General features: G+C 43.8%; 3 protein-coding genes, 1 long non-coding RNA gene and 1 pseudogene across 9 annotated transcripts; 2 read left to right on the top strand and 3 right to left on the bottom strand.

Moving 5' to 3' along the window:
• The first annotated feature begins 24861 nt into the window (after window positions 1-24861).
• Window positions 24862-53291, top strand: ankrd22 (ankyrin repeat domain 22). 4 transcript variants are annotated; one of them, XM_068002541.1, is made up of 7 exons: window positions 24862-25117; window positions 33178-33366; window positions 34832-34939; window positions 38485-38562; window positions 42648-42746; window positions 52422-52505; window positions 52700-53291. In XM_068002541.1, the coding sequence occupies exons 1-6, from the start codon at window positions 25097-25099 to the stop codon at window positions 52482-52484; spliced, it is 558 nt and encodes a 185-aa protein (XP_067858642.1). In that variant the 5' UTR covers window positions 24862-25096; the 3' UTR covers window positions 52485-52505; window positions 52700-53291. The 4 variants fall into 4 exon arrangements, with proteins under 4 accessions (XP_067858642.1, XP_067858643.1, XP_067858640.1 ...); XM_068002539.1 differs by lacking the exon at window positions 52700-53291 and adding an exon at window positions 45315-45422 and having other exon boundaries at window positions 24863-25117; window positions 52216-52499; XM_068002542.1 differs by lacking the exon at window positions 52700-53291 and having other exon boundaries at window positions 52216-52499.
• On the bottom strand, window positions 49132-97062 carry lipf (lipase, gastric). Of its 3 annotated transcripts, none has more exons than XM_068002535.1 (11): window positions 97024-97062; window positions 88402-88454; window positions 86667-86775; window positions 77760-77880; window positions 66821-67019; window positions 65161-65270; window positions 61224-61360; window positions 59006-59152; window positions 53220-53291; window positions 52915-52986; window positions 49132-51542 (listed from the first exon to the last, which is right to left on the bottom strand). In XM_068002535.1, the coding sequence occupies exons 3-11, from the start codon at window positions 86766-86768 to the stop codon at window positions 51309-51311; spliced, it is 1194 nt and encodes a 397-aa protein (XP_067858636.1). In that variant the 5' UTR covers window positions 86769-86775; window positions 88402-88454; window positions 97024-97062; the 3' UTR covers window positions 49132-51308. The 3 variants fall into 3 exon arrangements, with proteins under 3 accessions (XP_067858636.1, XP_067858635.1, XP_067858637.1); XM_068002534.1 differs by lacking the exon at window positions 97024-97062 and adding an exon at window positions 93601-93704; XM_068002536.1 differs by lacking the exons at window positions 88402-88454; window positions 97024-97062 and adding an exon at window positions 93601-93690.
• A 24342-nt stretch (window positions 97063-121404) lies between these two features.
• Window positions 121405-238093, top strand: rnls (renalase, FAD-dependent amine oxidase). The gene is made up of 7 exons (XM_068002537.1): window positions 121405-121596; window positions 123374-123479; window positions 126545-126690; window positions 130346-130498; window positions 223694-223867; window positions 224765-224940; window positions 233743-238093. Exons 1-7 carry the CDS (start codon window positions 121479-121481, stop codon window positions 233893-233895), a joined length of 1026 nt encoding a protein of 341 aa, XP_067858638.1. The 5' UTR covers window positions 121405-121478; the 3' UTR covers window positions 233896-238093.
• Window positions 204830-212578, bottom strand: LOC137340339 (uncharacterized). The gene is made up of 3 exons (XR_010966781.1): window positions 212443-212578; window positions 206886-207065; window positions 204830-206023 (listed from the first exon to the last, which is right to left on the bottom strand). It is a non-coding gene; the product is annotated as an uncharacterized lncRNA (long non-coding RNA).
• Window positions 238094-275803: 37710 nt separating the features above from the next.
• On the bottom strand, window positions 275804-276617 carry LOC137340249 (protein cornichon homolog 1 pseudogene; annotated as a pseudogene).
• Between the last annotated feature and the right edge of the window lie 11741 nt (window positions 276618-288358).

A 288358-nucleotide genomic window follows, 5' to 3' on the forward strand; every position in this document is an offset into this window, starting at 1 on the left:
GACGTAGTGAGCCTCCTGTTTATGATTGATTCATATTTAGTTAGTAGGATTTTTGCCCCAACAGACACTTTTAAGGTGCAACACTTCGAAATGTGTCATTGTGGACACATGTTAGAGACAATTTTAATTATATTAATTGATACTGAAATGGTACTGTGGTTCTGTGCCCCTATGAAGAGACCAACAAATGTTGAAGCAAGGACAATAAAGGTTTTTACCATAATTACAAAGGACAGCTATGTTTGTAGTTTTAAATAACCATCATTCTCTTTAAGTCCAGTTAATGCATCTTTGTGAAGATAAAAAAAACTGTGGCCTGCCAATACTATGATCTCAGTTCCTCTTTTTTTTTGTAAAAAAAAGTTTGATAAGAGCAGTGATGTGTAAATCAATATGATAAAAACAACTTTCCAAATATGGAACCGTTACCAATCAAGCAATTCAAAATCAGAATGTTTCTCCATTTGTAAGTTTAGACGTAACTGGACACTTTCATACGGAGCTAATTTCAAGTAAACTAGAAAAAAATAATTAAAAGCCCAGGATTGTAATCTTTTGGCGACACAGGTATTGATGGGTTGCCGTTGCTGATAGCGCTAGAGTAGAACAGGCACATGGCAGTCAGACATCGATCTCAATGGATCTCCGGCCATTCTACAGCACGCACAAACCTCCGTCGGGGCCTTAAGGAGCTCTTCCCAAAAATAGCTGAGAGCTTCATTTTAATATTGAAAACTATTTTGATAGCACAAGCACAATTTTCCACGATTCTCCCCAGGAATGAGCTGCATACTGAGTTTGCACATATAAAACAGGCATTGAGGGTAAGCATGTTCTGAGATGACAGGAAGTCAGCATTTAAAGATGGACTGGCTGTGTTTCTGAAGACTATCAGAAAGTGGCTTTTTATGTAGCTTTGTCCTGGATCTTATTTTCAGTATCAATTTTTGTCTGGTTAATTGGCTTAGAGTTTTGGTTCCAAGATTTTTGGCAACTAATTACAGATCTGGCCACTATAGTCCTTGACATGTGTCTGTCAAATTGAATGAACCTTGGAATGAATCAATGTGGTGAAATGGATCACCTAGAGTTGGTCAAATAAAGATATAGGTGGAAAGGAGGTTTTTTCCCTGTTTCAGAACCCAAAGCAAAAGTTGGCGGGAAGCTTAGAGAAGATTTTAGAAGGTAGCAGAAGGTTTTGAAAGGAGAGAGAACATTAAAAAGAAATTGTAAAGAAGCTGAGGAAGTGTTGAGAGAAAGTTGGAAGGTTAAGAAAGGTTAATTGTTCAAATTGGCAGAACATAGGAACAGGAATGGGCCATTCAGCCCCTCGAGCCTGTTCCACCATTCAATTAGATCATGGCTAATCTGTAGCTCTATTTACCCACCTTTCCTCCAGATCCCCTGATACCTTTACCTAACAAAAACCTATCGATCTATGTCTGAACATTTTCAATTTACTCAGATTTCACAGCCTTTTTGGGGAAGAGAGTACCAGATTTGCACTACCCTTTGTGTAAAAAAGTGCATCCTGATTTCACTCCTAATTGATTCTAATTTTAAAATGATATCCCCTTGCTTTTTTGGCTGCTGAAAGCAATTTGAAAAAAAATTATGCAATTTGTTTGGTTATTTTGTCAGTAGCTGTAGGTTGTTCTTTGGCTGTGTTTCAGTAATGGATACAGCGAGAAAATAGTTTCATACGTTCTCTGTGTCTCTTAACTGTCTTCAATATGTTTTCATTATGTTTCAGTGTATTGTCTCATGTTAATATCACTTCAGCTGGTTAATCATCTCCTACTTTCCATTTTTGCACTTTGCACTTTCCTCTCTCATTTGTGTGTGTTCCTACTCCTTCCCTTTGTTCTGTTCCATTTTAAATGCTTTTCATCTGTAATTCGTTCAGTTCTGATGACGGGACCACACCTGAAACACTAGCTTGTCTGTTCTCTCCACAGATGCTGATTGACCCGCTGAGTGTTTCCAGCATTTTCTGTTTCTGTTCTAATCTACTGTTATCCGGTTCTCGGTGGCTCAGGATTTTTTTTAAGTAGATAAAGTGCCAACAAGTCAGTGTTTTAAAATTAATTGTAATTGTTAAACAAGAGGACCTACTTTCAAATCTCAGATGCCACGAGCTAAACCAAACTTTAGATAGCACTTCTTCCATTCAGATTCATTTGTGGAATGGACTGCCACCTAGTGCATTGAATGTTTCTGCTCACAAAAATCACAAGTTAGTTACAAATGAGGAAGGCCATTCTGCCCCTGCAAATTCTTCCATCCAGAGAGATTCTAAAGTCTCCCCATTTTAGCATCCAATTGGTTCTTAGTTGCTTTCAGGATTTTCACCTCTTTTTGGAAGTCAATTCAATTGATTGAAGATGAATTTCCTGATATCAGTCTTAAATTTATCTTTTACAGTCCCCGCCGCCTAAAGCAGGCACATTCGTGAGAACACGATTTGCCCGTTTTACACGATGCCAAGTATCATGTGGCCAGGGTAATCCCAGGTTACTATACCAGGACTGAAGTATAGTACAGTACTAGTTTCAACCCTGTCTCCCCTGTCCTACTCTTGCAATTTAAGCAAGCTGCCTGAGAGGCAGAAGAATGCCCACCCTAAGTTTTAAGGTGCTTTAAATGAGTTTTAACCTTTCTTGAAATGCTAAGCTGTGCAAAAAGGAGCCAAAAGATAAATAAAGTTAAAAACAAAACAGCAAACAAATGTAACAAACAAAATGTAGAAAAAGAAAGGCAACAGGCCAAAGATACAAGCTGTTCAACTCCATGCAAAAACTTGTACAGCACACGTCTACAAAAGCAAGGGAAGATTTACCCCTCCCACGCATGGCATCATAAGCCTGTGCAGAGTGCAAGGGAAGCGTCGATTTAGATGCCTAGGCTGAGCACTGGAAGTGCGGTGGGAGCACGCTGCCTGGTATTACCCAACAGGACAGTATTGGGGGGGGGGAAAGGCCCATTCTACTGCAGTGCATGAGCTTCATTTAGAGTCTGATATTCATGCAAGTGAAAACTGGGCCTCCTTGCCCTGTAGTCTCTATTGGTATGTGCCACCAGCACAACTGCACCTGTACAAATGAGGTGCACAGCAGGTTCACAGTCAAGAGAGATTACTTTCTGGTCCTCGTGAAGCTGTGTGCCTTGGTTTTGTGTGATTTCTTCTTTGGTTTTGCTTTTGTTTTGTTTATTTCAGAGCATTATCTTTTGTTCATTTTCACTTCTTTTTTCCCCACCTATCATTCAAGGGTGATTTGCAACAACTCCCTTGATAGGTGGGCATTCCTTTTGGAATTCCTCTTGCCCTAAGAGAGCTAAGGAGTTCCAGAGGAATTCTCAGAAAGAGGTCTGCCTGTACCTGAGTTGGGTTTCACAGACCCACTGTTACCCAAGTAGGTGGGTCCATACACACCAGACATATTTTGGCATGTCAGAGGAGATGCACCTTCACCACCTACACTTGACCAAGGAGGCCTTTCCCTAGGTTAGGTTTGTAGGTGCCATCTTGTTGTAGTGGCAGAAAAAATGTTTACAGGTTGGAAGTTGACAGACTTGTGCACAACCATGCGGACTGCAGCGGTTCAAGAAGGCAGCTCACCACCACCTTCTCAAGGGCAATTAGGGATGGGCAATAAATGCCGGCCTCACCAGTGATGCCCACATCCCATGAATGAATTTTTAAAAAACCTGCACACCAACCTGGGTGTCAGTATATGACTATGCACTATGCAACTAGATTGCTTTGCAATGACTTGGAAGATGTGAAAGTGGTAAGGTTTTCAATTGTACATTGCATCTTGAAGGTGTGCCCAACTGAGGTATGGGTATGCATGAAATGCAACTAAAGAGCTATGAGGTTGTGTGACGGCTTGGCATGATTGAGGAGTACCAGAACAGGTTGACAGGCAACACTTTGTGTCATGCAATCTTGGGCCACCTACAAGCTGCTTGGTACAGTTGAGTAACCTTCCTTACCAGATAAAGTCTGCAGTCTCCTTATGCATCTGCTCCTAGGTCCTGCAGGTGTTGTGCACACCAATGAGTCTGGTTACCATCCACTGCCAGGAATGGTGCACCACTGTCCTCTGGGGAGAGTGCCCTAAAATGACAAATAGGACAACCCCCCTCACAACCATCTTATATAGCAGCACATCCATTTTGCCATCCATCACACAAAGGGTTGGGTGCTGTACCATCCGACATTTGTCTCAGAATCTGCTTTCTGCCTTCACATTGGGCTTCCTTTCACTTCATTTACTCCTGACACCTCTGCCCTCTCCAACCATGATAATTCATTTTAAAGCTTGATAAAGACTTCAACAATATTTGTACGCCTACTTAGCCAATTACCTGTATGTGCACACATCCATTTGGAGCTCCTAACCAAATTTTCCATTTCGCCCATTAGGCTACACAGGAAGTTATGAATAATTATTCAAATGAATTGACAGCAGAAATGTGGGGGCAGTCAACTTTCTGCGCTGCTGGTTAGCTTTGCTCCAGCATTGAGTACAAAAGCTTCATTTATAGAATTTTAGAATCATATAAGTTTACAACATGGAAACAGGCCCTTCAGCCCAACATGTCCATGTCGCCCAGTTTATACCACTAAGCTAGTCCCAATTGCCTGCACTTGGCCCATATCCCTCCATACCCATCTTACCCATGTAACTGTCCAAATGCTTTATAAAAGACAAAATTGTACCCGCCTCTACTACTGCCTCTGGCAGCTCGTTCCAGACACTCACCACCCTTTGAGTGAAAAAATTGCCCCTCTGGACCCTTTTGTATCTCTCCCCTCTCACCTTAAATCTATGCCCCCTCGTTATAGACTCCCCTACCTTTGGGAAAAGATTTTGACTATCTACCTTATCTATGCCCCTCATTATTTTATAGACTTCTATAAGATCACCCCTTAACCTCCTACTCTCCAGGGAAAAAAGTCCCAGTCTATCTAACCTCTCACTATAAGTCAATCCATCAAGTCCCGGTAGCATCCTAGTAAATCTTTTCTGCACTCTTTCTAGTTTAATAATATCCTTTCTATAATAGGGTGACCAAAACTGTACACAGTATTCCAAGTGTGGCCTAACTAATGTCTTGTACAACTTCAACAAGACATCCCAACTCCTGTATTCAATGTTCTGACCAATGAAACCAAGCATGCCGAATGCCTTCTTCACTACCCTATCCACCTGTGACTCCACTTTCAAGGAGCTATGAACCTGTACTCCTAGATCTCTTTGTTCTATAACTCTCCCCAACGCCCTACCATTAACGGAGTAGGTCCTGGCCCAATTCGATCTACCAAAATGCATCACCTCACATTTATCTAAATTAAACTCCATCTGCCATTCATCGGCCCACTGGCCCAATTTATCAAGATCCCGTTGCAATCCTAGATAACCTTCTTCACTGTCCACAATGCCACCAATCTTGGTGTCATCTGCAAACTTACTAACCATGCCTCCTAAATTCTCATCCAAATCATTAATATAAATAACAAATAACAGCGGACCCAGCACCGATCCCTGAGGCACACCGCTGGTCACGGGCCTCCAGTTTGAAAAACAACCCTCTACAACCATCCTCTATCTTCTGTCGTCAAGCCAATTTTGTATCCAATTGGCTACCTCACCTTAGATCCCGTGAGATTTAACCTTATGTAACAACCTACCATGCGGTACCTTGTCAAAGGCTTTGCTGAAGTCCATGTAGACCACGTCTACTGCACAGCCTTCATCTATCTTCTTGGTTACCCCTTCAAAAAACTCAATCAAATTCATGAGACATGATTTTCCTCTCACAAAACCATGCTGACTGTTCCTAATCAGTCCCTGCCTCTCCAAATGCCTGTAGATCCTGTCTCTCAGAATACCCTCTAACAACTTACCCACTACAGATGTCAGGCTCACCGGTCTGTAGTTCCCAGGCTTTTCCCTGCCGCCCTTCTTAAACAAAGACACAACATTTGCTACCCTCCAATCTTCAGGCACCTCACCTGTAGCTGTCGATGATTCAAATATCTCTGCTAGGGGACCCGCAATTTCCTCCCTAACCTCCCATAACGTCCTGGGATACATTTCATCAGGTCCCGGAGATTTATCTACCTTGATGCACGTTAAGACCTCCAGCACCTCCCTCTCTGTAATATGTACACTCCTCAAGACATCACTATTTATTTCCCCAAGTTCCCTTACATCCATGCCTTTCTCAACCGTAAATACCGATGTGAAATATTCATTTAGGATCTCACCCATCTCTTGTGGTTCCGCACATAGATGACCTTGTTGATCCTTAAGAGGCCCTACTCTCTCCCTAGTTACTCTTTTGCCCTTTATGTATTTGTAGAAGCTCTTTGGATTCTCCTTTGCCTTATCTGCCAAAGCAATCTCATGTCCCCTTTTTGCCCTCCTGATTTCTCTCTTAACTCTACTCCGGCAATCTCTATACTCTTCAAGGGATCCACTTGATCCCAGCTGCCTATGCATGTCATATGCCTCCTTCTTCTTTTTGACTAGGGCCTCAATCTCCCGAGTCATCCAAGGTTCCCTACTTCTCCCAGCCTTGCCCTTCACTTTATAAGGAATGTGCTTACCCTGAACCCTGGTTAACACACTTTTGAAAGCCTCCCACTTACCAGACGTCCCTTTGCCTGCCACCAGACTCTCCCAGTCAACTTCTGAAAGTTCCTGTCTAATACCATCAAAATTGGCCTTTCCTCAATTTAGAATTTTAACTTTTGGCCCAGACCTATCCTTCTCCATAGCTATCTTAAAACTAATGGAATTATGATCACTGGTCCCAAAGTGATCCCTCACTAACACTTCTGTCACCTGCCCTTCCTTATTTCCCAAGAGGAGGTCAAGTTTTGCCCCCTCTCTAGTCGGGCCATCCACATACTGAATGAGAAATTCCTCCTGAATACACTCAACAAATTTCTCTCCATCCAAGACCCTAATGCTATGGCTGTCCCAGTCAATGTTGAGAAAGTTAAAGTCCCCTACTATTACCACCCTATTTTTCTTGCAGCTGTCTGTAATCTCCTTACATATTTGCTCCTCAATTTCCCGTTGACTATTTGGGGGTCTGTAGTACAATCCTATCAAAGTGATCTCTCCCTTCTTATTTTTCAGTTCTACCCATATAGACTCAGTGGGAGAACCCTCGGATATATCCCCTCTCACTACTGCCGTGATGTTCTCCCTAATCAAGAACGCAACTCCCCCTCCTCTCTTACCTCCTGCTCTATCTTTCCTATAGCATCTGTACCCTGGAACATTGAGCTGCCAGTCCTGCCCCTCCCTTAGCCATGTTTCAGTAATAGCTATAACATCCCAGTCCCATGTACCCATCCATGCCCTGAGTTCATCTGCCTTGCCCATCAGACTTCTTGCATTGAAATAAATGCAGTTTAATCTAGACTTCCCTTGGTCTTTGCCCTGCTTTCTCAGACCATCTGTCCGGTCATGTTTTGTACACTCTCCCTTACTGCCTTTTGTTTCTGTCACCACTTTACTTCCCACTGACTTCCTGCATTGGTTCCCACCCCTCTGCCACATTAGTTTAAACCCTCCCCAACAGCACGAGCAAACACTCCCCCTAGGACATTGGTTCCAGTCCTGCCCAGATGCAGACCATCCAATTTGTACTGGTCCCACCTCCCCCAGAACCAGTTCTAATGGCCCAGGAATTTGAATCCCTCCCTCTTGCACCATCTCTCAAGCCACGTATTCATCCTAGCTATCCTGTCATTCCTACTCTGACTAGCCCGTGGCACTGGTAGCAATCCTGAGATTACTACCTTTGAGGTCCTACTTTTTAGTTTAACTCCTAACTCCCTAAATTCAGCTTGTAGGACCTCATCCCGTTTTTTACCCATATCGTTGGTACCTATATGCACCACGACAACTGGCTGTTCACCCTCCCCCTCCAGAATGTCCTGCAGCCGCTCCGAGACATCCCTGACCCTTGCACCAGGGAGGCAACATACCATCCTGGAGTGTCGGTTGCGTCCGCAGAAACGCCTATCTATTCCCCTTACAATCGAGTCCCCTATCACTATAGCTCTGCCATTCTTTTTCCTGCCCTCCTGTGCAGCAGAGCCAGCCACGGTGCCATGAACCTGGCCGCTGTCACCTTCCCCTGGTGAGCCATCTCCCCCAACAGCATCCAAAACGGTATACCTGTTTGAGAGGGGGATGGCCACAGGGGATCCCTGCACTACCTGCCTGCACCTCTTACTCTGCCTGGTGGTCACCCATTCACTTCCTGCCTGTACTCCCTTTACCTGCGGTGTGACCAACTCACTAAACGTGCTATCCACGAGTTTCTCTGCATCGCGGATGCTCCACAGTGAATCCACCCGCAGCTCCAGCTCCGAGATACGATTGGTCAGTAGCTGCTGGTGGACACACTTCCTGCACACATGGTCGGCAGGGACACTGGTAGTGACCATGACTTCCCACATCTTGCAGGAGGGGCATATCACGGGTGTGAGGTCTGCTGCCATGACTTGCCTTAGCTTAGTTACCCCTTTTAAATTACGTTGAAATTAGAAAATGTTAACTATACTAGGGACCTAGGTTCACTAAAAAAAAACACTACCTGTTATAACACCTGCAGACCTTCCCTTTCTTATTACTTTACTTACAGTAAAATGGTAGAAATACTCACCTGAACCTACTCACCAATCAGCTCCGGTCTCACCAATCACCAACCCGCTTCACCTGTGATGTCACTCTTTGATTTTTATCGGAACGCGGTCGTTCCACTCCCGCTCTCGCTGTTTCCCGCCGCTCCGGTGAACTCCCGCTCTCGCTGTGCGCTGTTTTAACCTCGCTCCGCTCTCGCTGTTTCCCGCCGCTCCGGTGAACTCCCGCTCTCGCTGTGCGCTGTTTTTAACCTCGCTCCGCTCTCGCTGTTTCCCGCCGCTCCGGTGAACTCCCACTCTCGCTGTGCGCTGTTTTTATCCCCGCTCCGCTCTCGCTGTTTCCCGCCGCTCCGGTGAACTCCCGCTCTCGCTGTGCGCTGTTTTTAACCTCGCTCCGCTCTCGCTGTTTCCCGCCGCTCCGGTGAACTCCCGCTCTCGCTGTGCGCTGTTTTTAACCTCGCTCCGCTCTCGCTGTTTCCCGCCGCTCCGGTGAACTCCCGCTCTCGCTGTGCGCTGTTTTTAACCTCGCTCCGCTCTCGCTGTTTCCCGCCGCTCCGGTGAACTCCCACTCTCGCTGTGCGCTGTTTTTATCCCCGCTCCGCTCTCGCTGTTTCCCGCCGCTCCGGTGAACTCCCGCTCTCGCTGTGCGCTGTTTTTAACCTCGCTCCGCTCTCGCTGTTTCCCGCCGCTCCGGTGAACTCCCGCTCTCGCTGTGCGCTGTTTTTAACCTCGCTCCGCTCTCGCTGTTTCCCGCCGCTCCGGTGAACTCCCGCTCTCGCTGTGCGCTGTTTTTAACCTCGCTCCGCTCTCGCTGTTTCCCGCCGCTCCGGTGAACTCCCGCTCTCGCTGTGCGCTGTTTTTAACCTCGCTCCGCTCTCGCTGTTTCCCGCCGCTCCGGTGAACTCCCGTTCTCGCTGTGCGCTGTTTTTAACCTCGCTCCGCTCTCGCTGTTTCCCGCCGCTCCGGTGAACTCCCGCTCTCGCTGTGCGCTGTTTTTAACCTCGCTCCGCTCTCGCTGTTTCCCGCCGCTCCGGTGAACTCCCGCTCTCGCTGTGCGCTGTTTTTAACCTCGCTCCGCTCTCGCTGTTTCCCGCCGCTCCGGTGAACTCCCGCTCTCGCTGTGCGCTGTTTTTAACCTCGCTCCGCTCTCGCTGTTTCCCGCCGCTCCGGTGAACTCCCGCTCTCGCTGTGCGCTGTTTTTAACCTCGCTCCGCTCTCGCTGTTTCCCGCCGCTCCGGTGAACTCCCGCTCTCGCTGTGCGCTGTTTTTATCCCCGCTCCGCTCTCACTGTTTCCCGCCGCTCCGGTGAACTCCCGCTCTCGCTGTGCGCTGTTTTTAACCTCGCTCCGCTCTCGCTGTTTCCCGCCGCTCCGGTGAACTCCCGCTCTCGCTGTGCGCTGTTTTTAACCTCGCTCCGCTCTCGCTGTTTCCCGCCGCTCCGGTGAACTCCCGCTCTCGCTGTGCGCTGTTTTTAACCTCGCTCCGCTCTCGCTGTTTCCCGCCGCTCCGGTGAACTCCCGCTCTCGCTGTGCGCTGTTTTTAACCTCGCTCCGCTCTCGCTGTTTCCCGCCGCTCCGGTGAACTCCCGCTCTCGCTGTGCGCTGTTTTTAACCTCGCTCCGCTCTCGCGGTTTCCCGCCGCTCCGGTGAACTCCCGCTCTCGCTGTGCGCTGTTTTTAACCTCGCTCCGCTCTCGCTGTTTCCCGCCGCTCCGGTGAACTCCCGCTCTCGCTGTGCGCTGTTTTTATCCCCGCTCCGCTCTCGCTGTTTCCCGCCGCTCCGGTGAACTCCCGCTCTCGCTGTGCGCTGTTTTTAACCTCGCTCCGCTCTCGCTGTTTCCCGCCGCTCCGGTGAACTCCCGCTTTCGCTGTGCGCTGTTTTTAACCTCGCTCCGCTCTCGCTGTTTCCCGCCGCTCCGGTGAACTCCCGCTCTCGCTGTGCGCTGTTTTTAACCTCGCTCCGCTCTCGCTGTTTCCCGCCGCTCCGGTGAACTCCCGCTCTCGCTGTGCGCTGTTTTTAACCTCGCTCCGCTCTCGCTGTTTCCCGCCGCTCCGGTGAACTCCCGCTCTCGCTGTGCGCTGTTTTAACCTCGCTCCGCTCTCGCTGTTTCCCGCCGCTCCGGTGAACTCCCGCTCTCGCTGTGCGCTGTTTTTAACCTCGCTCCGCTCTCGCTGTTTCCCGCCGCTCCGGTGAACTCCCGCTCTCGCTGTGCGCTGTTTTAACCTCGCTCCGCTCTCGCTGTTTCCCGCCGCTCCGGTGAACTCCCGCTCTCGCTGTGCGCTGTTTTTAACCTCGCTCCGCTCTCGCTGTTTCCCGCCGCTCCGGTGAACTCCCGCTCTCGCTGTGCGCTGTTTTTAACCTCGCTCCGCTCTCGCTGTTTCCCGCCGCTCCGGTGAACTCCCGCTCTCGCTGTGCGCTGTTTTAACCTCGCTCCGCTCTCGCTGTTTCCCGCCGCTCCGGTGAACTCCCGCTCTCGCTGTGCGCTGTTTTTAACCTCGCTCCGCTCTCGCTGTTTCCCGCCGCTCCGGTGAACTCCCGCTCTCGCTGTGCGCTGTTTTAACCTCGCTCCGCTCTCGCTGTTTCCCGCCGCTCCGGTGAACTCCCGCTCTCGCTGTGCGCTGTTTTTAACCTCGCTCCGCTCTCGCTGTTTCCCGCCGCTCCGGTGAACTCCCGCTCTCGCTGTGCGCTGTTTTTAACCTCGCTCCGCTCTCGCTGTTTCCCGCCGCTCCGGTGAACTCCCGCTCTCGCTGTGCGCTGTTTTTATCCCCGCTCCGCTCTCGCTGTTTCCCGCCGCTCCGGTGAACTCCCGCTCTCGCTGTGCGCTGTTTTTAACCTCGCTCCGCTCTCGCTGTTTCCCGCCGCTCCGGTGAACTCCTGCTCTCGCTGTGCGCTGTTTTAACCTCGCTCCGCTCTCGCTGTTTCCCGCCGCTCCGGTGAACTCCTGCTCTCGCTGTGCGCTGTTTTAACCTCGCTCCGCTCTCGCTGTTTCCCGCCGCTCCGGTGAACTCCCGCTCTCGCTGTGCGCTGTTTTTAACCTCGCTCCGCTCTCGCTGTTTCCCGCCGCTCCGGTGAACTCCCGCTCTCGCTGTGCGCTGTTTTAACCTCGCTCCGCTCTCGCTGTTTCCCGCCGCTCCGGTGAACTCCCGCTCTCGCTGTGCGCTGTTTTAACCTCGCTCCGCTCTCGCTGTTTCCCGCCGCTCCGGTGAACTCCCGCTCTCGCTGTGCGCTGTTTTTAACCTCGCTCCGCTCTCACTGTTTCCCGCCGCTCCGGTGAACTCCCGCTTTCGCTGTGCGCTGTTTTAACCTCGCTCCGCTCTCGCTGTTTCCCGCCGCTCCGGTGAACTCCCGCTCTCGCTGTGCACTGTTTTAACCTCGCTCCGCTCTCGCTGTTTCCCGCCGCTCCGGTGAACTCCTGCTCTCGCTCTGTTCTGTTTTTAACCTCGCTCCGCTCTCACTGTTTCCCGCCACTCCGGTGAACTCCCGCTCTCGCTGTGCACTGTTTTTAACCTCGCTCCGCTCTCACTGTTTCCCGCCGCTCCGGTGAACTCCCGCTCTCGCTGTGCGTTGTTTTTAACCTCGCTCTGCTCTCACTGTTTCCCGCCGCTCAATAGTGGAAAATCTCTCAAAGGTCAGGAAGCAAATTATCAGATGCACCCATTTTACACAGTTGTCGAGCAATTGTGGCACATTTCCTGCACAGTTATCAGGAAACTGCAACTTGGCCCCATTCCACTTGTTTGCATAATTTTTAAAGAGATAATGAGACTCTCATTAGCATGTAGCGAGAGAGTCTGTTGATGGTAGTGCTGCTCAGCCAGAAAATCAGGGGCTTTGCGACGCTGGCAGGTCACGTCAGAAAATCTGCCCTTATATATGTGTAGCAACACTCACAACTCCATATTTAACAATGACACCTGCCACACAGAGGAAAGATTCTTGTTACCTTAAGAACAAGTTAGGCTGGTAGTACTTAAAGGTAAAATTCCTCAAGTCAACAATTTTACTGAAAAAGTCATGCAAGTATAAAATAGGAAATCCACTGTACAATTATCAGCAAAAAGAATTTAAGCTCCTTAGTAGCCATAAATCTGTGAAGCTAGGAAGCCCATGGCCCATTCTAATTCCTAACTCATATCCGGAACATACATCCTCAGCTGAAGGGAAGGAAAGTTGATGCACATCAAGCACACAATACTGGTGCCTATAAATCAAACGCCAGGCAGTAAAAACCAAAGAAATTGGAAACTGAGTGGCACAGATGAGGAAAACAAAGGAGAGAAAATACAATAATTGTGTTGCTGGTCGACCTTAGAGCAGCGATAATAGAAAAAGGACTTATGTGGAGGGAAAGGAGTCCTGGGTGCCTAGAGGAAGGGATGACTATGAAATATATGCAAGAAACACAACTCTTACTTTCCACCCTCCATATTGATGCTGTGTACCTTTATTGTACTTTGGTATAATATAAGCAAACAGCTGTATCATTTCCAAACCTGTCTTTCCTTATTAAAGGTTGCAGTAATTGTCCACAGGCTAAAAAAGCAAAGGAGCTGGGTGAAGGCAAGTGTTTATCCTGGTCAAAGGTGGCATTTTGCAAACTTGAGGTTTCCAAATGAGGTAGGATCATTCATTTAAAAATGCAAGTTTTCAACTTGCTGAAGGGATGCGGTATTTTACAATAATTCACAACAATGAAGTGAAGGTCCACTTCCATTGCTTGGTGACTGATCATATTACAAGAAACTGTCCGGATCGTACCTGTTATACATCCAATGACTGCAGCTACTGAAGGAGAAGAGCAAGGAGGGACTGAAATCAAATCTGAAGTTGTCAGATATGGACATTAGTGTTAATTAGCAACGGTGAGATTGAGGTGTGACAAAATTAAAAATAAGGAGGGGAGAGATGAGGAAATTTTTTTTACACAGCAATTTGGAATCTGGAATGCACTGCCTGAAAGGGTGGTGAAAGCAGATTCAATAGCAACTTTCCAAAGGGAATTGGATATATACTTGAAAAGGAAAAATGTGCAGGTCTATGGGGAAAGACCTGGGGCAATGGTTGTGTGGAAGTGTCTTCACTGTGGTTGAATCAGCAAAGAGTCAGATGCAGAGCTGTGGCAGCTGCATTAATGGTACCTTCTGCTAACGTGCACCATCGGATTGGCAACAATTATCGATGCTATTCGCCTCAACTACCCCTTGTGGTAGCGCGTTCCACATTCTTACCACTCTTTAGGTAAAGACTTTTGTCCTGAATTCCCTATTGGATTTATTAATGACTATCTTATATTGCTGACCTTGAATTTTGGACTCCCCCAGAAGTGGAAACATTTACTCTACATCTACCCTATCAAACCCATCCATTATCTTAAAGACCTCCATCAGGTCACCCCTCTTCTAGAGAAAAGAGCCCTAGCCTGTTTAGTCTTTCCTGATAGATATATCCTCTCAGTTCTGGTATCATACTTGTGCATCTTCTTTGGTTTTTAATTCTATCCCTCTAGAAATGAACCCCAGTGCTTGGTTTGTTTTAGTTATGGCCTTATTAACCTGCCTTGCTACTTTTAGTGATTTGTGAATGTGTACCCTCAGATCCCTTTGCTCCTTTACCCCATTTAGACTCTTATTATCCAAGTAGTATGTGGCCTCTTTATTCTTCCTACCAAAATGCACCACCTCACACTTACCTATATTGAAATTCATTTGCCAATTACACGCCCATTCTGCAAGTTTATTAATGTCTTCTTGTATATTGACGCAATCTTCCTTTGTGTTAACTACACCCCCAAATTTGTTGTCATCCGCAAATTTTGAAATTGTACTTCCGATTCCCGAGTCCAAACATTTAATGTAAATTGTGAACAACAGTGGTCCCAGCACCGATCCTTGTAGAACACCACTTCCCACCTTCTGCCAGATTAAGCAGCTATCCTTAACCCCGTGTCTCTGTTTTCTGTTTTGTAGCCAGCTTGCTATCCATTCTGCTACTTGTCCCCTGACTTCACATGCTCTGACCTTAGTCATGAGTCTACTATGCAGCACTTTATCGAAGGCCTTTTGAAATCCAAATATATGACATCTACTACATTACACTTGTCTACTCTTTCTGTTACTTCTTCAAAGAATTCAGTAAGGTTGGTCAAGCATGACCTTCCCTTTTGCAATCCATACTGACTACTCTTTATTATATTTTTGGTTTCTAGATGTTTTTCAATTACATCTTTGAGTAAAGATTCCATTATCTTTCCTACCACCGATGTTAAGCTAATTGTTCTATAGTTCCCTGGACTTGTTCTATCTCCCTTATTAAATATAGGAATCACATTAGCTGTCCGACAGTCCTCTGGCACTATTCCCTTTTCTAATGAATTTTTTATATATGTGTAATAGTGCCTCTGCTATCTCTTCCCTAATTGCTTTTAATATGCGTGGATGCAATCCATCTGGACAAGGGGTTTTATCCTCTCTAAGTTTGATTAGTTTATCAATTATCTCCCCCTTTTCTATCTTAAGTGTCTTTATACCTTTTTTGATCTTCAGGCCCACCTTGTTAGTCTCCCTGGTAAATACTGAGGCAGAGTAACTATTCAATATTTCTGCCATTTCACTGCCATTACCTGTAAGTTTATCTTGTGTATCCCTTAGTGGCCCCATCCCTAACCTGATTTTTCTTTTGTAACTTATGCATCTGTAGAATACCTCACTATTGCTTTTTATATTCTTTGATACTTTAAGGGTTAAGTTACGAGGAGAGATTACACAAATTGGGGTTGTATTCTCTGGAGTTTTGAAGGTTAAGGGGTGATCTGATTGAAGTTTATAAGATATTAAGGGGAACGGATAGGGTGGATAGAGAGAAACTATTTCCGCTGTTTGGGGATTCTAGGAGTAGGGGGCACAGTCTAAAAATTAGAGCCAGACCTTTCAGGAGCGAGATTAGAAAACATTTCTACACACAAAGAGTGGTAGAAGTTTGGAACTCTCTTCCGCAAATGGCAATTGATACTAGCTCAATTGCTAAATTTAAATGTGAGATAGATAGCTTTTTGGCAATCAAAGGTATTAAGGGATATGGGCCAAAGGCAGGTATATGGAGTTAGATCACAGATCAGCCATGATCTTATCAAATGGCAGAGCAAGCAGGAGGGGCTGAATGGCCTACTCCTGTTCCTATGTTCCTATGTTCCTATGTTTAATTTCTTACTTCCTCTTTGCTTTCCTAATTGTTTTTTTGACTTCTTTCCTGACATCTTCGTATTCCCTTTTGTCATCCTCTCCTTTATTGTCTATGTAATTAGACTATGCCTTTTTCTTTAATTTCAATTTTACCCTTATCTCTTTATTCATCCACAGTGTTTCATTATTGGCTAGTTTGTTTTTGTTTTCTCCTGAACCCTATTGATCAGCATTTTAAGTATTTCCCACTATTGTTCTATCTCTTGGTCTGTCAAATCTTTTTCAGTTTACTTTTCCTAGTTCCATTCTCATCCCCTCAAAATTAGCTTTTTTACAATCTATTACTTTGATCTTTGCCTTATGTCTTTCTCAATCATTATTTTGAATGTTGTGATCGTTATTGCCTAGATGCTCCCCAAGCTTACTTCTCTTATCTGCTCTGGTTGATTTCCCATTACTAGATCCAGCAGTGATTCCTCTCTAGTTGGGCTTCTTACGTACTGGGTAAGAAAGGAGTCCTCTACACTTGTTAAAATCTCCATTCCCTTTTCCCCTTTCCCTACCTCTTCTTGCCAGTCTATTTGGGGGGTCGTTGAAATCTCCCATGATTATTATTCAATGTCTTTTACTCATTACATAGATTTGCCAGCATATTTCTTCCTCCACTTCCCTTCCACTATTAGGTGGTCTGTAGAATATACCTATTAACACGATCAATCCCTTCTTATCCTTTGTCTCAATCCATATGTATTCTGTTTCTATCTTAATGTTAATTATATCCCTTTTTTCGACTGCCATTATGTTGTACATAATTAGTACAGCTACCCCACGCCCCCACCCCTTCTTCTTTCCCTATCATTTATGTGAAGGAAAGCCCTGAGATTGTCATATACTGTACTGAAATAAAAGTCTAAAAATTTACAGTCTTCAGTATAACTTTTTCATTGTCTGTGCCGGTTATAGTTCATAAATGTAATTAGGTCATTGGTTCTCAGCAAACTCTTTATGCCTTTCCTGTAGGGATACAGTACATTAAATTAGACCTGCAATCATTTGAATAGTGAATAAATCACAGTTCCTGTACCAGGGTGGATTTTAAAAACAAGGGAAGTGCATCGGTAATGAAAAATTGGTGGGCTTTCCAAAATAGCTCTGAAATTGCAGCTGAACTAATCTTCAGTAACACAGGCAGCACAGGAACAAAGAAAAATCACCACAAGACAATTCTGATATTTTTGAGTCAAAACATTTATTACAAAGCTATTAATATAGTGCTTTTCACAACTTCAGGATGTCCCAAAGCACTTCACAGTCAATTAATTACTTTTGAAATGTAGTCACTGTTGTAATGTAGGGAAACGCAGCAGTCAATTTGTGCACAGCAAGATCCCACACACAGCAATGAGATGAATGACCTGATAATCTGTTTTTTTAGTGAGGTTGATTGAGGGATAAATGTTGGTCAGGATACCAGGAGAAATCCCCTGCTCTTCATCGAGTAGTGCTTTGCGATCTTTTATATCCACCCAAGAGGGCTGACAGGGCCTTGGTTTAAACGTCTCATCTGAAATACAGCAGTGCAGCACTCCCTCAGAACTGCACTGAAGTGGCAGCTTAGATTAAGTGCTCAAGTCTTAACAGGGAACCACTGAACTGGGAGTGTGCGGTAGTAGATCTGAGGAATGAGGAGTGATGCAAGTATGGAAAAGTCTTTTTCTAATCTCATGAGATCCATTGCAAAAGGCCAACATTGGAATCTCATGATAAAATCAAGAAGCAGTACGATAATTATCCAGTGAGAAAGATTTGGAACAACATTCCAGCCCACTTTAACCCATGCTTTCTGTTTGTTCATTAGTAGATTCCCTAGATGTTGAGTATTAGGCCTTAGAAAGGGTGTAGAAGAGATTTACTAGAATGGTGCCAGGGATGAGGGGCTTCAGTTATGTGGAGAGATTGGAGAAGCCTTGTTCTTGTTAAAACAGAGAAGGTTAAGGGGAGATTTGATAGAGGTGTTCAAAATCATAAACGGTTTAGATAAAGCAAATAAGGAGAAACTGATTCCAGCAGCAGAAGGGTCAAGAACCAGAGGACACAGATTTAAGGTGATTGGCTAAAGAGCCAGAGGCGACATGAGGAAACATTTTTTTACACAGCAAGTTGTAATGATCTGGAATGCACTGCCTGAAAGTGTGGTGGAAGTAGATTCAATAGTAACTTTCAAAGGGAATTGGATAAATACCTGAAGGGAAAAAATTTACAGGGCTATGGGGAAAGAGCAGGGCAATGGGATTAATTGGATAGCTCTTTCAAAGAGCCGGAACAGGCACAATGGGCCGAATGGCCTCCTCCTGTGCTGTACCTACTATGATACTATGATCACACAGCACAGAAGAAGGCGATACGGCCCATTGTGCCCGTGCCAGCTCTTTGAAAGAGTTATCCAATTAGTCCCATTCCCCTGCTCTTACAGAATCATAATAGCTCAGTATTGTTCCATTAACAGTGATTTTTTTTGCTTTTAATAAAAATGATTTTTGAATCAATCATAAGCAAATGTGACACACAGTGTGACATATACTTTGCATGAGAACTTTGAAGTGTGGCAGACATGCACCAGTCACAGGACTTTTAATTGCATAGATTTATTTTAAAAACACAAAATATTAACAAGACTGAAATAGCAAATTGAAGTAAAAAGTGTACAAATCAAATCTAAAGTTAGAGAACTGTAAAGTTGTATAAACTATACTGATAATATATTCATTTTTATTTTAATGAATAAAAAGAAGTCAAATGATCCAACAAAAATAATTAACAGTCAAGTATTCTTACACGCCATGATTTTATTCTTCTGACACACTCAATATCACATATTTAATATATTAAAAATGTTACATCTGCATGCACTTCCTATCAACTTTTCCCATTATAAATTCCTATGTCCACATTTATAATGGAAACTACCTATGTAAACTTGTCACGCTGTAATTACATCTTCAGTGGAGGCACTGCAGCACCATCATTGGAAGAAGGCTTCAATCAAAGGGTGGCATGTTTACATAGGCAGGTTCCATTGTAAATGTGGAGATTGGAATTTGTAATGGAAATATATAAAAATAAGAACAGAATGTATGACTTTAAAATGGGGACTGAAATATGTCTGCACACCTTGGTCCAATTATTCCCTGCCCTCTAATCCTATTTGATCTGAACACTACAGTTGGCCTTGACTATTAAAGTATATTCACAGAATCATAAAATCTTACAACACAGAACGAGGCCATTTGGCCCATTGCGCCTGCGCTGGGTCTTTGAAAGAGCTGTGCAATTTACACATCCCAGCTTTTTCCCCATAATCCTGCAAATTAATCCTCTTCAAATACATGTCCAATTGTCTTTTGAAAGTTCCTATGAAATTGGCTTTCACCACCCTTTGAGGAAGTGCATTCCAGAACTTAACAACCCTCTGTGTGTGAAAAAAATTCCCCTAATTTCCCCTCTAGTTCTTTTGCCAATTATTTTAAATCTATGACCTCTGGTTACTGACCCACTTACCAGAAGAAACAGTTTCTACCTATTTGCTCTGTCAAAACCCCATATAATTTTGAATATCTCTATTAGGTCTCCTCTTAACCTTCACTACTCTAAGGAGAACAATCCCAGCATCTCCAATCATTCCACATAACTGAAGTCCCTCATCCCTGGTATCATCCTAGTAAACGTCCTCTGTACCCTCTCCAAGGCCTTGACATCCTTCCTAAAGTGTGGTGCCCAGAATTGTACACAATACTCCAGCTGAGGCCCAACCAGTGATTTGTAAAAGTTTAGCATGACTTCCTTGTTTTTGTATTCAATGCCCCTTTTTACAAAGCCAAGTGTCCCATACGCTTTCTTAACCACCTTATCAACTTGCCCTGCCACCTTCAAAGATTTGTGAATATGCACCCCTAGGTCCATCTGCTCTTGCACCTCCCTCAAAATAGTACCATTTAGATTATATTGTCTCTCCATGCTGTTCCTCCCAAAATGGATCACTTCACACTTATCCGCATTAAATTGCATCTGCCGTGCGTCTGCCCATTTTACCAGTCTATGTCCTCCTGAAGTCTGCTACTATCCTGTTCACTATTTACTACATTGCCAAGTTTTGTATCGTCCGCAAACTTTGAAACTGTATTCTCTATACCCAAGTCCAGGTCATTTGTATATAACAAGAAAAGCAATGGCCCTAATACTGACCCCTGGGAGAACCCACTGCATACTTCATTCCAGTCAGAAAAACATCCATTCACCACTACTCTCTGCCGCCTAACCCTTAGACAATTACGTACCCAAGTTACCACTGTCCCTTTAATACCATGTGCTTCTATTTTCTGAATAAGTCGTTACATGGTATTTTATCAAATGCCTTTTGAAAGTCCATATATACATCTACGGCACTACCTTCATTAACCCTCACTGTTACTTCACTAAAGAACTCAATCAAGTTAGTCAGACATGATTTGCCTTTAAGAAATCTGTGCTGGCTGCCTCTTATGAACCCATGCTTCTCCAAGAATTAATTTTGACTTCGACAATGGTCTCTAGTACTTTTCCCATCACTGATGTTAGACTGATTAGCCTGTAATTACCAAGTTTATCCATCTCCCCTGCAATCCTCCAGTCCTCTGGCACCACTCCCATTTCCAAGGAGGATTAAAAGATTGTGGTCAGAGCTTCTGCTATCTCCATCCTTGCTTCCTTCAGCAACCTAGGATGCATCCCATCTGGACCAGGGGACTTGTTAATTTTGCGTGATGCCAACCTAATTAGCACTCCTTTCTATCAATTTTTATCCTATCCAATATCTCTACGCCCTCCTACTCTACTGCGACATTAACTTCGACCTCTTCTTTTATGAAGACTGATGCAAAAAATTCATTCAGTACCTCAGTCATGCCCTCTGCCTCCACAAGAAGATTTTGTTTTTTGTCCCTAATCAGCCCCACCATTCCTTTGACTTTCATTTTACTTTTTATATGTTTATAAAAGATTTTTGGGCTCCCTTTTATGTTACTTGCTAATCTTTTCTCATATTCTCTTTTTGCCCTTTTTATACGCTTTTTCAATTTCCCGTTGCCCTCTCTATATTCTGCCTGGTTTTCTACTATATTCTGTACCTGGCATTTGTCATAAATCTCCCATTTCTGTTTTATTTTAACCTCGATTTCCTTTGTCATCCAGGGAGCTCTAACTTTGGATGCCCTATCTTTCCTCCCTAAAGGAATATGCTTGGTTTGTACCCCAACTATCTCTGATTTGAAAGCCTGCCATTGCTCGAATACTGTTTTCCTGGACAATCTATGTTTCCAATCAAACTGTGCTAGATCCCTTCTCAAATCACTGAAATTGTCTCACTTCCAGTTGGGTATTTTCACCATTGATTTTTCTTTGTCCCTTTTCACAACTACTTTATACCTAATTATATTATGATCACTATTACCCAGATGTTCTCCCACTGAAATACACTCCACTTGCGCACACCATCTAGGAGGATCCTCAATGTACAGGTATCGCTGCAGGGTCTGAAGGCGGACACCAGCCCCTGAATGCCCTCCCTAAGCGGGAGACTCAGGACTGCAGCAGCGACCCACTGTATCACTGTGGCCCAGAAAAAGTCGACGAGCTTCTTCTGAATCTTGGCGACAAACTCAGGAGGAGGGATCAAAGTGACCAATCGGTACCACAACATCGCGGCCACCAGCTGGTTTATGACCAGCACTCGACCCCTGTAGGATGACACTCGGAGCAGTCCTGTCTAGCGCCCTAGGCAAGCGGTAACTTTGGCCTCCAGCTCTTGCCAGTTCACCGGTCAGGCTTCCTCGGCAGGGCTAAGGTAGACTCCCAGGTACCGGAGGTGCATGGTGCTCCAGACAAAAGGCCGTAGCTCCTCTGGCAGGGAGTCTGCCTGCCACTGGCCCACCAGGAGTCCGGAACATTTCTCCCAGTTGATCCTTGCAGAGGACGCCGCAGAGTACACCTTTTGGCACTCGCGCATCCTCCGCAAGTCAACGGGATCTGTGACCACGAGGAACACGTCGTCGGCGTAAGCCGAAAGGACGACCTCCACGCCTGGCTCGCGCAGAGCCAGTCCCGACAACCTCTTCCGCAAGAGGCACAGGAAAGGCTCCACGCAGACGGTGTATAATTGGCCGGACATGGGGCATCCCTGACGCATTCCTCTCCCGAAACGAAGGGGCGCTGTCAAGGATCCGTTAACCTTAATCAGACACTCCGCGGCAGCGTACAGAAGTCGGATCCGGGCGACGAAATGCGACCCAAACCCGAAAGCGCGCAGAGTCCCGAATAAGTACTCGTGATCCACCCTGTCGAACGCCTTCCCCTGATCCAGGGAAAGGAAGGCGACCGACAGACCAGCCCTCTGGGAATGGTGGATCAGGTCCCGGACCAGGTGGATATCAAATTAAACTTGTAAAGTCTGATACTAAGCAAAAATGTAATTCTCAGCCTACACCTGTACCAGCTTGTTCCCTCACATTCTTTTTTTTTAGGCCCCCCTTTTATAAGAACGAGGGGTTTAGGGTGTGTTTATGTGTGAAAAACCCAAAGATAAACCAAAACAAGCATCAAATTAAAATTTTATTATTCTTGTCCAGGATGCACTCCAGTCCCTGCGGTGCCCACCGGTCGCGGAAAGCCTCAAGCGTACCGGCAGACACCGCGTGCTCCCTCTCCAGGGCCACCCGGGCGTGGAGATTCCGCGGAAGAGAGGCAGACAGTCCAAGCGACTGCCCCCATGGGCCACGTCCAACCTGGACCTGTGGATGGCCACCTTGAACAGGCCTAGGAGCAGACCCACGAGGACGTCCACCGACTTGCCCGCCCCCCTCCTCACCGGGCGGCCAAAGATCAGGAGCGTGGGACTGAAGTGCAGCCAGAACTTGAGGAGCAGCCCCCTTAAATAGTCAAACAGGGGCTGCAGCCTCCCACACCCTGTGAATAAATGAAACACGGACTGGTCCAGGCCGCAGAAATTGCAGGCGGCCTGGGAGTCCGTGAAATGGTGTAGCCGCCTATTTGACGCGACTACTCCGTGCAACACGCTCCACCCCAAATCCCCAATGGCACACGGGAGGATCCCCGAATAGAGAGCCCTCCACTGGGGACCCCCGCCTCCACCGGATGGCAGGATGGTACGCCAGGGCGTGTCCGGGCGAGAGACGAGGGCGAGGAAGTGGAGAGTGTGCAGGAGCAGCCCGTACAGGAAATCCCTCCGCGCAGAGTGTATTGGCATGGAGGGAATTTCCAAGAGGCAGCTCGAGGCTGTGAGGCACAGCGCTCTGAGGGAGGTTTCGGGGCCTGGCGCCGACGAGGAATTCCGTCCGAACAGGGGTCAGATTGGACGGGATGGCTCCACACGCTTGAGCCTCCTCCACATCCCGAGTGGAGTCAGGGCCGAGTGCCACTTTCAACGCCCGGATGGTGGCGACCGCGTCCCGGACACGCCACAAGGACATCCGTGCAGCCAGTGTCCCCGGTGCTATCCAGCCCGCCCCTCCGCCATCCAGGACGTCCCTGACTCTGGTTACCTTACTGGCCATGGCCATCCGCCCCGTCAGCCACGAGCAGCCGAAGCCGACACCGCGGAGGAACGGATTCCTGAGCAGCGGCTCCTGCAGGACGGCCGCCACCCCCGACGGGCGAGAGCACCGGCTGGAGGCAACCATATTTCAGACCCTGATCAGATCCTGGTAAAAGACAGGCAGCTCCTGCAAAGACGTGCGGCCACCCGGCAACGTGATAAACAGGAGCTGCATGTCGCAGTTCAGGCCGTGCAGCCGACGGAAAAAATACGTCGCCAGCGCACGCCATCTAGGAGGATCCTCAACGTACAGGTATCGCTGCAGGGTCCGAAGGCGGAAAGTTGCCACCTGGGTGCGGACGCACACCAGCCCCTGACCGCCCTCCCTAAGCGGGAGACTCAGGACTGCAGCAGCGACCCAGTGTATCCCTGTGACCCAGAAGAAGTCGACGAGCTTCTTCTGAATCTTGGCGACAAACTCGGGAGGAGGCATCAAAGTGACCAACCGGTACCACAACATCGCGGCCACCAGCTGGTTTATGACCAGCACTCGACCCCTGTAGGATAACACTCAGAGCAGTCCTGTTCAGCGGCCTAGGCGAACGGTGACTTTGGCCTCCAGCTCTTGCCAGTTCGCTGGCCAGGCTTCCTCGGCAGGGCTAAGGTGGACTCACAGGTACCGGAGGTGCATGGTGCTCCAGGCAAAAGGCTGTAGCTCCTCCGGCAGGGAGTCCGCCCGCCACTGGCCCACCAGGAGTCCGGAACATTTCTCCCAGTTGATCCTTGCGGAGGACGCCGCAGAGTACACCTTTTAGCACTCGCGCATCCTCCGCAAGTCAACGGGATCCATGACCACGAGGAACACGTCGTCGGCGTAAGCCGAAAGGACGACCTCCACGCCCGGCTCGCGCAGAGCCAGTCCCGACAACCTCTTCCGCAAGAGGTGCAGGAAAGGCTCCACGCAGACGGTGTATAATTGGCCGGACATGCGGCATCCCTGACGCATTCCTCTCCCGAAACGAAGGTGCGCCGTCAAGGATCCGTTAACCTTAATCAGACACTCCGCGGCGGCGTACAGAAGTCGGATCCGGGCGACGAAATGCGACCTGAACCCGAAAGCGCGCAGAGTCCCGAATAAGTACTCGTGATCCACCCTGTCGAACGCCTTCCCCTGATCCAGGGAAAGGAAGGCGACTGACAGACCAGCCCTCTGGGAATGGTGGATCAGGTCCCGGACCAGGTGGATGTCAAATTAAACTTGTAAAGTCTGATACTAAGCAAAAATGTAATTCTCAGCCTACACCTGTACCAGCTTGTTCCCTCACATTTTAAAACCAATACTGCTCTAGTCACCCGGAATTTTTTCATTGCAACTTCATCCAATGGACGAGCTGTGAGTAACTGACACTCCCAGTGTATGGACACCGCCCACGGTTGCATAACCGGTTTTTTAAATATCAATGGCTCTTTCTTTGAGGTAGGGCTCGGTGTTTGCAATTTGCTGCTGTGTTGGATAAAGCCACAAAAAGTCAGGGAAAACCAGCAGTGTTACCCCCGGTTTACAGTTACTATTGGGAATACACATTAAACTTAGCCGAAGGAAGTAACGTTTGTTTCATCTGCTCACCGCTGCCTGGCGTGCAGCGAGTCCAGGGCACAGATGGGAATCTTTTACTCCGAGGTAAGTACAGAGGTTGACCTGAAGTCTTTTAGCTAAAAGACAGGAGTCCGCTTCCAGTGGTTGGGTGGGATTTGCTGCATGATTTCACAGATGTTATCTTCGGCTGATGTTAAAACGCCGTTTCCCTAATGTACTGAATCTGCCAGTAACTTTAGATATTTCTTTAACCGTTTTAGTTTTGGATTTGGACTGATGTGAAACTTTTTAGACGTAGTCTTCTTATACGATGCAACACTGAAAAAGTTTTGCCTGCATTCTTTCTTTAGAATCTGGGATTTATTTACACCAGTAGATTGGACCGAGTGACTTTTTTTAAATCTCCATTCGACTGTTCTGGATTTCAGAATGTGGTAAAATGACTCTTGCCCTCTGGGCCCTTCCCATCAGACTTTGCAGATCCACTGGAACAAGTAATCAATTTGTTGGTTTATTTCTAGCCCAGTGAATTATGTTGATAAAGGTTTGCAAGGAAGTGAAAACCAAGGTGTGTCCAGCTGCTGGAATGTGGAATGCAAAGTCAGCCTCAAAACAATTCCCAAGCATGTTGGGCTGGCCTGTACTGGCTTGTGAAGCAAAAGAAAATGTGTAGATGTTGGATGCCTGATATGAAAACATAACATATTGGAAACACTCAGCAGATCAGTACAAGAGAGCAGAGGAATTTAACATTTCACATTGTCAAAACTGACCAGAGTCCTCTCCCTGAATGTTAAATTCCTCGATTCACTTCCTGATATGCTGAGTGTTCCTGCTTTTGTTTCGTGTACTCGTTTGTGCGTTCTGAACAACTTTAACCGGTAATACCGCAGTCCAGCAAGTTCCAGCATTTTTTTCATGTGTGTGTTTATATATAATGTGTTTCCAACTTTTAAATCCTTATCTATAGTTTCAGAAATGGTTGCATCACATGTAATGAAATCTGGCCAATCTTCCAGTTGTATTTGAGGAAATGTGTACAAGACAATGCTAAACTAGTCAAATAAAAGCACTGTGAAATATTGTTCTACAAAGGATTGTCTTTAAATCAAGATTAGTCATGCTGTGTGTTTGGCTGAGGACAATTGCTAAATATCTGACATGAGGTAAATAATATTAATCCTTGGGAGGGTTCAGCTGGTGGTTGGATACCATTGGTCAGATGAAGAATTTGCCAGGGACGGAGAACAGTTGGAATTCCCCAGTCATTTTTGTCACTATGGTGTTGCAATATAATGGTACATTTTGATGCCAACTGGGATGGTGTTTAGCATGCACTTTGTTTTTAGGGAGCAGGAGTGGGTCATTCAGCCCCTTGAATTCCATCCCTCGGTTCAAATCAGGACTATTCTGTACCTCAACTCCATTTACCTGCTTTTGCTCCAAATACCTTGATACCTTTTACCTAACAAAGGTCTACTGATCTTGGTCTTGATAATTTCAATGGACCCAGCATCCACAGCCTTTTGGGGGAGAGTTCCAGATTTCCAATACCCTTTGTGTGAAAAATGCTTCCTGATTTCAGTTCTAAATGGCCTAGCTCTAATTTTAAGACTATAACCCATCATTCTGGAATCCCTCACCAGAGGAAATAGTTTCTCTGTATCTGCCCTATCGAATCCTTATATTATTTTAAACACCTTAATTAGATCATCCCTCAACCGTCTAAACTTGAGGGAATATCAACCAAGTTTATGCAGCCTGTCCTCATAATTTAACCTTTTAAGCCCTGGTATCATTCTGGTGAATCTGCACTGTATCTTTTCCAAGGCCAATATATCTTTCCCGAGGTTCAGTGCCAAAGTAACTTCAATACTCCAGATGGCATCTGGCCAAAACTCTATGCAACTGATGCATAATTTCCTTATTTTTGTATTCCAACCTCCTTGAGATAAAGAATAACATTCCATTAGCCTTTTTAATTACTTTTTGTACTTGTACACTTGCTTTTAGTAATTAGTGTATATAGACACTTAAATCATAGAAACATAGAAAATAGGAGCAGGAGTAGGCTATTTGGCCCTTCGAGCCTGCTCCGCCATTCAGTATGATCGTGGCTGATCCTCTATCTCAATACCATATTCCCGCTCTCTCCCCATACCCCTTGATGCCTTTTGTGTCTAGAAATCTTTCTAGCTCCTTCTTAAATATATTCAGTGACTTGGCCTCCACAGCCTTCTGTAGTAGAGAATTCCACAGGTTCACCATCCTCTGAGTGAAGAAATTTCTCCTCATCTCAGTCCTAAATGTCCTACCCCGTATCCTGAGACTGTGACCCCTCATTCTGGATCCTGCCAGCCAGAGGAAACATCCTCCCTGCATCCAGTCTGTCTAGCCCTGTCAGAATTTTGTATGTTTCAATGAGATCCCCTCTTGTTCTTCTAAACTCGAGTGACTACAGGCCGAGTCGACCCAATGTCTCCTCATATGACAGTCCTGCCATCCCAGGAATCAGTCTGGTGAAACTTCGCTGCACTCCCTCTATGGCAAGTATATCCTTTTCTTGGGTAAGGAGACCAAAACTGCACACAATGCTCCAGGTGAGGTCTCACCAAGGCCCTGAATAACTGCAGTAAGACATCCTTGCTCCTATAATCAAATCCTCTTGCAATGAAGGCCAACGTACCATTTGCCTTCCTAACTGCTTGCTGCACCTGCATGTTAGCTTTCAGTGACTGGTGTACAAGGACACCCAGGTCCCTTTGTACATCAACATTCCCCAATCTATCAGCATTTAAATAATTCTCTGCCTTTCTGTTTTTCCTTCCGAAGTGGATAACTTCACGTTTATCCACGTTATATTGCATCTGCCATGTATTTGCCCACTCACTCAACTTGTCCAAATCGCCCTGAAGCCTCTTTGCATCCTCCTCACAACTCACAATCCCACCTAGTTTTGTGTCGTCAGCAAACTTGGAAATATTACACTCGGTTCCCTCATCCAAATCATTGATATATATTGTGAATAGCTGGGGCCCAAGCACTGATCCATGCGGTACCCCACTAGTCACTGCCTGCCACCCCAAAAAAGACCCATTTATTCCTACTCTTTGTTTCCTGTCCATTAACCAATTTTCAATCCATGCCAGTATATTACCACCAATCCCATGTACTTTAATTTTGCACACTAACCTCTTATGTGGGACTTTATCAAAGGCCTTCTGAAAATCCAAATAAGCCACATCCACTGGTTCTCCCTTATCTATTCTACCAGTTACATCCTCAAAAAAACTCTAGTAGGTTTGTCAAACATGATTTCCCTTTCATAAATCCATGTTGACTTTGTCTAATCCCGTTGATATTTTCTCAGTGTCCTGTTATCACATCCTTTATAATAGACTCTAGCATTTTCCCTACTACTGATGTTAGGCTATCGTTCCCTGTTTTCTCTCCCTCCTTTTTCTAAATAGTGGGGTTACATTTGTCACCCTCCAATCTGCAGGAACTGTTCCATAATTTATAGAATTTTGGAAGATGACAACCAATGCATCCACTATTTCCATGGCTACCTCTTTTAGTACTCTGGGATGCAGATTATCAGGTCCTGGGGATTTATCGGCTTTCAGTCCCATTAATTTCTCCAGCACTTTTTTTTTAACTAATACTAATTTCCTTTAATTCCTCCTTCTCACTAATCCCTTGGTTCCCTAGCATTTCTGGGAAGTTATTTGTGTCCTCTTCCGTGAAGACAGAACCGAAGTATTTGTTTAATTGCTCTTGCATTTCCCTATTCCCCATTATAAATTCTCCCGTTTCTGACTGTAAGTCCCTTTGTCCCTCCCCAGCATTAAGAAAATATTTCATTTTGTCTTTCTTTGATCCTCACTTGAACTTCATCTGCCATAGATTTGCCCACTCACTTGGTCTCTGTCCCTTTGTAACTTCCTGCTCCCATCTACACAACTTACTATGCATTCTAAGTGTTGTCTGCAGACTTGGATATACAACTCTCTATTCCTTCAACCTCGTCGTTAATGTATATGTTGAAAAGCTGAGACCCCAGTGCAGATTCTTGAGGAATACCACTTGTTACATCCTGCCAATCAGAGTATGTTCCCTTTATCCCTAGTCTCTGTCTCCTACCTCCCAACCAATTACTCATCCATGTCACAGAGTTATCTCCAATTCTATGCACTGTGGAAGTCCATATAGACAACACCCGTAGACACATTCTTATCCACTATAACTGTGACCTCCTCAAAAACTTCAACTAGATTAGTCAGACATGACCTACCCTTCACAAATTCATGCTGAGTCCCTTTGAACAACTTATACTTGTCCAAGTGCTCAGTCATCTAAGTGATGGCCGGTCATTTAGCAGCCATCCCTAGCTGTCCTTGAGAAGGTGGTGGTAGGCCCTCTACTTGAACCACTGCTGTCCACGTGGTGAAGGTACTCCCACAATGTTGTTAAACGGGGAGTTCCAGGATTTTGACCCAGCGACGAATTTGTGACAGTTGCTGCTGATTGAAATGCCTTGACTAAAATAATCCAAACAATAAACTACATCTCAATCAATTCAGGTGCAAAGGAATGGAGAATGCACCTCAATGTTGTTAAAAGTATGTTGTGATTTAATTGGACCTAATAATAAAGATCTTTTTTTTTAAAATGGACTGTGATGGAGATGTGCCACTGAAGTGCTGAAACGGGGGGAAAAGCCAAAATACCATATTGCTATAGACCACTGGTTGGTAACATTACAGCAGTCAGATTGATTCCAGCACTATGTGGCTCAGGAACTCCTTCAGCCAGGTTTCCCTGAATATCATTAGCAGGAAGGAAAAATAGGTTGTTAATTGAACCAATGTTTTAAAATATTAAGCCCCACTGCAAACTTGAGCACATAATCTAAACTGATACTTCAGTGCAGTAAGATCCTTCTCGGACGCTTCCTTTGCAGGATGAAAGCCCAAGTTTCTCCAGTGTTTCCTTCCTCTGGTGGGGGAATCCAGAACAAGGGGGCATAACCTTAAAATTAGAGCTAGGCCATTCAGGGGTGATGTCAGGAAGCACTTCTTCACACAAAGGGTAGTGGAAATTTGGAACTCTTCCCTACCCCCACCCCCCCCCCGCCCTCCAAAAAAAAAAGCTGTTGAGACTAGGTCAATTGAAAATTTCAAAACTGAGATTGATAGATTTTTGTTAGGCAAGGGTATTAAGGGTTACAGAACCAAGGCGGGAAGTTGGAGTTAAAATATAGATCAGCCATGATCTAATTGAGTGGCGGAACAGGCTCGAGGGGCTTGCACCTGTTCCAATGTTGCTATACCTTAAATCTTTTTATATATGGATCAGTCTCATGGCTGTTCTCTGCACTGCCTCTATCACTTTAATACCCCCCTTGTCTATGCCATCTGAGTCAGAAGGTTATGGGTTCCAGCCCTCTCTAGGACTTGAGCCCATAATCTGGGATGACACTTCAGTGCAGTACTGAGGTAGTGCTGGAAGTGTCGTCCATGAGATCAGACTTTAAACTGAGAACCTGTCTGCCTGTTCAAGTGGACATAAAAGACCCATGTCACTATTCACAGAATAGCAGGGGAGTTCTCCCAGTGTCCTAGCCAACATCTATCCCTCAACTAAACACCACTAAAAACAGATTATCTAGTCATTAATCTCATTGCTGTTTGTGAGACCCTGTTGTCTGCAAATTGGCTGCCGTGTTTGCCTACAAAACAGTGATTATATTTCAAAAAGTAATTCACTGGCTTTGAAATGCTTTGGGACAATCTGAGAATATGAAAGACACTATATAAAGGCAAACTACTTTTCTTTTTGGTGCTCAGAACTGGACACAGTACTCAAGGTGTGCCCTGACCAGAGCACTGTACAGTTTGACCACCGTCTCCTCTGACGACTTCTACTACTATTACTAAATTCCCGACTGTCAGATCAGCAGCGACGATGGGGCTGACTTATACTGTTCTAGCGAAATAGTTCAGCTTTCTATTGGCTTTGTTGATTGCTGATGTGCATTGGTTGCTCATGTTGAGCAATTCTACTAAGACTCCATGGCCTCTCAGCTTCATCAGCATTAGGGAGTATGTGTGTTGGATATTTTTCCTCGCTCTGTGCCGTACTTTCCACATGTCTGGGTTAAATTTCTGCACATTTTGTTCAACTCATTCTGTAATTTTTGAGCTTGCCTCCTTCCATCCAACTGCCCCTCCTAATTTGGTATACTTGACTAATTTGCATTGAGTTTCTGAATCCAAGTCATTGATGTAAATTAGTAACGGTAGTGGTCCCAACATCAATCCTTTAGCCACCCCCCAAACATGGCCCCTCTAACAAGAACTCCATTGTTTTCTGCCTGCAGATGGGCTCCAAACTGGTTTTACTTGTCATAAGAACATCAGTTCTTGCACTAGTCCTGTGTTTATTTTTATGTGGCGGCTGAATGTTACATTACCTTCCATAAGTATGGACTTTCTCATTCTTTTTAAAAACCTACAGCAGTTTAGCTTGCTGATACTCGGCGTATGTTCCGACTCGGTCTTCGTTGCCTCATCTTGTTAAAGGACTACGGTGGTGGCTTGGCACCAGGCAGCTACACAATGATGAATAGCAGCCATAAAAAAGGGCCCTAAATGATTCAGAGCTGTTCAGTGCCTCCTCCTCTCTCTCCTCCCTCCAGAATGACAATTCTGTTCATTTTATATGTGGATATTGCCCAATATTCAGTGAATGATTACCTACCATAGGTATGATCTTTAACATTCTGGGTGCTGTACACATATGTATAATCCCAACCCTTGGTGTGTTATCACTCTGCTTTCATCTTCTATCCTATGCAACATAACGAATTTCTTGCCAGTGAAATTTGTTGTTAACATTTACAATAAATTTGATCTGCTAGTAATGCAGAGCAAGTTAGACTTCATAATAGAGCTATTGTTTTTTTTTTAAATCTAGACTCTTCTATGGATTTTGCAGCAAACCTGATTTAAGTTTTTTTTCATTTGCTGATGAATGTGAGACCAGTTGATGGAATCTGAGCCCCAAAGCTGAAAAGTGATCAAAATGCGAGCCGTCCAAAACACTTGCTGTCATTTCCTCTTGTGTTTTGTGCTGGTTCGTGGGCATGTCTGTATTCTGATACCACAAACAGAAAGGCCTGTCCAACATTTTAATCATTGCTCCAATAAGTACATTTGGATGTACAGAAGGAAATGCAACGTAAAGAAGGAAGCATTGTTGTGGCAGCTGAAATAATAGGTGGACTTAAAGCAGCAGATCAAGTAAATAATTAGAGAGAGACACTACCGAGGCCAAGTGATTCAGGTTTCTGAATGAAGCAAGCGATTGCAGTTAAAATGGGAATCCACTCCAATTTTTATAGTAAAAGCATGAGCTCATAACTGAAAGGTCTGTAGAAACTGTTGACTGGAACTGAAGTAAAAGGAACAGGATGTTTGGAAACACTTTCTTGTTTTTTAAAAAAAATCACAAAGAATATGTCACAAAGTCAAAAATGTCATGCGCACCAAAGGTTATGAATTAGGATGGGTTTCTTTTCGCAGAAGAGACCTACCTCACTACCATAACCCTAGTGCTTGGACACACCGACCTGATAACCCAGTTTAGCTCACATTGATTTTCAATTGGTTATTGAGGTTTCGTACCCATGGCAAAATTAGAGTAAAACAAAAGCAAAATACTGCAGATGCTGAAAATCCGAAATAAAAACAGAAAATACTGGAAAACGCTCAAGCCGATCAGGCAGCATCTGTGGAAGAGAGAAAAACCAAGAGTTAACGACCTTTCATCAGAACTGAAACGTTAGCTCTGTTTCTCTCTCCACAGATGCTGCCTGAACTGCTGAGTGTTTTCCAGCATTTTCTATTTGTAAAATTAGACAGACTGATTTTGGGCCTCTGACCAACTGCACGGTATTTAAAAAGTTATAACTTCAGGGTGAAATGACGTTCATTCCATGTCATGGGTTCCTTGAAGGAGGAAAGCAGACTGACTGACTGACTGACTTGTTTTTGTTGGTAATTCCAGACAATAAATATCCAGACGCTGTAATGGGTCTGAAAGAAACGATGACATTAAGATGCAGTTTTTCTGTTCCTCAGCCGATCTGCCAAGCAGCATATCAAAATGATTATCACGAGTTGAGGAAGCTACTGCGTGAAAACAAAAATGTGAACGGTCAAGATGGGCGTTATGGAGACACCCCCCTGATTGCTGCGTGTCGAGCAGGCAGTGTTGAAATTGTACGATATCTTCTGAGCAAAACGGCCAACGTTAACATCAAAAACAAGGTGAATTTTTTCTTTCCAGCTTGCTAAATATACAATTGCCAAGAGCATTTAGCCCACTTCTCTCTCCTGGTTCTACGTGTATCTGTTGCAACAAAGACATTACTTCTGCAAAGTTTCTCCTATTCTGACATAGTCACCTCCAGTTTACCCCAGGAACTCATCTTGGGGGGAGGGGGAAAGACCCCTGACTTTTCATTGTTCACATGCTACATCTTGATATTCAGAAGCACAGCTTCTGTTTCCACATGTATGGCAATCGGCCTTGCCTCTCTGCCACCTCCATCAATTCAAAATCTGTTGCTACCCTCTCCAGCTGACTGGCTAACAGTGATCCAGAATATTTTTCTGAATGGTGCATCCTCTTTGGCTCCTGCCAGGACCTCTGCCCTTGATTCAGCAGCCACTGTGGCTGCTACTTGGGCTAAGCCTAGAGCTGTGGAACCTAGACATGCTAAAACTTTCTTTCCTCACACTGTTTTCTCCCACCTTCACTCCCATCTCTCTCATGCTGCTACCAAAATTCTAACCTATGCTTTATTCACGTCCATTTGATTTTTTTTCTAATAGGCCTCCACTCCACAAATTACAGCTTCAAATATCACAGCTCTTGTCTTCTCCTGCACTACTTTCACCCCCATACTTGCCAAGTTTCATTGGATCCCCACTCCCCAGCTAATTTACTTCAAGATCATCTTTCTTGCATTCAATCCCAGCATAGCCTCAGCCCATCGTGCATCAACAACCTCCTCCAGCAGCATGTCCCCCAATATCTACCTTTCTGTCTGTCACTGCTGACTAAATGAAGGCCTGAGCCACTCAGGGCCTGATGGGGGTAGAAGAGGATGGTTTTCATTTTGCTGACATTAAGTATGCTCCTTGTTTCCCTTCTGTATTCATTGCCTGCTCTTTCACCCAGTATTTTCCTGCCCCCTGGAACTGTTTCTCCAAATCCCTCCACCTTATTACTTCCCTCCCTGATTTCAAAAGCCCCTATTAAAAACCCTGTTCTCTGATCAGACTTTCAGCCCTCCACTGTAACTTTCTTTTTGTTCTCCCCTATTCCCTCCGACTCTGCATCCACTGTTTCCCAGCTTCCTGTAAAATACTTTGATACACCTTTCTGTCCATGAGTGTTGTGGAAATATAAACTGTTGGGTATTAATGTGGTACCATCGGGGAGACGAAACATTCAGCCCAGCTCAGATCGAGTTAATTTAAATATCAATAGTGCTCATGTTTCGACCTTTTTTTGGTGACCTGTTGCTTCATAATTGCCAGCATTACACTGGATTGAATAATCCCCCTGTAGATGTTGGGTGTTGAAAACAGCCTGAAGTATTAACTGATCAAATAGTTGATCGAATATTAAACTGTATACATGGACACTTTTATATCAGAACATAAATATTTTTGTAACAAAACATTTTATTTCTTCACTGACTTTGTATTTTGTTCAATTTTAAAGAAGGAAAGAACCTGCTTACATTATGCTGTAAGGAGAAGATTCTCCTTTCTGGACTACCTGCTGATCATTATCTTAATGCCTGTCTTGCTCCTGGGCTACATTATAATGGTAGGTACGAGGGCTTTCTTTTATTTTATTTGCAGTCATGAGCATTGACAGTTTGTAATGTTGTCTCAATTATTTTAAAATTAGTATTGGCTTAACTTGAAGTTACGGGGTATATAAGAGCTGGTGTAACTTCCAATGTACTGTTACACCAGCTCTTATATGTTTCTGCACTGTTGCCTGCATGGTATCTGTTCATGTAGGACATTTTTTGCTGAACATATATGGAAGGTTTGGTACAGTTACCTACCTTGTAGGGTCTTCAGATGAAAGTGTCCTTCATGCACCATGAGAACTTGATTAGCCTTACTTAAGGTTGTCTTGCCATATAACACAAGTAACTGTCAGGTCTTTCAGCTTATTAATGATCACGTTAAGATGACTGTTGGGAACTAGAGGAAGCCAATCTGAATGTTACTTCCATATTGCTCTCATAAAATGAGATCTGAAGTAGTAATAATCACCTAGCCCCAAAACTAATGACTCGAGAGGCTGAGACGGTGGCGAAACATACTGAATGGAACGGAGCTTTAGAAGAAATATTGTAAGTATTCTAAAGTATAATGAACCTAGCAGGTGATGGGGATAATAGATCTAACTACATCTTCTTCCAAAAATTTTCACCACTTCACATTATAAGTCTGGTTAGTGAGATTTTTCCTTGAACTGAGCAGGATCTTAACTACCGACCAGGAAGGAAGGACCTTGGTGTAGAAGTCTCGTACTTCAATATCCACACCAGTACCATCAGCCAAAAGTACTTTGGTTTGGAATACAGTACCTGGTCCACCCCAGCTGTGTTAGCAGGTCCTGCCTTTGCCGGTTTGCTAGGATCACTGAGAACCACAGCTGATGGAACCAGAACAGAGTTAGCAAAATCAGTTTGACTCAGTCCACACGTGCTTTCTGAAGCACCTTTGTGATTGGGCAAATGAAGCAAATGTATGCAGAAACTACTACGTCCAGAAAAGAGATATTGTTCAACTTTCAAGCAGATGAATCCCTAGTCCTGAGAGATCTATCTCTGACCAGCCCCAAACCTCAAAAGTCCCTTGAATAGATCATCCATTCATATAGATGGATTTAAGGTGACTTGAGGACATCCAACATTGTACGGTCTACCCTGGATGTATGTTGATCTGAGAGGGGCACCCAGTGTCCAGATACCAGTGTGTCAATTGGCAGAGTGGATCAGCATAGGTCTCCCTTTGTTTGTTTGATGTAGTGGCTGCCTTGCCATGCCTTGAGCCAACCTAGCTTCTCCACTAGGTCCTTGTGGGCTGCACTGTAGGCCCTCATGTGCCCCCACACCTCTATTAAAGGAGCTGTAGGTCTCAATAGATGGGATTGGTAGAATTATTGATACTTAACTTCTTTTCATCAATAATTCCAAGTTTGCTGACGACACAAAACTAGGTGGGACCGTGAGATGTGAGGAGGATGCAAAGGGGCTTCAAGGTGATTTAGACAAATTGACTGAGTGGGCAAATACATGGCAGATGCAGTATAATGTGGATAAATGTGAAGTTATCCATTTCGGAAGGAAAAACAGAAAAGCAGAGTATTATTGAAATGGTGATAGATTGGGAAATGTTGATGTACAAAGGGACCTGGGTGTCCTTGTACACCAGTCACTGCAAGCAAACATGCAGGTGCTGCAAGCCGTTAGGAAGGCAAATGTTGTGTTGGCCTTCGTTGCAAGAGCATTTGAGTACGGGAGCAAGGATGTCTTACTGCAGTTATACAGGGCCTTAGTGAGACCACACCTGGAGTATTGTGTTCAGTTTTGGTCTCCTTACCTAAGAAAGGATGTACTTGCCATAGAGGGAATGCAGCGAAGGTTCACCAGACTGATTCCTGGGATGGCCGGACTGTCGTATGAGGAGGGATTGGGTCGACTCGGCCTGTATTCACTCGAGTTTAGAAGAATGAGAGGGGATCTCATTGAAACGTATAAAATTCTGACAGGGCTAGACAGACTGGATGCAGGGAGGATGTTTCCCCTGACTGGGGAGGTCCAGAATGAGGGGTCACAGTCTCAGGATACGGGGTAGGACATTTAGGACTGAGATGAGGAGAACTTTCTTCACTCAGGGTGGTGAACCTGTGAAATTCTCTACCACAGAAAGCTGTGGAGGCCAAGACACTGAATATATTTAAGAAGGAGTTAGATAGATTTCTAGACACAAAAGGCATCAAGGGGTATGGGGAGAGAGCAGGAATTTGATATTGAGATAAAGGATCAGCCATGATCATCTTGAATGGTGGAGCAGGCTCGAAGGGCTGAATGGCCGACTCCTGCTCCTATTTTCTATGTTTCTAATTCCAATTGAAACTGCATTTTATTCAGAGTCTTATCTAATTCCTTACTTTTCAAAGTGGAACCATTGGATCAGCCTAATACTGGGATATGAGCATACACTGAACCAATCAGAAACCTCAACCACAAGGCTTTAGATACACAAAAAAAAATACAAACGTAAATTATTCCGTTAACATTGTCTATACATAACAGATAGTAAGACTTGTTTTAATTTGTTAATTTTAGGGCCTATTAATTGGGTGCTATCTTTGCTTGCCTGACCACTGCCTAATTTGCCTTGTGTTATTTCTACTAATTGGAGCAGTAAGGACTTGCACAACACCAGGTTATAGTCCAACAGTTTAATTTTAAATACAAGCTTTCGGAGCTTTCCTCCTTCGTCAGGTGAGTGAAGGAGGAAAGCTCCAAAAGCTTGTGATTTAAAATAAAACTGTTGGACTATAACCTGGTGTTGTGCAAGTCCTTACATTTGTCCACCCCAGTCCATCACCGGCATCTCCACATCATAATTGGAGCAGGTGAGCTAAGTTAATATTGAACTTAACCACATATACGCTACAAGGACAGCTTGTTGCTTCACTCTTTCTGCAACATGAACCTTGCACTGTTTTCAAGTACAACTTGGCAGTCTTGACCTTGAGTCAGAAGGTTGTTGGTTCAAGCTCCACACCCATAACTTGAGCATATGAGATAATTTTCAGATTTACTGCTGAGGGGCGGGGAGTCTTGCGCACCAGAAGTGTACACTGGAACTTCGCAGTTGATTTTCTGACCATTTATAGTTCATGTCTGAAGTTAGAAAATTAGGGTGAAACGCGGGTGAAATAGTGAAGGAATTGACAGGTGCCATCATTCAGGTGACATGTCAAACCAGTTGTGCTATTTGCCTGTGTTGGTGGTTCAGGTGGATGTTATAGGCGCAACTATTCATTGAAGAGCAGGAGTCCTGGCCAACATTCCTCCTTCGAACAATACTGCTAAAACAAACTGAGTGCTCATTCATCTCATTTGCTATTTGTGGGACTTCACTATGTGAAAATTGGCTGCCACATTTACCTACGTAACTACGAAATGCTTTGGCACGTCCTGACTGATGCGATAAGGTGCTATATAAATATAGGTTCTTTCTTACAGGTAGTGAAGTAAAGTACAAGTAGGTCAAGATGTATAGATTATTAATTGTTCAGTTAACTCCTTTCTAAAACCTGTGTAACTTATTGCCTAGGAATCAAAGAAGAGTCAAAATGAAAGGTTGATCAAGATGTTGCTGAATGCTGAAGTGGATGTAAATGCAACAGACAATGTAAGGACAAGTAAATCTGATTATAAATACATTTTGTTCACTCTTGCATGAAAATTACATAGGTTAAGGCTTAACACAGGGTTCTGATATAGATTTAATGGAATCATACAGCAGAGATTCTTCGTGCTGAAGAATACAGATAGGCCATTCAGCCCATCATGCCTGTGCCGGCTCTTTGAAAGAGCTATCCATTCAGTCCCACTCCCCTACTCTTTACCCAAAGCCACACAAATCTTTCCTTTTCAATTCTATATCCAACTATTTTGAAAAAAATCAAACACTGTAATTTCTTTTTGTGTGAGCTTTTTACAAAGCACATGCCTGGGTGCTCACAAAGTGCTGCCTCACCACAGTGAACTGGAAATAAGATTGATTCGAATTGATCTGAAGCTTAGCAACTATTACATGAGCATTATGCCAGAAGACACCTTTTGTGTGACAGGTGTTAAATCTGTGACCTCCACGACTTTCCTGGCAAGATACCACCACCTTCCCTCCCCCCCCACCCCCCCTCCCCTCCCCCCAAGATAGGACAACTGCTCTGTCTCTCTTGACCCCATATCCTCCACCAAAACCACCTACTTCCACCTCCATAATATCGCCTGTCTCCGTCCCTGCCTCAGCTCATCTGCTGCTGAAACCCTCATCCATGCTTTTGTTACCCCCAGACTTGTCTATTCCAATGCTCTCCTTGCTGAATTCCCATTTTCCACCCTCCATGAACTTTGAGCTCATCCAAAACTCTGCTGTCCGTATCCTAACTTGCACCAAGTCCCGTTCATCCATCACCCCTGTGCCCGCTGACCTACATTGGCTCCCGGTCTGGCAATACCTCGTTTTTTAAAAAATTCTCATCCGTGTGTTCAAATCCCCCCATGGCCTCACTCCTCTCTATCTCTGTAACCTCCTCCAGCCTTACAACCCTCTGAGAACTCTGCGTTCCTCAATTGTGGCCTCTTATGCATCCTCAACTTCCTTCGCCTCCCCCCATTGAAGGCCCTGCCTTCAGCTGTCTAGACCCTAAGCTCTGGAATTCCCTCCCTAAACCCCTCTGGCTCACTCTCCTCTTTTAAAATGCTTCTTAAAACCTACCACTTTAACCAAACTTTTGGTCACCTGTCCTGATGCCTCCTCCTTTGCTCGGCGTGAATTTTTTTTGTCTAATTATGATCATGTGAAGCGTCTTGGGACGTTTTACTACGTTAACGGCTCTATATAAATGCAAGTTGTTGTTGCAATGGCAAATTATGTATGAGGCATTAAGCCAATTTTGTCCCATATTGGGGTCAGTCTGCGACTAATCTAAAATATGATGTGGAGATGCCGGTGATGGACTGGGGTTGACAATTGTAAACAATTTTACAACACCAAGTTATAGTCCAGCAATTTTATTTTAAATTCACAAGCTTTCGGAGATTTTCTCCTTCCTCAGGCAAATGTTTCAAGATCTCCTTGAAGCCTACGCATTTATACATATTGAACAATAAAACATGGTGTTTACAGACTGCCCCTGCAACTGCCCGTTGCCAAGGCAATCACCGTGTTCAGACAGAGAGGTGTTACCTGCAGAACCTCCGAATACACATTCAACAAAAAAACAAACAGGGAAAAAAAACAGAGAAAAAAAAACCACAGAGAGAGGCAGAAACATCCGGAAGGCAGAGAGAGCCAGCAAATGACCCATTATATTAAAAACAGATAACATTTGTTCGCTGGTGGGGTAACGTGTAGCGTGACATGAACCCAAGATCCCGGTTGAGGCCGTCCTCATGGGTGCGGAACTTGGCTATCAATTTCTGCTCGACAATTTTGCGTTGTCGTGTGTCTCGCAGGCCGCCTTGGAGTACGCTTACCCGAAGGTCGGTGGATGAATGTCCATGACTGCTGAAGTGTTCCCCGACTGGGAGGGAACCCTCCTGTTTGGCGATTGTTGCGCGGTGTCCGTTCATCCGTTGTCGCAGCGTCTGCATGGTCTCGCCAATGTACCATGCTCTGGGGCATCCTTTCCTGCAACGTATGAGGTAGACAACGTTGGCTGAGTCACAGGAGTATGAACCATGCACCTGGTGGGTGGTGTCATCTCGTGTGATGGTGGTATCTGTGTCGATGATCTGGCATGTCTTGCAGAGGTTACCGTGGCAGGGTTGTGTGGCGTCGTGGACGCTGTTCTCTTGAAAGCTAGGTAGTTTGCTGCGAACGATGGTCTGTTTGAGGTTGGGTGGCTGTTTAAAGGCGAGTAGTGGAGGTGTGGGGATGGCCATAGCGAGGTGTTTGTCCTCATTGATGACATGTTGAAGGCTGCGGAGAACATGGCGTAGTTTCTCCGCTCCGGGGAAGTACTGGACGACAAAGGGTACTCTGTTGGTTGCGTCCCGTGTTAGTCTCCTGAGGAGGTCTATGCGATTTTTTGTCTATGCAAAAAATCGCATAGACCTCCTCAGGAGACTAACACGGGACGCAACCAACAGAGTACCCTTTGTCGTCCAGTACTTCCCCGGAGCGGAGAAACTACGCCATGTTCTCCGCAGCCTTCAACATGTCATCAATGAGGACAAACACCTCGCTATGGCCATCCCCACACCTCCACTACTCGCCTTTAAACAGCCACCCAACCTCAAACAGACCATCGTTCGCAGCAAACTACCTAGCTTTCAAGAGAACAGCGTCCACGACGCCACACAACCCTGCCACGGTAACCTCTGCAAGACATGCCAGATCATCGACACAGATACCACCATCACACGAGATGACACCACCCACCAGGTGCATGGTTCATACTCCTGTGACTCAGCCAACGTTGTCTACCTCATACGTTGCAGGAAAGGATGCCCCAGAGCATGGTACATTGGCGAGACCATGCAGACGCTGCGACAACGGATGAACGGACACCGCGCAACAATCGCCAAACAGGAGGGTTCCCTCCCAGTCGGGGAACACTTCAGCAGTCATGGACATTCATCCACCGACCTTCGGGTAAGCGTACTCCAAGGCGGCCTGCGAGACACACGACAACGCAAAATTGTCGAGCAGAAATTGATAGCCAAGTTCCGCACCCATGAGGACGGCCTCAACCGGGATCTTGGGTTCATGTCACGCTACACGTTACCCCACCAGCGAACAAATGTTATCTGTTTTTAATATAATGGGTCATTTGCTGGCTCTCTCTGCCTTCCGGATGTTTCTGCCTCTCTCTGTGGTTTTTTTTTCTCTGTTTTTTTTCCCTGTTTGTTTTTTTGTTGAATGTGTATTCGGAGGTTCTGCAGGTAACACCTCTCTGTCTGAACACGGTGATTGCCTTGGCAACGGGCAGTTGCAGGGGCAGTCTGTAAACACCATGTTTTATTGTTCAATATGTATAAATGCGTAGGCTTCAAGGAGATCTTGAAACATTTGCCTGAGGAAGGAGAAAATCTCCGAAAGCTTGTGAATTTAAAATAAAATTGCTGGACTATAACTTGGTGTTGTAAAATTGTTTACAATAATCTAAAATAAACAGAGGCTGGTATCTACATTCCAGACAGTGCATGTCATTTGCCCCACCCCACACACACCAGAAGTAACTTCCAGGAACTGTTTTAAACTGGTCTTTAATGTGATGTGCTCCCAAATAGAGGTTTATGTTTGCTTTTCCTAAAGGTTCTTGAGCCCAAAGGATAAATTTGAGTCCTGCCCATAAGTGATATAAACTTGGCAACGTTATAACATGAAACGGGATGGATCACTGTTTGTCACTCAAGACTGATATTTTAGACCCCAAAAAACTGCTGTTTTTAAACAACAAAGGGAATGCTTTAATTTTTCAAAGGTCCTATCTCTGTTACAGGTTAAATTTTGAGCAAATTATAATCTGTCACCTCTTGTCTTTTCCCAGTGTTTCACTGTGCTTCAGTAATAGATATAATGAATGGAGTGATTGTGTATTGGAATGTTGTAGCATCGCAATTCTGCCCTTTTTGTATTGGGTACACCCAGGATTCTGTTACCTTTTTGCCAAGATTTGGCTCGGCCGTAGTAATCTCATCTGAGTCAGGATGTTGTGGGATTTGTACAACTGTATAACTTTTTGGGTTTTAATCTCGTTGCAGAAAGGTAACACGGCTCTTCATTATGCTTGTCGAATGAAAAATCAAAGGACTGTTTCTATTCTCATTCAAGCAAATGCAGATGCATCCATTGCTAACAAGGTAAACATTTGGCATGGCTAATTAAGGTGTAGTATGTCTCACCATATGTTCTGATATTGGATCAGAAAGGTTCAATTACAGTATCACATTTTGAACTTTGGGGGATGCAAACCCAGGGCTGGGAATCTTTTTTTTTTGCAATGCAATATTATCAAGTTGATCTTGTCTATTCTGTGTGTTGGGAGTACAACTGCAAAGCTTGCATTCAAACCAATAGTGGTTAGTGTAAACCCTGCCATTTCAATCAAAGAGCAATGATGAAGCCAAAGTTTATTCGTTTCTGTGTCATGAGATTAACAGGAGCTGCTGAAGCAACTGAAATTAGACACTCATGACTAAAACCTATAGGCCTAGAAATTTGTTGATGCTGCACCCTTTTATAGGAGTAAACCGGACTCCTAAGCATCCAATATGGCGGGTGGCATGCGAGCACAAGTTCTGTGGCGGAAGTGCACTGCCCACCATATTGGTAACGGCTGAAGTATTGGCGCCCAGGGCCTGTGCCTGAAATGGGCTTTAGGCCTCCTATTTGTATATGAAAAGTGCCTAATGCCTGTTTCAGGCCCCCTTCCCGAAAGTGGGCTGCCCTGAACGTAGCTGGTGCCGGGCCTGCTGCATTCAGGATAGTCATGTCTACGTGTGTCCTTAAAGGGACCACTGGAGGCTGCAACTCAAAAGATAAGTTTTTAAAAAAAAAATACTTACTTGAATGTGAAGCCAGGATGAGCAGGAGTGTTCCTCCCCGGCAGTCCTGAAGAAAGGCGCTGGCCCCCGATCCCTTCCCAGGATCTACCTGAGGGCCGCCAGCGACCCGAAATTTAAACGTGCTTCGCCTGTGAGCTGCCTGGGGAAAGCACAGCAGGCGTCCGCAGCTCGCCGGTCTAATTTAAACGAGGTCACAGGCCCACTGTCGACTGTGCCTGGATCCAAATTGAACACTCGGGCCAGAGTGAGCACACATGCACGACTCTTGAGTTCTACTCCTAGAACATAAATTTTAATGTTTGATAGCACAAGACAGAAGTATGCTCACTCAAAATGTAAAAAAAACAGTTTAAATTTATGAAGAATTTTTGTTGGATAAGGGTGTCAAGGGATATGGAACAAAGGCGAGTAAATGGAGTTGATATAGATCAGCCATGAGCTAACTGGCGCAACAGGCTCGAGGGGCTGAATGGCCTCCATCTATTCCTGTGTCACAGTAAGCACCTTTTAAACCTGGTATAATTACTCACCAGTTTCATTCCATGTGGCATCAAAACAAAGAGGTGTGAGATGGCTTCCAGAAGGGAGCACAAAAGTGACTGTATAACCTGAGTCTTGTCCCACTCTTACTGGAGCAGAATGATAAGAGACTGTTTCTGAGAGTGGAAGTCTCTCACCTTTCCGCCCTGCAGTCATATGGTCATTTTTGCATTGCTGTGAAGCAAAAAGATTTTTGTAAAGTCATAAAAGTGGCAGTATAATTGACCCCTTAAACAGATTGGGGTGGATGTCATTTGTTTGCCAAGCAGTTAATTCTGAATACATGTTCCACTGCTGTATAACTACTGGTAAAACATGCAACAATTTCAAGTGCCTGAACAAGCGGTTAATTGGGCTGTTTGACCCTTAAGTCGCCATGCAGTAATGCTACTGCCAGCTATTATCAGAAAATGGTAACTTTTTTGTTTAGCTTTTTAAGACCAGCGGTTGTAGTATAACAACTTCCTGTGAAGGTTTTCTATCTTGGGGGATGTCGTCTGATTGATGGGTGCTTAGAAACTTGTTCATTTACTCCTTGATACCAGATTGGGATCTAAGTGTTCCCCACAAACCTTTCACATACAACCTCTTTGAACAGACGGGTTTCTATGAACCCGAAACAATTGCTCTTTCTGGATGGTAAGCTGCTTTGTGATCTGATGTTAGATCAATCATATTGTGCTGGGCATTAATGGAGGGGTCTTAAACTCTGAGATTGATTGGAAATCCAAATGGCCAAATTACCCATTACGTTTCTGTGAGAGAAAATGTTGATATGCCAGGGCCTTAAAAAAAAGTTATTCTATTCAGATCTGCATGTCAACTCTTCCTTTGGAACCAATTTTTCTTTCATATTGCAATTTAGTTTAGCATAAGCCACCTGGCAGATTCAAGGTCCATTCTGCTTGAGCAGTAATCGCTTCAAGATGCAACCTTAAACAGTTCTCTAGCTTCCACTTGTTGGGCAATTATATGGGACCACTGCACTAACTCTTTCCAAACATTGGTGCTAGGACTAATGTGCTCCGGAAAATAGGTGAAGTTGTGCCTTCATGTTCATTTCAACTCCATTGTAGTTTCACTCCTAGTTGCTCTTGAATTTTATTACTCGACTTCAGAATCACCATATTAAAGGGGATGTAGGTGTTCACATTTGTCAATCTATTAATTTATTCTGTATAAAATGTGCCACAAAGATCATTGCAGTACCCTTCGAATTAAACTAATATCTATTTACAGCTTTTCTGGTTCAATGTATAATAATTGGAAGTGTCTATTGGACTGACTTTTTACATATGCATTGCATTAACTTTGTTTTTTTAGAATGGAGAAACTCCCTTGGATATTGCCACACGGTTAAAGTTTCCAAAAATTGTCGCTATGCTACGGAAGGAATCATAGAAAGTTCCGGAATCATCAATGTGTATGTTTGTATGTAGCAAATAAATAGGATGCTTTTGTCTAGCTTGAGAAAAGAATTGGAGCCTGACTTTACACCATTTTGCCTGCTTGCTGCAAAGTGTCAACTGTGGCTCAGTGGGTAGGACTCTCTGAGTCAGAAGATTGTGGGCTCAAGTCCCACTCCAGAGACTTGAGCGCATTATCTAGGCTGGCATTTCAATGTAGTACTGATGGGGTGCTTCTTTTCGGATGAGACATAAAAGATCACATGGCCCTATCTGAAGAAGGACAATATTTATCCCTCAACCAACACTTTTTTTTTAAATTATCTGATCATTTATTTCATTGCTGTTTGTGGGAGCTTGCTGTGTGTAAATTGGCTGTCACATTTCTTATATTACAACAGTGACTACACTTCACTTTACAGCCAATGAAGTACTTTTGCTTTGGGATATCTCGATCATGAAAGGAACCATATAAAAATAAGTCCGTTCTGTTAAGTGGTACCCTGCTCGTTACTCAGGTGGAGATTATGTCGGAAGGTTACGTCGGCTCTGGGAATCTGGTTGTCTTCTATTTCCACCTGGGATTTCTTGCTCCTGAACAGTTTTGTTCTACAAAAGACATTGATCAGCCACTCGGATTGTCACTTTATATTGGGGACGAATATATGAGTAAATGTCAAGTTTTCAAGGGACATCAAAGTAAGAGAGTCTGGGTTTATATTAGGGTAGGTGAATGATGTTTCGTTCATCCAATTGGAAAAAGATGTCATGAATAAGCAGTCTTTTAAAATTCTGTTAAATGAAAATGCATATAGAGCAGCTTCTCCCAGATACCTAGTACTATCCAGTATTATTGAGCCATACAGATCAGAAGGGACGCAGGATCAGTCGCTGGTTTGTGCTGAGTTAGCTCCTCACAGCAGGGGTGAGATTATGTAGCTACAGTTGACCTCACTGTCCCTGAGTTAGGGAGGGGAAAGTAGCTCAGGGTTCTCAGTCATCATTATCCACCCACCTGAGCTGAAATTGTGTAGGAGTGAAAGGTAAAAGAGGACAGGATTGGGTTCCACAGGGATGTTTCCTCTGCTTGAACAGCCTGCCAACACTTGCTGTTAAAACTCATGAATAATTGCCACATGGGCTTGGTGTTTAGGAACAGGAAAGAACAGAAACAAATAGCTAGAATATGGTTCCATAGTCACTAACAGCTGTACGAGAGGTGGAAGGGAGATAATTGGTGAGAGATTGCAGATAGCAGAAGCAAAAATTAAATTATCATTTAAGTGTAAACTAAAGCATTTTGTGATTTTGAAGTGACTCGTTTGCCTAACCCCCTTAAGCAAAATAAACAAAGGGAAAACACACTGGTTTTTTGTAAAGTCAACTTGCACTGTAAAAATGTAATTATTTGAATAATTGTGTTTGAGCACTGCCAGAAGAAATGATTGTGTAGAAGGGTAAATTCTAATCAAGCTGTTCGATCATAGCATGTTTGACTTACCACATTCATAAATTGTGACAATGGTAACAGTTAAGGATAGCAAGAGGCAGAAGCATATTTTCCAACTTGTTCCAGCAAATATTTTTGTAGCTATGAGTATGTATATTTCAAAGTTGCCTGATTAGTTGTAATTCAGCACATGGCTTTGCTTTAAATATGCTTGGGGCTGGTGGAGAATGCTATTGAACTTTGTACGTTTTAAATGGATTTCTTGAATAAAAACAATACTGTGTGTTGTGAATATAGGTAGTACATGGGAAATGCTATAGGTACTATGAACTTCTTTACCTTAATACAGCAATTTCATTGTCTTTGCTGTTTGACATTCTATATAATGGTGGTGAGGTGAAGAAAGATCCTTCTTCACCTGGCAGGATTAACATTTTGAAGGATGAGTTAACCTAGGCAGCTTTTCCACTGATGCTCCATTACATCTTCAACCACCCAACAAGGAATGGGACCTCAAGATGAAGGTTATTACCAGCCTCTTTGTCCAGCCATCCTGTGAGAGTTCAATTGTTGTGAGACTTACCTGTTATACAAACTATCTTTATTCTGAAGAGTACCTTTTGTGTAATAAATTCTATAAATGGCAACACCCCTGCACAATACTGGGAAATTCAAGTTCTTTTCAGAGCTATGGCAAGAGGAGCCAGATCCCAAGAGGATCTTGCGAAAGCCATCTGAAGGATAGATGGGATGAAGGTGGTTAAGAATAATATTTATAAACGGGTCATTTTCAGGTTGGCAGGCTGTTACCAGTGGGGTGCTGCAAGGATCAGTGCTGGGGGCCTCAGCTATTTACAATCTATATTAATGACTTAGATGAAGGGACCAAGTGTAATGTATCCAAGTTTGCTGTCTAGACAAAGCTAGGAAGGAAAGTAAGCTGTGCAGAGGACAGAAAGTCTTCAAAGGGATATAGGTGGTTAGATGAGTGGCAAGAAGGTGTCAGATGGAATATAATGTGAGGTTATTCACTTCAGTAGGAAGAATTGAAAAACTGACTTTCTTTTAAAATGGTAACTATTAAATGTTGTTCAGAGGGATTTGGGTGTCCTTGTATACGAAACACAAAGTTAACATGCAGGTACAGCATGCAATTAGGAAGGCAAATAGTATGTTGGCCTTTATTGCAAGGGGGTTGGAGTACAAGAGTAAGTAAGTCTTGCTGCAATCGTACCTGGAGTACTGTGTACAGTTTTGGTCTCCTTACCTAAGGAAGGATATACTTTGTGTTAGAGGGGGTGCAACGAAGGTTCACTAGATTAATTCCTGGGATAAGAGGGTTGTCCTATGAGGAGAGGTTGAGTAGAATGGTCTATACTCTCTCGAGTTTAGAAGAATGAGAGGGCTTGACAGGGTAGATGCTGTGATGTTATTTCCCCTGGCTGGAGAGTCTAGAACTATGGGCATAGTCTCAGGATAGGGGTTGGCCATTTAGGACTGAGATGAGGAGGAATTTCTTCACTCAGAGTTGTGAATCTGTGGAATTCTTTACCCCAGAGGGTTTGATGGTGAGACTATATGCCTAGTTCTCAGGGCTAGACAGACTGGATGCAGGGAGGATGTTTCCCCTGCTTTGGGGGTCCAGAATGAAGGGTCACAGTCTCAGGATACAGGGTAGGACATTGAGATGAGGAGAAATTTCTTCTCAGAGGGTGGTGAACCTGTGGAATTCTTTATCACTGAATATATTTAAGAAGGAGCTAGATAGATTTCTAGGCACATAAGGCATCAAGGGGTATGGGGAGAGAGTGGGAATATGGTATTGAGATAGAGGATCAGCCAAGATCATATTGAATGGCGGAGCATGCTCGAATGGCCTACTCCTATTTTCTATGTTGTGGATGCTCAGTCGTTGAGTATATTCAAGGCTGAGATCGATAGATTTTCGGACTCTAAGGGAATCAAGGGATACGGGGATTGGCGGTCGAAGATCAGCCATGATTTTATTGAATGGCGGACGGAGCAGGCTTGAGGGGACGTATGGTCTACTCCTATTTCTTATGTATTTAAATTCCAAACACTGCAAATTCACAGGTTGGACTTGCCAGGATCTGCAGCAGCATAAATTAGACCCCCCCCCCTCCCAAACAACACTGACCTCTCAATACTTGAGTATTAAGTGTGTAGTGCAAATATATTGGAAATTGATTCTAAAGCTCAATAACTAAATCACAATCTTTGCTTAAAGATCTGGAAAAAATCAAATCAAGTGTGAGAAAAAAAGTAAAACAAACTATCTTTATTGAAATGGTTCCATTGTAATAGCGAGACAACTACAACAAGGTACCAAAAGATGTAAAAACCATATTGTGCAGACAAGTTTAATAATAGTTTACAAATCAGGTGCAGTCTTCCTATAAATGGTGCTTAACACACATGCACACATACATGGACGAATTCTTTTACTCCTGAAACCCAAAGACAGCATTCTTAAGCTGTCATCCATCATAGGTTTTTTTAAAATCAGCTTAATTAATCTTCGGCACAATAACAATTCCTTGATAATTATTGCTGTTACGTGAACTTTGACCGGCCACAATGCGTACTGGCAGATGGTCTAGACCTGTACGTTCCCGTGTTCCGATGTAATTATCTCACTAAGTGCCCACATCATGGTGCCGGTAATCCACAAGCATTAAAACCACCAAGCTGTCTGTTTTTAACATGTAAAATCAGCTAAAGTGTCAAATAAAAGACCCATGACCAGCTGTTTCTCAGGAAGATAAGCCAACCACAAATCACAGCTGTACATAAATATATACAAGGTTGCACAATTTGTTCAAGTGAAATTTGGTTTGGTTTCGTAAAATTGCTAGCACTTAAATAAACCAGATATATCTTCCCGGTGATGACAAGTTGACTCACGATTGAAAAAATGTTTGGAACAGAGTCATCATCGGTAAGATGGTCTGGTTATACTAGTTGTCTGAAGCATATGGTCACATGAGCACATGTTTAAAAGTGCTCAGGAACATTTGCTGCTGTACATTTCTCTCATGTGAAAGATTGATCCTATGGGTTGTGAATCCAAATTGTGCCATTAAAATACATTCAAAATTAGACCAGAATCACCGAATGACTTCAGCTGATTTATATTTCCATTTCCTGAGAATGTTGGTTTGCACGTGTAATAATTTCCAAAAGCACAAGCTCACATACAACGTGGTACAAAAGTCATATTTCCAGGTCAAAGAGGCAGGTCTGTGGAGCCTGAGGCAGGTCAAGTATCTGTGCAGCAGCAAGCCAAGTGTTAGCTGAACCTTATTACAATCTACTTACTCCTGGTAATTCAAAGTAATTTTTTTTTTGTAATTCAATAATTTGAATTAAGCAACGTAAATAACAACAGGAAATTTATTTATTTTTTGAAATCGGATAATTTTGAATTAGGTAACTTTGAATGAAGAGGTGTAGATTGTATAGGGCAATGTAACTTTTAATTTCAAATAAAGCATGCATTTGCAAAGTCAATGTTCAGAAATCAATTTTGATAAAATCTTTCTTCAACCAGATTTAAACTAGCAACATAGATATCAAAATAATACCATGCACTTAGTTAGCTCATGTAGAGAATTACAGCATTAGGTTAAAGAAATTCAGTGGATAAAGTTCAGTCTGTGAACAGCACAAAATGTTCTTTAAATTCTACATTCAAAAGGAGCCTACAATTTAACAGAATTCACACACCATCCTGGCTTAGACATATATCATCGCTGGGTCAATATTCTAGTACTCCAGACCTAATACTATTGTAGGAGCACCATCACCACAGGACTGCAGCGGTTCAAGAAGGCACTATCTCAGGGCAATTAGGAATAGGCAATAAAACTGAAAGAAAAAAAGTCTGCTGGAAAAGCTTCAATTTAAAAAAAAGTTATTTTTAATAAATATTTCCTACAGCTTTTTCCAAATACTCAGTGTGATAACTTGCCTGCTTTGACTCATAGCAATCCTGGCAATTTTTGGGTAAAATCGAGTCAAAGAATATATTTTTTAATTCCCTGGTCTCAACAGTTCCAATAAGTGGCAGAAGGAGGCGGGCTACAGTTACCAAACCTCGTTAATGTTATTTTGACTAGGACCACACAAATTTTTTCTCCTGTCTGTAAATAAAAATCTGGCCTCAGCTCAACATTTGCCCATAGCATTGTGACTGTGATCAGGAGTTTATCAGCATGTGGGACTAGGCACTCACTCATTTCTTGCTTAAACTCAGGGCTCAGGCACGATCTAGGCATCAAAGTACTAAAGCTTTAATAATTTTAATATATAGTCTCTTTTTTAAAAATCATCTAAGATCCATATAATGCAGCTGAAAAGGGAAAAGATAGAAAAAAGCACTTAAAAAGGAGTGTATTTTAACTCCAGTTTTAAAACGGTGTATGGCAGATTGTCCCAGACTCACTGATACTTTCTCATGAGATCAATAATTTCGTTGTACATGCGCTGCGGTGCATCCAGGCCCCAGATGAAATCTAGATGTTCCCAATCAGGGAATTCCTTGTGGTAAATAAGGTTGGGCACTTGGTTCAGTAACATAATCACATCAGTGGGATCAGCTAGCCAATCGTTTCCTCCAGTCCAGAGAGCAGTGGGAACAGCCATCGATTTAATGTTGTATAGAGGTGGTTTTGTCTGGACAAAGAAAAATAAAAGAAAATTAGAGCTCCACAAATTAGCTAAGACACTTAAAACATTAAAATGCATTTGTTACTGCAGTCAGTTCCTAATCTCAGGCATTCTGTATTGTGCTGCAACAGAGTACAGAGCTGAGACAGTGATACCCTACATGGGGAGGGAATCATCCCTGGGAAACTCTTGCATCTCTTCTGATCCCAAGCAAACGTATTGCGGTGAAATTGGAAGCAGGCTTACCCATCCTAAACTCAGGTGCGGGAGATGATGTAAATAGAGAGATAGAAACTAATGAGAAAAATCGATTCTTCTGTATCCATAACTAGTCAAACTTCACAAATGTTACATTCAAGTGCATTCCACTTATATATAGCTATGTTCAATAGAGAATTCCGAAATTTTGCCTTGGTTAATAAGAACACTGCTACCAACACCAAACAAACTCACCAATAATTCTATGAACTATTCTACTGAATGTAGTTTTGACATTGCTCAACAATTTTTGAAACTGTATGTATAGAAAGTAAGGATTTCTTAGAGATTGTGCTGTGCACAAAATGACTGCCATATATGCCTGCATTTTAAAAGTAATTCATTGTATGTGAAGCACTTTGGGATGGTTCTGAGACAGGATAATGTGTGATGTAAATCCAATTTCTTTCCTTCCTTACAGGTGGGGTTTCTCTTGCCATAATGTTCTGACACAGTCACCGAGCTTATGGGAAAGTGCGTATCTTCCATCTCCAGGGTCATTCAATATTATAAATGAACATCAAAAGCCAACAAATTTATTTTAAAAATCACTACAGCAACCGAGTGCAATCTTGTTCAGGACAGGATTCCAACTCACATGGAAATATATTGGCACTGTTTCCACAGATTGCTGCTGGCAAGCCAGTTTCCAACTGCTTTCGCGCAGGACCCGATGTTAACCAATTTTAGAAATGCAGCTACTGATAGTATGTAAGTGACCTTCATAGCGACAACTGGTTCGAATGAAAATTTTATTTAGTTCTTGTAAATTAGCAGAAATCAAAACAAACACATTTGCCACAAGGGAATACGTCACTCCTGTTTACTGCCTTGTTAATTGCTCTATGCAACTAACCACCGACGTGTATAATAGTGACATGGTTTTAATCATCTTCCCTCTGCAGATGCTTTTCACTTCCCACGGACAGCAAGACCAAGAACTGCTACGTGAAGGAATTTTTTTGTCTTTCATCAGCTTTACTGACTTTTACTTTGCAGTATGCAAAGCAAAATCAAAAATTAATATGTATAAATGACCACAATCAGTTTGCAGGAAACGCAGGATGCAGCATTTATAAATATGTATCAATTTTTCCTCAGACGATTTCTTGTACAATACCTGATTATAATGAGCCTTGTTTTTTTGATGAGAACCCCAGTCAAACGCCTGAAAATTTCCTTTTTTCACAGCCTGAAGAACATAAACATTGCATAATCAAAAGACTGTTCCCAACTCAATCTGTGAAGAGTGCACAAACATAACCCAATGTGTCCTTAAACTGTCGCCGTAAATTAAGTGTCACACACCATTACTGCATGTTAACTTTCACAGAAAATCTCCACTTTGAAAAGCTCATACACTTTAAATGGCAATATTTTGGGCTAAACAAAGTTGTTAATGAGACACTCAAATAGAGGCCGAACCTGACTCCAGTGCAGCATATTTTGTACGGATGTTCCAGCGGGACAGTGTGTTGTATAGACTGGTATTCTGCTCTGGAAAAACATTTGAAATATTGAAAAATTAGTCCTTTAAAAGTTTAACATGATTATGCAAATGTATAATACATTATTTTTAGTTACAATTATAGAAATAATTATTGAAATAGTAATAATATTCAAAAACCCAAAATGATCAGTTAAATGCTTCACAACGGTTGATTTAGGGACAGTTACTCAATCTGCCAACTTAGGACAATTTGCATCATTTTTTTTGGGAGTGGTGGGAGAAAAGAAGTTCACATCAGATTATCCATTTGGAATGGGCATTGCAGGTGAACTTGGAATCCTAAACCTAAGGGTGCATTTACGCTACATGGGTAGTGCTGGTGTGACCTGTTTCATTTTGAGAAGACCCTGCAGTTACAATGCAGATTTTGCCTGAATCCAGAATCTAGGCCAGAACAGTCATCAGAGTGAGGCAGATCGAGAATCCACAGAGGACAGTCTAGTTCGGTTTCAGAGTCAGTTTGGGACTCAACACCCAATATACACCACACTAGCTTTGCTTCACTGTAGTGCTAAGCATAAATGCAGCATAATGTGCAGGACTCGAATACTGTTACAGGACATACAATTGTTATAAAATCAGAAGTTCTCCTGAGTACTTACTGTAGAAAACATACTAATATCTAAAAATAAAAAGCAAAAGAACAGCAAATGCTGCAAAACTGAAATAGGAAATGCTGGAAATGCTGCAGGTCAGTCAGCATGTGTGGAGAGAATAGTTAGGTCAATGTTTTGTGCCCAGCCCTTCTTAAAAACTGAAAGGCAAGCAAGCATTTCAGTAGAACCAGAAAAGGCAGGGAGGAAAACAAAGAGAGATAAAGTAAACCAAAAGGTACTAGAGCACCATCTGCTTAAATGATGACCAGTTCAATGATCACCTGGGTTTCAAGCCCTCCCGTTACTACCGGGATCAAGTTTTGATCATTCATAGCTAGGCTTTTAGATCAATTTGCAACACAGGGCAAATAAAACCTGACTGGAAAATTAACAACCACAAACACAGTGTTGTTTAATCACAGAGCAGCAGTGGCTGAATTCACAGGAACATCCACAATGATATAACTGAATAGAACGGAATGTCCGACCTACATCTGCGGCTCTTACGACGCCCTCCGCCACTTTACCAGTTTCCAGTTCCCCGGCCCTAACCTTCTCCTTTTCCTTTTCACCATGGACGTCCAGTCCCTCCAAACCTCCATCCACCACCAGGACGGCAGCCGGCCCTCCGCTTCTTCCTTGAGCGACGGCCCAACCAGTCCCCACCCACCGCCACCCTCCTCCACCTGGCTGAACTTGTTCTTACGATGAACAACTTCTCCTTTGACTCCACTCACTTCCTCCAAATAAAAGGAGTCACTATGGGAACCCATATGGGTCCCAGCTATGCTTGCTTTTTTGTAGAACATTCCTTGTTCCAGCCCTACTCAGGTCCCCTCCTTCACCTCTTTTTCCAGTACACTGATGACTGTATTGGTGCCGTTTCCTGCTCTCACCCCGAACTGGAAAATTTCATCAACTTTGCTTCTAATTTCCACCTCCCCTCGTCTTCACATGGTCCATCTCCGACTTCGCTATCTCCATTTCTGGAGATAGGCTGTCAAACAATATTTACTATAAGCCCACCGACTCCCACAGCTACGTTGATCACACTTCCTCCCACCCCGCTTCCTGTGAGGACTCTATTCCCTTCTCCCAGTTTCTCCGTCGTATCTGTTCTGACGATACCACCTTCCACACCAATGCTTCCGTTAAGTCTTCCTTTTTCCTCAAATCGAGGATTCCCCTCCACTGTAGTTGACAGGGCCCTCAACCGCGTCCGTCCCATTTCCCATACTTCTGCCCTCACCACTTCCCTTCCCTCCCAGAACCATGATAGGGTCCCCCCGGTCCTCACCTTCCATTCCACCAGCCTCCACATTCAACGCATCATCCTCCGCCACCTCCAGTGCGATCCCACCACCAAACACATCTTCCCCTCCCACCACCACCCCTTTCAGCATTCCGAAGGGACCGCTCCCTCCACGACACCCTTGTCCACTCTTCCATCACCCCTAACATCCACTCTCCTCCCCACGGCACCTTCCCATACGAGCGCACAAGATGCAATACCTGCCCTTTCACCTCCCCCCTTCCCACCGTCCAGGGCCCCAAACACTCCTTCCAGGTGAAGCAGCGATTTAATTGTACCTCTTTCAATTCGCTGCTCATAATGCGGTCTCCTCTACATTGGGGAGACCAAACGCAGCTTTGCTGAACACCTCCACTCTGTCCACAAGTGTGACCCTGACCTGCCGGTCGCTTGCCATTTTAATTCCCCGTCTCAGTCTGACCTCTCTGTCTTCGGTCTCTTACACTGTTCCGATGAAGCTCAATGTAAGCTCGAGGAACAGCACCTCATCTTTCGTTTAGGCACTTTACAACCCTTCCGGACTCAACATTGATTTCAATAACTTCAGATCATAACCATTGCTCCCATTTTTTCAGACAGCAAGTGCTGGTAATGGTTCTGCTGCTGCCGTTTACAGCTACTCCTGACCAATCTTTTGTTTCTTAACCTGTCCCATCATCATCCTTTTTGTAATTGAATCACTTTTGCCCTCTACCCTGTCACAGACCTTCTCTTTTGCTCTTTCCTCCCCTCCCTCCCCCCTTTCCCTGGCTCTGTACTTGCTTAAAGACTTTAACATCTTCCAGTTCTGACGAAAGGTCTTCGACTTGAAACGTTAACTCTGTTTCTTTCTCCACAGACGCTGCCTCACTTGCTGAGCTTCTCCAGCATTTTCTATTTTTATTATAGAATACTGCAGCCAGGTCTTCAGTTACTTTAAGCCTTTATTCACACATGTGGAGATGCCGGTGATGGACTGGGGTTGACAATTGTAAACAATTTTACAACACCAAGTTATAGTCCAGCAATTTTATTTTAAATTCACAAGCTTTCGGAGGCTTCCTCCTTCCTCAGGTAAATGTTCAGGAGCTCCTCGAAGCCTACGCAATTATACATATAGAACAATACATGGTGTTTACAGAATGCCCCTGCAACTGCCCGTTGCCAAGGCAATCACCGTGTTCAGACAGAGAGGTGTCACCTGCAGAACCCCCGAATACACATTCAACAAAAAAACAAACAGGAAAAAAAAAAACAGAGAGAGGCAGAAACATCCGGAAGGCAGAGAAAGCCAGCAAATGACCCATTATATTAAAAACAGATAACATTTGTTCGCTGGTGGGGTAACGTGTAGCGTGACATGAACCCAAGATCCCGATTGAGGCCGTCCTCATGGGTGCGGAACTTGGCTATCAATTTCTGCTCGACGATTTTGCGTTGTCGTGTGTCTCGAAGGAGCGGACAAAGGAGGAGCCATAGTCATACAGAACAGAACAGACTATTGCAAAGAAGCATACCGACAACTGGACAACCAGGAACACTACAGACGGTTACCCGCAGATCCGACCAAAGAACACACCCACCAGCTCAACAAACTGATCAAGACCTTCGATCCAGACCTTCAAAGCATCCTACGCACTCTCATCCCACGTAATCCCCGCGTGGGAGACTTCTACTGCCTCCCAAAGATACACAAAGCCAACACACCCGGACGTCCCATCGTATCAGGCAACGGAACCCTGTGTGAGAACCTCTCTGGATACATCGAGGGCATCCTGAAACCCATCGTACAGGGAACCCCCAGCTTCTGTCGCGACACTACAGACTTCCTACAAAAACTCAGTACCCACGGACCAGTTGAACCAGGAACACTTCTCACCACGATGGACGTCTCGGCACTATACACCAGTATCCCCCACGATGACGGCATCGCTGCGACAGCATCAATACTCAACACCAACAGCCAATCTCCGGAAGCCATCCTACAACTCATCCGCTTCATCCTGGATCACAATGTCTTCACCTTCGATAACCAGTTCTTTACCCAAACACACGGAACAGCCATGGGGACCAAATTCGCACCCCAATACGCCAACATTTTCATGCACAAGTTCGAGCAGGACTTCTTCACTGCACAAGACCTCCAACCAACACTATACACCAGATACATCGACGACATTTTCTTTCTATGGACCCACGGCAAGGAATCACTAAAGAGACTACACGATAACATCAACAAGTTCCATCCCACCATCAAGCTCACCATGGACTACTCCTCAGAATCAGTTTCTTTCTTGGACACACGAATCTCCATCAAAGACGGGCACCTCAGCACCTCACTCTACCGCAAGCCCACGGACAACCTCACGATGCTCCACTTTTCCAGCTTCCACCCTAACCACGTCAAAGAGGCCATCCCCTATGGACAGGCCCTGCGAATACACAGGGTCTGCTCAGACGAGGAGGAACGCGATGGACACCTACAGACGCTGAAAGACGCCCTAGTAAGAACGGGATATGACGCTCGACTCATCGATCGACAGTTCCGACGGGCCACAGCAAAAAATCGCATAGACCTCCTCAGGAGACTAACACGGGACGCAACCAACAGAGTACCCTTTGTCGTCCAGTACTTCCCCGGAGCGGAGAAACTACGCCATGTTCTCCGCAGCCTTCAACATGTCATCAATGAGGACAAACACCTCGCTATGGCCATCCCCACACCTCCACTACTCGCCTTTAAACAGCCACCCAACCTCAAGCAGACCATCGTTCGCAGCAAATTACCTAGCTTTCAAGAGAACAGCGTCCACGACACCACACAACCCTGCCACGGTAACCTCTGCAAGACATGCCAGATCATCGACACAGATACCACCATCACACGAGAGGACACCACCCACCAGGTGCATGGTTCATACTCCTGTGACTCGGCCAACGTTGTCTACCTCATACGTTGCAGGAAAGGATGCCCCAGAGCATGGTACATTGGTGAGACCATGCAGACGCTGCGACAACGGATGAACGGACACCGCACAACAATCGCCAAACAGGAGGGTTCCCTCCCAGTCGGGGAACACTTCAGCAGTCATGGACATTCATCCACCGACCTTCGGGTAAGCGTACTCCAAGGCGGCCTTCGAGACACACAACAACGCAAAATCGTCGAGCAGAAATTGATAGCCAAGTTCCGCACCCATGAGGACGGCCTCAACCGGGATCTTGGGTTCATGTCACGCTACACGTTACCCCACCAGCGAACAAATGTTATCTGTTTTTAATATAATGGGTCATTTGCTGGCTTTCTCTGCCTTCCGGATGTTTCTGCCTTTCTCTGTTTTTTTTTTCCTGTTTGTTTTTTTGTTGAATGTGTATTCGGGGGTTCTGCAGGTGACACCTCTCTGTCTGAACACGGTGATTGCCTTGGCAACGGGCAGTTGCAGGGGCATTCTGTAAACACCATGTATTGTTCTATATGTATAAATGCGTAGGCTTCGAGGAGCTCCTGAACATTTACCTGAGGAAGGAGGAAGCCTCCGAAAGCTTGTGAATTTAAAATAAAATTGCTGGACTATAACTTGGTGTTGTAAAATTGTTTACATTTATTCACACAGCTCAACATTACACACCCTCCTATAAATATGTACGAGAGTACCCAATTGATACCGACCACCTGAATACAAATAACACTAATTGATATAAATCACAGATACAATTAACACACAGTGCAGAAGAACTAAGAGGGATTTTTTAATATATAGATCCAAGTACTTTTTCCACCCTTCCCCATCTTCCAAACTTCTGTCACGCTTACCATGTTGAGGTTCTTCTCATTGAATCCACTTATTATAAAGAATATATTGCCACACAGCTCTTCAATCAAGAAGCGATTACATATATGTGTAGCAAGCCATTTTAGTTCAACAGATTGTGGAAGGAACTCCTGGTTTCCAAACAGATCCTGAAAACCAAAATCGAACATGAATAAGTCACTAATCGGTTAAGCATAGGCTAATGTAATCAGAGACAAGGGAGGGAAATTTCCACAAGGTGGGGGGTGGGTCTTCTGATCTCCTGCCATAACTTCGGCAGGATCCTTGGAGAAACAGGGTACATTTTATCCCATGGAACGTACAGCAAGATAGGCTAGATTAACTCAGAAATACTGCTTTGCAGGATTATGTAAATATTACTCCTCAGCTTCAGTAAAATATATGAAAACGCAAATAACTGTATTTTCCTTCTCAATCACCAGTTGACCAAACACGAAGTGGCATCATAGTGCATGACTGAAGTTATGCACTTTGATGCCACTTCGTGTTTGGCAGCAATTTTAAGGGGATATAAAACATTCAAGGAAATCATACAGATTTGGAATTCCCTAAATCCTACCACCTCCCTCTCTTTTAAGGTCCTCCTTAAAACCCACCTCTTTGACCAAGCTATTAGTCACCCCTCCTAATATCTCTTTCTTTGGCTCGGTGTCGATTTTTGTCTGACTACGTTCCTGTGAAGTGTCTTGGGCTGTTTTTCTAGGTCAAAGGCGCTATATGAATGCAAGTTGGAAAGTATTATTTGCAGCTGTGATTTTAGTACTAGAAAAAGATTCATACAGAAAAACAAATATGGTTCCACTGAGCTATGAAGTAGCATTCAGAAAGCTAACTATACTCTGAATGGTAAAAATCATAGGAGGGGTAATGATCCAAATGTTTTAAATAATGAACTGAAACTATAAGATGGGTGTAGGGATGTCCTTTGTGTAGAACAGGATAGGAGAACCACACAACATGTTTATAAACAAACAAAGTCAGAAGCTCAACTTAAGAAATAACTTTGTTTCTTCATATTTAGAGCCGTGATGTAGAGTGGAGCCAGTTCAGTCAATTCAACAGAGTCAGAAACAATGAACATGAAATTGGATCAATTCCTGTGATTTAGGAGAGTCTGGGTCTAGGGTAGGAAAGGTGAAAGTTGTCCAGATTAGGATCAGAATAATAGAGCAAACCAACAGGCTGAATGGCTGTTTCTTGTTCCTATATGGAATAATAGAATATTGTACTAATTATAGAATTTATTAAATGGAGAACTAAATCTCAGCTTTAATGGTGCCTTTAGCAGCCAACTCAGTGTTTGAAAGAATTCTGCTATACAGCAATTCCATAGGGACCATCAGCTTTATGAGGGGGCAGTGAGAACCTGAACATCCATCAAATCCATAGTTGCAAATTGGCACTTAACCTGCTTCCATATAAACTTATGTACTCCCCAACTGAGTCTTTCACAATAGCAGGATAAACTCCTATCCCAGGAAATGTACTGCTCTTAACCTTAACTCAAATCAGAATCAGAACAAAGTCCACCATCCTAATCTCAGAAGCACTGTAATGGATTTACATGAAGGCAGAACAGTGCCTGTACAGTACAGCTACATCATAATGTCCCATTCAAAGCCATACTGAAGATCCACCTAGCTCAGGAAATATCAGCAACATCCTTCCAAGTCCACATAAATTAAAAAAAAGCTTTTCCCTCTGTGGATGTCAAACAGATGTTTAGCTGTTATGTTAATAGTACTAGATGCATCAGATGGATTCCACTGCTATTTATGTGTGACAATAAACTGAAGCTCATTGGCTAATTGACAGCATTCTGCTACGCCAAAAGCTAGCAAGGTACAGCTTTCCCCTCCCCCAAACACAATAGATTAATGTTTTTTAAAAATAATAGCTAGCGGCCAGTTCTTGGGAGATAACTTTAGATGAACTGTACTCAAAGACAATTTACCTTCGCATACTTCAAGTCCTACCAGATTGAAATAATTGAACAGCAAGAAATGTAGTCTGGCAAAGTGTTACTCAACTCTGTTCTTGTTGCAGATAGATGATGCCTCTCCACTTTCTCTGAGGCACCCATGGAATAGAACGTCTCAGTGTCTTATAAGTTGCAAAATGCATCCTTGACCCAAAAGTAAATTCTCCCCTCTTCCCCAGCTCCACCCCACCCCCTTGGTAAGATAAAAGAGCACTTACTTTGATCAGAAACTCCGGAAGTTGCCCAATCTTTACTAGTGGGCTTTCAGAATATTTAATTGTTGCAACAGGAGCCAGGCCAAAAAAGACTTTAATCTTCTTTGCTAACTCGGGCATTGTAGAAAAGGCTATGAAAGCTGAGTACGGGAAAACAGAACGTTAAGGGAGAACTGAATAGCAAATGTTACAATTCTCATTCATCTTTTAAAAATTTCATGTTGTATGCAAGAACGAAAATAAGTAGAGGGGTTCCATTTTAGTATTTTAAAAAGCATATATTTTAAAAGTCTAATAAGTACAAAGTTTATATTTAATGTATGTTAATCACATCAAACAAGCAATTTGTAAATTCTCCAGACAATCAACTTGACTGCGAAGTCTGCCTGGTAAACTTAATCATTAACTTCCAGCATATAGGCTCTACAAAACCAATATTGCTACTAAAGATTGTGAACTGCAATTAAGGGAGCATATGGAATTATATACCCCAAGTTTACAGTATTCTCTAATTAAAGTTAATGGACAGAAAATAGTGGGAAGCACGCCCATGATTTCCTGATAAATGCTCCACACTGGGAGCATGCATTCTAGAAATTGATTCTCATGTCCCACCATGCAGATAAACAGTGACATTGATTCAAAGCCCTGGATAATGAAAGATGTGCTTCAGCATAAAGGTAAGATCGGACAAGCAGAAGTACACACAGTAGCGTATCTCCCCACCAATTACCAATAGCAAAAGACCATGTCATTAGCTAGCCAGGGATATGACTCCAAGATCAGCCCAAGCTGCCCAAGTCTCATACAGATTTTCAAGTACTGGTGGAAGATAGTCAAATCTGCTTACACCAACTTTGCTTATGAAGGATAGTTATATACTCCAATTTGTGAACAAAGGTGGACTTCTTCAACTTCAAATTTGATGAATCTTCTGAAGTCTAAAGGACAAGCACCAAATACCTCCGTCTCACTGAAGTTCAACAATCCAATCATCTAAATCTGGTGCAAAAAGATTAAGCACTAGTCAAAAAGAAGAAGGAGGCATATGACATGCATAGGCAGCTGGGATCAAGTGGATCCCTTGAAGAGTATAGAGATTGCCGGAGTAGAGTTAAGAGAGAAATCAGGAGGGCAAAAAGGGGATATGAGATTGCTTTGGCAGATCAGGCAAAGGTGAATCCAAAGAGCTTCTACAAATACATAAAGGGCAAAAGGGTAACTAGGGAGAGAGTAGGGCCTCTTAAGGATCAACAAGGTCATCTATGTGCGGAACCACAAGAGATGGGTGAGATCCTGAATGAATATTTCACATCGGTATTTACGGTTGAGAAAGGCATGGATGTTAGGGAACTTGGGGAAATAAATAGTGATGTCTTGAGGAGTGTACATATTACAGAGAGGGAGGTGCTGGAAGTCTTAACGCGCATCAAGGTAGATAAATCTCCGGGACCTGATGAAATGTATCCCAGGACGTTATGGGAGGTTAGGGAGGAAATTGCGGGTCCCCTGGCAGAGATATTTGAATCATCCACCGCTACAGGTGAGGTGCCTGAAGATTGGAGGGCAGCAAATGTTGTGCCTTTGTTTAAGAAGGGCGGCAGGGAAAAGCCTGGGAACTACAGACCAGTGAGCCTGACATCTGTAGTGGGTAAGTTGTTAGAGGGTATTCTGAGGGACAGGATCTACAGGCATTTGGAGAGGCAGGGACTATTTAGGAACAGTCAGCATGGTTTTGTGAGAGGAAAATCATGTCTCACGAATTTGATTGAGTTTTTTGAAGGGGTAACCAAGAAGATAGATGAGGGCTGTGCAGTAGACGTGGTCTACATGGACTTCAGCAAAGCATTTGACAAGGTACCGCATGGTAGGTTGTTACATAAGGTTAAATCTCATGGGATCCAAGGTGAGGTAGCCAATTGGATACAAAATTGGCTTGACGACAGAAGACAGAGGGTGGTTGTAGAGGGTTGTTTTTCAAACTGGATGCCTGTGTCCAGCGGTGTGCCTCAGGGATCGGTGCTGGGTCCGCTGTTATTTGTTATTTATATTAATGATTTGGATGAGAATTTAGGAGGCATGGTTAGTAAGTTTGCAGATGACACCAAGATTGGTGGCATTGTGGACAGTGAAGAAGGTTATCTAGGATTGCAACGGGATCTTGATAAATTGGGCCAGTGGGCCGATGAATGGCAGATGGAGTTTAATTTAGATAAATGTGAGGTGATGCATTTTGGTAGATCGAATCGGGCCAGGACCTACTCCGTTAATGGTAGGGCGTTGGGGAGAGTTATAGAACAAAGAGATCTGGGAGTACAGATTCATAGCTCCTTGAAAGTGGAGTCACAGGTGGATAGGGTGGTGAAGAAGGCATTCAGCATGCTTGGTTTCATTGGTCAGAACATTGAATGCAGGAGTTGGGATGTCTTGCTGAAGTTGTACAGGGCATTGGTGAGGCCACACTTGGAGTACTGTGTACAGTTCTGGTCACCCTATTATAGAAAGGATATTATTAAACTAGAAAGAGTGCAGAAAAGATTTACTAGGATGCTACCGGGACTTGATGGTTTGACTTACAGGGAGAGGTTAGACAGACTGGGACTTTTTTCCCTGGAGAGTAGGAGGTTAAGGGGTGATCTTATAGAAGTCTATAAAATAATGAGGGGCATAGATAAGGTCGATAGTCAAAATCTTTTCCCAAAGGTAGGGGAGTTTATAATGAGGGGGCACAGATTTAAGGTGAGAGGGGAGAGATACAAAAGGGTCCAGAGGGGCAATTTTTTCACTCAAAGGGTGGTGAGTGTCTGGAACGAGCTGCCAGAGGCAGTAGTAGAGGCGGGTACAATTTTGTCTTTTAAAAAGCATTTGGACAGTTACATGGGTAAGATGGGTATAGAGGGATATGGGCCAAGTGCAGGCAATTGGGACTAGCTTAGTGGTATAAACTGGGCGACATGGACATGTTGGGCCGAAGGGCCTGTTTCCATGTTGTAACTTCTATGATTCTATGATTCTATCTCCTTCAAAGTCTGGTTCCAGAAAAGCCCCAACACCACCTGCGCTTGTACTTCCAAAGCTCTGCATAACTAATTGTTCCCTGGCTCATCTATTTTAATTGCCCAACCACTTTTTTTTCCCCCATCTGAGCATAATGGGAGAGGTTTTGTACTTATCCTCAAGGAGGGATCAAAGTCAATCCCCAATAATTACAAACAACAACTTGCAATTATGTAGTGCTTTTAATGTAGTGAAACGTCCCACGGCGCTTCACAGGAGTGATTATCAAACACAAGTTGACACTGAGCCACATAAGGAGATATTAGGACAGGTGACCAAAAGCTTGGTCAAAGAGGTAGGTTTTAAGGAGCGTCTTAAAGGAGGAGAGGTAGAGAGGCGGAGAAGTGTAGGGAGGGAATTCCAGAGCTTAGGGCCTAGGCAGCTGAAGGCTCGGTTACCAGTGGTGGAGTGAAGAAAATCAGGGATGCACACAAAGCCAGAACTGGAGGAGCACAGAGATCACGGAGGTATGTAGGGCTGGAAGAGGTTACAGAGTTAGGGAGGGGTGAGGCCATGGAGGGATTTGAAAACAAGAATAACCAGCATGTCTATTGTCAAAGGTGTCAAGAGTTCACGGAACCCATAATGAGTAAGAAGATTTTGCTTCTTGTATCTAATCACCAATATGGCTTCAGAGTAAATGAGCAAACTTTGATGAGATCAATTGCGTGGTCCAGAATGTAACAATTCTCTCCATGCCCAACACAAAGTTATAGCAATAGCTCTCAAAATTTTCGACAGCCTTTGATAGATTATGGCATCTTGTTCCTTTTCTTTTGAGTTGAAAAGTCTCGACCCAATCTCTGCTTATGCCACTTAATACATAAAAATGACAGTGAAGACAAAACAAAATGAATTTATTAATTGTGGGTACTTGACTTACCAATTGTTGTTCCCTGAGAATGACCAACATAATATAGCTGTTGCTGCTTTGTTTTTTGGAGAATGAAGTCTATTACTGCTGGTAAATCCTTAGTGGCCATTTCATCAAAGCTGGAAAATATCACAAGCTCATTGTAAAATAGTCTCCAGACAGATAAAGCAAATAAATAAATCAAATTCATCTGAAAATCTACTGCAGATAATTCCCAATATAAGCAAAGTTATACCAAGTCGCAATGTATCCATGACCAGGCAGCATTCAGGTAGCCATTTTGTCCTCCAAATAAAATCAGTAATATTTTCAACTTTAATTAAAACTGTGGGGAACAAATATGATTCCAAGCAACTACCGTGTGTCCTGACTTAATACCACATTAGAAGGGTTCAGATCCATCTACTTATAAGTCACATTACTGTTACTTCTTTTTATATATAGTCCAATCACTTTAATGAACACTATGTGCAAAACTGTTTTGACAATACAATGTGAGTGACTGTATAAAACTTCACAGTTGACCATGATGATCAAGTTGTACTTGACCAATCATGTGGACACTCTACTGCAATTTCAGCATCCTGAGTATATTAACACATCATATAAAAATTGTACATTTTCTCAGAAATAAGCCTTACATCAGTATAGAGGTGTTGGGGAGAGCAATGAGATAGGAGACCAATTGCTGATGCAACTGCTTCCTGGGTAAAAGTCCCATTGGATGATAAAGTACTCCAGCAACGAGAACAGTGCTTTTAGTCAATCTATAAGGGTATAAATTTGTCTTGGGTGATAGCATAAAATAGGCAGTATCCCATGGGGGACCGTTATACGTCCCGCCTGATATTCCGCTCTATTGAAGTCAATGGGGCTGAGTATCGAGTGGGACCTATAACGGGCTGCAAATTTCTCCCCCATAGTCTTTAAAACTGCACTTGCTTGGCTTCCATATAACTCTTCCATCCTGAACTACAAGATAATTATGTTTTTGTATTGTGGCATATCTTTGCAAAGTGCCAGCTTGGCTTAGTGGTAGCATTTTGATCCCACAATCTTCTAACTTGGGCAAGTCCCACTGCAGGATTTGATTGCACAATTAGGCTGACCCTTCTGTGCGGTATTGAGGATGAGACGTTAAACTGAGCCCGTCTGCCTCTTCAGGCGGGGGTAAAAGATCCCATGGCACTATTCCAAGAGGAACTCGGAGTTCTCCTGGTGTCCTGGAAAACATTCATCCCTCAACCAACACCTTCAAAACAGTTAACTGGTCATTCATCTCGCTGCTGTGCAAATTGGCTGCTGTGCTTGCCTACATAACTACAGTGACTACATTCTAAAAGGTAATTCATTGGCTGTAAGGATGTGAACCGCACAATATAAATGCAAGATCTTTCTTTCTTATAAGGAGCAAAAACGAAAAGGGTTTGTATTGAGGCTATAATTGTACTTGTCAAGCCATACAGTTAGATCCTTTAAATACCATACAGAATTGTTCAAACAAAATACCCATACGTTTTAATTTTCCTCTTCTAAATGAGAAATTATCCAAATTACGTCAAACACACAAAACAAGCCGCATGACTTCCATTGGTAGAAATGTTCAGCAGTGGTTAAAAAGTATACAAAGATGCAAATTATTATCGTAAAATAAAAACAAATATTTTACCTAAAGGCCCAGAACTCATCCTTAGAAACTGGAATGGTTTTGTGCTTTCTGGACCACGTATTTCCTCGGCTATTTCCGATCCAGACATCGTAACCGGCATCTGCTAGTATAAAGCCCAAGCTGTTGTTTGCCAGGTTCGTGACCCAGTTGCTTCCAGCAGCTAGTAAACCATGCTGCAGAAATACAGCTGGCCGGGATCCTAAAGAAACAGAACAAAAATACTTTCTTTGAAGTGAAAGCAAAAAAAAATTCTTCCTTCCAAGGCAGCTTATTGGAGTACCTACCACTGCATAACCTACTCAGTTGTATCAGTCTACCAAATACCTATATGACTTCTTATGTATACCTAACCCACTTAATAGATTTGCTCAACCTACTTAATTGCATGTAATTCTGCCTAACAAATTCTCATTTAGTGCTGTAATGCATTTCCATTGTTTCAGATCTAACCTCCCTTACTTACATTTACTGTGGCATATTCTTTTCAATACAGTGAAACACCTGCACAACTGCAATACAATTTAATTTTTTTCAATTTGTATTATGTCCAAGTGTTTGTATTTACAATTCAAGTATACAAATACTAATGATTCTAGAAAGGGTCAGTGATAAGAGTTTATTTTAGAAGTTAACTGCCGAAAAACTTTTAATTGTTAATATGCAAGAAACCGAGTACTATGCATCAAAATAGCTCCTCAAAATGTTAAACTAAGCACCAACATGCATTAGCCAATCTTTTTGTACAGTACTTTATTCCAGTTTAGGGCTGTGGGTCTAGCCTGACTCCAGTTAACTGCAGTGCTATGCTCCCTCTACACTGCTACGATGGCATAAAACAGGACTTCAGCCCAAAAGTAACAAACTCCATTATTGGCCTCACAGCTAAAAGTTTTAGAGACTGTACTATGGATTCCCATCAACCCTGAATCTGCATTGGGACCATTGGAACGAATTTTACTACAATCAGTCAAAGAGAAACACGTTCTGTTAGTGTCCAAACTAGTTTCAGAAAGGGATGACAGTATTAGGCTCTGTTACAGTGTTTCACACATATATTTCCTATTATAAATAGGATGTAAACTTATTGCACCATGTCATTCCAGATCACTTTTCTGCTTACCAAAATAAAAATAAAATAAATTGCTTGGATCTGTCACCATGTTAATGGCAAGGCTGGCTGTAGAGAATTATTCTTCCCACTATGTAAATAGTCCAGACTCCTATATTCCAGCCAGAACCTTCCTGATATGATATATCTGGTTTCAGTCCCTTTTATCCCTTTATCTGCCTTCCCTTTTAATAGTACCCACATTTTAAAAGGATTTCATCCATACTTCAGTTCTGCCAGCTTATTATAATTTTATTCCTCATTCTGATTGTCACCTTTTCCGTTAGTTGCATTAATTGTGCAAAGTCCATGCAGTGCACAGTACTTACAGAAGGAAACTATGTATCACGATTATGATGAATTCACCCATTGGTACTCAGACAGTAACAGATGTTCAGAAATTACACTAGCTTTTTTTTAAAAAACGAGTGCTGTCCAATATAAATTGCTAACTAGCCACAGATGCGGCTATGGCGACACTGTTTTAGCCACATGCACCATTTTTAGTAGAAAATACCTTACGTACACTCGCACAGTACAGGAAAATGTACTTCGCATGTGTGTATTTACTTAAACATCTAGCACCATTCAGTAACCAAGGAAGTAAAGCACTTAACAATAAAAGAATACTCCTACACTCTGCTTTACCTCTTACCATTTTATCAAGAAGCACACAAAAAGGTTAAAGTTCAAATGCATACACTGTGCAAATTTGAATATTTCGATCACATGCCCAACGACTTTGTTTATTACTCATTTTTTATTTACTAATCAAATGCAATTAGCCACATCTGGATTCCCAATTAGCCACATGTGGCTCGTGGCCAACGTATTGGACAACAGTGTTTTAAACCATACAAATCAAGTTGGATAGTCTGTCAAGATAGCAAAGCTAGGCGGGTACAAAAAGAAAGTTCTAAAACCTTCAGATAAACAGGGCGTAACAACGATAGATCTAGTTGCAGAATGAAAGTTAAATATTTGATTTTTTTAAAATAATGTAAAGATGTCATTTGTTTTCTATGTATTCCTCTACTGAGCTCTAATATTGTGCCCACTGAAAATACAATTCGATTTTTTGCCTGCAGATAGTGCTGCACCACCTCACCACTTCTAAGAGCTTGATGCAGGTTGCACGGTTGAATACTGCAATATTGGTATATTTCAGCATGTGTGAAAGTTTTTAACAGATTGTCTACTGGGTCAAAATTGAATAACTGAAAATTATACAACTATACGAGCAAAGAAGAGACACAAGAAAAGGACAGTGTGCAATGTCAATCCTTCCTGCACATTTGGTCAGATTGAGGTTGCCAATTAAATGTATACTAATAAGCTGTTACTTATCAAATAACACTGCAATCAAAACTGAAAATCATAAACACAGTATTGCTGCATGAATCAAAAATGCTTACTCTTAAATGAATGATTAAAAACTGCCACATTGTAAATTAAACTTCCACCTACTATAACACGATCATAAGCCTTTCCTAAATTGGAAGAATCCGTCAATTAAAAATACAGCATCATATCATTCAAATACACAATATTGTCGCTGTAATAAAATTTAACCTCCATAGCAAAACCAATAAGTTTTACTGGTATTTATGCATATATATGTATGTCAGTTGATATGCAGTTCTATAATATTAATATATTATTCAGCTGCTGTGCTGGAGCTGTGTCCCTTTAAGGCCACAGTTTAATTGTTAAGTCATGCGAGTCTCAAGTCAATCAGAGTTTAATTGCTTGGTACAGGAACAGTACAGATTGGAAAATGTTTGTTAGTTTCAGGTTGGAAGTCAAAAGAACAACATTAAATGACTGGCTTCCTTTCTCTTTTTTTTAAAAAAGGATTATTTTGCACCAGTAACAAAATCGGTATTTGGAGAATGATGAACAAAATGCACCACGAGATATACTGTTTCAACAGATCTCCCATGGCATTGCTCACAGCGTTACATTAAAAGGACAGGACTGTTATATGATGTAATGCAAAATGCATTAGTCTGCCGCCAAGGTAAAACTGTGTCCCTTTACGGCCACAAAATGTAATTGCTGTTAAATAAACATCAGATGATTTCAGAGTTTAATTGTTCTTTAGGCTGCAGGTCAGAACACTGGTCAGAAAAATGGCCAAGGTCAGACAGGGGTTACAGACATTCTGGCTCCTGAGTCAATTGGGATATTTAAAAAGTGGATGTGTGTATTTTTCACATCCACTTCATCACAAGTCACATTACAAACCGCTGAGCTGAGTAATAAAAAGCCAATAGGTTTGACAAATGTGCCATTTCCTTTAACAACCTTGCTTCTCCATTTGTGAATCGCTACATCCAAGATGATAGATTCAGCTATTGTCTCTTTCCAAGACAAGCTATAAAAACAAGTCAAGAATGTGCAAATCCTTAAAAAGCCAGAAAAAGATGGAGAAAGTAGATAAAAAGAAAGAAAAATGCAAATGCTGGAAATCCAGTATAGAAACAGAAAATGCTAGAAATCCACACACAGTATGTCCATTAGCATCTGAAAACAGTAAAGACAGGCTAATGTTTCAGGTAGAAGTCCTTTGTAAGAACTGTTGAGTTTAGAAGGATGGAGGCAATAGCAGGATGGATGCACGGAACACATTGTAGGGGAAATCTGAACCATAAAATAGGGGAAGTGAATAGAGTGGAAAAATAAACAAATGAATCATGTGCTAAAACAAATAACTGAATTATAAGCCTTAATAATGGTTTAAATTACATTGCAATGAAAAAAAGAGCAGTTTTTCCTTTTAGTTTGTATCCAGAGGGTCACTGACGATTACATATTAGAATTTCCACCAGTTGCTGAATAATTGTGCTCATTTTAAATTTTGGACACTTCGCACCCTCTAAGAAAAGTAGTTGTTTCTGACCATTGTATTTTCAAGATGGCAACAGTGGGTTTCATTTGAAATTTCCAAATAAAAAATAACTATTCAACCTGTTTGGCTGCCAAATAAATTACTTTCCCCATAAGGAGAGATTTAGATAAATGAATTCACACCGACTGGTTGCTGGTTTCATGTAATTTTACTGGGTTACTACACACGTTGTTTGTACATATATGCAGACTGAGACAGGCTTCTTATCCCTGTCCATCATTATCTAGCTTACCCTCAAAAATTAAACACAAGGGAGAAAGGAATAGAAGGATATGCTAATAGGGTTAGATGAAGAGGGGTGGGAGGGGGTTCGTGTGGAGCATAAATACCAGCATGAATGGACCGGTTGGACTGAATGGCCTATTTCTGTGCTGTACATTCTATGTAAGTAATAATTTCACACAAATTCCTTTGCCTCCTTTAAACTTCCTCTTGAATGGTTCACTTCACTAATACCCTAGCAACCAAACATTTAGCATGCCATCTCTGTGGGACGGTTCTTGAACATTGGCTGTTGTAGAATTCCCAGTTCCCAGGACACCTGGCAATAAGGAGGAGGATGTTCAGGGTGACATCACACAGAATCTCACACTGACCGAGTAAGATCCTTTTTCTATTTCTGCATGGCACAACGTAACCCGATGGAGCCTAACTTGGCAATGCATGCGATTGAGGACGCCCTGCACCCTTGGGAAACTGTCGATACCAAACAGGCCTTACTGCCTGAATTTCTGCTGCTTGATGCCAAAGTACAAATGGAAGGGTATGTGCCTTTTGGGTGCATTGAAGAACGACTCACTTCTGTCAAAGTCCTTCTAGCAGCTTGAAAGGACCCTGCAACATCAAACTTTTGTACTGTAATTCCATACAGTATGCACTCCTCATTAGCCCTCTGCTTTCTGTGTCTATGCACTAAATGCAAACATTGACAACGCTGCTCATTACCTAAACTGTGCTACATTTCCTGCGCTCCCCTTATTTCAACTCCTGTTCCAAGTAAGGGCTCGTAACATCTGGAATATTTAAGTAGAAATCAGCAGCGGGCACCTGTAATATGTTACAAATTGGCCTTAATTGATTAACAATTTTGATATTGACAACAACAAAAAAATTCCCACTGAAGATTTTAATTCCAATTTAATTCAATTGCTGCAGATATTTTCTGCCTGGTTTAACACCTGGTGCAGTGGGTGCTGCACCACATAGGAGTGGAGTCTCAACCTCCATTTATACTATTTCATTAAAGAACAGGTACAATTACTACAAAGGGAGCAAGTTATTTTGCATCATTATTTGTCGAAGTTTCACAGTGGTTCATGTTACAAGCTGCAAATTGCTTTATGGAATTAAGCATTTATAGGACATATAAATTAGGACTTCAACTCATGACCTTTGTTCACTGAAAGATTACTGACGCCACCGAGGCTGGATCACCACTGTGGGAAACGGAACAAGCTTTTGACCAAGTGACCTGGATCTGAGCTATTTTGCACAATATCGTCATAAACAGTTCCTCTTTTCAAGATCTAGAAAACTATTTTGAGAATTTTCCACCTGAAAGCACAGCAGTTTCTATTCTACAATTGTTTATTCTGCTCTCCTTAGCCAAATGGTTCATGCTATGCTCCATCTTTACGGGTGTCAACAAACCTCTGGTGCCTTTCAGGTGGCCATTCTTTACATACTATTTGACTGTGGGAGGCATCATAGCTAAGCAGGACCCTGTCATTGGCTTAGTGTCCCACATGCATACTTTCCAGCAGGGATCACTGGGGAGCAATTAAGAGTGAGGCCACTTGTAATACCCCCCCACCCCCCACCATTGTTACCCTGACTGAGTTCAGCTAACTCAGCATAGATTATGGCTCTGAACTAGGAGCTCTCTGGTCCGTGTAATTCAGAACAGCTCAACGTGATGCATTTACCCACATCCATTAACACAGTACCTTTAACATAGAAAATGTCCCATGGCAGTTCCAAAAGGACAAATGGATGCCGAGCAGTACTGAAAGAGTTAGGAGAAATGACTAAAAGCACAGGTGAATGGTATTTTTAAAAACAGGCTTTTTAAGACTGGAAGAGAAGCAGCAAAGATGGAGGTGGGGGGGAGCAACATAGGAAGGGAATTTCAGAGATGGTGCTACCAGCGGTTGAACAGAGGGAAAAGGGAATTCACAGGATGCCACAGCTGAAGGACCAAAGGGCACAGCCTGGGGTGCAGGGATAGAGAAGGTGCAGGGATAGAGAAGGTGCAGGGATAGAGAAGGTGCAGGGATAGAGAAGGTGCAGGGATAGAGAAGGTGCAGGGCCATGGGAAGATTTGTAAACAAGGATGAATACTTTTGAATTCAAAGTATTGGGGTACAAAGACCTAACGGACAAGTTTAAGCAGCGAGGGTAAAGTGGAGTTAGGGCATGGGTACACAGCTTTTGGTACATTCGTTTTAGTCTTCCCAATGTTCAATTGGCAGAAGTTCTGGCTCATCCACAACTTGTTGGACAAGCGGTCAAACAACACCAATGTTGTCATGGACTTGAGTCAGTATAAATACGGAAACTAGCCTTTGGATAATATCACAAGAGGACCCCATGTAAACAAGAAAAAGGAGGAGGGCAAGGATTAAACATCTGAAGATCTATTTCTTGTGCTCTGTGGTCATATAATTTGCTAATCTATGGTTTGGTGCCATGGCTGTGTTAATATCTCAACTGACAGAAATTATATATCTGCAGTTACGTTTGGGAAAAAAAAGGAACAAAAATCTTTACCAAGTTTAGCTCAGGTTTTCTTGTACAATTGTATAATATTTTATACATTACACAGATGTTGAATTTTAACAGTTAACACTACAAAAAAAACTCTCATTCACAAAATGCTCTATCATATTTCTCAGGATGTCCCAAAGAGCTTCACCTACAATGAATTACTTGAAGTGCAGTCACCATTTCTATGTGGATGAGCAAAGCAGCCAATTTGCACAAAGCAAGGTCCCATAAACAGCAATGAGATAAATGACCAGTTAAGACAGGAATGTTGTCAAGGATACCTGGAGAACTTCCTGCTCTTCATCGAACAGTGGCATGGGATCTTTAACATACATCTGACCATGCCGGCGGGGTTTTGGTTTAACATTGCATCTGAAGGACAGCACCTCCAACAGTGAAGTACTCCCTCAACATTATACCAAAGTGTCAACCTAAATTATGTGCTGAAGGCTTGGAATGGGACCTCAACGCATAACCACTTAACTCAAGAGGCAAGAGGGCCACCAAGCTGAAATTAAAGAGAAGGCATAAGGAGCAGATCCTGAACAGACATTGGAATACAGCACAAATTTAAAAGTGTGTTTGGCCAATCTCAATTTGAGTTCCTAGTGATGCTGGTTCAAAGAACCAAACTGCCTATAATAGAGACACTAATTGAGAAACTCAGGAGATAGGTCAGAGGGCTCAAGCTGAAATCGGGTCCCAGAGTTGCAAAGACAGTGTTCTAATGGTCATATATTTTCCTCTGGTTGCTAATGACAGAAAAAAACTCAATGCTGGTGTTAACAAGGAAACTTGTTTTACACCTGTGCCAATGTTTTTGCTCACGATAATGACAGGAAGAAAATATGCCCGACTGTGTCACCCAGCCTTTAGAATACAGAAATTAAAATCATGCGATGCCCTTTTTTTTTTATAAGAACGGGTTTTCAGCAACTAATCAGATGCTGACTTCAAAAACACTGCATGTCTTTTCATTCCGGTCTGCTTCCATTACTCTAATTGTGCTAGTCTGTGTAGCACTTTATTTTTTGTTAAAAACCACATTCCTCAAGTTGTTCCTGAACAATTTATCTGTATTTTGTAAAATGTTAAGTCTTTTCATCTCTTATTATTTTTGACTTAAAACTGTTAATTGACAAATAAACTCATTTTATAAACTTTAAACTACTTTCTATTGAGATTATGTTAGAAGTGCCTCCAAAAAATGGCTAACCTTTCACATTCCCTAAGTGCAGGTTTATGCTTTTAAGCCAATCCTGTATTTTTAACATGCAAGTGAAACTTACAGACAGATCAATCTGACCAGCCAGATATCAGAGCTAGGTGAACGATTAACACGGAATGGAAAATATCAGTAGCATCTTATTTGGTGTAGATCCAGTTCATCAGGCTCGTTACACGCAGGATATTACAGAGCTAACAGCTAGGGCAGCATTTTAGCACCCGCTATCGGGTGCGTTCCTGGCGGGGGGGTCCCGAAAATCGGGAAATCCCGTAGCGGGACCGGAGCCCGCCTCGAACCCGCGCACTTCCGGGTTCTCCACTGACGCGCCGGCGTGCGCGCGCAGCCCCCGCTGGTGGGAATCCCGCAGGCAATTAAAGCCAGCGGAGTTCCACTTGAACGTATTTATTTTGCTTGTTCAGGTCATTAACTGACCTGATTAAGGGATTATGTGAGGGGAGGTGGGATTTTAAAGCAAACTGGGACTGTTTCCCACACTGGGGGAAAAACTCCCAGTTCAAATGGACCTGTTGCAGCTGTCAGCCTGTGGCAGCTGCAAAGGTCCATTTGACAGGGGGGGGACCCTCACTCATTGCAGGAAGCCACTCTGTCACTCAGCCGTCTGCACAAAATAGCCCTGCAAATACACCTACACCCACTCTGCAGTGACACAATGGGTGTCATCAGTTGTGGGTCTTCATAGTGATCCTCAGGAAAGGGCATTATTGCACAAACCAGACAAGATTCGCGAAGACATGGCAGTAGTGGTGACAATATATGTGATGTGAGTTGCTCAGAAATTAAATATAAGTAACAACCGTGACAAACCCTCAAACACCCTTGTGCATCCCCTTCATGCTCACGACACGTTTGCCTTACGCTGCCTACTGCACGTATGTGATGCATGCCCTGTGGCTGCAGCACGGGTAGTGGCAGGTTGAGTGAGGCTGACCGTGAAAGAGATGCACGAGAGGGTGAGTATGAGATAGAGCCATGAGATTGTATGAGGATTGGGTTGAGTGGTAGTGGCGGGATGAGTACTGGCGAGGTGAGTAGGTGCAGGTAAGATGAGGATGAGGTTTGAGTGGGTATGAGGGGTGATGTGACAGAGTAGTGTTGGCAGTGCAGAAGGAGGTGTGGGGTGGGGGCGGTGATGTGGCAGACGGAGCGTAGGGGAAAGACTACGTGTACTCACTTCGGCTGACCTACTTAGGTCATTGGAGCGCCTCCTGCACTGTATGCAGGTGGGCGATATGTTGGTGGTGCAGGTGACCTCCTCTGCCACCTCGAGCCAGGCCTTCCTGGTGGCAGAGGCAGGCCGCTTCCTCCCGCCCTCCGGGGGGGAAGATCTCTGTCCTCCCCCTCCTCCTCACCCCATCTAATGATATCTGGAGTGAGGCATCATTAAACTGGGAGCAGCCTTCCCCCTGGGCTGCTCCAATGTGTAATTCTTTCTATTTGTTGCAGCATCAGTCAATGGAGGACTGCCCCTTTAAATAGAACTCCTCCAGCTGACAGATCTTACTGCGCATGCGCAGCCCGCCTGATGCGCAGATCAGCAGTGGGGAACCCGGAGGACCAGGTAAGTGAATCCAATTATGCTACTATCGCGCGGGGAGCTGACTGATTTCGCCGGGCGCGATAGCCCCCACCCCCCCCCCCGCCGAGAACCCGCAGCCCTGGTAACATTGGGCCCCTAGTTTCTTGGTAGCATGACAGCTTCAATTATCACATAAGAAATTATAGCAGTCATTTAGGAAATGAAACCAGACAGCAAGGTGACATAGTGTTTTGGTGCGGCAATGGGAAACGGTCACAAACTGGTAGAATGAATCGCCACAGAGCACAATCCCATCTGGCCTTTGCCTTCAGTGGGAGGTGCAAGCGGAGGCCAAGTACCCTTTTTACATCCTTTACTAGTTTATATACTTCGAGAAAACTCCCACACCATCATCTCCTTTCAATGAAGAAATGTTCCCTTGGCTGTGAAGTGCTGTAGGATGTTGTGAGGTCGTGAAAGGCGCTATATAAATGCAAAGTCTTTCTCTTCTCAATGCAGAAAAACACAAGTTCTTCCCCTGTCTTTCATCATAATTCACTTGTCCAATGCTAGGGATCAGTCTCATGGCTCTTCTCTGCACTGCCTGCAAGGTTTGACTGTCTCTCTTGCATATTGTTTGCAGAAAAGTAACCTTGAAGCACTTTCAGCTGGTAACAGAGGCACAAACAAGCACCGTTAAGCAGGTCACCTGTGTACTCTCTTAGCCAGAAAATGGTGGATGAAAGGGGAAGGAATTAAACGTGAAATGAAACATGAACATCTCGAACTGTCCAATCTTCAAAACTGAAGTATAAAACAATGCCATTTTGTGCCCTACTTGCTTAATTTTCAAGTTATAGACAATTAAAGATTACACATTCAAAACAGTCCGAGCCTAGAGGGAAAAAAGACATTAAATCAGATATTAATCTTGAACCTGCTTCAGTTGAATGTTCCATTAATAATCGATGGAGATAAAATCTTCAACATAGTTTATACCAGGTAACATTTCAAGAAATATTTTTGTATCTATAATTTATATTATTGTGGTAAATTGTGTATGGTAAACAGATAGTGCAAGAAGAGAAACCTCCCACTTCTACCAGAACTGAGGCGGGGGGGGGGGGGGGGGGGAAGAGGGGAGATTAAACAGTTTCCTTGATGATAAGTGGTGTTCTATTTCTTTCAGCTATCTATTACTTGTAGCACAAAAACTTTGCAAATATTTTTAAACCAGTTATCACAAAAACACAAGTGTTGCTTTCAGCTCACAAAGATATGTATAATCTAGTGAGCCTGCTTCTAATTAGAACTGACAAATGCGTAACCTCAACCTATCACATTCAAACCGTCTTTACTAAAGACATCAAATTGCCATCTTGTAGTTACCTTGCTGTGTGTTATTTTCTTTAAATCCGTGGGGAATTCTGTTTATGCTAAGGATGTATCCATCTGAAGTCACCACCTCATACTCTTCACTTGGGTAACCACGGTAGGCGATAAGCTGACGCTGGAAAAAGCAGACAACACAATGCAATTAGTCATCGTTTTTCAAAAGGGAGAAAAAAAAAGCCTATTAAATGAAAACAGAAAGACACTGGTCTCGTCAGAACCATTAAGAAACCTTGAACACTCAATCAGTGAATAGAAAGATATTAGCAACTTGAATCAAAGGAAGATATTAGGAGCAGTTTGAGTCCCTAAAGCCAATATATCTCTAATTATTGGACATGCATTGTTTTTGAGCAAACTTATTTCAATTTTGTAGTGTTAATGGCTTGTCCCACTGAAATACATGGAACCACGGTATGCAGAGATACTTTCTGTGCCTCTTTATAGTATGGTGACACGGCTTCTGCCAGAAACTTTGCACCTAAGGTGTTGATTCCACCTCCTTCTCCACTCAGTTCAAAACCAAAGGTCTGCAACTTCAGTGTCCCTTTCAACCTTGAGTAGAGCTTCAAACCCCAAGACCAGGCCATCCCCAAAATGACCTACTTCACTGCATGAAAATCTGCCTTTGCCCCTACTTCATCCTGTCAGCACTGAAATCCCCAGTCAGCTCTTTTGTCACCTCAAGGTTCAAATTGTCCTCCTGACCTCCCCAGCTAAATCTAAGCTCCAACGTTCTTAGCATCCAATGCCTCATATCCTACATCACCTCAGCAGTCGGTGACCTCTACTGCTTCCTGTCCTTCAGTGCATCAGAAATTTAATCCTTGCCCTTATTTTCAAGTTCTTCCATACAACAACTTGCATTTATATAGTACCTTTCAGGTTGTGGCAAAGCACCTTGGGACACTTTTAGAGTGTTATCTGACAAAATTTGACACCGAGCCACATAAGCAGATATTAGGACTGGTGACCAAAATCTTAGTCAAAGAGTAGGTTTTAAGGAGTGAGAGGTAGAGACGTAGAGAGGTTTAGGGAGAGAATTCCAGAACTCAGGGCGTAGGCAGCGGAAGGCATGACCACCAATGGTGCAGCAATAAAAATCGGGAGGTGCTCAAGAGGTCACCTTTACCCTACTTCTCCAGCCCTACATCCCAACACACATTCTCCAATCTTCTCCCCACAGTGTTCAGCCTCCCTCCTCCACACTCTGGAATTCGCTTCCTAACCCTCTCACCTTCAAAAGCCTCCTCAGAACCTATGCCTGGGGTAAGTGGAGGTACCCCTAGAGCTAACAACAGAAGCAGAGCCATTCCTTACATTGGGGATGGGAGTGAAAGCCAACAAGAGCAGCTAGGTAGATTCTATATAACATATATAATAAATAATAGGGCATATATGCTATAACACATTAAAAAGGGGGGGGGGGGGGGGAAATATTCCCCCCTTGCCCACTTCCTGCTGTGCCCCCTGTAAAGTGACCCTGTCATTTAATTACATGAAAGGTGCTATATAAATACAAGTTGTTGTTGCACACCGATCATGATACTATCGATTGTGTTTTCTCAAGGCTGAATCCACCAGCTATTCCATTGTGCATTTTATTGCCAATTTCAAAAACAAAATCAGAACTAATAGATCTCCCACTGCACTGCTTATGTCAGAGGATATGCTGATTTAGAACATCAGGAGCAGTGTACCATGTAACACACACTGAACGAATATAGCAAATCTCGCCTGACATTGTTCACAGGCCGCAGAGTGGAGCGATCAGGCAGGGAATGGTAGCATGGGGAGTGGAAAGCAGCGCAGTCGGAGCAACAAACAGGAAGTGGAGCAATCGGGTGATGTAGGAACTGAAGTAGGAATTGGAAAGCGATGTTAGGCCACAAGTTGAAGCAAAGATGCCAAGGAGTTGGTTTGCTGTTACTCGACAACCGGGAGCAGCCTGCGGCGACTGTAAGACTATCTGGGGCTGAGGACAGGAGTGGTGGCCAGTAAACGTACAGCTTATCTGCACTATATTACAAGCCAAATTACAAGCCAATACTGGAAGATTCCAGGCCATGGTTGTTTAGAGATCGCAGATGAATCGTCTCCATTTCCCTCCAGGACATAAAAAAAACGATCATAGGGACCGGGGTGGGGGAACGCAGATGAGGGAGCTTCTGCTTTAAAAGCAAAATTCTGATAACCAGGAACAGCTCAGGCAAAGTAGAATAAGATAAATTAATAGGTGTGGCTCGGTGTCAAAGTTTGTTTGAAAATCGCTCCTGCGAAGATTTTTTGTTTGAAAATCACTCCTCCAGAGTGCAGAGGTGTGGAGGAGGGAGGCTGAACACTAGGGGGAGAAGAATGGAGAATGTGTGTTAGGAATGTAGGGCTGGAGAAGTAGGGTAAAGGTGACCTCTTGAGCACCTCCGATTTTTATTGCTGCACCATTGGTGATCATGCCTTCAGCTGCCTACGCCTTAAGCTCTGGAATTCTCTCCCTAAACCTCTCCACATCTCTACCTCTCACTCCTTAAAACCTACTCTTTGACTAAGATTTTGGTCACCAGTCCTAATATCTGCTTATGTGGCTCAGTGTCAAATTTTGTCTGATATAAATACAAGTTGTTATTGTTTGTTGTTGTTGAAATGCCCAAGCTTCAACTACCCGTTTAAGTCTTGCTGCTTTGTGGTTTGGAGACAAAATTAAAATAGAAAACTGATAAGAGGCAATGGAAGTGCAAGAACTAGTGGGAAAAAAACACAGGAAAGACACACAAACAATTACAGTTCAGGAGCAGGCACTAGGAATTTAGATACACAGACCTGAAAGCAAGACAGCTGTGCATATTCAAAATTAAAACAGTAATGAGGAGCCAAGACTGGGAATTGTACAAAACAGATCAGGGAGCACCAACACTCAAAACATGGGTTTAGGTGTCACCCTCAGCTCAGTGGTAGCACTCGTGCCTGAGTCAGGATTTGGATTCAAGCCATATTCAAGACTTGAGCACATAATCGAGGCTGACACTTCAGTGCAGTACTGAGGGCATGCTGCACTGTCAGAGGTGCCGTCTTTCAGATGAGGCATTAAACTGAGGTCCTGTCTGCTCACTCAGGTGGACGTAGAAGTTTCCGTGGCACTACTTCGAAGAAGAGCGGGGAGTTCTCCCAGCGTCCTGGCCAATATTTATCTTACAACTCACATCAGCATCAGAATATGAGGTAATTTATCTCGTTGCTGTTTGTGGGACCTTGCTGTGCGCAAATGGACTGTCATGTTTCCCTACTTTATAACAGTGACTATACTTCCAAAGTATTTCATTGGCTTTGAAGCACTTTGGGATGCCCTGAGAACTTTAAAGTCGCTATATCAATGCAAGTTCTTTCTTGAACTGCAGCAAGCTATTTCTGAAATTCCAGAGTGGGGGATTTGAAAACAAAGTCAGTTATTTATGCCAAAGCAAACATCAATCCACAATATTTATCATAGTCAGAGACCGCTTGCCTGGGAAATACAATGACATTGGTTGGACACAAGTCAATCTTTCAATATTAGTATATCACCCCTCACTACATAGTGAATGGGATTCTCATACCATCTGCCTCTCTTTCCTCCTCGCCATTCAAGGCAAAGTTTTGGCTTGTTCCCGACCCTACGCTGAGGTTTACAGTAATTCATTCATTTCCGATTTCTCTTCTGGACAGATTAACTATTTTTCATAAAACAAGACCTTCAGATTTAAACAAATTCAAAAAATGTAATGCTCACACAGGACCTGAACACATCGTTTAGGCTGACATTTCAGTGCAATTTGGGGGGAGTGCTGCAATATCAAAAGGTGCCCCAGCCAACCAAGATATCAGCACAGCTGAACTCTGCATTGCAGGAAGCAGTGGTGCTACTGGAGGCACAACTGGGAACCACCAATGTTAATGCTACTCACTGCCTCTGACCAGTACAAAAGTATTTCACATTTCGAGTTTGCTGCTTTCTTCAGCAAAACTGTCAGCTACATTCTTGTAATATAATTGAGCTGTTACTCCGAATGCCCCGGCAAGCAGGAGACCAGAGCTCCGGCCTCTGAATACCAGGTTGACATCCAGTGGGGCATTCATATCCGATGGGAGGGGAGTGGAGCGGAGCGGAAGGGATGGGAGTAGAGGGAGACCCTCTCCACCCCACCCAGTCAGCCCTCCTGGTAAGGGGTCGCGAGTCAGTCCAATGACCCATCCACATAAGAAAAAGGGGTCTTCGTTACAGAAAAACCCAGAGCACAATCTGCTGGATGTAAAAGCAGCAGAAGAAATGGGTTCTCTCGTGTGTTGCTAGGCACAGAGCAGAGAAGAATGACCCTGAATCTTGTTAATGCCGTATTTAGTCATTGAATGTGTGTGTGTTGCCAACATTAGGTGACAGAAATCAAATCGCCAGCACTGACATTTCACCATGACAACAAAATTCACCCAAAGCATAGACAAAAAAATACATAATTTAAGGTAGCTGTAACAAATTATAGGAAAATTAACAAAACATGGACTAGCATTTTTATCATCTGTTCTCTACACTCAGCTAAATTTTCAAATCAATTCTAAACTGCAACGATATTTGAAACTATTAGTCACAGGCTGCTGTGTTGCAAATCTACAGCTGAATGTGAAATCTAACTTTTCTCTCTAAATTATCTTTGAAAAAATTAAAATAGTTAGGAACATTTTATAGTTTCTATGTTCCCACGTCATTGCTTAGTGGATTCCTCTATTCCTCTGTCTGTTGGGTGAGGGACAGCAAAAATCAGCTGGGGTTCCCTGTTCTGATCACTATTCAGTAACCCCCACCGAAAGTGTACGTGTCGGGAGAACAGGGTCAGCCTATCCACATAACTAAAGTCCCTCATCCCTGGTACCAATCTAGTAAATCTTTTCTGCACCCTCTCGAAGGCCTTCACATCCTTCCGAAAGTGCGGTGCCCAGAATTGGACACAATGCTCCAGTTATGGCCGAACCAGTGTTTTATAAAGGTTCAACATAACTTCCTTGCTTTTGTACTCTATGGGCTCGATATTAGCACCTGCTATCGGGTGCGTTCCTCACGGAGGGGGCTCCGAAAATCGGGGATTCCTGGGGCGGGTCGGAAGCCCCGCTCCAACCCGCCCACTTCCGGGTTCCCCACAGACGCGCTGACACGCGCGCGCAGCCTCCGCATGTGGGACTCCCGCAGGCAATTAAAGCCAGCGGGGTGCCACTTAAAGTATTTATTTAGGTATTTCAGGTCGTTAACAGACCTGATTAAGGAGATATTTCAGGAGGGGTGGGATTTTACAAACAACTGGGACTGTTTCCCGTACTGGGGGAAACACTCCCAGTTCAAATGGACGTGTCGTAGCCATCAGCTTTGGCAGCTGCAAAGGTCCATTTGACAAGTGGGGGGGGGGGGGGGGTGGGGGCGGGGAGACCGTCACTCATTGCAGGAGGCCACTCTGTCACTTTGGACAAAGTTTGGCCTCCACCACCCTCCTCCAAACAATAAAATTCACCAACTTGCACATTTACCCCGGGGTCCAGACACATGTACCTACCTTGCAGACCCCCTCAGATGTACATTTTCTGGATGGGGGCCGCCGTAGCTGCAGTCATGACCTCCTCGGAGGGCGAACAGCATCACCAGCCTCACCATCCACCTCTGACACGTGGAGCTCCACAACACAGTGCTGTGACACATCCACCTGCACAGCAGGAGGGAGGGCAACGGCAGAGAGAGATGCGTCGCAGAGGGCACTACCCTCGCCACAGGGTCCACAGACCGAGGCTCAGCTTCCTGGACCTCTCTGAGCAGCAGTGCACACGGAGGCTCAGAGTCACTCGACATGTAGTCGTGGACATCTGTAGCCTCCTTCATGCCGAGCTGCTCCCGGCTGGCCCGAGCACCATCTTCCGACCTGTCGCTGTCAAAGTCACCACTGCCCTCAACAACTTCTCCTCCGCATCCTTCCAGGGTGCCACCGGGGACATCGCCGACGTCTCTCAGTCGTCTGCACAAAAGAGCTCTGCAAATACACCCACACTGCAGTGACAGAATGGGTGGCATCAGTTGTGGGTCTTCATTGTGATCCTCAGGAAAGGGCATTATTGCACAAACCAGACAAGATTCACAAAGACGTGGCAGTAGTGGTGACAATATAATATGTGATGTGAGTTACTCAGAAATTAAATATAAGTAAAAACCATGACAAACCCTCAGACACCCTTGTGCATCCCCTTCATGCTCACGACACATTTGCCTTACGCTGCCTACTGCACATATGTGATGCATGCCCTGTGGCTGCAGCACAGGTAGTGGCAGGTTGAGTGAGGCTGACCGTGAAAGAGATGCACGAGAGGGTGAGTATGAGATAGACCAATGAGAATGTATGTAGATTGGGTTGAGTGGTAGTGGCGGGATGAGTACTGGCGAGGTGAGTAAGTGCAGGTAAGATGAGGATGAGGTTTGAGTGGGTATGAGGGGTGATGTGACAGAGTAGTGTTGGCAGTGCAGAAGGAGATGTGGGATGGGGGCGGTGATGTGGCAGACAGAGTGTAGGGGAATGAGTAAGTGTACTCACTTTGGCTGACCTACTTAGGTCATTGCAGCGCCTCCTGCACTGCATGCAGGTGCGCGATATGTTGGTGGTGCTGGTGACCTCCTCTGCCACCTTGTGCCAGGCCTTCTTCCCGCCCGCCGGGGGGGAAGATCTCTGTCCTCCCCCTCCTGCTCACCCCATCCAATGATACCTGGAGTGAGGCATCATTAAACCTGGGAGCAGCCTTCCCCCTGGGCTGCTCCATGCTGTAATTTTTCCTATTTCTTGCAGCATCAGTCAGTGGAGGACTGCCCCTTTAAATAGAGCTCCTCCAGCTGACAGACCTTACTGCGCATGCGCAGTCCACCCGACGCGCAGCTCAGCAGCGGGGAACCCGGAAGACCAGGTAAGTGGATCCAATTAGCCTGCGATTGCGCGCGGGGCAGACTGATTTCACCGGGCGCAATACCCACGCGCCCAATAGACCACCCGCCGCCCTGGTAATATCGAGCCCTCTGCCTCTATTTATAAAGCCCAGGATCCCGTATGCTTTTTGACTGCTTTCTCAAACTGTCCTGCCACCTTCAAAGATTTGTGTACATATACCTCCTGGTCTCTCTGTTCCTGCACCCCCTTTAGAATTGTATCATTTAGTTAATATTGCCGCTCCTCATTCTTCCTGCCAAAATGTTTCACTTCGCACTTCTCTGTGTTAAATTTCATCTGCCATGTGTCCGCCCATTGCACCAGCCTGTCTATGTCCTCTTGGACTCTATTAATATCCTCCTCACTGTTTATTACACTTCCAAGTTTTGTGTCATCTGCAAATTGTGAATTTGTGCCGTGTACACCCAAGTCCAAGGCATTAATATATATCAAAAAAAGTACTGGTCCTAGTACCGACCCCTGGGGAACACCACTGTACACCTTCCACCAGCCTGAAAAACAATCGTTCACCACTACTCTGTTTCCTGTCACTTAGCCAATTTTGTGTCCATGCTGCCACTGCCCCTTTCATTCAATTTTGCACTTATGTGGCACTTTATCAAATGTCTTTTGGAAGTCCATATACACATCAATCCCATTGCCCTCATCAACCCTCTCTGTTACCTCATCAAAAAACTCAATCAAGTTAGTTAAACGCGATTTGCCTTTAACAAATCCATACTGGCTTTCCTTTATTAATCCAGATGTGTCCAACTGACTATTAATTTTGTCCCGGATTATCGTTTCTAAAAGCTTCCCCATCACCTAGGTTAAAGTGACTGGCCTGTAGTTGCCGGGTTTATCCTTGCACCCTTTTTTGAACAAGGGTGTAACATCTGTAATTCTCCAGTCCTCTGGCACCACCCCCATATCCAAGGAGGATTGGAAGATAATGGTCAACACCTCTGCAATTTCCACCCTTACTTCCATCAGCAAACTAGGATGCATCCCATCCTGACCGGGTAACTTATCTACTTTAAGTGCAGCCAGCCTTTCTGGTACCTCCTCTTCATCAATTTTTAGCCCATCCAGTATCTCAACTACCTCCTCTTTTACTGTGACTTTGGCAGCATCTTCTTCCTTGGTAAAGACAGAGGCAAAGAATTTATTTAGTACCTCAGCTATGCACTCTGCCTCCATGCGTAGATCTCCTTTTGGTCCCTAATCGGCCCCATGCCTCCTCTTAATATCCGTTAACTATTTATATGTTTATAGAAGACTTTTGGATTTCCTTTTATGTTAGCCACCAGTCTATTCTCATACTCTCTCTTTGCCCCTCTTATTTCCTTTTTCACTTCTCCTCTGTACTTTCTATATTCAGCCTGGTTCTCACTTGTATTATCAACCTGACATCTGTTATACGCCCCCTTTTTCTGCTTCATCTTACTCTCTATCTGTTTCGTCATCCAGGGAGCACTGGCTTCGGTTGCTCTACCTTTCCCCTTCCTGGGAGCATACCTAGACTGTACCTGAACCATCTCCTCTTTAAAGGCCACCCATTGTTCGATTACAATCTTTGATTCCAATTTACCTGGGCCAGGTCCGTTCTCAACCCACTGATATTGGCCCTCCTCCAATTAAGTATTTTTACTCTAGGCTGCTCCTTGTCCTTTTCCATAACTAATCTAAACCTTATGATACTATGATCACTGTTCCTTAAATGTTCCCCCAATAACCCTTGCTCCACTTGACCTACTTCATTCCCCACAACAGGATCCAGCAATGCCTCCTTCCTCATTGCACCAGAAATGTACTGATCAAGAAAGTTCTACAGGCAGTAGAAACAAGTACTGAAACCAAAAAATATATATATTTAATACTAAGTAATATTACTGCCATTTTAGATAACAGTAAATTTCTAACTTACAATGTTCATATTGGCTTCAGGATCCACCTCGAGCTCATGATATTTTTTACAGATGATCCCATCTTGCATTAAAAGTACCAGGGCAAAAATCAGTAGGCTCATCTTCAATCTACACAAAATATGCACAAAATGGAATTGTTACTCGTGAAAGCACCAGGGAACGATTCGCATTGTTTGCACATGCTGAACAGATCAAAGTGAAGCAACTTGGGTGAATCACAGTCATACTGTAAGGGTGAGAATGATACTAAAGAACGGGGTGGGGGCGGGGGTAGAGTTTCTGCTTTGGGCATAATCAGAAAATTGGGCTCAATTGCACCCAAAATCGTGCTGGTTAGGTTACAGTTCAAGTTTCCACTAAAAGGCATTTGCATAATCACAAACATAAAATCTTACATGAATCAGCACAATCGGACAGCGTAATAGAATGTAATCGTTTATTCTTTTTTCTTCGCATTAAAAAATATTCATTGATGTATTAATACAGTTGAAAATGGATTTACCACAAAAAATAAGCATTTTTAATAAGAGTTTCTAGTCCTCCATCTGTGAGTAACCTGATTTTAAATTATTGAAAATAACTTAAAAAAAACTATACTGAACCATTTACTAATTTCATTGGTGTACACTGGTCAGTATCTTAGTAAATGAAATATTTTTTAATATGTAAAAACTGTGCGCCTAAGAAAACGAGCTCAATTTGATGAGCCTCCTTGAATGGCCGCAATCTGCAGAAACTCGCCACCCTCGTTATTTCGAACTGGAAGTGTGGCCAGTTTTGTGGGCGGGGTCTTCTCAGGCACAGTGATTTTTAAATTGTGTAAAAGAGCATGGAAACTCGAGCATAAGTGAGTCTTAGGCTTAACTCACATAGGCTTAAAATTCTGCGATCTTTTTCACTGGTTCGCAGATTGTGCCCGGATTACGCTGATATAACTAGCGGAAACAAGCAGAAACTCTAAGCCCAGGTTTATACAGAAAAAGGAACATTACACCATGTGGAGCATTTTGAAAAATTCCAAAGACTTTCATAAGGGCGGTGGAAATAGATTCAATAGTAACTTTCAAAACGGAATTGAAAAGGAAAAATGTGCGTTTGGGTGAGTATTTTAACATTACAGAAACAAAATTCCATATGCTGATTCACAGAATTGAAGCTTCAATGTACTCTAAAAACTTTCAGTTTATTTCAATTTATTAAATTTGGACAGAAGAAATGTTTCTGTTGCTCTATCTAATCTATACAGCAAACTAGTAACCAAATGTTATCTTGAAAACCACAGGTTAATTTACAAATTCAGCCCTCCTGTGTACAAAGTACAACATTCTGACACTACTAATATTATACTGTAAAACAGTTTGCACTTGCACTACATGTTCTATGACAGAAGCAAGAATTAGGGCAATAATCCTAAATCGCTATATCATAGACTCATACAGCACAGAAAGCGGCCACTCGGCCTATCATGCATGTGCTGGCTCTTTGAAAGAGCTATCCAATTAGTCCCATTCACCTGCTCTTTCCCCATAGCCCTGCAATTTTTTTTCCCTTTTCAAGTATATATCGAATTCCTATACTAATATAGTAATGGCGACACATAGGGTGGGTGGTCTATAATAGGTTATTGATAGCAGATATTATTTAAAGGTAAAATTTATATAATTGGATAAAATAAACAAATGTATCGGCTTTAGTTCCAAATATAGTTAAGGCAACATCTCTAAATCTCCCAACCTGAATGCGGCCAAGACTCAATCACAAGATTGGAAAAATCTAACGCTGCTTATCTGAAAAGGAAAGATAACATAGTAAATAGAAGCTGGTTACGATCTCTTAAAAAAAACAATAGCCGCGGGAAAGAAAGCAAATGAAAGCAAAACAAAAAGATTAGGGAACTTAACTTGAGAGACAAATTCACTTTTTTACCACAGAGAGAACCTCTACTAATCGTTACAAAATAGGCATTTGTTTCTAGAAATATACACCGACCTTATAGTCTCCAGAATACCAAACATCTACATCTATAACTCTTAAACAAACACTAACTCAATATTCAGATTCATCCTATCTTTGTATTCCTCCGAAAGACCCAGTTTAACCCCCACAACATTTCCTGATACAAGTAACTCAGTTATCGCCTCAATGTCAAAACTGATTAATCTTAGAAACAAATACTGACACTGAGCAACAATTTTTGCTGAACAGCTTGTCAAGCTATGATATAGTTAAATATTATCTTAATTTATCTGGGACTGCCTCATTGCACTGCAGCTATCATCATTTGAATCAGTGATCGTTACCGTTCCAGTTTAGAAACATCTCGAGAAATAAAGCAGTAATGTAATTAGAACTATTTGCTTGCGTGGAGGGTAAACGTCAACACGGACTTGTTGGGATGGATGGCCTGTTTCCGTGTTGTAACTTCTATGTACGGCCCATCAGCAAATAAAGGGAGAAACAGTTATTCTATCTCACCGATGGGATGCCAAATATAGCTTCTGCCGGACTGCTGCTGGGCGAAGCAATAAACTGTGTTAATCTCACCAATTGACAACTGAGCACTAATGTGGTCAGGAGTTAAAAGAAATATGGGTCCACCACCAACGCAAGTTCAAGGACAGTGTAGCAGAACAGCATTCCATTCAGCACAGAAACAAAAGTCTTCTTTGGAGCTTTGATGATTAATCAGCTGGTGACATTATGCCCCAGTATTGCTCAATTAAGTGGCCAATGACCAAACCAATGAGAGAATTTCTTATCTCAGTGGCACAAGACTGGAGATTTCTGATGGTTACAAGAGTAAAGTTGCCTAAACATTAGGCGGAGACACACCTACAATTAAGACAGTATGCAGCAAACCATACTGCCACTAGTGTGATAGGTTGAGCAACGGCAACAGGAAACTTGGGGAAAAAAATTATATATGTTTGAACTTGACCCGACAGTGATTACAGAAAACTTCACAAGCAGTATAGCAGCTACCACCATGGACTGAACCATTCTAAAGAGAAATCAAATGGGTCACAAGGTCGAGAAGAAGTTTAAGCACTCCAAGAAGGGAATTATATGCACAATCTTGTGTAGGGGAATGTGTTGAAGGTACACATGAACCAAACTCCTCCCCAAGCCGAGCTGCCCGGAGCATCTGATAGATCCACAATTTACATCCCAATAGTTCCAGAACCACAGCAGATATTGAGGTCAAATATCAGCACAGAGGTTTCACCAGCCCAAACCGTTTGTGAGGAAGAGCAGAAAGTGACAGCTAAATAACACAAGTAAATGACTAATGTAGGTAGGGGAAGGCCAGCTTGTCATCAATGGCAATGAACACTACCTGGAGAAGTCAACTCTAGAAATCTGTCTAGCATTCATCTAGGACCAGGTAGGACAGCACAGGCAAGACAGAACAGACAGCATCAAAAGTGTACTGAGAGCAGCATGGTTCATTTTGTAAGTATGTGAGAGATCATGACCCATGTTACTAGTGGGAATGTGTCAGAAGCCCACTCAAGAAAGTGACTTTGGGGTCCAGTTAAGAACTTTTAGTATCCAAAATATCCAGTCAATGGAGCAATATTAAATTGTTAGGATCATTTTTGCTATATTTTGAGGACCCATAAAAGTCAACAATAAAGCAGCACACTAAATTAATCAGAAAACAGGAGAGCTGCAAATGAACTTAGTTTCTTCATAGGGAAACGTTCTAATTGAACATAGTGCCAAATGTCACAGGAGTATATCTTCTTGTTACTATCTATCAAGTTTGAAACCAAAACCTGACTGATATATGCTCAGCTGGAACTAGGAGTCAGTTGAACATAGGAACAGGAGGAGGCCATTCAGCCCCTCGATCCTGTTCCACCATTCAATTAGATCATGGCTGATCTGTAACTTACCTCCATCTACCTGCATTGGTTCCATATCCCTTAATACCCTTGCCTAGCTAAAACCTATCAATCTCAGTTTTAGAATTTTCAATTGACTTAGACTCAACAGCTTTTTTTTTGGGGGGGGGTGGAGAAAAGAGTTCCAGATTTCCACTACCCTTTGTAAAATGTGAACTACTACTAATGGCAATTAACCAAAGTTCAATGTTAAACAGTGACCACTGTCATGACTCTGTTGCCGTGAGATTTTAATTTAACTTTCAGTAAAGTACAACAGTTACTTTCACCAGTAATAGTTCTTGACCACTTGAGTATGGGCCAGCAAATAAGAGATAGCAAAGACAAAAAAACATGAGGAAACAAAAAAATGGTAGTTAATTATTTATTTAATGTCATGCAAGGTATTGTAACACGTTAGTGATTTACTGAATGTACCCCAGTTCATTCACAGATTAAGATTACGTTCCATTGCTCGACCCAGTGGTTGAGCTGGCCCATGCATAAGTAGCTGTGCCATACAAACCAGCAGGGCCCAGGTTTAATCCCCAGTCTGTGCTGAGTTAACTGTTCTCAGCTGGGCTGGTAGAGATGCTACAACTACCAGCCTCAGTGCCCCTGGGTTTGGGAAAGGAAAAAATCAGCCAGAGCTCCTGCTCCTGATCACCTACTGCGACTGCAAGCACATGCGTGGGCATCAGGTGAGGGCAGGATGCCCTCCACATAATCAACTACCCCTGTTGATGCGCTGTGTCCGGGCCATCACACGATCGGCCACTCGGGTGAGCTACCAGAGAGTGCCTGGTGCACATGGAACTGTACCCAACAAGGAATCAGTACCTTCAGGAGAGAAGGGGAGGGAGGGGGAAGTCCACTACATTACTGGTTTGTTCCTCTTTAACTGCTGACAGGGAGGATCTGAGCGATTATGTCAAATATGTACTGAACTGTACTATGCCCGTACCAGTCAGTTCAATGTCACGTCAGTTATCTCCCTGAAGCAGTTAAAACTGTTTGCAGTTGCCGCTAACAGTTATTGCTCAACAAACTGAAAAACTATCTGGCATTTTTCACAAGGTTTTAAAAACACAGGTGCTGTGAACAAAGCAAATCTAAAAAGTGCAAAAACAATTAAAATATAACTGCTAAAGATTTCTGGAGCACTTCTTCACAAATCCTCACAATGATCAAAAGAATGCAATATGAACAAAACCAAAGCCTGTGATTCCAGGTCCTATGCTGACTGCATTCACGTTCCAGAAATAACTTTTTCTTGTTTTAAAAAAAAGCACTGTAGAAAATTTTCTCTGAAATCTGAAAGGACAGTTATGGTTTTGTAAAGCAGTTTTCAAATTCCACCAATGAAAAATTAGTATTAAAATCTAAAATCTACCACTAATCTGGGGTCAGTTTGTCATTTTTCTAGCAACAAGCGCCCACCTGGATGATGTGTCTTTATACCACTTCAGTGCGATAGCAGTGAGGGGTCAAATTTTGCAATGTAAATGTTCAACAGTTCAGACCTTGAATTAGAATCATAGAATGATATGGCATAGAAGGCCATTCGGCCCATCATGCTTTTTGAAAGAGCTATCCAATTAGTCCCATTCCCCTGCTCTTTCCCCATAGTCCTGCAAATTTTTCCCCTTCAAGTATTTATCCAATTCCCTTTTGAAGATTATTATTGAATCTGTTTCCACCACCGTTTCAGGCAGTGCATTCCAGATCATAACAACTCGCTGCATAAAAAGATTTCTCCTCATCTCGCCTCTAGTTCTTTTGCCAATTACCTTAAATCTGTGTCCTCTGGTTACCGACCCTTCTGCTACTGGAAACAGTTTCTCCTTATTTACTCTATCAAAACCTTCATGATTTTGAACACTTCTATTAAATCTCCCCTTAACCTTCTTTATTTTGAGAACAATTTTTAGAAGTTAGAATATTCAGGGATTTTTCTATCACCTCTCTGTTATCATTAGAAATTTTAACTGTAGAGCTGCGTGTGACTCCACACTGTGAACTTTCACTGCGTTACCATGAATCACATCTATCCAGCAGTATAATCGTACAACACACAATCTCTCAGTTCTCAAATCTGTGAGCAGAACACCTTTGAAAAGCCATTACTGGCATTCAAACTGTTAATATTTTGCCAGCATTTTTACCACCCACAATTTGACAATTAAACTTCATGAAATCTACTTCTTTTACCATTAGAAAACTGAAAGATTTTTCACCATGCAGTGGCTCTGCTGGGTGGTTATGGCTTACAGTGCAATGGCACTGCTGGGAGGTATGGTTCAGGCTCAATGGCACTGCTGGTTCAGTATGGCTCCGAGTGCAATGGCACTCCTTGGGAGGGTATGGTATGGTTCAGAATGGCTCCCGGTGCAATGGCACTGCTGGGCAGGAACTGTTCCAGATCAATGGCACTGCTGGTTCAGCATGGCTCCGGTTGCAATGGCACCGCTGGGCAGGTACTGTTCCGGTGCAATGGCACCGCTGGGCAGGTACTGTTCCGGTGCAATGGCACCGCTGGGCAGGTACTGTTCCGGTGCAATGGCACCGCTGGGCAGGTACTGTTCCGGTGCAATGGCACCGCTGGGCAGGTACTGTTCCGGTGCAATGGCACCGCTGGGCAGGTACTGTTCCGGTGCAATGGCACCGCTGGGCAGGTACTGTTCCGGTGCAATGGCACCGCTGGGCAGGTACTGTTCCGGTGCAATGGCACCGCTGGGCAGGTACTGTTCCGGTGCAATGGCACCGCTGGGCAGGTACTGTTCCGGTGCAATGGCACCGCTGGGCAGGTACTGTTCCGGTGCAATGGCACCGCTGGGCAGGTACTGTTCCGGTGCAATAGTTCAGCTGCAGGTATTGGCAGTGCTTTAACACAATCAATTCCTCCGTGCCCAACTCCTGTTAATGGAGCAAACTGGCAGCTGCCCAGGTGATGCCGGACTCAGAGACCCAGAGATTGCAGCCCAGCAGCGCGCCTTGTACGGGGTAACTTCCTGCCCGCTGCCCCCGCCGTACAAACCACACTTACCAACACACCCCGAGCGGCGGCGAGACCCGGAGCGCGATCCGCCGAAGCTCTGGCTCGTCCCAGACGGAAGGAAGAGGGCGAGGCGCGGTCCCGCGAGCGCGCTCCCCGCTCCAGCTCGTGGTCCGCTCCCTCCGCGCGCGGCTCCAGCCCGTATCACCGCGAGAGCCAAACCAACCTGCGGGTGACGTCGGGCTTCCTCTCTGTTCGCGTCACAGTCAGCAGCTGGTTCGTGGTGAGCTCGTGTCACGCCGGGCTGTGCGCGTGCACCCTGCACCGGGCTGTGCTCGTGCCCCTTGTGCGGAACGCCGGGCTGTGCATGTGCACCCTGTACCGTACACTGGGCTGTGCGTGTGCACCCTGTACCGTACACTGGGCTGTACGTGTGCACCCTGTACCGTACACCGGGCTGTGCGTGTGCACCCTGTACCGTACACTGGGCTGTACGTGTGCACCCTGTACCGTACACCGGGCTGTGCATGTGCACCCTGTACCGTACACTGGGCTGTACGTGTGCACCCTGTACCGTACACCGGGCTGTGCATGTGCACCCTGTACCGTACACCGGGCTGTGCATGTGCACCCTGTACCGTACACTGGGCTGTACGTGTGCACCCTGTACCGTACACCGGGCTGTGCATGTGCACCCTGTACCGTACACCGGGCTGTGCATGTGCACCCTGTACCGTACACCGGGCTGCGCACGTGTACCCTGTACCGTACGCCTGGTTGTGTTTGTGCCCCTTGTACTGTACATCTGGCTGTGCGTGTGCCCCTTGTTCTGTACGCCTGCCATCCTTATATTGCCGTCTAGCCTATATGTCACTCCAGTCCCACGCCAGCGTGCCTGACTCTTAATTGCTCTCTGAGGTGGCATAGCGAGCCACTCAGTTGTATTAAACCGCTACTAGCGGTTCAAGAAGAAGATCCACCACCACCTCTGCAAAAAACCACACAATTTATCACATTTGAATTACATAGAATGTAATACACAGCACACAAACAGGCCATTCAGCCTCAAAGGTCCACACAAGCCTCCTCCCACACTTCTTCATCTAACCCCATCAACATATCCTTCTATTCCTTTCTCCCTCTTGTCTTTATCTAGCTTCCCCTTAAATGCATCTATGTTCGTCGCCTCAACTCCTTGAGGTAGTGAGTTCCACATTCTTACCACTCTGGGGAAAGAAGTTTCTCCTGAATTCCCCATTGGATTTATTAGTGACTATCTTATATTTATGGCCCCTAGTTCTGGTCTTCCCCGCAAGTGGAAACATCTCTCCATCTATACTTTCAAACCCTTTCATAATCTTAAAGACATCTCTCAGGTCACCACTCAGTCTTCTCTTTTCTAGAGAAAAGTGCCCCAGCCTGTTCAATCTTTCCTAATAGGTATAACCTCTTAGTTCTGGTATCATCTAGTAAATCTTTTTTGCACCGTCTCCAGTGCCTCTATATCATTTTTATGTTGACTAGAACTATCCACAGTACTCCAAATATGGTCTAACCAAGTTTCTATACAAGTTTAACATAACTTCCCTGGTTTTGAATTCTACCCCTCTAGAAATGAACCCCAGTTTAATGTCCCCATGATTTTTCTCCAGGGTTGCTCGCAATTCCTGAAGACTGCAGGCCAATCCTGGAGGGTTGGCAACCCTTTAGTCAGGCGATGACAGGGGCCGAACTACACGAGTTTTATCTGGTGCTATTATAATAAGTGTGGGCTTAACCGGGACATAACGCTAGCACTTTGATCAAAATAAATCTCCTGCAAACCTAACCTGATTAAACATTTCTGACAGAGCATTGACTACCACTGATATTACAGCTACCGCATCAACATACCTAGATGCATTGTCTGCTATTGTCAACATTTACAATTTCCCTGATTCACCCCTGATTGGCGTTGGTCCGATTACATCTATGCCACCTCATTTCTTTGGAAGTACATTTAGGCAGTCACCATTACATTCTAACCTGATGGCTCTAAGATTCCAGTGTGGGATTGTAATAATTCATCTCTGTCCTATTCCCGCCCCCCACCCCCAGTTCCACCCAAAAACTAGTGGGGGGAGAGCAGAAGATTGTGGCCATCGTTCTGAGGTTGTAATTCATGTGGCTTACTGAGGCATTATTTACCTTGCATCCAGTGTGTGGATATATATCTGATCTGGGAGTGCTTACTGCTGGCACTGGGTGGAAAGATGTGTGAGAGATTGGAGATCTATCCTATTTCAAATCTCAAGAATCTCTATAGGGGTAACTTTATGAAACTAAGCTCCCTTCCTGGAGCCTTGCCTGTCAGAAGCACGTACTATGAATCTGGGCATGCCCTCCTCGCAATGAAAATGGACGGATGGAAAAGTAAGGTGGGGGATAGTAAGCACCCCTGATGGTAGAGGCTCTGTGCCAAGTGTGCGTTTTGTAAAATTACTGTGTATACATTTTTTATTTGAAATTTAAGAGCTTGCTGGTATTGCAACAATTTTAATGTGGTCTTGTGTCTGCTTTCTGGGAGAAGGTGGAAAATATGCAAGTCTGTTTAGTACACTGGAGCCTGCTTGCAAAGGAAACAACTTATCCCTGTTTATGATGATTGCTTGTAGCCAGTCCCCCATCAAGACACAATAGTTTGATTGTTTAAACAGTTGCATATGTCATCTCGGTCCAGTCATAGCGCATAGCAATTGGTGGTGGATGTCAAGTTCATAAAGCTAATGCAAATTAATTAATATTGATCAACAGACTATCAACTGCATATACTTACAGCCTATAACCTTTACAATTGTCCCACTTAAAAGTCTTTTGAGCGGTACTTCTGTGGTTTTGCTTTGTTCTGAACGTACAGGAAGTTCTTATAAGGAATTTGAAAGGATGCCCTGATGCATTTGAAATCTATTTTTGATTGACAGTTTTAACTAATTGTGAAGGTACCGTTATATCTTTCTTTTAAACCAGCTTGATTTGAAAGGAAAGAGGCAGATAATCAGGTTGTATACAGGTTCTTCAGTTCCTTTCTCGCTGTGCCACCATACAAGCTGGAAGCTCTTCCAGCTCTGTCATGTAAAACCGTTTTGTCAAGGATGTATGCTGTAAGTTATAAAATTTACCACAGAGTATTGCTATAGTCCAGTAAATTTATTATTTTGGAACTATTTTAAAGTTTTGGTTAAAAAAATAAGTATTCTATTACTACACCCATTTTTCCGATTGATCCTTTTGCTTCTGTGTAATTTTTGTCTCTAGTAAGCATTAGATAACCATTAATTAGTAGTTTTCACTTTAAACCTACAGTATATTAGCATATTGGGCCTGACTTTAGCAGGCCTGCGGGTTGGGTTTCGGGTGCGTGGCCTCCGCGCCGGGTGAAATTAGTGGGTTGCCCGTGCGATCGCGGCAGGCAATGCGCTAATGGGATCCACTGACCTGCTCCTCCGGGCTCCGCGGCGCTGGTCTGCGCGTCGGGCGGGCTGCGCATGCTCAGTACGATCTGTCAGCTGGAGGCTCTCTAGTTAAAGGGGCAGTCCTCCACTGACAGATGCTGCAACCAATGGGACACATTACAGCATGGAGCAGCCCAGGGGGAAGGCTGCTCCCAGTTTAATGATGCCTCACCCCAGGTATCATCAGATGGGGTGAGGAGGAGGGGGAGGACACAGATCTTCCACCCGGCGGGCGGGAGGAAGCGGCCTGCCTCCGCCACCAAGAAGGCCTGGCTCGAGGTGGCAGAGGGGGTCACCTGCACCACCAACATATCGCCCACCTGCATACAGTGCAGGAGGCGCTCCAATGACCTCAGTAGGTCAGCCACAGTGAGAACACGTAGTCTTTCCCCTACACTCCGTCTGCCACAACACTGCCCCCACCCCACATCTCCTTCGGCACCGCCAACACTACTCTGCCACATCACCCCTCATACCCACTCAAACCCCATCCTCATCTTACCTGCACCTACTCACCTCACCAGTACTCACCCGCCACTAATACGCAACCCAATCCTCATACAATCTCATGGCTCTATCCCATACTCACCCTCTCGTGCATCTTTCTCACGGCCAGCCTCACTCAACCTGCCACCACCTGTGCTGCAGCCACAGGGCATGCATCGCATATGTGCAGTAGGCAGCGTACGGCAAACGTGTCGTGAGCATGAAGGGGATGCACAAGGGTGTCTGAGGGTTTGCCATGGGTGTTACCTATATTGAATTTCAGAGCAATAAACATCACACATTATATTGGCACCACCACTGCTATGTCTCCGCGAATCCTGTCTGTTGTGTCCAATAATGCCCGCTCCTGGGTATCGCTATGAGGACCCACCACTGATGCCACCCATTGTGTTACTGCAGAGTAGGTGCAGGTGTATTTGCAGGGCTCTTCCGCGCAGACGACTGAGAGACATCGGCGGTGTACCCGGTTGCACCCTGGAAGGATGCGGAGGAGAAGTTGTGGAGGGCAGTGGTGACTTTGGCAGCGACAGGTAAGCAGATGGTGCTGGGGCCAGCCAGGAGCAGTCATGAAAGAGCCTGCAGATCTCCACGACTACATGTCGAGTGAATCTGCGCCTCCGTGTGCACTGCTGCTCGGAGAGGTCCGGGGAGCTGCGCCTCGGTCTGTGGACCCTGTGGCGAGGGTAGTGCCCTCTGCGACGCGTCTCTCTCTGCGGTAGCCCTCCCTCCTGCTGTACAGGTGGATGTGTCACAGCACTCTGTTGTGGAGCTCCACGTGTCAGAGGTGGACGGCGTGGCCGGCGAGGCTGGTGATGCTGTTCGCCCTCCGAGGGGGTCATGACTGCAGCTACGGCGGCCCCCATCCGCAATATGTACATCTGAGGGGGTCCGCAAGGTAGGTACATGTCTCCGGACCCCGGGGTGAGTGTGCAGGTTGGTGACTTTGACCGTCCGGAGGTGGGTGGTGGAGGCCACACTTTGTCCCAAGTGACAGAGCGGCCTCCTGCAATGGGTGAGGGTCTCCCCCCCCACCTGTCAAATGGACCTTTGCAGCTGCCACAGGCTGACAGCTGCAACACGTCCAGTTCAACTAGGACTGTTTCCCCCAGTGTGTGAAACAGTCCCATGTTTCCCCAAAATCACACACAGTCCCTTAATCAGGTCAGTTAATGACCTGAACAAGCGAAATAAATAACCTCAAGTGGCATCCCGCTGGCTTTAATTGCCTGCGGGATTCCCACCAGCGGGGGCCACGCACGCACCCCCGCACGTCATCGGGGAACCCGGAAGTGGGCGGGATCGTGGCGGGTTCCCGTCACGTGACTGGATATCGGGATTTTCGGGGCCCCCCTGCTGGAAACCCACAGGCAACCCGACAGTAAAATCGAGCCCATTATGTTTTGTTGCCTTCAGAGCGATCAGGGGTTACAGGGGTAACCCATACTGTTTCCAGCATACGTACCAATGGTAAAAGTGTTCAGAGTTCACTCTGGACATGCAACATTCTGGATACTTTGTGCATACGGCCAATTGTGTGATCATAGGGAGCACAACAGACTCACTACTGGAAGCTGACATTTGCATGCAGGTTTTAGAGATATTAAAATGGCTACTATATATTGACAAAAAATGGCTGATATTATATGCATTATAGGAAAAGTGAAGTTAGCCTAGGTTACAAACTCAGACACACACTTCACTGCAGACACGTCACCAAGGCAACAATGATAAGAGATACCTCTGGACCAGCTACCTGAAACCGAGATGAGATAAGGGGGGGAAACAAGAGTTTGTCTGTGATTAAGCAAGAGTGATTAATAGAATAGATTAGATTATAATGTGTGATGTTTATTCCTGTGAAACTATAAGAAAGGGAGCACAAGTAGAAAGTATTGGGAGAGAATCTGAATCGTAACATGGAGTTCCAATTCCTCGGCAATAACTTCTTTCACTTTGATGACCACAAATCATGATGAAAAACAGAAAGAGTGATGAAGGTGCAGTAACCTCGCTTAAAAAAATAAGTAACACAGGCAGCACTGTGGCAGTGTGTTAGAGTCCTAACTTACCATCCCCACAGAAGTAAGATGCAGTTTTGCACCTGCAATCCTCCATGTGCTATGTTTTCAATCTCAGCCATGCTACTGTGGAGAGACACCAGGCAAAGACTAGGGGCTCGATTTTACCGTCGGGTTTCCTGTGGGTTTCCAGCGGGGGGGGCCCCGAAAATCCCGATATCCAGTCACGTGACGGGAACCCGCCACGATCCCGCCCACTTCCGGGTTCCCCGATGACGTGCGGGGGTGCGTGCGTGGCCCCCGCTGGTGGGAATCCCGCAGGCAATTAAAGCCAGCGGGATGCCACTTGAGGTTATTTATTTCGCTTGTTCAGGTCATTAACTGACCTGATTAAGGGACTGTGTGTGATTTTGGGGAAACATGGGACTGTTTCACACACTGGGGGAAACAGTCCTAGTTCAACTGGACGTGTTGCAGCTGTCAGCCTGTGGCAGCTGCAAAGGTCCATTTGACAGGTGGGGGGGGGAGACCCTCACCCATTGCAGGAGGCCGCTCTGTCACTTGGGACAAAGTGTGGCCTCCACCACCCACCTCCGGACGGTCAAAGTCACCAACCTGCACACTCACCCCGGGGTCCGGAGACATGTGCCTACCTTGCGGACCCCCTCAGATGTACATATTGTGGATGGGGGCCGCCGTAGCTGCAGTCATGACCCCCTCGGAGGGCGAACAGCATCACCAGCCTCGCCGGCCACGCCGTCCACCTCTGACACGTGGAGCTCCACAACAGAGTGCTGTGACACATCCACCTGTACAGCAGGAGGGAGGGCTACCGCAGAGAGAGACGCGTCGCAGAGGGCACTACCCTCGCCACAGGGTCCACAGACCGAGGCGCAGCTCCCCGGACCTCTCCGAGCAGCAGTGTACACGGAGGCGCAGATTCACTCGACATGTAGTCGTGGAGATCTGCAGGCTCTTTCATGCCGAGCTGCTCCTGGCTGGCCCCAGCACCATCTGCTTACCTGTCGCTGCCAAAGTCACCACTGCCCTCCACAACTTCTCCTCCGCATCCTTCCAGGGTGCAGCCGGCTACACCGCCGATGTCTCTCAGTCGTCTGCGCGGAAGAGCCCTGCAAATACACCTGCACCTACTCTGCAGTAACACAATGGGTGGCATCAGTGGTGGGTCCTCATAGTGATACCCAGGAGCGGGCATTATTGGACACAACAGACAGGATTCGCGGAGACATGGCAGTGGTGGTGCCAATATAATGTGTGATGTTTGTTGCTCTGAAATTCAATATAGGTAACACCCATGGCAAACCCTCAGACACCCTTGTGCATCCCCTTCATGCTCACGACACGTTTGCCGTACGCTGCCTACTGCACATATGCGATACATGCCCTGTGGCTGCAGCACAGGTGGTGGCAGGTTGAGTGAGGCTGGCCGTGAGAGAGATGCACGAGAGGGTGAGTATGAGATAGAGCCATGAGATTGTATGAGGATTGGGTTGCGTGTTAGTGGCGGGTGAGTACTGGCGAGGTGAGTAGGTGCAGGTAAGATGAGGATGGGGTTTGAGTGGGTATGAGGGGTGATGTGGCAGAGTAGTGTTGGCGGTGCCGAAGGAGATGTGGGGTGGGGGCAGTGTTGTGGCAGACGGAGTGTAGGGGAAAGACTACGTGTTCTCACTGTGGCTGACCTACTGAGGTCATTGGAGCGCCTCCTGCACTGTATGCAGATGGGCGATATGTTGGTGGTGCAGGTGACCCCCTCTGCCACCTCGAGCCAGGCCTTCTTGGTGGCGGAGGCAGGCCGCTTCCTCCCGCCCGCCGGGTGGAAGATCTCTGTCCTCCCCCTCCTCCTCACCCCATCTGATGATACCTGGGGTGAGGCATCATTAAACTGGGAGCAGCCTTCCCCCTGGGCTGCTCCATGCTGTAATTTGTTCCATTGGTTGCAGCATCTGTCAGTGGAGGACTGCCCCTTTAACTAGAGAGCCTCCAGCTGACAGATCGTACTGCGCATGCGCAGCCCGCCCGACGCGCAGACCAGCAGCGCGGACCCCGGAGGAGCAGGTAAGTGATTCCAATTAGTGGATTGCCTGCTACGATCGCGCGGGCAACCCACTAATTTCACCGGGCGCGGAGGCCACGCACCCGAAACCCAACCCGCCGGAAACCCGCAGGCCTGCTAAAATCAGGCCCTAGGTGTTTCCCCAGTTGGAGAGGGAGGGAAAATCAATCCTCCCAGGCCACTCTCGTGCAACTTTTGAACAATCAGATTCAACAGCAAATTTAATGAAAGCCCACAACTGTCCAAGTAAGTTATCGATTTAAACTGGCATTTTTTTAATATTTCAAAATATACTTTATTTCATAAAATTTAAAGATACCACAATTCCAAGGCAAAGCAATTCAAAACATTACAACACGGATCGTACACAAAATGATTCCAATATTACTATTTAAACACAGTACATATCTTATAATACATGCTGTACAATACAAGGTGAGATGGCCTTACACAGTGGCCTTTCCCCATAGAGCCTTTGTGTAGGTTGCACCTTGCTTCAATGCGTCCCGCAGCACATACTCCTGGACCTTGGAGTGTGCCAATCAGCAACACTCGGTCGTGGACAGCTCCTTCAGCAGGAAGACCAACAGGTTTCTGGTGGACCAAAGGGCCTCCTTCACCGTGTTCATGGTCTTCCAGCAGCAGTTGATATCTGTCTCGGTGTGCGTCCCAGGGTACAGCCCGTAGAACACAGTTTCCTGTGTTACCAAACTGTTGGGGATGAACCGGGACAGAAACCAATGCATTTCTCTCCACACTTCCTGGGCGAAGGGTCAGTCCATCGGGAAGTGGACTACAGTCTCGTCCCCACCGCAGCCTCGAGGGCAGCTGGTAATGGTGCTGAGATTCCATATGTGTTGGAAGGACCGCACTGGGAGGACCCTTCTCATCACCAACCAGTCTACGTCCTGGTACCTGTTGATCAGTTCCGGCGTCGAGACGTTCTGCCAAATGGTGTTGACTGTCTGGTTGGGGAACTGCCAATCGGATCCACCCTCTCCTTTTCCTGCAGGACTGTGAGAACATTCCGTGCCGACCACTGTCTGATGGCCTTGTGATCGAAGGGATTCCTCCTCAGGAACTTCTCCACCTGGGATAGGTGGGGGGGACGGTCCAGCTGGACGGAACGTCCTGTGTCTGCTTGGCCAGCGTGGCCAGACCCAGCCATCTCAGTGTGGTGGACAGGTAGAAACTCAGCACGTAGTGACTCTTGGTGTTTGCATACTAGGGCTCTATACACAAAGGTGGCCATCAGGATCAGAGCAGCATTGGGGATGCCCTTCCCGCCCTTTGGGGGTTTGTACATGGTCCCTGTGGATGTGCTTTACCTTGGGCCTCCAGACAAAGTAGAAGATAGCTCGGATGACTGGACGGCGGGTTGTGGGGGAATGGGCCAGACCTCGGCCACGTAGAGCACCACTGCGAGTACCTTGCACCTTATCACCAGATTCCTGCCGGTTATGGAAAGGGAGCGCCACACCCACATGCCAAGCTTCTGTTTAGCATTGGCGATCTGCTCCTCCCAGTTCTTGGTGCAGGCCTGGGGCCCCCCGAACTAGATCCTCAGCACCTTCAGATAGTCGGAACTGACAGTGAAGGGGACAAAGGATCGGGTCTCCCACCTGCCAAAGAACATGGCCTCGCTTTTATTTCAGTTCACTCTGATGCCCATCAGTCTGTGAACCAACTGCTGATCGGAGCAAAAAACGGTGACATCATCCATATACAGGGAAGCCTTAACCTGACAGCCTCCGCTGCCTGGGATCATCACCACCACCCCCCAACCCCGCCCCGATACCTGCGTCCTTTCTGATGGATGTGGCAAACGGCTCAATACAACATACAAACAAGACCGGGAAGAGAGGACAGCCCTGCCACGATGGGAAACTTAAAACACGAAGATCTCCCGGGATGCGAGCAACAGCACCCGAGAGATTCATGCCCCATTCCGGGAGACTCCCGAGCAATCCGAGAGTGTCGGCAACCCTAACTGGTACACATATCTTTCAACTGTCTCAATTTAATTGCCGTAAGATCACTAGATTGTTTCAGCCCTTTTGCTCTTACCCTTCCAAAATACCAACCCTGCTGTCTTCCCATTACAGCATCTAGCCGATTCTTAAATGAGTCCAGTATCCTGGACTGAACCATCTTTCTGGCATTATGTTTCAGCTGTTGATTACCTTCTGTGTACAGAAATACTTCATGGCATTGGTCAGGAATGGGGCTTGGAGGGTTAAATTATGAGGACAGATTGCATAAGCTTGGCTTTCATTCCCTTGAGTTTAGGAGATTGAGGGGTGACCTGATCGAGGTGTTTAAAATGTCAAAAGGATTTGATAGGGTAGAAACTATTTCCTCTAATGGGGGAATCAAGAACAAGGGGACATAATCTTAAAATTAGAGCTAGGCCATTCAGGAGCGAAATCAGGAAGCAATTTTTCACACAAAGTGTAGTAGAAATCTGAAAAAATTCCCCAAAAAAAGCTGTGGATGCTGGGACAATTGGAGCTTTCAAGACTGAGACAGATAGATTTTTGTTAGGTAAGGGTATCAAGAGGTATAGAGCATAGGTGGGTAAGTGGAGTTGAGATGCAGATCAGCGATGATCTAATTGAATGGCTGAACAGACTCGAGGGGCTGAATGGCATACTCCTGTTCTTAATGTTCCTGTGGTCCTAATTTGCCCTTTACAACCCTAAACCTGTGCCCTCTTTTCTTGCTGCCCAGACATATGTGAATGTAATGTTCTCGTTTTCTTTATCGTCCTTATGTAACATATAGACCGTTATAAGGTCCCTTCTAAGAAGTTTTATTTTCTCTGAGACTGAAAAAATCTGGCTCATCAAATCATTCCTCACATATTTTCCCTCTGACATGAGGGGTCAGCCTCTACACAGCCTTTGGGGTCTGGATAGGAACATAGGCATCGCTAGATGAGAAAAGGCCACGGTCCATCTAGTTCACCTTCTACCATCCTGATAGCCGCATGATACAATGATCATAGCGATCAATCTCTATCCCCGCTTACGGTGAAAAGAACTGTTTGCAGTACTCCAGGTGCAGCCTGACATTGTACAACTTCATCCTCACCCTGGGGATTTGAACTCAATTGATTTAGCAATATGACCCAGCATCCTATTCACTTTGCTTATTGCTGCTTCACACAGTTTAGACATGTTGGCATAAATTTTCTTATCAGTGTTATTTTAAAATGTACCCTGGTGGATGATTAGTCAATCAACAGCCCTCTGATTTTGCAGATGAATTTCTAGTCTTTCGCATCGTCCTGACTTTGGAATGGCGTTTCCAAATTTTGAAATATCTCTCAGGCATTAAACTGTTAAGTCATGTGTTCTTTTTGGAGTTTATGGAGTCGGCGGGAAAATATTGAATTTTAATGGTACATTGTTTCTGATTGAGAAGCATTTTAAAAAAAAATTAAGCACTTACCAGACCCAAAATCCCAAAATCTGTGGAATCCTTAAAAATGCACAAAACCCATTAGAAGCACATAAGTAATCACACAAAAACGAAGATATGGTTTATTTAAATAATCATGACACTATGCGTTGTAAAATAAACTGTACCTGATTTTGACCATTTGACCCTGATTTTTACCAGGGTAAAACTTTACGAGTTCAGAGGTAAATTGGTATAGGAAGAATTAAACTGTGTTGACACAATTATGTAGTTATATGAAGTTATCAGCTACATTCAGAATGATTTTGAAATGTCAGTGTTTCACCACAGTAAATATTAGTTGTTGTTTCACCATGTTAAAGATAGGAAACTCACATCCATGCGCCCAAAGCCAGTTTATTATGCAATGCACATTCAGCAAAGACAACATTTGTGAAGGAGGTCTGCTAAATTATTGCCAATAGTTAATTTTAACTGTTACCTTTTAGTCCTTAAAAAATAAAATATTTTTTTTATATATAATGAAGTCATTCAAAGATAATGAGCCATAAATTGCTCTGAGCGGCAAACCAACAGTGCTCACCACTCCATTAATTTCTACTAACCCACTAACTTACTGGGTGCACTTCCTCCATTAGGAAGTGGAGAAGAGCCCAGCGTTAACTCCAGTGAAACAAGGACCCATGCTGCAAACAGTTTCTGCAAGCTGGAACGTGAAATCCAGGAAGTGAAAGGTACCACACTAAAACCATTTGTAAAAATCGTTATTAGACCGCGAGAAAAAGAAAGAATGAGAAATAATCAAATTAAAGAGGCAGAAGGAAAAAGAAAATTTTTTTTTTACGTTACAAAAAATAATTTAATGTCCAAGATCTATAATAAGGAGTAATGAGACTCCACATTTTTAAAAGTTAATTTTTAGTTGTTTGGCAGTCACCAAGACTTACCGCACTGTTAAAACTTAGTTTAGGCCCGGTATTTTTAAGTGTACCTATTTTGTGGTGATATTAGTTACATTCCAGCTGGGTCGAAGAGCAAGTTGACATTGACTTCACTGATTGCAGCCGGCGATATCCCTTTAATGCGAAGCTTTCATATCACCGGCGAACCAGTAGGAGCAAGTTCTGGATTTCCGCATTTGACTGACCATGTGCGAACGCCAGAACTTGCTCCTCGATTTCGCCACTAACAACGGTGAGTGCTGTTGAGCTCTCCTATCTTTTTTAAGCAATGTCTGGGCCAATCTTCGCATCACTACCATCCAGTAGTAGGGAAGGAGGGGACTGCCATGCACACACCACTCTTAAACTTTAAACCTACCCCCCGAGCCTAGAAGAGAAACCAATGGGGAGTGGGACAAGCACAGGCCTGGATCTCTAGCACTTTATAAAAACGGAGTGAATATTGATACCACCGTGTCAGCCAATGCGTTGGAGGTGGGGGGCGGGATATGTGGTTTTAATTTACAAAGTCTCCGAACTCATGATCGAAACTACAGCAAAACAGAGTCCTCCGAGTATAGCGGGATTATTTCTCCAGCAAAATGAATTGAGTGGAGGATGGTTACATAATACAAATTATGTGCATAAAATCAATCCCAGTTCACTTACAGCAGTGCAGGCTCCAGGCGTGATTGACAGGGGAATTATCCAGTCATCTTCATTCCAGCCGGGAAGTGTCTTCATTGGGTTTTGGCTTCATACATAATCAAAAATATTGTGATGAAATATTAAGAAAATAAAACATTTTTAAAAACAGATGTTGATGTTCTTTTTAGAAAATGAACAGTATTTACCTTATTTACAAAGCAATTTTCTGTTATCAAACCAAGCACTCCTTCTGGAAGATTCCTGTGCTTCTCTACCTCTTCTGTGACCTGATCAGTAATCATGAACCAACAGAACCACCAGTTAAGAAAGATACAGGGATGGAGCTGCTAGAATTGGGGAGAACCAACATTCTGGCTGTTCTTCCACCAATGCACTTATGCTGCCACCTACTTCTCTCATTCCCCTTTACAAACCCATCCCCACCCATCTCCATTACACCTTACGCTCTCTCACCTTTGAGTCAACAGGTTGTGGGTTCACGCCCCACTTCAGAGACTCTGTCATGGTCATTGTTATTCTTTCTCTTAGCACCCTCCTTAAATATAGTTTGTCCCTGCTGCCTCAGTTGTTCATTTACTTCATCCATGCTTGTTCTGTGCTGTATGTCCAGGTACTGCCCTCAAAAGCGTTAGTACAATCCGAGATAGGAGGCTACCTTCAAAGTAATCCTTATTCAGAGAGGTACCTAGTGATTTAGTAATGTTGCTCTCTTGGTTCCCCTGGACTGGAACAGCAGTTGCTGGCTGTCAGAATGTGTAAATAGGAAAGAACACCCAGTCATCAAATCAACACACAAAAAAGGACAGGAAAAGGCTACCTGGTCCATCAAGCCTGTCCCATCCAGATATGATGCAGCTTACAGCCCCCTCACCATGCCATGCAATCTTGTGGGAGAGACAAAAAAAGGGAAAAATCTCTGGGAAATTCTCCAACCTGCAAAGGCAATGATGCAAGTTCCAGAGACCGTGGTGACTGATATCACCAATCACAGATACCCCTTGCCTACCTTCAGTCACTTGTCCTGCAGAGTTACGTACTCTCACTAGTTTGGAGTAAGCCCTGCTATTGTTACTTAGAAAACATAAGCTATTTCTGTACTCTTCAAAAATGAATATATCACTACAAGCATTTGCTGTTGCACTGTTTTCAAATGCTTCACCTCCATCTGTTTTATTGTTCTTTACATTTTTGTCCTCAACTCTTTTTTTCTTTATTCTGTTTTTCCAACGGCAGGCCAGTAAGAATATTGGGAATAGGGACAAATTCACATCTTTTTCTTAGCACTATTAACCATCATGCTTTGCAAGCTTTAATTTGCTGACTGCTGTTTTGTTTTTCTGAATTGTCAAATATTAACCGTTGACTAATGACTGAACCTTGTCAAGGCAGCTATGTGATTAACAGAGGAACAATAACACTGACCCAGGAAAAGGGGAACACTAATTTAAAGATAGTGCCAAGAACGGACAAAGGCAAATAGCTGGATGAATAAGGGTCAACCACTTGGTCACCTTGACTTCTGTGAAAACAACCTTTCAAAGGGTCTCGTGACTAGACAAGTAATGTTAAAATAAGCTGACCATCTTGTATTTTGTGAAAAACAACCTTGTAAATCTATGGGGGTTTTATGAATGGCAACTCTGCATATGGTGTGAGGTTCCAGCTAGGGAGCTTTAAAAACCGAACATCTTTTGAGCTTGGAGCAGGGAATCCAGAGAAGTCCACGCAGCTGTCAGATGTCGACACAGCTGTAGCTGTCAGGAGACTACCCAGCTATCAGAAAACAACTCGAAACGACCACGCAGCCAACTTAATTATGAACTCTGCCCAGAGATCAGGCGGGGTAATATTGTTTTAATCTCTGTATTATTATTGTCTTCTAATAATGGAGAATATTGTCTTAAACTCTATTATTATTGTCTTCTAATATTTGATACTTTTATATGTTTGATTTAACTCTTAATAAATGAAACATTGATTACCATTCGGCATTGCTTCCGAATCTGTTACAGGACATTCATGAATTCTGTACTGATTCAACACTTAGTTTCTGATGATCACATTATTCTAACGGTAAATTATTGGACGTCATAGCAGTGACTACACTTTCTGTCAAAATGCAAAGAAAAGGCTGCAAATGCTGGAAATCTTAAATTAAAGGAAAATGCTAGAAGTACACAACAGATTTGTAAGCATCTTTAGAGAGAAAAGACAGGTGAGAGACCCTTTATCTGCTTTTTCTATTTTCATATCACATATTCTCCTTTTACCTTTCACCACTGTGAGATATTTCTCACTGAAGGGCAATGAGAACACACTGACATAGAAGTCTACCTGCTTTCTAAGTCCCACCACACCAAGACTTCTAACTTCATATTCCACAATTTTTCTATGTCTTTTAATAACAATTATAAAAAACAACAAATTGCTTGATTTGCAGTTACAAGTAAACTTTTTTTAGGCACTGCAGCCTGCTGGACAGAACTGTTTCATTATATCATTAATGTTGTAAGGAAGGGCATGCTCGCTGGGACAAGTTCACAACTTGTTCATTTAAAATTATTTCCGAAGTGATGGATTTTTAATCTACAAATATTATAGGAAAAATAAGTGACACTTCGGTTTATCCACATTGAACAGAACCGCCAAAACGTCACTTCCCCAAAAGCTGAGCACTCAACGTCCCCTACATAGAAACACTCAGCTTTCTGATTTGCCAAGGCATTCTCCCCCACTAACCATCCCAAGCACAGAAACATTCTTCGTTCTCTAATGTTCCAGTTCACAGAATAACTCTACCCCTCCAAACCACTCCCCAGTTCACAGGGGCACTCGACCTCACTGATCATCTTCTCACTGAGGGTCTCCCTTGCAGCTTGTACCTAACATTGCTGCTTTGCTGGGGAATGGGGGGGGGGCGGGCGTTGGGAGAGGGGGAGGATGTTTTCTGATCAACCACAAGACCAGGAATTCCCACTTGTAGCTCACAGCATAGTGTCTGCACCCAGACTGAAGCAGTAACATCAGGTCCGAGATCTCTTGGGGCAGCAAATCAGCAGTTGCAGAGTAAGCTTGCAGATTGGTGTACAGTGCATATGCCTAGCCATGCCCCTGAGTGGCCCCATGATCTGATCATCCATTCTGTTCTGGACTGCACACTACATATTTGCCAGCATGTACAATGTAAGAATTGTATCTTGTGCTGGGACACACTGCTACCACTCTTGACCAAACAGTCACAAGCCTGAAAAAAGCCTGTTACATGTACTACGATATATGTCTGCCCTTGCATCATTGACACTAATAAGCTGAATATGATTTCATGACAATTAAAGTCTGACATGAACAGTATGCATTCCATGTAGAATGTTTGCTATTTTCTGTTATTATTTTTAGCTCGATGGATAAGAGAGATTTATGTAGATCGTAATATTCACTCATTTTAAACCACAACAGACAAATGTAACAATTTTGAAAACCTGACACTAGAGCTAACCAGTGCAATAAAAATAACTATATTCCACAGCGAAGTGATGAGACTACATATAATGCAATAGAAAGGAAAATATAAAAACCGTTTTGAGACAGTTAATAAAAATAATCTATATATATATAAAAAATCCTTGAGTTGGTAATGCTGTAATACCCCCAGTATGTTGAAATCAATGGGTAACACTTTGACGCTAACAGCTGCTATTCTTATTTTTCCCACAGGATGACATTGTTACCTTTTAAAACAATGTTAGTAGGACGGTTATTCTTTCTTACTCCAGAGGTGGTGCTGTAACCATTCTCAGCCTGTTACAACAAACACAGCTAAAAGACATACTCTGACTAACTATGAACAAGGCCACGGGAGAGTTACTAGTAATAATTACAAAAATAACAACTTCAATTTATATAAAGCCTATAATGTAGAAAAATGCTCCGAGCGCTTCAGAAAGGCATGAGGAAAATGGACGCTGAGCCAAACGAGGAGAGATTAGGAGGGATGACCAAAAGCTTGGTCAAAAAGATGGATTTTAAGAAGGGTCGTAAAGGAGGAAAGGGAGCTGGAGAGCTTTAGGGAGGGAATTCCAGAGTACAGGACCTAGGTGGCTGAAGGCATGATCACTAATGGTGCTGCAAAAGGAGGGGGAATACAAAAGAGGCCAGAATCAGAAGAATAGAGAGTTCCAGGTTGGTTATAAGGCTGGAGGAGGTTACATGGATAGGGAAGGGCAAAGCCACGGAAGAACTTGAACACAAAGATAAGAATTATAAATTTGTGGTGCTGGGGTATTGGGAGCCCATGTACGTCAGTGCAGATGGGAGTGATGGGCGAGTGAGACTTAGTATGGGATAGAACTTGGGCAGCAGAATCTCGGATGAGCTGCTGTTTATGGAGAGTGGAGGATTGGAGGCTGACCAGGAGAGTGTTGGAGTAATTAAATCTGGAGGTAACAAAGGCATGGATGAAGGTTTCAGTGGCAGATGGGCTGAGGTAGGGGCAGAAGTGGATAATGTTATGGAAGTGGAGGTAGGCTTTCTTTGTAATGGAAAGGATATGGCAGCAGAAACACAGCTCAGGATTGAACTAGGACGCTGAGGTTGCAAATAGTGTGGCTCAGCCTGACGCATGGGCTAGGAAAGGGAAGGGGATGGAGTTTGTGGTGGGAGCTGAAGACGATGGCTTCACTCTTCCCAATGTTTAACTGGACAAAGTGAAGATTCATCGGGGACTGGATGTTGGACAAGCAGTCTGATAGCATGGCGGCAGTGGAGAGGTTGAGAGATGTGGTGGAGAGGTATAGCTGGGTGTCATTGGAATACATGCAATATACGGATAATATATTTTGAGTTTGTTATGATTGTGACTCTCGGTACATTGAAATCTATGGGTAATGTTCTAACGGTAATGCTTTTTAAAAATTCATTATTGGGATGTGGGCGTTGCTGGCGAGGCCGGCATTTATTGCCCATCCCTAATTGCCCTTATAAGGTGGTGGTGAGCTGCCTTCTTGAACCGCTGCAGTCCGTGTGGTGACGGTTTTCCCACAGTGCTGTTAGGAAGGGAGTTCCAGGATTTTGACCCAGCGACGATGAAGGAACGGCGATATATTTCCAAGTCGGGATGGTGTGTGACTTGAAGGGGAACGTGCAGGTGGTGGTGTTCCCATGTACCTGCTGCTCTTGTCCTTCTAGGTGGTAGAGGTCGCGGATTTGGGAGGTGCTGTCGAAGAAGCCTTGGCGAGTTGCTGCAGTGCATCCTGTGGATGGTACACACTGCAGCCATTGTGCGCCGGTAGTGAAGGGAGTGAATGTTTAGGGTGGTGGATGGGATGCCAATCAAGCAGGCTGCTTTGTCCTGGATGGTGTCAAGCTTCTTGAGTGTTGTTGGAGCTGCACTCATCCAAGCAAGTGGAGAGTATTCCATCACACTCCTGACTTGTGCCTTGTAGATGGTGGAAAGGCTTTGGGGAGTCAGGAGGTGAGTCACTCACCACAGAATACCTAACCTCTGACCTGCTCTTGTAGCCACAGTATTTATATGGCTGGTCCAGTTAAGTTTCTGTTCAATGGTGACCCCCAGGATGTTGATGGTGGGGGATTCGGCGATGGTAATGCCGTTGAATGTCAAGGGGAGGTGGTTAGACTCTCTCTTGTTGGAGATGGTCATTGTTTGGCACTTGTCTGGTGCAAATGTTACTTGCCACTTATCAGCCCAAGCCTGGATGTTGTCCAGGTCTTGCTGCATGTGGGCTCGGACTGCTTCATTATTTGAGGGGTTGCGAATGGAACTGAACACTGTGCAATCATCAGCGAACATCCCCATTTCTGACCTTATGATGGAGGGAAGGTCATTGATGAAGCAGCTGAAGATGGTTGGGCCTGGGACACTGCCCTGAGGAACTCCTGCAACAATGCCCTGGGGCATTGCTATCCTTACTTGCTCCAGAGGTGGCGCTGTTACCCCTCTCAGTCTGTTTCAACCAACAGGCATTTCCTCCAATGACCCGTGAGCAATGCCACTGGAGGTCGACTAACACAGTTCCAAATTGTGCCAAAAAATGATAATGATGCCAGTGAAATACTATAGATTAGTCCATTGAATTTAGAAAACGACATGGCTTTATCAAGTATGAGTTATGGGTTGCAGTCATGCCTACATAATTCCCTTATCAGTAATGATATCCCTACGTATTTGTCTTAAACTCTGGAATGTGTCATGTGAAAGATATGAACCACATAGTGGAAGATCATACTTGTCCGATCTAGTTATCTCTGTGTTAGAGAGTTTGTTTGTTTTCAGATGCATTCCTGGAAAACACAAAGTCATGATAGTGACTCTGCTCACACAATAAAACTACTGATTCTACAATTAAAATATGAGATTAGCAAAAGGTCAAGCTGGTTCCATCATAGGATTGTCTGTTTTTGAACATACTGATCATCTCATTTTTTGAGAGAGGAATTTACACTGGGATCAGTCCAATGAAATCCAGTCTGACAGAGTAGTAATGGATTGTCATCAAGTTGTATCGGTGAATTTCATAATAATTTGGGTGTTACTGTTGTCAGTTCCATCTACTTTATCATTCACTCGTACATAACCCCTTTCTCTTCTATACTAATTTTTCTTTCTGTCACTTCTGTATATTCTTCCTCAAGGTATTTTTCAGCTTTGTTCATCCCATCCTAGTATCTGCACTCGAATCCTATAGAAAGTTCAAACTAGAATCATAGGAGGTTACAGCACTGAAGGAGGCCATTCAGCCCATTAAGTCCGCACCGGCTCTATGCATGAGCAATCCAGCTAGTCCCACTGCCCTGCCTTATCCCCGTGGCCCTACACATTTTATCGTTTCAAGTATTTATCCAGTTCCCTTTTGAAGGCCATGATTGAATTTGCCTCCACCACTCCCTTGAGCAGTTTTTTTACTCTTAATCCATGGTTTGCCTTTAAAATGTAACTCCTGGCTTGTGGTGTACTCCACAACAGATGTAATGGAGTAAAATATATTCCTTCACCTTCCTTACTTCTTATCTAAATATCAAAATTCAGACAGTTGTAGTGTATTGGAAAGCCTTTTGTGATCTAGAAGTCTTGTAGTTCAGCCTGCAATTGAGTGCCCTTCACTGCTCTTGTTATCAAGGCTCTAAACCTGAGTCTTGTATCCTGGGACCTGGGCTTGGGAAATGGATAGGTACATTCATAAAAGTGTGTGACATGTTTGGATAGGTATTTGATAGCTTTTCTGAGATTCTTATGTCAAAGAAGATGGTTAACATAACATATATTGTAGATAAAATTGGGAGATATAGGGAAATTTAACCATGCAGCTAATTTCATGTGTTTCTGTCAATATTTCAATAAAACCAAACCGATCTGCTTCATTATTCCTTTATATTGTGCCTCATAGCTTCCTTGTTCACTGTTGAGTTGCTAGTAAATCGGTCTTTTACTTGTCTTTCTCTTTGATGCAAGATCTAAACATGTGTTTTGCACTGATATCATCATCACAACATATGGCAATAGAGTCTGGTGCTGGGGAGCATGAGCTAACATGAGGTTAAGCTATACGTAGCTAGTCATGTGTAAATGGTATTGGATTATAAGGTGTATTGGGCATCTGTATGTAATATGATACATCTTGTTTGAAAGAGGGGGAAAAAATGAAAAAGGCCTGAGAATGTGTATTGTTTAGATAATAATTTAAGACTATATTATGTAATTGGTATATGTGTTCAGCAGAGGGAGCTGGCATGTAGGACATGTCATTTCAGCTTGTTACATCGTGGCTGAGAGTCATGAGATCAACATATTAGAAATGTGTTGCTGAAATAAAGACAGATTTGATTTTCTGATGGGATGGGATTTGGGCCGGAAAGGTGGGAATGGGACTGTTGCCTGCTCAATGTTATAATTAAGGTGAGTTGTTGGAAATGCATCTAATTGGGTGCTTGCCCATGGGGGGCGGAAGGGAGAGGGCAGGAAATAATGTACGGCTGCAGGATTTAAAGGCCTGCAGCAGCTTAAAGGGCCAGGCACATCTGCATCTTTTTGGCTGCAAGAAACACATTTATTATTGTCCAATTGTTGGAGAGATCTGCTATAGGGCACTTTGTGGATTTGGATGTTGACCTGCTCCTACAGGAGGTTTGGTCAAACAGCATCCTGCTGTTTCTGCTCCTCTTCTTCCAAAAATCTGCGGGTGTTTCCCCCTTCCCCTACCGACTGAAATTATGTTGGAAAATGGAGCGGCTAAAGTGGGCGGAGTTCTAGCAGAATGGAACTCCTGCCTACCTTCCACCAACAACTGACTAATTGGTGTGGCTACAATGGGCAGCCTGGAGTGGAAAATCCAAACTAGAGGTTGTGCTCTTGTAAAACAAAAGAATTTCTACTTAGTTTTATTTAACAACATGGAATGCTGTGTTATGTACGATGAACACTCGGGGTGGTGTGGTAATGTCATGGCTGTTTTTATTTCAGACTCTTGGGAACATTCTCTCTGGATATAACATTCACTTTATAAGAGGAGAGCCTGCAGTGTCGATGCAATGTGCTTGTTCCCATTTAGTGTTCCATTAACAAATTGCAGTACAATACATATCACTGCAGAATGACATGCAATTTGGTCTGTAAACTTCTCTTGTTTCAACAAGTTGTTTCTCTCTGCAATACAGCCGTGTCCAGTACTTTGTCACAAAATGGTAATAAGGGAGTAAATGAACTGGGCTGTGCTACTATAGCTAGCCCTAGAGTAAAGTACAAAATCTTTTTTAAAAAAATTACAGTATCAAGTTAGTAACAATGAGTGAGTTATCCATTGGCTTCATAACTATATAAGACCTCACTATAAATTGTCTTTAGACCACTTTGCTCAGTAGTGTACTTAAGAGACAATTCAATGCAACACATTTGTATTACATCAGTATTTTACTGATGGACGTGTTTAGTAAGTTCATGGGTAACTGCTTGGTTGGACAACTCTGGTAACGTTATAGGAAAAAAAGGCTGTCACAACGGGGTCAGAGGGCCTCTCTGTTGTAATTCTTTGTAGAGCACGGAGATCTCTTTGTGTAATTTAAAAATCACACATTAGCTTAAGCAAATAATGCAAGGAATGAAGAAATATATTCAGTGAGACATGTTACAGCTTTTGCAATGTTCATGTAGTTTGAAAGTTGTAAAGAACATGCAATACTAGAAGGGTTTTAAAGATCTTGGGTCACCTAGGCTTCTACACATTTTTATAACAATTTCGAAGGGAATTAGGGGTTATGGGGAGCGGGCAGGAAATTGGACATGAAGCTGAGTTCGGATCGGTCAATGCCCTGTGGGTGGCGGAGAGGGCCCAGGGGCTATGTGGCCGGGTCCTGCTCCGACTTCTTGTGTTCTTTAGATTTGTGGTTGGGATCAGATCAGCCATGATCTTATTGAATGGCGGAGCAGGCTCGAGGGGCCGATTGGCCTACTCCTGCTCCAATTTCTTATGTTCTTATGTTCTTATGAACAGTTTTAGAAGTGCAAACTTTACATATAAATCGATATTTATGAAATGCCCCCTCACGAGATTATCCAAAAATTGCAGAAATGTAAACTTTCTGTCGCTGGCTTTTACTCAGCACCTCCTGATCCTCAAAAAGACTGAGTTTAAGAACATGCAGTTGGAAAGTGCTGTCATTCAAACGCCCCCAGGAAAAAAAAACACAACAAAAACCCAGTGATTTTGTAGCCCCAGGATCCATTGAATGGGCCCCGTCAATATCAAGGTGTCGCTTTACATTGAATTCCAATATTAGTCACTGAAAGGAATGTTGGGTTGTCGAGTGATTTAAAAATAGTGTGCATTGGAGAGGATTTCTCTGATTTGTCAGTTTATTAATAAGCATATTGCTTGAAAGGCTTTTGTGACTGAATTGCAGGCTCACATTGTGGGAAAGGAGTGTTGTTTTCTGTTGTTATTGAAAAACCTTTAAACTTTTAAAATGCACATCTCTCTGTTAAACCATGTCCTGAAAATGTAAAACACAATGTTAGAAATGTACAAAAGCAAAAGAGCATTTTCTGAATAATAATATTTTGGGAACTCATTTCTTTAAGAAGTGTGGGGTAGAGTGTTTTCAATATATGGTGATCACCCCAAGATTAAAAAATAATCAGGAGATCCCTACCTTACAGGAGCGAGTTTCAATTTATCTCCCGCTCCCCCTAGGAATCCCGTTCTTGTGATCACTAGCTTCAGTGGAGAATTGCTCAGGTTTCACATCAGCTTTTAATGGTTTAAATCTGACATCTGGTGATTATTTTTAAAAAATATCTATTTTTCAAATGTCATTTTTCTTCCCCTAAATATTTTGTTTACATTAGAATCATAGAAAATTTACGGCACAGAAGGAGTTCATTCGGCCCATCATGTCCGCGCTGGCCGAAAATGAGCCACCCAGCCTAATCCCACTTTCCAGCACTTGGTCTGTAGCCTTGTAGATTACAGCACTTCTGGTGCACATCCAGGTACTTTTTAAATGAGTTGAGGGTTTCCTGCCTCTATCACCCTTTCAGGCAGTGAGTTCCAGACCCCCACCACCCCCAGGGTGAAAACAATTTTCCTCAACTCCCCTCTAATCCTACCAATCACTTTAAATCTATGCCCCCTGGTCACTGACCTCTCTGGTAAGGGAAATAGGTCCTTCCTATCCACTCTATCTAGGCCCCTCATAATTTTGTACACCTCAATTAAATCACCCCTCAGCCTCCTCTGTTCCAAAGAGAACAACCCCAGCCTATCCAATCATTTCTCATAGCTAAAATTCTCCAGTCTTGGCAACATCCTCGTAAATCTCCTCTGTACCCTCTCTAGTGCAATCACATCTTTCCTGTAATGTGGTGACCAGAACTGTACACAGTACTCAAGCTGTGGCCTAACCAGTGTTTTATACAGTTCCAGCATAACCTCCCTGCTCTTATATTCTATGCCTAGGTTAATAAAGGAAAGTATTCCATATACATTTTTAACCACCTTATCTACCTGTCCTGCTATCTTCAGAGATCTGTGGACATGCACTCCAAGGACCCTCACTTCCTCTACACCTTTCAGTATCCTCCCATTTATTATGTATTCCCTTGCCTTGTTTGCCCTCCCCAGATGTATTACCTCACACTTCTCCAGATTGAATTCCATTTGCACTTTTCTGCCCACCTGACTAGTCCATTGATATCTTCCTGCAGTCTACAGCTTTCCTCCTCACTATCAACCACACGGTCAATTTTTGTATTATCTGCAAACTTCTTAATCATGCTCCCTATATTTAAATCCAAATCATTAATATTTATCACAAAAAACAATATTTCTGGGGATTTAAAATTAAAATAAAAACCTTAAATGTTTTTTAAAATCCTTTAGTGGCAGAGAAGGGATTCAAATGCAATCTTAAGGATTCGTTCACCATTGCAGGAGCAGGATTTTTAAAAAAGATACAGTCCCCATTGCTTATAGCAGGCACGTTAGTATTTACGTGATTTGTCCGCTATACGTAGTGGATAGTAAAACCATAATAGACATGCCTTCAGCTGCCTAGGCCCTAAGCTCTGGAATTCCCTCCCTAAACCTCTCTGCCTCTCTACCTCTCCTCCATTAAGTTGCTCCTTAAAACCGAGCTCTTTGACCAAGCTTTTGGTCACCTATCCTAATATCTCTTCTTTTGGGCTCGGTGTCAAATTTTGTTTGTTAACGCTCCTGTGAAGGGCCTTGGGCTGTTTTTAAAGGCGCTATATAAATGCAAGTTGTTGCTGTTGTAGCAATCAAACAGCATGTCTTGGTCGAACGTAACCAACAGCACATATGCATCAAAAACCTCATCTGGCCATCAGGATATTTTTCTGCACGTTGTGGAAACATTTCATATGCATATTTCAAAAATAAAACAGGCTTGATGTAGAACGCCTGAAGTCTCCACTTAGCCTCTCGTAATTGTTGGCAGTTGCATCCGAATCAATATCAATGCTAAAAATCTCACCACTAAGGTAATCGCACTTTAATGAGGTGCAAATAGCTAATTGAAGCTTGACGACCTGACTTTGCCCGAAATCAACGGCTCTTTTAAAATCGGTAAATACAATATGAGGTGTGAAGAACTTGATGAACTGCCCGAAATAGTTGGCCCACTTAATATGTTTTAAGCATCGATAAGACGCAGAATTATCACAATGGGGAACAGAGAGACAGCAGAAGAAATTTGAGTCAGGGAAGAGTCTCAGGGTACACACAGCAAAGCAGAGACCCATTTGTAACACTGCTGTTGTACAGCCTTTTCTGACTGCTTTCTTCATATGACATTCTCCTTGGCCTAGCACCGCAGGTACAATTCTGTTCCATAGAGTATGATCAGCTCGGTTGATACTTATTCCAGCAACCTTACGTCCCATTCCCAAAAAGACATTCTACCCAGCCAGAGAGAGCTCATGTTTAGGCACTGGATTAACTCCTCCACATAAGAGTCTATCTCACACGTCCACCTGGAAGGGAAATTGGTTCAGGATTACCATTTATGTCTAGAAGTGCGTATAATGATGCTAAATTTGGCTCTTGACTCATCTAACGTAAATTGGCTCAATTAAAAAAATCCAGTCATACTTCGGTGATTAGCATGAACAAAGTACAACTCTGGTTGAATGCCATTTAACTATTATCTCACCTCAAAAATTGGACAAGGCAACAATTCAATGTATTAATAGCAACTACTTCATGTAACTACACCTACAGCACTACAGCCAACCCCATCATAAGGTTTGTAATCAGCAATTACAGTAATCTAGTGACTAATACATCTGACATAGGTCATAAGCACAACAATAAATTTGATTTTCAACATCACAGTAGCACATTACCTCATCCAAATTAACAGTTTCATATTTTCAGAATTACAACATTCATTGGGTGCAAATGAATGACAACGTTGCAATAATATCTAATCTTTTAGCAGGTGATCCATAGACTCCTCTGTCTTTTAGATGAAATGTACCATGTTGCCATTTAATTTTTGGGTAACCGATACCACGGTTCCTGTTACCTCTCTAATATTGGGTCACTTGAATTTGGTACGGTAGTGTATGACACTCAATCTGCCTTGTCAGGTAAAGTGCGATAACAATAATGCGACCAAGGCCAATTAGAAAGGATTATCCTTTTCCATACTGTACAACTTATCATAATCAGAGGGGTTAACATTACTAGTTCTATCCTAGAGACATTTTTCATACTCCGCTTTATGCCACTTTAACTCTTTTGGGAAACTCCCTTACGTTTTCTGTGGTCTGTGCTAATGCCTGTCCTGTTTGTCTGAGTGTACCCTGCAACTGGTTATGTTCTGTTACTTTGCTTCTAGTTTAACTGGTCAGAGCTAGTTCCCCGCATGATCAACATCTCCTGACACCATTTAATTTCTTGAGACTTCTGTCTCAGTTCAAATTCTGCACAGTGGTTTTTCTCCCAACTTTGTATGTCACATTCCACCTCCCTAACATTGCCCACCTCCACCCCCAAGTGCCGCTGAAACCCTCATCCATGTCTTTGTCACCACCAGATATGACTGTTCCAATGATCTCCTGAACAGCCTCCCATCCTCTACCACCTTCAGTTCATCCAAAACTCTGCTGCCTGTATCCTATTCTGTACTGGTGCTTGGTGTGATGTGTCAGTAATTCCCTGGTGTTGGTGTAATCTATCAGTAAATCCTGGATGCTGGCTGTAATCTATCAGTAAATCCTGGGTGCTGGCTGTGATCTATCAGTAAATCCTGGGTGCTGGCTGTGATCTATCAGTAAATCCTGGGTGCTGGCTGTGATCTATCAGTAAATCCTGGGTGCTGGCTGTGATCTATCAGTGAATCCTGGGTGCTGGCTGTGATCTATCAGTAAATCCTGGGTGCTGGCTGTAATCTATCAGTGAATCCTGGGTGCTGGCTGTAATCTATCAGTAAATCCTGGGTGCTGGCTGTAATCTATCAGTAAATCCTGGGTGCTGGCTGTGATCTATCAGTAAATCCTGGGTGCTGGCTGTGATCTATCAGTAAATCCTGGGTGCTGGCTGTAATCTATCAGTGAATCCTGGATGCTGGCTGTGATCTATCAGTAAATCCTGGGTGCTGGCTGTAATCTATCAGTGAATCCTGGGTGCTGGCTGTAATCTATCAGTGAATCCTGGGTGCTGGCTGTGATCTATCAGTAAATCCTGGGTGCTGGCTGTAATCTATCAGTGAATCCTGGGTGCTGGCTGTAATCTATCAGTGAATCCTGGGTGCTGGCTGTAATCTATCAGTAAATCCTGGGTGCTGGCTGTAATCTATCAGTGAATCCTGGGTGCTGGCTGTAATCTATCAGTGAATCCTGGGTGCTGGCTGTAATCTATCAGTGAATCCTGGGTGCTGGCTGTAATCTATCAGTGAATCCTGGGTGCTGGCTGTAATCTATCAGTGAATCCTGGGTGCTGGCTGTAATCTATCAGTGAATCCTGGGTGCTGGCTGTAATCTATCAGTGAATCCTGGGTGCTGGCTGTAATCTATCAGTGAATCCTGGGTGCTGGCTGTAATCTATCAGTAAATCCTGGGTGCTGGCTGTAATCTATCAGTAAATCCTGGGTGCTGGCTGTAATCTATCAGTAAATCCTGGGTGCTGGCTGTGATCTATCAGTAAATCCTGGGTAAGGATTTGTTTGGACAGCGTCAGTAGTCTGCTCCGTGTGGCGGGACGGGGCGGGATCTGCTCAGACGTGCGGATTATTTGAAGCCGGTTACTGCGCGGGTTGAAAAACGAACCCGGCGATGGCTCGGGTGCTGATCGTGGGGGCGGGTCTCACCGGCAGCCTGTGCGCATCCCTTTTCCGAAGAGAGTCGGCGAACAAACTGAAAGTAGCTGTGTGGGAAAAAGAGAGAGGCGCAGGTCGGTGCTGGCGCGGGAACGAGGGGAGGGAGTCCCGGCCCACGTCACATCTCCAGCAATTGATACAGATGTGGGGGCGGGTCCTGGTCTCAATGGTTTGAATAGGGGGCTTTCATGGTGCAGATCCTCAACCTCACCGCTAGGAATTGTAAACAATTTTACAACACCAAGTTATAGTCCAGCAATTTTATTTTAAATTCACAAGCTTTCGGAGGCTTCCTCCTTCCTCAGGTGAACGATGTGGAAATCCTGGGTGCTGGCTGTAATCTATCAGTAAATCCTGGGTGCTGGCTGTGATCTATCAGTAAATCCTGGGTGCTGGCTGTAATCTATGCATAATCCCTGGGTGCTGGCTGTAATCTATGCGTAATCCCTGGGTGCTGGCTGTAATCTATCAGTAAATCCTGGGTGCTGGCTGTGATCTATCAGTAAATCCTGGGTGCTGGCTGTAATCTATGCGTAATCCCTGGGTGCTGGCTGTGATCTATCAGTAAATCCTGGGTGCTGGCTGTAATCTATCAGTAAATCATCACGACACATCATCACCGCTAGGAGGCCTCTTCTCACCGTGTTGAAATTGGCACAAAAAAGTAGGCACAGAGAGAGTGGGAAATCACACTCTCCAAATAATGATCAGATCAGATTTAGCTTGATCTTAACTTCTCGCCTGGTGTGTGCCCTGGGTGTTACTCAGATTCAGCGAGTATTTTCATTTATTCTGATCAGAAAGAAACAAAACTGGCAATGAAGTTTCAAAGAGCCCGCACAGACACGATGGACCGAATGGGGCTCTTTCTTGTCTGATTCTATGAAGCAACTTCATTATGAAACGTATTAAGGAAGAACTTGCATTTGTATAGCGCCTTTCGCAACCCAAAGCGCTTCACGGCCGGTGAATCGTTTTTGCAGCGCAGTTGCTGTCGTTGCATAGGCAAACGCAGCAGCGCACAGCAAGATCCCACAAACGGCAATGAGATAAATGGCCAGATAATCTGTTTTTGGTGGTGTTGGTTGAGGAATAAACTATTGGCCAGGACACCGGGGAGAACCTTTTTTCTAACAGTGCAGTGGGATCTTTTACATCCACTCGAGCAGATAGACGGGGCCTTGGTTTAACGTCTTATCTGAAAGATGGCACCCCCAACTGTGCAGCACTGCCTCAATAACCCGGATTTTAACCTAACCCACCCAGTGTAAACGGGACGGGTTCGGGTCGGAGCCTGGTTTTAGACCCCGCCTGACTTCCCACGGGGCGGGTTAGATTAAAATCTTGGCTTATACATAAGGCTTTAAAGTTAATTTTAACACTTCACCATGCTGCGTGCCTTTTCCTGCATTGACTGACAATGCCAATCATCTGTTCAAGCAGAAATTTACCCTACCCTTCGTGTAAAACCCAATATTTAAATGTCATTTCCGGCCCATGTCACCAAAATGTAGCAGGAATCAAAATAGTCTGGAAATAGAAACTTGTGGTTTCACACTACTTCCTCTGTCTTTTTGGAGATGTTCCTATTTACCTACCACTGTGTATTGTATTACAAACTGCATCATTCTAATAAGTTTAAGATTTTTAAAATTGTAGATCTGATTAGTAATATTAATGTTGTCATCAAACAAATATTATCTAGATTGTGAATTGATATCAGAATCAGATAATTTCTTGTGTGCTCGAATTGTATTTTCTAGAGTTCAGGGTGTGAGTACTTTCAGAATGTAAAGTACCACAAAATCATAGGGAATGACGGTGCTAAACACCAAACATTTTTGCCTTAAGGAGGAAGAATGAGCACAAGCAGAAGTCCCCATGACCCAAACTGCACGGCTGACCTGGGAGCCCAGTACATTACAGTAACTCCATTCTACGCAGAAAAGCATCAGAGGTACTTGTAGATAATTCAGTACCACACAGGAGATAATTAGTTCATGGTTTAGACTTACGACTTTTGAATTCCATTGTTAGGAATGTTAATTGTTATTTGTTGTTAATTGCAAGCAGCTGCCCTTGTCGGACGACACTAACCTTTCACCAGGGTTAGGATAAAAAGTCAAAAGGTAACCCCCATGTGACAAATTGCAGCAACTTGTCAAGATTTAGGACGGTTTTTCACGTTTGCACACCCTGGTAAAGGGCACTGTCTTCATGAACAGGGGCTTAGAACACCTTATTTTGTTGGCGAGAGAAGGGCGGTGAGTCATTTTCACTGCAGTATTCTCACACAGAAGTGTAACGGCAGTGTGTTCCTACATGATTTCTATCACGTGCTTACCAAACCTTTTAAAAATTTGTTTGCAAACATTTTCTCATGTAATAGTCCCATTTGGAAGGTACTGTGAGTTGAATAAAGGAGCAGAATTGATTTAAAACTGTCACATCATCATAATCTTAAAATTAGAGCTAGGCAATTTAAAGGTGAAATCAGGAAGCACTTTCACACGCAAAGGGTAGTAGAAATCTGGAACTCGCACCTTCAAAAGGCTGTGGATGCTGGGACATTTGGAGCTTTCAAGACTGAGATCGATAAATTTTTGTTAGGTAAGGGTATCGAAGGATATGGAGCAAAGGTGGGTAAATGGAGTTGAGGGGCAGATCAACCATGATCTAACTGATTGGCGGAACAGGCTCGAGGGGCTGAATGGCCTACTCCTGTTCCTAGAATTATTTATTGGTAGTGGGGTGGAAGCAACATGATGTTAATAAAATATAACATTTATTGCTCTTGTATTGTGGAGCGGTGTATTGGAGCCCCAACAGGCTGTGCCACAGAGTGGTGGGACGATGCTGAGCAAGGACCTGAAAGCAAGCTGGGGAGACCAGGGAAGAAAAATGGGAGGGGGTAAAATAGAGGGAGCTTATCCTCATATTATATTGAAAAAGAGGCGTTGATTTACGCCACATGCCATTTTGCAATCTGATCCCAAGCTTCTATCAGGGCTGCTTTTAGGTGAGTGGCTTGGAAAAGTGAAAAAGAAAGCAGTTTTCCTCCCCCCTCTCTCTTTGCTTTCATTAGACATCATTACTTCCAGTGGCATCGCCAAGCCAGGAGTTAACTGAGTGGAATTGAGAATTTGTTTGACAGGATGTTAATACAAGCCCTTAAAAGTTTTCTGTTAGTCATTGGAGGTTGACTTTAAGCTTCATTCAAAGGTAAATTATGCATTTGAATGACTCTCTTCCTATATATGGTGTAGAGCAGAATAAGAATAATGTTTGAACTGGAGTCAGTCTCAATCTACTATTTTTACTTTTATATCTCTGTTTCTTAATTCTGGATTGTTACGTTGAAAGATTTAATGCCTTATACTTGACACAGGTTGGTGTTCACAATATCACCCAAGATGGGTTTGGATGAAAAGACCCTTCAGCCTATTTGATCTTCCAGAATACCAACACTGCTCTCTTCCCCTTACATTATCTAGCTGTTTCTTGAATGAATCCAGTGTCCAGGTCTCAACCATCTTTCCTGGCAAGCCATGCCAGCTGTTGCTCACCTTTATGTAAAGAAACACATCCTGACATTTGCCCTAAATTTGCCCTTTGGCTGTTCACAACCCTTGAACCTGTACCCTGTTGGGCTGCTGCCTGATGTACCTGAACGCACAGTTCCAATTTACTTTCTCTGTCCCATTAAGTATTTTACGTACCTCTATAAAGTTCCCTCTGAGGTGTCTTTTTATGGGCCTGAAGAACCCTAGTCTATCAGGGTGTCCCTTACTGCACTTCCCTCTCTTAATGGAAATCAACATCATTGTTCTTTGCTTTGCTTGTAGGACCTGGCGGGTCCAGTTACATCACAGCACCTGAAACTATATTAAGAAAAGCCTTGCTACAAGAACCTGTGGCTCTGAGCATGGCTGACTAACTAACTCGATATAATTCCTAGTTTGGTTTTGTTTTAATATGTCTAAATATGTTCTGCTACTGTTAAATTAATAGCAAAAATCTTTAAAACAGTGAATGGTAATAAAAGCATTTAGTCTGAAAGATTCTTTTATAGAGACGATGAACGGAGAGAAAAGTTTATTATTTCTAAATGTTCTCCCTTCTGTTCTACGTGCATTTCTGATGTTGGTATGTGAACAGCTGGCATTCTTGTTAGAGCAGCAGGTTGCGTTTATACGGTGCCTTTAACAGGGAATAGCATCCCCACAGAGGTGGAAAAGGAACAGATACTGAGCCATAGTTTGAGATTTAGAGAAGTGACCAAAAACTTACTTAAAACCTCAAACACTGCAATTTAGGCTAGAAGTTTGTACTTTCTGGATTTCAAGTAGTTTTTTTTAAGAGGTGAATACAGAAATACAGAGGTGGAGGGGTTTAGGGATGAGAGTCCCTGAGAGTAGGGCTGAAGTGGGTCACGGTTCTCCCACAAATTGTAGTGCAAAGGAAGGGGAAATGCACAGAAGGTCAGAATTGGAGAAATTAAAAGACAGGAGGAGGGTAGAGATATAGGGTGGGCCGAGGCCCTGGAGGGGTTTGAAGATGAGGATGAAGATTTTAAATTCAGTGAGTTGAGGCACAGGGAACCAATGTAGTTCAGCAAGGACCTGGTGTGGCGGGGGGAGGGGCGGGGGGGGAGGGGTGCGGGGGCGGAGATGAGCAAGCGGGACAGGATGTGGGAAGCAGAGTTTTGGATCAGTTGGAGTCTGTGGAGGATGGAAGGCCAGCAGGAAGGACATTGGAGAAATCAAGAGCAGAGGTGAGAAAAACTCGGAAAAGGGTTCCAGCAGCGGTGGGGATGAGGTAGGGGTGGAAGTGAGTCATACTGCACTGAAGGAATTAACATCTTGGTAATGGATAAAATGTGGGATTTGCAGATTAGCTCAGGGTGAGCCCTGGCTGCATTTCAGTATTAATGCAAGTCAAATGAATCAATTTGCTAAAATGGAAACTCTAGAAACATATGTGTCCAGCTTTTAACTTGCTGATACTGTTTTTTTTTTCAAGTTTTTATGAAGAATTGCTTTCACTTGGCATTTTAAAACCACTGCTCAGTCCTGTGGAGGGAATGATACTAAGAGAAGAAGGAATCCGTAACTATGTGGCACCACAAGGGATCTCTTCTATTGTCAAATATTATCTCTCAGACTCAGGTATTGGATGCTGAAGTCAGTTTTATGATCATACTGATTTTGCCGATTCACTTTTCTCTTAATTGACTGAAGTCACTTGATCGCTATGTATAAACATACCCTATTTTGAATGCATTTAAAGGTTGCTACGTAGATCAGAGCAGTCCTTTGCTGTAAGTTACTCATATCCCACTTTGTGTACCCATTGTACCCAAGAAGATTTCAGATGACCCTTTTGCACCTTGCAACTACTAATGATGAGGTTGGAATGCTTTTCAGATAGTAACAGAAAACAATTTGCCAAAGTAAGAACACAGCGATGAAAATGGTGATCCTCCCCCCAACCTGAACACTCTTAATTAAGAATTTAAAAACAATATATGTGCATGTGTGAAGAGCAGACTTTTTTTTAAAGGTGTGTTTATTTCACTTTTGAACTGGCTGCAGAATTAGAGCAGTGAGATAGTGGAAAAACGGTTGCACTGGAAAGAGCAATTTGAACATGGAATGGTTGTTTTATGTTGGCCCTGGTTCATGGAGCAGTACAAATGGTGAAAGTCCCATGAACAGAAGCAGACGGATTCAAATATTAGCTCCAGATTATAGCACTGGATGTGAGCATAAGCAAAGGATAAGAGATGTTGCAACAAAGCAGGTCAAAGTTTACGCAGTCAGGTGGCCAGTAACATAAAAAGGCCAGTATATATGGTCAACAAAATTGCATATGACAAATTGTCTTGCAACAATGTTAATGTTTTCAGCGGAGAAATGTGGAGGAAGTAAATTCTATCAGGAAAGAAACAAGAAAACATGTGAGTAGGTTAGTTGACTAAACCTTGAAATTGTTGTCAAATTACATGGCAGAAAGGTAACTTTAATGCGGATATATGTAAAATTTTGCAAGTAAAAAGGAAAAAATGAGGGACAGGTGTACTCCATGAATGGTGCTGTAAAAGCTAAGGATGAAGTTGAAAGAGATCTAGGAGTGTTTGTAGATTTGATGTCCAACATGCCCGACCACTACACAGAACAATCAACAAAGCCAGTGGAATGCTGAACTGTATAGTCAAAACAGTATAGAGCACAAGTCAGAGGAACTTGGGCTTAAATTCTGTAATGCTGTGGTCAGATGACAGCTGGAGTACTGTGTCTAGTTCTGATCACCTGAACACAGGGGAGATATTCAAGAACTGGAGTCACTGCCACAAGGCTGATCCATAGTGTTAGACAGCTGAATTTTGAGAAAAGGCTAGAGAAAGTTTGATTTTACAACCTTGAAAAGAGGCATCTGAGAGGTGATCTTATAGAGGAATATAAGATAGGGAACAGTATGGAAAAAAGGTAAATCAGGAAAATTACTCCAAATTAAATTGTGAGAGTAGGACACGGGGACACGGGTTCAACCCAGTTTGGAAACCTAACCCATGCAGCCTCCTTTTAACTGGCAGTACTCTCCTCTCTAGTACAGATTACAAACACTCACCACTGACTGTTTTTATTTTGAACCCCTTCTCCCCAGTTGCTATTGGCATTAAAACATAGCCAACTATTGCACTGTGATTTATTTGACTGTAAAGAACATTTTTACACATCTTAGTCCACACTTTATCTAACTCTTTTCATCTATGTTGATTTCCATATTTCCAATCTTTAACCTTGGTGCATACATATTCATGTACGAAGCACAGACCAAAAATAAGATGTGCTCTTCACGATGCACCCTTAGTTATTCCCTTCACTGAACTAGTTATTAATCAGCTTCCAGCTAAATATTTATAAATGCTATGACTGCTCAATATTTAGTTCATCCTGTGATTTATTTTATTATGCAGATGCAAGGCAAGTTAAATGTGCCAAGGACATCTCTGCAGACCCATTATATTCACAGTTAAAGCACTGCGCTGATGTCGACTCATGTTGCAGTGAGTGTGTGTTTCCAGCCAATCTGAGCTGCCAATCCTATAGTACTGTTCCTAAACACAGGGACGCTTCAGGTTTCTGCAACTTAAATCATTGTGCAATAAAAGCACAGTAAAAATAGTATCTTTTTTTCTTTTGCACATGAGACTATTTTCAAAAAGCTGCCTGGAACTGTGAAACATGCTCTTGCATCATGGCAGCTCATTGTAATTTTCTATCCAATTCTTTCAGAGTAATAAAAACAGAAAATGCTGGAAACACTCAGCGGGTCAGGCAGCATCTGTGGAGAGAATGGGATGAAAGGTTATCCACCTGAAACGTTATCTCTTGTTTCTCTCTCCACAGATGCTGCCTGACGTGTTGACTGTTTTCCAGTGTTTTCTGTTTGTATTTCAGATTTCCAGCATCCGCAGTATTTTGCTTTTGTTTCTTTCGGAGTAATGTTTACTTACTTCTCTTTTTTATATGTATCCAAGTCTGATTATATACAGTTTTTATTTCCATCCCAGCTCATCACCTATAAATAATACTGCTCTGTATCAGTCATTCTGGGATAATCAAAGAGTTGAAGTAGTTGTAAAAAAAAATTTGGTTCCAGCTTTCAGTCTTCCTCTCCTGAAGACATGGCTTCTGCTGGGGTGCAGTTTCACAGGCACTTGCAACCCCCCCTCCCCCCCACCCCGGGTACCTCATCTAAGTGGCATTTCTTCATTTGTGTGTCTAGGCAGTATGTGATGGCAGACTGTTTGACCATGAAAGGCATCACAACCAATCCCAATCTCAACCAACGTCTAGAGAGGCGCACATTCCAGCAGAGGACACTAGTCAACAACGAGAAGCAGGGCCTAGGCTGATTTCCAGCCGCCCCCCCCCCCCCCCCCCGCCCTTTCATAGCCCAAGGGCACTGAAGCCAATTATTGCACATCACCTCTGCCCCAACTAACTGGGAGTCAAACTTAGGACCTTCTGAGCTATATGGTTTAGTATTACAGCAGATGGGTCCGTTACCTACCAAGCCTGCGGAGAGTTTAGAATTCTGTAAGAGGCCCTTAATATTATAACCAGATTATTTATGTCATCATTGTATTCACCAGTAAGGAGGTTGGATTATATTACAAGAAATCTATCTCTAGTACAACTGTCTTGACAGAAAAAAAAACGACAGGGTGTAGTGAACTGCACAGACCAAGAAGGTTCCAGGCCCAGCTCGGTTCGCTAGTCCTGGTATTGTGGGTGCTACAATTGACCTCAGTGTCCCTTTGCTCAGGAGGGAAAGTAAAAAAAAGGTTCGTACTCCTGATCACCATTTAGTGCCCACTGCTGAAGTGCCGATGGAGAACATCAAATGCAGATAGGGCCAGGGTCAGCTGTGATACCCTCATGGTGAATAGCATGCTGACTTTAACTCGCTCACTCGTGAAGAATACCCACTTGCGCAAAGTACCAGAAGGCATCAGGCACTCAGACCAGTATCCAGTTATGAGTCACTGCCTTCAGGAGAGAAGTGTAGGAGAAAATTGGGAAGTGGGAGAGTGGGTAGGTGGGGGTGGGGAGAAAGTCTCTGTTTTGCATCATGTTTCAATTTTCTTTTTTAAATAAAGCTACATTTAATGGATGACAGAATTTTTTGAAATCATATATGAGATGTTTGATGTGTAGTTTCATATTCCTATTATTTCATATTTTTCTGCACTTTATGTTTTTCTCGTTGTTCATTGTTTGCATCTAATTATTTTCACAAACCACGCCATAACAGAGGTCTTATATGATCGCCATGTCACCTATATCAACCTCAAGGAAGGAAAATTGGAAGTCGGCAGCAAATCGGGTCCTTCAGAAATGTTTGATGCAGTTGTCCTAACAATGCCTGTTCCTCAAACTCTTCAGCTACAAGGACACATTAAGACTTGTAAGTACACTATCTTTTAAGTAAAGCTGAGAATCTCCATCATCATCTCCATTTTTGTTGCTACCCCAAACTTGAACTTGTAATTTTTGTCCTAGTGAAGTACATAAATACTTGGTACCTTGCTTTTCATCATTCTCACTGGTTCTCCCTTAACGCTCCATTAACTTTAACCATTAAAGTTATCTGAAAGTGCAAATGACTTGAGTCAGCTAATAACATACCTGATTATAATGCACATTCCAAATAGATTGTTACAGACCCCTGAAAGGACAGTGGGGCCGATTTTCGGATGGCCGAGCAGGTGCGTTGGGAGCGGGGGGCTCCTAAAATGGCGGAATGCGGGACTCCCGCCAGCAAGTAAAGCCGGCAGGATGCTGCTTTAGATAGTTAGTTAGATACTTGAGAGACCTCATTGAGTGGAGATTTTGGCAGAGGTGCAATTTTGAAGGATCCTCAGCGTGTTTCCCGTGCTGTGGGAAACACTACCAGTTGGAGCAGATGTGTTTCAGCCAGCAGCCAGTGGGAGATGCAAAGGATTTTTTGACAGGTGAGGGGAAAACCTCATTTATTGCAGCAGGGCACTCTGTCACTTCAGACAAAGTTTTGACTGCAACACCTTTGTCTTTCCACTGAAAATGCTTAATTTATTCCCTAAACTCTGCTGCGCAAACACATTTACCTACTTTGCGGACCCCCTCAAACTCACACCGTCAGGATGGGGGGGGCGCCACGGCTGCATTCATCACTTCATCCAAGGATGAGTAACATCACAAGCCTCGCCAGGCATGCCGTCCATCTCCGCCACGTGGAGCTCCACAACACAGTGCTGCGCCACAGGCACCTGCACAAAATAGTCGTGCAACTACACATACACCCACTGTAGGGTGACCCAATGGGTGGCATCAAGTGTGGGTGTTCATGGTGAACCTCATGAAAGGGACTTATTACACAAGCCAGTCAAGAACGGCCAAGACGTGGCAGTAGTGGTGACAAAAATCAAAAATAAATAAAAAACATGACAAACCGTCAAACACCCTTGTGCCTCCCCTTTGTGCTTACATAACCTTCGCCTTACGCTTACGAATACTCCTACATTGTGCTTCCCCTGTGGCTGCAGCAGAGGTAGTGGCAGGTTGCTCTTGTTCATGCCCTGACCAATTAGATGCTTTGGGCCTACGCTCTCTGGGTTTCGGTGCCCGTGAGGGCCCCTCCAAAGACTGCTCCAACTGCACCTGTGCAGGGGCAGACTCGGCCATCTGGAGAGGGGGCAGCATTGTGGGTACTGGTTGAGAGGGGGGCAACGGGTGAGACGTGGAGGCGCTTTGAGTGGCGTCCCCACTTCCATGTTCCCTTTCCCAATCATCCCTCTCCTGGGCCAGGCCCACATCACTCCTACCACCCTGCTGGACGACAGTTTGGAGGACATGTATGAATCCTTGTAAGGCCAGTGCCAGAGTATCTGCCTGCCTGTTTAAGGCGGCAGAAAGTTGCTCACCCTGAGTCGGAAGGGCTGTTGTCAGGGCCTCAATGGGATCATTGGTGAGCTGTGCTTGAAGCTCGATGGAGGCTGTCCTTCCCTCCATCGCAGACATTCCCGCATTTACCCGCGACACTATCTCAGAGATGCCCTCACGTCCCTGTGACAGTATCTCAGAGATCCTCTCCTGTACCTGTGCCACCATTCCACTCATGCAGGAGTTGGACTCCTACATCCTCTGCGCGATTGTGGAGAGTGCGCGTGGCACCTGTTCCAGCACCTCGCAAATGTGCTGCTGCCCCTCGATCATTCTCCTTTTCATGGATGGCCCCCAGGGTTCATCATCTGTGTCCAGCTGAGCAGAGCCTGGAAAAGAGTGCTCCTACCGATGTGGACTCTCCACAGCTGCCCCTGCCAGCAGTGTCTGCTCGTACTCGTGTGTGGTGACTCACCATGTGCGACCCCAACTAAGTGAGGACGGGGACCCACCGAGGTGTGTGTATCTGCACTGGTGGATGGCTCGCTCAGATGTGAGGGTGCCCCCTCAGAGGCTGGCAGGTCCTCTGAGGAATCACCCTCTGCCGTCACAGCAGTCGCTGAAGGCCCTGTAAGAGAACAGAAGGTAATATTAAGCATGATGACAGATATTGAGGTGCTGAAGATGGCAAGGCATGTTAACATCATTTGCTATTATGTGTGCTGAATGTTAAAGTTCTGTCACCAGCCGTTTGTCGGGTGGCAGTCTCGGCATCCCCGACGGACAGGCACTCGAGGGTGCGGCTTAGTTCCAGAGCCTCCTGCTCCGCGTCTGTGAAGATGACCAGATGTTGCGGCCCCCCTTCAGTCTTCGCCCTCTCCGTGCATTCTGGGCTCTCTTCTCTTATAAGGGGAGAAAGTAGAGAGGCGTGAGTGAGGGATGGTGACGTGGCCAACCGCTGAATGCATTGGTTTGGGTGAGGCTGACCGTGAAAGAGATGCATCAGAGGGTGAGTATGAGACAGAGCCATGACATTGTATGAGGATTGGGTTGAGTGGCAGTGGTGGGTTGAGTACTGGGGAGATGAGTAAGTGCAAGTTAGTTGAGGATGAGGTTTGAGTGGGTGTGAGGAGTGATGTGATTGAGTAGTGTTGGCAGTGCAGAAGGAGTTGTGGGGTGGGGGCAGTGATGTGGAAGACGGAGTGTAGGAGAATGAGTAAGTGTACTCACTTTGGCTGACCTCGTTAGGTCATTGAAGCGCTTCCTGCACTGGATCCAGGTGCAGGAGACATTGCTGCTGCTGGTGACCTCCTCTGCCACCTCGAGTCAGGCCTTCTTGGTGACAGAGACAGGCCACTTCCTCCCGTTCACTGGGTAGAAAATATCCCTCCTCCTCCTCACCCCATCCAGTAGGACCTGGAGTGAGACATCAGTAAATCTGGGAACAGCCATTCCCCTGGTCTGCTCCATTCTATAATTTTGGTTCATTACTGCAGGAGCAGCATTGGAGGACTGCTCCTTTAAATAGGGCTCCTCCAGCTGACAGCCTGTGATGCGGGTGCGCAGTCCGCCTGATGCGCAGGTTGACGACAGGAAACCCAGAAGCCATGGTAAGCGGCTTCAATTTACCCGCGATCACATGGGAAACGGACGGATTTTACTGGGCGGGTTACCCATGCGCCCAGTCGCCCCCCCTGCTGCCATCCCGCCTCCCTGGTAATGTCGGGGCCAGTGTGCATGTGTGAGAGAGAGAGATAGACAGACAGAAGGAGAAAGAGAAAAGGAGATAGAGACTGATAACAACTAGACTCGTTTAACTACACCGATGAAACCAAAGTTTTGGACCATGGAAAATATATGAAAGGGTTTGAATTCAGAGAATTCTGACATTCACATTCTGAAGCAGTTAAAATAAAACAAAGATTTTATTGGAACGATTCCTCATGTAATCGTACTGTCAATTTTAATGGCATATATAATTCCCTCAAAACTTTATTTGCCGTTTGTTAGAAAGATTTATGTGGTGGTGACATCTATTCATCTCTCTGTCCATCAATACTATTCTGTCACTCAACAACTTAACCAAAGTTTATTATTGTTCTTCTGTCAAAGCTTATAAGTTTTTCCTTCCTCGGACGCTGGGTTTCTTTACTGGATGAGAGAGAAAGCATATTTGGAACCACCTGTCTGTGGAAGTCGTCAATTAATGGCACAAATGATCCAGCTGATTTTAACCAAACTTAACTAAAGCTGTGTTTTCTTCAGACGCAAGTTTAGCACTTTTTCTGCAAACAGGACAAATAATTTAAATAAAAATCAAACTTGGATTCATCAGTGTGTTGGGCCACATGTCTGTAAGCACATCTGGCCTAATGTACCTCTTCAACAAATTAAAAATGGTTAGGAACATTAACTCACCAGACTCTTGAAGTTGGATTTTAATATTGCGCAATTAGGAATAATATTAACATCACAGTCCTATAAATGGTGAAGAATTTTAGCAGGGAACCACTGTGGAGGGACCTGAGATAGAGAAATCTTTATTAAAACTGCACAAGACAGCTAGAATTTAAATGCTTGATGCACTGACATCTGGCAGAAGCTGCTGATTCAGCCAGCTCTGTGGTACAAAGTAATTGGGGGTAATTTTAACTTTGGTCGATGGTGTAAAATGAGTGATATTGAATTGGCCGCCCATTATACACCACAGCCGATTCCCATTTCCATTGACTTAAATAGAAAGGGAAATTGGGCGGCAATTCCATATCGCCCAAATTACATCATCGCCCAAAGATAAAATTACCCCCATTGTGTCACTAAAGACGGAGCTGTTGGACAGGGTTAGTTGCTGGTGTATTTTTGCAGAAACATGCAGACATCACTTTAAAAAAAAGGTTGTAAAACACTTTTCAGCAACAACGACATTCATTTAAAGGAAGAAAGAGGTTGCATTTATATAGCGCCTTTCATATCCTCAGGACATCCCAAAGCACTTAAAGCCAATGGAGTACTTTTGAAGTGTAGTTACTTATGTTATGTAGGCAAATATGGCAGCCAATTTGCACATGGCAAGGTCCCACAAATGGCAGTGAGATAAATGACCAGTTAATCTGGGGTTTTTTTTGGTGTTGCTTGAGAGATAAGTATTGGCCAAGACATCAGGAGAATACCCCTGCTCTTCTTCAGATAGTGTCGAGAGATATTTTACGTCCACCTGAACAGGCAGATAGGGCCTCAACTTAAGATGGCACTTTTGACAGTACAGCACTCCCTCAGTACTGTACTGAAGCACCTATACACAACCTCAGGACATCTCCAAGCACTTCACAACCAATTAATTACTTTTGAATTGTACTCACTGTTGTTATGTAGGCAAACAATTGCACACACCAAGGTTCTACAAGCAAATGAGATCAATGACTAGCTAATGTGGTTTTTTTTGGTGGTGGCGGTTGAGTGAGGACTGTTGGCCAGGACACTGGGAGACCTTCCTGTTCTTCTTCAAATACCGCCATTCGATCTTTTACATCTACTTAAAGAGGCCTCAGCTTAACGTCTCATTTAAAAGAGAGTTGGGCACCCAACGTTGGGGTGCCTGATTGCAGTGGCCTGCCCTTGAACCTCATGGACTGGAAAGTCTGCGGGGGTCCTAGGGGTAGGCTGGCCATAATGCAGGCAAGGCCCTATTTCTTTTCTCCCAGGATGATTTGAGGCACTTTGGGCCTTTTTCTGCTGCTCTCCAAGAGCAGCCACAAGGCCGCAATCTCAGCAGCCAGGAGCCCGGGAGGCCTGCAGCTGTGCTCCTGTGCCCTCCCCAGTATTCAGGCGCAAGGCTGAGTCAGAGTGGAGGCAAATGAGGTTGACATTGTCAAATTAACAAAGTTTAACTCATTGTCAGCACCCTTGTCTATTGTAGAACAGGCCTGAGGTGCGCTGTGCCTGTAAGGAGTCACGAATAGGTGGTCATAGAGGAAAATCTACCCTCTGTACTGAGAGTCTTGGCCCATGTGGTTTCCCTGCGTTGCTATTTGTTCCCATTCTGCAAAATGAATCCAGCTTTTAAAAGGAAAGTGGATAAATATTTGAAAAAGATAAATTTTCAAGTTTATTGGGGAAAGGGAATGGGATAAAATTGATAGCTCTTGGAGAGAGCTGCCAGAGGTGTAATGAGCAAAATCACCTCCTTCTGTGCCATAAAATTCTATGATTCTACATTTTATTATAATCAAGTAAAAATGCGGAGTTGATTCTGCTTTGGCGGCTGGACAAAGTTACTGGGTATTTTCTCCTCCCATTTTATGACTTACTGTTCTCCTGTCATATTTTGTCCTTATTTGCATTGTTTCCCGTAAGCCATTATGTTTTAAGAGCCCATTTTATATTTCTAATTCTCTTGTTCATTGTTGTATAAACACAAATTCTACTTAAATACTAATTGGAATATGGTAGTTTTTCATTGCGTCAGACATGAACGGATGAGACTAAGTGGCATCAGAACAGTTCAAATTGAAAGCAGCATTTTTCTTTCTCTCCTTGTTGGGACTCCTCACAATCACAGCACTAGGCCTCAGACAATGGCACTGTGTCACTGACCGTAAGCAGGTGCGGAAGAATAGCCCAAGGCGGCTGCTCCTCCAATTTTCCCCCGCCCTCCTGTGCAAAAATACCTGTTCTCCGCTTGCTGACTTGTCTTGAGAATAGAGTTGCCAACTCTGGTTGGACGTATTCCTGGAGGTTTCATCACGTGACCTCCTGCTTAGTCAAACAGCCTTTTTTCCCCATCGGCAATATTTTTACAATTAATAAATGAAAGAGTTCAAAGAAAATGAAAAAAAAATACCATTTTTTTAACACCCCTATGCTTTTTCTCCTGGGTTGCTTTCAGTGGTGCCCAAGAAATCAATCCTTAATTCCTGGAGACTCCAGGACAATCCTAGAGGATTGGCAACCCTACTTGAGAATGTGACAGAGGTTAGGAGCTTTCTGTAGGGAGTGGGGTTTGAATCAGTGTCCATCTGCTCCATAGTACAGTGAGCTCGAGCACCTGGGAGCTCACTCCTGTGCTACGCATCTCTTAAGAATTCACTGCATGAAAGAAAACACATAAAAGGAAGTACAAAATCAGTTCTATCGCTGCTACACCTTCTTTGTGCATTTGTGCTTATAGGAACATAGGAAGAGAAGTAGGCCATTCATCTTCTCAAGCCTGTTCCGCCATTCCGTTAGATCATGGCTGGTCTGTATCTTAACTCCATCTACCCACCTTGGTTCTATATCCCATAATACCCTTGCCTAACAAAATTCTACCAATCTCAGTTTTGAAATATTCAATTGACCCCCAGCCTCAACAGCTTTTTGGGGGAAGAGAATTCCAGATTTCCACTCCTCTTTGTATGAAGAAGTGCTTTCTGACATTGCCCCTGAACGGCCTAACTCAAATTTTAAGGTTATGCCCGTGTTCTGGACTCCCCCACCAGAGGAAATAGTTTCTCTCTATCGACCCTTTGATCATCTTAAGTACCTCAATTAGTTCACCCTTAATCTTCTATACTCAAAGGATTACAAGCCTAGTCTGTGCAACCTGTCCATAATAATTTAACCCTTTTAGCCCTGGTGTCATTCTGATGAATCTGCGCTTATGCCTGCTCGGCAAGTATGTAGAAAAAAGACAGCACACACTATTAAAGGAAACGTCCGATTATGCAGCCACTGCAGACATGAAGGATGGATATAAACCAGCAATATTTCTAACATTGCTACCAGTCCTGTGGGGAAATCCAGCCTGTGATCGATAGAGTTTTGCTAGCCAAGGATATGGAGCCAAGGCAAGGAATTAGGATACAAATCAGCCATGATCTCATTGAATGGCGGAACAGGCTCGAGGGCCTGAATGGCTTACTCCTGCTCACGTTCCTATGTCCATGAGTAATGCAACCAGTTCTGCTCTCCTCTGTATTTTTAGAAGGTCATAATACAAAGTTGAACTATTTTAACAGGATACGAAGGAAATTGCCCTATCTGGACTGCCATCCTCTCCTACCTGTACAAGCAAACAATTATTGTAAGCTGACATTTGAGAGGCAGCCAAAATCTGTATTACAGCAACACTCGCTTTCTAACCCAGAGGAACCTAGACTTGGCTAGACAAACACTGTTGTGTTCAATAGTAATCACTTCTGAGCATACACCTTAAGATTTACACTGGGCACAGTAGGACACCCCACAGTCGCGTTGTGTTAGAATTATTTACAATCTGAAAAAGAGTGAATTTTTAATGCCCAAGTGTGTTTTTAAATTCCAAGCCTAGAATTTGTAACTGATGTTTCTGCTGCCAATGGGTTTTGAAATGATAGAAATCCTGTAACAGATTATTTCTGAGGCTTAGGATCACTGCTGCTTAAATATTTACAATCCCAAAGGGTTATGGAGCTAGAAATGTAAACTAGACCTGTGATAAATTATTTAAAAGGTAATGGTTTAGGGATTGTTCTTGTTCCTATGTCTCTGCCGCTCTCTCTTTTTTCCCTTCTTTATGTGGAAGGAGTATGTTACCTTAAAGCCCGAAAAACTCCAAGCACCACTTGAATCGGATGAACAGTTACTCAAATAATCAGTAAATAAATGCAGTCAAAAGACGTTGGATTATGACAATTTCTTCTTCAGTTTTATTTTAGAAAAAACTAGGACAGTTCTTACTTTAAAAGCACTAGGTTAATATTGGTGATTTTAATTTTTAAATTGTGTCTTCAGTATGCACCACTTAGCTAGAGTGTGGTAAGCTTTATCATTTCACCCATTGTTTTTTTTCCACGTTTGCCCGTGCGGCTGTGTAATAGCTGGGAACTACATAAAATGATTTCTTTGACTCCTTTTGTGGATTTGACAGCCCAATTGGACTGTGGAAAGTCCTACAACCCCATGGGGAAGAAATTTGTCACGCGTGGTAGCACACAATGGGTGATACCACATTTGCCACCCGCTATAAGCTGCACCCGATATTCAGCTTCACAATGGAACTGAATGTTGGCAGGTCGTATACTGAATGGTAGATGTGATACCACCCATTTCACACTACCGCCCTCTACCCCTGTACATCTGGTCTTCCAAAAGGCATTTGACAGAGTCCCATATTGGTCTATTGGTTACGCTCAGAGCTGTAGGGATTCAGGGTAAATCTTGGGAATGGATAAGAAACTGGCTGTAGGGTAGAAAACACCAGATAATTGGAGGAGTTATATTGGGGTGGGGGGTTGGATACTAAGTGGAGTGTACCAGGGGGGTCAGGGATCACCTCTGATTCTACTTTACATCGATGAATTGGAGTGAGAACCAAAACAGTAAAATACAAGTCAGATGAAGTCATGATCAAATGGTATAGTGCTCTAGTCATCAAGACACAAGGGAGACGTTCTAGCACTGGGGGCCGCACAAAAAAGAGCCATAAGGTTGATCCCTAATATCTAAGTTATGAGGAAAGTTTGGAAAAACTTGGCTTTTCAGCCTTAAAAGGAGGCATCTGAGAGGTGATCTTATTGAGGTGTACAAGATAGTAAACTGTGTGGAAAAGGCAAATCCTAAAAATTACTTTAAATTAAATTGTGAGAGGCGTAGGGGACACTGGTCAGAACTAGGAAAAAGTAAATTTAGGCCTGATATCAGAAAGTTCTTCTTCACGCAAAGAGGGATTAACACGTGGAAGGGAGTGGTGGAGGCGAAAACCTTGGAATCATTTAAGAAACGATTGGATGCCGATGGATGGATGAACAAAGGTAGGCTGTCTGGCCTTGCTCATTTGTGATTATCTTATGAAAAGAGACCTGGGGCAGAATTTTAACTTTGAACAACGGGTGGATTGGAGGTGGCGGGGGGGCATTGAAAATCCCATCAATTTCAGACCTGCGCCCAAGCTGCCTCCAACCCACCCATTTCTGGTTTTCACCGGGGCGGGACGAGGGGCGGGCAATCAACCCGCTCTTAGGAGGCGGGTTGGTCACTAAAACCTTTCAAGGAGGCTGCGGGGCTCCACTTTCAAAGGTTTTTTCGATTTCAACCACTGGAGGCCGGGAATCCCAGGCCTTCTCCTTCATGCCACACGAAAGGAGGCGAGAGGGCCGGGAACTGCAGGTAAGTGCCTTACTGGCACTGCTTGTGGGCCCGGAGGAGCAGGGTTTCCCGTCCGTGATTCGACCCCCGCCCCCTTCCCGGCTCAGGGTTAAAATTACCCCCCTAGTGTGTCTCAACCTCCTCCTCCCCCTTAGGATTGCTAACCCTCCAGGATCGCCCTGGAGTCTCCGGGAATTAAAGATTATTCTCCAGGACAATGCTGCAAGCAAACCCAGGAGAAAAATCATAGGGACATTAAAAAATTATATTTTTAAAAAAAACTTTCTTTGAACACTTTTGTTTATTAGTTATAAAATATTGGACATGGGGAAAAAGGCTGTTTGACTGACAGTCAAGAATCATCCAGTCGGGTAATTTGAAGAGTCTATATGCTTTCCGATTGGTGTGGGATGGCAGCGCACTGCGAGGATGGACATGTCGGGCGACCAATGACAAGAGTGTGGGGGCGGGGCGGTTGGCGGCAGGAGGTCATGTGATGCAACCTCCAGGAATATGTGCAACCAGAGTTGGCAACCCTTCTCCCCACCCCTCCCCCCAACCACTTCCCTGTGGCTTTATAATTACCATTTCCCCCTGAATGCATATTTAACACCAAGGTCTGAGGAATCATAGATGTAAAGCAGAGATATCTTAACAGAGTGGCAGAGTACATTGAAACATTAACACAACCTATCCTCACAGCGCCCTTGATTTTATTGTTTGTAGGCAGCCATCTTTTTCCCAGTCCAAAACTGAACAGGGATGCAGCATTAAAAAAAAGATTTTGCATCTTTATCTGGCATGGGCCACTCGCCTGTGTACTAATACAAAACGTACATGAAAACTGCCTCTTTTTAATGCAGAAATTGGAAACCAGACTTCAGTCCTCACATTCACAGCTTGGGCATTGCTGAAAACAGGCTGTTGGGTTCAAAAAGGATGGGTGGAGAACCTAAATGTAGGTGTGGTTAAGGATGAGTGTTTTATGTTTGTCAGACATTCCGAAATTCCTGTTGAATCAGAATAAATAGCATTTGAGCAAACTGGATCATTTTTCATTTACTCAGAGAATTTTGATAATCAGATGGTTTCTTATGGGTCTGTACATTTTCTAATTTTAAATCTGCCAAGGATCAGAGATGTACCAGAAAAATAATCTTTGCTGGCAAATGTATGCATACTTTACTGCAGAGAAGGAGCAGAACACAAAGAGTTAATACAATGTCTCTCTGACCCAGGAACTGAATGACCAATGCAGGAAGTGAATGGCAGAAAGTAAGGGGGGGAAGTACAGCATTTGATGAAAGTGCTGTAGCTCGTTGAAGAACACAAGGTGGCAGCATAAGAAAGTTTTTGCGTACAGTACATGGTAAACCAGAGGCGAAAACTTTGGTCTGGAAACAATTTGCTGTATTCAGACTCACACAGGTTATGCAGCTTTCAAAATTAGTCTTATGAGGTTGTTCACTTTCCAGTCGATTCTGAAAGATCTGGCAAAGTAGAATGTTGCTGATTGAACTGCTGAATAAACAAATTTGTTTAATGCAACACTTTTTGTAAGAAGGTAATGAATCCCTTTGTGATTCTGGCTCTTTTAAATCAGTCTTTCGGTTTATAAAAAATCTGGTAGGATCTATCTTTTTTATCTACATGGATCCTAGTTCCACAAGCATTTATCAAAGGATGCCTCACATCACATGCTGATTCTAGAGTGCGATTTGAACCAAAATTTCTCAACGCACAGAATCTTAAGTAGGGTTCCAGTCTCGAAGCAGCAAGGCTTTTTCATTTAATGCCCAAACGTTTGTCTTTTTGAACTCCCATTCTGGCCGGGCTCCACTTCCCCTCCTCCTCCTGGCCCCAATTTCCCTCCTCTGCAATTTTTGATTCCCTGCTGATTGTAATTTTGATCTGTAATGGTGGCCCAGCCTTAAATACTCGCACGATTAAAGCTTGGAAACGGAAACCTCCCCGCATTTATCTTAACCTCCACGTTTAACAGATTGCTACCAGTGCCTGGCATATGTCTCTGCGTTTTAAGTATCGTCCCTGACTGTTCAGAGCTATATTTAGATTTGTGTTGCAATCTTCCTTTTTGTGCAGTTTATAACCTTTCAGGCCTGTATATTCTGTACAGTAGCCGAAGTCTACATGAAACAGATGTAGTTTGGCAGGGTTCTCTCCAGGAAAAAGTAAAAGGGGATCAAGAGCAATAGGAAGGGAGAGAAATAAGAAGGGGGCAATGCTTGAAATGTGGGATCTGACCCTCTCCTAAATAAGTGTATTTGGCAATTATATACTAATTGTCCCCTGCCCTATGAAGATATTAACAACATCAACTTGCATTTATATAGCGCCTTTAACGTAGTAAAGCACCCCAAGGCGCTTCCCAGGATCGTAATCAGACAAAAATTAACACAGAGCCGAAGAAGGAAACAGTAGGACAGGTGACCAAAAACTTGGTCAGAGAGATAGGATTTAAACAGGGTCTTAAAGGAGGAGAGAGAGAGGTGGAGAGGCAGAAATACACAAATGTTAACAGTATATCTGACCGTATATTTTTATTATTAATAATACCTGAATACTTATGTTGCATTTCCCTAAAAGAAATATCTGTTACTACATGCCAGTCAGTGACGAAGGCTAAAAAGCTAAATAAATGTGCAGCTATCTTAATTCTACACAACAGCTGTCAATCATACAAACAACATCCGGGTTAGAGGAAGCAGTCTGGGAACTTCTTGTATTTCACACAGATACAAAGGGTTTCAATTCATATCCATTCAAATCCCCGCCCCCCCCCACCAACACCACATACACTGATAGTACTATGAAGAATTATGTTTTTTATTTAAATTTTATTTTTTCTTCATCATAACTTGTGTGCAGCCGGCATAATGATAAGAAAGCGAGTTGTTATGATCTGGAATGCACTGCCCGTAAGGTTAGTGGATTCAGCAGTAACTTTCAAAATGGAATTGGATAAATACTTAAAGGGGAAAAATTTGCAGGGCTATGGGGAAAGGGCGGGGGAGTGGGACTAATTGGACAGCTTTTTCAAAGAGCGTACACAGGCGTGATGGGCTGAATGGCCGCCTTCTGTGCTGTATGATTCTATGATTCTAAAGGGCACTCGAACTTGGCTTGGTTGCTCCTCCTTTCTTTCTGAGGAGAGTACGCTGCATTTGAGACATATTCTAAATTAGGATTGTTAGATGTCTAAGATCAAGGCAGCATTTGATCGAGTGTGGCACCAAGGAGCCCTAGTAAAATTGAAGTCAATGGGAATCAGGGGGAAAACTCTCCAGTGGCTGGAGTCATACCGAGCGCAAAGGAAGATGGTAGTGGTTGTTGGAGGCCAAGCATCTCAGCCCCAGGGCATTGCTGCAGGAGTTCCTCAGGGCAGTGTCCTAGGCCCAACCATCTTCAGCTGCTTCATCAATGACCTTCCCTCCATCATAAGGTCAGAAATGGGGATGTTTGCTGATGACTGCACAGTGTTCAGTTCCATTCGCAACCCCTCAAATAATGAAGCAGTCCGAGCCCGCATGCAGCAAGACCTGGACAACATCCAGGCTTGGGCTGATAAGTGGCAAGTAACATTCGCGCCAGATAAGTGCCAGGCAATGACCATCTCCAACAAGAGAGAGTCTAACCACCTCCCCTTGACATTCAACGGCATTACCATCGCCGAATCCCCCACCATCAACATCCTGGGGGTCACCATTGACCAGAAACTTAACTGGACCAGCCATATAAATACTGTGGCTACGAGAGCAGGTCAGAGGCTGGGTATTCTGCGGCGAGTGACTCACCTCCTGACTCCCCAAAGCCTTTCCACCATCTACAAGGCACAAGTCAGGAGTGTGATGGAATACTCTCCACTTGCCTGGATGAGTGCAGCTCCAACAACACTCAAGAAGCTCGACACCATCCAAGATAAAGCAGCCCGTTTGATTGGCACCCCATCCACCACCCTAAACATTCACTCCCTTCACCACCGGCGCACTGTGGCTGCAGTGTGCACCATCCACAGGATGCACTGCAGCAACTCGCCAAGGCTTCTTCGACAGCACCTCCCAAACCCGCGACCTCTACCACCTAGAAGGACAAGGGCAGCAGGCGCATGGGAACAACACCACCTGCACGTTCCCCTCCAAGTCACACACCATCCCGACTTGGAAATATATCGCCGTTCCTTCATTGTCGCTGGGTCAAAATCCTGGAACTCCCTTCCTAACAGCACTGTGGGAGAACCTTCACCACACGGACTGCAGCGGTTCAAGAAGGCGGCTCACCACCACCTTCTCAAGGGCAATTAGGGATGGGCAATAAATGCCGGCCTTGCCAGCGACGCCCACATCCCGTGAACGAATAAAAAAAAAATTTTTTTAAATATGCAAAGCAGACAGGGGGTCGTATTCCTGGGAGTAGGTTCAGTTGGACCGTTATAGGGTCAGGAGTAAAGCTGAGTCTGCCTAAGATAATACTTCATATAATTACCACAGCCGGAGATCAAGAATTTCAATGATGCCATGGAAAGTGAGGGTACAGCAGAAGAGTTTTGGCCAAGCCAGGATGGAATTAGTTAAAGCAATGAGCTTCAGTGTCTGAGAACAATCCCTCTGATAAGGTAATGCCTCTCAGTCATTGTCAAGGTTTTGTGCCAGACTCCATTCCTAACGTAGATTTTAGTGCCACTGCACCTTGTACACATTATATGGTCATTTTATGTTAACAAAGTCAAAAGGAATACCTTCAAAAATAAATCCAGTTTTGTCTGACTATTCTTGCAATATGTCTATAGAATTTGGTTGCACTACAGGTTAAAAATACTTTGACAGGGTCCCCAGTATCGCGCTTGGTTAAACGTAATGTATAGTTCGGTACTGAGCCACAGAGACCAGGAATGTCACAGGTTCCATCCTTGGTTTGTGCTGAGTTAACTGATCTCAAGCAAGACGTCACTGGAGGAGGAAATGTGCTCGACAGTCAGTCTTGGTGTCACTGTGGAGGGGAAGTTCGAGTCCGTGTTGCCGGCGTCCGATTAACCATTGACCTCTGTCGCAAAGATTGCATGCGTGGACAATGGGTGAGATCAGTTGAGATCATGAGGGCTATGATGCTAGTGGTTGAAACATCTGCTGGACCTTGCAATCTAGGCTCACACCTTAGTGTCCCTTTATTTAACAAGACACTATAGAAAAAATTCCAACAAAAATAAATATGCTTCAGTGTTAGAGGTATCTTTAATCACCTTAAATTATTCCTGCCATTACCATCACCAGTGACAATCTGGCATAGGAACAGGAATGGGCCATTCAGACCCTTGAGCCCCTCATGGCTGATCTGTATCTTAACTCCATCTACCCACCTTGGTTTCGTATCCCTTAATACCCTTGCCTAACAAAAATCTATCTACCTCGGTTTTGCAATTTTCAATTGAATTAGCTTCAACAGCTTTTTGGAGGAGACAGTTCCAGTTTTCCACTCCCCTTTGTGTGAAGAAGTGCTTCCTGACATCACCCCGAATGGCCGAGCTCGAATGGTAATTTTAAAGTTATGCCCCATTGTTCTGGACTCCTCCACCAGAGGAACCACCAGTGCTTCACTTTAGTGTTGCTAGGGTGGATTAACGGACGGGCCTATGGGCCCCATATCCAGGGGACCCCAGCCAAATATGGGGCCCCTGGTAAAACTCACGATAGCACAGAGAAACTGCATACAACCGCTGGGTCAAGATCTTCTAGCAGTTAAAAATACTGTCAGTAGGGGACGAGGCAGAGTCGGTAACAATATGAATACCGACGCGTGCCATTACAAATGTTTTAATGGATCGGGGGAGGGGCTTGTGTGGTGGGGAGGTGTGCAGGGACCCCGAGTTCTCCTGGTGGCCTGGGCCCCAAGAATTCTTCATCCGGCTCTGAGTGTTCTACAATTCCAAATGCTCTTTCTGGACACAACCAAAGTTTGGCACAACCAAAATCTATCATTGTACCACTGGGTATTTTTCACAGTTCAAGTGGACATAGCTTGAAAATGTGAATACATCTGCCATTAAACCTTACTGGAATCTCAGTGACAAACACTGCACAACAACTATGATGGCATGAATGAGGTAATGGACACTTAGGGCTCGATTTTCGGATGGCCGAGCGGGTGCGTTTGTGGTGGGGGCGCTCCGAAAATTGGGGATTCCCGGGACGGGTCCGGAGCCCAGCTCCAACCCGCTCACTTACGGGTTCCCCAATGACGCGCTTAGATGCGCGCACAGCCCCCACATGCGGGACTCCCACCGGCAATTAAAGCCGGCGGGATCCCAATTACTTTGATACTTCAGGTCGTTAGGAGACCTGATTTGGAGGATATTTTAGGAGGGGTGGGATTTTCATCCAAACTGAGCGTGTTTCCCGTACTGGGGGAAACACTCCCAGTTGAAATGGATGTGTGTTGCAGCCACCAGCCTGTGGCAGCTGCAAAGGTCCATTTGACAAGTACGGGGGGGGGAGACCCTCACTCATTGCAGGAGGCCACTCTGTCACTGGACAAAGTTTGGCCTGCACCGCCCTCCTCCTAACTCAAAAAATCACAAACTTGCAACCTCAACCCCGGTGTGCAGACATATTTACCTACCTGGCGGACCCCCTCAAACGTACATCTTCCAGATGGGGGCCGCCATAGCTGCAGTTATAACCTCCTTGGAGGACGAACAGCATCAACAGCCTCGCCATCCACCTCTGACACGTGGAGCTCCACAACACAGTGCTGTGACACATCCACCTGCACAGCAGGAGGGAGGGCAACCGCAGAGAGAGATGCGTCGCAGAGGGCACTACCCTCGCCACAGGGTCCACAGACCAAGGCTCAGCTTCCTGGACCGCTCTGAAGAGCAGTGCACACGGAGGCTCAGAGTCACTCGACATGTAGTCGTGGACATTTGTAGCCTCCTTGATGCCGAGCTGCTCCCGGCTGGCCCGAGCACCATCTTCTTACCTGTCGCTGTCAAAGTCACCACTGCCCTCAACAACTTCTCCTCCGCATCCTTCCAGGGTGCCACCGGGGACATCGCCGGCGTCTCTCAGTCGTCTGCACAAAAGAGCCCTGCAAATACACCTACACCCACTCTGCAGTGACACAATGGGTGGCATCAGGTGTGGGTCTTCATGGTGATCCCAGGAAAGGGCATTATTGCACAAAGCAGACAAGATTTGCAAAGACGTGGCAGTAGTGGTGATAACAAATTTTTATGTTTTTTTGCAAAACAAACGAAAGTAAATCAAAAACATGACATTTTGTCTTACACCCTTGTGCATCCCCTTTGTGCTCACAAATCCTTTGCCTTACATTTAAGGGAACCCCTATGTGGTGCTACCCCTGTGGCTTCAGCAGAGGTAGTGGCAGGTTGCTCTTGTCCATGCCCTGACCGATGAGATGCTTTGTGCGGACGTCCTCTGGGTTTCGGTGCCTTTGAGGGCCCCTCCAAAGACTGCTCCACCTGCACCTGTGCAGGGGCAGACTCGGCCACCTGGAGAGGGGGCAGCATTGCAGGTACTGGTTGAGAGGGGGGCAACGGGTGAGACGTGGGAGCGCTTTGAGTGGCGTCCCAACTTCCATGTCCCCTTTCAACATCATCCCTCTCCTGGCCCAGGCCCACATCACTCCTTCCACCCTGCTGGATGACAGTTTGGAGGACTTGTGTGAAGCCTTGGAAGGCCAGTTGTAAGGTATCTGTCAGCCTGTTTAAGGCGGCAGAATGTAGCTCACCCTGAATCCGAACGGTCGTTGTCAGGGCCTGAATGGACTCATTGTTGAGCCGTGCTTGAAGCTCGATGGAGACTAGCCTTTCCTCCATCGCAGACATTCCCGCACCTACCCGCGACACTATCTCTGAGATGCCTTCATGTCCCTGTGACAGTATTCCACTCATGCAGGAGTTGGACTCCTCCATCCTCTGCGCGATTGTGGAGAGTGCGCGTGGCAACTGTTCCAGTACCTCGGCATTATGCTGCTGGCCCTCGATGACTCTCCTTTACATGGCTGGCCCCCAGGGTTCAGCATCTGGGTCCAGCTGAGCAGAGCCTGGAGAAGAGTGCTCCCACCGACACGGACTCTCCACGGCTGCCCCTGCCACCAGGGTCTGCTCGTGCTCACATGTGCGCGGTGACTCACCATGTGCTAAGTGAGGATGGGGACCCACCGAGGTGTGTGTATCTGTGCTGGTGGATGGCTAGCTCCCTCAGAGGCCGGCAAGTCCGCTGAGGAATCACCCTCCACCATCACCGCGCTCGCAGATGGCCCTGCAAGAGAACAGAAAACAATATTAAGACAGATGTTGAGGTGCTGCTGATGCCAAGTGATGCTAAGATCATTCGCTATCATGAGTGCTGAGTGTTAGATTTCTGTCAGCAGCTGCTTGTGCACTCCCAGTCTCGGCACTCCCAGTCTCGGCACTCCAGCATCCAGCTTACTTCCAATGCCTGCTCCACATCTGTTAAGACCACCTGGTGCGGTGGGCCCCCTCCGGTCCTTGCCCTCTCCCGGGCATTCTGGCATCTCTTCTCCTATCAAGGCAAAACACAGAGAGGCGTGATTGAGTGATGGTTGCATGGTGACCCGCTGCATGCATTGGTGTAGGTGGGGGTGACCGTGAGGGAGATGCATGGGAGGGTGCGTGTGAGACATAGCCATGCGATTCTATGAGGATTGGGTTGCGTGGTAGTGTTCGAATGGGAACTGGGGCGGTGAGTAAGTGTAGACAAGGTGAGGATGATGGTTGAGTGGATGTGAGGAGTGATGCGAGAGCAGTGCAGAAGGAGTTGTGTGGTGGTGGAGGTGATGTGGAAGACGGAGTGTGGGAGAATGCGTAAGTATACTCTCTTTGGCTGATCTGGTTAGGTCATTAAAGCGCTTCCTGCACTGGACCCAGGTTCTGGACACATTGCCGCTGCTGCTGACCTCCTCGGCCACCTCCAGCCAGGCCTTCTTGGTGGCAGAGGGAGGCCACCTCCTCCCATCCGATGGGAACAGAATTTCCCTCTTCCTCCTCACCTCATCGAGCAGCACCTGGAGTGAGGAATCAGAGAACCTTGGAGCAGCCTTGCCTCTGGCCTGCTCCATGCTCCAAAATTGGTTCTTTGCTGCAGGAGGAGCATTGGAGGACTGCCCCTTTAAATAGGGCCCCTCCTGTGATGCGGGTGCGCAGTGCGCACGCTGCGCAGGGCTGGAACAGGAAACCCGGAAGCACGCGTAAATAACTTCAATTAGGCTGCGATCGCGTGCGGAGCACCCCGAATTCACTGGGTGCGTTACCCACGCGTCCAGTCGACCCCCCGCTGCCAACCCGCCTCCCTCCTAATATCGGGCCCTTAGCATCGCCATTGTCGTCAGGAGGAAAGGGGGCAATATTTTGGGAGGGGGAATGGGGAAAGGTGAAAAATGCTTTGAGATCCACAATTTAGGCTTTATTTTTATGTTATTTTGGAAAGAATATTTTTTAAATATTTATCCTCAGGACGTGGGCATCACTGGCAATGCCAGCATTTGTTGCCCATCTCTAGTTGCCCTTGAAATGGAGGGTCTTACACGATCAATAATAGGTTTACTGTGTTATATTTTAGATATAAATAAACAATGGTCAAATAATGCATGCCCATTTATTTTTGAGAGGAACAAAGTTTAAATTTAAAGTTTGAAATCCGCTGCAACTAGGTATGATGCTGAAGAGATGCTGGAAGAAATAAACTCATAACATAAAATGAATTGTACAGGTAAAGTAGCCTTTTCACAAGGCATGCTGTGTTATATGATTGCACACTTCAGAGTATGTTTCATTGAAAAAAAAATTGTAAACTGGTCTTAATAACTAGATCAATGTTTATTTATCATGTATATCTGATAGTACTCCTCTTTCAATAGTTAATACTTCACAGCTTAGACTATCCTATCACTTTTAAATTCAAGATTGCTGTCTCATGCCTCACAGCAATCGTAGCAACAGCTTTTGCGCATGGTTCCTGACTGTTCTCTTGGGACAGGGGCATTGCTGGATAATGTGAAACGCAACTACTAAACATGTCTTTACATGTCACCAATGCCCAGCATCGGTCTGCTACCAAAATTAGACTCTGTTTCCAAATTAACACTCTGTCGATAAGGAAGCCCAGAAAGACATGGAACTGTTAATAAAAGAAGTCAGTTTTCCGTTTCGAAGACGACCATTCTTGCAGATGCACTTTCTTCTTTGAAATGTCCACTATCATTCGCTTCAACTTGTGAATCATGATTGATCAAAAGATTAAGATGGAGGTAGCTGGTAGGCAGTAGACAAAAGGGGGAATTTTAACTGGGAGTGGGATTCGGGCAAGTGGCGTGCGGGGCGGGGGATGGTGGTGGGCACAAGCTGAACGCCTGAAGTCAGCAACGCAAGGTCCTGGCGATTTTAACTCCTGGGCCCCATCTGCATGCGACCGGTCAGCTGCCCGCCTGAAACAGGGCAGAAAGCGGTAGCTGTCCGGTTGATGGGAGCAGAAGTTCAGGCGAGAGGAGGCCGCCGGCTGGCACCAAGGGAAGGCTCGCCAGCAAGAAGGTAAATTGCAGGGAGGGGGGGTTTCAGGAGTGTCTTGCGGGGGGATAGGAAGGGACGCTCAGGGAAGGGGAGGCCTAAACTATCCTTGTGGGACCCAGAGGTGCACTCCTCCTCCTCCTCCTGGCCCCGCAATGAAAATAAAAAAACTTACCTTAAATGGCCTCTTCTGGTCCCAGCTCTTCTTCTCGCCCGACAGGTGGCGGATTCCCCACTCCGGCCGCAGTTAAAATTGCAGTCAGGACCTGATGATGTAATCAAACCCTGATCTGAATATTTAAAGTCGGACCCCAATGGCTTTAGATGGGTGCTTTTACCACCTGCTCAGAAGAAGTTGGAGGATAAGTCACCCAGGGCACTTTAATTGCCTGGGCGGGTAGGGATAAAATCGCCCCCAAAGTAGTTTCTGATACAAAAGAATCATTTTAGGTAATATCCTGTTTGCCCAAAGTAGATCAATTTGGGCATTGGGCGTCTCCATTCTGTTTGTGCAGTGTCAAGTATTGTACAGCAACTTAACATTTATATAGTACTCTTCATTTAATAGAACTACTCTGAAGACTTAACAAGGGAAAAAGGTGGATGATAAACAGGAAGTAAAGGAATGAGGAGGGTCAAAGACACAGTCAGAGAGACAGATAGCAGAGAGAGTGGTTACAGGATAAAATGGTTTTGGAAAAGAGTTCAAGGGCAGGAACATAGTGGTTGAAAGATGGATCTCCAATGGTGGAGTGCCAGCAAGTTATATACTAAATAAAGGGGTTTGGATAACATTGTGATGATTGAGAAAAAGATAGAAAGGAAGACTTGCATTTATGTAGTGCCTTTCACGACCTCAGGGTGTCATAGAATCATAGAAGTTACAACATGGAAACAGGCCCTTCGGCCCAACATGTCCATGTCGCCCAGTTTATACCACTAAGCTAGTCCCAATTGCCTGCACTTGGCCCATATCCCTCGATACCCATCTTCCCCATGTAACTGTCCAAATGCTTTTTAAAAGACAAAATTGTACCCGCCTCTACTACTGCCTCTGGCAGCTCGTTCCAGACACTCACCACCCTTTGAGTGAAAAAATTGCCCCTCTGGTTCCTTTTGTATCTCTCCCCTCTCACCTTAAATCTGTGCCCCCTCGTTATAGACTCCCCTACCTTTGGGAAAAGATTTTGACTATCGACCTTATCTATGCCCCTCATTATTTTATAGACTTCTATAAGATCACCCCTTAACCTCCTACTCTCCAGGGAATAAAGTCCCAGTCTGTCTAACCTGTCCCAAAGTGTTTTACAGCCAAGGAAGTACTTTTGAAGTAAAAACAAAAAATGCTGGAAATACTCAGCAAGTCAGGCAGCATCTGTGGAGAGAGAAACAGAGTTAACGTTTCAGGTCGAAGACCTTTCGTCAGAACTGGAAGAAGTTGAAAATTTAACAGTTTTTAAGCAAGTATAGAACCAGGGAGGGGAGGAAAGAACAAAAGAGAAGGCCTCTCATAGGGTGGAGGGCAAGAGTGATTAAATGACAAAAGGGATGATGGTGCAAAGGCAAGGAGGGTGTTAATGGGACAAGTAAATATACAAAAGCTGTGTCTAGAGGAGCTGTAAATGTCAACAGCAGAATCATTATCAGCATTTGCTGTCCGAGAAAATGAGAGCACTGGTTATGCTTTGAAGTTATTGAAATCAGTGTTGAGTCTGGAAGGTTGTAAAGTGCTTAATTGAAAGATGAGGTGCTGTTCCTCGAGCTTCCGCTGAGCTTCATTTGAACAGTGTAAAAGGCTGAGGACAGAGATCAGAGTGGGAGTGGGACAGAGAATTAAAATGGCAAGCGACCGGAAGGTCAGGGTCACGCTTGTGGACAGAGAGGAGGTGTTCAGCAAAGCAATCACTCAATTTGCTCCCCAGTGTAGAGGAGACTGCATTGTGAGCAGCGAATACAGTGTATTAAATTGAAAGAAGTACAAGTAAATCGCTGTTTCACCTGGAAGGAGTGTTTGGGGCCCTGGACGGTGGGAAGGGAGGAGGTGAACGGGCAGGTGTTGCATCTCCTGCGCTCGCACAGGAAGGTGCCGTGGGGAGGAGAGCGGGTGTTGGAGGTGATGGAAGAGTGGACCAGGGTGTCGCGGAGGGAATGGTCCCTTCGGAATGCTGAAAGGGGAGGGGAGGGGAAGATGTGTTTGGTAGTGGCATCGCCCTGGAGGTGGCGGAAATGACAGAGGATGATACGTTGAATGTACAGGCTGGTGGGATGGAAGGTGAGGACAAGGGGGACCCTATCATGGTTCTGGGAGGGAAGGGAAGGGGTGAGGGCAGAAGTGCGGGAAATGGGACTGACACGGTCGAGGGCCCTGTCAACTACAGTGGAGGGAAATCCTCAATTGAGGAAAAAGGAAGACATATCGGAAGCACTGGCGTGGAAGGTTCTATCGTCAGAACTGATGCGACGGAGATGGAGAAATTGGGAGAATGGAATAGAGTCCTTACAGGAATCAGGGTGGGAGGAAGCGTAATTAAGGTAGCTGTAGGAGTCGGTGGGCTTATAATGGATATTGTGTGACAGCCTGTCCCCAGAAATGGAGATAGAGAAGTCGAGAAAGGGAAGAGTCGGACCATGTGAAAGCGAGGGAAGGGTGGAAATTGGAAGCAAAATTGATGAAAATTTCCAGTTCAGGGTGAGAGCAGGAAACAGCACCGATACAGTCATCGATGTACTGGAAGAAGAGGTGAGGGAGAGGACCTGAGTGAGACTGGAACAAGGAATGTTCCACGTATCCCACAAAAAGGCAGGCCTAGCTAGGACCCATACAAGTTCCCATAGCGACACCTTTTATTTGGAGGCAGTGAGTGGAGTCAAAGGAGAAGTTGTTCAACATAAGAACAAGTTCAGCCAGATGGGGACTGGTTGGGCCTCCGTTCAAGGAAGAAGCGGAGGGCCTGCAGGCCGTCCTGGTGGGGGATGGAGATGTAGAGGGACTGGACGTCCATGGTGAAAAGGATACAGTTAGGGCCCGAGAACTAGAAACTTTTGAACTGTAAACATTGTAGGAAACGCGGCAGCCAATTTGCACATAGCAAGCGCCAGCAATGAAATAAATGACTAGATAATCTGTTTCAGTGATGTTAGTTGAGGGATTAATAATGGCCAGGACATTGGGGTGAACTCCCCTGTACTTCTTTGAATAGTTCCATGGGATGTTTTATGTTCTCTAAATGCCTCAGTGTAACGCCTCATCCGAAATCTCCAACAGTGCAGCACTCCCTCAGTACTGCACTGCAGTGTCGGCCTAGATTATTTGCTGAAGTCTCTGGAGTGGGGCTTGAACCCACAACCTTCTGACTCAGAGGTGAAAGTTCTACCACTGAACCAAAGCTAACACCTTGAGATGTGGATAGTTGTTGCATGAAGCTGATAAAATATTATAGTCTTTATACTCCTGCCAGGTAGCCACTTATTGTTATATGTGTTAATGCTTTATTCCAGTTTGGGGCAACTTTATTTGTTTCTTTTTATTGGCAGTACAAGTCTTGGTGGACACCAATGGTAAATACTTTCATATTGTTGATGTGTGATGGCAAGCCCACTGAAGGACGATTAATTATAATGTAATCACTGAAGGTTTGAGCGATAATCAACAGTTGATTATCATGAAGTAATACAGACAGTTTTTATCATACACACCAACTTTTAAAGGGGTCAGTCATACTGCCAATACTGGTCTCCAGTACCCGAACATTGTGATTCGATGCCAGCAGGCCTCAGTTATACTGCCAATTCTGGCCCATAAACAAAGGTGCTTCTACACACCTGCACTTGCAGACACACACAGAACTCCACTCACCAGCTCCCGAATAGCAGGAGGGCCAACTCACTGCTAACATTCAATGTAGAACATGCCTACGTGTTCCAAGTGGAGCTAAGTCCAGGTACAAATCCAAGTTCTTAAAGTTCATTGGACCAGCTGGGACAGTTTCAAACTTGGCCTTGCACTGAACTGCTGTTCTACTGCACCCAGTGTGCAAACCTAGTTAGTGTGGTCCGTATTCAGATTACTGAGTTGACTTGAGTCATACTTCCTGTTTTGTTGTCGATACACATCCAAAACGGCCCTGCATTGATGCGAAACCGGCTCCCACAATGGAAATATCTTAGGATTTATATGTTTTTTCTTTAATTGTGATAGCATTTAAATTTATATTCAAAGGAATGCCCCAGTAAGATATTTCATAGTCCATGCCATCTTTTTCCTTTCTCCAAGGAAACTCTCATGCTTCCATTAAGAGGTTTGTGTGGGAGGTTGAAATATTAATGATTCTCAGTCATTTAAAAATGGGAAGTGCTGTGACTTCCTCACATGTTCAGGCAGAACACTTCTTTTTGTCCCTCTCCCCTCCCTCACTCACCTTGCCAAGAATGAAACCAAACTTAGCAGTTTCTAAGTCTAAAAACAATCAAGAAGGTTGGGTTAAATTGTGTTTACTGAGGCGTTGATTGCAGAGTCTTGAGGCGTTTGCTCATGGGCGTTGGCTGATTTTATCAGGCTGATCACCTTTGTGGTGAATAGTGTTGAGAAAGTACTGTGAAAGGACAATCTGGTAGCTGTTGCTGTAAAATGTTGGGCTCTTCACACAGAAGAGTCATAAGTTCACATCCTAAACCTCAAATTACATTTGAACTAACTAACCCCATTGCTGACCTGAGCAAGCAGGACTGATTTCCTAATATGGAGGATTTGTTGTAAAATTGTTTGCAAAATTCATAACAGTTTGGATGTTGGATGTTAGTTCTGCCCACTCTATTAACGCAGTGAAAGGATAATGAAATATGTATGCAATGGGATGCATCATAAACCTATACTCATTTCAAACTGAAGTTTACATTCTTTCCCCTTCCCTACATCATGCTCAGGCCTGCCAGTGTATCTGGAAGGTAGGAATAGGAGGAGCAAAGAGTGTCCAGCACTAGAAGGTTATTTGATGTTCAGAAGGCTAGGGGGTGGGGAGAAGGGAAGTTGAAACTGGTAGAGCCAATTTCACCCCCAATGAATGGAGCAAGACCAACCATAGACAATAGAGGCCCTCACTCAGGTCAGAACATTGCAAGAAGAGGTGCTAAAATGGCAACAAGCAACAAGCAATAAATAGCATTGAAAGCTATATTTGTTAGTTAAAAAATTTAAAATTAAAAAAAAAATTCATATTTGATCGAATAGTATCACGGAATGGGTGTTTAATAATGCTGCTGATCAGAACATTAAATGTAACCTAAAATATATAGGCTGGCTGGCTGGGAGTTCACTGCTAGGTGAGAGAGTATTTCAAAGGGTTTAAATAAACCACAGAGCAAATCATGGAGCTGAAGATTGTTATATAACATTCAACGTCAGTCCCGAGCAAGCTGTTGCATAGTCTATACAATGTTTTACCCAGCACGATTTGATTTAAAATGTGTGCCGTGCCATTTTGTTGTGCCAGTGGAGCTCTACATTGTGGTTATGAGCTGAAGTCTGTTCAGACTAGTACCGCCTGTTTTGTAGCAGTGCCATCAGATATAGCTGCGGTAACTTATTAATGCAGTTAATTAAACACAAACGTTGTAGTGTAAACTGAAGTTGAAAGATCAGAGTTCTTCTTGTGGTTGATGAGTGCCAAGAAATCAGTGACCCACTTTGCCCTATTCTTTCCTGCCACAGAGGATGACTTGTGTTGCTACCTATTGTGGGCCATTTTGAGTTTGGGCAGACTTTGGGCAGGCATATGAGAGGAGTGTTCGCACCGCCTGCCCAAGGTCCTTGCCGTGAGGGCCGGGCCTCACTCGCTGACTGTGAGCAGTCAAAGGCAGCTTGCCAATTAGGCGGCAGGAATTCTGGCTGCTCCAGTGCAGAGCTGAGCTGAAAGTTTTATCTTGAAGGGAATGGGGGAGGCAATCGCAGGGGTGGGGGTGGTGGCATGTGGACAGGCTGGCAGCAGGCCAGATGATTTTGCACCGAACTTGCAGTTATATAGCTTAGGATGTCCCAAAGTGCTTTACAGCCAAGGAAGTACTTTTGAAGCTTAGTCACTGTTGTAATGTAGGAAACATGGCAGACAATTTGCACACAGCAAGGTCCCACAAACCATGTAATTATAATAACCAGCTAACCTGTTGTTATGATGTTGGCTGAGGGATAAATATTGACCGGGAGACCTCCCCTGCTCTTCTTCAAACATAGCCATGGGATCTTTTACGTCCACCCAAGAGGGCAGACAGGGCCCCAGTTTAACTTCTGATCTGAAAGCGAGTACCTCCGACAGTGCAGCACTCCCTTAGTACTGCAGACAGCTATGCTTACACAGCGTATGAGCTGCAGTGTAGTGCAGTAGCAAGTACTACCCCGGGTAGAGAGTGTATTGTAATAGAGTCAGCTGCCTGGGCACAGTGTAGGAGCAATGCATGAGAAGGCTCAGGGTCACCAGAGAAGATGTTGTTATAATTTGGGTTCTCTCCCAACACTTCAAACAGGAAGTTAGTTGCCGTAAGCAGATCATCATCTCCTTGTGTGTGATGAGAGTTGGAATAGCATACTGCAAGGTTGATAGTTACACTTTTACTTTGCTTTCTCGCACCATGTTATCCTGTCCACTCTGAAAGCCGTCCGACCTTATCATTCAGGCTAAAGCTAATGATTGAAGTTATTTGCAAGGAATGTAAGGGTAAATTCAGTGACCCTGTCACATTTTTGGGTTTTTGCACCAGATATTTTCCAAAGTTCAGCATTATTGGCCACTCCCATAAGTGGGTGTCCCAGAGGCACATTTTTCTGTCCAATATCTAGGTAAACAATACGAGCCTCAGGGATTGTAACAAAGAACCTTTACTCTGTACATCAGCAATTGCAATGTATCACGAGCTGACATGTGATTCTATTCTCTTCAACATCTGAGTGGACACGTACTCTTACCAGACCAAGAGGTGTGCTTTGAACAACAACAACAGCAACTTGCATTTATATAGCGCCTTTAACGTAGTAAGACGTCCCAAGACGCTACACAGGAGTGTTAGCTAACAAAATTTGACACCGAGCCACATAAGGAGATATTAGAACAGGTTAGTCAATGCGGTAGGCTTTAAGGAGCGTCTTAAAGGAGGAGAGAGAAGTAGAGACGCAGAGAGGTTTAGGGAGGGAATTTCAGAGCTTAGGGCCTAGGCAGCTGAAGGCACGGCCGCCAATGGTGGAGCAATTAAAATCGGGGATGTGCAAGAGGCAAGAATTGGAGGAGCGCAGAGATCTCAGAGGGTTGTAGGGTTGGAGGCAGTTACAGAGATAAGGAGGGGTGAGGCCATGGAGGGATTTGAAAACAAGGACGAGAATGTTAAAATCAGGGCGTTGCCTGTAGGTCAGCGAGCACAGTGGTGATGAACGGGACTTGGTGCAAGTAAGGATACAGGTAGTAGAATTTTGGATGAGCTCAAGTTTATGAAGGGTGGAAGATGGGAGGGAGCCCAGGTGAGCATTGGAATAGTCAAGAGTCGAGGTAATAAAGGCATGGATGAGGGTTTCAGCAGCAGGTGAGCTGAGGCGGAGCGGAGACGGGAGATGTTACGGAGATGGAAGTCGGCGGTCTTGGTGATGGAGTGGATATGTGGTCGGAAGCTCATCTTAGGGTCAAATAGGATACCAAGGTTGCGAATGGTCTGGTTCAGCCTCATACAGTGGCCAGGGAGAGGGATGGAGTCGGTGGCTAGGGAACGGAGTTTGTGGCGATGACCGAATGGCTTCAGTCTTCCCAATATTTAGTTGGAGGAAATTTCTGCTCATCCAGTACTGGATGTCAGGCAAGCAGCATGGCAAATCAGAGATAGTGGAGGGTCGAGAGAGGTGGTGGTGAGGAAGAGCTGGGTGTCATCAGCGTACATGTGGAACTGACATTATGTTTTCGGATGATGTCGCCGAGAGGCAGCATATAGATGAGAAATAAGAGGGGTCCAAGGGTAGATCCCTGGAGGACTCCAAGGTAATGGTGTGAGAGTGGGAAGAGAAGCCATTGCAGGTGATTCTCTGGCTACGACTGGATAGATAAGAATGGAACCAGATGAGGGCAGTGCCTCCCAGCTGGATGACAGAGGAGAAGCGTTGGAGGAGGATTGTGTGGTCAACTGTGCCAAATTCTGCAGAGAGGTCAAGAAGGATGAGGAAGGATAGTTTACAATAGTCACAGTCACAGAGGATGTCAATTGTAACTTTGATAAGGGCCGTTTCAGTGCTGTGGCAGGGACGGGAACCTGATTGATTGAACCAACAAGTGGTTTTATTTACACAAGTTAGCTAAATGGGCAGTAAACTGTAAAGCATAAAAATGATAAAGACACCACCCGCTTTCTCTGTAACCGTAGACTTTAAACAGGTATTTACCTGCTGTCGCTTCAATCTGGCTGAATCCTCTTGCTGGGCAGCACAAAAACCTGAAGATACACAGCACTGCAGCTGTTGGCTGCGAAACTCAAACATTGAATGTAGACTGATTCTCAGATAAGACAGGCATCCCATTGAGGATGTTGCAGAGGTGGACATGCACTGTTATGCGCAATAAATATGTATTGGGACATTGATATGACATGGTGCAAATCATAGAATGTACAATTAATACTTTTCAGTAGTTCTGTGCTCCACTCCAATCTCTGTTGTTCCAATGCTGTACAGACATTCCCTCGGAAATAAATCAACAATTCCTTCCTCGTATATAATGATTTGTTTCTGGTCATGAGGCCCATAATTTGTTGCATACCTTTTGCAGCTAAGAGCTGTAGGGATTGAGACAGAGTGATTTGGCCCATGCCGGACATTCTGTGTCCCATCATGCTTTGTATAATGTCATTTACATATCCTAGTTATTTTCTTACCTTTGGGCTATTTTTCTGCACTACTTGCTAAGCCTTCCAAACCCCTCATGCGGAATTCACTCCTTCAAGGGCAAATTGCCATGCTTGCTCCCTCCTTCGCACATTTGGGGAACCACTTGAAGTGCCGTAACCTACAAGGCTACGGACCAAGAGCTGGAAAGTGGGATTAGGCTGCATAGCTCTTTTTCGGCCGGCACAGACACGATGGGCCGAATGACCTCCTTCTGTGCCGTAAATTTCTATGATTCTATGATTTCTATGATTCTAACTAAAATCTGATTGCAAAGTTTTGTAACATAGTTCCCAGTACATGAAGTGCCTATCACTAAAGTGACACGTTATCCATAAATACGATGCACTCCACGATAAACCTTTGGACACTTGTACTCACTAAGTAGTTTGTTAGCTACTTGAGAAGAATGAAAGGATCATCACTGCAGCTACATCATGATTGGCTGGTAATTTTTCCATTACCACCAACGGTACAGCTAATTTACAGCACGCTACCAAAATTGCATTTTCAGGGATTGTACATTTCTAAGCTACATGTTCCTGTGATTTCATTAGCAGGTCATAAATTCCAAGGGGAAAAAAGGCACTTCCACCATTTTTCTTATGTGGAAAATCTTAGGATTTAAGAAATCTCCATGGAAAACTAATAACTCTTGTCAAAAACATTGAGGTTCTACTATAAAAAAATGCAAAGCACTTATGTATTAAAAAAAATCCATTTAGTTTAAATTGGAGAATGAGGAATGATATGCACTTAAAATAGGAAAATAGGCAATAGTTTCAGGAAGTAGACAAATTTAATCCTATGGTCTGAGAAACTGATGGAGTAATATTTTAACTTAGGAACTTTTTTTATATAGGATTTGAGATATGACTTAAAACTATTAAGTAGCTATCAATACTAGAGGGTTCAAAGACTGAATCTATTTGGTTAGAGTTAAGGGATAGAAAAGGAGCTGTTACATTGCATGGTGTTTACTATAGACTCCCAAATAGAGGAGATAGAGGAGCAAATCTGTAGGTAAATTTCAGAGAAATGTAAAAATAATAGAGCAATAATAGTAGAGGATTTCAATTACCCTAATATAGACAGGGGAGAAAACAATGTAGAGGGCAAGGAGGGTGAAGAATTCCTAAAATGTGTACAGGAGAACTTTCTTAATCAGTATGTTACGAGCCCAACGAGGAAGGAGCAATTCTGGATCTAGTTCTGGGAAATGAAGTAGGGAAAGTGGAGTGTGTTTCAGTGGGAGAGCAGCTGGGTAATAATGATCATAATATAATTAGGTATAAAGTGGTTATGGAAAGGGAGAAAGAAAAATCAAAGGTGAAAATACTCAACTGGAAGAGAGCCAATTTCAGTGATTTGAGAAGGGATCTAGCTCAGGTTGACTGGAAACAAAGATTGGCCAAGGAAACAGTAATTGAGCAATGGCAGACCTTCAAGGCAGAGATAGTTCCAGTGCAAACCAAGCATATTTCCATAAGGAGGAAAGATAGGGCATCCAAAGCTAGAGCTCCCTGGATGACAAAGGAAATAGAGGTTAAAATAAAACAGAAAAAGGAGGTTTGTGACAAATGCCAGGTACAGAATATAGTAGAAAACCAGACAGATTACAGAGAGTGTAGGGGGAAATTGAAAAAGGATATAAGAAGAACAAAGAGAGAATATGAGAAAAGATTAGCAGGTAACATAAAAGGGAACCCAAAAATATTATACAACCACATAAAATGTAAAAAGATAGTTAAAGGCATGGTAGGGCTGATTAGGGACAAAGAAGGAAATCTTCTTGTGGAGGCAGAGGACACGACTGAGGTACTGAATGAATACTTGGCATCTGTCTTCACAAAAGAAGAGGATGAAGTTAATGTCACAGTAGAGGAGGAGGGAGTAGAGATATTGGATAGGATCACTCAAAGTTAACAAGTCACCCAGTCCAGATGGGAAGCATCCTAGGTTGCTGAGGGAAGCAAGGGTGGAGATAGCAGAAGCTCTGACCACAATCTTTCAAACCTCCTTGGATATGGGAGTGGTGCCAGAGGACTGGAGGATTGCAAATGTTACACCCCTATTCAAAAAAGGGGAGAGGGATAAACCTGGTAACTACAGGCCAGTCAGTCTAACGTCAGTGATGGGAAAACTACTAGACACCATTGTTAAGGACAAAATTAATTCTCACTTGGAGAAGCATGGGCTAATAAGGGACAGCCAGCACGGATTTGTTAAAGGCAAATCGTGTCTGATTAACCTTTACAAATCACTGGTTGCGCTGTATTGTGTACAATTCTGGGCACCACACTTTAGGAAGGATGTCAAGGCCTTGGAGAGGGTACAGAGCAGGTTTACCAGGATGATGGACTTCAGTTATGTGGAGAGATTGGAGAAGCTGGGTTTGTTCTCCTTAGAGCAGAGAAGGTTAAGGGGAGACCTAATAGAGGTATTCAAAACAATGAGAGGTTTTGATAGAGCAAGTAGGTGGAAACTGTTTCCTCTGGCAAGTGGGTTAGTAACCAGAGGTCATAGATTTAAATTAATTGGCAAAAAAAACTAGAGGGGAAATCAGGAGAAATGTTTTCTCATAGAGGGCTATTAAGATCTGGAATGCGCTACCAGAAAGGGTGGTGGAAGCAGATTCCATAGCAACTTTCAAAAGGCAATTGGACATGTACTTGAAGAGGGTTATGGGGAAAACGCTGGGGTGTGGGACTAAATTGGACAGCTCTTTCAAATAGCCGGCACAGGCATGACGGGCCGAATGGCCTCCTGTGCTGTAAGATTCTATGATTCTATGAAATGGGCGAGTGATGTTCACTGCAATTGTGGCCAAGAAATGGTTAATCTATCAGGCGTTCAGACGTCTGATTGAGAACAGGTGGCTGAAAATCTCTTCCTTATGTTGCAGGAGAGCTGAATTAGGATATTTAAAATTAGAATCTGTTACAAGTTTACTTCCACTTTATCTAGTGTCGGACAGAGCAAACTGCACGGTCATTTCTCCTTTTAAAACAGCAAAAGAGGAAGTTGACCTTTACAGATAATCGTGCACTGTTTGGTAGTCACTGGATTGAAATTCATAGTAATACGATTAACTCCATTTGAGTCGAATGACGTACTTTGTGAACCGTACAGCTTTTTAATTCAATATTGCAATTAGGGACTAAATTAATCGTCATTCATTTCTGCTACCACCAACCTCCAAATCCCTTTGATCTATCAAAGACTGACTAATATAGAATGGAAAATCCTGACTGCGAGCACTGTTTGATGTGCCAACCTGCTGCCCCATGGAATGATGGGATATGAATTTACACCCACGATCGCCCACCAAAAAAGTTTCTGATGTCCACCAGGTCGGCAGGAGGGACATCACGTAGAAGCCATCTCCTTTGCCATAGCTAGGGAGTAGAAAATCCTGTTCACAAGTCTTTCCTGGCTACTTCTGCATGTCTTTTAGTGGCCGGTTGAAGTGCATGGGTGTGGCTGTGAGAGGGGATGTAAGTATTAGAAATGTGCTTTAGGCAAACAGTTGTACAAAGAACCTGGGACCCGCATACTGCATCCTTAAAGACTATATACTGAGTAGGCGGTAAAGGCTATAATCTTGAGCTCCCAGCAGGGAGCAACACTCGAAGGGAGCGTGGATCTGAGGACAGGCACTACACTTTTTGTAGCGCCCTCTGTGGCCTACGCTCCCTTCGAGTGCAGCTTCTCACTGAGAGGGCAGTATCCGTGAACCACCCTTAAATGTAACTGGTTTGGAATATAAGGGGAATATATTTTTTGTTTCTGATTGGATTGGGCAGTCAGTAAAATGTTTATATTTTTCTTGCATCTAACAACGGCATCCAGCTTTTCCAGGTCAAGCGTAGGAGAACCGCAAAACTTTGCACCACGGAAAGAGGCAATTCAGCTTGTTGCATCCCCGCCCGCTGTAACCATTCCAGGCCTACTCCTTTAACGGAGGCCGCGAGCTCGCCAAGTTTCGGGAATTGACCCCGATGCCGGAAAATTGGGGGGCGAAGTCCCATCACAAGAAAGATGCACCCGAATTCCTCTAAAGAGGAAAGTTCAGACTCCTGTGTTTAAATATAGAATTGCATAGAGTGTACAGCACAGAAACAGGCCATTCGGCCCAACAGGACCATGCTGGTGTTTATGCTGCACACGAGCCTCCTCACTCCCTACTTCATCTAACCCTATCAGCATATTCTTCTATCCCTTTCTCCCTCATGTTTTTATCTCGCTTCTCCTTAAATACTTCTGTGGAGTTCTTTCAATGCCACTTCATCTTGCAGCACCTCCCAATGTGTCTGTGCAAAGTTTCCATTCCCTGCCTCATTTATCAATATCTTTTGAGTGAGACTGTCTAACAAGTCGTCCATTTGCCAAGTTCCACTTCTCAGATCCATACTCCCTTCGAGTGTGGCTCCTTGCTAGATTTTGAGTAGTTTTTACCGTGTTTGCCTGTTTACCTAATTGGGATAGAGACTCCTTAACTTCAGACCTGTAATGACACCAAAGCAAGATTTCCTTCCAACTGTGTTGCAAAATAACATCAGAATGGGTGGTGAAATCATGCGCTCAACTTCATTTTTTCCCTTGAATTTGAAATAACTTACATATAACTTATAATTAATGTACATTAACCTGTTCATTCGCAGGTGTCTGGATTGCCATTGCAGTCCATCTGGCCAGTCCTAGAGCTAAGAAATATCATATTTGATCTGTTATAGCCCTCAGTCGCTTCTTTCACCAAAAACCTATCTGACTCTCTCTTGGATGTACCACCACTGTCCACCTCCACCATCTCCCTGGGCCAGTCTGTTCCACATATTCCCCACCCTGGGTGTGATGTAGTTAAATCTAAACTGTCTTGTTCATCTTCCCTCTTCTGAACTTAGGTCCCTGCACCACGGCTACACAGTTTGTAGTCATGCCGGACAGTTTATTAGGATTTAGTTTACCCGTACCCCTTAGAATCTTAAATACTTCAGGGATGAATTTTCATGGGGGTTTGCCCGACTGTCAGCGGTAACTTTGGTGGAAGATCCGCATAAACCCCGGACAAACGGCCTAAGCCATTTTTCTTGAATTGCCAAGCATTTTCTGCCAAAGTTATGTTGGACGATCGGGAGAACCCTGCGTAAATTCAACCTCTTCTAGGATGTAAATATTTCCAGCTTGCCTAATTTTTCCTGGTCGCTCAGATGCCTAATTCCTCGTATTGGCTGAGTTGCCCTCCTCTGTACCATCTCCAAAGACAGGTGACAGATATTCCTTTTATTGCACTGAGGATCACCTAAGTGAGGGATCACCTGAGGATCACCTGAGTGAGGGATCACCTGAGGATCACCTGAATAAGGATCACCTGAGGATCACCTGAGTGAAGGATCACCTGAGTGAGGGATCACCTGAGTGAGAGATCACCCGAGGATCACCTTAGTGAGGGATCATCTGGGGATCACCTGAGTGAGGGATCACCTGAGGATCACCTGAATAAGGATCACCTGAGTGAGGGATCACCAGGGGATCACCTGAGCGAGAGATCACTTGAGGATCACCTGAGTGAGGGATCACCTGAGGATCTCCTGAGTGAGGGCTCACCTGAGGATCTCCTGAGTGAGGGATCACCTGAGTAAAGGATCACCTGAATGAAGGATCACCTTGGGTGAGAAGGATAGCATGCTCCTAGTGGAGCCCACCGAACATCCGTCCACTAAATTCGGGCGGGCTCTGTTAGGTGCATGCGTTTCTATCCACCAGATTTTGCTATGTGCACTGCGCCAAGGCAATCCTTTACAGTCAATGCTCGATGAGAGAAGTATCTGCCTCAGGATGTCTCCACTGTGCTATGGTGACAAGAATTGTATGCGGTGCGCACACTGACCTCTTACTTCAGAAGGACAGATGGTACTGAACTCTTCACTGGCATTCAGGCACTGGAATTGCATTTAGGGACAGGAAGGAGGATGATTCACTTTCCGCTTAAAGCCAGCTGGCCGGAGACTGAGTCAACAAATTCGTCATCCAAGCTAGTCTTTTCCGTCTGGGAGATCTGACATGATAAATTTCCAGAAGGTCAGCCGGTTGGCTTTTTTTGACCGATAAAGTCGAGAATATCTCCACTAGGGAGCCAAGGTTCACCACAATTTCTCTTATTACCGTCTTTCTTTCTGACAGAGTCTTGGCTCCTTTAACTATTCTTGAAGGTGTTTGGTGAATGCTGAGTTACGGATGGTAAAATAGATTAGCACGCTGTCATTTCAATTTTAGGACCTGGTTCAAATACTGATAAGATGCAGGGCTTTTCTCTGCTGGTTGCTGTGGTCCTACTTGAACCCAGTTTTAACTGAAAGCTCTTACACTACAACTCAGTACAGTCCAGGTCCTAGAAGAGCGATGCCAACACAACATTGCTACTTTGCTAGTCCACTTTCATTGTTGAAGTCTGCTGTCAGTCTCCTGCAGGCTTGCTAGAGGCGGATTAGGTGCACGGGAGCCAGTTCTACTATTGTGCTTTGCGCTTGCATTGAGGGCCTAAAATAATGACACGCTCCAAATAAAATGGCAGTGCGCCTGCCACAGGCCCAAAATTGGGCCTTTTAACTTTTGTTATTTTAGTAGCTGCTTGATTGGGGGTTACCAATTTTTTGGCAATGAGTCATTCCCGTGGATCAGTGGGCTCTTGTTGTGATGTAGGTACGCCGACTCACTGAACCTGGTTAGCACGCTTAGAAGGGTGGGAGTTGGTGACACTGGATTTAGATAAAATGCTCGACGTTCCTGGCAGATATGGGGCCTCAGCGTGAATTGTCTCTAATTTGGCACAAGGGTGCATGGTAGGGTTGCCAACCCTTCAGGATTGACCTGGAGTCTCCAGGAATTGAAGATTAATGTCCAGGAGACTGCTGCAAGCCACCCGGGAGGAGATAGGGACAATTGTGCTTTTTTTCATATTCTTTGGACACTTAATAGTTATAAAAATATTGGAGATGGGGGAGAAAAAGTCTGTTTGACTAATAAGTCAAGATTAATCCAATTGAGTAACAAAGAGTCTGTTCCCTGTCCAATTGGTGTGGAAAGGCAGTGTGCCTGGAGGATGGACCAATGGCGGGTGTGTGGGGACGGGGCAGTTCGAGGCGGGAGGTCATGAAGATGAAAGGTCCAGGAGTACACCCAACCAGAGTTCGCAACCTTCGCGCCTGGTGGAAATGTCACAGTAAAAATTGAGGCTAAGATACATTGTTGGAGTGGGGTAGAGGCGAGCTTTGCCGGGTAGCTCGCTGTGTTATATGGTAGAGGCGAGCTTTGCCGGGTAGCTCGCTGTGTTATATGGTAGAGGCGAGCTTTGCCGGGTAGCTCGCTGTGTTATATGGTAGATGGGATACTGACACGGGTTGGTTGAAATGTGAAATTCCTTTCTTATCAGTGTCTTAATTCCCTCCTCCCCTCACAATAATACTACATCTTACATATTTATGCTGACATGAGCAATTTCTAGCGTTGTAACTTATTGCCGCTGGGGTTCCTGTGACCTTTAATTTCTATACTTGAAAAGGGGCAACAAATAATGAAAGTCGAATGTTTGAGGCTGTGCACGGCCCTAATCATTTTTAAACTAATTCCCCACTAAGGGGAGGGAAAGGTAACATGATGGGTTATTAAAGGAGCTTCCTCCTCATAATGGGCCTCATTATAGTTTTTTGTACTCGGTATTATAATGGGGGGGGGGGCGGGGGCTGAACTGTTCAGTAGCTTAGCTCACTGACAGTTGTGTTGGTTTGCTTGCACAGAGCTCAGGCGTTTAGTAGTAGACCTGTACATTTGTGCACTGAATACAATTGGATCGGTGGTTTACCACATATTAAAAGCATGAGCTGCACATTCGGAGAATCAAGCAGCTACTCCTCTTTGTATTCTAGATGTGACAATGTGCATGTGCAGACTGCAAACCCACTTTAGCAAATTAGCTGCCACGTATCTCATAGTTTTCTTTTTACACAATTTATCTCGCAGAATCTGCTGTGTCCCTTTCTGTTCAACTAAATAAGTTTTTAAAACCAGGTATTTTACAAAAACACCCCAAATATTTCCCTTGCCTCCCCTGGTGTCTTGAATAGTTATTTGGAAACACTTTAAATTGTTTATAAAATGATGTGAATCAGGCAGATCGAACTGCGGTGTTAGTTTAAATCCTTATGTCGATCTTCCGTGATCACTATTTTGACCTTTTCGGACCAGTTCAAGCCTGAAGCTTTGCCCGCTCCCATTCCCCGATGGGTATTGGACCCATTAATGCTGGCCTGTTCGCGTTTACAGTTTTTGGCATCTTCGTGATGTAAATGTGTAAAACAAAGGAGGAGATTGTGATCTATTTGGCTGTTCTCCTGACACAGGACAACACCCAGATACGAATGCCTGGAAGAGAAAGAGGAGAGGAAAGGGTCGGAAAACAAACCAAGGGAAAGAAATCTCTTCCCGGATATCGTGTTCAGATTATTTTAAACTTTTATTTATGTGGAGGAAGCAGATCAGGGAGAAAGAGAACAATTGAGTGACTGAATAATTAAAAAAAAAAATTCCAGTTAATTTTTAGTTTCATTTTTATAATATTAAGTGGGCTTGTCTCTGCAGTTCTAAGGAGAGGCTGCAGTCTGACCTGTATGGTGCTGATATGAAGCAGCCCCAAAATTGGCAAAAAAAAATTAAGGGGTTAGAAATGGCTGCTTGTGGACAAGCGCTTAATGAATTCATTTGGGCATTCCCCTGTCCACCATTTTAGCAGAGGCGACAGCCCATTTAAAATAAACAGTTGACTGCCTCCATTAGATAACAGACAAACACGTTAAATGTTTATCCGCTCAGGTCAAAGTGATTTCAAGCCTTAAATAATTTTTTTAATGTCAGCAACATGTTAAAATAGGACACATGTCAAGAGGAGGTGTTTTACATTTAAAAAAAATTAAACTACTTTCTTAATAATTTCAAGAAGGAAGACACTGTGGTGAAAGACTATAAACCACCATTTAGAACAAAAACCCATGTTACGTAATTGAATGTCCTACATTTTCGTGTCTATGCTGATCTTTGTCAATATAAGTTGGTTACAGTTTGAAAAGAAAATGTTTGATCTATGCGGTAATACTGGGGACACGGATATGACTGTTAATCACCTTTGGATATAAGGGCATGTGAAGTACTCAATGTGGGGGACCAAGGAGCTAACCCTTAGAGTGTTGCGATTGTGATACAGAGCAGTGGGGGAGGGTTGTTAAATATGGCTGACACCCACTGACTGGAGTGCCTCTGCTGCAGATGTTTCTTGGTCCTAGGCCTGTTGACCATCAAACCTATGCTGTGAATCTCCCCTTCACGATCGGGCAGCTCTGACTAGGCCAGCAGCCCAGATGTGCTTTTTCCTCTTTAAGGCCAAGCAGATGCTGAAGTAGTGAAATTAAATGCCAATCTCCCCATTTAGTGCCCGTGCTGTGAGTCAAACATAAGGCCTTGACTCCAAGTGACTCTGAGCAGCTCTTTCATCTGCTCTGACTCCACAGTCTTATCTATAGGTTGAAATGAACTCCACAGACAAAGTGGGCAGTTTCTATACCGGAGTACATATATGTGTTGGCAGGGCAGACACTACAGACTTTACTTCATAACTGATTCACTCTGGAACAACTTGTATGAATCATTGGGTTCTAAGAGCATAAAGGATAGCAGCATATTACTGGACATTTTCTGTGGCAGTGACCATGCCTTCTAGCATGATTTTAAAGTCTGGTATAAACTGGTTTTGTTTATTAATTCTCGGGATATGGGCTCAGCGAGGCCAGCATTTATTGCCCATCCCTAATTGCCCTTGAGAAGGTGGTGGTGAGCCGCCTTCTTGAACCGCTGCAGTCCGTGTGGTGAAGGTTCTCCCACAGTGCTGTTAGGAAGGGAGTTCCAGGATTTTGACCCAGCGATGATGTAGGAACGGCGATATATTTCCAAGTCAGGATGGTGTGTAACTTGGAGGGCAACGTGCAGGTGATGAGGTTTATAAATACCCAGATTCTACAACTCCAGTTTCCCCTTTTTTTTATTATCTAAACTCTTTTTATCATAAATATTTCATTATTTTCTTTGATTTAATAAGAATTCCACTAATAACAAGAGGTAGTGAATGTTAACAGTCCTGTGTGTAGCCCAAGTGACTACACTTGGACCTCTGGTTACTTTGACCACTTTGAGACTACAGGTACTAAGAGGATCCGTTTATTGAATTCTTTAGTATGCGTCTGTGAGCACAGTTAATTTTTTTGCCACAAATTTTTGTCCACCTCAAGGATTTTCTGCGGCCATGAAGTTATTAATTCCAGTTTATTTGAAATTGTTGTAATGCAGACTAATTTACACAGTTACCTAAATGATAGGCATGTAATAGTCAAATGGTTAATTTGTGGGATGACTCAAGAAGGAGATGAACTGACTCCTGACTCTTGGTGCTGTGGTGGCCTGGAGACAGAATTGTCTGCCCAGAATGCACATCCAGAATATAAAGATAGAAATAACTGTGAGCAATGTTACCAGGTGAACACTTGTGTAATTTCCTCCCTCTCTGCTATTTTATAGAGGCGTTAGCTAGATTGTTCCGTCTATTGACTGAATTAAGTCCAGATATGTCAAGCAGGCAAAAAATGAACTAAATGGGAATGTAAAAGTTTAAAGTGTGGAACAGTAAAGGAATGACTCAAGCCACCTACAATAATGACAGTTGAGATATTCATATATTTGTGCAGCTCAAGGTTTGATTGCCTGATACTCTGACCCATTGACACATGTCAGGCTGTTAGGTTTGTTGTCCCAGTTAGATGTTGGATGCTTCTTAGGAAAGAAAATTGCATTGTAAATCATCGCCTGCTGCTCTTAGACACTCTGCTGGTAGTTTGTTCCTACACATGCAGAAGCCTGAGGAACAGTCCACCTGCCCTTGTGGAGTGGCACATACAGAGGTCTGGGAGCAGATATCCTGCCCTTATGGAGTGGGGAAAATGCTAGAATCTATTATAAAGGATGAGATAACAGGACACTTAGAAAATAATAATAGGATTTGCTGAGTCCACATGGATTTATGAAAGGGAAATCATGTTTGACAAACCTATTTGAGGATGTAACTAGTAGAATAGATAAGAGGGATCCAGTGGATGTGGCATATTTGGATTTTCAGAAGGCTTTCGATAAGGTCCCACACAGGAGGTTGGTGAACAAAGTTAGAGCACATGGAATTGGGGGTAATATACTGGCATGGATTGAGAATTGGTTAACAGAAAACAGAGAGTAGGAATAAACGGGTCTTTTTCAGGTTGGCAGACTGTGACTAGAGGGGTACCGCAGTGATCGGTGCTTGGGCCCCAGCTATTCACAATCTATATCAATGATTTGGATGAGGGGACCAAATGTAACATTTCCAAGTTTGCTGATGACACAAAACTAGGTGGGAATGTGAGTCGTGAGGAGGATGCAAGAGGCTTCAGAGGGATATAGACGGGCTAAGTGAGTGGGCAAGAACATGGCAGATGGAATATAATGTGGAAAAATATGAAGTTATCCACTTTGGTAAGAAAAGAAATGTAGAGTATTTTTTAAATGGTGAGAGATTGGGAAATGTTGATGTTCAAAGGGACCTGGGTGTCCTTGCACATGAGTCACAGAAAGCTAAAATGCAGGTGCAGCAAGCAATTCGGAAGGCATGTTGGCCTTTATTACAAAAGGATTTGAGTACAGGAGTAAAGATGTCTTACTGCAATTAAATAGGGCCTTGGTGAGACCACACCTGGAGTATTGTGTACAATTTTGGTCTCCTTACCTAAGAAAGGATATACTTGCCATAGCGGGAGTGCAACAAAGGTTCACCTGGGATGGCGGGATTGTCGTATGAGGAGAGATTGAGTAGACTAGGCCTGTATTCTCCAGAATTTAGAAGAATGAGAGGTGATCTCATTGAAACATACAAAATTCTTACAGGGCTCGATGGGGTAGATGCAAGGAGGATGTTTCCCCTGGCTGAGGAGTTTAGAACCAGGGGTCACAGTCTCAGAGTAAGGTGTAGGCCATTTAGGACTGAGATGAGGTGAAATTTCTTCACTCAGAGGGTGGTGAATCTTTGGAATTCTCTACCCCAGAGGGCTGTGGAGGCTCAGTCATTGAGTACATTCAAAACAGAGATCGATAGATTTCTAGATATTAAAGGCATCAAAGGATATGGGGATAGTGCAGGAAAATGGCGTTGAGGTAGAAGATCAGTCATGATCTAGTTGAATGGCGGAGCAGGCTCGAGGGGCCGGATGGCCTATTCCTGCTCCTATTTCTTATATTCTTATCGCACATACAGAGGTCTGGGAGCAGTTATCCTACCCTTGCACAGTGGTATATACGGAGGCCTAGGATTCTATGTGACATTCTTGGACTACTTCTTAATGGCTATGAGGCCACAGCTTGGAATATTGGGGCTGATTGTTACTCGGGGAAGATTTGCTCTGTCTATGGTATAGCAAATGAGTTCACAATGAAAGTGTTTACAATTTTCCTTTACATAGAAAGGTAAATTCAGCACGTCCGAAAGCGAGTACGAGTTGAAAAATCAGGCCTACAGTGCTGTTGCCCTATCTCTGACCTTCAAGTTTGGCTCCCCCCCGGGGAATGTGGGATCACTGAATTCACCTTATAGTGCGCAGGCGAAGTGTGAAATGAAGACGTCACTCCAGCAGCAGCTGCTTTCCTGGAGTTTGGGCTGCCGCGTGTTGTCAGAGTGGAGGAGAGGGCAGCTTTACTCCGTAGCTGAATACGCCGTTACCTGGCCTGGAAGTGCTTGATGTTGACACGGGAAAATAATCATTGCCTGAGCACCAACACCCCCGACTTTGAAGATAACCCACCCCCACCCCCACCTCCCCTCGCCCCGCCTTCTTCTCCCCTTCGTTCCACCAATAAAATCTAAAACAATATGTATTTTGAGAGCAGCACCTCAACTTTTGGAGAATGAGCTCGAATTTAAAACCCAGTGGATATCAGAGAAAGGTGAAATTCCACTGCGGATTCTGATGCCCGTTTTATGCTAGTATGTTCATCAGCTAAACAGATTAGCCTTGCTATAAATGTTCCAACATGCCCTAAGTATTGGTGGTATCCGTTTCTTCTGATGTTTCCACTTATCGGCACATGCATTACTGTTGGACTTTACGCAGCATAAGCAGGCTGCCTTATGTTTAATCCAGATGATACCTTTAACACGAAGCAACTACAGGCACCAGAATGAACAGGGCTTTCAATTAGAATAGTTTCGCACCACTTTCTGTTATCAGTGGGAAAACGTATAGAAATCATAGAATCATATAGCACAGAAGGAGGCCATTCGGCCCATCATGTCCCTGCCGGCTCTTTGAGAGAGCTATCCAATTAGTCCCACTCCCCTGCTCTTTCCCCATAGCCCGGCACATTTCTCCTTTTCAAGTATATATTCAATTCCCTTTTGAAAGTTACTATTGAATCTGCTTCCTCCGCCCTTTCAGGCAGCGCATTCCAGATCATAACAACTTGCTGCGTTAAAAAAAATTCTCCTCATTTCCCCCCTGGAATTTTAGCCAATTATCTTAAATTTGCCAATTATCTTAAAATATAATCTGAAATCAGACACTGAATTTATCTTGGAGAAATTCCGGGATAACAAACTTAAAGGACATATTGGGCATGATTTTGACCCCGAGCCGGGAAGGGAGCAAGGGGGAGGGGTCAAATTGCGGATGGGAAACCCGGAAGTACGTAAGGACGTCTTTTATCTTCTTTTGTCAGTGTGCCACGCCAGAAAGACACTTACCTGTAGTTTCGGGCCTTCTCGCCTCCTCTCACGTGGCATGAAGGAGATGGCCTGGGAATCCCGGCCCCCAGGGGTTGAAATTGTAAAATCTGCAAAAATGAAGGCCCGCAGCCGCCTTGAAAGGTTTTAGTCACCAACCCGCCTCTTGGGAGCAGGTTGGCCGTCCGCCCCTCCTCCTGCCTCGGTGAAAACGGAAATGGGTGGGTTAGAGGTGGGTTGGGGGCGGGTCTGAAATGGTTGTGATTTTGAATGTCCCCCTGCCCCCAACCTACCCGTTTTTCAATGTTAAAATCGTCCCCATTGTTAAAGCTAATCTCTGCTTGGTGGACAGAAATCCTTTGATGTTTTCTCCATCCCCACAAGGAAGTTCCTGTTGCAGGCTGGAAGTGGTCATTTTTGGAGGTCCTTCCCTCATGGTAATCATTAACACATCACATGATAGGTGTTGTTTCTCTTAGCGATCTCACACCCTGCCCCCAACACAGCAAAGATAACGGGCAACTGGTTAATGCCTTCAACCTTTAGAGTGTGCAGGAAAAAGGGTGGCAACACCTCATCATAGGCTTAATCCGTTCCTGTGGCGATGGGGGAAACGCTGGTTAGTGAGTTTAAAAAAAAATCATTCTCGGGACATGGGCATTGCTGGCAAGATCGGAATTTATTGCCCATCCCTAGTTGCCCTTGAGAAGGTGGTGGTGGGCTTTGTCCTTGAACTGCTGCAGTCCATGTGGTGAAGGTGCAGGTTCCAGGATTCTGACCCAGCGTCAATGAAGTGACAGTCAGATCTGCGATTTTGTTTCAATTTATTGACATTTTTTCATTTACCTTTATTTTATCCCCGGTTTAGACCAACGTAGACAATGTTTCTTCCCCAAAATACAGATTATGTTTTAAATGCAGTGATTAAAGAACCGTAGAGTTTAAATCATGCTGTAAGTGCACTTTTATATTTGCTAAGGGGTCCCAGGGGAGCAGCACTTAAATGCAGAGCCTTCACTTCTGTGCCCCGCTGTACCCTGGTTATTTTACGTGGCACTGCCAACTGCTAATGACGGCCTGTTAGAAGCCAAAGACCTGCGATGCCCCCTGCTAAAAGTGGGGGAATCCAGTCCTGTGATTTTACTTTTAACTGAAGACACCAACGAGTCTCAGGAAAATCCAGGTCTCTACTGCAGTCAGAACTACAAAGGTCAAATTATTTACATTAACAAGTGCAGCCCACTGTGTGTTTTGCTATCGGCTGCATTCTTTTAATGTAAAACATCTTGGATCAAAGGATGAATGGAAGCAGCGATTCACATGGTTTTCTTACTATTACATTCATTCATATAACTTTTGAGGTTTTACACAATAGTGCAGGACCTGTTGTTCTGCGAGGGGCTGACGGGTACCAGGATCTTTTCTTGCCAAACCCTTGAACTCTGCTGGAATCGCCTGCTACAGCCTCTCTCTCACAAACTACTCCTGCTAACTCAAAGTGAATTTTTGGGGGGAAGCTATCAGAAATGATCCAATAATTTGAATTAAGCAATGTAAGTAACACAGCAAAGTGGGAAATTAGTGCTCAAAGAATTATCGGATAATTCAAATTAAGTGACTTTGAATTAAGCGGAGTCGACTGAGAGAGGCCTGTAGGCATTGATGTAAAATGCAGCAAAGCTTGCATCTTACCGCTAGTCACAGTTCACCGAGATCAGGAGGGGCATCTTCCTGGATGATAACTTGATGCCACGATGGCACCAGGAGCAGGGAAGCTACAATTCTACAGAATGTATTTTAAAAATTAAACTTTTGAACCTAGATTTCTTGACGGGTGGTATTTTAACACTAGTGTTAACCAATTAATTTTGATCAGGTTAAGGGTGGCTGATTGGAAAATCTAGGAGGTAATTGGAACCTAACTCGCCAGGCAGGAAACCCATGGGATTGGGAGGAACGCTGGTTTTACAACCCGCCCAATATTACTCTCCACTGCCTTCAATGGAGAATAAAATCAGACGAGGTGTAAAACCAGCGGTGCACCTGACCCCGTCAGTTTCCTGACAGGCGGGTTAAGTCAAAATTGCCCCCTAGTCTTTAGCGTTCACTTATCAGAAATTTGTCAGACAGTCTTCCGAAAGACCAGACAGATGTGAACCCTTGTGGGGTAACTTAATAACTCATATTGTAGCCCACACTGTCCATTGGTAGAAGTGTCATGAATGTGCCTGTCAGACAGACGGAAAGCATTTCTCATATTGTAATACTTAGAGCTCTTCCTCAGAGATTAATTGACTCCAGAAATCAACAACTATGCAGCAACCCAACTTTTACAAACACAGGCCTCTATCAGTGGTGTCTGCTCAAACTGGCTTTCTCACTCCCTCGATGTAACAAGTGAAGCAGTTTGCAGCAACCGCACCTCCAAAGGGCAAAGGGCAAATATTGGAAAATCGGTAACCAGTTTGCAGTAAGGAAAATGGCCGGTCTTTTCCCAGTCATCGACTTTTTGGGCATATTTACCCTTTTGTTTTGGACATCTTTCTCAGGCATGATCGCGTACTTGGAATTGATTGGGACGAGTTACATTTATTTTCCACGGCTAAATTTTAAATACAATAATGTTGTACGTTGTTTGCACGATGCAAAGTGTTTTTTATTTCCCCATGAAAAAAAACCTAAAAAGTAATCAGGTTGGAGATTACCACTGAATATTGAGCACATTATTATATAATTATTATATAATTGTCTGACCCAACACTACTTTACCTGTAATTATTATGAGTAAAGATAGATATTTAACTTGCATTGATGTAGTTTTACTACTCATAATAGCCCCAAAAATTCAGTTAAATTTTCTCGTTGCTTCCCTCAGCTCCTCCCCAAGTTGTCTAAAATATTGATTGATGATGTAATCTAGTTATTTATAGTAAATGTACCATTGGGTGTTGCACTGCAATGTTGATCTACAGCCGTATTAATAACTGCTGAGAAATACCTGGATCTGGACAAATGCAGTAGTATATACTTTGTGGAATCTGCTTGCCAATATAATTCTTGTACAGTAATGTGGCCATTGGCATAGAATTACTATTAGGACATTCCTGACAGCTGCTTTCACCCACTTGAGTGCTTTTTTAATTTTATTTCTGTCTGAAGTGAATGGTACTTTCTGGTAGAATGTGGATCAAATAACTTTCTGCTTCATGCCAAGAATATGAAGAATTAGGAAATGTGCTAACTCCCTCACTCAGCAGCGGTGCAAAGAGCTTCAGTGTACCACACTGTGGGAGATCCATTATGTTTCTTTGTCTATATGATTGGTTGACTGTGATACAGTTCACTGCAGGGTCTGCTGAGATGAGGTTGGACATGTGCTAAAGAGTTAAGTGTCAGCTGTGGTTCAGTGGTAGCACTCTCCTCTCTGAATCAGAAGGTTGCAGGTTCAAGTCCCACTCTGAGGACTTGATTACATAATTTAGACTGACAGTCCGGTGCAGTACTGGGAGATGTAGTCTTTTGGATGAGATGTTAAAACTGAGGCCCCATCTGCCCTCTCAGCTGGACGTAAAAGATCCCATGGCACTATTCGAAGAAGACCAGGGGAGTTCTCCTGCTGTTCTGGACAATATTTATCCCTCAACCAATACCTAAAACAGAAGTTTGTGGGACCTTGCTGTGCATAAATTGCCTGTCGCATTTCCTACATTGCAACAGTGACTACATTTCAAAAGTACTTCATTGGTTGTAAAGCGCTTTGGGACATCCTGAGGTTGTGAAAGGCACTATATAAGTCTTTCTTTAGACCTCTTCAGGCTTCTAACCAATGCTAAAGTTGTAAGCCCCAAAACTGTGTGACTCTGCTCCAGGCTCAAAGTCTCAATCAACAGGAGCGTAAGTTGGAGAGTAGCTGTACTCCCCATTTTCCAGCCACTAAAATCGACAATTGAAAAATGGGGAGCGCTGCGAATCGGACATGCAGACCTCTACGTCTGATTCTCCAATCTGCACTGCCATCGAGCGAGACTCTGCATTGGATGTGGAGCCTTGCGAAATCAGAACAGTGGTGCACATTCAGAGTCGGGGCCTATCTTGGAGGAGGGAATCTCGATCTAATATGCTCCAGAGACAGGCTGGGCCCTAACTCCTGATTTACACCACAACTTCTTAGCAATAGTGCGAAGTGAAGCAGTTTTTCATTCTGAGACTACAATTGTCATGACCTCCTCCAGCCCTACAATCCTCCGAGAACTCTGCGTTCCTTCAATTCTGGCCTCTTGCGGTTCCCTGATTTCCTTCACCCCACCATTGGCAACCATGTCTTCAGCCTACTAGGCCCTAAATTCTGGAATTCCCTCCCTAAACCTCTCCGCCTCTCCACCTCTCTCTCCCCCTTTACGACGCTGCTTAAAACCGACCTCTTTGACCAAGCTTTTGGTGTCACATTTTGTTTGGTAACGCTCCTGTGAAGCGTCTTGAGATGTTTTACTGCGTTAAAGGCGCTACATAAATGCAAGTTATTGTTGTTGTAAATGGAGGCTTAGAATCCACCCAAGTAAACTCCCAGTACAAATGATAGCCTGGGAATGTCACGATAGTACATTGGGTTCTCCTATTGATTGAAGGCGAGCAAATGTATCTCCAGGCCTGTCTTGGCACTGATAGTGAAGCCGTATATTCAGATAAAATCCACAGGTGGGATCAGTGAGGGACGTTTCTCCAGCGAAATTAAATGTTCCATGAAATCTTCGGGTGCAAAAAGGGTTAACTGTGTACAAATTGCAACACCACAAAACATCCTTAACTTGTTTGATTCCCTGAGGGAGGAGAATAACCACAAACAAAACCTCGAAGGAGAGAAACTTGAGAAATTTCTTCTGGACAAGAGGAGAATAGTTGTATTTTTTTTCTTTGTAGCTGACAAGGCTTAAAAATGATAAAGGGTTGAAGGTTTCTAAAGGCCCCGCCGCGAATAAGAAAATTGGCAGCCAATAATTTCCCAACGTGCGCCAGGTGTGTGTGAGACCCCACGGATGGCACAGGGCCTCGCAAAATGTACCCTTATACATTCTTCGAAGGACATAGAAGCATCTTATAAATCCTCACGATAGCAGATAATTGCCTGGGATTCCCGTGTGGGAGGGGGGCAGGTTCTCCCGATATCCGGCCGTATCTTTAGTGGGAACCCTGGAGAAATGGCATAAACGGCTGCTCCTGAAAGGATGCCGCCAAAGTTATGGCGGGAGATCAGGAGACCCCTCTTCCCCTCCCTGAAATTCTACTCCCGTATGTCTAATTGGAATATATTTTACACTGCCGAGAATGATACAAAGGCCCAACTCTCCGAACGCATGCCGGGAGAGAGGAACCTCGACCACCTCCAGCACATATCAGAGACTCGGAGGCAGCTTGGCCACGATATTCTGGTACCTATCGGCAGCAGTCAAGCTTCCTTGCCGGCCTAATATATAGGCAAATCAAGATGTCATTTGTTACCTTGATGACATACAGCGGTTAGGATTGCCAACTGTCCCAGATTGTCCTGGTGTCTCCAGGAATTAAAGATTAATCTCCTGGACACTGCTGCGAGCAAACCCGAGAGAGTAATCATAGGGAATTCTCAAAATGAATATTGAATGGTGAATCGGATTTATCTTATTTGTCAGAGTTCCGGCCGGTGTTAGGGAGTGTCACGGTCCCGTAAGCTTGCCCTTTCACGACCATCTTATTGGGGTACCGGTGCTGTGACTTACGCGCTATTGTAAAGTCAGTGCTGTCTCACTTTACGATAGCAACCTTCTGGAAAATGTCCAGCCAGAATTGGCAACCCTAACAGCAGCGTGTATTATTTATATGGATCAACAGGGAGAGAGTCATACAGCATCCTGCGTAGGCAATCCCAGGCACTAATTCTGGGGAGTGGTATAGTGCTTGGGTGTGTTGCTTGAGAACTAAGTCATTATGTTGTGGGTTTTGGTTGTGAAGACGCAGCTTTGTGAATGACTCGCTATGGGTGGGGATAAGCATGTCCTTAAACTACATGAAGGAGGACCACCAACACGGTGGGCAGTCTCTCAGGCACAACTGCCAGATTTCAACAATAAGCTTTTCAAACTTGTTTTGGTTAAATACTAACAACAACTTGCCTTTACATAGTGCCTTTAATGTAGTAAAATGTCCCAAGGCGCTTCACAGAAGCGTTATCAGAGAAAACTTGACACTGAGCTATATAAGGAGATATTAGGACAGGCGACCAAAAGCTTGGTCAAAGAAGTAGGTTTTGAGGAGCGTCTTAAAGGAGGAGAGAGAGTTGGAGAGGTTTAGGGAGGGAATTCCAGAGCTAAACAGCTGAAGGCACAGCCGCCAATGGAGGGGCGAAGGAATTCGGGGATGCACAAGAGGCCTGAATCGGAGGAACGCAGAGTTCCCGGAGGGTTGTAGGGCTGGAAGAGGTCACAGAGATAGATAGGGAGGGGTGAGGTCGTGGAGGGATTTGAACACATGGTTGAGGATTTTAAAACTGAGGCATTGCTGGATCGGGACCCAATGTAGATCAGCGAGCACAGGGGTGATGGGTGAATGGGACTCCCAGCTAGATCCCTCGGGGCAACAAATCACCTGTTGTACCTTGTGCTCAGTGAGGTGCTGCCCCAGGGGATTATACAGTGTACAGGTTCCTGTACAGTACGTACACCTGGCTACCCCCCTGCTAGCAGAACTCTGACAGACTTTACTGCTGCCACCCAGGTCACTCTATATGTTAGGTACACTTTGGTGAGACAGACTGTTTTTTTATTCCGCTTTCTCCCTTTGTTGTTCTGTCTGTTCCCCATGTCCCCAGTGAGAGCAAGTAGTCCATATACATGTGTAACCTGACTCTGGGGCAGATCCCTTTTATATTCACAGTGTACAAATCCCATTTGATTGACTGTACCAAACTGTAATAGCCAATCCAATGATCAGACTTGCACCAATTTGCTGCCTTGTTAAGGTACATTAGGGAATGACGCTGCTGCCAAGAATTGGGGAAACTTTCTCCTAATGAGAGAACAGAGGAATTGATCTTTTTGGGCTGAGAGTCTCACACTGTGCCTCCAAAGGAATATGGCCATTCCGTGTATTTGTGTGTCTCTCGGCCTCTCCTCCCCCCTCCCCCTCCCTCATAACAGGGGGGAGAGGTGCAAAAATAGCAATTTTCAGTCACAGTAGAAAATGACATAAAGATCTCAATAATGAATTGAAAGGGATTTCAACAGATCTCTATTAATAAGAACTTGAGCACTGCCTACCAGGGAGAAGAATGAACAGCCTGCCCTCTGTTTACTGGACTGTCTATTGGCTCATGAAACATGCAGCATCTCATTAGTGACCATTAGCTGGAATCCCATGAAAAGCTTTTTTGACAGAATCACCCATGTTCATTGTTTATATCTTCTGGAGTGAGCAGGGATTTCCTGCAGTCCTCATGCAGTGGATTAAGTGGCTACAGTACCTTCAACAACTGAGTGATGGCCAGCAGTTAAATACAGAATCATTTTGCCACACGGCCATTTTCTTTGCGTCGCCCTTTACGAGGGAAGCAGTTGGACGATACACGTCTTCACGCTAAGTGTACAAATCATCATTCATCAATTCAATCCAAATCAAGAATGTTGCATTAACCCCGGCATCATTCAGGGCTGTGATGGATTATGTTCCTGCTGTTTGCGATTATATTTGAATTCTTTACCCAGACAGTGGTAAGAATGTGGAACTCGCTACCACAGGGAGTAATTGAGGTGAATAGCATTGATGCATTTAAGGGGAAGTTAGATAAACACGTGAGGGAGAAAGGAATAGAAGGATATGCTGATAGGGTGAGATGAAGAGGGGTGGGAGGAGGCTAGTGTGGAGCATAAATACTAGCATAGATCAGTTGGGCTGAGTGGCCTGTTTCTGTTCTGTAAATTCCACGTAATTCTTTATAATTGGTAAAAAAAAGTTACTGAAGTCCCCCAAAAGTCTTAATTATATTAAAGCAAACCTTAACTTCATTAAGAATTCTGGGTCCACCTATCCTACAGGTAGCTGTGGCAGGGTTAGTGGTGGGGGCTGTCAGCTTTATGCTTATAGAAATTAAATTAAATGTTATTTTAAAATGCATTTTTTCTGTCGCATTTTCACTGTCAAAACGGGATAAAATAGCGATTTCAGTGCAATATCTGAAATGGTTTAGAAGTGCTAGCTTTTAGTGTCATTACCAACCAATTAAAGAAGCTGTATAACCTTTAGGATGATTTAACTATCCTTTGGAGAATTGTTTGCTGGCGTAGTATAGGAAATGAATGTTTGAATGAGATATGTGATGAGTACAACATGTAGTGGATGAGATGCAGCAAGAAGCAAAGCATGTTTGAGTACAGTTTGCAAACACATTAGTGTACTAGCAATCAGCAGTGAATGTCGTTCAGTACTAGACACATGTCCTCACTGCACTGAACTATAAAACCATAGACACTTACAGCACAGAAGGAGGCCTCTCGGCCCATTGTGTCTGCGCTGGCTCTGTGCTAGATCAATCCAAGACTAATCCCACTGCTGCGCGCTCTCTTCATAGCCCTATAAAATCATAGAAGAAACTCAAAACATTGTTTATTAAAAGTCTTAATGGATAAACAATGGCCAGTGTTGATTTACTGAAAATTGTATAGATGGGTGTTAATGTGTAACCCATGAGCCTGAAGGTTAAGGGAATGAGCTAATTCCTTTATCATAAGGTGGTCTACTTTTGCTAAAGTACAGTTCACAGGTTTTTTATCCAGTTTGAACCGGTATTTTCAAGTGGAATTGATCAGAATTGCTTACAGTGATTTTTGGCAGAAATCAGTCACTGCTAGAGTAACACATCCAAATTTATGATATATCTGAATCCATTTTGTCTAAATACAAAAAAGCACAGTTACATAGAATTACATCAAATTTTACTGCACGGAAACAGGCCATTCGGCCCAACAGGTCCATGCCAGTGTTTATGCTCCACATGAGCCCCTTCCCACCCAACTTCATCTAACCCTATCAACATATCAAGTAACTGCGCTGTGGAAGCTCCATTGGTTGCCTGCTAGACTCCCAACCAGGAGACTTGATTTCAAATTTAAGGGTGGGGGGGTGAATTTTAACTCCCCACTGGCTGAGCAGTTAAAATTAGTGGCTCCATTTCCCGCTTTGTTCTGGCCGATCTCTGATTTTAACAGGGCTTTTTTTTGCCGGCGGATCAGGAGGGAGCCTCATGTGTAAATGCTAGTTGGGGTCCGATGACATCATTAGGACCCCGGTGGCACTCTAACTGGGGCCTGAGTGGGGAGGCCACTGTGGCTTTTCTGCCAGGTTGAAGCAGATTAGCAGCTGGTGGGAAGGAGGAAGAGGCTCTCCGGGTAAGTGAAAAAATGTCCTTTCTGGGGCCAGGACCAAGGAAAGTCATGGCCTCTCCCACCTCACACATTCCCCCCCCCCCCCCCCACCCCAACTTCTTCCCTCCTGCAAGACTCTCCCGAAAACCCTTTTCCGCCACTCACCTGCAAGCTGGCAGCCGGCCCTTGGCTGCCTGAGCCTGGCAGCAGCTGATCCCCACCCTCTTCCCATCCTGAATGGGTGGAAAGTGGACCGAGAGCATTTAAGTGACCCCCGGGAGTTAAAATACCCCAGGCCTGAAACTTAGGCCAGCGAGTATGTTTTTCACTCGCTCCATCCCCTGCTCGCCTGAAACCCTTTTGGGGTTAAAATTGACCCCTAGGTCTCAGCTGGGCCTGTTTCATCTGTCTGAGCCTGATCACCTCAAGGGGGAACATTTCTGCTTCTTGCATGAGTAATTCACCCTCTTGGTGAGAGTTCCAGTTTTGTGCCAAATTGAGAGGCATTTTATGCTGTTAATTTTCAATGATGAAAGATTATCAAACAAAATGTGACACCAAGCCATGTAAGGAGATATTAGGACAGGTGAGATAGGTTTTAAGGAGCATCTTAAAGGAGGAGAGAGAGATAGAGAGGTGGAGAGGTTTAGGGAGGGAATTTCAGAGCTTAGGGCCTAGGCACAGTAGCCAATGGTGGAGCAAAGAAAATCGGGGATGTGCAAGAGGTCAGAATTGGAGGAGCGCAGAGATATCAGAGGGTTGTAGGTCAGGAGGAGGTTACAGAGGTAAGGAGGGGCGAGGCCATGGAGGGATTTGAAATTCGAGGCTTTGCCGGAATGGGAGCTAATGTAAGTCAGCGAGCACAGGGGTGATGGGTGAACGGGACTTGGTGTGAGTTAGGATACGGGCAGCAGAGTTTTGGATGAGCTCAAGTTTACGGAGGGTGCAAAGTGGGCAGGCGACCCAGCAGAACATTGGAATAGTCGAATCTCGAGGTAACAAAAGCATGGATGAGGGTTTCAGTAGCAGATGAGCTGAGGCAGGAGCAGAGACAGGCGATGTTACGGAGGAGGAAGTAGGCAGTCTTGGTGATGGAGAGGATATGGGGTCGGAAGCTCAGCTCAGAGTCAAATAGGACGCCAAGGTTGCAAACAGTCTGATTCAGCCTCAGACAGTGGCCAGGATGAGAGATACAGTCGGTGGCAAGGGAACGGAATTTGTAGTGGGGACCACAGACAATGGCTTCAGTCTTCCCAATATTTAACACATAAATCTTAAGAACGAAAAGCCTGGTTAGACTAGACTAGCTGCACCGGTGAACCTGGGTGCCCTCTCTGGACCTCTTTCTGCCATTTTGCTCCTTTCAGAACGTTTCCTATTGACTGCTGCCACAGTGCACCTCCCCTTTAAGAGGTGCTGGTTCCCTTCAAGTGGTGTCAGAGACAACTCATTTCCCAGTCCCAACCTCAAACAGGCAATAAACAGCGTTTTTGGGCACGTTGAAATTTCTAGGCCATCTCCTGGTGTCACTGGAACACTTGCATCAAAGTAGCGTTCAAAATATATTAGAATGCAATAGCAATGACATTTACAGATTCAGTCCCCACCACTCAAAACCTCCACATTTAAAATGGGCAGTCGCTTATATCAGCCAAAATGCGATAATCATTAGCCGTTTGTATGAACATCAATTTCAAAGGTCATAGCTTCTTAAGTGCTCCGTTTATTTCGGGCAGGAACAGCTGTGCTCACTCATTAATAACAAGGGTTCACAGTCAGCTATTGGCACAGAATCAATCAGGTTCATCAAGGTTAGAGATAGAGCAATGGTTAGTGTTAAAGTTGAGCAGTTACTGCTCACCATAAAGTTCAAAGTTAGCATTTTTTATTCCATGTCAGTAGTCTACACATACACGCAACTAACTTGGGGTGATGAATAGCACCACCTAAACAGATTCAAATAATAAAAATAATTGAAATCCAAGTGGTTATACATCAGTTTGGCACTTTCCCTGTCAGGTCAACACGTACAGTAAATCAGCGATGACAATATTCTTGTTATATATCGCCTACCCCGCTATTCTGGCCATTGCGTATAGCAGGCAAATTGTATTCGCACGAACATGCCCGTTTTAAACGGTGGGGATTGCAATGAAAACACCAGGGAATGCAATGAAGGCAATAATCCCCCAGCTCATGGTTTAAATGATATTCAGAAACCACGCAAGTTTTGCTGTAATGAATTAAATTCCTTTGATAGAATTACTGCCTTGTAACTCACCGATATTACTCATTGCATACTATTTCTAGTCCTTTAAACTAAACTACAGGGGTCTAGGTCAATAACTCAGTGGCATTATATTAGGGGAACGGATCTTGGAATCAATTGCATTGACCAAGACATAGGGTGTGGCTGCTTGGTAGAACCAGGTTGCTATAGCTTTATGTCGGCATTTGAAACAATCATAGAGTGGAGCTCCTGTATAATAGATGACAGTATTGGAACTATACCTCATGGCTGATTAAACTTGTGTTGCTATTTAGCAATTTAGTCCTCCCATCTTTGTACTGAAATTATTTCATGTAAATCGTTATATGTAAATACCAGGCTAAGCAGAATCCACATTCTGTTCTCCATTATAAATCGTTCAAACATTGTTAGTTTCCACGATGTGATTCTTAATAATGCTGAGTATCTGATCTCATTCTAAGATTTATTGCTGTTTCTGCTACCAGCAGATCTGTTAGTGTGGGCGTATTTCTTTTATGCTCAAGTAGGACAGTAATTCAATTAGACGCCCCCATCTATATTTTATGCTCCAGACATTCTATTATAAACAGTTTTTGGATTTGAGTACAGAATATAGGCCGGCACTTGAGTGTCGTACTGAGGGAGTACTGCATGGTTGGAGGTACCTTCTTTCAGATCAGAGTTTTCCCAGTGCACTGGCCAACATTCATCCCTCAACCAACACCTCCACAACAGATTAATTGGTCATTTATCCCATTGCTATTTGTGGGATCTTGCTGTGCGCAAATTAGCTGTCACATTTGCCAACAGAGTAACAGTGACTACACTTCAAAGGTAATTAATTGGCTGTGAAGCACTTTGGGAGGTCGCGAGGACGTGAACAGCACTATATAAATGCAAGATCTTTCTTTCTTTCAGCTTTTTTTTGGATTACAAAACATTATGTAATGCAAAATGGATGGGTGATGTAGCCAACACGTTAGAAAGGTTAATTTGCTACACTTCAGGAGTGCTTTGTTTTGTCAAAGTTTGAAAAAGAGGTGTTGCAATTCACAACTCGAGCAAGCGAGAGAAACCCTGGTGTGGGTATTTTCTGGGTTTGCCATTAACACAGTCCGTGGAGACATCTGCACACTGGACATCCCACCCTCCCAACAGAGGGCAACATGGATGCTGAGGCATTGGGCTGGGGCGGTGGGGGGGGGGGAATAGCATGAAAATTATAATAACTAAAATGCTGTTTCTGTTTGATATTTAATGGAAGAATAGAATTGACTCATTTTTTCACTTCATCACTTTAAGTATTCTCATTGATTTAAGTATATGGTTGTACAATGATCAGAGTGGCATCTAAAATAATCACTTCAAAGTATGGAGTAGTAAATTTCTTACAGAGAAATATAAAATGGGTGTTTACATTTTAACACAAAATGTTCCCAATTAACCTGCAAAATCATTTCTTCAAAATTCAGCTTGTCTGCAATTGAGCAGAAGTTAACTGGCAGATGTTACTTACTCAGACACAGAGTAAGAGAGCATGACACTGCCTGTCCGCAAATCTAAATATTATTTAGAGAGAAGGGTTGGGATAACACAATAGTCATACAAAATCGATGACAAGCACTTTGCACAATCCAACATTTGAGCATTTTTCTTGGCCTTGTAAGGGAGCAAAGGGAAACTCAATTTAATAAATAAAAATTAAACAGGTGTTGGGGTCAAAAAGCAAAATACTGCAGATGCTGGAAATCTGAAACAAAAACAGAAAATGCTGGAAACACTCAGCAGGTCAGACAGCATCTGTGGTGAGAGGAAAATAGGGTTACATTTCAGGTATAATGATCCTTGGTCAGAACCCATGAGTCCGAAGACCTGAAATGTTAGCCCTACTTTCCGTTCTCCGCAGATGTTGGTGTCACCCAGCTTTGGAGATGAGCCTTTGCTTTGTGCTGGAAATCGGTATTCAATATTTGTAAAATACTTTTTTGCTGACTCAGGCAAGATAATGAAGCCAATGATTTTGCCCGTGGTATCACCATAAATGTTATGCTCTCCAAACTTGTGGAGACCTCAAGCTAAAATCTCTTATCTCCCAGCTGTAAATGAGCCTCAGATGTCTCCCATAATTGATGAAAATTGTGCTCCTCAGGTTGAAGGATGTTAGTGATGGGAGATGAGAAATTTTCCACATTTCCAAACGTTAGTATTAAGCGCTCTCAGGTCACGTGTAGCATGGCCAGGTGTCTGATAAAGCTCCGTCAACACTGTCTCAGCCTCTGAAAAGAACCCTTAGCTACACCAATGTGACATTTCTGTCTCTTACAGTAGTGATCCTTATGGCTTCTCTTAGTGAGATTGCCAATTTAGAAGCCAAATTATGGGTAGTTTTGTAATGTTGGCCCTTGCCCACTTTGCAATAGGATGGGACTGACCAAAGTTAATTCATGTAGAATTTATAAAGCCATCAGAGAGAGGACACTGGCATGTTCCTGGAGACACTAGGGGTGAATACAGTGTATGGAGTTGTACTGAGCCATACAGACCAAGTACCTCTCAAGTTCAATCTGGGCCGTACAGAGTTACCTCATCTCAGCCTGATGGTACTGGGGGTCGATCAACTGTCCCCAAGCTATTTAACTTAAAAGTTAACAAGGGTTCCTGCTTCTGATTACCACCCAGTAAAAGAAAAGAAAGAAAGACTTGCATTTATATCACGCCTTTCACTACTTCAGGACATCCCAAAGTGCTTTTCAGCCAATTAAGTACTTTTTTTTAAAGTGTTTTCACTGTTGTAATGTAGGAAATGCGGCAACTAATTTTCACACAGCTAGGTCCCACAAACAGCAATGTGATAATGTCCAGATAATCTCTTTTAGTGATGTTGGTTGAGGGTAAATATTGGCCAGAACTCCCCTGCTCTACTTTGAAATATTGCCATGGGATCTTTTACGTCCACCTGAGAGGGCAGACGGGGCCTCCTGTTTGTAAAGCATGTGATGGGGAGGATAGGATCTACAGTGGTATCCATAGTAAAATAAGCTACTGACGCACTATGTGGGTATACACGTGAGGTACAGGCACTTGGCCTTGGACCATACCCCAGCTTTCAGAGAGAAGGGTATTGTGTATGGGTGAGGGGGAGAGAAACAAAAGAGACAGGACATTGTCATCCCAGATTCTGGGCTGGACTTGTACCCAGATCCCAGCGTAAGGGAGCGCTAAACCCATGCACATTACTCTCCCTCTGGAACTTCTCATTTCAGATATAGGAGCAAGAAAAGGGCGGCACCATAGACTGTGTCTTTGATTATTCAGCTTGGAAGCAGGAGGACTAGCACTGGATGCTCCACTTACTCTATGTGCTGGAAATGATATACTATCATTTTTATACAGTGTAGTTGACAATCAAACAATGCTGGTACACCACCAGTAATATGGAGCATGTTCTGAACGAACCAAGCATACTTTGGTTCTGCTGTATATTTTAATGTAGACCCCCAGTAATGGGAGAAATGACATAAATCATTATGTACATTGTTGTTGTTGCTGTGTCAAAATGGGCTGTAACTTCTTACTTAACCATGAATGATCCTGTTTTAAGTACTAATTATACTTGTTCCAATTGTATTGATGGTATATTGGATTTTAATTGTTTTGCCTTGTGGCACATGCAGAGAAAAAAGCTGTAAATTTTTTTTTAGGACTAAGTGACTGTTGGGATCGATATTTGTCTCAATAAATATTTGATGACTCCATGCAAAGAAACTTCCTGAGATAAGTGTTGGCCAAGAAGGAAAGTGGTCTTTACAGTTTCATTGAAAGAAAGTGATAAAGAGTCAGGCACAAACAGAGAGATACAGACATTTCAGTGAGAGTCCTACAAAGAGAGAGGAAAACAGTGGAACACAAACAGAAAGACCGAGCGAGAGAAACGGAGAGAATTACACAGTGGGAAAGAAGCACAGAGGCAGCTCTAGCAAGTCAGACAATTTATTTTTGTCGTTAAGTAACCAGGTGAGATGCCAACTTATATAATAATGTTAAGTGCAGGAATGTGCACTTGATTGAGAGGCTCAAGCAGTCCTCCTGCGACATCCTGTACCTGAGCAGCATCCTTTTCTTCCAACTCCTTCTCTACCTTCAGGTATGCCAAATATGATGGTATTCGCAGAGGCCCGCATAATGGCGCTCAAAAATCCTACCTGCAAACCCCCTTCACACACAGAGCACCTCTAATTTTTAGAAAAATATTTTCTGCAACTAAAAAAGAATAATAATTTCAACCAGCACCTGATTTCAGCCGCTGGGCCCCTTAAACACGTCAGGTGTGAAACTGCCACCTGACTTCACTACATGCCCATGGTCTGTGGGTGTGAACAGGAAATCGTGGTATCATAGAATTATACGGCGCAGAAGGAGGCCGTTCGGCCCATCGTGTCTGTGCCGGCTCTTTGAAAGAGCTATCCAATTGGTCCCATTCCCCAGCTGTTTCCCCATAGCCCTGAAAATTTTCCCCCTTCAAGTATTTATCAAATTCCCCTTTGAAAGTTCTTATTGAATCTGCTTCCACCACCCTTTCGGGCAGTGCATTCCAGATCATAACTTGCTGCGTAAAAAAATGTTTCCTCTTGTCGCCTCTGGTTCTTTTGCCAATTACCTTAAATCTGTGACCTCTGGTTACCGACCCTTCTGCCACTGGAAACAGTTTCTCTTTATTTATTCTATCAAAACCCTTCATGATTTTGAACATCTCTATCAAATCCCCCCTGAACTTTCTCTGCTCTAAGGAGAACAACCCTAGCTTTTCTAGTCTCTCCACATAACTGAAGTTTTTCATCCCTTGTGCCATTCTAATAAATTTTCTCTGCACCCTCTCTAAGGCCTTGACATCCTTCCTAAAGTGTGTGGCAAGAATTGGCCACAATATTCCAGCTGAGGCCTAACTAGTGTTTTCTAAAGGTTTAGCATAACTTCCTTGCTTTTGTAATCTATGCCTCTATTAATAAAGCCAAGGGTCCCATATGCTTTTTTAACAGCCTTCTCAACTCGTAATGCCACCTTCAAAGAATTGTGTACATATACCCCCAGGTCTCTCTGTTCATCCACCCCCTTTAAAGTTGTACCATTTAGTTTATATTGCCTCTCCTCATTCTTCCTACCAAAATGGATCACTTCACACTTCTCTGCGGTAATTTCATCTGCCATGTGTCTGCCCATTTCACCAGTCTGTCTATGTCCTCCTGGAATCTGTTATTATCCTCCTCATTGTTTACCACATTCTCGAGTTTTGTGTCATCTGCAAACTGTGAAATTATGCCTTGTATACCCAAGTCCAGGTCATTAATATATATCAAGAAGAGCAGTGGTCCCAACACTAACCCCTGGAGGACACCACTGTATACTTCCTTTCAGCCAGAAAAACAACCAATCACGACTACTCTCTGCTTTCTGTTCCTTAGCCAATTTTGTATCCATGCTGCCACTGCCCTTTAATCCCATGGGCTTCAATTTTGATAACAAGTCTATTATATGGTACTTCATTAAACGGCTTTGGAAAGTCCATATAAACATCAACTGCAACACCTTCATTAACCCTCTCTGTTACTTCATCAAAGAACTCAGTCAAGTTAGTCAAACAAGATTTGCCTTTAACAAATCCGTGCTGGCTTTCATTTAGTAACCCATATTTTTCCAAATGCCAATTAATTTTGTCCTGGATTATTGTCTCTAAAAGTTTCCCCACCACCGATGTTAGGCTGACTGGCCTATAGTTGCCGGGTTTATCCCTCTCCCCTTTTTTGAACAGGGGTGTAACATTTGCAATTCTCCAGTCCTCTGGCACCACTCCCATATCTAAGGAGGATTGGAAGATTGCGGCCAGAGCCTCCACAATTTACACCTTTACTTCCCTCAGCAACCTAGGATGCATCCCATCTGGACCGGCTGACTTTTCTACTTTGAGCGCTGCCAACCTTTTAAGTACCTCCTCTTTATCTATTTTTATCTTATCCAATTTCTCTACTATCTCCTCCTTGACTGTGACATTGGCAGCATCCTATTCTTTGGTGAAGACAGATGCAAAGTACCCTAGATTCAAAGTAATTTAGTATCTCAGCCTCCACAAGAAGATCTCCTTTTTGGTTCCTAATTGGCCCCACTCTTCCTTTGACTACCCTTTTATTATTTATATGTTTAAAAAAGGCTTTTGGGTTCCCTTTTATGTTACCTGCTAATCTATTCGCACACACTATCTTTGCCCCTCTTATTTCCTTTTTCAGTTCTCCTCTGTACTTTCTGTATTCTGCCTGGTTCTCTACTGAATTATGAACCTGGCCTTTATCATAAGCCTCCTTTTTCTGTTTCATTTTAATCTCTATATCTTTAGTCATCCAGGGAACTCTAGCTTTGGATGCCCTTCCGTTCCCCTTTGTGGGAATGTGTCTAGTCAGTACCCGAACTATCTCCTCTTTGAGGGCCTCCCATTGCTCATTTACTGTTTTACCTGCCAATCTTTGATTCCAATCCACCTGGACCAGATCCCTTTTAAACTCCTCCAGTTGAGTATTTTCACATTTGATTTTTCCTTGTCCTTTTCCATAACTATTCTAAACCTAATGATATTGTGATCACTGTTTCCTAAATGCTCCCCCTCTGAAACATGTTCCACTTGCCCCACCTCATTCCTCAGAATGAGATCCAGCTCTGCTTCCTCCCTCATTAGGCTTGAAACATACTGATCAAGAAAGTACTCTTGAACACATTTCTGGAATTCCTCCCCCTCTTTGCCCTTTACACTGCCATTTTCCCTTCTATATTTGGATAATTGAAGTCCCCCATTATCACTACTCTAAAGTTCTTGCATCTTTCTGCAATATGCCTGCAAATTTACTCCTCTATCTCCTTGCCACCAATGATGGCCTATAATACACACCCAGCAAGGTAAATTGAGGTGTAAATGACATAAAAATCACATTGATATCCTAATTGTACCATTTTGACTGCCCTTACGTTTATAGTAAAGTCCCACAAAAGGAACTTCCATCGCCCGCCATACACCTGCCCAGGAAACCCAGCTGGGCATTAAATGGGTGGACATCTGTCCGAACTGATTTCCACCCAACCTTGTGGCCCATTGCAACCGTTTCTTGAGGCCTGAATATCTCAAGTGAATAATTGAATCAGCCTTCTCAAGCGTTGTATGAAAACGTCTTCAAACTGCAAACAGATTGAATCAACTGGTCAAAGTGTTGCTCTGTAAAAATCCTCGCTGTTCAAATTCATATTGACGATGTTGCCAAGTGCTTTTTGGTAATTGGAAGCTGGTGCCCCTTTTCATTGATGCAGAAATGTGAAGAATCAGATTAACAGCGGTTAATATGGATCTTTCTCAAAGGGTTTTATCCAGTTGGTACAGTAAGTGTTCTATCTAAAGCCACAGAAACTACGAACAACAATCTTTCAAAGCAATCACTACAGGCAAGAATCTTGAAAAATGTTGCCTTTCTGTATCTCTTTATACAAAGTATTTCTTCAAAGTTCGACTAAAAATACACCAAATTTAAAGGCTGATGACATTTACCTCTCTTAACAGGACCTGTGAAGGATCTAGAACAAAGGTCTGCATTTCATTTCATTTTAAATGTTTTTGTTAAGTGTCCATATTGTGTCCTTATTTCAAGAATCAGCCTGTTCATTTCTTGCCTCTACACAAGCAGGAAGTGTTGCCGGAGCTGAGTTATCAAGTGTCAAAAATGTTTAGAGGCCTGTAAAAGAAAGGCCTGTTCGGTTCGGGAGTGCGTTGCTCCAGCAGCTCCGAATCTGGGTCCGAAAATGGGCCCGGGCTAATTTTTACCCATCAAGTCCTGGAAGGACTACATCATGATCCAATTCTGAAGGGAGGTTCTGATTAAAAGTCTTGAATTTAATTGTATTTATTTAACAGAATTTTTTTGTAACACCAAGTACTGTTGCACGGATATTTAGTAAAGGTGGAAAAGTGCAAACTAATTTCACCTTTTCATTTGTTTTTAGCACTCCATAGTGAAATTGTTAACCATTTGTTGTAAAATAGTGCATGAACCAGTATAGAATTTCAACTCTAAATTTTTCTCAGTTTTAGAGAATCAATCTTTAACTAATTTCAATGACTCATCCTCTGGATCAAAAATATTTTTGTATTAATGAAATCAGCAATGTCTCTGTGAAATAAAAATATTAAGAGTCAATTTTGTCTTATGATGCTCCCTTGATGGTTCAGTGAATGCATTCAGTGGATCGCTGAGCCATACAGATGAGGAAGGTCACACGTTTGACGCCTGACTCTGTCCAGAGATAGCTGGTCTCAGTCAGAATGGTACTAGAGGGTGCTGTAATTGATCTTAGCACCTCAGGTTAGGAGCAAAATTGGCCAAGGATCCTGATCCTAATTGCTATCTAACAACCTCCACTGGAAGTCGACATGTGTGGACGTCAGGTGAGGAAAGCAACAAAGAAAGAACTTTTTTTAATTCGTTCATGGGATGTGGGCGACGCTGGCGAGGCTGGCATTTATTGCCCATCCCTAATTGCCCTTGAGAAGGTGGTGGTGAGCCTCCTTCTTGAACCGCTGCAGTCCGTGTGGTGACGGTTCTCCCACAGTGCTGTTAGGAAGCGAATTCCAGGATTTTGACCCAGCAACGATGAAGGAACAGCGATATATTTCCAAGTCGGGATGGTGTGTGACGTGGAGGGGAACGTGCAGGTGGTGTTGTTCCCATGTGCCTGCTGCTCTTGTCCTTCTAGGTGGTAGAGGTCATGGGTTTGGGAGGTGCTGTCGAAGAAGCCTTGGCGAGTTGCGGCAGTGCATCCTGTGGATGGTACACACTGCAGCCACTGTGCGCCGGTGGTGAAGGGAGTGAATGTTTAGGGTGGTGGATGGGGTGCCAATCAAACGGGCTGCTTTATCTTGGATGGTGTCGAGCTTCTTGAGTGTTGTTGGAGCTGCACTCATCCAAGCAAGTGGAGAGTATTCCATCACACTCCTGACATGTGCCTTGTAGATGGTGGAAAGGCTTTGGGGAATCAGGAGGTGAGTCACTCGCCGCAGAATACCCAGCCTCTGACCTGCTCTCGTAGCCACAGTATTTATATGGCTGGTCCAGTTAAGTTTTTGGTCAATGGTGACCCCCAGGATGTTGATGGTGGGGGATTCGGCGATGGTAATGCCATTAAATGTCAAGGGGAGGTGGTTAGACTCTCTCTTGTTGGAGATGGTCATTGCCTGGCACTTATCTGGCGCTTGCCACTTATGAGCCCAAGCCTGGATGTTGTCCAGGTCTTGCTGCATGCGGGCTCGGACTGCTTCATTATTTGAGGGGTTGCGAATGGAACTGAACACTGTGCAATCATCAGCGAACATCCCCATTTCTGACCTTATTTTGGAGGGAAGGTCATTGATGCAGCAGCTGAAGATGGTTGGGCCTAGGACACTGCCCTGAGGAACTCCTGCAGCAATGTCCTGGGGCTGAGATGATTGGCCTCCAACAAGCACTACCATCTTCCTTTGTGCTAGGTATGACTCCAGCCACTGGAGAGTTTTCCCCCTGATTCCCATTTACTTCAATTTTACTGGGGCTCCTTGGTGCCACACTCGGTCAAATGCTGCCTTGATGTCAAGGGCAGTCACTCTCACCTCACCTCTGGAATTCAGCTCTTTTGTCCATGTTTGGACCAAGGCTGTAATGAGGTCTGGAGCCGAGTGGTCCTGGCGGAACCCAAACTGAGCATCGGTGAGCAGGTTATTGATGAGTAAGTGCCGCTTGATAGCACTGTCGACGACACCATCCATCACTTTGCTGATGATTGAGAGTAGACTGATGGAGCGGTAATTGGCCAGATTGGATTTGTCCTGCTTTTTGTGGACAGGACATACCTGGGCAATTTTCCACATTGTCGGGCAGATGCCAGTGTTGTAGCTGTACTGGAACAGTTTGGCTAGAGGCGCAGCTTGTTCTGAAGCACAAGCCTTTAGCACTACAGCCGGGATGTTGTCGGGGCCCATAGCCTTTGCTGTATCCAGTGCACTCAGCCGTTTCTTGATATCACGTGGAGTGAATCGAATTTGCTGAAGACTGGCTTCTGTGATGGTGGGGATATCGGGAGGAGGCCAAGATGGTTCATCCACTCGGCACTTCTGGCTGAAGATGGTTGCAAACGCTTCAGCCTTGTCTTTTGCACTCACGTGCTGGACTCCGCCATCATTGAGGATGGGGATGTTTGCAGAGCCTCCTCCTCCCGTTAGTTGTTTAATTGTCCACCACCATTCACGACTGGATGTGGCAGGACTGCAGAGCTTTGATCTGATCCGTTGGTTGTGGAATCGCTTAGCTCTGTCTATAGCATGTTGCTTCCGCTGTTTAGCATGCATGTAGTCCTGAGTTGTAGCTTCACCAGGTTGACACCTCATTTTTAGATATGCCTGGTGCTGATCCTTGCATGCTCTTCTACACTCCTCATTGAACCAGGGTTGATCCCCTGGCTTGTTGGTAATGGTAGAGTGAGGAATATGCCGGGCCATGAGGTTACAGATTGTGCTGGAATACAATTCTGCTGCTGCTGATGGCCCACAGCGCCTCATGGATGCCCAGTTTTGAGCTGCATTTATATAGTGCCTTTCACCACCTTAGGATGTCTCAAAGCGCTTCATGGCCAAATAGGTATTTTGAAGTGTAGTGGAAAGATGATAGAGCTCAGCTGTGATGCCCCCCATGGAAAATGGCCGGCCAATACTCATTCTCAAGGCTTTACACATGAGTAATGGCCACTTTGGTGAGGCATTGGAGAGTATCCAGGAACCATGGAATCTAACCCAGCAAGAAGTTGACCCCTTTAGGAGAGGAGGGGAAGGGGAAAAAATTGGTGAGACAAAAGAAAACACTTAGGCTGCTTTATTGCCACAAGATCCTGCTTTAAAAATATTTAGATTTCATTTCATGTAGTGAAAGCATAAAATTTAACATACCGGGTTTTTCTGTGTTTCATACACGTGATTTAATTGTGGTCGAGAGTGTAAAAGAGGTACAGGATATGGTTATAAAAACTGAACATGGCCACATGCCTTGGCTGTGAGAAAGACTTAAAAAATTCTGTGCCTTTTCAGAGGTCAGAAAAACACTAAATAAAGTTTGAATGCTCCTACATGTTACTGCAGGCCCAAGTTTTAATGTTTAGCTGCTTAAAGTGTAAAATGCTGTAAATATTTGCTAATTGAAAAGCTATGGCCTTGCATGTAATGGAGAACTGTGCAGATGCATAATTAATTTAAAATTTATGTTTGTATAAGGATGCTGATTACAGGAACTTTTTTTATTACCAAGAGTACTCCAAACAGAATTGAAAGAAACAGCAAAGAAAGAACTTGGATTTAAAAAGTTCAAGAATTCCCAAAGTGCTTCACAGATAATGAATTACTTTTGAAGTCTAATCATCTTTGTTACCTCTGAGTCCCTCAAGGATCTATCCTTGGCCCCCTCCTCTTTCTCATCTATGTGCTGTCTCTTGGAGACAGCACATAGATGAGAAAGAGGGGAACAACACCACCTGCACGTTCCCCTCCAAGTCACACACCATCCCGACTTGGAAATATATCGCCGTTCCTTCATTGTCGCTGGGTCAAAATCCTGGAACTCCCTTCCTAACAGCACTGTGGGAGAACCGTCACCACACGGACTGCAGCGGTTCAAGAAGGCGGCTCACCACCACCTTCTCGAGGGCAATTAGGGATGGGCAATAAATGCCGGCCTTGCCAGCGACGCCCACATCCCGTGAACAAATTTTAAAAAAGGCATGATCGGAGGACATGTGGTCAGTTTCCACATGTTCGCTGATGGCACCTAGCTCAACCTTGCCACCACCTGTCTCGACACTCTGCATTGCTAGGCTGCTTGTCATCAATGAGCCGCAATTTTCTCTAGCTAAATCTTGGGAAGACCGAAGCCGTCGTCTTTGGCCCCCCCCCAACAAACTCTGTTCCCTTGCCACCGATTCCAACCTCTCCTGGGCCACTGTCTCAAGCTGAACCAGTTCACAATCTCGGCATCATATTCAATCCTGAGCTGAGTTTCGGAAGCCATATCCTCCCTCCCCATCACCAAGACCGCCTACTTCCACCTCTATAACATCGCCTGACTCTGCCTCTGCCTCAGCCAATCTGCTGCTGAACCCTCATTCATGCCACTGTCACCTCCAGACTCAACTATTCCAACGCTCGTGGCCGCTCTCTCACCCTCCACCCTCTGTAAACCTCAGCTCATCCAAAACTCTGTTGCCCATATCCTATCCTGCACCAAGTCCTGCTCACCATCACCCCTGTCCTTGCTGATCTACGTAGGATCTCAGTTTTCCAACACCTCAAAACCTCCCTTCATTTTGTTTAAATCCTTTCATGGCATCAACCCCTCCCCCATCTCTGTAATGTCTTCTAGCCCTACAACCACCCTGCTCCCCAAACTCTCTGTTCCTCTGACTCTGGCTTCCTGTGCATCCCCCATCTTCCTTAAAACTCATCTCTTTGATCGAGCTTTTGGTCACCCCTCATAATAACACATCCTTAGTCTTGCGGTCAATTTTTCACTTACACCTCTGTGAAGTGCCTTGGGATTTTTTTTTCTACATTCAAGGCGCTATATAAATGCAAGTTCTTGTTAATGTTGTTATGTAGGCAAATGTGGCACGCAGCGAGGTCCCACAAACAGTAAGTGAGATAAATGAACAGCTAATCTGTTTTTGGTGGTGAGGTTTGAGAGGTAAATGTTGGCCAGGACACCAGGAGAATTCCATGGGATGTTTTGCATCCACTTGAACAGGCGGACATTGCCTCAGTTTAACATCTCACCCAAAAAACAGCACTTCCAGTTATTCAGTTTAGTTCACCTCTGTGTTTGAGGTCTGAGACATTTCACTGTTATTTGTAAATATTGCCCTGGCCTATCTAGAGAGGGATAATTATAATAACAATTATTATTATTACCGGGGCTTTTAGAATTAAATATTTCACAAGCTTGAATCGGAAGAGTTCATTGTCTGAAGGATTTGGGATCTTAGCAAATGTGTCTGAATATCATGACCCAGTAACCAATGACATCAATCCCAAGCGATCCTGTACGAAAGAACTGCCTACTACCAGTGACTGAGAGCACATCTAGAGTGAAAGTAGATCTAAAGGTCATCCATATGAACAGTTCTTCAACAACGATGATAATTTGTACAGAAAGGCTTTTAAAACCTCGACAACTCAGTCCTGCGGTAAGAAGCTGAGGAAGACTCTGGGCCTTAACTTCAAATATCCTGGAAGAACGTTGGTGATGCGCCTATGACCAAAGTACAGCAGAATCCCAATTTATCACTTAAAAAGATGGGCCAAACATTAAATGGTTCTAGTGGAGTCAATGCCCTATGGGAGACAGACTCAACAGGAGCACTGAACTAACAAATCTCTGAGAAATATTGAATGAAAAGAGATTTGAGTTTCTCCTCTTGCCCTCGACAGCTGCGGTTGAGAAGAGCAACCCTTTTACTGACAGCTTATGGAACTGAAGAAAAATTTCTTAAGGGCTATGAAACTCTTTGTCACTTTTGTCATTCCGTACAACTGTGAAGCTGGTAATTTGTGGGCTAATATAAGAAAATGGCCATGAAAGCTGCTCGATTGTCATTAAAAAACCCAACTGGTTCACTGGTGTCCATTCGGGAAGGAAAGCTGCCATCCCTACCTGGTCTGGCTTATATGTTGGAGGAAATTTTTGCTCTTGCAGCACTGGATGTCAGACAAGCAGTCTGACAAATCAGAGACAGTGGAGGCGTCGAGAGAGGGTGGTGAGGTAGAGCTGGTGTCATCAGCACACATGTGGAACCTGAAGTTGTGTTTTCAGATGATGTCACCGAGGGGCAGCATGTAGACCAGAAATAGATGGGGGCCGAGGATAGATCCTTAGGGGACTCCAGAGGTAACGATGCGGGAGTGGGAAGAGAAGCAGGTGATTCTCTGGCTACGACTGGATAGATAGGAATGGAACCAGGCGAGTGCAGTCCCACCCAGCTGGAGGAGAGGTGTTGGAGGAGGATAATGTGGTCAACTGAGTCAGAGGCTGCAGACAAGTCGAGAAGGCTGAGGAGGGATAGTTTACCACTGTTGCGGTCACATAGGATGTTATTTGTGACTTTGATAAGGGCTTTTGATAAGGACAATAAATTGCTTACGTATTAATTTTTTTGCTAGGCCTGAGTAATGCAATGAAGTCACTGATCATAAAAAAGTGCCATCCTTCATTTTCCAACACTTAAAGGCTCCTTCGATCCTAATTTAAAAGCACCAGGTGTTTCTCTTGATATTATGGAGAAGGCACATATTTTAATGAAGACATAATCATCAAACAGTGACCTTCCACTCATGTTAGGAGGATGTATGCTGACTGCATTGTTTGTACTGTTTGCACACAATGTGGTAATTATCATACCAAGATACGGCAATCAAAGCAGCAAAGGGAATAAAAGTGGTGCTGGGGACATAGCGAAGAATAAATGACAAGGCATTGTTTAATCATTGCATAGTTAGAAAGGAATCTTTTAATAAAACCGTACAGTGGAAGTTATGAGATTGAGGAGTAAAGACCTGCTGTTATGTCCTGGGTTGTAGCTTGGGGGTGATGGAATGATGGAGGAGTTAAAAAACCTCTCGTCTCATTTATTAAAGTACAAATGTGAAAGGGTGGCTACAGCGCTTAATAGAAGAATGAATGTGATGGGACAAATCTTTTTAAAAATCTTCTTATCAATGTGTTTTGATTTTAGATCTGTTTAGGAATCAGTAAATCAGACATCTCATGTTCAAACAAGCACATTCAAAAGGATGTTGATTCCATGTAACAAATTTATGGCTGGGTTAGAAAACGATGACTGTTGTGATATCAGCTCTGATGTCTTGCAGTAGAAAATATGTACCCTATCTGCAGATTTTGTGCAGATGTGACCCCAGGGACAGCTGGCAGCCAGCTCTTTCTGGAAGGTTCTAAAGCATTAATGGCAAAAGACAAAAATAAAGTCAGGACTCTATGGAATTAAATGACTCCTTCTGGAGCTACATACATTAAGCTGCGTGCGGGAAGATCTGGGAGCCATTAATTTGTGGGTGGAAGTGACCTCATTATTAAGGACTGCTGAGAAAAAGCGAGAGAGACAGAGAATGTTGCCTTTTCCAATTGATTTATATGACGCAGACAATTCTTAAAATGGTGTCAAAGAATAAAGTACAGGAGCAGAAACATGGGAACAGCATTTTTAGCAAGCTTATGCCTGATGGTCAACAGTAGGTTAGATCATAGTTATACTGCACCTTGTTACGTGGACTATGATGTGTCATTCTGTGAGCTGCTCCCAATAAACTAATTTAAACACCTGAGCATTCTCTCCTTTCCATGAGGCCTGTACACATTAGGCAAAAATGACCCTTATTAACCCGTTGAGACAACATCTGTTCTCATTTAGTGCTACAGCCAACGTTTAACAGATTGATAATCTGAAGTTCCATACAAACCAGTTTCAGGTTCATTTTTAAAAAAAATTTGCAGTCACAGACGATTTTTCACAGAAAAGATTTTAAAAAAACATCAAGGCAAGCCAAGAGGGAGGAAACGAGAGAAATGCAATGTGTTTCAGCAGAGGGATGGAAAAAAGGCCAATGAGAGAGGGCGAGAGTGAGATCGGAGGGGAAGTGCACAGAGAGGGAGAACAACAGACTTAGTTCCCCAGAGATACTTCCCTATTAAAGAATCTAAACACACAGATTGAAAGAGGCAAGAGGCCATGGTGGGGGGAGGGGGAGGAGCAGGCCAATCACATGATCTAACAGGAAATATTAAAGCATCCTTGTCCATTTAAATATTTCCAGTCATAATGGTAAATTACTCTTTGTATAATTCATCGAGTACACAGCAGTTAAATACGAGGTTTACTGCAAACCTGAAGCAAATCTTTCATAAGTCACTTGTGGCATAAGCCTGGTAGTGAATTGTTCCTCATTGCGTATCTTCTGCATGACACATGAGGTTGAGGGTGAGCCCAGTGCCTTGCTCAAACAGAAACCAAATAAAATAAGTGAGCAATAAAATGCATATTACTTGTTTCTTATTAATAAGATTGATACATTTTATATGTATTAAAACCATTCTACTGTTATTGTTGGACCCACTACAGATGTATTAAAAACCATGTTATGCATTTTGTGCCAAGATTTATTATTCTGTCTATTCCAGCCTCCCAATCTGGAAAATTATATGATGCTAAATAGCTTCTTCACCATCCTGTTATATTTCCGAAAAATACTCTTATAGGGGCAATGTCTACTTGAAAAAAAAGTGTTTCTTTTTCATCATTTAGGCATCACTAACACGTAATAGGAACTTGTCTAATCTTCATTGGTTCCAGAGATCACATGGTTTTGTCTCCAACCTAATGGGACCCCTCCCTCATGTGACCACTTCTGAAACCCTCTCTGTATAAAATCCTCAGATCTTTGCAAATGCTAGTTCTTGCCCGGTTTTGAGAAGATTCCCTAAGCTCCCAGTATGACTTTTACTTGACTTACAGAACCAGGCTCTGCAGCTTTTAGCAGATTTTAGAAGAGAGGAATACAATTTTTAGCTCTTTTAGGTAGTTTCTCATTATACATTTATAAGACTTTAAGGATCTGCTCTCCTAATGATATGCATGAGAGCAGGCTGGCAGAGGTCTGTGAGCCAATTGAAGCCCCTCTCCATTCCATCCCCCAGTCTGTCCACACTGCTGGACAGTCTTTCCAGGCTGGAGGAGATGGTGGAGGCTAGAGCCCTAATAGCAGCGGCTTGACCTTTGATGGTGACAAGGGCTCTTGCAAGCCTCGCTGCAGTTTCTGCAGAGGAGACCACACGCTCCATGGTGGACTGCAGAGAAGTCATGCCGTGCACCAAAACCCCGCTACCCTAGAGGTGGACTCCTCCATACCCTCGGTCGTAACATGGCAGGTCCTCAGTAGGCTGCTCGATTTACCCACTATTCGCAGGTACACTTCCAAGATCCTTCTCTTAAAGGCTGGGACACTGAAGTCTTCATCTCCGTCTTCTTCAGCAGTGCTTGGACCCAGGCGAGCTTTCTGGCCTGCTGTGCACTCTACTGCTCTTTCCACCACTGTCAGCTACTTCGCAGTTGTGTAGTGAACTTCACCCTGTGAAGACCCCTCTACCCGACTGTCCCACCCGGAGTTGCTGATTTCCGTGCTGGTGCTTGTTGAAGAGGGAGCGGGTGACGGTGCAGGTCAGCGAGGCTGACTTGGCTCAACTTCTTCTACAGCATGGGCTGGCTCTGCAGGGGGATTGGCAAATAGAAGAGAGGAACGCTGAATGGCAAGTCCTGGGCAGGTTAAGGAGCCTCAGACGTGTGGAGTGGTGAGGCATCACCAATTTGGCCAGCAACATGGAAAAGCTGCACAGTGAGGACAGTTAGGAGAAAGATAGACCCTGATGCTTCAATCCTCCCAATACTCAATCCCCGACACTCTGAGGGAGGCCTGTGCCCGCAATCTCCAGGGCTTCCAGCTTCATGGGACTTAGGGCCTGGATGGAAGCTGTCCCTCTTCCTGTTTGCATCTGCCCGCAGGTATTGTGTGCCAACTGCAGGAGGAAGGGGAGTTTATTAGTGTGTGGTACATCAACAGCTTGTGAACTTGTATGAGGCACACTGACATGTGCATGGTGAGTGTCTTGTGCAGCCTGCAGTGTGTAGAGTGGGGAGGTGTCACAGAGCAGGAAAGTGGCAGGAAGGTGACAATTGCTGGCAAATACAAGAAGAATGCACAGCTTTCCTAATGCAACCAGGTGACAGCAATATGTAACATGTAGCACCTGTGAAGGCAACAGCAACTTTTTTTTTATTCATTCATGGGATGTGGGCATCGCTGGCAAAGCCAGCATTTATTGCCCATCCCTAATTGCCCTTGAGAAGGTGGTGGTGAGCCGCCTTCTTTTACCATTGCATTCCGTGTGGTGAAGGTTCTCCCACAGTGCTGTTAGGAAGGAAGTTCCAGGATTTTGACCCAGCGACGTTGAAGGAACGGCGATATATTTCCAAGTCGGGATGGTGTGTGACTTGGAGGGGAATGTGCAGGTGGTGTTGTTCCCATGTGCCTGCTGCCTTTGTCCTTCTAGGTGGTAGAGGTTGCGGGTTTGGGAGGTGCTGTCGAAGAAGCCTTGGCAAGTTGCTGCAGTGCATCCTGTGGATGGTACACACTGCAGCCACTGCACCGGTGGTGAAGGGAGTGAATGTTTAGGGTGGTGGATGGGGTGCCAATCAAACGGGCTGCTTTGTCCTGGATGGTGTCGAGCTTCTTGAGTGCTGTTGGAGCTGCACTCATCCAAGCAAGTGGAGAGTATTCCATCACACTCCTGACTTGTGCCTTGTAGATGGTGGAAAAGCTTTGGAGAGTCAGGAGGTGAGTCACTCGCCGTAGAATACCCAGCCTCTGACCTGCTCTTGTAGCCACTGTATTTATGTGACTGGTCCAGTTAAGTTTCTGGTCAATGGTGACCCCAGGATGTTGATGGTGGGGGCTTCAGCGATGGTAATGCCGTTGAATGTCAATGGGAGGTTGTTAGATTCTCTTTTGTTGGAGTTGGTCATTGCCTGGCACTTGTCTGGCACGAATGTTACCTGCCACTTATGAGCCCAAGCCTGGATGTTGTCCAGGTCTTACTGCATGTGGGCACAGATGGCTTCATTATCTGAGGGGTTGCGAGTTGAACTGAACACTGTGCAATCATCGGCGAACATCCCCACTTTTGACCTTATAATGGAGGGAAGGTCATTGATGAAGCAACTGAAGATGGTTGGGCCTAGGACACTGCCCTGAGGAACTCCTGCAGCAATGTCCTGGGGCTGAGATGACTGGCCTCCAACAACCACCACCATCTTCCTTTGTGCTAGGTATGACTCCAGCCACCGGATAGTTTTCCCTCTGATTCCCATTGACTTGAATTTTACTAGGGCTCCTTGGTGCCACACTTGGTCAAATGCTGCCTTGATGCTGATAAAGGATTAGTTTTCATTGCTAATTAGAGTACGAGCAGGTGGAGAGGGGGAGGGGAGTGCTTGGGGTGGTGTGAGGAGCAGGGGGGGAAGTGCTGTGACAAGTTGTGATGCAGAGGAGACATCACAAGAAGTAATTCTTACCTTGGCCCAGTGTGTCAGGTCATTAAACTTTTTACGGTATTGCAGCCATTACCTGGGGATGAGGCTCACTGTGGTTACTTACTCAGAGATTTCCCTCTAGGCCTGCTGCAATATCTGCCTCGGGATTCTGGCCCTACTGGAGGGGGAGGGGATGTTCCTGCGTGCCTCACTTGCTTCAATAAGATCTCCATGGCAATGTTTGAAAATCTTGCTACCCTTGCCTGTGACATGGTGGAACTTCTGTTTCAACTCTCAATGAACAGAGAGAGAAAAAACACGACATTCTCACTTTGAGAGGTTGCATCTGAGAGGTGCAGCCTTGTGTACATTGAGGCTAGTCCCACCTGAAAATGGTTTGGGTCTTTCACATATTGCATTGTGCGAATGGCCCGATGACCTCGATTGGGAGCCCGAAGTAAAAATTTACCCAAATGCCGACCACAAATACGCTCTTTAAAGTTGTGAAAATGGAAACTGTTCTGAACTGTCTTTATGTGCATACAAGACCTAGTAAACTAATTCACACTTTAATTGGAGTCAGTTTTGTTTAGTTGCTTAAGTTTCCCGAAGGACCAAAATGAGAACTTATTCCCTTTATTGATATGTACATGACAGATAGTGTTTACAGAGAATGCATGGTGTCTTTAGCAGCGGATTAATGAATGGAAGATCGTCTTGCTCTCTCTGCCTGGTGCTCTGTATCCCTCGTAAAGCACATCCTGCTGTTCTCTGATCACGTACAACAGTGACAGTGTCAGGGGGAATTCCATGGCTGAGACCATCCATTCCTCCAAGCTGAAGGCATAAGCATGGCAACGGGAATAGTTACCGACCTAAAAGGAAATGATCTAATTATAGACTAATGATACAGCGTTGAAGTCATCATCATCCTTCTATGGAGATTTTTTTTTTGCCAATTCTCTCCCCTCCCCTTCTGAAAGTGCTGAATTATGCTCGGGTATAGTTCCATAGGTGCTGGCATTCTTCATGTATAAGCCAAGACAGCGAATGTTAGCAGGCTGCTCCTTCGTAGAGGGCAGCACAGTTGCGTCTGAACCTACTCTCACCCATTGTCTACACACCGGCACTTCCCAGGTTGGAGTCACTGGATAATGATTAGGAGAAGGAAACCCTGGCTGATTTGTTTTATACCCCACCCCTTTGCCCAGAGACACTGAAATCAATTGCCGTGCCCCTGGCCACCACCCTGGCTGAAATCAGTCTAAAGACATTCATGTTAAGATAAGGTCAGGGTATTAGAGAGGGACTAAGCAGATGTTAGGCATTTCACAGTGATGACGGAAACTTGGTGGACAGATTTCCTCGGGCGGCTCTTGTGTGCCTCCTCATCTGTTTATGAGAGCAACAGTGGCAGAGACGTGAACAAGTCTTATTTCCGATCCCTCTGGTAGGGAATGTTTTTTTTTATTCGCTCATGGGATGTGGGCATCGCTGACAAGGCCAGCATTTATTGCCTATCCCTAATTGCCCTTGAGAAGGTGGTGGTGAGCCGCCTTCTTGAACCGCTGCAGTCCGTGTGGTGACGGTTCTCCCACAGTGCTGTTAGGAAGGGAGTTCCAGGATTTTGACCCAGCGACGATGAAGGAACGGTGATATATTTCCAAGTCGGGATGGTGTGTGACTTGGAGGGGAACGTGCAGCTGGTGTTGTTCCCATGTGCCTGCTGCCCTTGTCCTTCTAGGTGGTAGAGGTCGCGGGTTTGGGAGGTGCTGTCGAAGAAGCCTTGGCGAGTTGCTGCAGTGCATCCTGTTGGGTGTTGTGGTAGGAACTATGTAAGGAAGAAACCATTATTTATGTATTAATGGAGGGTGTAGAAAAAAGATTAGAAATCCCTCTTTACTTTTGTGAAAAGAAAATGCCGCACTATAGGGGAGATTTTCGCCTTCTCTGCACTGGGGGAATTGGCATTCCTCAGGCGTAGGGAAGAGAAAAAAGGAACAGAGGCTTCGTTGTGCCGTTCTTCACCCTATTTGTGCTGCCCAAGATTTCCTGGGACTTCCTGGAGCACGTAACCGGGCCTGAACCTGCAGTAGGCGCAGGCCCAGTGCACCTATCCTGATGAGGTTGGAGGGAGTGTTTTGAAACACCCATCTCATTTCCTGAGGCCTGTGACTGTTCAGGGACCCAGAATACGGGCACGGGGCCTACACCGTACCCCCGTGGGTCGGAGAGTCTGTGAGGATCCTGAGGGCAGGCTGAAGAAACTGCAGGCAAGTATCAAGTTTGCAGTTAATTCTCCCCTTTTGGACAATTTCAAGCACTCGGGGCCTCTCCTGCAGTAGCCAGAAGGAGCGGGTCTCCGTGACCTGGAGAAGAGATGGAGGCCTGCAGCTACATTTCGATGTCCTCCCCAATATATGTGCGCACGGCCCAAACATGGGGCAGGCCATCACCTGGAGTTTTCTGGGGCCATGCAAACGTGTGGGGAAGGAGAAGCACGGTCAGTACTTCCATCGTAGGTGAACTGCACCTGTCAGGGGCACCAGCATTTTTCCATAGAGGAAAATCTACCCTCATATACCAAAGTAGATTCGCCCTCTTTTAATCACAAATCTCACTCCTAGCATTTCCCCAGTTTTGCCAGGTCAGCCTTTACCCTCCAGTAACCACCGCATAGAGAACTGACTCACTTTCATCGTACGTTTGCTAGTTGGAGAATTCCTGCAGATGCTGTCAGTTTTATGAAAGACCATTGTAGTCCCCTGTGAACTGGCAAGGTTTTCCTCACAGTTTGCTGCCTCCAGGGTCAGGGTATCTATTTCTGAAGGTTTGAGATGTTTCCGATATCAGAGCTCCTTTCTGGGAAGTCCCTGCAGTGTAAGGAGGACAGATCTGTAATGTTATAATTCACTCATGACATAATTGGCTGTAAAAGCAAAGCTGCAGAAAGTCCGCAGAACCCTGAGATCAAATTACAACCTTTAGCTCCTTCCCAGCATCTGGTATTTTATATAATATGTTTACAACAAATTTAAAATCTTACATCCGCACGCTTTCTGTCTACAAAACCGGCACGGACACGATGGGCCGAATGGCCTCCTTCTGTGCTGTAACTTTCTATGATTCTGTGAAAACCTTACTTCCAGTTGTCATGTTATCCTGTGTTAACTTTTTTCCGTTATATAAATTCCTTTGCCCACATGGAGGGTTGGTTAATGCACTGGTTATATGTACTGGACTAGCAATCCAGAGGCCATAAGTTCAAATCCAATCACGACAGGTTAAGAAATTGAATTGACCAAATTTGGTCATTTATGGGCTGGCACCAGAAAAAGTGACCATGAAAACGGCTGGATTGTTGTAAAACCTCAAACGGTTTGTTAATCCCCTTCAGGGATGGGAACCTGCCCCTCCCTACTTGGTCTGAGCCTATTCATGACTTCAGTCACTCACACACTATGTGGTTGATTCTTAACGTACTCAGGGCCACTAGGGATGGGCAATAAATGCTGCCTTGCCAGCATTGCCCACATCCTGAGAACAAATTTTAAAAATGGAAACTGCCTATGTGTGGGTGGTGCCAGAGGACTGGAGAATTGCAAATGTTGTTCAAAAAAGGGTGTAAAGATAAACCTAGCAACTATAGGCCAGTCAGTTTAACCTCAGCGGTGAGAAAACTTCTAGAAACGAATTAACAGTCACTTTGACGAGTGTGGATTGATTAGGGAAAGCCAGCACGGATTTGTTAAAGGCAAATCGTGTTTAACTAACCTGATAGAGTTTTTTGATGAGGTAACAGAGAGGGTAGATGAGGGTCATGCAGTTGATGTGGTGTATATGGACTTTCAAAAGGCGTTTGATAAAGTGCCGCATGATAGACTTATCATCAAAATTGCGGCCCATGGAATAAAGGGGGCCGTAGCAACATGGATACAGAATTGGCTAAGTGACAGGAAACAGAGAGTAGTGGTGAATGGTTGTTTTTCGGACTGGAGGGAGGTGTACATAAGTGTTCCCCAGGGATTGGTGCTGGACCCACTGCTTTTCTTGATATATGTTAATGACTTGGACTTGGGTGTAGAGGGTACAATTTCCAAACTTGCAGATGACACAAAACTTGGAAAGGTAGTAAACAGTGAGGAGGATAGTGATAGACTTCAAGAGGATATAGACAGGCTGGTGGCAGATGAAATTTAACGCAGAAAAATGCGAAGTGATACATTTCAGTAGGAAGAACGAGGAGAGGCAATATAAACTAGAGGGCACAATTCTAACAGGGGCACAGGAACAGAGCGATCTGGGGGTATATGTGCACAAATCGTTGAAGATGGCATGGCAGGTTGAGAAAGTGATTAAAAAAGCATATGGGATCCTGGGCTTTATAAATAGAGACATAGGGGTCAATTTTCGGATGGCCGAGCTGGTGCGTTCATGGCGGCGGGGCTCCTAAAATTGGGGATTCCCAGAGCGGGTCCGGAGCCCGGCTCCAACCCACCCCTTCCGGGTTCTCCAATTACGCGAATCGGTGCGCGCGCAGCCTCTGCATGCGGGACTCCCACCGGCAATCAAAGCCGACGGGATCCCACTGAAGATCATTATCTGGGCACTTGAGGTCATTTTCAGACCTCATTAGTTGGAGATTTTAGGAGGATTCGGATTTTGGACTACCCAGAACGTGTTTCTCATGCTGGGGGAAACACTCTCTGTTTAAACAGACGTGTTGCAGTCAGCAGCCAGTGGCAGCTGCAAAGGTCCATTTAACAGGTGCGGGGTAAACCCTCATTCATTGCAGCAGAGCACTCTGTCACCTCAGACAAAGTTTTGCCTGCCACACCGTTGTCTCCACACTCCAAATTATTAAATCATACCCTAAACTCTGCTGTCCAAACACATTCACCTACTTTGTGGACCCCCTCACATTCACACCGTCAGGATGGAGGGGAGGTCCATTGCTGCATTCATCACTCCATTGGAGGATGAGCAACATCACCAGCCTCGCCAGGCATGCCGTCCACCTCCGCCACGTGGAGCTACACAACACAATGCTGCACAACAGGCACCTGCACAAAGTAGTCGTGCAACTACACATACACCCACTGTAGGGTGACCCAATGGGTGGCATCAAGGGTGTTCATGGAGAACCTCATGAAAGGGCCTTATTGCACAAGCCAGTCAAGAATGACCAAGACGTGGCAGTAGTGGTGACAATATAATATGTAATGTGAGCTGATCAGAAATCAAATATAAGTAAAAACCATGACAAACTCTCAAACACCCTTGTGCATCTCCTTCATGCTCACGACATGTTTGCCTTACGCTTCCTACTACACATATGTGATGCATGCCCTGTGGCTGCAGCACAGGTAGTGGCAGGTTGGGTGAGGTTGACCGTGAAAGAGATACATGAGAGAGTGAGTATGAGATAGAGCCATGAGATTGTATGAGGATTGGGTTGAGTGGTAGTGGCGGGATGAGTAATGGCGAGGTAAGTAAGTGCAGGTAAGATGAGGATGAGCTTTGAGTGGGTGTGAGGAGTGATGTGACAGAGTAGTATTGGCAGTGCTGAAGGAGATGTGGGGTGAGGGCGGTGATGTGGCAGACGGAGTGTAGGGGAATGAGTAAGTGTACTCACTTCGGCTGACCTACTGAGGTCATTGAAGCACCTCCTGCATTGTATGCAGGTGCACGATATGTTGGTGGTGCTGGTGACCTCCTCTGCCACCTCAAGCCAGGCCTTTGTAGTGGCAGAGGCAGGCCACTTCCTCCCGCCCACCGGGGGGAAGATCTCTGTCCTCCCTCTCCTCCGCACCCCATCCAGTAGGACCTGGAGTGAGGCATCATTAAACCTGGGAGCAGCCTTCCCCCTGGGCTGTTCCATGCTGTAATTTTGCCTATTTTCTGCAGCATCAGTCAGTGAAGGACTGCCCCTTTAAATAGGGCTCCTCCAGCTGACAGCCTATGATGCGGGTGCGCAGTCCGCCCGCCTCGCAGCTTTCCAGCGCAAAACCCGGAAGCCAAGGTAAGTGGCTTCAGTTTACTTAGGATCGCGTGCCAAACCCACCGATTTCACTGGGCGCATTACTCACGCACCCAGTCGACCCCCCGCTGCCAACCCGCCTCCCTCCTAATATTGGGCCCATAGAGTACAAAAGTATGAAAGTCATAATGAACCTTTATAAAACACTGATTTGGCCACAACTGGAGTATTGTGTCCAGTTCTGGGCACCACACTTTAGGAAAGATGTGAAGGCCTTAGAGAGGGTGCAGAAAAGATTTACTAGAATGATTCCAGGGATGAGGGACTTTAGTTATGTGGATAGACTGGAGAAGCTGGGGTTGTTCTCCTTGGAATAGAGAAGGTTGTGAAGAGATTTGATAGAGGTATTCAAAATCACGAAGGGTCAAGATAGAGTAGATAGAGAGAAACTGTTCCCATTGGCAGAAGGGTTAAGAACCAGAGGACATAGATTTAAGGTGATTGGCAAAAGAACCAAAGGTGACATGAGGAGAAACTTTTTTATACACCGAGTGGTTAGGATCGGGAATGCACTGCCCGAGGGGGTGGTGGAGGCAGATTCAATCATGGCCTTTAGAAGTGAACTGGATAAGTACTTGAAGGGAAAACATTTGCAGGGCTACGGGGATAGGTCAGGGAGGTGTGGGACTAGCTGGATTGCTCTTGCATAGAGGCGGTGCGGACTAGATGGGCTGAATGGCCTCCTTCCATGCTGTAATCTTTCTATGGTTCTATGTAAACGTGGGGGGCGATTGGGGATTGGGAGAGGAGGCCGGTGGGGATGTGGGGGGGGGAGGATCGGGGGTTAGGAGCGGTGCCAATGAGGATTGGGTTACATGTGGGGTTGGGAGGAGCAGAAGTGTTTACATTCGGGTAAGTTACTTACTTTCTTTGTTGCAGGTGATCCCTAGGCCTGGTTTCCCTGGGTGCAGCTGGTGATGGTGCTGGCTGCCTCAGGACAAACTAATCTTGGAGAGGGGACCTCAAACAGGCAATAGGCCTGTTATTTGCATATGCAAAGGGCCTAACGTCTACTTCAGGCATGGGTAAAGGACACCTCTTGTTTGGCCTTACCCAATGTGGCGCATGGCGCACTTCCTGCTAGAGATGCGTGCATGCTTCCTACCCGCCATTTTGGGGACTTAGTAGGCTGCTTAGCGCCTGAAAAATGGGTGTAGCGCAGCTCAATGGACTAAAAGTCCTAGAATGCCTTTATAATATTGGACAGGGAAATTAAAATTTACAACCAGAAAGTAGTCACATGCTCAGTGAAAAGCCAACCTTGCTGTCAATCATTAAAAAAAATTCTGATGCTATAAAAACACATCCTGATTTTCTGACAAAAATGATTTTCCTACCTTCTGACTGGAAATCAGATCTAGGGAAATGTTTTTCTTCTTGCAGTCCAATGGTTTCAATTTTAAATTCTACATCCTTGCACCGCCCCCCTCCCCCGCTGAGCTCCACTCCCCAGCCCCCCTTACTATTGCACTGAACTGCCCAGTGCCCATCCCCTGCCACTGCGCTCCCCATCCTGCTTTCTTCCACCACCCCCCACTATACTCTGCTCCCTCAACTCCTGCTGTACTCTGTTCCACAATTTTGAATGGGACCATGCCCTCGCAATGGTGTTCCAGACCCCTGATTACATGTGATCATCGGCGCGAGAGGTCAGCTCGTTTTTAACAGCATTTCAGGATGATTCCATAGAGAGGTAAGAAGGTCATCAGCTGTTTAACTGGTTAGAACCAATGCAGATTGACATCAGAAAAATGTATAGTCTCCCACTGTGATACTGCAACAGTGGTCAAGTTACCCGTGAAAGGATGTAGTCAATCTGCAGCTCACGATAAATTATTAGGGAATTTATTCAACAATATTATTCTAAATAAATTGTTGTATTTAGGGCTCCCTTGGAACCACAACTTAGCATGAGTCAGTGCCTTCAGGAGAGGAGGAGAAAAAACGGAAGAGAATGCTTTAAATTTCTGTTTTAATGTTATATAGCAAAACTGACGTGTCGTTAAATTTGACAATTTGTCAAAAGTCTCAGTCTGAACCCAGTTTGAAAAAATCTTCACTGTGAAATCACAATGGCAAAAAGTGAACGCAAAGAGACTTTACAAACAGCGCTGATCGTTTTCAGATCATTTTGATGTTCTTTTCGTGAGTGCAGGCTCTTTAAATCCTGCTGCACGTTTCCTTGCCGAAACCCTGCAAATTTCTCCTACCTGACTGTTGGGTTCATGCCGCACGGTAAATAATGTACACATACAGGGCAATTTAAAGAGCCCTTAACAAAGGACTTCTTTTTGTAATCACACGTGTATTAAGATGACCCTAAAGAACATCCTTGAGCTTAGAACAGGAGATGATTTCTGCAGCAACAAAATGCTGTAAATGGACTGGAAAATATTCATCTTATCTTCTTTAGCAGCACATTGTAAAAGTCACGTGGGTGGCAGACAGTTAAATATAGTGCTGATTTTTTGCATGTGGGTTAAGTGTCATGAGATAAAAAAGATCAAAATAGGACTATGAAAGTTTTGTAACTAATATTTAATTTTGACTTTCATGAGTGTAGTCTGTTAACATATCTGGCATACAGATGTGATACATTAATATTTTCATATGTTCTTAAATTACTTGAAAGGTTAGAAGTATTAATATAATTCCAATAGGTGCTTAGCAGTAACCAACATCTAAAGAATAATTATTTTAATTCATAAAGTCCCATGTTTTGGACTCGTGAAAGTTCAGGAATAGAAAAGCTTTGCTCTAGGGCTCCCCCGATTGCTCAATGAGTAAATGCATGGTTCGGTGTCGTACTGAGCCGTACATACCAGGACCGTGCTGAAATGGTTACCAGTAGAGGGACTACAATTTGCCCTACCATTGACGGCCTTGCCTTCAGCTGTCCAGGCCTTAAGGCCTGGAATTCCAACCCTAAACCTCTCTGCCTCTCCACCTCTTTCCCTCCTTTAAGACTCTACTTAAAACCTACCTCTTTGACCAAGCTTTTGGTCACCTGTCCTAATGTCTCCTTCTTTGGCTTGGTGTCAATTATTCTCTGGATAAGCTCCTGTGAAGCACCTTAGGACATTTTATTATGTTAAAGGTGCTATATAAATGCGAGTTGTTGCTGTTTTTGTTGTATGATTGGCTTTAGTGTCCCCAGGCGAAAGAAGGGAAAAATTAGCTCAGAGTTTTTCCTCCTGATTGCTAGTCAGTGACCCTCTACTGGAAAGAGATAAACAGGAACGGAATGAAACGTCACTGCAACGTCTTCATGCAAGGAGATTTTTGTTTTCAATTTAAAGGCAAGACTCTAGGCCTTTCAATAGAATGAAAATTAAGCGGGTTCCACAATGGGCAGGCCATTTGCTCCACCAGATTACCACCCAGGCGGTGAAGATGAAAATTTTACCCCTTGGAGTCTCCATGGATCATTTTGAGGTGGGACTGCAGGGTTACTGGCACCCAAGGACCTGTACCCTGCCATTGACCACTGCCTTCACGAGAGTTAGAGGAGAAAACCACAAAAAAACAATTAAAATAGCTTTAAATTCACACGCTTTCTGTCCCCAAAACAATTTTTTTTTATTCATTCATGGGATGTGAGTGTTGCTGGCAAGGCCAGCATTTATTGCCCATCCCTAATTGCCCCAGAGAAGGTGGTAGTGAGCTGCCTTCTTGAACCGCTGCAGTCCGTGTGGTGAAGGTTCTCCCACAGTGCTGTTAGGAAGGGAGTTCCAGGATTTTGACCCAGCAACGATGAAGGAACGGCAATATATTTCCAAGTCAGGATGGTGTATGACTTGGAGGGGAACGTGCAGGTGGTGTTGTTCCCATGCGCCTGCTATCCGTATCCTTCCAGTTGGTTGAGGTCGCGGGTTTGGAAGGTGCTGTCGAAGAAGCCTTGGTGAGTTGCTACAGTGCATCTTGTAGACGATACACACTGCAGCCATGGTGCGCCGGTGGTGGAGGGAGTGAATGTTTAAGGTGATGGATGGGGTGCCAATCAAGTCGGCTGCTTAGTCCTGGATGGTCGAATGGTCAAATGAATATGCAAATACCTTTGTAAGAAACACAGTTGTAAATACAAGAGTTTTAACTTGAACCTTTGCGATTTAAAAAAAAATTGTTTTCAACTGCACATATTACAAGTACATAGTTAGTGCTGTTTCAGCACAAAAAAATATTAGAACCTCTCCCTCTTGGATTTTCTTTAAGTATCATAAGGAAGTGAAAGAAAAATAGGCAACATCAGCTTGTACCTCATAATTATTCTTAAGTCTGGTCCTAACTGCCAGTAATTTTATAATTTTGCTGAGAGTGTGGAAATGTACCAGGGCAGCCTGGGATGCTGCTGTGATTAATGTACCTTCCCCCATATTGAGAGGGGCACTGTACAGAGCGTCTGTCCTGTCTCATCATCTTCCTAGAAGTTGTTGGAAAGCGGTATTGAAATGAGTTAAGTCTTTACATTTATTAACGTTAGTGGGCTTGAGCAGTTGATTAAAATAATAAACAACATTTAGTTTGATGTTTGTTGTTGGCATTTTCCATCCATTGATGTCTATGGACAGAAGTCCGTGGGCAGTGCACCCGCTATTTTCTAATTCAAGAAGGTGCCCCCTGCATGCGAGGCCTAGACAGTGGCACAGGGCCTCAGAAAATGTTGAACACATTTGCATAGCTTGGGTTTGTTCTCTGATGGAGGTGTTAACCCAGTTACTTTAAATAGGTTAACTAGGTTGAGCATTCTTTGTGGAATTGCCAGGGTTTGGAAATACAATAGGGAGTGGGGTTAGAGTAGTGGTGAGTTTTATTTAATTTGATCAATCACAGTGAGATTCCCATATTTAGGATTTTACTACAGTGTAAAATGCTCAAATAAAACTAGTCAATGCATTCACATCATGGAACAACCTCCTTATCTCAAAAAAAGGGCTGCAGCTAATCTTGAAGAAATAAGCTTTTACATAAGACAAGAGCCAGAAAGATTCTTTGAAGAAAATGAAGTTTTAAAAGTCGCATTATAACAGCATACTTTGTTATATATAACTTATTTGGGGACAAACACTAAATAACCACTACTTTCAACTGTGACTCTCAGACGCCATCAGCTCATCTTAAAACGTTTTTGCTTCACGTTTGTGTGCGAGCAACAGTGGGAAAAAAATCTGATAAATTAGTTCTAAAAGGATCTACTTGGTTCTGATTGCCTCCACTCCCAACTGATCTGATTGGTTGATAGTGACAACCTCCAATCCCCATGAAAATAGCTGAATTTACAAGTGGGATGCTAGTAAATTGTCAGACAGGTTGAAGTGCTGGCAATCAGCTTAAAAGCTTAAATGCAGAGACTGGCTTGAATAATGTTGCTTGCGTAAACTGGACAAACACCCATGGCTTCTTATCATCACTGCAAGATAAGCCCATGAAAAGATTATTCTAATTCTTTATGCAAGTGTGATAGTAAACCAGCCCCCTCCTCTTTCATAAAGCTCTCAGATATGATTTCATTTTCTTTAAACTTTATTTTACTGTATGTGTTTATCCTTTATGTTTACTTGTCCACCTACCAGACACCTGTACCTGGGAAAGTAGTTGCAGAGCCTGCTCCCAGGCCATAAGCAACATTTTTTTGGTCCCCTCACCAGTACTGCTGTGTGTGAAGTGGGCCTTTGAGCTTTTGTGGGTAAGCTTGACACCATCCAGGACAAAGCAGTCCGTTTGACCAGTAGCCCATTTACGACCTTAAACATCCACTTCCTCCACCACCGCGGTGCGCACCGTGGCTGCAGTGTGTACCATCTACAGGATGCACTGCAGCAACTCACCAAGGCTTCTTCAACAGCACCTCCCAAACCCGCGACCTCTACCATCACCTCCAGGGGAGATTTAATAGAGGCGTTCAAAATCATGAATGGTTTTGTTGGAGTAAATAAAGAGAAACGGTTTCTATTGGCAATAGTGTCGGTAACCAGAGGACACAGATTTAAGGTAATTGGCAAAAGAACCAGAGGAGAAATTTTTTTACACAGCAAGTTGTTGTGATCTGGAATGCACTGCCTGAAAGGGTGGTGAAGCAGATTCAACAGTAACTTTCAAAAGGGAATTGGATAAATACTTGAAGGGGAAAATTTTGCAGGGCTATGGGGAAAGAGCAGGGGAATGGGACTAATTGGATAGCTCTTTCAAAAAGAGGGCACAGGCACGCTGGGCTGAAGGCCTTCTCCTACACTGTATGATTCTATAATTCTAGTATACTAAATTAGAAACACCAGGCTAGGGGCAGTCAGTGAGGTACAACCGCGAGCATAGCATTCAGTGTCCTGTGCTTGCTCTTGTGCACTTTCATTTTTTTTTTAAATGATTGATATTTGAAATGATTTTTGCTTCCAGCACAAGTAAACAAACCTTTTTGGAGGACCAAAAGAGCAATATAGGCTAGAAAATTTGGTGATAGCGGACAGATGTTTAGCACAGTCAGCTGGCATATCTTTGTCTGCTATTTTAACAGAGTTGTCGACCTACTTATTTTAAATGGGTTAACATATCAGACAGAGGAATATTATGCAAAGTGTTAAGCCCATGTTTGCCATTACCACCAACAGAAATTTCTAGTCTTAAATTTTAATGCTTTAAAAACAGAAAATGCTTGAAATGTACTGCAGGTCAGTCATCATGTAAAAGAGGAAAAGATAGGTTAATGTTTCAGGGTGACCCTTCATCAGAACTTGGTTCTAAAGGTTTATTTTGATGGTATTGATTCACCCTTAAACCTCTCCCCCTCCCTCACCCCCTGCCCCTCTCAAGCTACTTAAAAAGAAAAGTTGCTTATTTAAAATAGTTAAATCAGCATAATTTGAATCCAAATAAAATCCCCCACTTGCCCCTGGACTGTCTTAGGGTCCAGGGCAGGGTCAGATGCGATAGGGAGTCAGTTTTGTCTTGTGTCTGTAGAATGAAGTGCCAGTTCAGATTATTGTGAGTTAAGTGTTATATACAGGTTTCAGTTCACAAACTAACCTGGGGTTAGATTCACAATGAAAGGAATTGGAGCCTGTAAACTTATATTAAAGTCCCTACGACTACATTTATTTTCATATATGATATCTGTCAGGCCTTCCAGAATAAATTATTTTTGATTTGAAAAGCAGAATTACAGTAGGCACCAAAAGTCCATATATTGTACTTTGTCAAAATTCTAAATATGATTTTGTGGGGGAGGGCACATGTCCACAGACTCTACTGGAAAATCTATCTCATACCTTGAGCTCTCAATCATTACTAAATTCATCACTGCTGTCAACTGTACTTTGTGCACTTCAGTTTTTCTTTCCCCCTGCAATAAAAGTCATCGAGAGTTGTCTTTTCCTGCAGTTTAAATGATGACAGGCCCATGTCTCACTGACTTTCAGGATAACTCCTTGTCTTTACGTGTCGTAAGGCCTATAATCAGGGCTATTTTTGAGCTGTCAGCTTGTACTAGAAACAAATAAAAATTGAGTGAATTGATGTTTTACCAAAGGCAGTGAAACAGTATTAAACAGATACAATTGAACAAAAATATTCTGCTTTAACACATGCCAGACATTTCCTAGTGTACTGAAACACAGAATGCACACAGTGGGGTAGATCTTGACTTTGTGTGATAGTGTAAAATGGGTGATAGTGAGTCGGCAGCCCGTTTTACATCTCTCCCAATTTTTATTTCCATTGAAGTCAAACTTCTTTAGTCATCACTTCAAGTTTGCCAGTGCCTTTTTGCTTATTAAGTTGTTACAATTCATGCCGCTAACTTTACAGCAGAAATGCAGAGCTACGAAAGGTTCTGAGTGAAACCACGTGTCGGTTTACTCTTCCCCAAAAAGGAAATACTAACTTTACGTTTGCAGAGATTGGGCAAGACGGTCAGTGCCTGCAACACTTCAAACTATGGCCACTTGCCTGAGATACTGGAGGGCTGGTGAGGCTACACAACTATACCCCTGCATCGCCTTCAGAAGAAGAGAGGAGGAATGAGGAAAATTGTACTAGTAAATTATAGCATTTATAAATTGCATGTATATTAGTGCAAACCAGTACATCCCACAGTGGTATATAGCACCTTAACGAATTGAAAATCCTACTGTAACCAGCACTAGTTTCCATGTTAGTAATTGCATTCTTCTTATAACTTTTATAATAGAATTAGTAAACTGAGGTCTCTAGAGGAATCTGTGCCTGGTGACTCTATATTTATATAAAATTATAAAAGTAAAGTTATATGGCTTTTCTCCAGAAAGAAGGGAAAAGAATGTCGCTCTCATTTTGGCGGAAGGTGGTCGGGAGAGCGGGGACAACTTCCCTGTGCTTCCAAATATTGTCATGGGATCTATTACGTCCACCTGAGAAGGCAGACAGGACCTCGGTTTAACATCTCATCCGAAAGACAGCACCCCCAACAGTGCAGTACTCCCTCGGCACTACTCTGGAGTGTCAGTCTAGATTAGATGCTCAAGTCTCTGGAGTGGGGCTCCAGTGCTACCACTGAGCCACGGCTGATACGGACCGTGGGTGATATCACAACTGAGCCTCATTCTGTCCGCACTTCTCTCCATTTCACTGAATAGCAGTCAGGAGCAGGTAACCCAGCTGATTATCCTTTCCTTAATCCAGAGCCATGAAGGCCTAGCGCGACCCCACCACCACCCTTCCTCAGATCACCCAACTCAGCACAGTCCCAGGAATTGAACCTGGGACCTTGTCTGTATAGCTCAGCTACTCGGAAGCCAAATAAAACAATGTTATGTTGAATAATAATCCATGCTGATATATGTATGTCATTGCTACTTAAAATTGTATTATTTATTAAATACTGTTCCATTGAGAGTGATTTTGTTTCACTCCCATTTTTTGTCAGACCTTGCAATTTGAAGTGCTCCAAACACTGAGTGAGGACTCCCTCTGTGCACTAAGTGTAGCAATATCATACACAGGCTAATTATAAAGTTGATTCCACTTCACCAAGCTCATATCTCTCCCTCCCCCACCCCACCCATTGATAGTAATGTCCAGCTAGCATCATCTTCTCCAAATGTGGAGATGCTGGTGATGGACTGGGGTGGACAAATGTAAGGAATCATACAACACCAGGTTATAGTCCAACAGTTTTATTTGAAAATCACAAGCTTTTGGAGATTATCTCCTTCGTCAGGTGAGTGAGTGAAAGGTTCTCAAATCGCATATGCGATTTGAGAACCTTTCACTCACTCACCTGACGAAGGAGATAATCTCCAAAAGCTTGTGATTTTCAAATAAAACTGTTGGACTATAACCTGGTGTTGTAAGATTCCTTACACTTCTCCAAATGACAGTGCATCTCCTTCACATCCACCCTTCACATGATCAAATTTGCACATTAACTGTGGCTCAGTCGGTAGCACTCTCACCTCTGATGTCAGAAGGTTGTGGGTTCAAGCCCCACTCCAGAGGCTTGAGTACAAAGTCCAGGCTGACACTCCACTGCAGTAGTGAGGGAGTGCTGCATTGTTGGAGGTTTGGATGAGACGATAACCCAAGGTCCTGTCTGATCCGGTGAATGTAAAAGATCCCACGGCAGGATTTTGAAGAAGAGCAGGGGAGTTCTCCCCAGTGTCCTGGTTAAATATCTGTTCCTTAACCAACTAAAAAAAAAGATCATTATCTCATTGTTGTTTATGGAACCTTGCTGTGTGTAAATTCACTGCCACATTTCCTACATTACAACAGTGACTATACTTTAAAAGTACTTCATTGGTTGTAAAGTGCTTTGGGACGTTCTGAGGTTGTGAAAGGTGCGATATAAATGCAAGTTCTTTCATTCTTATAAGCATAAAATTGCAAATGTGAGCACATTATATAAATGCTAATGCAGTCCTGCATCGGATGGTTTTGTACTCATCAATTCAACATACATCTGGTTTATTATTTCATTGAAAGTAGTATTATTCGAGCCAAACTGTGAAGCAATGTCTGACTTCCCACATCATTCAGCCAAGTTCTAAAACATATAAGCAGTTTGGGAACAATGAATGGCAAAATTCTGTATTTTAAGTGTCTTATTCAGTAAATAATCGCAAATAGCTTTAAACTTAAAATGAGCGTCAACATCAAAATCAGAACTAAAACAAGGTGAGTGAACACTTCTGGTTCATTGAACGGTGTGAATGAGGAAATGTTCTGTGGTTATGCACATTTCTCTAATGAATAAAAAATTCGTGTTCAAGGAGTGAACATGTGAGTAAATATAGCCTAGAAAAGACTGTGATCTTAGTATATGAAACTTTAACATATTGATATGACCATCTTGTATCAGCTATTTAACGGAGGTATTAATCGGTTTCTTTTAAATTAATTAATACCTTGTTAAAATAGCTGATAAAGGAATGTCATAGTCAACACGTATAATGTCACAGTAGGTTGATGTTTCACAAGCCACTAATCAATTTGCAGATGATAGGATCTGTGTTTTGTTCTGTACTAAAATGTTCATGATCCTAGCTAATCTTCCTACAAGGCACCTAAAAATAACAAATGGCAATCTATCATTGACTTCAGTAGGACAATTTAGCCATTACTGTGCATTGTAAGCTGTTTTGGCAACCTATCCTTCTCAACAGCACAAGCAAAGCAGCCAAACATTTAGGTCTGGCTTGTAAAGCTAAATGTGTATCTAACAACTCCCAGATTACATCAGCCACATACAAGGTATTTATACAACCACTCCTTGAATACCACTGCCCTGTTTGGTTTAGCTCCTCACAAATTCAGCTGAAGCCTCTTAATAAAATTCAGCAGAAGTATGTGCGACTCCTAAATGTTCTTTTGCTATACCGCAAGTGCCATTTGACACTACTAGCTGGTTTTAGAGTGGTACAAGTAGCTGCACTGCCCATTCACACTATCCTTTTGTCCAGGAGAGCAGAGTTCTTATGCGTGTGTACCTAAACGTGCTCACTATGCATGTGTACCTAAACATGTACTCAGAGTGCTGTGCTTGTGTACCTAAACATGTCCTCAGACTTCTGTGTGTGTGTACCTAAACATGTGCTCAGAGTTCTCTGCGTGTGTACCTAAACATGTGCTCAGAGTTCTCTGTGTGTGTACCTAAACATATGCTCACTATGCATGTGTACCTAAACATGTGCTCACTATGCATGTGTACCTAAACATGTGCTCACTATGCATGTGTACTTAAACATGTGCTCACTATGCGTGTGTACCTAAAAATGTGCTCACAGTTCTGTACATGTGTACCTAAACATGTGCTCAGAGTTCTGTGTGTGCGTATCTAAACGTGCTCACTATGCATGTGTACCTAAACATGTGCTCACTATGCGTGTGTACCTAAACATGTGCTCACTATGCGTGTGTACTTAAACATGTGCTCACTATGCGTGTGTACCTAAACATGTGCTCAGAGTTCTGTGTGTGCGTATCTAAACATGTGTTCAGAGTTCTGTGTGTGCGTATCTAAACATGTGTTCAGAGTTCTGTGCATTTGTACCTAAACATGTGCTGTGTGTACCTAAACATGTGCCTCAAGATCTTTGAGTATCTAAACATGTACTCAAGAGTTCTGTGTGTACCTAAACATGTACTCAGAGTGCTGTGCTTGTGTATCTAAACATGTGCTTAGAGTTCTGTGTGTGCATACCTAAACATGTCCTCAGAGTTCTGTGTGTGTACCTAAACAAGTGCTCAGAATTCTGCTTGTGTACCTAAACATGTCCTCAGAGTTCTGTGTGTGTGTACCTAAACATGTCCTCAGAGTTCTGTGTGTGTACCTAAACATGTGCTCAGAGTTCTGTGTGTGTACCTAAACATGTGCTCAGAATTCTGCATGTGTACCTAAACATGTGCTCAGAGTTCTGCATATGCGTACCTAAACATGTGCTCAGAGTTCTGCACGTACGTACCTAAATACATGAGCACAGCTCTGACCCTCGGCCTCTAACTGCCAATGACTTTTTGTTAGAGGAAAGCTGACAAAGGAATCAGTTCTCTTGTAGCGTTATAAACCCAAAGGACCACCCGGACATTATATTTTAATTTTAAAGTTTTGCTGCAGTTGTACAAAGACAGGCTACCTACTTGCCTGGTATATTCCACACTATGATGCCAAACTTTGGCTCCAGCTATACTACAATTTTGGGGTCACCGCACTCTCAGACATTGCTGCATGTCAGCCTGAACCATTATCAGATCTCTACAATAACACAGTCTCTCCACTATCCTCTACATAATCCCCCTTATAAAAATCAGTGAATAGAACATTTTGTGAAAGGTTAGTTGACAGCGTTAGCCCTGCTTAACCTGGAGTTGAGGGTAGAAATCTAAAATAAGTAGGCAGGTGTAAGTGGCACAATTAAACTACATTAGCATAAACCCAACAGTACTCAACCCTCACCATCAACTGATGGATGTGTACTGTTACAAATGCCCCTGTATCCATTGTCACAAAGTCATGAACACATTCAGTTTAAGAACACTGTGAAACTACATGGAAACCAATTTAAGAAACTGGATTCCTGTCTGACAAATTGGATGTTCTGAGGATAGATTTAAACAGGGAATTTAAGATGAAATTACAAAAATCTTACACTGTTAGACAGCAACTGATTTAGTTAATAGACATGCATTATTTTTTTTCATTTTCTTATTATCCACAGTGTTAATAAAGCAGGACGTCACTGCTTTAACGTTTTTGCATCTGTACAAATGATGTGCAGTCACGATTTGTTTCCAAGCCACCCGTTGTGTAGTATAATATAAACAAATCGGTGTAAAGTTAATCGGGGACATGCAGCAGCTACTGGTTCCATGTAAACAAGGTTTATTGGTCACTTAATCCTGAACCGGCCTGTGTCAGCACTCCTTTACACTCGCTCATTGCACACCTTCAGACGTCCCGACTGCAACCTCTCCATCTGCTCCCACTTTGAACTCCATTGGCCGCACTTGCCTTTCGTCCACTGAGGCTCTGCCTCTCATGAGCTCACTGTCTATTAGCAGCGTGTTTATAACTGCTTTAAAATAAAAGTTTAATACCCTGGGCTCTCACGGCCAATCTTGTGGCGCACAAATGCATTTGTTGCTAGCCTATTTCAAACACATTAAGGGGCTGATGGGTTAAAATGATTGTTTAGTGCTGGTTGTGAATTATCAGAGCGGTTTTTGCACTATGGAGACCCGTCCCCTGAGAATTGAGAGTACTTAAACTGATTTCATTTTTGACCCTTAACACCCATCAGAGACACAAGCTCTTCACCCCATCTGTCTGAGCTGGATTTCAACCCAGACCCCGCTAGTAAATATTTGATGATGCACAGCTGCAATGCATTCACGATTTAGTCAAATAAATATTGGCTGCGCATGTTGTACCGTGTTTCGAAAAAGTATCATTGATTTAAAGTATCATTCATTTTTCCATAATCTTTCTTTCTGTAGTTATAAATGAATCACAAAGGCAGCGACTGGAAGTGGCAAGTTACTCCTCCCGTTTTGCTTTGGCCCTTTTCTACGAAGCAGGCACGCAGATTGGCGTCCCCTGGGCAGCGAAGTACGTCGCCAATAATCCCTGCATTCGCTTCATCTCCATCGATAATAAGAAACGCGGTTTAGGTCAGTGCTGCCAGTATTTTTCTCCATAACAACAGGGCAATGGTTATAACAAACCTTTGATCGGGCATTCCATTGAAAAAGTGACAATCAGCCCCAAGCTGCAGGCAGATTAACTGTAACTTTATTGCAGTAACACTGACCGTCTTTCGGATGAGACGTTAAATCGAGGCCCCATCTGCCCTCTTAGGTGGACGTCAAAGATCCCATGGCAGTATTTCAAAGAAGGGCAGGATAGTTCTTCTCAGTGTCCTGGCCAATATTTATCCCTCAACCAACATCACTAAATGAGATTATCTGATCATTATCACATTGCTGCTTGTGGGACCTTGCTGTGTGCAAATTGCCTGCTGCATTTCCTACATTACAACAGTGATTATGCTTCAAAAGTACTTCATTGGCTGTAAAGCACTTTTGGATGTCCTGAGGTCGTAAAAGGTGCGATATAAATGCAAGTCTTTCTTTCATATTTTACCTTTACAGATTCAAGCTGGTCATTTTTTATTTTTGCCCATTTTCCCCAGCTCACCTCTCCTGAAGACAATGGGGTAGGTTTTCAACTTGCCGTCCGGGTGTAAAACCGCTGTTGCGGATTGGCTGCCCATTATAGAAACAGCTCATTTCTCATTTCCATTGGAAAACAGGGCACTGAAACCAATTGGTGCTCTCGTCCTTTAGATATTCTGATCCATAGTATAAATTTGATCCTTTGACACCCAACAAGAAAAGGCATGGGCGGATTTAAGATACGAAAGCTAGTTAGTTTGACTGTGGACTTATTAAATTGACAAGCGGTATTTCATCCTTTGCTAATGCCTGACTCTGTTTAGTGTACACAGAGTCATTCTCATTCATGACTATATAAATAGTTCTCCTACTATTTTTTTCGCTGGTTTGTAGAGTCCCCTGAAGTCAGACCTTCCATAGTTGTCCACACCACTGTTCAGTTTGGAGCTGAAAATGTGCATAAAGATAAGGAAGAGGTGGAGCCTCTGATCCTTGACCAGCTACAACAGGTACTGCCAGGATTGCCCAAGCCTACCAGTACCAAGTGTCACAAGTGGAGATACTCACAGGTAATTCTGATTGTAATGATTACATGTCCAAAGTAACTTTTCAATTCAGATCAAAAACAAAAACTGTGATTTTCTTTGCTTGGCAGATAAAATCAAAGAGTAGGGGATTCTTCAAGGGGAACGGAAGGGATCTGTGCTTTTATTTTGATTGTAGCATGTTCAAAGTAAACATTAGACTGAAAAGATCTTAAAAGGTGTAAGTCTAGAATGCCATTGAAGTCTCTCAGTTAACATCCATTTAGCCAATCCATAGGATAAAATATTTGACTTTATTAAGTTGCACAATGAAAAGTTTTCCAAATTTTCGATGTAACCAGATAAACTTTTTCTGGGGTTAAATTCTTTATCTAGTTTGGGTACCTCTCTGTAACTGGAATATCACATTACGAGGCCACTGCATTTGATGTTTAGATATGTATTCATTTAGAAATCTAAATCTTAAGCAGTATTAATTAATAGGTACCTATATTTTGCTTTTTGTTACCAATGCAGTGGCAACCATGCATTTTTCAGCAGCTGGACAAAGTAAGGTGACCTCCATGAAGGAGGAGTGGAGAGGACTTTCTCATCCATCTCCTTAGATCTGGTTACAAAGAAGCATTGGTAAAATACTGAGAGCATATGTTCTCTCTGACCTGCAATTTTTCTTTTATTCCCCCACTAAATCTCTCTTCTCCTTTCCTCCACTCAATGACTCCTTACTGTTGTACAGTTACACAGGCAGCAGTTACCATCCAACATCTTGCTCAAGTGGCCATTCTTCATTAATGTGCCTAGACAGTGAGGGCTGTATTTTCCTCCCTTTTTTTGTGATATTGGAGCAGTAAATTGGAACGATAAGGCCTAAGACCTCAGAGCTACCAGTCTTGCACCAGAATTATCCTCCTAAAAAAATTGCCACATCCCTTTAAGGTCCTTTGGGCGTCTGCCCTGCCACATTTAAATGGGGTCAAATGGCCTTGGCTAACCCTCACCCCCAGCCAAAGCATTTTCCTCAATATTTGCCCCAAACCCATCCCAAATTATTACCGCCACTATATAAATGGCAGTATGAGCAGGTTTATTGTCCCTTTAAAGGCCAGAACCCCTTGTGATGGGCTATGTGAGTTGATGGAGTGGTTGTGAGTCCATCTGGTGCTTGAGTGTTTGTAGAGGTTGCCTTTTGCATAAGTGAGTTTGCCTGACACTCAGGTGATGACAGAGAAAGAGTATAGGAGATAAGGAGATGGGTGAAGGCTATATCAGTGGTAGTGGTAGAGGCAGTACCTTGACTTACCTTGGCCTCTCTTGAGAGGTCAACGAAGCTCTTCCTGCACTGTGTGACAGTTATTGGGGTGATAGAAGTTTCACTGACACCTTCTGCAACCTCCCTGCAGACAGCCTGAATTACCCTCTTATGGGACTTCCTGCCCTCAGTTGATCCCTTCTTGCCCTCACAACACCTCTATGAATGCAGCAGAGAGACTTGGAACCATTCCTGTTGCTGACTCCCCCTCTCCACCCCTCCCCCTGAGGCTGCCGCTCCTTCAGATATCGTACACTCGGCTGCTCGAAAAGTGACGTCCCCCTTTAACCTTCTGCAGTAGTACTGAATTTCCCTCTGTCCCAGTGGCAGTAACCCTATCTGGAGTGGTACTACCATTTCAAACACGCCCTGCATGGCGCATAAGAGCCCTGGTCGGTTAGCGGTGGAGTCACGTGGGCGGGCAGTAGTCCCACTCTGCCGCTAAGCCACCAACAGGAGGAGAGTCAGCAGACCATTTGACCATGGGAGACATGTTCGCCAAGTCCGTCCTCAGATGACATCCAAACACTTCCATCAGAGGTCATTCAGGAGAAGGAACCCTAGCCGATCTTCCCCTTTGTAACCCAAAGACACTAAAACCAATTATAGCTCCTAAACCACCAGCCCTGCTGAGACCAGCTAATTCAGCACAGTCTAGGGATTGATCCTGGGATTTTCCTGGTGTCCATGGCTCCGTAGTTTAACCAACTGACCCGTTGGAGAATGCTCGGTTTTTTCAGGATGTAAAGCCTTAAACTGGCTGGCCTTTGTCCCTATCTGAACATCTTTAAAAGGCAACCTCTTGGAAAGCTAAAATGAAATGCCTACAGAACTTGCTATTCAAGTTTTTATAATTGGATTTGAATGGAAAATTTAAACAAGTTTATTTAGTTTTCAAAATTGAATGATTTCACTTTCTTTGGAATGCAGATCTGAGTTTTACAGTGTGATAGATTCACCCCGAGCACAGACACAGTCGGTTCCCACATTCAGTAACTTGTTATCATCAGCTTGGCTGGAGTTGGGTGTGTTGCTGTTTTAAGTGTTGTAGCTATACCAGCTGCACAAGGGCAAGTGGAAGTGCTACTGCATACTGCTTGTGTTATGTATAGAAGCAGAGCACTCTGTAGTCACTGATAATGTGATAATCTTGCCCAAAAATATGTTGGCACCTAACTGTATGGGCTTGTGAGAAGTGCTAGGAGCCCAGAAGTGCCAGCGATGGCGTAGCAAAGCACACTGATGAGATGGAATGTCAGATTAATGGAGTGCACAACAAACATACAAACTGCAGAACCTTCAACAGTGACTTCCATACTAATGGTGGGTTATTAGCACTTACAACAATCTATCGCTGTTACATGCCAACACAAATTAATGACATTTAAAACTGGGGCAAAATTCTGTTCTTGACATGTCAGCCACCATGGTGCTAACACATTGGGCTCAATTTTCCCGGGAAATTGCGGGTGCGTTGGGGGCGGGGGGCTCCGAAAATCGGGGAAATCCCATTCAGGTTCAGAAGCCGGCTCCAACCGCCGACTTTCGAGTTCCCCACGGATGCATCTGCGTGCGCTCGGGCGTCCCGAATCCGGAAGTCCTGCTGGCAATTAAAGCTGGCGGGATGACAGTTAACGAGCCAAATGTACCTCATTGAGGTACTTAAGACACTTTACTTGTGATATGTTAGGTAGTTGGAACGATTTTTAACTTACCTGGGTGGCTTTCCCACGGCTTCTCATTCACGCCTGGTGAAACCAGACGTCAAGGGCTGGATCAGGCAAAAAGAAACAAAATAAATTAAATAAAAAACCATTGCACAAAGTTAAAACACAAAATCAACCTACCTTTCCACCCTGCTCCGATGTCCAATGACTCCCTCTCCGATCTCCTCCTCTTCACCCCCCCAATGTCCCCTCGATCTTTCCCTCTTCACCCCCCCCGATCTCCCCCTCTTCACCCCCTAATGTCCCCCTGATTTTCCCCTCTTTTCCCCCTGATGTTTCCCCCGATCTTCCCCTCTACCCCCGATCTTCCCCTCTACCCCCAATCTTCTCCTCTCCCCCCACCCCATCATCCCCTCTCCCCCCCCGATCTTTCCCTCTCCCCCCCGTTCTTTCCCTCCCCCCCGATCTTTCCCTCTCCCCCAACCCGATCTTTCCCTCTCTGCCCCGATCTTTCCCTCTCCCCCCCGTTCTTTCCCTCTCCCCCCGATCTTTCCCTCCCCCAGATCTTTCCCTCCCCCCCCATCTTACCCTCCCCCCGATCTTACCCTATCCCCCGATCTTCTACTCTCCCCCCGATCTTCCACTCTTCCCCCCCGATCTTTCCCTCTCCCCCCGATCTTTCCCTCCCCCCCTGATCTTCCACTCTCCCTCCCCTGATCTTCCACTCTCCCCCCCCGATCTTCCACTCTCCCCCCCCCGATCTTCCACTCTCCCCCCCCCCCCGATCTTCCACTCTCCCCTCCCCTGATCTTCCACTCTCTCCCCCCCTGATCTTCCACTCTCCCCCCCCGATCTTCCACTCTCCCCCCCCCCGATCTTCCACTCTCCCCCCCCCTGATCTTCCACTCTCCCTCCCCTGATCTTCCACTCTCCCCTCCCCTGATCTTCCACTCTCTCCCCCCCCGATCTTCCACTCTCCCCCCCCCGATCTTTCACTCTCCCCCCCCGATCTTCCACTCTCCCCCCCCCGATCTTTCACTCTCCCCCCCCGATCTTCCACTCTCCCCCCCCCGATCTTTCACTCTCCCCCCCCCCCGATCTTTCACTCTCATCCCCCCCACGATCTTCCACTCTCCCCCTCACCGAGGTTCCACTCTCCCCCCCCCCCCCCGATCTTCCACTCTCCCCCCCCGATCTTTCACTCTCCCCCCCCCAATCTTTCACTCTCCCCCCCCCGATCTTCCACTCTCCGCCCCCGATCTTCCACTCTCCCCCCCCCCGATCTTTCACTCTCCCCCCCCCCGATCTTTCATTCTCCCCCCCACCACGATCTTCCACTCTCCCCCTCACCGATCTTCCACTCTCCCCCCCCCGATCTTCCACTCTTCCCCCCCCGATCTTTCACTCTCCCCCCCCCCGATCTTTCATTCTCCCCCCCCCCCGATCTTCCACTCTCCCCCTCACCGATCTTCCACTCTCCCCCCCCCCGATCTTCCACTCTTCCCCCCCCCCGATCTTTCCCTTCCCCCCCGATCTTCCACTCTCCCCCCCCGATCTTCCACTCTCCCCCCCCGATCTTTCACTCTCCCCCCCCCCGATCTTCCACTCTCCCCCCCCCGATCTTCCACTCTCCCCCCCCCGATCTTCCACTTTCCCCCCCCCCCGATCTTCCACTCTCCCCCCCCGATCTTCCACTCTCCCCCCCCGATCTTTCACTCTCCCCCCCCCCCGATCTTCCACTCTCCCCCCCCCCGATCTTCCACTCTCCCCCCCCCGATCTTTCCCTTCCCCCCCGATCTTCCACTCTCCCCCCCGATCTTCCACTCTTCCCCCCCGATCTTTCCCTTCCCCCCCGATCTTCCACTCTTCCCCCCCGATCTTTCCCTTCCCCCCCGATCTTCCACTCTTCCCCCCGATCTTCCACTCTTCCCCCCCGATCTTCCACTCTCTCCCCCCCGATCTTTCCCTTCCCCCCCGATCTTCCACTCTTCCCCCCCGATCTTTCCCTTCCCCCCCGATCTTCCACTCTCCCCCCCCCGATCTTCCACTCTCCCCCCCCCGATCTTCCACTCTCCCCCCCGATCTTCCACTCTCCCCCCCCCGATCTTCCACTCTCCCCCCCCCGATCTTCCACTCTTCCCCCCCGATCTTTCCCTTCCCCCCCGATCTTCCACTCCCTCCCCCCGATCTTCCACTCTTCCCCTCCCCGATCTTTCCCTCTCCCCCCCCTGATCTTCCACTCTCCCCCACCCGAGGTTCCACTCTGCCTCCCCCCCAATCTTCCACTCTCCCCCACCCCCCCCAGATTTTCCCCTCTCCCCCCCCGATCTTCCCCTCTCTGCACTATATTACAGGTGAAAAGTAGAGTATGCTACCTGCTCCCAGGGCCCTGTAAATGCCCCTTTGTCAGCACCGGCTGGAAGGTGTATTTAAGTACACGAGAGTATTCGGGAACAGCAAAAGTCTATGTTGTGTAAATTCATCTTGGGCAGTCGTGCAAAACAGATGATAGTGAATCAGTAATCAGTCTTGCCGGATTTTCTTTTCCATTGGGCTGCCGGTTCACTATCGCCTGCTTGGCACTGCTGCCTGAGATGAATTTATACTCCTATCAGTCCCAACAAGCCCCTCACTTATTTATGCATCCTAACCCTACCTACCTATTCTTTCAGTGCATCCATAATACCTTCCTCTTTCCAAAAACACATGCTTTGGCTCAAGGTCAATTTTTGTCTGATTACTCTCCTGTGAAGCGCCTTGGGACGTTTTACTATGCTAAAGGCGCTATATAAATGCAAGTTGTTGTTGTTGTAATTGTCTCTTGAACCCATTCTTGATTTTCCTTTCTGCCTCGTGGGCAAGTGCCTGGCCCCCTCCAGCTCTCCCTGCGACAACGCACCTGCGAACATGCTCGCCATATGGAGAATCACAAAGTCAGGTGGCACAGTGTGTCGGAGCTCCCACACACTCAGCCAACATAAAGCACTTTTTCTTGTGCTGAGCATTAATCTGCTGGAAAACGGAACGTTGAATCCCAAAAGTGGCTGATATCATGTCCCACATCCTCTGGAAGACTATTCCCCCTTTCAATTGGAGAAAAAAGTGATAAATCCACTCCCCATTCAACAAAAAAATGCACCCATTCTATTCGAATCTGTGATTATCACCTAGAAGTTACTAGTTATATTAATGCACAAATGCTTAATGCATTTGTATGACATTCCTTTGTCTGTTATCTTAACCAAGGTTTGAACCCATTTAAAGGGAAATGGGCACTGAGGAAACCAATGATGCTTGGAGTGGCCCAAGAGCTGGTTACAGTGCCTAAAATCATGTTTGTAGTGTTAAACTGTCTTTATCTGCTATTTGGTCCTTATTTAGAAAGAAAACAAAATGCCTTGTAGGAAAAGTATAGGGAATGAAGTATTCGCAGGTCACTATTACTAGACTACTGGGGAAAAAAATCCAATTTATATGTGAAATACAGTTATTCTATCACAAGAAATATATTTCTTATCAGTTGAAAGCTGATTGTGCCCTCCCCCATCCCAAAAAATAAAGTGGGAGGATCAGATTAAGAACTATTGGCCATGAGCATGTTGTATAAAAACATTTTATTTGCCCATTAAGCAGTATCAACCATAATCTCCCATCATTATCCTTACTAAAAACACTTACCTGATTTAATGCTGCAACGATGAATGCAATTGCCCGTTGGATTTTAGAAGTGCTCCTCAAACTGGGATGGGATGGGATGGGGGGAATCTACCTTTCCGAGGTAAGGAAGGCTTCACCCAAACACGGAGATAAGGACGCAGACAGTCTCAGACACTGGCTCATTCTTAGTCAGAATCATCCCGTTCTATACATTTCAATGCCCTTCATATACAATGTGAATTTTACATCAAACTGTATTAATCACATTTTCCAATCGCTGCATTCCAAATATCCTCTGCAATTTGTACTCCCGGCGCTGTGATTCCATTATCCGAGTCATTTTTTAAATTTACCTTTAGTAATTTCCATGGTTCCTTTAAGAGCATCCCCTTTAATAACTTCTCTGTAAAAATAACATCTAACAGACTAGATTGAAGATAATTGGTTTCCGCTAATGTGTCAATCATATCACAAAAAAGCAACAGATGGACAGACTCTATTGTTTTTAATAGATTTAAGTGATATTGTAAAATCCCACAAAACACAAAATTTTTAGTTTTATTTACTTGGCATAGCAACAAAGTGTCATAGCGTACCACTTTAACAAGTAGCTGATTTATTTCACAGTGGTTTTATTGAGCAGAAAAAAAATCTTATCAGAACAAAGCGTTGTTTTTGTCGCATGCAAACCATTGTCACTTTTTGACAAGTGATAATAAAAACTATTGATATCATGGTAATACAGACTGGGCCTAAATATTATCTGCAACTGAACCTTCATTAATTCACAAGTTGTGATCTATTACATAAAGGGCTAAAAATTTCTGTGGGCAAAATGAGTGGACAAACACAGCACATTCGTACGACATTCCTCTGTCTGCTATTTTAATGGAGCTGTTAACCGGCTTATCTTAAATAGATTAAAACCTCTGCTAAAATAGCAAAGGAACATCATACGAACATTTGTCCGTTAATACTGTCATTGTCCAGGCTATAGTCCCCTAATATTAGCTGTTCAAACGTCACCTGAAAGATTTCTATCATGAAAGCGAGCGGTAAAACTCAGCAGATCAGAGACTGGGTGATCGGGTAACAGTTCTACTGGTCCCTAAATGCTGAAGCAGTTCTTTTCGCTGAAGACATCGCTCTTTCTTCCGTGAACTTGCCACTGGGAAGTCGCTATTGAACTTTGCTGGCAACAACGACAAAAAAAAAATCAGAGTATCTTTTTTCAACACGGCCAGTGACATCGTTCATTACGTAGGAGGGTCTTGGAAATGAAACAGTCTCGGTAGCACTTGACATGACAGGGATCACTGGCAGAGTATGTTCAAACGGGAGATAGAGACTTCAAATAGGAGGGTGTGAGATGGTAATCCTCAAATGGGAGGGTGTGAGATGGTAATCCTCAAATGGGAGGGTGTGAGATGGTAATCCTCAAATAGGAGGGTGTGAGATGGTAATCCTCAAATAGGAGGGTGTGAGATGGTAATCCTCAAATGGGAGGGTGTGAGATGGTAATCCTCAAATGGGAGGGTGTGAGATGGTAATCCTCAAATAGGAGGGTGTGAGATGGTAATCCTCAAATAGGAGGGTGTGAGATGGTAATCCTCAAATGGGAGGGTGTGAGATGGTAATCCTCAAATGGGAGGGTGTGAGATGGTAATCTTCAACTGGGAGGGTGTGAGATGGTAATCCTCAAATAGGAGGGTGTGAGATGGTAATCCTCAAATGGGAGGGTGTGAGATGGTAATCCTCAAATGGGAGGGTGTGAGATGGTAATCCTCAAATAGGAGGGTGTGAGATGGTAATCTTCAAATAGGAGGGTGTGAGATGGTAATCCTCAAATGGGAGGGTGTGAGATGGTAATCTTCAAATGGGAGGGTGTGAGATGGTAATCCTCAAATAGGAGGGCAGGAGATGGTAATCTTCAAATAGGAGGGCGTGAGATGGTAATCTTCAACTGGGAGGGTGTGAGATGGTAATCCTCAAATGGGAGGGTGTGAGATGGTAATCTTCAAATGGGAGGGTGTGAGATGGTAATCCTCAAATGGGAGGGTGTGAGATGGTAATCTTCAAATGGGAGGGTGTGAGATGGTAATCTTCAAATGGGAGGGCAGGAAATCACAATCTTCAACTGGGAGGCCAGGAGATGGTAATCTTTAAAATAATTTTGAACTGCTTTGCTTGCAGGTCATCAGTGCAGTCTCGAACTGTCCAGGACAAATGACGCTTGATGTTGAGCCGCTTCTCGTATGTGGGGGTGACGGCTTTACACACTCAAACTTCGATGGCTGCACAGAATCAGCCTTAACAATCTTGGACGTGTTCAAATGTTATTTTTAAAAGTCTGCACCTTGTAATTCTGAATACTTCACTTTGTCTCTGATCTCATTCATTACTGCAAACCCCGTTAATGGAGGGCTGTTCAGTTTGTGGATGAAATCAATAGCCCCCCAAAGAATTCGGCGCATAGATCATATTTGCATCTGAACTAGAAAATAATGGAAACATATGTTATGCATTTGACATTGGGATCCAGGGAGACAGCACTAAGTACACTGAGAAACTGACTACCAGTAGTTCTAATCCAAGGAAGAAAGTAATGATTCCGTGTGTAGTGACTAAGGCTATTATTCCGAGCTTTAGAAAATGCCACTGTCAGCCAAATTTCACACTATATGTTCCATGTATCGTAACATTAAACCATTTTATGTTCTAAACTGCAAATCCAGACACAAGGCAGTTTTCACATAAAAGTAACATTTCTTTTAGGATTTTCTTTAGATTTTGCTTAGTTTCCATGAGAGTAAATATCCTCCACACGACTGATTATAAACGGAACGACAATATCACTATCAGGCGGGTGGGGACATGAGTTCCTTTTCTTTCTTCACCGTGATAATCATTTACTAATCTCGGCTGGCATTCAGAACTCGCCTTCTCTCACCGGGTGAGTTTAAGGTCATTCCGAGCAGGGGAGAGGCCTGCAGACTCCATCATCTCAGGGGAGAGGAAGTACCAGCAAAACCAGGACCGCCCTTCAAATTTACATCTCTTCCCCCCCCCCCTCCCCCCCGCCCTACCAGTTGTGGCACCAATACAGGAGTCTGTAATGATTGCCGTACTGCCATCTCAGCTGAAGCAGCAGGAGGCCAGAAGCCGCTTTGCTAATATTATTGTTTATGTATTTTTAAATCTTCATCTTTCCCCTTTTATAAGCCCCCAGGCCACGTACCCTGGACAAGCAACTCAGTGACAAATGGGGACATTGCCACCGCTTTCACTAATGCTCCTTGCTGTGTGGCCAGAGGTAGTGGTGCTGAAATATAACCCAAGTTAAAGCGCTCGCCTGTTCCCTCTCCCTTGCCTGTTTTCCCTCCCTTGTCTGCTTCCTCCCCCTTGCCCCCCCCCCCGTCTGTCTCTCTGTCTGGTACTACTTTTGCTAATCCAGCCAAATGTTGAAGATTGAGTGCACACTCCACATAAGTGAGACTTTTATTGAAAACCAAGTCGCCAAAATCAAGCATACAGCATTCCCACCTGAACATTCTCCACTGCAAACTAAGAATGGGATCCATAGGCTCACCCGCATTTAAATGGTGCCATATGCTTTTGAAAATAAAATGAATTTTCTGATAACACAACTAGGTGGTTTCTGTGTTCTACGGGCACTCCTGTTTATTAACTACAACCCAGAATAAAAATGTACTTTGTACACGTTGCGTGAGGAAGTACAACACAGATTGATTTTAACAGTACGTATTTGGATTTTGTGCAACTGAAATTGGCCCAGGTTCGTAATGACAGTGAGAATGTTTCACATCAATTTTCAGCGATCTTTATGAGGAAATGAAGAGAACATTCAAATCCGCTGGCCTCGACGCATCCCAAAAGACAGCAGGTTTCATCTGGCACATTTTGTTCAAATCCTGCTGAGACCTAGTATTTGAATTCCTCCATGTAGCACTTGCCAGTAATGTAAATAGTTGTAGATATGCAGTCGTCATTCACAGTAGGATAAGACTTCAGCTAAGTAATTGGTGAACGATGGCCAAACAAACTTGTCTTTTTTTTAAAAAAAAACTTTCTGTAAAAACAAGTCCCATGATTGTTTCCTGTGCAACATTCCGATAACTGGCCAGAGTCACTAGAAATAGTTGAAGACAGATTCGAACCACAACACAAAAATGCTAATCTCCTTTATACATTTACTTGATTCTCGGTCCTTTCCATTCTCCATGTTAAACTTCTTTCTATAAGTGTCCCATATTTGGCCGTGTCTCCTTTTAATACGTTTCCTTTTTATTCCGTCTCTCTCTTGCTATCCCCCCCCCCACCCTGTATTTTTTGAAACTTATTGCTTTGTTTTCCATTTAGTCCGATTATTGATATGATCTCTCTCCACATCATTAGATCTAAGCAGCAACATTTCATTTATTTTTAACATTTCTCTAACTTGCCCCTGACCTCCATATGTTAAACAAACGTCTGCTCAGGTGGGTGTTAAAAAAAAGTCCCACGGGACTATACAAGGAGGAGCAGGGAGTTTTCCCAGTGCCCTGGCCAGCACTTCTCCCTTAACCAAAAACAGTTTGGCTGGTCGAACATCTCATTTGCTGCTCGTGGGATCTTGCTGTGCACAAATTGGCTGACGTGCTTTCCTACCATACAACAGTAACTACACTTCAAAAGGAATTCACTGGATGTGAATTGCCTTGGGACATCTTGAGGACCTAATAAGATGGTATATAAATATAAGCTCTTCTGAGAAGCTTTTTTCAATTCAGATTGAAATGCTGAACTTGATTAAAGTGTTTTTCTCGGGAGGTGACTGGTGATTAAACAAACAATGTCAGCACCTTGAATTTTTGGCTTTCCTTCTGCTCACTGCCCCAGTTCTAAGGTCGGTTCACCACTTCAAAGGATGTTTGTTTTCTCAAGGTATACCTCCTCACGTCTTGTTCCTCTCAGTCTGCGGCCCGAGGTGATCCCAGCACTGGGACCTTCATAGTATGTACAGTAAAACTCATGTTTACAATTGATAGAAATACAGTAAACATTGAGATACGTATTCACATTGTATTGGCTCCAATGACACACTGTGCATTGCGGGGATCAGGGGCAGGGATCACCCAGTGACACAGGAGGTAGAATCTGTCCCTTGCGTTCCAAAGTGTGGAGCCTGAGGGCTGCCTGCTACTCGGATTTGCCAGTCACTGCGTTGGAGTTTAATCACTTCTTTGTCCAGGTCAGTGATGGAGTCCTCTAATATACCAGTGGGGGAAACACTGACTTGGGTTGGGTTGCATTGCTGTAAACACATTCCTCAGTAGCGTTGATAGTCATCACGCAGCAGTCTAAGATCTAGATTATTCTCTCCTGGTTGTAGGAGCTAGTGATAGATGTCTTCTGTGTAAAATATAAAATAAAATACAACAGCATTGTTGCAGATGAGATCTTCAAGATGTATGACATTTGCCATTATAAATCCCATATCGTGTACCACTGCAGTCTAATACGCCATGTGTATATGTAGGATACACCATGAGTATATGTAGGATACGCCATGTGTATACATAGACTACGCCATGTGGATGCACCAGCCAACCTACTTGAAGAAGAAAAGGACGAGGACCTGCTGTTTGACTAATGTTGCTGAGTGGCTTTGGTTGCCTGCTATTCATTGAAGTAGCAAGCATTTTGAGCTTGACAAATATTAACACCTGTGATGCATGTGTATATTTGTTATATTTAATGTAAGATGTTTGACCTGTTATGCTTTGTTAATTTGTCCTCTTGAATCTAACTACACTAATAATAAATTATTAATCATTCTCGTGCTGGCGAGGCCAGCGTTTATTGCCCATCCCTAGTTGCCCTGAGATGGCGTTGGTACAACCAAATGGTTTGCTAGGCCACTTCAAAGTCAACACATTGATGTGGGACTGGAGTCAATTATAGGCCAGATTGGATAAGGACAGCAGGTTTCCTTCCCTAAAAGGCATGAGTGAACCCATTGGTTTTTTGTACATCCAACAGCTTCGTGGTCACTTTTACTGGTACCAGAACAGATCAGAGTCTGAAATTGGGAACCTGTTCAGTATGGTTCAGTATTGCATAGGCAGTACATTTAACCACTAACTTTGATTAGCAGTAGGGTCACTACCATTGACTTCAGTTCCCTTGGGCTGGAGGAAGGGGAATATCCACTAGCTGGAAATTACTCTTGTGTAAATATCAGGCCAGCGAAGGATTTTGCATTAATGGCCCTCACAGTCGAAAGTGAGGGCCAGCACTCCCATACAAAGAATGGTTACTTGGCCTGATGGGACCCATAATAGAAAAAAATCAGCACCTTCAGGAGAAGAGTGGACCAAAAAAATAAAATATGAACTGAGGTCATATCATTATTTTGTAACTTGGCTCAAAATATATTGTGCAACTGATTCAACTTGGCATATGCTATACAGAAATGAGTACTCACATACTAACGGTGTGATTAAAACGAAGAGCACAACATCATTAAATAGATTTGTAAGGACATGTGGTTTGTTTGCTTACCTTTACTGAGATCGTGCCTTGGACTCCAAGCCTCTACCTTTACCTATTTGTTGCATAAGGCACTTCACTTCCGTCCATTACAATCTGTCATTTCAAAACACTTCACAAGAGTTTTACAGAAGAAACTTTTCTAAGAGGCAGCGAGTTTTGGTGATGTAGCTTCAATGTGCTGTGCCCTGGAATGGTTTGTGCCCAGATGGTGGGATACTGATCTTCGTCTGGCCATCAGGGGAGTCAACAAGCAGAGCCTAAGCATGAAAATCAGAGGATGAGTGATCCTGGGACTCTTCTGTCGACGTGTTAACTACCAGCTCTTAAATAGAACTGGAAAAGACCTTGGAACAAGCCATTTGCCCCCCTAGGGAATGGTGTATGGGCAGGACAGAAAAGAAAATGTGATTTAAAAAAATTATGAAGAATCTAGTCTCATTGTGAGTTGAGTTATTTTTGGCTGCGCTGAGTGGCAAAGGGTTGGGATATATGAACATGGAGGATAGCCCACCATTTCAAGCAGAAATTCATGATCTTCTTGGAACTGATGTACTTTTCTCACAGATTGTTGATTGTGCCAAAATGTTTTAATGGGATTTCAATATCTAAATGTAAAACAGGCATTTATTTTTTCTGTCTCATTAGATTCCCCCTCTGCTCCAGAAAGTCTTGACTCCACATTTCCTCATCTGTTGGCCTTTATCCATGTGTCAGCCTTGACATTGAGTGTTGCAAGGCTTTTTGATGATGGGGGAGGGGGATCACAACAAAATCAGATCCTGTCGTGGCCCCCAGCATCAACATCGAGTAGGTAGCGATCAAGAAGAGGGTCGCTGACCAATTGTTCCCTCCCTACCCCAAGCACCAATTACAGTGCTCCTACTGCCCCATCCCTGGCTGAGATTAGCCAACCCTGCATAGACCAGAGGTACAACCAGGGGCCTTTCTGGTCTGCATGTCTCAGCTAATCACTGACAGAATCCGTTGAGCCATCAAGGGGAGCCGTTGTCAATAGTTAACAAACAATCCTTTAGATCCCATGCCACAAACAAATAACAAGTTGCGAAGTGCATAACTGCAAATGTTTATCAACTGACAAAAGCATTACCTTTTAATCACCTGCTGAGTGCAACTACCACAATGTGATAGTGACAACATATTGTGGTCAGTCTGCAATGCAGAAGCACCTCTGCACACTCCCTTTTTTTTGTCAGGTCAATATTGTGCGGTCTAACCTGCCATGTCACACCCATAATTAATTTGCATAAATGCTTTAAGTAGAAAAAAGAACTGAAAGGCGCGCCGTTTTCTGAAACAATCTATTTATCTGCCTTCCTTTTCTCCCCTCTTATTTGGATTCTCTTGTACTACATAACATTTCCTGACTGAGCAAGCTCCCAATTCACTGCCGGTGCTGTTCTTCAGCTGGCCGCTAGGGTGCATGCAAGAGTGGCTCACCCTTGGATTATGTTATTATTCACTCCATCTCCATGGGAGCAGTATCTTGGCTTCGCTCACTGCCTCCTGTGCTATCCTGACAAGATCAGGAACTTACTGAGTGGCTGAGATCCATATGCCCTCATTTCATGGAGCTGAGCATCAAAGCATTTCTCACCAGCTTATGGCACCCTCCATCCATTTCTATTTCATTTTCCCTTCAGTTCTCCGGATGCCATCCCCCCTGCCAATATCGCACACCTGACATTAACAATAGTAAGGTATGCCAGTCTTTCCCTTTCTCCCTTCTATCTGAGTAAATGTTCGGTCTCTGGTTTGCACCTCTCCCTGACAAAACAGCTGAGATCTAAAACCCACCACATCTGAAACCACACCAACAGCTGCCACAGTGTGGTGTCAAATGTTAGCCATCTCATTCTACTGATTCTTCTCTTTATCATACTTTCTAGCCCCAATCACATCCTCCATCATTCTTTAGTTCCTCTTTGCTACCTGACCATTTGTCCCAGGTCTTAATCGTAACCCTTTTCTCTTGTAATATTTGTATCCACTATCTTTTTTTTGCTCCCCTCCCTTGTTTTGCTGGTCCTTATTGTTCCCTTGCATTATTCCCTTTACATATCATTGCCAGATGCTTTGAATATACTGTTGAATTGTGCTTTCTGTGTGAGCGAGGAACAGAAAGAGCAGATAACCATACTGACACGGCAACAGTATACAGTAAAACATAGGAAATAAATACAAGTGCAGGGAAGCAATGGGACTGATATAAAATAAGGCTCTGTGAATAAATAAATAATATTATAAATAAAGTACACAAAAGACGAGAAGGTGAAAAAAGACTGTAAAAGTAAGAAGAAAAACACAGAAAAGAAAATGTTTTTATATTATTTCAGTAAATGGCCATGGTCCACAGTGCATGGTTGAAAAGAAAATAAATCAAGGAGACACCAAGCTTGGATCTTAAAAGCCTATACATTGTTAAACTTTTATTTACACTTTCTATAGTAATGGTTATTCCGATATTAATATGCAAACCCACTTACATATTTAGGCAACACACTCCCATTACCAAAACAATATTAAAAATGTCAAAATTAGTTAAGAAAATATAATCAATTGTTTTATTTTGTATTCAATTGATTTGTCATCGAGGTAATTACAACATATATAAAGGTGAGCGGTTTAGCTCCCCCAGGAAATAAAGCTTCCAATGTTGTACTAATTGCTGTGCCAAGGACTGTTACCATTTCTCCCAATAGTGACAACCCACCTGCATCAGTGCAACCCCCTCCAATGTGAGCACAGGAGACAATTTCTGACCTGGACCAGTTAGAACTATTGATCTAGGCACTGGCCTACGGCTGGTAGGCATTGGATGCAGAAGCAACATGACACTGGAACCAGGTCCTGCAAAGGCACTGGCATCACTGAAATGAATGCCACCTCATTCTAGTGGACTCCATTGCTATAAAACCTTCCACAAACTTCACAACCTCCAAACAGTGAAGTAGCACCACATAGGAGTAGGTGATTAGGAGCAAGCACAAAAAGGGCTTTGGGTATAAGGGGTACTCACAGTAATCATTAGTAGCAGCAAAAGGGCATAATGAAGAGACAAGATCAAAGTAAAGATATAAATATTTGGCAATTTGCATGCTTATGTTATTTCATTGTAGGCCTCCTGTTATCTTTCATATATGGTGATTCATGTATCACAGAATTGGATAATTATCATCATCTCTGAGCAAGGCAAGAGATATTCAAGAGCTTTTTGTGTTATACAGATGGAGTGCACCCTGTCTAGTAGATGAATTGGTGATGATTTCCTGCCTGATGGCACGTGCTGCCTCCTCTCTCTCCTGGACGTCCTTGTGGTGATCAGAGGATTGGTTATCTCCACCTTCTTCCTCTCCATTCCACCTATACGGTTCGATGACCCAGTCCCTTTCTAATGCTCAATTTATAGAGGATGCAGAAAGCCCCCATAATTCTTGATGCCCTTGTTGGACTGTATTGTACTGCTCCCACAACCTACCCAGGTAATATAAATAGGAACCTGAGAATCCCAATGATCTGCTCCACTATTATTCATGTAGCACTCAACACTTCACCATATCTGTTTTCAGACTCTGTCCTTGGACGATGGAAAGGAATCATCATCTGAGGCTGAAGCAGATACCCCCTGGTCTCTTATCAGCCATCCACAATGCTCTGGCTGAGTTGGTTTCCTGGATTACCTGAGAATAAAAAATCATGGCTGCTTTCTCGGTAGCACACAATGAAATGCAGAATGAGGTGGCTTCCATCACTCGCCATCTGCGTATTCAGTGATTGAAATTCCTTTCCGTTGACGAAAATATGGATCTTTCAGATGGGGCCTTTATAGCCACGTGGTGGCATCAATGTTAGCCACTCAAAATAAGTTGATTACTCTCACTCCACTTTGCTGGATCCATGGCAAGTTAATAAACTCAGAGATGTGCCTGAATTGGGCATCCATCACTTGTGTATTGCACCAATGTACTGCTGCTTGACTGATGTGGCTAATGTCACCAGAGGCCACTTGAAAACATCCAAATGAATAAAAATATTGTACTGTTGTCACCTTCACAGCTACTGACAACTTTATGCCTCTGGTACATAAGAACATAGGAAACATAGGAGGAGGCCATTCAGCCCCTCGAGCCTGTTCTGCCATTCAATTAGATCATGGCTGATCTGTATATTAACTCCATTTCCCCGCCTTGGTTCCATAACCCTTAATACCCCTGCCTCACAAAAATCTACCAATCTCAGTTTTGAAATTTTCAATTAATCTAGCCTCAACAACGTTTTGGGAGAGAGAGTTCCAGATTTCCATTACCCTTTATGTGAAGAAGTGCTTCCTGGCATCACCCCTGAATGGCCTAGCTCTAATTTTAAGGTTATGCGTCCTTGTTCTGGACTCCCCCACCAGAGGAAATTGTTGCTCTCTATCAATCCTATCAAATCCTTTAACCATCTTGAACACCGCAATTAGATCACCCCTTAATCTTCTATACTCAAGGGAATACTTTCTTAGGTACAAAGTGGATAACTTCACATTTCCCTACATTGAACGCCATCTGTCTCAGGTTTGCCCACTCACTTAATCTATCAATGTCCATTTGCAACTAATAGAATGGGTAGAAAGAGTCTTCAGGTCAGGTTGCAACTGCTGGCATATCTCACTTACTGTATTGAGGGCAAAACACAGCCATCTGATTCACTGCCTATAGTAAAGGTCCAAATAGGACCTTCTAAGTCTCCAGAGTCAGTGGTGAGATATCTATGGGTCAGGCACACTCTCCTGGCTTCCTGCTCCTCCTCTAAGCACAGAAACAATGGAGCGAAATCCATTATTTCCCCAAAGCAATTCTCTTTAAATTGCCTACAAAATTCAGCAAATAGCTTTCAACACAGAGATTTTGCAGCTTCTATGTATTGGAAACCACTTTCAGCCAAAACAGTGTTGCAAGATTGCTACAATGTGCAACCTTTGACCTTCATGATTGTTTCCTACCTTTGGGACATTGTACTGGATCCAACACCGCCGGCTTTTCTAGGGGCGGTAAATGGGCAGAAAGTCAGGGAATTCCCAGGGTTGACTAAACCCTCCCACCTCCCGCCTTCATCTGCACACATCAGGGTGGGCTTCCAGCAGGCGTGACCACCTACACTGCTGTGGAGAGGCGGCGGGTGGTCGTATCCAAAGTATTGCTGTTCTGCGACTTGAATTCTCTTTCCAAAATGGTACGGCTTTGGGCTGAGAGCTGCCCGTGAACTTCCTGGGCCAACATCTTGTGTTTCCACTCCTTAAGTTTTGCATTTGTCAAAAGAATTCTCCTGCTGCATTTTGAGATGTTTAATGACGACCCCTTTAAACCACTGCTCTTTGTCAAATTTGTATTTTAAATCTTTTTGTAGCATTTGAGATGGTACCAGCAATGTTTTAGATGTTGACTGTGTGACAAGGTCCTTATTTAAAGTAAGCCTTGGCCTGATCTCCCTTTCCCCACATGATCATTTATTTCACTGTTCCTCATTATTTCTATTCCTTGTGTGTAAACACAGGGATAATTGAGTATTAAAAGGAGCGTTTACAAATTTATATTATTCTTGGCACCTCAAAATAAAACAAAATACTATTCCTACATGTTGTCAAATGCATCAGATAAAGTGTCAAAAATCAAAATTTTCAGGGAGGGACAAACATAAGAACATAAGAAATAGGAGCAAGAGTAGGCCATAAGGCCCCTCGAGCCTGCTCCGCCATTCACTAAGATCATGACTGATCTACCTTGACTCCACTTTCCTGCTCTATCCCCATATTCCTTGATTCCCTTAGTATCCAAAAATCTATCGATCTCAATCTTGAATATACTCAATGGTTGAGTATCCACAGCCCGCTGGGGTAGAGAATTCCAAAGATTCACAACTCTCATCTCGGTTCTAAATGGCCAGCCTCTTATCTTGACATTATGACCCCTAGTTCTAGACTCTCCATCCAGGGGAAACAGCCTCTCAGCATCTATCCTGTCAAGCCCTCTAAGAATTTTACACGTTTTAATGAGATCACCTCTCATTCTTCTAAACTCCAGAGAATATATGCCCATTTTACTCAATCTCTCCGCATAGGACAACTCTCTCATCCCAGGAATCAATCTAGTGAACCTTCGTTGCACTGCTTCTGAGGCAAGTATATCCTTCCTTAGGTAAGGAGACCAAAACTGTACACAGAACTCCAGGTGTGGTCTCACCAGAGCCCTATATAATTGCAGCAAAACCTCCTTACTCTTATACTCCAACCCCTTTGCAATAAAAGCTAACGTACTATTTGCCCTCCTAATTGCTTGCTGTACCTGCATGCTAACTTTCTGCAATTCTTGTACAAGCACACCCAAATACCTCTGAATACCAACATTTCTTAGTCTCTCACCTTTTAAAAAAATTGTTTTTCTATTCTTCCCAGCAAAGTGGATAATTTCACATTTCCCCACGTTGTACTCCATCTGCCCATTCACTTAATCTGTCTATATCCCTTTACAGCCTCTTTGCGTCCTCCTCACAGCTCACTTTCCCACCTAGCTTTGTATCACCAGCAAACTTGGATACATTACACTTGGTCCCCTCTAAGTCATAGATACATATTGTAAACATACCCAGATCAACCTCTCCCCCCCACACAAAAAAAACCTCCAGTAGTTTCAGCTTACTTTAGAAATCTCTAAATCCATCATTGGTTTTAACCCTGCTCAGTCTCACACACCTGGAGACTGACTCACGATTAGCATTAAGGTAAATCTGTTCACTCGGAATTAGTCAATAAGTATGACTGAGGGATCTAAAGGTAAGAGGAAGTAACTTACAGAAAGATAGTAAAATGCAGTTTAAAAACACAATCCCATCACCCAGCTTTCTTTTTCTTTTAAAGAAATTCTTGATAAGAAACATTATTCCATTGTAAGTTAAAGGGTGTTGGTAATACTGTATATTTATTTCCTTTTTATCGGCAGCTGCAAAAAAAACGAAACATAGATTCTAATTTCTAACGCTGGAGCTTCCTGTTTTAAAATCTATATGTAGGATTTGGGGCAATAATGCCTCAGAGAGACACCCATAATAAACAAATACTTAAATCAAGAGGTGTGTTTGCCTTGGGCTCAAGCCTCATTGCATCCACTTGCTGTACCTACATGAAGGCAATTAACCATAATCGAGAATGGACGGAAAATAAAGGGGAAAAACACAGGATTCACTTGGTTCAGCATTCAGTAAAAGGCCTTTTGTATTCAGTTGAAACAACAAAGATCATTTAATTAAACAAAATTGAGTAAACTCTGGTCTCAAAACTCAACCTGAAAGCAAGTTGCTTCCTAAAGGTTCTAGTTTATAATGCTCTCTCGGTGGAGGCCATAAAAAATGCAGGATTTAATAGGGTTTCTTTTTATTGGTTCAATATTAGTGAGAAGGTCTTCAACAATAGAAGATATTAGCGGCGACAGCGGATCAGAAAGCCTTATAAGTGGGATCTCCAGCACATAGTTCCATTTTATTGTGGTGCAACAGTATTATGCTACAGTCTGTTCAAAGGAGCTATTTCATGTATGGCAGGCGTACAATACAACTTCAAATAGCACAAAAAGCCAGCATGGAAGAAATCAAGAACATGGTCTTGCAAAAATATATACTTGACCCTAACAAAAGGTAATTTAAAAGAGCACTATGTACTGGCTTCAATATCTGGATTACAGATTACTTTTTTTCAAAACAAACTCAGATCAGTATTGCATAACTTCAGTAGTGTATAATTTTGATGTCAACACTCACAGCTCATGAATTCTATCGATGTGCCAGAGAAAGAAAAGGCCAAGAAAGAAAATTAGACTACAACATTGAAACAAGATGCGCTAAGAACTAAGTTGAGGGAAACCATATTTGAGTGAAATGGCTCGATGGGGCCAGCTGGAAGCTTTATAGCATCAGTGTGGTTAACCCATCCAAGGCCTCTTCCTCCTGCTCCGAGGACAGCAGGAACAGACGTGTGGTGGCAGTTTAAAGGAAGAGATTCATTCAGCTCTGATAAGACATTTAAGAGGCCAGCACTGCTTATATATACTGTGATTTCTCCCCAAAGTGAAAGAAATCATATTACCCATGTTCTGTCCAACCATCGAGGCTCTGAATGTGGCAGAACCAACTTCCACAAAAATATTTTGATTTAACAAGAATCTTAATATGGGGCAATGTGGCTCTTATGGCTTAATAAAGTTCTGTGCCATATCTATGATGGGTGTCCTATCTGTTTGAACTCTTTATTCCAAAATGGTGCCTCAATCAGGAAGAGATCAAGCCAATAAAACCAATTTTATAAAAGAGTTACTGCAAGCAAATAAATAAATTGATTGTTCAAGTAGTGTGCGGACATCATTAAAAATTTAGTGATTTTAATTTAGATTCCGTCTATTAATTACCATTAACTAACATCTTTTTACTTTTTTTCCACTTTTACTGCCTGCATTTTTTCTTTGTTTAAATAATAAGTTAATGACATCACTTAGGAAATAGCAGCAGTTAATGAGCTGGATCGTGTGAGGTAGATGGATTAACATGTACAGTTGGAACAATATAATTGTGGAAATAACCTGAGTTAATGGCTGTGGCCAAAATCACCTTCTCGGTGGGTGCCTGTGGTAATTATCCATCACTGTTGCCCAACCATTAAAATGCAATTTGCATTTGCACAAAATGCAAATGCTATTTCTATTGCCAAATCTATCCGACAGTACGTTAAACAATCAAATAGAATAAAAAGTGTCATTTTATATCTTTACAACTGGAAGTGACCACTTGACCTCTTGGAGTATGACTTTTAGCACTTTTATATTGCAGAATTACTTCAAGGAGTGGTTCTGCAACACTGCCTCGTTATCTTATTGCTGTGAAAATGCCCCATTTATATTGTGGGGAAGATATCACAGCAGCTGGAGCAACAGAAATACAGTTGAGCATGTAGAAGCAGTCATGGTTCTAGTCTTTATTTCTCCCTAATGTACTTTCCCCAACAGCTGGTGAAGCAACACGCAGGCCAGCAAGCACAAAGCTACTTTACTAGCCTGTACAGGCAGGCCGAGCTTCCGACAGCCAGAAAATATGGCTGCCTTAGCCTACAGGGACAAGACCCTTTGTTGTTGACCTACTAGCCTGTTATTTCTGTTGCTGCACAATAATAAAAAAAGGGGGGGTTTGGCGATGAAAGCACTTTTTTTCTGCTTTGGGTAGCTGACATTTTTCTTTCAGAAATTTTGACAGGGGTCCTGGGAGTATGTCAATATTTGTAACAGGGCCCTCAGGAGTGTGCTAATATTTGCAGAGGACCCCTCACACTGAAAAGTGAAAACCATTCATCTATAGAAAACAGAGTTTGAATGTTCATTTTTGTCTGTATTCTATTAAGTTTTTAGAAACTCATTTTGAGGGGGGTGGAGCATTGGGATTTTTCTGTCTGATGGTCTTTAGGACTTTTTAAAATGGGTGTCCTAGTTTTTCTCTGCAAACAGGGGTCATCTGGAGTTCAACGGCAGGAATTCTCCCGACCGGCCACCATAACTTCAGCGGAAACCCCAGAAGAGCCACATAAACGGAATTTCTGTTGGTTTTACATAGAATTACTTAGTATTTATAGCACAGAAACAGGCCATTCGGCATGTGCTCCATAACAGCCTCTTCCCACCCTACTTCATCTCACCCTATCAGCATATCCTTCTATTCCTTTTTCCATCATGTACTTATCTAGCTTCCCCTTAAATCCATCCATGCTATTCATCTCAACCACTCCATGTGATAGTGAATGCCACATTCTCACCACTCTCTGGGTAAAGAAGTTTCCCCTGAATTCCTTATTGGATTTATTGGTGACTATCTTATATTTATGGCCCCTAGTTTTGGACTCCCCGACAAGTGAAAACATCTTCTCTACATCTACCCTATCAAACTCCTTCATAATTTCAAAGACCTCGATCAGGTTACCACTCAGTCTTCTATTTTCTAGAGGAACAAGCCCCAGCCTGTTCAATCTTTCCTGATAGTTACGACGGCTGATGGGGGGGATCCGCCGAGGAAATTCTTGGTGCAGTTAACCACTGCACCACTCGTAACACCACAATCCACTAATGTGTCCATCACAGCTATACTAGGCACCAGCGCAGATACAGAGCCATCTGCCTGTCGCACCAAATAGAAAGTCTCCAGCTGGATGAACCACCATACAGCAGTGATCCTGATACCAGAAGCATAGAAGCACCTACAAAGGTACATAAGCAGATGGTGAGAAGTAGATGAGCTTCATCAGTGATGATCATTATATGGCTGCAGTGGAGGGTAGGTCATATCTAGTCAAGATGCTCCAGGCATCATGACTGTGGGGCAGGCTTTGTTGGACCAGCTGTTTTTTTCCTGCCTGTCATTTTCATATGTTCACACAAAGTATACAGAGTATTCATTCTACAAAAAGAAATCCATGGAAATCACCTTCTTTTGCCATTGTCCCCTCTGTTATATGTACTTTGATTAAACACAGATTAGTGTCAGGGAATGGGATGAATCCAGGATAACAGGACAAATCCAACTTGTCCTGTGGTAGGTGCAGTACTTTAATTTGATCTAGCAATTGCTACAGGTATCTTTGCATAATCCTTCATGTGAGTTCATCACATGATTCAAACGTGAGACCTGAATGTCAGCAAGAACGATGAATGAAATATCTCACTATGGCAAAGGAGAGTCCCTTAATTGAAATTTGCCAACTCTGATCATCCCTAACCACTCATCCCATCCTCTGCTGGTGCAGACTGTTCACAACCTGCATCATTCATGGCTCCAGGTCCTGAAGTGTTTTTTAAGGTTGTGCAGATTGCTTCCAGCAGCAGGCTGTGCATGTGTGCTACGTGTTGGATTCAAGTCATCTATGGATGTTGTCATTTCCATATCTAATATTACTGCCTGTCGTTATCACTGTCGATTACGATAATACAGCAACCACAGCAATTGCACAGTGATTACTTCCTTACTGCACACTATACAAGCGAGGAAGGGCACAGTTAACCTATCAAGTTAGCTCTATAATCAGTCTGTTGACAACCACCCTGTTCTATGCAGCTTAGGAATGTACAAAGATTAATGTACACTGGATGATTCTGGTACATCTCCCCTCTGATACTGAGTCAGCTCCCTCAACTATCTGGTTCAATAACTTATCCAACTCCATTCCACTCAAAGATTGCCCTCCTACACCTCCAGAACCTTGCCCACCGCTGCCTTCACCTCTCCCCCACCTCTGCCGCCAGCTGTCCCCTCATCGCTGGCCCCTGCTTCTCCCCCTGCCTCTGCCAAAACCCTAAACCACAACTTTATCATCTTGAGATTTGGGTTCTCTAATTATTTCTTATCTCCTTGCCCCAACCTCCACAAAACACAACTCATTCGGAATGCAGAGGCATGTGTTCTCACCAACACAAAGATTGAACCCTTATCACCCTCTCCTTTCCAAGCTCCTCTGGCATCCGTGGCCTCACTTTCAAATCCCTCCATGGCCTCATCCCCTCCTACCTCAGCGATGTCCTCCAGCAGTGATCTCTTCGCTCCTCCAACACTGGCTTACTCATTCCCCAATTCCTTCAATCCATCAGCAACCAATGTTTCAGCCACTGAAAGTCCCTGGTGTCTGGAACTGCCTCTCTAAATCCATCCATCTTGCCAACTTCCTCTTTGCTTTTAAAAGCTTCTTATAAATCCATCTTTGACCAGACTTCTGATTGCCCGCTCACCCTCTGCATCTCCCACCATGGGTTCTTTTCTTTTTCCTCCTGCTCAGCATCCACTGTTTTCCAGCATCCTGTAAAGTACTTTGAGACATCTTTCCATACATGTGGAGCTCTGTAGAAATTACGAACTTAGTTGCGACTGCTAATGAATTCACTAACACTCACTCCTCATCACTGACTCCCCAACCAGAGGAAATAGTCTTTCCTTATTCATTCTATCAAAACCCTTCATAATTTTCAAAATTTCTATTAAATCCCCTCTTAGTCATATCTGCTCCAGAGGATATAGTCCCGTGCCCTGTATTTCACAGGGTTCCCCTGATCACCTGTTGTAATTTCATTTCTCCAAAGTTACATAAGGAGATCAGGAAAACTCCTGCAGCGGATGTCAGTAAGGACAGGATTAGGCTCAATTGTGATGCCACATGGATCAAACAGCCTGCCAACAATCACTGTCTTGGCACATATACGTTGGATGCCCTAGGAGTCCTCAACATTGACTCTGGACCCATGAAATCTTATGGCATCAGGTCAAACATGGGCAAGGAAACCTCCTGCTGATTACCACCTACCGCCCTCCTTCAGCTGATGAATCAGTCCTCCTCCATGTTGAACACCACCTGGAGGAAGCACTGAGGGTAGCAAGGGCACAGATCGTACTCTGGGTGGGGGACTTCAATATCCATCACCAAGAGTGGCTCGGTAGCACCACTACTGACCGAGCTGACCGAGTCCTGAAGGACATAGCTGCCAGACTGGGCCTGCGGCAGGTGGTGAGCGAACCAACACGAGGGAAAAACTTACTTGACCTCGTCCTCACCAATCTACCTGTCGCAAATGCATCTGTCCATGACAGTATTGGTAGGAGTGACCACCGCACAGTTCTTGTGGAGACGAAGTCCCGTCTTGGCAATAGGACACTATCCAACGTGTTGTGTGGCACTACCACCGTGCTAAATGGGATAGATTCAGAACAGATGTAGCAGCTCAAAACTGGACATCCATGAGGCGCTGTAGGCCGTCAGCAGCAGCAGAATTGTATTCCAGCATAATCTGTAACCTCATGGCCCGGCATATTCCTCACTCTACCATTACCATCAAGCCAGGGGATCAACCCTGGTTCAATGAGGAGTGTAGAAGAGCATGCCAGGTGCAGCACCAGGCGTACCTAAAAATGAGGTGCCAACCTGGTGAAGCTACAACTCAGGACTACATGCGTGCTAAACAGCGGAAGCAACATGCTACAGACAGAGCTAAGCGATTCCACAACCAACGGATCAGATCAAAGCTCTGCAGTCCTGCCACATCCAGTCGTGAATGGCGGTGGACAATTAAACAACTAACGGGAGGAAGAGGCTCTGCAAACATCCCCATGCTCACGTGAGTGCAAAAGACAAGGCTGAAGTGTTTGCAACCATCTTCAGCCAGAAGTGCCGAGTGGATGACCCATTTCGGCCTCCTCCCGATATCCCCACCATCACAGAAGCCAGTCTGCAGCCAATTCGATTCACTCCATGTGATATCAAGAAACGGCTGAGTGCACTGGATACAACAAACGCTAGGGGCCCCGACAACATCCCAGCTTTAGTGCTGAAGAAATGTGCTCCAGAACTAGCTGCGCCTCTAGCCAAACTGTTCCAGTACAGCTACAACACTGGCATCTACCCGACAATGTGGAAAATTGCCCAGGTATGTCCTGTCCACGAAAAGCAGGACAAATCCAATCCGGCCAATTACTGCCCCATCAGTCTACTCTCAATCATCAGCAAAGTGATGGAAGGTGTTGTCGACAGTGCTATCAAGCGGCACTTACTCACCAATAACCTGCTCACTGATGCTCAGTTTGGGTTCCGCCAGGACCACTCGGCTCCAGACCTCATTTCAGCCTTGGTCCAAACATGGTCAAAAGAGCTGAATTCCAGAGGTGAGGTGAAAGTGACTGCCCTTGACATCAAGACAGCATTTGATCCAGTGTGGCACCAAGGAGCCCTAGTAAAATTGAAGTCAATGGGAATCGGGGGAAAACGCTCCAGTGGCTGGAGTCATACCTAGCACAAAGGAAGATGGTAGTGGTTTTTGGAGGCCAATCATCTCAGCCCCAGGGCATTGCTGCAGGAGTTCCTCAGGGCAGTCTCCTCGGCCCAACCATCTTCAGCTGCTTCATCAATGACCTTCCCTTCATCATAAGGTCAGAAATGGGGATGTTCGCTGATGATTGCACAGTGTTCATTTCCATTCGCAAACCCTCAAATAATGAAGCAGTCCGAGCCCGCATGCAGCAAGACCTGGACAACATCCAGGCTTGGGCTCATAAGTGGCAAGTAACATTCGTGCCAGACAAGTGCCAGGCAATGACCATCTCCAAAGAGAGAGAGTCTAACCACCTCCCCTTGACATTCAATGGCATTTCCATCGCCGAATCCCCCACCATCAACATTCTGGGGGTCACCATTGACCAGAAACTTAACTGGACCAGCCATATAAATACTGTGGCTACAAGAGCAGGTCAGAGGCTGGGTATTCTGCAGTGAGTGACTCACCTCCTGACTCCCCAAAGCCTTTCCACCATCTACAAGGCACGAGTCAGGAGTGTGATGGAATACTCTCCACTTGCTTGGATGAGTGCAGCTCCAACAACACTCAAGAAGCTCGACACCATCCAGGACAAAGCAGCCCGCTTGATTGGCACCTCATCCACCACCCTAAACATTCACTCCCTTCACCACCGGCGCACCGTGGCTGCAGTGTGTACCATCCACAGGATGCACTGCAGCAACTCGCCAAGGCTTCTCCAACTGCACCTCCCAAACCCGCGACCTCTACCACCTTGAAAGACAAGAGCAGCAGGTACATGGGAACAACACCACCTGCACGTTCCCCTCCAAGTCACACACCATCCCGACTTGGAAATATATCGCCGTTCCTTCATTGTTGCTGGGTCAAAATCCTGGAACTCTCTTCCTAACAGCACTGTGGGAGAACCTTCACCACACAGACTGCAGTGGCTCAAGAAGGCGGCTCACCACCACCTTCTCAAGAGCAATTAGGGATGGGCAATAAATGCCGGCCTCACCAGCGATGCCCACATCCCATGAACAAATAAAAAAAAACTTGAGAAAGGAACCAAAGCGTGTTTGGGGTCTATGGAACTGTACCCGCAAAGAAATCAAAGCTTCTGAAGAGGAAGAGGTGAAAAATTGGTATCTAAAAAACATGGAAGACAAAATCAGTTTAATCAGGAACTAATGATTAAGTGTGGGTTTAAAAGTAGACTGTAGGATTATTGAATCATAGAATGTAACCCCACTATTTAAAAAAGGAGGGAGAGAAAAAGCAGGGAATTACAGACCGGTTAGCCTAACATCAGTCATGGGGAAAATGCTGGAGTCTATTATAAAAGATGTGATAACAGAACACTTGGAGGGCATGAACGGGATTGGACAAAGTCAGCATGGGTTTATGAAAGGGAAGTCATGCTTAACAAATCTACTGGAGTTTTTTGAGGATGTAACAAGTAGAATAGATAGGGGAGAACCAGTGGATGTGGTATACTTGGATTTTCAGAAGGCTTTTGATAAGGTCCCACACAAGAGGTTAGTGTGCAAAATTAATGCACATGGGATTGGGGGGAATATATTGGCATTGGATTGAGAATTGGTTGACAGACAGGAAACAGAGAGTAGGAATAAACGGGTCTTTTTCCGGGTGGCAGGCAGTGACTAGTGGCGTACCGCAGGGATCAGTGCTTGGGCCCCAGCTATTCACAATATATATCAATGATTTGGATGAGGGAACTAAATGTAACATTTCCAAGTTTGCAGACGACACAAAGCTGGGGTGGAATGTGAGCTGTGAGGAGGATGCAGAGAGGCTCCAATGTGATTTAGGCAAGTTGGGTGAGTGGGCAAGAACATGGCAGATGCAGTATAATGTGGATAAATGTGAGGTTATCCACTTTGGTTGTAAAAACAGAAAGACAGATTATTATCTGAATGGTGATAGATTGGGAAAAGGGGAGGTGCAACGAGACCTGGGTGTCCTTGTACACCAGTCGCTGAAAGCGAGCATTCAGGTGCAGCAAGCAGTTAGGAAGGCGAATGGTATGTTGGTGTTCTTTGCAAGAGGATTTGAGTACAGGAGCAGGGATGTCTTACTGCAGTTATACAGGGCTTTGGTGAGACCACATCTGGAGTATTGTGTACAGTTTTGGTCTCCTTATCTGAGAAAGGATGTCCTTGCCATGGAGAGAGTACAACAAAGGTTTACCAGACTGATTCCTGGGATGGCAGGACTGACATATGAGGAGAGATTGGGTCGACTAGGCCTATATTCACTAGAGTTTAGAAGAATGAGAGGTGATCTCATTGAAACATATAAAATTCTAACAAAACTAGACAGACTAGATGCAGGGAGGATGTTCCCGATGGCAGGGGAGTCCAGAACCAGGGGTCACAGTCTCAGGATAAGGGGAATGCCATTTAGAATTGAGATGAGAAGAAATTTCTTCACTCAGAGGGTGGTGAACCTGTGGAATTCTCTATCACAGCAGGCAGTGGAGGCCAAGTCATTGGATGTATTCAAGAAGGAGATAGATATATTTCTTAATGCTAAAGGGATCAAGGGATTATGGGGAAAAAGCAGGAACAGGGTACTGAGTTAGACGATCAGCCATGATAATTTTGAATGGCGGAGCAGGCCCAAAGGGCTGAATGGCCTACTCTTGCTCCTGTTTTCTATGTTTCTATGTTTCTAATCAAACAGCACAGAAGGAAGCCATTCAGCCCAGGAGGAAGGGAAGGCTGAGGTAAGGACTTAATTCAGGAATAGTTTTATTACTGTAATATTAACTTCTACTAAACTAAAGTTTAAAAATATTTAAATAAAAAAATCAAATATTATTACTGCTCTCCCATTATCTCTGTCATTTTACTATTCTAATTCTACTTTTACTTCATCTCTAAATGTGTCCTATGTTAAATTGACTAAAAAAAAATTTCATGAAAACTATAAAAATAAAACTTTACCTGTTTTTCTGCATCTAATGTCCACTCAGGAGAATCTCTCATCATAGAAAACTAGTCTCTGATTATTTGACAACAGATTCTGAAGACCAGAACATTAAAGATTGACCTGGTTGCATCATTGAAGCAACCAAGCCAATTGTTTGATGTCCGCAGTGTATCATCAGGTGCTCCAGTCTCTCAATGAGATAACACATTGGCAGCCCAGCAGTGCAGATGCCGCTGAAGCTAGTTATTTCCTCTTGGCAGCAGCCTAGGGGTTAAGTGATAAAAACAGTAATGACACCAAGTGAATTATTTTCACTGGCTAGAAAATAATGTTCACTTCCACAGACAATACTAATTGGCTCACTTATGTAGGTCTCTTTGACATTTGTGATTGCGGAGGTACAAGACATATATTTTGAGATCATGCATTGATTTTGTTTGGGCACCTGAGCTTATAAAGTACCTTCCGATTGTACATTTGACCGAGATTCCAACCAGCAAACAGTAAAACCCATTCCAACAGACTCACTTTCTAATTTGAAGCCAAGCATGGAAACCACAGTGTAGATAATACAGACTGGAAAAAACATCTGCTAGAATTTACTAATATTTAGGGATGTGAGTGCAAAAGTTCAAATTGGATTCCAATCCAAATTACCACATGCCGCACTTATCCTTTGCTGCACATTGTAGGACAACTGCCTATCTTTCTGAAAGAGGGACTTTGCACGTCAGTTCAATAGTTTTTAAATAATTGCTTCCACATGTAGGTTTGTACATAGTTGACCATTTTTCTGTTCCTTCAAGCAGTTTTAATGACTTATTTACAGAAAAAGAAAACTATGTTTTTACAACCTATGCTAAATTGTACTTGTTGATAACATATGAATGCAGTTTACTGTGGGCACCTCAGAGCAGGAGCACTCAAAGGCCACGCAATGGAAAAAAAACTCAGCGTTGTATACATTTACTCTTCCTAAGTAAAAGCAAATGGACGAGAAAGCAAAAAGATTATATTGGAACAGTTAAATTTTCATTTAGCTATTTTATGGGTCACATGTTGAGTAATCACACATATAATGGAACCCTTTTAAGCTACACTGGTTTGATTGAGGAAAAAGTTGATCTTAAATGGGACTTAGAATCATAGAATCATACAGCACAGAAGGAGGCCATTCGGCTCATCGTGCCTATGCTGGCTCTTTGAAAGAGCGATCCAATTAGTCCCACTCCCCCTGCTCTTTCCCCATAGGCCTGCAATTTTTTTCCTTTTCAAGTATATATCCAATTTACTTTTGAAAGTTATTATTGAATCTGCTTCTACTCTCCTTTCAGGCAGTGCATTCCAAATCATCAGTCGCTGCGTAAAAAATATTCTCCTCATCTCCCGTCTGGTTCTTTTACCAATTATCTTAAATCCGTGTCCTCTGGTTACCGACCCTCCTGACTTCATCTTAACATGTATGTTAATTTTGATTACAAACGTAATATCTTTATGTACAACTGATTTCTCATCACTTGGTGTAAGGCTGTAGAGTATCTGAAGGCATTAGGTGAGCTCTCCTGTGTGATATGGTGTTGAGCTAATCAGACCAGAAGAATCCAGTTTCCATTCCTGTTCTAGGCAGCATTTGCTGACCTTCACCAAGGTGGCCCCTGGGCTAAGGAAGGGAAAAAGTAACCAAGCTTCCCACAACCTTGTGACCCCTGATAGAAATTGCACATCAGGAGTCACAAGTTTCAACCTACTTGAAGAAGAAAAGGATGAGGACCTGCTGTTTGACTAATGTTGCTGAGTGGCTTTGGTTGCCTGCTATTCATTGAAGTAGCAAGCATTTTGAGCTTGATAAATATTAACACCTGTGATGTATTTGTATATTTGTTATATTTAATGTAAGATGATTGATCTTAAATCAAGGTGCCATTGATTTGAACATTTTGTGGATGTTGGGTGATGGTAGGATCAGGCTCAGTTGTGATGGACCCTATGATTGAATAGTCTTCTGACACTCATCATACACGTGAGAAAAGGCCACTTGGGTGAACTGCTCATATCCATGGAACTGTACTCCAGCAAAAGCCAATACCTCCAGGAAAGGCGAGGATAAAATCGGTCAAATTAAAAGGAGTTATATGAATTATAGAATTCACTGAAACTTTAATTATTTGACGTCTGCACTCTTCCTAAATAATATGCATTCATGAGGACAAAGGTCGCTACAATGATGTATTAACCAAAATTATAGACCTAACGCTCCCTAAAATTGTCAGTGCTACCATTTTGAAATCAGATTTCAAAAAAGCTAGATTATCCCATTATGCACTTCCTGTCTACAAAACCCAACTTTTTGTCACACTTTTGTGTCAAGATTTCCATTACAAATTCCTATGTCCACATTTATAATGGAAAAGCCCTATGTAAACTGGCTTCTGTCACTGTGTAGTTACAGGCTGTAACAGGAGGGGATGCTTTATTATCTTTTCCCAACAAATCATTCAAAATTCTTTCTGGAATTTTGTCATCTGGTATTATTTATCAGTACCTGAAATTTCTAATGTCCAAAATAAGTTTAAAATAAATATAAAGATTTTTTTTAAACTACAAATGTAACAACTCAATAATATGTTGATATTTACAAATTAAATTGCCTTTTGTGTCTTTTAGTACCTTCATTAAAGTTGTTACTTCAAGGCCTCAACCTGTCTCAAAAGCCTGGATATTTTTACCTCACAATAGTTAACATAAAGCTTTCAATCACATCTGTGCATTTTGCAAAATTGGAATTGAAATGTGAAGAATCAGATTTCTTCACTTTTTCCAAAGGCTTTAAAAGTGGAAATTATTTTTTTATATTTGTTCTGGAAAACTGGGTGATGTTGCCACAATTATTGCGCATCCCTAGTTACCTTGAGAAGGTGGTGGTGAGCCCTCCCCTAGAATCGCTGCAGTCCTTGTGGTGATGCTGTTTGGTAGGTTACTGACCCAGTAACAATGAAGGAATGGTAATTTATGTCCCAGTCAGGATAATGTGTGCTTTGGAGAGGAATTTGGAAGTAACAGTGTTCCTACAACATTGCTGCTTTTGTCCTTCTTGGTAGTAAAGGTCAGAGGGGAGGGATGTGGAGTCAAAACAAGCTTGGTGAGTTGCTGCGGTTCATCTTACAGATAGTACATACTGTAGCTACAGTGCGCTGATGATGGAGGGAGTGGATACTGAGCCCAGTAGTTGGGGCACCAATCAAGCAAACTGCTATATCCTGGATAGTGTTGACCCTCTTGAGTGTTGTTGTGGTTGCATCCATGCAGGCAAGCTGCAAGTATTCCATCTCACTCCTGACTTCAGCCTTGTAGTTGATGGAGAGCGTTTGAGGGATTGGGAGGGGAACATTGCATCACAGAGTACTCACCCTTTGCCATGCTCTCAAAGCCACTGTGTTAATAAAGCCAGTCCAGTTGTGCTTTTGGTCAAAGGTGAACCCCAAAAATGTTGATGGTGGAGACTCAGCAATGGTGGTGCCATTGAAAGTCGGGAGAGGTGTCGGGCCTATTTTTTGTTCAAGATTTTCTAGTATTTATTTGGCACAACTATTAGTTGTTGCTTGTCAGTCCAAGGCCTGAATGCTGCCAAGTCCTGCTGTAGACTGGCTTGGGTTGCTTCATTATCAAAGGAGTTCTGAGTGGAGTTCTGTGAAGTCATCAGCAAATATCCCCACTCTTAATTTTATGATGGCGGTGAAGCAGCTGAAGATGGCTAGGCTGAGCAAATTTCCTCAAGGAACTCCTGCAATGATGTCATGAGGCTGCAATAATTGGCCTTCAACAGCCATGAACATCTTCCTTTGCGTCGGGTATGACTCCAGCCCCATTGACCCTCATTAACCTCAATTTTGCTAATGCTTCTTTGGGCCATGTTTAGATCATTTTTCAAATAAAACCCAAATGAATTGGAGTTTTAAAGCTTCTAGTTATCACCTGGTTATCGTTGACAATTACTAATAGCTGTCAAACAACAAGACAGAGACAATGGCAGGGACAACGGCAGAGAAAGAGACACATTCACATTCGCAGTGTCTTTACTATCTCAAGTTTTTTTTAAGAAAACAAATAAGTTGAATCTTGAAAGCTCTAAATACCACCTGTGGTTTCTTTATTAGTTAAATGAGAATGTTTACATTTTCTTACAGCTGTGAAACAGAGAGATGGTGAGGGCTAGCAAGACAGGGCAAAATAGAGAAAGCAATACACATTCAGTAACCAATCATAAAACATCAAATTCAGTGGTAACAGAGGTCCCTGAGAAAGTCACAAATCAGTGCTGTGAGACATGGATCCTCTCCTCACCCAATATTGTTAGCCTCATGCCCTACTCTTCCTATTATCAAACATCAGGAATGCACCATTGAGCCAAACCTCACATTCAACTCCAAGTTTTGTGAAACCTCAGGTTCGTGTTCCACAGTTCTGCCAAACCCCAGATTTGACTTTCACAGTAATGCCAGATTAAAGGACCCCCCATACTGCCAAATTCTAGCAACCCCACTGCAGTACTGTCAAATTCAAGGACCCCAACCTGTCCTGTCAAACTCCAGTGTTAGAAAAGCCCAGGGTCACCCCATTGCTGCCAAAACACAGAACTGACCCCAAGAGCGGCTAAACTCCTCTTCCCTCCTAGCACTACGCAATATCAGCTATCCAGCTCTAACGTGTGCACCTTGCATACCATCCTGCTGTGTATTTTCAACTTTATAAATGGTAAGGGTAAAATTAAATACATAGGTAAAGGAACATATATAATAAAGGCAGCTCATTTACAGTTTTCACAGCATAATGGACAAAGTTGTGGAATTCAATGCTGAAAAGATCAGTAAAAATCCTAAAATACTATACAATAAAAATTGAATTTGACTTATTCAGTTACTTGAAATCAGTGGCCCTGATGTTAGGGACTACATACCAGAAACACTGCTATTGTTATAAAACAGCCTATCCCCCGACCCACCGCGAGCAGCCTTACGGGACATCTACTAACTTTTATTAACATATTTCATGATGTTTCATAAACGAGGATCCTGCCACTGTAGTTTAGTGATACCTTTAATTGAAAATTCTTTTGTTTGGTCAGAATTAAAGCATATCTGGTTCTGTTAAAGCAAAAAAGCAATTTTTAATAATAGCGTGTAAATGGATAATGGGTTCTGATGTCCAGAAACCCAGAGTTCAAATCCCACCATCGCAAGTTGTGAAATTGGATTTAATAAATCTGGTAATTCGTGGGCTGGCACCAGAGAAAATGACCATAAAAGCTACAGGATTGTCATAAAACCATAACTGGCTTATTAATGTCCTTCATTGAAGAGAACCAGCCCCCTCATACACAATCTGTCCTTCAAATGGCTCCAGTCAATATGATGGGGTTGGATTTTAGTGCTCACCAAAGTGACCTAGCAAGCCAGTCAGCTATACAAACAGCAGATCAGCTACAGATGGGCTATAAAAGTAGCCTTGCCAGTGCCACTCATATACCAAAAACAAATAAAGTATCACAAACAGAAACTTCTAGGCTAATCTTCCCTAAAACAATGAACTTTTTAATACTTAATACCATTAAGTGATAAAATATTCTGTACTTGTAAAGCAGTTGAGCTTTGAGAAGCAAAACAGAAATTGAATAGATATGTCTGTTCATTGTTCCAAGGTTTGCAATGATATGAAGATAAATGTTCTGCTCAGGGTGCATGCCAGGAACATGTATCAAGAAACTGCACATCACCAGCTCGGGATTTTCTGTCTATTATTAACGGATGGACACTCACAGGCTGGGGAAGCGCAATTTCTTGATATGCATTCCCAACTGTCAGATTGTTGTAAAACCCCAACTGGTTCACTAATGTTCCTTAGGGGAGGAAACCTGCCGTCCTTACCCGCTCTGGCCTATGTGTGACTCCAGTCCCACATGAACTTGGCTGACTCAACTACCCTCTGAGGTGGCCTAGCAAGCACTCTGTTGCTCCTTCTCTGCTTCTTCCAAAGTACATAAATAAAGGCAGATCCTCATGCACAACCCATATGCCAATATTGTGGATGTTCCAAAAAAAAAATAGGACTGCCAAAACATTTGGCTTAAAGTCTCTTGAACAATTAAGTGCTGACAGGGGGTGGAAAGCAACAAAAATTGGAAACACAACCTTAAAAATACAGCAATAAGTGTTCTTATAGGTCTCTTGAAATGCATTTCCCTCATATAACATGATTCCCAGCAAATATGGGTGCTCATTATATTTGGGCAGGTTCATGACTCAGTGCTATGCCAATGCAAACTGTGGGAAATTATGTGGACATTCAAGTGACATCGTAAGGGCAGTAATTGGTGAATGCTTCCAGTACAACTTGAGAAACTGAGCAGGAAATTAAGTGAGAGACTAAATAGGCAGAGGTACAGTCTAACTGATCTCCACCTTATTTCCGATCAGTTAAAACCATTTTACGTATATTTCTTGGAGAATGACTGATTGGAAACACTACCGTGTGCTCTTTTCTAGTTCCCAACATCTTACATTTTCATTATAAGGTCCTTTTCCTAGTTATTTTGATACTTCTGCAGCCCTGTGCAAAATTATTCGTTTGGTTACTTATTAATAATGGAATCTTGTGATAGGGTGACTGGTTATAAGGTGACGGTTATACGGTGACTTTTGTGTCATTGTGAAGCAGAAACCACAAGCCAGCACAGCAAACTGCGCAAATTACTTGCACTCTGAATTTGTAGCTAAGTTTTTTTTAATTAGGGCCAGTTTGTAATGGTTTCTCAACTTTAAATATAGATTTTGATGCATATTATTTAAAAATGAAAGCTGATGTTTACTGTGTGATGTTAAAGGACTAAGATTATAAAACATCAGACTAGCAATGGCTAGTTGCAGACTGAGCAATTGCACGTGTGCACATATTGCTTTGTTAATGAACTAGGACAAACCAGTGTTTAAACGGGTCCAACTAATTATAATTAGCCGTGTCTTTTCATATAATTAAACAGGTGTGGGCTAGGCTTGTAACAGCACTGTGCACTTGGACAATTCTGTTTCTTCAGCTCAGAGAGAAACTAACGTCCATTCGACATGTTTCTCTGGAGAAATATCATTACCGAACCTGTCAAAATGAAGCATAAGAATACTTACCAAGGACTGAGAGTTTGGAAGATGATGAGATTTGGAGTTACTGACAGATGCCTGGAACCCAGTGTGAATAGAGCTGAGTTAAAAGCTCTACATGGTCCAGCTGTGACAGTTTCGCTCTAAAGAATAAATGAGGCGTGAAGGCAATGATGCTTTTATTGGAGTGAAATTCATCCTGGGCAGTGGGACAAAATGGGTTAGATTGAGTCGGCAGCTCGTTTTACATTCCACCCGATTGTCTTTTCCATTGAAGTCAATTGGGCAAGGTGTAAAACGAGCTGCCGAATCCCCATTGCCCCGTTTTGTACCACTGCCCAAGACCAATTTCACCCTCTTATGTATATAGGCACGGCTCACAAATGTTTACTGTTTTGTTTATCCCCGTCTAAAAATAGATCTGCACCAAAAAACTACGCCGAGCCTCTCTATCCTTTCCAACTACCATCTCATGTTTAACCTCCCTTACTTCTCCAAGCTCCTTGAATGCATTGTTGTCACTCAGCGTCATCCTCATCTCTCCCAAAGCATCCCTTCAGAATCGCTCCAATCTGATTTTCCTCTCCCTCCAACGCCAAAACGGCCCCAGTAGAAGTCATTAATGACATCCTCTGTGATTGCGACTGTGGCACATTGTCCCTTCTTGTCCTCACTATAATGTTCGACATGCTAACCACTCCATGTCGCTTACATGGTCCACCTTTGGGGACCACCCATGCCTGGTCCCACTTCTACTTGACTCAACTGAAAGACACATCTCCAGCAATAGTTCCTCTTCGGCCCCTCACATGGTTACCTCTTGAGTAGGGGATGGTTACATCCTCTTCCCTGTTTATATGCTGCCCCTTGGTAACCTTATCTCCAGGTATGGGATCAGTTTTCGTAAGTATACAGGTGGCACCAGTTATAACTCCCCACCTCTATTTTGTCAGACTGCCTGTATGGCATCAAGTGGTGCATAGGCAAGAACCTTCTCCAACTGAACATTAGCCAAACCAAATCCATGGTAATCAGCTGCCACCTAAAATTCCTCACATCTTTGCCCAATCTTTGTCCATTTCTCTCCACAGCTGCTGCTCAGGTTTAACCAGATGATGCACAACTTTGATGCCATATTTGACACTAAGCTTAGGTTCAAACCCAATATGCTCTCCATCAACAAGATTGCATACTTCCACCTCCACAACATTGCCCATTTCCATCCCTATCACACCCCTACCACAGCTGAAACTCTTATCCATACTTTTGTTATCTTAAGACTCAATTTCTTGCTCTCCTCACCAGCTTCTTGAGTTCCATCATACACAAACTCCAACTCATCCAAAACTTCACCGCCTGAATCCTGACCTTCTTCCCATCCCCTCACTTCCTTCCTGTCCCTAAAATTATTGATTTCAAAATCCTGGTCCTTGTTAAAAGTCCCTCCATGGCATCGCCTTCAACATTCTCCAGTCTCGTGTCCAAGTCATTGCCTATGGTCTTCTGCTCTGGCCTCCTGTGCATTTCTCCCAGCCTGACATGATTCACTCGCTGGCAGAGCTTTTGAGTGTATGTCCTACACTCTGCAATCCCCTCATCAAAACATCTTTGCTTGCTCCTGCTCTTCCCCATTTGGTCAATTCCCCTAATTCTCTTCTACTGCTTGGTCTGTTCTCTTACATTTAGAGAGGATTGACCAGAATTGAATGGAGAAATCCATTGAATAATTGATATATTGTTAGGGGTTAATGCTACAATATTGCTGTGAAATAAAGGCTACCTGAGCAAGAATTATACATTCACATTGATGATGCTCCTAACTCATGAAGTGCAGGAAAGGTGGACAGAAAACACCTTTCCTGCACTTCATCAAAAACAAACCTGTTCTGCAAGCATGACAGATTATTGACGGGTTCAATGCTATTCGCATGGCACATCAGACACTGATATAGGTCAGGAGGAAGATGGTCTGCCTGAAGAAAGTTGCTCAGGTTACAGTGCAGTAGAGCTTGCTATGCTAATTACTTGCTCCAAGTATGCATGCCGCAACCTATAACACATTTTGGGTTCACTTCACTGAATGCTTACCATGCATTGTCATACTGTAGCCTGGGAAAAACACAAGCAACAACTTAGAACTGAGAGTGCAGTCAGACAGAAATCTCAAGGGGGTTTGACACAGGAAATCCTCATAAGACAGCCCAGCTCAATGACGCATGTTCATTTAGAATCAGACAGGATGTACTGGAGGACGGGCAGCTGTATGTCACTGTCTGTGGTACTTAAACTTGCAAAATCTCAAGACTACTTGCCAGCTTGTAGGTCAAGATGGCAAATAATAAAAGGAAACTATACTGAACGGAGTCCCAGGAATTTCAAATCCTGAAACCTGTTTGAGGAGGCCACTCTGGAGATTGTTGGGAGGGACTGCATCAGGGGAGTACAGGAGGGTGAAGTCCTTCTCAAGCTCAGGGTTAGTACCATCCTGATCTTGTCAGATCTTGTTTCCTATTCACTCACTGACATAAGCAAAAGTGCAAAAATATCTCACAGTATATTGCCGTGCCCGCACTGTTTGGAAGTGCATCTGTGAAGCAGCATTAAGATATGAGGGTAGATTTTCCAGTTGGCAGCATTGGCCCCAAAGGCATGGAACAGACTGGAAAAGGTGATTTCTTTCGCCAAATACTTGCCCAATTTATGATCCAGTTGGTCATTCTATGCTGGAGCTTTATTGTGATGCATAAATTAATTTAAATGGCCCCTTGCATAATTTACCAACCCATCCACCAATAGAAACAGTTTCTCTTTATTTGCTCTATCAAAACCCCTCAACATTTTGAACATTAAATCTCTCTTTAACCTTCTCTGCTCTAAGGAGAACAAGCCCAGCTTCTCCAGTCTCTCCACACAACTGAAGTCCCTCACCCCTGGTACCATTCTAGTAAATCTCCTCCGCACCCTCTCCAAGACTTTGACATCCTTCTTAAAGTGTGGTGCCCAGAATTGGACACAATACTCCAGCTGTGGCCTAACTAGATGATTTCTAAAGGTTTAGCATAACTTCCTTGCTTTTGTACTCTATGCCTCTATTTATAAAGCCAAGGATCCGGTATGCTCTTTTAACTGCTTTATCAACTCGTCCTGCCACCTTCAAAGATTTATGTATGTGAAACCCTAGGTTTCTTTGTTCCTGCACCCCCTTTAAAATTGTACCATTTAGTTTATATTGCCCGTCTTCATTCTTCATTCCAAAATGAATCACTTCACACTTCCCTGCATTAAATTTCATCTGCTATGTAACTGCCCATTTCACCAGTCTGTCTATGTCTTCCTGAAGTTTGCTACTATCATGCTCACCATTTACTACATTTCCAAATCTACAAACTTTGAAATTATGCCCCCCTTTAACCAAGTTCAGGTCATTAATTTATATCAAAAAGAGCAGTGGCCCTAATACCCACTTCCCTCCAGTCTGAAAATCAACCATTCACCATTACTCTCTGCTTTCTGTCTCTTAGCCAATATCATATCTAAGCCCACCAATGCTCCTTTAATCCCATAGCCCCTTTAATTCCATGAGATCCCTGGATAGAACCAGTACAGGGAACTATAGACCAATTAGCTTAACATCAATGGTAAGAAAGATAATGGAATCCTTACTCAAAGATGTAATAGAAAAACATCTAGAAACTAAAAATATAACAAAGAATAGTCAGCATGGATCTCAAAAGGGAAGGTCATGCTTGACCAACCTTATTGAATTTTATCCAGTCATAGCCAGAGAATCACCTGCAATGGCTTCTCTTCCCACTCCCGCACCATTACCTCTAGAGTCTCCCAAGGATCTATCCTCGGCCCCCTCCTATTTCTCATCTACATGCTGCCCCTCGGCGACATCATCTGAAAACGCGATTCCACTTGAATGCCGACGACATCCAGTTCTACCTCACCATCACATCTCTTGATCCCCTCCACTGTCTGTCATTTGTCATACTGCTCGTCCGGCATCCAGTACTGGATGAACAAAAGTTTTCTCCAACACAATATTGAGAAGACTGAAGCCATTGCCTTTGGTCCCCATCGCAAACTCCATTCACTAAACACCGACTCCACCCCTCTCCCTGGCCACTGTCTGAGGCTGAACCAGACCATTTGCAACCTTGACGTCCTATTTGATCGAGACAAGCTTCCGACCACATATGTGCTCCATTACCAAGACCGCCTACTTCTACCTCCGTGACATCGCCCATCTCTGCCCCTGCCTCAGCTCATCTGCTGCTGAAACCCTAATCCATGCCTTTGTTACCTCTAGACTAGACTATTCCAATGCTCTCTTGGCTGGCCACCCATCTCCCACCCTCCATAAACTTGAGCTCATCCAAAACTCGACTGCCCGCATCCTAACTCGCACCAAGTCCCAGTCTCCCATTCCCCCTGTGCTCACTGACCTACATTGGCTCCCGGTCCGGGAATACCTCGATTTTAAAATTCTCATCCTTGTTTTCAAATCCCTCCAAGGCCTCACCCTTCCCTATCTCTGTAACCTCCTCCAGCCCTACCACCCTCCGAGACCTCTGCGCTCCTCCAATTCTTGCCTCTTGCGCATCCCTGAATTTAATTGCTCCACCACCGTGCCTTCAGCTGCCTAGGCCCTAAGCTCTGGAATTCCCTCCCATAACATCTCCGCCTCGCTACCTCTCTCTCCTCCTTTAAGATGCTCCTTAAAACCTACCTCTTTGACCAAGCTTTTGGTCACCTGTCTTAATATCTCCTTATGTGGCTCAGTGTCAAATTTTGTTTGATAATGGTCCTGTGAAGGGCCTTAGGACATTTTACTACATTAAAGGCGTTATTTAAATGCAAGTTGTTGTTGTTGCTGTTGTTTGAAGAAGTAATAGAAAGGGTAGACAATGGTAACATAGTAGATGTAATATATTTGGATTTCAAAAGGCTATCGATAAGGTACTACACAGTAGACTCATGACTAAGGTTAGAGTATGTGGAGTCAGGGGACAAGTAGCAGAATGGATAGCAAGCTGGCTACAAAACTGAAAAGCAGAGAGTAGGGGTTAAAGGTTGTTACTCAGACTGGCAAAAGGAAGGAAGTGGTGTTCCACTGTTGTTCACAATTTACATAAATGATTTGGACTCAGGAATCAGAAATACAATTCCAAAATTTGCAGACGGCACCAAATTGGGTTAATACCGAGGAGGGCTGCAACTAAATACAGGAAGACATTAATAAACTTGCAGAATGGGCAAATGAATTTCAACATAGGTAAGTGTGAGGTATTCCATTTTGATAGGAAGAATAAGGGGTCACATACCGCTTGGATAATAAGAGTCTGAATTGGGTAGAGGAGCAGGGGAATCTGGGGGTACAGATCTACAAATCACTAAAAGTAGCAACACAGGTTAATAAAGCCATAAAGAAAAAGCAAACCAAGCTCTGGGGTTCATTTCCAGAGGGAAAGAATTGAAAAGCCCAGAAGCTATGTTAAACTTGTATAGAACCTTGGTCAGACCACACTTGGAGTACTGTGAACAGTTCTGGTCTCCATATTATGAAAAGGATATAGAGGCATTGCAGAAGGTGCAAAAAAGATTTACTAGGATACCAGAACTGAGATGTTATACCTATCAGGACAGATTGAGCAGGCTGGGGCTCTTATCTCTAGAAAAGAGAGGACTGAGGGGTTACCTGATAGAGGTCTTTAAGATTATGAAAAGGTTTTTTTTATTTGTTCGTAGGATGTGGGCTTCGCTGGCAAGGCCAGCATTTATTGCGCATCCCTAATTGCCCTTGAGAAGGTGGTGGTGAGCCACCTTCTTGAATTGCTGCAGTCTGTGTGGTGAAGGTTCTCCCACAGTGCTGTTAGGTAGGGAGTTCCAAGATTTTGACTCAGTAACGATGAAGGAACAGCAATATATTTCCAAGTCGGGATGGTGTTTGACTTGGAGGGGAATGTGCAGTTGGTGTTGTTCCCACGTGCCTGCTGCCTTGTCCTTCTAGGTGGTAGAGGTCGCGGGTTTGGGAGGTGCTGTCGAAGAAGCCTTGGCGAGTTGCTGCAGTGCATCCTGTAGATGGTACACACTGCAGCCGCGGTGCGCCAGTGGAAGGAGTGAATGTTTAGAGTGGTGGATGGGGTGCCAATCAAGCGGGCTGCTTTGTCCTGGATGGTGTCGAGCTTCTTGAATGTTGTTGGAGCTGCACTCATTCAGGCAAGTGGAGAGTATTCCACTGGCCTTGTAAATGGTGGAAAGGCTTTGGGGAGTCAGGAGGTGAGTCACTCGCTGCAGAATACACAGCCTCTGACCTGCTCTTGTATGTGGCTGGTCCAGTTAAGTTTCTGGTCAATGGTGACCCCCAGGACGTTGATGGTGGGGGATTCGGCGATGGTAATGCCATTGAATGTCAAAGGGAGGTGGTTAGACTCTCTCTTGTTGGAGATGGTCATTGCCTGGCACTTGTCTGGCACAAATGTTATTTGTCACTTATCAGCCCAAGCCTGGATGTTGTCTAAGTCTTGCTGCATGTGGGCATGGATTGTTTCATTATCTGAGGGGTTGCAATTGGAACGGAACACGGTGCAATTATCAGCGAACATCCCCATTTCTGACCATATAATGGAGGGAAGGTCATTGATGAAGCAGCTGAAGATGGTTGGGCCGAGGACACTGCCCAGAGGAACTCCTGCAGCAATGTCCTGGGGCTGAGATGATTGGCCTCCAACAACTATTACCATCTTCCTTTGTGCTAGGTATGACTCCAGCCACTGGAGACTTTTCCCCCTGATTCCCATTGACTTCAGTTTTACTAGGGCTCCTTGGTGCCACACTCGGTCAAATGCTGCCTTGATGTCAAGGGCAGTCACTCTCACCTCACCTCTGGAATTCAGCTATTTTGTCTATGTTTCAACCTGTAATGAGGTCTGGAGCCAAGTGGTCCTGGCAGAGCCCAAACTGAGCATCAGTGAGCAGGTTATTGGTGAGTAAGTGCCGCTTGATAGCACTGTCGACGACATCTTCCATCACTTTGCTGATGATTGAGAGTAGACTGATGGGGCGGTAATTGGCCGGATTGGATTTGTCCTGCTTTTTGTGGACAGGACATACCTGGGCAATTTTCCACATTGTCGGGTAGATGCCAGTGTTGTAGCTGTACTGGAACAGTTTGGCTAGAGGCACAGCTAGTTCTGGAGCACAAGTCTTCAGCACTCAGCCAGGATGTTAGCTGGGCCCATAGCTTTTGCTGTATCCAGTGCACTCAGCCGTTTCTTGATATCACGTGGAGTGAATCAAATTGGCTGAAGACTGGCTTCTGTGATGGTGGGGCTATCAGGAGGAGGCCGAGATGGATCATCCACTCGGCACTTCTGGCTGAAGATGGTTGCAAACGATTCAGCCTTGTCTTTTGCACTCACATGCTGGACTCCGCCATCATTGAGGATGGGAATGTTTACAGAGCCTCCTCCTCCCATTAGTTGTTTAATTGTCCACCACCATTCATGACTGGATGTGGCAGGACTGCAGAGCTTTGATCCAATCCGTTGGTTGTGGAATCGCTTAACTGTCTATAGCATGTTACTTCCGCTGTTTAGCATGCATGTAGTCCTGTGTTGTAGCTTCACCAGGTTGGCACTTCATTTTTAGGTACGCCTGGTGCTGCTCCTGGCATGCTCTTCTACACTCCTCATTGAACCAGGGTTGATCCCCTGGCTTGTTGGTAATGGCAGAGTGAGGAATATGCCGGGCCATGAGGTTACAGATTGTGCGGGAATACAATTCTGCTGTTTCTGATGGCCCACTGCACCTCATGGATGCCCAGTTTTGAGATGCTAGATCTGTTCTGAATCCATCCCATTTAGCACGGTGGTAGTGCCACACAACACGTTGAATGGTCTCCTCAGTGTGAAGACGAGACTTCATCTCCACAACAACTGTACGGTGGTCACTCCTACCAATACTGTCATGGACAGATGCACCTGCGACAGGTAGGTTGAGGTCAAGTAGGTTTTTCCCTCGTGTTGGTTCGCTCACCTCCTGCCGCAGGCCCAGTCTGGCAGCTATGGCCTTCAGAACTTGGCCAGCTCAGTCATTAGTGGTGCTACCGAGCTACTCTTGGTGATGGACATTGAAGTCCTCCACCCAGAGCACATTCTGTGCCCTTGCTACCCTCAGTACTTCCTCCAAGTGGTGCTCAACATGGAGGAGGACTGATTCATCAGCTGAGGGAGAGCAGTAGGTGGTAATCAGCAGGACTGATACCATGAGATTTCATGGGGTTTGGAGTCATTGTTGAGGACTCCCAGGTCACTCCCTCCTGACTGTATATCACTGTACCGCCACCTCTGGTGGGTCTGTCCTGTCGGTGGGACAGTACATACCCAGGGATGGTGATGGAAGAGTCTGGCTGTAAGGTATGATTCTGTGAGTATGGCTATGTCAGGCTGTTGCTTGACTAGTCTGTGGGACAGCTTTCCCAATTTTGGCACAAGTCCCCAGATGTTAGTGAGGAGGACTTTGCAGGGTCAACTGGGCTTGATTTGCCTTTGTCGTGTCCAGTGCCTCGAGGTCCATCTGGTTTTATTCTTATTATGACTTATTTGTAGCGAGATTGTACAACTGAGTGGCTTGCTAGGCCATTTCAGAGGGCGATTAAGAATCAACCACATTGCTGTGGGTCTGGAGTCATATATAGGCCAGGGTAAGGATGGCAGGTTTCTTTCCCTAAAGGGCATTAGTGAACCAGATGGGTTTTTATGACAATCCGGTAGTTTCATGACCACCATTACTGATACCAGTTTTTTTTTTATTCCAGATTTTATTTTTTAATTAACTGAATTTAAATTCCCCAACTGTTATGGTGGGATTTGAACTCATGACCCCAGATTATTAGTCCAGGCCTACTGGATTAATAGTCCAGTAACTTAACCACTATGCTACCATACCCACAATAGGTTTGATAGGGTAGACGTAGAGAAGATGTTTCCACTTGCAGGAGAGACCAGAACTAAGGGCCATAAATATATGATAGTCACTAATAAATCCAATAGGAAATTCAGGAATGTGGTTAGAATGTGGAACTTACTACCACAAAGAATAGTTGAGGCGACTAGGAGAGATGCATTTCAGGTGAGGCTAGATAAACACATGAGGGAGAAAGAAATAGAAGGGTATGCTGACAGTGTTCGATGAAGGAAGGTCATGAATGGCCTGCTTCAGTGCTGTATGTTCAATGTAATTCTATGTAATTTTGCTAGCAATCTTCCAGCCCTCTGGCACCACTCCCATATCCAAGGAGGACTGAAAGATTGTGGTCAGAGCCTCTGTTATTTCCACTCTTACTTCCCTCAGCAACCTAGAATGCATCCCATCTGCACCGGGTGACTTTTCTACTTTGAGCGCTGCTAGCCTTTTAAGTAACTCCTCTTGATCTATTTTTATCTTATCCAATTTTTCTATCTCCTCCTTTACTGTGGCATTGGCAGCATCCTCCTCTTTTGTGAAGATAGATGCAAAGTACTCATTCAGTACCTCTGCTATGCCCTCTTCCTCCACAAAAAGATTTCCTTTTTGGTCTCTAATCAGCCCCACTCTTCCCTTACATAGAGTGACACAGAATATACAGCACTGATACAGGCCATTCGGCCCACCAGGTCCATGCCGGTGTTTATGCTCCACACAAGCCACCTCCCTCCCTCCCTACTTCATCTAACCCAATCAGCATATCCTTCTATTCCTTTCTCCCTCATGTGTTTATCTAGCTTCTAAATGCATCTATGGTTGTCGCCTCATCTACTTCTTTTGATAGCGAGTTCCACATTCGAACCACTGTCTGGGTAAAGAAGTTTCTCCTGAATTCCCTATTGGATTTATTAGTGACTATCTTATATTTATGGCTCCTGAATTTGATCTCCCCCGTAAGTGGAAACATCTCTATGTCTACCCTATCAAACCCTTTCATAATCTTAAAAACCTCTATCAGGTCATCCCTCAGTCTTCTCTTTTCTAGAGAAAAGAGCTCCAACCTGCTCAATCATTCCTGATAGGTATAACCTCTCAGCTGTGGTATCATCCTAGTAAATCTTTTTTGCACCTTCTCTAGTGCCTTTATATCCTTTTTATAATATGGAGACCAGAACTGTTCACAGTACTATAAGTTTAATAAAATGTCTCTGCTTTTTAATTCTATCCCTCTAGAAATGAACTCCAGTGCTTGGTTTGCCATTTTTATGACTTTATTAATCTGTGTTGCTACATTTAGTGATTTGTGTATCTGTACTCCCAGATCCCTCTGCTCCTCTATCCCATTTCGACTCTTATTATCCAAGCAGTATAAGGCCCCCTTATTCTTCCCACCAAAATGTAACACCTCACATTTATTTATGTTGAAATTCATTTGTCAATTACACACCCATTCTGTAAGTTTATTAATGTCATCCTGTATTTTGTTGCAGTCCTCCTTGGCATTAACTATACCCCCCAATTTGGTGTCGTCCGCAAATTTTGAAATTGTATTTCCGATTCCTGAGTCCAAATCGTTTATGTAAATGGTGAATAACAGTGGTCCCAGCACTGATCCTTGTGGAACACCACTTCCCACCTTTTGCCAGTCTGAGTAACTACCTTTAACCCCAACTCTCTATTTTCTGTTTTGTAGCCAGCTTGCTATCCATTCTGCTACCTGACTCCACATGCTCTGACCTTAGTCATGAGCCTCCTATGCGGTATTCTTATTGAAGGCCTTTTTAAAATCCAAAGATATTACATCTACTACATTACCCTTTCTGTTACTTGTTCAAAGAATTCCATAAGGTTGGTCAAACATGGCCTTCCCTTTTGAAATATCTGCTGACTATTCTTTATTGTTGACTATTCTATTACTCTTTATATATTTATAAAAGACTGCAGTGTTCCCTTTTATGTTACCCGCTAATCTTTTCTCTTTGCCCCTCTGATCTTTTTCATTTCTCCTCTGCATATATTTCACTTGAGTTCTTGATAAATGCCAATGCTTGATAATATTTGTGACAGTTCATTACAACTATAAATTAGCATTTATGAAATGTGATGATTCATGTTTCAAATAAGATAGCTTTTAAAGTGACAGCACACATTTCAAATACAGTAACATTAGCTATTTAAAAAATGGGCAATGCAGGACTTTCTTAAACAAAAAGTTCAATAAAGAATTCAATAAAAAGAACTATTAATAATAAAAAAAAGTAATTGCTGCAGGAAGATCTTGGTAGGCACACCTCGAAAAGGAATAGGTTAACTGGCAGCGGGTTGCCAGCAGGGGAAACATATTAGGCATACTGCTGTGAGATGTACATGATGCAGAGCTCCTGAGATTGTCGAGGAACATGCATGGATCACAGTCCCAATATGTTGTTCAACTATTTTTCTTCATTTCAAAACTATGAGGTGCAACCAGTTTACCCTTGGATTCGATGAGAAAATAGCTTGATGCTGAACCATCTACTTTAGCACATTTTTCACTTTGATGGGCTGTGGGCATCATCAAAGGCTGAAACTTCCAACGGCTGGTACGATTGATATAGTGAAAGTGGTTCTATAACAGGTGTTACATTACCTGTTTAATAAGTTACCTTGTAGGGGCAAAATGAATATTAGAAACACATCACAGCAAAGGTATGTGTCAGACTGTATCATTGATCTTTGTCACAGGATTGGGTAATCATGCTAAAAATGTATTTGGCAAACATACCCAATGCTCAGCTGTTTAAATCAGTCAGTGACTGGAGTTGTACAAATCATGAAAGTCCCAGGTACAATCCCTGATCCATGTTGAGTTAGATTAGCTCAGCTGGGTCAACAGTAACTGGCCTCGGTGCTCTTGGGTTAGGGAAGGAACATTGACCTGGATTCTTGTTCTTGATTACTGTCCAGTGACACCTGAGGGACATTTGGGTGAGAACACGATCAGGCTTGAACGTGATGCATAGTAGACAGCAAAGATCTATGATGCAATTGATTCAATGTGTGTATAATGCAATACATAGAGGGATAGAAATGGATGTACTGGCAATGACAGAGATAGAAATAAAAAGAAAGACTTGCATTGATATAGCACCTTTCATGACCTCAAGACATCCTCAAGCGCTACAGAAATCATAGAAAATTTACGGCACGGAAGGAGGCCATTCGGCCCATCATGTCCGCGCCAGCTGAGAAACGAGCCATCCAGCCTATTCCCACTTTCCCGCATTTGATCTGTAGCCCTGCAGGTCACGGCTCTTCAGGTGCACATCCAAGTATTTTTTAAATGAGTTGAGGGTTTCTGTCTCTACCACCCTCTCAGGCAGTGAGTTCCAGACACCCACCACCCTCTGGGTGAAAAAAATTTCCTAATTTCCGCTCTAATTCTTCTACCAATCACTTTAAATCTATGCCCCCTGGTTATTGACCCCTTCGCTAAGGGAAATAGGTCCTTCCTATCCACTCTATCTAGGCCCCTCATAATTTTATACACCTCAATCAAATCACCCCTCAGCTTCCTCTGTTCCAAGGAAAACAATCCCAGCCTATCCAATCTATCATCATAGCTAAAATTCTCCAGTCCTGGCAACATCCTCATAAATCTCCTCTGCACCCTCTCTAGTGCAATTACATCCTTCCTGTAATGTGGTGACCAGAACTGTGCGCAGTACTCAAGCTGTGGCCTAAATAGTATTTTATACAGTTCCAGCATAACATCCCTGCTTTTATATTCTATGCCTCGACTAATAAAGAAGAGCATTCCATTTGCCTTCTTAACTACCTTATCTACCAGACCTACTACGTTCAGGGATCTGTGGACATGCAATCCAAGGTCCCTCACTTTCTCTACACTTCTCAGTATCCTCCCATTTATTGTGTATTCCCTTATCTTGTTTGCTCTCCCCAAATGCATTACCTCACATTTGCCACTTTTCTGCCCATCTGACCAGTCCATTGATATCTTCCTGCACTCTACAGCTTTCCTCTTCATTATCAACCACACGGCCTATCTTTGTGTCATCCGCAAATTTCTTAATCATTAATGTATACCACAAAAAGCAAAGAACCTAGTAACGAGCCCTGCGACACTCCACTGGAAACAGCCTTCCAGTCGCAAAAACACCCATCGACCCTTTCCTTCCTGCCACTGAGCCAATTTTGGATCCAATTTGTTACATTTCCTTGGATCCCATGGGCCTTTACCTTTTTGAACAATCTGCCATGTGGGACCCTGTCAAAAGCCTTGCTAAAATCCATGTAGACTACATCAATTGCGCTACCCTCATCGATCCTCCTTGTCACCTCCTCGAAAAATTCAATACAGCCAATGAAGTACTTTGAAATGTAGTCACTGTTGTAATTTAGGAAACATGGCAGCCAATTTGCACACAGCAAGGTCCCACAAACAGAAATGTGATAATGACCGGATTATTTGTTTTAGTGATGTTGGTTGAGGAATAAATACAATAGGAGTGCAAATTACGTTTAAAACGTAATCTGTAGTTATTGATTTCCATACATAAAGTACAAACATAATTCTTCTGAGTTTTGGGTCATGGCAAATTACACAAATCATTTCTTATACAGGCAAGAAACTATAAACTCTGGAGGCAGAATCTCCATGATAATTGAGGAAAAGCATTTAATTTGTATATATATAAGCAGGTCATATCTGGTGAACTGCAAGTTCTGTATCACCATCTTCCTTGTGTTCCTTGCATGGGGTCAACTTCACTGGATCTTACAAATGTTGATGTAAGAACTTACCAGCACATAGATCTTGCTATATCAGTAGTAAAAAAAAGACAAAAGGTAGAATTCTAGTTTGCACCACCCTTCCTTCTGACAGTATGCTAGTATACCAGCATTCATAATAGTGGTTGGATCATGAAACCTGGAACACTCATTACTGGCCCAGTCATGCATCTCCGGATATGGTAGCTCAGCAGTGGCATATTGAGACCCACTTTGCTGCGCAGAGGAACATGACACAGAAGGAGGCATGGATGAGGTACTCAGGAAGTACCAGAAGATTGAGTGTATTACATTGGACTACAGGATTCTTGTAGTCGGTCTTCAATTCATCAAATGCTATAAATATGCCAAATGGCAAAAAATATGAGGGTGGCGGTGAGGAGCAGCATCACCACAAGGCTGTGAATGTAAAGGTAACATTGGGTATAAAGCATAATTAAAGCAGCTGTTTTTATGCTGCACTATTTCATGCATACTGCAGAAATGATCACAGATCACTCAAATAGTTCTGAAAAATTGAAATGCTGATCATTGACATTTTGAGCTTGTGGCAACAATATTTAAGCATGCAATGTTCTTTCTGGTGTATAGCAAAATAAGTGATACTGTTCATTAATCCTTTCCTGCTGTACCAAGAACACAGAGCAAAGAGACAGTGATACTGGCCAGCAAGTCCACAGCCTTCCCCTTCACTATCAACCACACGGCCTATCTTTGTGTCATCCGCAAATTTCTTAATCTTGCCCCCGACATTTAAGTCCAAATCGTTAATGTATACCACAAAAACCATATTGAACATTCAGATTACAACTGCTCAGAACCGCATTGTACACATACGTTGATCAAGCCAAATGTTGTGATAACATCCCTGCTATTGTTCTTTCAAACTATGCTTATTCTTAAACACCAAGTCCAAAAGAAACAATTATTTTGTACTGAAATGAACCGTTATTACAAAGCCTTTTGTAATCGAGTCCCAGGATCTGAAATTAAAGCATATCTTTAGTCAAGCAATTGACCATCTAACCATTATCATGTTAGGTCAACATTTAGTGAGCTTTTGGTCACCTCTGTTTTCCTTGCTCGGCCTTCCTTTTTCATTTGCCTATATGTGAAGTGCCTTGTGGTGTTTCTTACATCAAAAGATCCCTCGATTAAAGGAAATTGTTGTAATGGGTCAACATTTGAGGTGGGATCTCCATGTCAGAATGGAATATGTGAAGTGGGTCAATAACATGAGAGAACGAGTTCTTTGCATTAAAATAGGAGAGGAAAACTGGTTGGCAGCCCCTCTTCATTTTTATTTACTCTTTAGTGTCCAGTCAGCTATCTCCCTTATATCTACTCCGGAGAACTAGTGCATTTTGTTTTCATCAGGCTCTGTAATGATCAACATATATCTTCTCAGAATTTAAAAAAAATGCAGCAGGAAATGTATTCTTTTCCTCAAAGTCTTTTATTCCTCAAATGGTTAAAAGATTTGCCCTTCTTTTCCATGCATATCTGTTTCATCTTGCTTGTCTTTACTTCTCTTTTATATTTTATGCAATTTGGGGATTTTGCATTCTTTTAACTTCTACTTCGGCATTCAGTTTCAATGCTTTGACACAACTTTACTGTTTGAGGTTTGTGTAAATGCTGTCAAATGCACTGTAACAAACTATTTGGGAAAAATATTTTACAGAATGCATTGACAGCTTGTAACAAGTGTGGCAACAGTTGACTTGCAAATTTTGGCTCTACTTTCTATGGTACAAGCTAACAACAGGAATAAGTGAGCTCTTGAAAATCAGGGATCATTCACTTTCTTGTTATATTAGCACAACTAATTATTTCCAATTTAAGGATACAATTCAAAAGAATTCTAAAGATTTTCTATTATATTTTACTAAGGTACAGAATTTTAAAGGTACAGTCCCTACCACTGACACCGTCCACACATACCATGGGCAGCCACCTCTTTTGGGCAAAAAGTGCTAACCATTTGCTAGTACCATAGGAGTCAATTACAAAGGCGCCGCTTATAAGAATATAAGAAACAGGAGTAGGAGTAGGCCATATGGTCTCTCGAGCCTGCTCTGCCATTCAATGAGATCATAGCTGATTTTCAACCTCAACTCCACTTTCCTACCCAATCCCCATATCTCTTGATTCCTCTACAGTCCAAAAATCTCTCACAGCCTTGAATATAGTCAATGACTGAGCATCCACAGCCCTCTGGAGCAGAGAATTCCAGAGATTCACAGCACTCTGAGTGAAGAAATTCCTCCTCATCTCAGTCTTAAATGGCCGACCCCTTATCCTGCGACTATGCCCTCTAGTTCTAGATTCTCCAGCCAGGGGAAACAACCTCTCAGCATTTACCCTGTCAAGCATCCTCAGAATCTTATATGTTTCAATGAGATCACCTCTCATTCTTCTAAACTCCAGAAAGTACAGGCCTATTCTACTCAACCTCTCCTCAAAAGACAACCCTCTCATCCCAGGAATTAATCTAGTAAAACACCGTTGCACAGCCTCTAAGGCAAGCATATCCTTCCTTAGATAAGGAGACTTGTATTCCAGGTGAGGTCTCACCAAAGCCCTGTACAATTGTAATAAGACTTCCTTACTCTTGTACTCCAACCCCCTTGCAATAAAGGCCAACATGCCATTTGCTTTCCTAATTGCCTGCTGTACCTGCATGCTAACTTTTTGTGTTTCTTGTACCAGAAAGATCTCTTTGGACGCCAACATTTATTAGTTTCCCACCAAAAAAAATTCTGTTTTTCTAATCTTCCTACCAAAGTGAATAACCTCACATTTCCCCACATTATACTTCATCTGTCACCTTCTTGCCCACTCACTTAACCTGTCTATATCCCTTTGTAGACTCTTTGTGTCCTCCTCACTGCTTACTTTCCTACCCAGCTTTGTATCATCAGCAAACTTGGATACATTACACTCGGTCCCTTCATCCAAGTCATTAATATAGATTGTAAATAGCTGAGGCCCAAGCACTGATCCTTGCAGTACCCCACTAGTCGCAGCCTGCCAACCTGAAAATGTCCCATTTATCCCTACTCTCTTTTCTGTCCGTTAACCAATCCTCTATCTATGCTAATATGTTACCCCCAACCCAATGAGCCCTTATCTTGGTAACAAACTTTTATGTGGCACCTTATCAAATGCCTTTTGAAAATCCAAGTATACTACATCCACTGGTTCCCCTTCATCTACCCTGCTAGTTACATCCTTAAAAAACTCTATAAATTTGACAAACATGATTTCCCTTTCATAAAACCATGTTGACTCTGCCTAATCATATTATGGTGTTCTAAGTGCCCTGTTACCACTTCCTTAATAATGGATTCCAGCATTTTCCTGACGACTGATGTCAGGCTAACTGGCCTGCAGTTCCCTTGTTTTCTGTCTCCCTCCTTTCTTGAATAGCGGGGTTACATTTGCTACCTTCCAACCTGCAGGGACCATTCTAGAATCTAGGGAATTTTGATCATAACCAATGCATCCACTATCTCTGCAACGACCTGGTTACGAACCCTCGGATATAGGCCATCAGGTCCAGGGGATTTGTCAGTTTTTAGTCCCATTAGTTTCTCAAGTACTTTTTCTCTACTAATATTAATTACTTTAAGGACCTCACTCTCATTAGTCCCTTGGTTCCCTACTATTTCTGGTATGTTTTTTGTGTCTTCTACCGTGGAGACACAAAATATTTGTTTAACGCATTTGCCATTATAACATATTAAGCACGCCCGCTATTTTGGGCAGTTCAATAGTTTCTTCAATAAATTTGCACCTCGTTAATCTTATGTATTAATTGGCCATGAATTTACAGGTAATCATTTGCTAGTATGAATATTATCCAGAAGACTGGAAAAGACCATTGTTGTCTATCTAGTCAATCACAGTGTCTAGGAAATATATCTCATACCTGCCATTTAATTCAATGTTTTATGATGTTTATGAAGCCAATTATGTGTTATTAATTGATGACATTAACATAACATTTTGGTCTACTGTGGTCTGTTCAGCCTTCCAAAACATTGCTTTTACAGCTTGAGGATTGGTTCAAAGGACTTTGTTTTTTTAATTGCATTTTTATAGCAATTGATCCGTGGTTCCTAAACATTACCACATAGGATGTTATTATGGTAGCAAATAAGCTTTGCTAAGGGATAGGGGTGCATAACCTTGTCCGATTTCAGGTACGACCTTTACTATTGTTTGCCTGCTGTGTTGGTGCTGGTTGGGTTTAGGTTGTGCCACCAGGGCTCTGACTGTTGCTATGTTCAAATTGGTGGTGAAAGCTCCAATGCTCAAATTATGTGGAAGCTGCTACCCTGGTGCTAGGCCAGAAATGGCCAGGTTTGAAAGAATTTCTTTTGTTTCAGCTTCAGGGAGCACACGAATCTCAGACTGCGCTATATTCCATACAGCATAAAAACGTCTTTAATTGAAAATCTCACTGAGACCACAGTAAGGGTGGTGTGGGAAATGGAAAAAAGTATCAGACTGCTGCAGCATGATGTGCTATGGAGGTCGATGCTGAGGCATACTTTTGGGGCAGAGTTGAGGGACCTTTACTCTGCATATGGGCACGCTATACATGACCTGGGAATGGTTGATAATCACACTGGGTGCCTGAAATGGAAGAGTTCCATTCTTCAGCCCTAACATCCTTCACCCAAATTGTTATGGTACACACTTGGCAAGTTCCACTGGAACCCTGTGCCCCAAAGAATTCACCAAGATCCTTGTCCTCACTTCCTCTGTGATCTCCTCCAGTAATAACATTCGTTCACACACCCTCTGCTCCTCTGACAACAGTTAACTGATAAAAAAAAAATGCAGTGGGTGTGGTGTACATGGATTTTCATAAGGCATTTGATAAGATGCTACATAGGAGGCTTGTTGATAAAATGAAGGCGCACAATATTAAAGGGAGTGTGGCCACATGGATAGGAAGTTAGCTAAAGGTAATAAAAGAGAGGATTGATTAATGGCTTTATTTGGACTGGAAGGATATAAACTATACAAGTTGTTGGTTGAGCAGCAGTTAAAATATAGTGTGCACTTTTGGTCACCATATTTTAGGAAAGATGTCATGGCCATGGAGAGAATACAGAAGAGGTTTACTATAATACCAAGAATGAGAAGCTTTAAGAGGATATAATAGAAAAACTCAGGGTAAAAGCAAATCTGATAGTATACACAGAGAAGAACAATTCCCACTGGTCAGTGATGATAAGTAAAGGGCATGAATTTAAGATCATCACCAAAAGAACAAAGGAAGAGGTTTGGAGTATTAATTTTTATATACACACACAGGATTGTTAGGATATGGAATGCCCCATTGGAAACAGTCTCAGCTGTGAAAAGACACCATCTAAGAGGACAGTCTGTGCCTGCAGTAAAGGGACGATTATAGACAGAGGTCACCATTGTCAATCCCCAAGGGCAAGAACATTTCTCTTCTCCCTCCTCTGGCCTAACCCAGCAAGGCATCCCTAATTGTAAGCTCAACATAAAAAGTTACATCACTTAATTTAAAGAGCAATAACCATCAGAGGTGTTTCACAATACCTTTCTTCAGGATAGCCTGTAACGTTTTACCAGTGACAGACACCAGACACACTGCCATTTAAAAAAATGGATGTTAGGTTCCCTTCTCTCCAATCCTTTGGTACAACTCCCGATTCTATTGATTGCTTAAGATCCCAACCAATATGACCAATTTTACAGCCATTCACTTAAGTACCCATTCTTCAACGTTCCGTCACTTCCTCATTAGTATTATTTTGCTAATTATTCATGCAAGACTAACGAGTTTGTAGTTACTCAGTTGTGTTTTTCTGCCTTTTGTGAAAATAGGTACCAAGTGGCTGGTTTCCAATCCAGTGGAAGCTCTGCTGTATTAAATGACTCTCTCACAATGACGGTCAGCATTTCATAGATTTTATTGTCTCACTTAGCACTCAGATATATAGTGTCCATCCCTGGAAATGCATTAGCTTTTAGCTTGTCTCGGACCTCCATACGAGTGATATCAAAATCATTAAGTTTAGTTGTAGAACCTTATATAATGGATAGGATGTTACTAGTTTCTCCTCTTGTGCTCAGTATCAACCATGTTTGCATCATGGGATCACGATGCTTTTGATAAACCTCTTGGTGTTAAAGTACTGGAAGAATTTCTTACTGTTACGTTTGGCATCTACAGCTATGTGTTGGTTTGACTTATGTGGTAGCACGCTCACCCGAGTCAGAAGGTTTTGGGTTTAAATATTACTCCAGGACTTGAACATATAACATAGGTTGACACTTTGGTACAGTATTGAGGGAGTGCTGCATTGACATGTTAAACAGAGCCCCATCTACATGTTCAAATGGACATATTTGAAGAGCAGGGGTAAGACCAGGGTAATTCTGAGAGACAGCAAGACCTTCTGGGGTAGTGAATCTGCTATTAGTGTCAGCTTTCATTGCAAAGGGTGATTTGCCACTTGAAGGTGAAAAGAATATCCACAATTGTGCACAGTGTGTAAGTGTGCCTACACCAGTATTAGGTATTGCTTTCTTTGGCTGGTAAGTGCCACAAAAGAGCCTATTTTTATGTTCTAATTATAGATTTTTCATTTATTTCACATTGGAATGCTTATGAAATGGACATACTGCAATTTTTATTTGGAAAAATGTTTTAATTACACAACCTTTATTCAAAATCTTTAAACAAGGATAATTTTGTAAAAGTAACCACCGATGGGCTGGTTCCCCTGTAGGTTTTTTGCTCTCAAATGTTTTATTTGACCATATTTTATATATTACTGCATTAAATCTATTTCTTCTCTCTGTCTCAAAGAAATTAAAACAGCCATTTCCATACCCTGACTATTGTCCACATGGAGGTCCAAGACCCAAAACTTTAAGTTGTATGAGGGGGTCAGTAGGAGTGAAACCCTTGGAAACTTGTCCCTCCGACTGAGGTGAATAAAAATGACTGTCCTGACACCTACCGAAGGTCAGGAGCAACCCAGAATTTGTTTGGCCAAAACAACTGCATATTTTCTCCACCAGATTTAAATGAGAGTTTTCCTTCAGTAATTGTTTTTGTTACTTTCATAAAGTATATAATTTTGAAGATTTATACTCAAAATCCTTGTTATATTCCTGCAAGACAGAATGCATAACATGATAATTATATACAGCTAACATTAAAACAATGATTTAAACTAATTTTTAATCAACTTAGTTGATACAGACCAAAATCACCCCTCACACCTTAGAAAGAATTGAAATCATTTTGAAAACACAAAGATGATATTTGAGCAGAAAATAAGAGAGGCTGGATTCATGATAAACATTGAAAAAACAAAACTCATGACAAATTTGGTATTCTGTGAAGTCATTTAAAAAGTTGTTGGATTAATGAGCAAATGTACCAAGTTTTACAGGTCCCAAGATCAATTATCCCCTTGGTGATGTGTTAGTTATTAGACAATGAGCAGTAGGGAGGGGCTCCACCATTGGCCCCAATGCCCCAGCTGGGGAGAGGAAAATCAGTCAGGATTTCTGCTGCTGATTGCTATCCAGTGACTTATGCTGGAAAGTGCGCATGAGGTGAGAATAGGCTACATGTGATGCCCTTTGCAGCTGAATAGTCTGCTGAAAATTAATGTCTAGCCTCATACAGGAAAAATGACCACTTGGACATTGTATTGGGGCTACCAGTGCTTGTGAGACCATACCCAAGCATGGGCTAGTGTCTTAGGGAGAAGAAAGAAAGCTGGCATAAAAAGTCGATTACTTTTTATCTTGGTTCAACAGTATCCTCCTCTAACAATATCAAGTAGCAAAAATTCTTTATGAATTCCATGCAAATAAAGCTTGATAAGATCTGAAATCACTTTTACTTGGTCTGAAGATAATTTTCTGCCTCTTAATTCCGCCTTACCACTCTTCAAACAGGAATTTTAAAAATGGCTAATAGTTACATGGCCAATTGTTAGTTGATGATATAGCACATGCACTCTTGCATGAAAGAATGGTCCAATTCTAAATTTATGCATTTGCAGCAGCTTCATTGGGTTGGACAAAGTGGAGGATGAACCATTTCCTGACAGCCGACATACTACACTAATCCAACATGGACTGAACCAAACTCCTGTATTCCAAGTACATCACAATCTACACACACTTTGGCATTAAACATCTGGTGTCATTTAACCAAAACAATGACAACCACGGAGGAGGTTATTGTATTTACAGACCTGGTTAGTAAATCAATTTTAATTATATAAATTGTTAGCCATTGATCATTTTCTATAAAACCCTGTCACTTTATCATTTTCATTTAAAACTGTTGAGTGTACCTCGTTAGTCATAATAATTCTACTTAAATTATTAAACACATTGATCTACATATATTTTACCAAATTCCAATAGGGTTATTTTACATGGCAGCTATTCAGAAATTCTGTTGTGCTTTGTATACAATTTATGTGGCAGATTCTGACTCACTTACAGACATTGCTCTAAGTATAACAGCTTCCTCTTACTATTAAGTTCCTCTTTAAGAGCTCGAATGATGCTATTCTAGAGAACAGCAATCATTATTTGGATTACAACCATGGTATTTAACCCTATGAAACCTGAATTTTCCTGCTAACTTTCTAACATCTGTAAAATTGATGCTCTATATATGCTGAATACCAAATACTAAATATTGTAAATTAGAGAACATTGAAAAACCAGAGCATTTTAATGTCAGGGTAATCTCAAGAGTAAAATCTAAAATCCTGTGCTTTTCTCATTGATTAAATTCCACCAAAAATGGGGCAGGCTGCCTATCCAACTGGGAAAAAGTCACTGATCTTTTAAAGAGTTTTGAGACAAAACACGCTGGCCCCGATAGTAACAGGGAGACTTGGGGGGGGGGGGGGGATGTGGGGAGCACGGGGAAAGCCTGGCAAGGCCGAGAACATGGAGGCCCTGCGACTGAGTGGGAGGAGGCCACAAGTGGGGACCCGTGGGGACGGTCCCCGGCAGTTAGAAGGTACCAGCAGCTCCGGGCTATGATCGGTACTGGGGGAGCCGAAGGCTTCTTTGTGAGGCCTGGGTGGAGCACGCCTGCTCCTCCTGGCTCATAAGGAGTGCAAAAAGCAGCTGATTTTTAGCACTCACCTTGGCCAGTCGGTGCCTCCCACCTCAGATTAGCTGCTGGGAATCCTACAGCTCCGGCCTCCCCCTCACTCACTGTTAAATTTAAGTTGCAGCACCGATGATGTCATCAGGCTGTGCCTTTGGAATATTAATTAGGCCCCCACCTGCCTTTGGCGGGATCCTTGTCGATGGCTTGATTCCTGTTTGTTAAAATTTAAGTGGGCAGGAATGGAGTCAGGTTGCTTGATCCCGATATTTTAACCTCCTCCCTCGGCCCGTCGGGGGCGGGGGTGGGGGGGAAATTTAAAATCGAGGCTGAAGTTTCCTCCTTGTTGTATTATATAAAAGCTGTAAAGCAATTTGCAATACTTTTTAATCATATTGACACCATCATTACAGTAATTAAAAATCTATGCTACTTGTTTTTCTATGACCAGGCAGGTGCATAATGGCTGAAAGATCGGCCTCAGATGGTGAGTGAGCAACAAACAGTAATCCAGGGTCAGAGAAACACAGTGTGTGGATTGGGACATATGGCTGGAGACAATTTCCTAAATAATGGCCAACAGAGAGAATTAAAGAGGGGGACCTTGAAATCAATTCATTGGTGCAGACTGTCAGTGAAGTTTCTTTGGAATGTTCATGATGACATTTACAAAGGTTTTAGATTCCTGAGCCAAAATGATTGGATTAATTGTCCTGCAATTGCTTCTGTGAAGACTGATGTGAAAAATTCACTTAACATATGAACTTTTCTGATTCTTTAACATTTCTACCTATCTAGTCTTTTACATACTTGCCTTTTTAAAGCATTACTGTACCACACTTATGTCACATTAAGAGTTGGGAAGACGAGTTTGCTCTGATTCCAAGTTAGAAGTAAAAACTATATTTCAAAACTGCATGCCTTTCTTAGCAGAAATATCCAGGGAATAATGTTTAGTAAATTTCAGAAGGGTACTGTTCAACATATCAGATTTTGACATAATTCTATATTAAAGTGAAGGAAATCATACACAATGCTCTGATCCACTAGATGAAGCCAAGTGCAAAATCAAGGTCTCTGAGGTTGTGAAACAGGTACCTTCATTCAACCGTAAAGGCTTTTTCAGCATCCAGTCATAAAGCCAAAGTGTGATTATGATCATGGGCACTACCTAAAAGAATGTGAGTTAATTTTCTTTTCAGTTATCCTATTTTTGTGGTACACCATTTAAAGCCTGGATATTAATGCTGTAGCTAGATTCGTATGCTCGACCTTCAGTAACTGCAACTCGATATAGAATCTTTCCCCTTTGTAGTATTGACTGAATTGAAACATTCTAAATATTTTTATAGGCTAGAAAGCACTCTAAGATAGGTTCTACTTTTTGTAAAAATGTTTGCTAGATCGCTGTGGAAGATAGCTCCCTGCAGATTTACTCGCTTCTATGACCCTCAAATCTACTATAAAACAATGAATGGGACGTTGAAAGAATTTGGATTTCACTTCTCCAACTGCAGAACTGGAAGGAATTGCAGAAACTGGGGAGCCCGTTTGTAGCTATAAGTTGGTAGAGGCCATGAAAATTCTTGCTAATTTCCGGTGGGGACAGTCAGAAGCTTTCCTATCTTATCCCTGATTGCTGCCACAGTCTGCTTTACTTTTCCAGTCTTGAACCCTCAATGATAACATTTCTGCCTAACCCTAGACATCGTAAAGGATATGCTCAGTCACAATATACCGCTGCTAGTTCCCTCAGAACTTCTTCCCAGTGAAAGGATTTAAAATGAAGGTCGAAAAGTTACATCTGGCTGTGCAGTTCTCACGGACATAATGTTTTATCGTTTTAATTGAAGCAAAACTTCTACACTTCCTCAGGCCTACTTACAAAACATCAGGTAAGTTTGCATTGGATTCCACAGACCCCATATTCTTTTTGAGCCCTTGATCCTCTGCTTTGCCCCCGATCCTTTCTCCTAGATCCATTTACAGTTGGGTGCAATACCAGGCTCGTGTGCCCACTTGTAATGATAGGAAGGCAGAACCCAATTTTAGCTGATTCCAGCTTTGGGAACTAAGCTTGATCATATTTAGATGCATAGACCAAAGGAAAGGAGTCTTACAACACCAGGTTATAGTCCAACAGCTTTATTGGAATCACAAGCTTTCCGAAAGCTTATGATTCCAATAAAGCTGTTGGGCTATAACCTGGTGTTGTAAGACTACTTACATTTGTCCACCCCAGTCCATCACCGGCATCTCCACATCATAGACCAAAGGAGCCCATGCATGACCATTTGTTCTCATAACCACTGTACCATTCCTGTCTTACTTACATCTTGCTCACTAATATTTGTGACTCCATTCATGTTTCTTTAAGGAATGTCACCCCTGCTTTTAGTTTACTATTTATTGTGCAATTTATTTGTTGCTTAGTCTAAGTCCCCCTAATATTCCACTAGGCTAATCGTAGCTTTGTTATGGTCATGCTTCACTTGTGTGTGGCCGTGTCTCAAGTTGAACCAGATGGCTCACATTTTACCCTTTGAGCTTTCAACCCCATATCTTCTCCATCACAAAGATCACCTATTTCTACCCTGTAACTTCGCCCGCTTTCGCCCATATGCTGCTGAAACCCTCATCCAGACTCAACTATTCCAATGCTCTTCTGGCCAACCTTCCAACCTTCACCCTCCAAAACCTCAACTCATTCAATACTCTGTTGCCCGAATTCTATCCCACACTAAGTCTTGCTCACCCGTCACCCCATCCTCGCTGACCCACATTGGCTCCCAGCCCTCAACACCACCAATTTAACATTCTCTTCCTCCTGTTTAAATCCTTTCATGGCCTTGCCCTTCCCATCTCTGAAACCTCCTCCAGCCTTACAACCCTCCAATAACTCTGCATTCCTCCAATTCTGGCCTCTTGTGCATCCTCGATTTCCTTCACCCCACCATTGGCGGTCATGCCTTAAATTGTCTAGCTCTGAAATTCCCTCCCTAAAGTTCTCCGCCTCTCTCTCCTCCTTTAAGGCTCTCCTTAAAACCCACCTCTTTGACCAAGCTTTTAGTCAACCTTCCTAATATCTCCTTCTCTAGCTTGGCATCTATTTTTGTCTGATTACGCTCCTGTGAAGTGCCTTGGAATGCTTTTTCTATGTTAAAGATGCTACATAAATTTAAGTTGTATCTTTCAGCACAATGTTCTACACTAAAATCATTCAGGCCCCCAGGTACTTCCATTTTACCTACCAAGGACTTCCTTTCCAGAAGATAAATGGTTATAATGTGACTAAAAAAAAAATCAAACACAGAAAACTGAAATAGAAAGTAACTAATTAGGCAACAAGTGTAAGTGCATGCATTATCACAACATCCCAAATA

The sequence above is a fragment of the Heptranchias perlo genome, chromosome 21, assembly GCF_035084215.1.
Source record: "Heptranchias perlo isolate sHepPer1 chromosome 21, sHepPer1.hap1, whole genome shotgun sequence".
Classification (NCBI taxonomy): Eukaryota; Metazoa; Chordata; class Chondrichthyes; order Hexanchiformes; family Hexanchidae; genus Heptranchias; species Heptranchias perlo.

What these genes read in the sequence shown, in the direction of transcription:
- ankrd22 (XM_068002539.1), top strand. Translation starts at nt 25,097, where the DNA reads ATGGGAATCTTTTACTCCGAG. An exon ending in ACGTTAACATCAAAAACAAG is followed by an intron (nt 33,367 to 34,831) that starts GTGAATTTTTTC and finishes TCAATTTTAAAG; the next exon opens with AAGGAAAGAACCTGCTTACA. An exon ending in TCCTGGGCTACATTATAATG is followed by an intron (nt 34,940 to 38,484) that starts GTAGGTACGAGG and finishes CTTATTGCCTAG; the next exon opens with GAATCAAAGAAGAGTCAAAA.
- lipf (XM_068002535.1), bottom strand. Translation starts at nt 86,768, where the DNA reads ATGAGCCTACTGATTTTTGCCCTGGTACTTTTAATGCAAGATGGGATC. An exon ending in TTCCGGAGTTTCTGATCAAA is followed by an intron (nt 59,153 to 61,223) that starts GTAAGTGCTCTT and finishes TTTGGTTTTCAG; the next exon opens with GATCTGTTTGGAAACCAGGA. An exon ending in ATGAGAAGAACCTCAACATG is followed by an intron (nt 53,292 to 59,005) that starts GTAAGCGTGACA and finishes ATGTTTTTCCAG; the next exon opens with AGCAGAATACCAGTCTATAC.
- rnls (XM_068002537.1), top strand. Translation starts at nt 121,479, where the DNA reads ATGGCTCGGGTGCTGATCGTGGGGGCGGGTCTCACCGGCAGCCTGTGC. An exon ending in TACGCAGAAAAGCATCAGAG is followed by an intron (nt 123,480 to 126,544) that starts GTACTTGTAGAT and finishes TTTTTTTTCAAG; the next exon opens with TTTTTATGAAGAATTGCTTT. An exon ending in ACAAGGACACATTAAGACTT is followed by an intron (nt 130,499 to 223,693) that starts GTAAGTACACTA and finishes TTCTTTCTGTAG; the next exon opens with TTATAAATGAATCACAAAGG.